General features: G+C 40.5%; 2 protein-coding genes across 4 annotated transcripts; both read left to right on the top strand.

Moving 5' to 3' along the window:
* Positions 1 to 30,598: 30,598 nt before the first annotated feature.
* DNAJC6 (DnaJ heat shock protein family (Hsp40) member C6) lies at positions 30,599 to 202,018 on the top strand. The gene is made up of 19 exons (XM_065928590.1): positions 30,599 to 30,700; positions 143,438 to 143,588; positions 145,007 to 145,056; positions 145,164 to 145,312; positions 156,132 to 156,254; positions 161,194 to 161,327; positions 161,952 to 162,146; positions 163,051 to 163,168; positions 166,460 to 166,539; positions 167,387 to 167,580; positions 167,681 to 167,761; positions 175,914 to 176,348; positions 180,367 to 180,501; positions 186,312 to 186,380; positions 187,384 to 187,503; positions 193,318 to 193,581; positions 195,773 to 195,915; positions 197,907 to 198,083; positions 199,722 to 202,018. The coding sequence occupies exons 2-19, from the start codon at positions 143,455 to 143,457 to the stop codon at positions 199,821 to 199,823; spliced, it is 2,703 nt and encodes a 900-aa protein (XP_065784662.1). The 5' UTR covers positions 30,599 to 30,700; positions 143,438 to 143,454; the 3' UTR covers positions 199,824 to 202,018.
* A 3,752-nt stretch (positions 202,019 to 205,770) lies between these two features.
* On the top strand, positions 205,771 to 216,638 carry LEPROT (leptin receptor overlapping transcript). 3 transcript variants are annotated; one of them, XM_065911473.1, is made up of 6 exons: positions 205,823 to 205,886; positions 208,563 to 208,643; positions 210,776 to 210,851; positions 211,878 to 212,064; positions 212,824 to 212,948; positions 214,906 to 216,638. In XM_065911473.1, the coding sequence occupies exons 3-6, from the start codon at positions 210,823 to 210,825 to the stop codon at positions 214,949 to 214,951; spliced, it is 387 nt and encodes a 128-aa protein (XP_065767545.1). In that variant the 5' UTR covers positions 205,823 to 205,886; positions 208,563 to 208,643; positions 210,776 to 210,822; the 3' UTR covers positions 214,952 to 216,638. The 3 variants fall into 3 exon arrangements, with proteins under 3 accessions (XP_065767527.1, XP_065767536.1, XP_065767545.1); XM_065911455.1 differs by lacking the exon at positions 208,563 to 208,643 and having other exon boundaries at positions 205,771 to 205,886; XM_065911464.1 differs by lacking the exons at positions 208,563 to 208,643; positions 212,824 to 212,948 and having other exon boundaries at positions 205,820 to 205,886.
* The last annotated feature ends 10,206 nt before the right edge of the window (positions 216,639 to 226,844 follow it).

The raw sequence follows: 226,844 nt of genomic DNA, 5'->3' as shown, positions 1-226,844 counted from the left end.
GCAACGTGTGACATTGTTTTAAAGTTCAAACCATTCACTTTTTAGGAGGATTTTATATCTTGGCCCCATTGGCTTAACGCTTGGGTGTATAATGTGCTTTAACCACTGCAGGTGAGCAGAAATGAAGGTGTTGCTTCTGAGTAGAAGCCTTAGGACCAGAGGAGGGGTACCTATCTCTCCATCTGCATTGAAACTTGCAAGCTTTATGGGCCTTTTCTTTTACCTGAATCCTAAAGTGAAGAAGCAGAGACATTCCTTTGCCAACAAAGTTCCGTCTAGTCAAGGCTATGGTTTTTCCAGTAGTCATGTATGGATGTGAGAGTTGGACTATAAAGAAAGCTGAGCATCGAAGAATTGATGCTTTTGAACTGTGGTGTTGGAGAAGACTTTTGAGAGTCCCTTGGACTGCAAGGAGATCCAACCAGTCCACCCTAAAGGAGATCAGTCCTGGGTATTCATTGGAAGGATTGATGTTGACGCCGAAACTCCAATACTTTGGCCATCTGATGCGAAGAGCTGACTCATTGGAAAAGACCCTGATGCTGGGGAAGATTGAGGGCAGGAGGAGAAGGGGATTACAGAGGATGAGATGGCTGGATGGTATCACTGACTTAATGGACATGAGTTTGAGTAAACTCTGGGAGTTGGCGATGGACATGGAGGCCTGGCATACTGCAGTCCATGGGGTCGCGAAGAGTCAGACACGACTGAGTGACAGAACTGAACTGAACATATGCCAGATGGATGTCAGAACTGTGAGGCAGGACTGGAGTGATAAAGATAAGACCAACTTGAATTGGGAAGTTGTATTGACCTGGTCTCAAAATTCACAGCAGACTTAATGCTGAGAAGAGACTCATCCCATTTGCATGATGTAATTGTTCTACAGGTCTGAACTAAGATGTGATAGTAGAGCTCAACAAAAAGGGGTGGTTGTATTATATTTTTCTGAAATGGGAGCCACTGTGTGAAATCTTATTTTTAAACACTGGCAATTTAAACTTTTTAAAAACACTGCGCAGGCCGAAGAGCATATCTGTTTAAGCTGATGTGATGGACTTCTGGATGAGAAGAACACTGGAGGTAGAAAAGAGGGTCTTAGTGGCTGGATGGCCATGAAGTAAGGGGGTAGGGTATACCAGGGCAAAGGGTTTGAAGGAGAGGATTTCTAATTTTGATGACCAAATAAAAGCTTATTTATATAGAATTCTGATTTATCAGAGAACACTACCTGTTTAAATAACTTGAGGTTTTTTCCCCCCAGAGTTCAATTTGGTTTAATTTTCCCCATATTAATTTCAGCCAGTGAATATGTAAGCAACTAATAATTAAATGAAAAACATGCCCATACTTGAGGGAGCCTACCTAAACTAGATATGTTGTATATGTATTTTATTTATGTGTATTTTATATGTGCATATAAATATATGTATTATGTAGTCATTCAGTTGTGTCCAACTCATTTGTGACCCCACATACTGTAGCCTGCCAGGCTCCTCTATCCATGGGATTTTCCAGGCAAGAATACTGGAGTGGGTTGCCATTCCTACTCCAGGGGATCTTCCCGACCCAGGGACTGTATCCCTCACCCCTGCATTGACAGGTGGATTCTTTCCTATTGAGTCACCAGGGAAGCACACACACACACACACACACACACACACGTACATGTATATGTAAATATTATATGTGTGTGTACATATATGCACGTGTAACAGAAGATTAGAGTTATTGAAGATATACTCTGGTGTCACACAGTGGACCAAGCACTGTACACCAGTTATAGATTGATGAACCTCAGGGTTAGAGAAAGGAAGACGTCAACTCCAGTGCTCGCGTATGATTATTCAGCTGTTCTTCCTCATTCTGACTCTCACTAGTCAAAGATCCAGAGGGACCTGAAAATTTATTACCTAAAAATTTATACATGTTGGCATTTATCAATTGAAATTAGATGGTGAGGACTCTGAAGATGACAGTTGCCTAAGTCTTACCCTTTCTCTATATCTTCCCCAAACTATACAGATCAAGGAAAGCAAATAAAATCACAATTAACTCACTACATAACACAATTATATCTACCACATAACCAGTTAAGGGCCCTGCAGTCAGGGCTCCTTTGGCCTTGGGCAGGACTTGCAAGTCTGGGTGGAGAGCCTTGCCACTTGGAGGTGACTAGGACCTGAGCAGTGTTGAGTCTTTCCTGTGGCCAGCTTTTCTCCCAGCCAGGATCAGTCCCTTGACGAGGCAGAAAGAGCTCCCATGGAGGGATTAAATCTTCTATCCCATCAGGAGTTGCCATGTTGCACCCCCCATTCTAAGTCTATGCAACCCTGAGAAAGTGATTTCCTGTCAAGGAAGAATCAGGGATACTAATCTGTGTCCAGATTAGTCAAGATGGATCAGTCACTCTCTTCACAGTAATGGCCCCAATACACTGACCACCCTCGAGCCACTGACTGTGTTATATTACATCAACCACCTTGGGTCCAGCAGTAGGGGAGAAGTGGGTGCAGGCTAGCATTCCTTAAAGACCTGAATGAGTCATCTGTATTTTATCTGTATTAAACTGTTGTGTTCCCCCTGTACTAAGCCAGTGTGCTGTGCTTAGTCGCTCCGTTGTGTCTGACTCTGCAACCCCATGGACTGTATGTAGCCTGCCAGGTACCTCTGTCAACTGGGATTCTCCAGGCAAGAATACTGGAGTGGGTTGCCATGCCCTCCTCCAGGGGATCTTCCCAACCCAGGGATTGAACCCATGTGTCTTGCATTACAGGTGGATTCTTCACCATCTGAGCCACCAGGGAAGCTCATATTAAGCCTTAAGAAAATAACTCACTAATTTAGTGCTCATATGAAAACCTTGGGCTTCCCCGATGGCACTAATGGTAAAGAACCTGCCTGTCAATGCAGGAGACTTAAGAGACGCGGGTTCAATCTTTGGTTTGGCAAGATCCCCTGGATCTTGGCTGGAGGCATGGCAATCCTCTCCAGTATTCTTACCTGGAGAATCCCATGGACAGAGGAGCCTGGCAGGGTATAGTCCATAGGGTTGCAGAGTTGGGCATGACCAAAGTGACTTTGCATGCATGCATGCAGGAGAACATTACCTAAATATTTATGCATGTTGGCATTTATCAATTGAAGTTAGATGGTGAGGACTCTCTGAAGATAACAGTTGCCTAAGTCTTACCCTTTATATCTTTCCCAAACTATCCAGATCTAGGAAAGCAAATAAAATCACAATTAACTCACTACATAACACAGTTCTATCTACCACATAACCAGAAAACAAACTCTTATTGTATTTGAGTGGAGAAATATGTCTAATTAAGAGCACTGCCTATGGAGCCCATTTGAAAATGGAGGCTGGAATTAGTTGGAAAAAGGAGAGTGCAGTGACATTTAGAGAGTCCCAACACTAAGTGGAAAAATACTGAGAAGAGCCAATCTGGATTAGGGCTCTCACTAATGGGGGAAAAAAGAGTCTAATAAACATGTATGTAGAGGTGGAGCTTCTGGGAGAAAACAAGGAAACTAGAAGGAGGAGACATCTCTTGGAGATAGTAACAAGTGGGGAAAATAAAGAAGTTGGTAGAAATTACAGTTTCTAGAGAAATGAGAGTTTCATTAAATCTAATCATACTGCTGCTGCTGCTAGGTCGCTTCAGTCGTGCCCGACTCTGTGCGACCCCATAGACGGCAGCCCACCAGGCTCCCCCGTCCCTGGGATTCTCCAGGCAAGAACACTGGAGTGGGTTGCCATTTCCTTCTCCAATGCATGAAAGTGAAAAGTGAAAGTGAAGTCGCTCAGTCGTGTCCAACGCCTAGAGACCCCATGGACTGCAGCCTACAAGGCTCCTCTGTTCATGGGATTTTCCAGGCAAGAGTACTGGAGTGGGTTGCCATTGCCTTCTCCATACTAAACTCTCCCTAATCCTCCTCCCCTATCCTCCAAAAGGCTAGTCATTGAAGAAACTGTATTTCACTGTACCAACTGAAGAGGGCACTCTTGAACTAAGAAACTAGGAAGTCACTCAAATCCTTCAGCCCCATCCATGGAAACATCTGGTCCAGGAAAATCCAAAAGTCTTGAAAATCCAAATGTCTTGAATATGAACAGGTGAAAGCAGCCAATATCCACAGAAAGTTAGTTTCAAAAGGAAATCAATTGAGAATCAAAATTCTTCAGCTGATGAAAGCATTCAAGCCCCAACCTAAAAGCAGAAAAAGCTGTAGCACAACTCTCCAACCTGAATCAAATATTGTTAGATAAGCCATAAAAGATATGAAAAAGCATCACAAATCAGTAGTCCATAAATGCAGACGAGAAGTGCGCACAAAGCAAAAAGGTGTGAAATAAGAATTGACTGAACACAGCAAAGAAAGTGAATGAAATGACCACCATCTCCAAAATTAGGACTAAATTACAAGATGCACAAGAAGGAATAGATTCATCAAAGTATACAAAGGAGATGTAGAAAAGTGAGATGAAAATTTCCATGACAATGAAACAAAATAAGAAAAAGTAAGAAACTCAGAAAAAAAATAGCTATAGAAGTCTGACAAAGAAGATCTAGTATACCTATAACTGAGTCTGTAAAGAAGAAAAAACATAAAGCCAACATTTAAAGCTGTAATGCAATAAAAACTTATCGGTAAATAAATAAACCCTGAATCTATATACTGAAAAGGATACTGTATTGAAAGTTACACTGTGGAACTTTGAACATTGACTCAGAATAGTCAGTGTTAAGATATATTCTTTATGCTTTTGGTTGTGCTGGGTCTTCATGGCTGCAGGGACTTTTCTGTAGTTGCGGTGAGTTGGGGGCTACTCTCTAGCTGTGGTCCTTAGGCTTCTCACTGCAGTGGCTTCTCTCATTGCAGAGCTCAGGCTCTAGAGCAGTCTCAGTAGTTGTGGCTCATGGGCTTAATTACTCCTCGGCATGTGGGATCTTCCAGGATCAGGGATCAAACCTGTGTGTCCTGCATTAATGGGCAGATTCTTTACCACTGAGCCACCAGAAAAGCCTAAAACATATTCTTATATGTCCAGAAAAACTCCTCTGAACTTTAAGTCAAAAAGACCAAGTGATTCAGTATACAAATCAAACCAACAATTGAGTCATATTTTCAAGGAAACAAAGTGTGAACCAAGGATTGTATATCTAGCCAAGTTCATTTTCAGTTATTAAGCAAATGTGGCAAAAAAGAAAAAAAGGGTTTAGTTGTTGACTCTGGGTGAAAGGCATCAGGAGTAGTATTCTTTTAACTTTTATATAGTTGGAAAAAATATTAATTACTGAGTTGCTACATTAAAAAAATTTTTTTAATATATTTACTGTTTTGACTATTTATTGATTTCTTAATTCCTTCTTCTCCCCAGCCCCTGGTAACCACTCATCTACTTTCTGTCTATGAATTTGATTATTCTGGGCATTCACTGTAAATGGAACCATGTAAGAGGACTTTTATGCCTGACTTTTTCATTTAGCTTTGTTTTTTTAAGGTTCATCCACGTTGTAGCATGAATCAGTGCTTAATTCTTTTTTTGTGGGGGAAAATATTCTTTTAATATAGGATGTACCACATTTTGTTCATTCATCACTTGGGTAGTTTCCATCTTTTGGTTATAAAGATTGATGCTGCAATGAACACTTGTGTACAAGTTTTTATGTGGATGGATGTTTTCAATTCACTTGGTTATATATTAATACTTAAGAATTAAGGTCCTGGGGCATATGGTAACCCTATGTTTAACTTTTTAAGGAATGGCCAAACTGTTTTCCAAGGTGAGAATTATACAGTCTCACCAGCAATGCGTTCCAGTGGGTTCCAATTTCTTCATGCTCTTGCCAACACTTGCTATTGTCTTTTTTTTTTTTTTAATTTATTTTTATTGAAGGATAATTGCTTTACAGAATTTTGTTGTTTTCTGTCAAACCTCAACATGAATCAGCCATAGGTATACGAACCTCCCTCCCATCTCCCTCCCCATCACACCCCTCTAGGTTGATACAGAGCCCCTGATTGAGTTTCCTGAGCCATCCAGCTAATTCCTGTCAGCTATCTATTTTACATATGGTAATGTAAGTTTCCATGTTACTCTCTCCATACCTCTCACCCTCTCCTCCCACTTCCCCATGTCCATAAGTCTATTCTCTGTGTCTGTTTCTGCATTGCTACCCTGTAAATAAATTCTTCAGTACCATTTTTCTAGATTCTGTATATGTGCATTAGAATACGATATTTATCTTTCTCTTCCTGATTCACTTCACTCTATAATAGATTCTGGGTTCATCCACCTCATCAGAACTGACTCAAATGCATTCCTTTTATGGCAATGCATTTCCATTGTGTATATATTCCATTGTGTATATGTAGCACAACTTCTTTATCCACTCATCTGCCAATGGACATGTTGGTTGCTTCCATGTTCTAGCTATTGTAAATAGTGCTGCAGTGAACAATGGGATACATGTGTCTTTTTCAATTTTGGTTTCCTTGGGGTATATGTCTAGGAATGGGATTGCTGGGTCATATGGTGGTTTATTCCTAGTTTTTTAAGGAATCTCCATACCATCTTTCATAGTGGCTGTATCAATTTACACTCCCACCAACAGTGCAAGAATGTTTGTTTCTCTGTACCATCTCCATCTTTTTTGTAGATTTTTTGATGATGGCCATTCTGACTGGTGTGAGGTGACATCTCTTTGTGGTTTTGATTTGCATTTCTCTAATATTAACTTATATGCAGAGTACATCGTGAGAAACGCTGAACTGGAAGAAGCACAAGCTGGAATCAAGATTGACAGGAGAAATATCAATAACCTCAGATATGCAGATGACACCACCCTTATGGCAGAAATAAGAATGATACTGAAGCTGAAACTCCAGTACCTTGGCCACCTCATGCGAACAGCTGACTTATTGGAAAAGACCCTGATGCTGGGAGGGATTGGGGGCAGGAGAAGAAGGGGATGACAGAGGATGAGATGGTTGGATGGCATCACCGACTCGATGGACATGAGTTTGAGTAAACTCTGGGAGTTTGTGATGGACAGGGAGGCCTGGTGTGCTGCGATTCATAGGGTCGCAAAGAGTTGGACATGACTGAGCGACTGAACTGAACTGAACTGAATATTGATGTTGAGCATCTTTTCATGGGTTTGTTAGCCATCTGTATATCTTCTTTGGAGAAATGTCTGTTCAGATCTTTTTCCCACTTTTTAATTGGGTTGTTTATTTTTCTGGCATTGAGTTGTATGATCTGCTTGTATGTTTTAGAAATTAATCCTCTGTCAGTTTTTTCATTTGCTATTATTTTCTCCCATTCTGAGGGTTGTCTTTTCACCTTGCTTTTAGTTTCCTTTGCTGTGCAAAAGCTTTTAAGTTTAATCAGGTCCCATTGTTTACTTTTGTTTTTATTTCCATTACTCTAGGAGGTGGGTCATAGCCGATCTTGCTTTGATTTATGTCATCGAGTGGTCTGCCTATGTTTTCCTCGTAAGAGTTTTATAGTTTCTGGTCTTACATTTAGATCTTTAATCCATTTTGAGTTTATCTTTGTGTATGGTGTTAGGAAGTGTTCTATTTTCATTCTTTTACATGTAGCAGTCCTATTTTCCCAGCACCATTTATTGAAGAGGCTGTCTTTGCCTCATTGTATATTCCTGCCTCTTTTGTCAAAATTAAGGTACCTACAGGTGCATGGATTTATTTCTGGTCTTTCTATCTTGTTTCATGGGTCTACATTTCTGTTTTTGTGCCAGTACCATACTGTTTTGATGCCTGTGTAGCTTTGTAGTATAATCTGAAGTCAAGACGCCTGATTCCTCCAGCTCCATTCTTCTTTCTCAAGACTGCTTTGGCTATTCAGGGTCTTTTGTGTTTCCATATGGATTGTGAAATTTTTTGTTCCAGTTCTGTGAAAGATATCATTGGTAATTTGTTAGGGATTGCATTGAATCTGTGGATTGCATTTTCATTTTCACAATATTGATTCCTCCTACCCAGGAATGTGGAATATCTCTCCACCTGTATGTCATCTTTGGTTTTTTTCATTAGTGTCTTGTAATTTTCTGTGTATAGTTCTTTTGTCTCTTTAGGTAAGTTTATTCCTAGATATTTAATTCTTTTTGTTTGCAATGGTGAATGGGATTGATTCCTTAATTTCTCTTTCTGATTTTTCATTGTTAGTATACAGAAATGCAAGTGATTTCTGTGTATTGATTCTGTATCCTGCAACTTTGCTAAATTCATTGATTAGCTCTAGTAATTTTCTGATACTATCTTTAGGGTTTTCTATGTACAGAATCATGTCCTATGCAAACAGTGAGAGCTTTACTTCTTTTCCAGTCTGCATTCATTTTATTTCTTTTTCTTCTCTGATTGCTGTAGCTAGGATTTCCAAAACTATGTTTAATAGTAGTGGTGAAAGTGGATACCCTTGTCTTGTTTCTGATCTTAGGGGGAATACTTTCAGTTTTTCACCATTGAGAATAGTGTTTGCCATAGGCTTATCATATATGCCCTTTACTATGCTGAGGTAGGTTCCTTCTATGCCCATTCTTTGAAGGGTTTTAATCATAAATGTACATCATGAGAAACGCTGGGCTGGAAGAAGCACAAACTGGAATCAAGATTGCCAGGAGAAATATCAATAACCTCAGATATGCAGATGAAACCACCCTTATGGCAGAAAGTGAAGAGGAACTGAAAAGCCTCTTGATGAAAGTGAAAGAGGAGAGTGAAAAAGTTGGCTTAAAGCTCAACATTCAGAAAACTAAGATCATGGCATCTCGTCCTATCACCTCATGGGAAATAGATGGGGAGACAGTAGAAACAGTGTCAGACTTTATTTTTTGCGGCTCCAAAATCACTGCAAATGGTGATTGCAGCCATGAAATTAAAACACACTTACTCCTTGGAAAGAAAGTTATGACCAACCTAGATAGCATATTCAAAAGCAAAGACATTACTTTGCCAACAAAGGTTTGTCTGGTCAAGGCTATGGTTTTTCCAGTGGTCATGTATGGATGTGAGAGTTGGACTGTGAAGAAAGCTGAGTGCTGAAAAATTGATGCTTTTGAACTGTGGTGTTGGAGAAGACTCTTGAGAGTCCCTTGGACAGCAAGGAGACCCAACCAGTCCATCCTAAAGGAGATCAGTCCTGGGTGTTCATTGGAAGGACTGATGCTGAAGCTGAAACTCCAATACTTTGGCCACCTCATGTGAAGAGTTGACTCACTGGAAAAGACCCTGATGCTGGGAGGGATTGGGGGCAGGAGGAGAAGGGGACGACAGAGGATGAGATGGCTGGATGGCATCACTGACTCGATGGACATGGGTTTGGGTAGACTCTGGGAGTTTGTGATGGACAGGGAGGCATGGCGTACTGCGATTCATGGGGTCACAAAGAGTCGGACACGACTGAGCAACTCTACTGACTGACAGTCACAGAGATTTACCCCTATGCTTTCTTCTAAGAATTTTGTAATCCTTTTTAGGTCTTTGGTCTATTTTGAGTTGTTTTGTGTATGGCATAAGGTGGGGCTCCAACAATTCTTTTGCATGTGGACATGTGTTGTGCAGCACCTTTTGTTAGAATGGCCATTCTTTCTTAATTGAATTGTCTTGGTACTTTTGTTAAAATCAACTAAAAATAGATTAATGGTTTTATTCCTGGATTCTCAATTCTCTCCTATTGATCTGTGTATCTCTCCTTATGCCATCACTACCATCTTGATTACACTGTCTTGTAGTACATTTTGAAATAGAAAACACAAGTCTCCAACTTTGATCTCTTTCAAGAAAGGACCTTTCCTGGGTGATTTTAATTTCAATACGAATTTTAGGGTCAACTGGTCAATTTTTGCAAAAAATGACAGCTGGGATTTTTTTTTTGCTAGAGATTACATTTAATCTGTCAGTCAATTTCAGGTATATTGCCATTTTAATGGACTTCCCTGGTGGCTCAGATGGTAAAAACATCTGCCTACAATGCAGGAGACCTGGGTTCGAACCCTGGGTTGGGAAGATCCCCTGGAGAAGGAAATGGTAACCCACTCCAGTATTCTTGCCTGGAAAATCCCATGGACGGAGGAGCCTGGCAGACTACAGTTCATGGGGTTGCAAAGAGTTGGACATGACTGAACGACTTCACTTCTTCACTTCTGCCATTTTAACAATATTAAGTCTTCCTGCCTATGATTATGTGATGCCTTTCTATTTATTTAATTCTTCTCCAATTTATCTCAGTCAAGTTTTGTAGTTTTTGGTCTATATATCTTTTGCTACGGTTTTTAGAAAATACTATTGCTTAAGTATTATATTCTTTTGATGTTATTATAAGTGGAATTTTTCTTAATTTCATTTTCTTTTTTTTTTATTTTTTAATTTTTTTAATTTCATTTTCATATTGTTTATTGCTAGTACAGATATGAAATTGATTTTTGTGTACTGATCTTGTAACCTCATGTCTTGCTGACCGCATTTTTAGCTCTAACAATTATTTTCTCACATTCAAATTGTCCCAAATTTGGCAAGTAGGATCCTCTTCAAGTTGTTCTTGTTTCTTTTTAATGTGGCTCCATCAGTGTTTGGATACTTACTTGATTGTTGACATAAGATTTCACAGTGCCATCTCAGCTTTCCCTTCCAAGACCTGGAATTAGTCAGTTCTCCACAGAGTTCTGGTCTCTTTTAGTGGGACAATGAAGTATTTAGAAAACACCAGGATCCTGGCACCAAGGATGCTCATTGTCATTGTAGTGACATTAGATAGAATAAAGAAATGTATATATTTTAAGTTATTAGTTCAAACAGATATTTCTAATTCAAATTTAAACATTGCAGGATTTTTCCATACCCTCTTTTATTTTATATTTTCTTCTCAAACTGAAAATCTTATTTCTTATTCACATTGATATATTAATCTGCTTTGTCCCAGTGCTACTCTCAGTATTATGCAAATCAACTCATTGTGTTCTTCAGGCACTAGGAAATTTTTCTATTTAAAAAATTGCCAGTCTAGTTCCGTAGTGTATTTAGTCGCCTAGCTGATTTACATTCTAGTACTAGCTCCTTATTTTCTTGAAGACTGGTAGCAGTTGACCAACAGACAGTTGGCTGTTAATTTTTATATGTCAGTTTTACATTCTGCTATATTAGGAAATTCTTTTATTATTTCTGTGTTATAGTACTGATTCTGTTGGGTACTGATTCTATAGTACTGATTCTATATATACTGATCTAGTATATACTGATCTATATATACTGGTATATATACTGATCTATATATACTGATCTAGAATCAGTACTGATATAGTACTGATTCTATATATACTGATCTATAGTACTGATTCCGTGTTTAATAACTGTACATTTGACCTATTTTCCACTATTTTTAGTTCTAATTGTTTTCTCTTTTGTTTCTAATTGTTTCTCTTTCTTCACTGGTTAATATTTCCAGCAGTGTCAAGTAGTAGTGGAGACAACAGCATCCTTTATCTTGTTTCTGGCCTTAGAAGGAATCTGTGTCATGTTTCTCCATAAATAAGACTTCTTAAATTTCCTTCATTTCAAAAGGTAGCTATGTTCCTTTCATTGATTCTTTCCTAAGACATTTTAATTATGTGTCTATATCATATTTCATATTTCATTGATTTATGTTTTTCTCCTTATTATCTCCTTCCTTGGAATTCTTGATTCAGTTTGTTGATTTTTTCCCTAGCTGTTAACACTGAAAATTTAATTCATTTATGTTCATTTTATCATTTTTATACATGTTTAAGACTGTGAGTTTTCCTTTGATCATTTTCACAGCAGCATCTCACAATTTCTGAGATGCAGTCCTTTCATTATACTACTTTTAGAAATTTTTTGATTTTGTTTGTATATTCTCTTTACGCAAAGGCTGTTTAATAGTTATTCTTTCAAACTCTATGCAGAAGGGTTTTTGATTTTTCAATTTTGATATTAATTTATAATATTATTGCATTGTGGTCAAAATTTTTTTAGTATGGGCCTTCCCTGTTGGTCCACTGGTTAAGATTCTGTGCTCCCAATGCAGGAGACATGGGTTCCATCCCTAGTTGGGGAACTAATCTCACATGTTGCATGATGGGGCCTAAAGTTAAGAAAAAAATTTTTTGGGGTCTGATTTCTACCTTACTGTACTTTTGAATATTCTTTTGTCAAGTTTTGTGACTCTCCATGAATGCTTGAAAAGAAGCTAAATTCTCTATTATTCTGTATCTGCATTACTTATTAATAAGTTATGGACAACTATAAAAGAGTTTCATCATTAAATTTACTAACTGTTGTATCTGAGAAAAATGAGATTGTTAATCAGGATTACATTGTGATATATTTAAGTAAGATTCTACTAGAAATCTGGTTTGGTTAACCACTTGTTTCTTTTATAAGTCTGTACTTTTTTTGGCCACACAGTGTGGCATGTGGGATCTTAGTACCCCAGCTGGAACCTGCACCTCCTGCATTGGAAGCATGGAGTGTTAACCATTGGGCCACCGGGGAAATCCAAGAAATCCCTGCTTCTTAATCCCCTAAGATGGGATATGCCAGTTGGCCAAAGCTGGTAAGAGGAGGAAAATTTCTTACTTTTCAATTACCCTGAAGTGAACAATGAAAAATACTTTTAACTATCAAACTCTAAAAAATTTAAAATATTAATAATTGTCAGGATTGTGAGGTTATAATGTAAAGGGAAATTTATAACTATCACAGGATATACAAATCGGTAGAGTCACTATGGAAGGCAAATTGCTAGTTTATATCTTATCAGTATTAAGAATTCACATGTCTTTTGATCCTATATTCTATGTATTTCAAGGATTCCTTTCTACAGAAATACATATGTGCACAAAGTTATGTCGAATATATGTTGAAGTCTTGTTTGAAATAGCAAACACTTGAAACAACCTGAAATCTTACAGTAAGGGTATGGTTAAGTGATAAATAATATATCGTAATCTATCCATATATGGACCACTATGCACTGGATAATTTTCCAGATATATTGTTTGTTTAAGTTTGGCTGCCCTGAGTCTCTGTTGTTGCACGCGGGCTTTCTCTAGCTGCAGTGAGCAGAGGCAACCCTCTAGTTGTGATGAGTGGGCTTCTCACTGCGGTGCTTCTCTTGGTGCAGAGCACAGGCTTAGGGTGCGTGGGCTTCAGTGCTTGTGGCATGTGGGCTCAGTTGCCCTGTGGCATGTGGAATCTTCCCATACCAAGGATCAAACTTATGTCCCCTGCATTGGCAGGCAGATTCTTAACCACTGGACCCCTAGGGAAGTCCATTAATAAAAAATATAAACAATATGTAGATGAGATACCATTTATATAAAAACTAGTATGTGTGTGTTTGTCTGTGTGTTGGATAGTAAGCCCATTACTCAGGTATACAAGAAAAAGAACTTCTTTTATTTTTTTATTTTCTCTTATATTTTGGTCTAATTTCTGTTTTGAATCCTCACCATATCAACTTTGTAGATATACTCTCAATGAATTTGAAGTTTATCATTCCTTTTCTCCTGGGGTGCATCTGAGTTTCAAGGAACTGGGAGATGGGGGTGGCAATTGGTCCCTCTGATACTCAAGGTCCTCTGTCCACACAGGCACCTGCCAAGATATCCATCCTCCGGATTTGTGGTCATCAGTCGCCTAGGTGTTTCCATCCTGTCAGCCCAAGAGTTTCTCCCTACTGCTTCTCCATCTTGTTCCTGGGCATAGAAGTCATTTGTCAGGCCCAGGACTTGTTTTGCTGTTTCTATTCCCTTCCACGGTACTGGGCAGTCTACGAGCAACATCTCAGAATGCTGCCCCAGAGGCAACCTACCAAGACTCTCACTCCAGAACTGTCTGAAATCTATGTCCTCACTATTTTCTTTCAGACTTTCTGCTCCCCTCCTCCCAGGGAAATATCCAAGGGAGAAGAAATGATGAGTGAGCAATCCCTCTGTCCTCGAATCCTTTCATTTTCTTACTTAGCACTATAGAAACTAAGATTCATCCTCATTCCAAGGGTTTTAGACTTTGGAAAAGCAAAGCCTAGGGAAGACCCTCAGAACCCCCATACTTGTCTTTTATCGTCCTTCCCTCAGTGAGCACCAAAAAGCCAAGCTGTTTAACTGGAGAGTTACAGCAGGAGAGGAAGAAGTAAATCAGAAAAAGAAAAATAAATATTGTGTATTAATGCATAGATGTGGAATCCAAAAAAATTGGTATGACAGTCTTATTTACAAAGCAGAAAGAGAGACAGATGTAGAGAACAAACATGGATACCAAAGGGGAAGGGAGGTGAGAAGATGAATTGGGAGATTGGGATTGACATATATACATTATCGATACTTTGTATAAGATAGATAACTAATGAGCACCTATGGCCAAGCACAGGGAACTCTACTTGATGCTCTGTGGTGACCTAAAGGGGAGGGAAATAAAAAAAAGAGGGGATACATGTATACATTTCGCTGATTCACTTTAGTGTACAGAAGAAACACACACAACATTTTAAAGCAACTATTCTCCAATAAAAAAATTTTGAAAACCTTATCAATTTTGAAAATAAAAATTAAAAAGAAAGGAATTTGATTGATATTTCTAAATATCTTGTAGTGATATTTTTTACTCATATTTATTCTTATGTGGAAATGTAGAAGAAATATATTGAAAGGTGTATGTCAAACAATTAAGAGTGGCTGGCTCTGGGGAAGGCTGTAAAAAGTTGGGAGCTGCAACCCTGCTGTGTGCCTGGAAGGGGACAGAGAATGATATTTGTGAACCCACTCATGACTCCACACACTCCAAACTAGAGGTTCAGAAAGTGACGTGTACGAGATACTCCTTTTAATCCCTCCTTGTTGACTGACTTTTTACAAGCAGACCGGATGTCACCTCTCATTTATCCCCTCCTAGTGGATACGATTAATAAATAAGGATTCATCAAGTGAGTTTCTGATCTATATTTAATTTTCAATTGGAATCTTTGGTGAATCCTGAAACTATTTTATCTCTGCTGTTTCAGATTCTTGTGATGAATTTTGTTTTTGTCACCAAAGCTGTTAAGGAGTAGTAAATGAATCACTCGCTGATTTATCATGCTTGACAGTCTTTTGGTTCAAATATAAAGAGGAAAACCTAGGGGACTTTCTTGGTGGTCCAGTGTTTAAGGATCTCCTTTCCAATGCAGGGCAGTGGGTTCGATCACTGGTCAGGGAACTAAAATCCCACATGCCACGGGGCAGCTAAGCCTGCGAACAACTACTGAGCCCATGGGCCCCAACTAAAGAGAAGTCCACACACAATGAAAGACCACACATGCCACAACTAAGACCCGATGCAGCCAAATAAATAAACGTTAAAAAAGTAGTAATAAAGAAGAAGACCTAAAATGGAGGAAGGGTGAAAGTGACGGGTTAAGCACACAGTCCCAGGACAAGTCACCTGCAAAGATCAGTGGAGGCAGATCCGTGTATGTGAAGCAAGGTCACATCTTTTTTATAGGCCTCTGCTTTTGGCCTTAGATGCTGCAGTGATTTAGTGGAAGTAAAATTATATTTATTAGATTTATAGCTGGGAGGGATTGCCTTTTGGATAAAGCACTCAAGATTTTAAAAGACCTTGAAGTTAGGTCCAAACAACAAAATGCAGTTTAATGGAAATGAATGCCAAGTCCTACATTTAGGTTTAAAATATTCAGCAGTTGCAGAAGTATAGAATGGGAGGAACTTGGCTTAATAATTTTATGAAAAAAATTCTGAGATTTTAGGTTATTATGCACTAGCCTAATCTACTGTTAAAAAATCCTCCACCTTCTAAAAAGACAACTAACAGGATTTTCACTCATAATATAAATACAGTTTTGTATCCAGATTAATGGAGGCATCATATTGTACTCAGTATTGGAGATATTTCCAGGTTTATTGTTAATGAAAAATATGAACAAAATGTAGACTATGATACTACTATGTAAAAAAAAATGTGTGTGTGCATGTGTGTAGTGGATATGAACTAAGTCCTGTATTTAACTTTCAAAATTCAGTTATAGGAGTAAACCTTCATAAATGATTTTTAAATAAATTTTTTAAATGTTAAAAAGTTATTAAATGAGTTCCTCCTCATGGCACATATTTTGGTAGTCACTGAACATATAGTATTTGGGCAATACCTGAAGTACCTGGAGAGGTTCTGAGTTCTACTTTTTAGAAAAGTATTGTGAAAGAAGGAAATATTCAGAAATAAATGAAAAGGAGGAGTTGCAGAAGTGGGATATGTAGGTGAAGGACCCAGGGCTGAGTGTGGGGAGGGGATAAGCAGGCATAGTCTCCAGATATCTAATGAACAGTCCACAGCAGAGCTAAGTATCATAAAGAGGGTAATCTGTGACCAATACAAAGCAGGCGTATAACATTTATTACTATCCCAAAATGAATAAGGCTGAGTTCCCTTCCCACTGTGTTGCCTGTTAACTGGGAAGATGATGATGATGTGAACAACAACAGTTATTATTTATTGAATATTTACTAAGTGTTTTTCATATATTTAATACCCACAACAGTGCTATGAGGCCCAGAGAGCTTAAGTACCTTTCCAAGATTTGATTGTCTACCTACAAACCCCCCAAAATTGGGATAGTCCAGTGCATCCATATTTCAAAAACTTTTTGCTCTAATCATCTAAGACTTTTTAACAATGTGATAGTTCAGCCTTTTTCAGTATAGAATCTGACAGCAGTAGATGTTCAGTGTACATTAGTGTGCATTAGTTGAATGAGGATGAATAATCTATGAATATGAATGAGGTATCATGTATTATGAATGGTTCTGGAATAAAATGCACTCTGCTATGGTTACAGATCTTAAAATGAACCCAAGAAGCATAAAGCATGTTTCTATATTATCTAATAGAACTTTGTGCAACAATAGAAACTTTAACTATGCTGTCAATATAGTTGCCACAAGACACTTGTGATGATCGAATACTTTTAATGTGGCAAGTTTGGACTTTCCTGGTGATCCAGTGGTTAAAACTCTGTGCTTCCAATGCATGGGGCATAGGTTCTATCCCTGGTCTGGGAACTAAGATCCCATATGCTGCATGGTGCAGCCACAAATAAATGTGGCTAGTTCAACTGAAGAATTTTTAAATTATTCAATAAAATGTTATTAATTAAGTGTAAAGGCAAATAGCTACATGTGTCTAGTGGATGCTGTAATGAACAACATAACTCTAGAAGCTTTTCTTTTTTTTTTTTTGCATTTCTGGTACTTGACTGCGAGAGGGGTGAATTGTGTGAGGAGGGTATACAAGGGTAATGATTGTACTGAGTTAGATGAAGTCAGCTTGTCCTGGGCTCACCTGGGAGGTGTATCAAGCTGGCTGAGAAGTCACAGGCATCATGAGCAAACCACTAATTAAAGAAGCAGGTACATTGAACCCACGTTCAATGGGATGTCCAGGTGGCCCCCAGGCCGATCATCCAGAAGAAAGAACTAAACTTCATAGGGAAGAATCATGGCTGATAGGATGTGCCAGCTGCTAACGGGGCAGGACCACCTCTCTATCCCCCAGGGTCATGACCCCCGAAGTTCATGGGTCACCAAATTCACGTGGAGAAAATAAAGATCAAGACTGCTCAGAATTTTAGGGGACTTTATTGACCTCTTAGTGCATGCCATGGTGGTGATTTAGTCGCTAAATCATGTCTGACTCTTGCAACCCCATGGACGTTACCCCGCCCAGGCTCCTCTGTCCATGGGTTTTCCCAGGCAAGGATACTGGATTGGGTTGCCAGTTCCTTCTCCAAGGGATCTTCCCGACCCAGGGATCGAACCCACGTCTCCTGCATTGCAGGCAGATTCTTTATTGATTGAGCCATCAGGGAAGCCCTACCCTGAAAGAATTCCCAAGTCCATTTCACTGTTTTACCTTGTGCCATCTTCTCCTTTGCTCACCAAGCTTCAGTTATGCCTGTCTTCTCTGTTCCTGCCCAGAATCTACCAAATCTCAGCAGACTATTGTGACTAAGAGTACAAAATTCTGGAGCCAGTTAGTTGGAGTGAAAATTCTTCCCTTGCTGTTTATTAGCAACTTATTAACATTTCTATGCCTCAGTTTTTTCATTTGCAAAATGAAAATAATAATAATACTTACCTTATAGGATTGCTGAAAGGATTAAACGTATGAACATATGTAAAGTACTTAGAGTATTACCTGAGCTGTAATAAGTATTATAAAACCATTGGTTAATATTCTTAGTAATAGTAATGTTAATTGTATTAATGTAGTTCTCCCCATACCTTATATATTTTTCCCCTGGACAACTAGTCATCCTGCAGGTCTCAAAGTTCATGTCATTTTCTCAGGGAGCTATTTCCCTTTCAGTGAATTTAGCCACCACACACCCACCCCCACCATTATATATTCTAACACTGCTGGTACACTGGACTTTTTCTTCATAGCACCTATTCCACTTGTGTGACTATCTGTTTGGGTAATTGGTTATTTAATGTCTTTCTTCTACATTAGACCATAAGCTCCTTGAGTAAAAGAACCACAGTTGTTCAGTTTTTCAGAGTTATATCTCACTATATCAGGGACTAGTGGGATATTTGTTCAGAGTAATTGTTTAATGAAAGAAAGAATTCATGGAGGCCTGTTAGTATTACAGGATAAGGCAATGTAATATTTCAAGCCACGCTCACAGAAGCAAACCCTCTGAAATATTAAAAAACCTTCTCCATTTTGTAACAGCTTTTACTATCCACCCCGTTCAGGTCCCTCCATCATCATTAACAACCCACAGTTGAAAATAAGAAGCTGAGGTAATTATTCATGGAAGAGGGAAACATAACCCAGCAAATGGACCTGAGAGAAAATTATCCTCCGAGGTGACATCCGATGATCTGATTTGCCTTTTGTGGCCCCTTGGGAGATGGTGATATGCAACTCCAGTTAATCTTCCTTGGAAGTGTCCATCTGGCACCATGTTGCCATGGACACCACTCAGAGTTAGGTCTTTCTCCCCCAGTATGCCTTCTCTGTAGGTGTATTTATGAGTACTCTGATTGCTGTAACAAACAACTGCAGAATCTCAATGCCAGACGTGGCAAAGGTGTTCCTTGCTCACACTGCAGTCCAATGTGATTGATGGAAGAGCAGAAGGAATTTGTTTCATGCAGTCATTCAGGGACCCAGCTCCCTCCTTCTGAAAGCTCCACCATCCCTCTGGGCTTCAAAATCAGCCAGTGGATCTTCAGCTTCCAGTTGGCTGAACTGTGAAGAAAGAGAGCATGCAGGGTTATGTGAGAACAGTCAGAGGCCAGGCTTCTGAGTGATGTACATCATTATTCCCCATTCCTTTGGCCAGACTCAGTCACTTGGCCACGACCAACTGCAAGTTAGCCTGGGAAAGGAGTCTAGCTGGGGCCCAAGAAGAAGAGGAGATTGGTGAGTACCACCCATCTCTGTCACAAAAGCAAACTGATACTTTGATAACCAAGATTAAAAACAAGTAGAAGAGAAGTTAAGAACTCCAATTTTAACTATAATTATACCTCAAACAAACAAAAAAAGGAGTATCTGCACATTCTAAGATTTAAAAGCATGCAGGCCTTCCCCGAGTGCGCTATACCACAATTATAAGTGTTGCAAAGGAATGCTCCAGGAGAACAAAAGATGTCAGGATTGCAGACCCAGCTGGTGAGACTGGTTTGAAACAGCCACCACCATCCCATGTGGTTAGAGCTGAATCCCCAGTGGAACCCACCTTATCTCCATTTTCCTATTACCACTCATTTTATATTTATTTATTTATTTAGGGCTTCCCTGGTGACTCAGTGGTGAGGAATCCATCTGTCAATGCAGGAAACATGGATTCGATCCCTAGATTGGGAAGATCCCCTTGAGAAGGAAATGGCAACCCACTCCAATATTGTTGTCTGGGAAATCGCATGGACAGAGGACCCTCGCAGGTTACAGTTCATGGGGTTGCAAAAGAGTTAGACATGACTGAGCAACTAACCAGCAACTACAACACTTATTTATTTGGCCACATCATCTGGCATGTGGGATCTTACTTCCCCGACCAGGGATCGAATCTGTGTCCCCTGCAGTAGAAGCTCTGAGTCTTAACCACCGGACTGCCGGGGAAGTCCCCCATTCATTTTAAAGCCTTGCCTATAGAGTCAGCTTTGTTAGTTGACCTAAAAATTGGTGCTTAATTTTTCTTTCTTATTGTACAAGTAAGAGCCACACATAGAAAGCTCGAAAAAAGAAAAATAGAAAGACTTGAGGAAAAAAATAATTTATACAGTTAGACTGTCATTTTCACCAAAGTCTCTGACAAGGAGATTGGAGAAAGTAGAGGAGGGACCCTCAAGTCACCCTCCCTCAACCCATCAGCCATTCCCATGGCCCTTCCCTTCTCTACCTTGAAGGCTTTCCAATTATAGATAACCACTCACCCTATATTTCATTTCATTTCCCATCCACCAAGGCATACAGTTAAACTCTGAACCAAGGCCAACATTTCCAGAAAGATCCCTTGCCCTTTGACAGATTTTCTAGTCTCCACACAAAAGTTTTTCTCTAATAGAAAGGGGTGGAATACAAAAGGCTTTTGTTACGGCATGTTCTGTGTCATTTAAAAAGGGAGGGTGAGGATTAGCATAATTTGAATGTTCATTTTGTGCCAGACAAGCCTAGATGCTTTGTAAATGTAATCTCACATTTCATCTTCAGCTTTTACCCCTAGAGATGTATATGAATTTCCCAATTTTACAGAGGAGAAAACTAAGGCACACAGAAGCTGGTTACCCAGAAGCAATCAATTCTGTGACTTTAATCACTCTTCTCCACTGCTCTGAAATCCTACATATCATAAGGGAGAGAGAGAAGGAGGATTTCTGGAAAAACCCCCTGGAAGTGTGGGATGTCTGGGCTATGTGGGCTGCACATTGTGTTACAGGTCAGGAAACATTTCCTTTGCTGAGGCTGTTTCTTCTTCTGGGCATCTCCTTGGTTCCACTGTCTAGTGACTCCACCCCTGGGCTGCTGTAACGCCTTCTCCTTCTGTCATTCCAGCCTAGAGTGGTAATGATTTTTCAGTATGCCTGTTTTCTGGACTGTGGGCTTCCCTGGGCCTCAGCGGCAAAAAATCCACCTGTCATTGCAACAGACCCAGTTTTGATCCCTGGGTTGGGAAGATTCCCTGGAGAAAGAAATGGCAACCCACTCCAGTATTCTTGCCTGGGAAATCCCATGGACAGAGAAGCCTGGCGGGCTACATTCCATGGGTTCACAAAGAGTCAGACATAACTTAGCAACTAGACAACAGCAACATTCTCTGGATCACTTCATGATCACCACCACTCCCTGCAATAAAATCCTTTGGTTCTCATGTAAACCAAAAACAGAATGAGTATGCATTTGATGAAAACCTCTGCTTTACCAAGTCTGTGCTGGGGGCAGAGAAGCTTGTGATGAATAAGTCAGGTGTCAGATGCAAAAGTGAGAGCGCTAGTCTGTGGAGGTGAGAAAGACTTTTAAGCACCTATTTTCAATATAATATGAACTTCAGAACTTCAGGTTGAAAAATAAGTGTAAAGTGGAGACTGCCCTGAATTGTTTCCTGGGCTAATAACAGTCCTATTGGCATTGCCACTGCCCAGTGGTTCCAAAGGCACCTGAGATGTTTTTAGGTTATACAGTTTAGTTTACATTCTGGAACTTTCTGTAAGGAAGGGTGAGTAATAGGACACTTCAGACATAAAAGAAGACAGACATAGAGTTAAATTATGAAGTCTGAAGGATGTGATCTTCACCAAGAATCAACTTTTTCCTTTCTCTCTCTTGAGACTCATGTATACAGACACACACACACACACACACACACACACACACACACACTTATTCACTGTGAAAGAAGATGCTATTCTTTTTTATCTGTTGTATCTCTAAATGGACATAGTATTATAATAAGCTCCTTTTTTGTCATTGAGCCTATTCAATTCTTTATATATGATAATAAAACATATCACAACCCTGTGAGTTGTGATATGGTTCAGTTCAGTTCAGTTCAGTCGCTCAGTCGTGTCTGACTCTTTGCGACCCCATGAATTGCAGTACGCCAAGCCTCCCTGTCCATCTCCAACTCCTGGAGTTTACTCAAACTCACGTCTATCGAGTCAGTGATGCCATCCAGCCATCTCATCCTCTGTCGTCCCCTTCTCCTCCTGCCCCCAATCCCTCCCAGCATCAGGGTCTTTTCCAATGAGTCAACTCTTCGCATGAGGTGGCCAAATATTAGAGTTTCAGCTTCAGCATCAGTCCTTCCAATGAACACCCAGGACTGATCTCCTTTAGAATGGACTGGTTGGATCTCCTTGCAGTCCAAGGGAATCTCAAGAGTCTGCTCCAACACCACAGTTCAAAAGCATCAAATTTTCGGCGCTCAGCTTTTTTCACAGTCCAGCTCTCACATCCATACATGACCACAGGAAAAACCATAGCCTTGACTAGACGGACCTTTGTTGGCAAAGTAATGTCTCTGTTTTTTAATATGCTATCTAGGTTGGTCATAACTTTCCTCCCAAGGAGTAGGTGTCTTTTAATTTCATGGCTGCAATCACCATCTGCAGTGATTTGGGAGCCCCCCAAAATAAAGTCTGACACTGTTTCCACTGTCTCCCCGTCTATTTCCCATGAGGTGATGGGACCAGATGCCATGATCTTAGTTTTCTGAGTGTTAAGCTTTAAGCCAACTTTTTCACTCTCCTCCTTCACTTTCATCAAGAGGCTTTTCAGGTCCTCTTCACTCTCTGCCATAAGGGTGGTATCATCTGCATATCTGAGGTTATTGATATTTCTCCGGGCAATCTTGATTCCAGCTTGTGCTTCTTCCAGCCCAGCATTTCTTATGATGTACTTGTGATATGGTACTATTTACTAAATCCATTTTACAGATGGGGAAACTGAGACTTAGGGAAGTTAGGCAAGTTGGATAAGGTGACGTATATAGTAGGTGGCAGAGCCAGGATTCACACAGCTCTGCCTAGCTGGAAAGTGTAGGTCCTTTCTGTTAGCCCCCTCTCCACACATACACATGTAGAATCTTGTATCCTATCAATTTTGAGCATTGCTGTTTTTAAATTTCTGAACTTAGCTTTATAAACCCAGTGACATGAATAAAATTCAGGGTTTGGGGGGGTTCTTTTCTTTTTGTCCTGTGCCCAACATTTATTTTGCATTTTTGACATTTGAAAAGAAATTCTATTTGCTAGTCCTCATGAATGTGCTCAGGGTACTTGAGTGTTTCTACTAGCGTGGAAGATCTTCTCTCAGACTAAATTCTTTCCCCATGGGCTCCAGGGACTGCAGATAAGGCTTCCCACTGGATCTGCCTGGAGCAGTCTGTGACTGTGGGAGCCAGAGACTTTTGACCTGGTTCCAGCTCCAAGCTGGAAGGGTGTCGTGAAATCACATGACATTTGGACTAAAAGGGCAAGCTGAAGACTGTCTCTCTCATGCTGTCCTGACCTGTGAATCTAAGCATTGAGCAAATGTACCCCTCCAAGGAACAACTGTAATCCACTGGATATGCCAAAGAACAGAAGAAAAGGTGAGTCTCTAAACCAGGCCAACTTGTTTTACTGATAGTATTCCAAGACCAGTGGGACATGTGCAGGGAAGGAAACCCTGGAAGGAAACTTCTAGGTCATCTGGTTAAATTCCATTCACGAATGGGAGTGGATGTAGTGGTGGTGATTAAAATATTAAGCCATGAGGGGCAGGGACATAACTAGTATTGTGCAGATGGTTCAAGTATCCAGGATTAGATTTAAATGTCCTTCAAACTTCCCTGGTGGCTCAGATGGTAAAGTGTCTGTCTATCAATGCGGGAGACCTGGGTTCAATCCCTGGGTTGGGAAGATTCTCTGGAGAGGGAAATGGCAACCCATTCCAGTACTCTTGCCTAGAAACTCCCATGGACGGAGGAGCCTGGTGCAGGCTACTCTCCATGGGGTCGCAAAGAGTCATACACAACTGAGCAATTTCAATTCACCCCAAGGCCAAGTAAGAAGTCCTAGGAGCAGAGGTAGCCTTTGTCTAGCATGTGAGTTGCTGGCACATGTCTGCTATTTCTAAGTAGCTTTGTTCATTAGATCGTTTCTTCTAAGGAATTATTTCTTTGGACTTTAGGTGCTATGGAGAATGAAGACTGATGTACAAGAAAATGCAGCTCACTGCTAATAGAGAGGACACCTCTTGATTTCTACCCTCTTCCCAGTCTCTCCCACCTCCCTTCTTTATTTCTTATTTATATCTTCCTACTCTTTTTGGATGCAAGAAAGAACAGAATAGATCTGACCCATAATTACTTTCAGAGTGTCACTTACCTCCAAGGGACTCATTTTAAACAGGAGAGTAGGGACTTCCCTGGTGGTCCAGTGGTTAAGAATCTGCCTTCCAGTGATTCCAGGACAGGGAACCAGATCCCACATATGTCAAAGAAACTAAACCTATGCACCACAACTACTGGGCCTGTGCTCTGGAGCCAGCGTGCCACAACTAGAGAGTAGCCTGAGCACCACAAGGAAAGATTCTGAGTTAACACAAGGAAGATCCCATGTGTCACAGCTAAGACTTGGCATAGCCAAATAAATATGTTAAAGAAAAACAAACCCAAGAGAGTAGCTCGGCACTCCCTGACTGACCTGGGTCTCCATGCTCCTGTGACCTTTCCGAATCCTCCTTCCCTCCTCTTTGGAACCTAGCAGCGGATCCTTGGCCTTCCACAGTGAGCCAGCAGTCAACAGAAAGCCTAGTATGGCCATGAAGGTGTGGAACTTGGTGGAATCTTGGTTCAATCACGATTTAGACGTTAGAGTGAACTATATGAAGTTGCAGACCAGTCATTTTTTAGAAATGAAACTTTTAATTTAAAAATATTGTAGATTCACATGCAGTTGTAAACAATAATACAGAGATTCTATGTACAGCTTTATGCATTCCCCCCAGTGGCAACATTGTGCAAAACTATAGTCTAATGTCACAGCCAGTATAGACACTCCTACAGACAAGATACAGAACAGTTCCATCACCACAGGTCTTTCTCTCCTGCTGTACTTAAAAAACAATTAAAAAAAAAAATTTATTTAGCTGTGCTGGGTCTTAGTTGCAGCACGCAAACTCTGAGTTGCAGCAAGTGGGATCTAGCTTCCGTACCAGGGTTTGAACTCAGGGTCCCTGTACTGGGAACCCAGAGTTTTAGCCACTGGACCGCCAGGAAAGTCCCTTTTGTTGTACTTTCATAGCCATACTCATCTCCCTCACCCCTGGCAACCATGATCTGTCTTTGATTTACATACTTTTTATCATTTCAAGAATACTACATAAATGGAACCACATAGTATGTAACTTTGGGGATTGGTTTTATTCACTCAGCATAATTCCCTGGAGATTCATTTAGCTTATTGCCTGTAGCAATAGCTTTGTTACTTTTTATTGCTTAGTATTCCATGGCAGAGGTATAAACAGTTTGTTTAACGATTTACCCATCAAAGGATATCTGATATCTGGGTTGTTTCTAGTTTGGGGCTATTACAAATAAAGCTACTATAAACATTGTTGTATATGTTTTTGTGTGAACATAAGTTTTCACTTTTTTCTGGGATAAGTACCCAATAGTGCAATTGTTGGGTCTTATGGTAGTTGTGTTTAGTTTTATTTGCTGCTGTTGTTCAGTTGTTAAGTCGTGTCTCACTTTTTGCGACCACATGAACTGCAGTACGCCAGACTTCTTTGTCCTTCACCATTTCCCTGAGTTTGCTCCAACTCATGTCCATTGAGTCAGTGATACCATTCAACCATTTGATCCTCTGTTGCCTCCTTCTCCTCTTGCCTTCAATCTTTCCAAGCATCATGGTCTTTTCCAATGAGTCAGCTCTTCACATCATGTGGCCAAAGTATTAGAGTTTCAGCATCAGTCCTTGCAATGAATATTCAGGGTTGATTTCTTTCAGGGTTGACTGGTTTGATCTCCTTGCTGTCCAAGGGACTCTCAAGACTTGAGTCTTCTTCGGCACACAGTTTGAAAGCATCGATTCTTTGGTGCTTGGCCTTCTTTACGGTTCACCTCTCACATCAGTACATGACTTCTGGAAAAACCATAGCTTTGACTACGTGGACCTTTGTTGGCAAAGGGATATCTCTGCTTTTTAATATGCTGTCTAGGTTTGTCATAGTTTTTCTTCCAAGGAGCAAGTGTCTTTTAACTTCATGGCTGCAGTCACTGTCTGCAGTGATTTTAGAGCCCAAGTTTAGTTTTATAAGAAAGTGCCAAACTCTTTTCCAAAGGGGCTGTGACATATGTATTCCCACCAGCAATGTATAAATGATCCACTTTCTCCCTCTGCATCCTCACCAGCATTTGGTGTTATCACTATTTTTCATTTTAGCCATTCTAATAGGTATGCACTAATATATCATTGAAAAAGCAAGAGAGTTCCAGAGAAACATCTATTTCTGCCTTATTGACTATGCCAAATCCTTTGACTGTGTGGATCACAATAAACTGTGGAAAATTCTGAGAAAGAGATGGGAATACCAGATCACCTGACCTGCCTCTTCAGAAACCTATATGCAGGTCAGGAAGCAACAGTTAGAATTGGACATGGAACAACAGACTGGTTCCACATAGGAAAAGGAGTATGTCAAGGCAGTATACTGTCACCCTGCTTATTTAACTTATATGCAGAGTACATCATGAGAAATGCTGGGCTGGAAGAAGCACAAGCTGGAATCAAGATCTCTGGGAGAAATATCAATAACCTCAGATATGCAGATGACACCACCCTTATGGCAGAAAGTGAAGAGGAACTAAAAAGCCTCTTGATGAAAGTGAAAGAGGGGAGTGAAAAAGTTGGCTTAAAGCTCCACATTCAGAAAACTAAGATCATGGCATCTGGTCCCATCACCTCATGGGAAATAGATGGGGAAATAGTGGAAACAGTGCCAGACTATTTTTTTGGGCTCCAAAATCAATGCAGATGGTGACTGCAGCCATGAAATTAAAAGACGCTTGCTCCTTGGAAGGAAAGTTATGACCAACCTAGATAGCATATTAAAAAGCAGAGACATTACTTTGCCAACAAAGGTCCGTCTAGTCAAGGTTCTGGTTTTTCCAGTGGTCATGTATGGATGTGAGAGTTGGACTGTGAAGAAAGCTGAGTGCCGAAAAATTGATGCTCCTGAACTGTGGTGTTGGAGAAGACTCTTGAGATTCCCTTGGACTGCAAGGAGATCCAACCAGTCCATTCTAAAGGAGATCAGTCCTGGGTGTTCATTGGAAGGACTGATGCTGAAGCTGAAACTCCAGTACTTTGGCCACCTTATGCGAAGAGTTGACTCATTGGAAAAGACCCTGATGCTGGGAGGGATTGGGAGCAGGAGGAGAAGGGGATGACAGAGGATGAGATGGTTGGATGGCATCACCGACTCGATGGACATGAGTTTGAGTAAACTTTGGGAGTTTGTGATGGACAGGGAGACCTGGCATGCCACGATTCATGGTGTTGCAAAGAGTCGGACACGACTGAGTGACTGAACTGAACTGAATATATCATTGTGGTTTTAATTTGTATTTCCTTAATAGCTAATGGTGCTGGGTAGCTTTTCATGTGCTTATTTGACATTTGTACGTCCATCCTTTCTACTGAAATATCTGCTCAAGTCTTCTGCACATTTCCAATTAAATTTTTAAAAAATTTATTTATATTTGACTGTGCTGGATCTTTACTGCTGCACAGGCTTTCTGTAGTTGTAGCCAGCAGGGGTATTTTTCAATGTGGTATGCAGGCTTCTCACTGCGGTGTCTTCTCCTGCTGCAGAGCATGGGCTCTAGAGTGCAAGTTCAGTAGTTATGGCACATGGACTTTGTTGCCCCATGACATGTGGTATTTTCCCGGACCATGTATTAAACCTGTGTCCCCTGCTTTGGCAGGTGGATTGTTAACCACTGAACCATCAGGGAAGTAAGTGTCTTTGCACATTTTCTAATTGGATTTTTTAATGCTGAGTTTTGAGATTCTTTATATATTATGAATACTAGTCCTTTGTTGGATAAGGATTTTTTGTCCATTTTGTAGCTTGTATTTTCATCCTCTTAAAAGGGTCTTTCACAGAGCAGAAGTATTTAATTTTTATAGAGTCCAATTTATCAGCCTTTTCTTGTATGGATCATGCATTTGGAGATACCTCTCTGTTGTATTCCAGATCACAGATGATTTACTCTTATTTTTCCCTAGAAGTTTTATAATTCTACATTTAATTCTATAATCCATTTTCTAGACTTTCATATGAGGTAAGAGGTTTACATCAAGGTAAATTTATTTTTTGCCAACACATGTCCAAATGCTTCAGCATTATTTGTTGAAACAGCTGTTTGTCCTCCATTGAACTGCTTTTGCATCCTTGTCAAAAATCTGTTAGGTATATGTGTATAGGCGTGTTTTTCAAGTTATTTACTGATCTATGCATCTATCCCTCTGCCAAGACCACACTGTTTTGATAAATATAGCCTTACAGTAGTCCTTAATATGAGGTACAGTGAGTCTTCCCACTTTATTTTCTTTTTCTATGAAACAAAGGTTTTTTTACCCTTTCACCTGGGAATAAACTGAAATCTTACAGAGAAGTTGCAAGAATAAAGAATAGTAAAAAGCACACCCATATACTCTTTATACAGATTCATCTATTATTATGATTTTGCTGTATCTCCTTTATCATTTGCTTCTCCCCTCTCTGCAAACATATATATGAAACTTCTTTGGCAAAGCACTTGAAGGAAAATTAAATGCATCATGACCATTTACTCCTAAATATCTTAGTATGTATTTTATAAAACTTGGATATTTTCTTACCAATATAATCATCAACTTCAACAGTTTATCACTGACAAAGACCCTTAAACATATATGAAAGAAAGTGAAAGTGTTTGTTGCTTAGTCGTGTCCTACTCTTCGCAATCCCCATTAGGCCCCTCTGTCCATGGAATTCTCCAGGCAAGAATACTGGAGTGGGTTGCCATGCCCTTCTCCAGGGAATCTTCCTGACCCAGGGATCGAAGGGGGCCACCAGGGAAGTCCTTAAACATATATATACATATATATATGTATATATATGTTTCTCAGTGTATCATCTAGATGCATTGAATTATCAGTTGCCTCCTTTGGTTATTTAAATTTTGATCATCTGGTGAAACTGTCCTATAATAAATTGAGCTTTTTGTTTGAACCTACAAAAATGGCATGATTCAACCTAACATAGAAACTTTATTAAGGCTTTATACATGTAACCTGACCTCTCTGATGCTCAGTTTCCCCGATCCATTAAGTGTATGTATGGATGTATGTTCTCAGTCCTGTCCAGTTGTTTGCGACCCCGTGGACTATAGCCTGCCAGGCTCCTCTGCCCATGGAATTTCTGAGGCAAGAATACTGGTGTAGGTTGCCATTCCCTACTGCAGAGGACCTTCCCCACCCAGGGATCAAACACTGACTCTTGTGTCTCCAGCACTGGCAGGTGGAGTCTTTACCACTAGCTCCACCTGGGAAGCCCTCTGTTAAGCATAGATATTAATAATTTCTCTCCCATGAGTATCATTGGGAGAGTTAAATGAAGTAATGTATGTAAAACCTGACACATGAAAGGCATTCTATACATATGAGCTGTTACTATCGCCAGGCCCTGTTAAGGAATCTTGATTTTGCTCTTCTTCTCTTGGACTCCTCCAGCTACAAGCAAAATCACTCCAGAGACAAAGTGGTGAGAAGGCCGGGCTACCTCAGCTCTGACATTTCAGTTTCCTCATCTGGCAAATGGGGAAATGCTTCCTACCCCACAGCGGTACCATGAGGTTTAATGGTATATGTGTAAAAGTCCCTGGACATAGACTAGGTGCTTAAAAAAGAGAGAGAAAAACAGGTGATTCTTAATCAGTTGTATGAAGAAAACAGGAATATCTATCACAGTTAAAAAAAAATTCAAACATAACGTGGAATCATCCTAAGGCAGTAGAAAGGAATGAACAAACGCAGTTCGAGCCGAGGACTTGGGAATCTGCATGGTTTAGAGACTGTGATCTCCTGGTCAATTACCTGACCTTTGGGAGCTTCAGTTTTATCAATTGTAATTTGGTGTTAGAAATCAGTGCATATCCCAGGGGTTTTTGTGTTAATTAATGATGCCGAGCTGTAGTCGGGCACTCTGTCGACACCTCCGGAATCAAGGACGAATGACTAAAGCATTCAGCCGCGAGCTGCCGAGCGCTTCCCCGGGGCTGGCGCATCCCGGCCGCGTCCCCGCCTCGGCCGGCAGCGCCCTCAGGCTCGGCGCGAGCGCGGTGCCCCCCGCCCCCCGGCCGCCCGCAAGCTCCTCCCCGCGCGGCCGCGTCCTCCCCCGCGACGGCCCGGCACCTGGCAGACGCGCGGCGGCCGGGGAAGCGGGAGGCGACCCTCGGGCGGCGGCGGGCGGCGGGGGAGGGGTGCGGGCGCACAGATGGGAGCAACTGAGAAGAGCGGCAAGAAGAGCCGGAGGCTGTTTTCTTCGCTGCGGCCGTGGAAGGCGACCCGGCGGCTCTGGCGGACGCGTTCGGCTTCCAAGGCTGCGCAGGGTGAGTGTGGGCGCGGCCGCGGGACCTGTTCCTGCGCGCCGCGGGCGCCGGCCTCCGACTGCCGGGGGCTGCGGTGGCCCCGAAGGCCATAGGTGGCATCTCCCGCTGGGTTCTCGGCCGCCACCCCCACTCCCTCCCCAGCTCCCCGAGACCCACGGGCGGGGGCGACGCCGCCTGGATGTCTGGCCCTGCCTGGGCGACCCTCCATCCTGACCCTTGGCCGCAGGGACTAGACCAGTACCGGAGCTCCCCCGGGGTCGCTCAAAGACAGCCCTCTTCCCGCCCCTCCATCCCCCTCCACCCTTGGTCCAGGTGGTTGCAGCTTGTTTATTTCCCGCAGAAGTCCCTGGGTGTCCGTTTGGCTCTGAGCAGAGAGAATCCGGGGTGCCTTGGAAAAACAGTTTGCATCCCCCACCCCCGAACACCTGGCCGGCACCTGCAATGCAGTACCCGTTGGGGGAATTAATCCGATCCAGGTCTGCCTTTGAGGTCCTCCCCATCTGGGCCCACCCCGTTTCCAACCTGTTATCATGTCCGCTCTAGTCACGATTGCCTATTCCCCAAACACATTCCACCTTGTCCTCAACTAGGCCTTCACTCACATGTATTCAATCACTGACTTGCTGCGTTCATTCTTCCCAAATATTTATTGAGCTCCCCAGTGTGTCAGGGCCCGGAGAGAACCAAATAGACAAGGCCACAGCTCTCGGAACGACTTCCAGAGGGGGATCCGACATTACACACGTCAGACCGGTCAAAATCCCCATTACAATTGCCGTGTGTACTTGGCAGGAATCAGATCATCTGCTGGGAGAGGCAAAAAGGTAGAGGGGCCCTGGCTTACATGGACGGGGGCCAGGGAGGGTCTCTGAGGCGGTGCCGTTGCAGCGGAGCCTGAAGACTGATCCGGAGTTACTCCAGCATGCAGCCAGGGTGAGAGCATCCTGCCCGAGGCAATAACAGGTGGAAAGCATCCCAGTGCCTGAGCTTAGCAAGGGGAAAGTAAGGGAGACAGGGCCTGCTCAGGGTCTGGGTAGGATGTGACAAGGAGTTGGGATTTTATTCCAAGTGAGCTGGGAAGGTACTGCATGTTCCCAGCATGTTCTGAGCACAGGGACCTGATCGGATATGCTGGCTCACTGCGCTCTCTCTATCTGCAGTGGCCATGCGTTGGTCTCTCAGCCTGGCCAATTCCTGTCCATCCCTCAGGACTAGCACAAATGCCATCTCCTCTGTGAAGGCTTTCCTGGGGTTCGTGCCACCTGTAGCCTCTCTTTTGGTATTTTGGCATCCATAGGGCATTCGTCACTGCTCATCTGTTGTTGTAGGTTCCATGTGGGCAAGTTCTCATCCACTTCATCTTTGCATCCCCCACCAAGCTAAGTCAGGATTTGGTACTTTTTAGATACCTGTTTGCTTGTGTGTCTCCCGTCTTGTCCTTTTCATCTGTTTCCGTCATGTGAGCTTTCTTCTTCCGAGGCTAACATGCCTTGAGTTCTAAAATGGCCGACCAGGGCCAAAGGCAGACTGCACCAGGGCCGTCATTGGTGTTGGCGTCACCCCCACCTCTACCCCAGGGTTGTTTGGGAGATTAAATGAATTAATGAGATAATAATTGTAAAGTGCTGGCACATAGTAAGCATTGTAAAGAGAAATTTGACAAAGGGCAAAAGCAATTTTCAAATATTTATTTATTGTGTTAGAAACAAGCTTTTCAATTATGGATAGTTAGGGAGACTCTGGCTTGGCATTGTCATCTTGAAGCCTTTCAAAGGATTTATTCTTACTTTTGGTTAGTGCGCCAATTAAATTCCTTTCTCATTGCATCAAATGGTTGCCAAAACTTAGTAGGTCTGAAGGCTGACCACCCCCTTTTATTTTTCTAGCTTGCCTAAGTAGTTGAATAGATTGGTAATTGCAACAAGTATTGCTTTAGTGATACTTACATGCATAATGTTACTCCTGATGTTGTGTGAATGTTTTACAAAAGAGGAATAAATGGATATTCCCCCTGAAGTAAATTGGGTTAGGATAAGTTTTCTAGTTTTAACGATTTTTAAACCCAGGTGTATACTGTGTACACAGCCATCCTCTCCTCTTCTCTGTTCCCATCCTAGACTTCACTCATGGATTCCCAGGGCCCACTGCCATGCCACACGTCTCTTTTCTTCAGTAGGATCTTGGCTGATCACTATATTTCCTTACTTCCCCTCCCCACCTTATAACCTGGAGATGAGGCCATTAAAATGTTTTATGTTATATGATACTTTACAGAACAGCTCAACTATGAGGTCTTGTTAGATGTTAACAAATCTTGGAAGGAGGGAGGACGGATGGTATTTATTTCCCCCATTTTAGAGATGAGGAAAGTAAGGCAAGAGACCAAGTAACTTGCAGGAATTCACAGGACTGGTGTGTGGCCGATTCAGGCCTGGTTATCTACACGGCTTCCTTTCTTCCATGTCAGATAAAATAAACATGTTCCAATATCTATACTCATAGAAGGAAGGAGTAAAATGAATGAATATTATGCAATGAGTGAAATCCATATCCAAATTTTATTTAATTTTTCTTAAAGGTGGCCTGAATTTCTCATGATGATGTCAACATCACTTTGGGCATCTATAATCATATGGTTTGGTGCCAGACAGACTGTGATTTATAGCTGCCACTGATGAATGCACACTAATAAATGGTGTGATCTTGGGCAGGGTGCTGGATCTTTCTAAAACTCGTTTATCTATCATACGTAAGATAGGAATGATATTCCTGTGTCAAGTCACTGTGATGATTAAATGGGTTAATGTGTATAAAGTGCTTGGTACATAGTAGCTCACAGGTGGTGGTTATTTTTATTAATTTTAGTCCAGATATTCAACCATATGATCACACCTCAAATATGGGAAGTTCAGTGGGTGGTGGGGTGAATCATGACTGGAAGCTCCTTAGGGGCAGCAGTCCCTTCTGGACCAACTGGAAGGCCTTCTATGTCAATAGCCTTCTCTTCCCTCCCCCCCTTTTTTTTTTCCACCAGGAGACTACAGGTGAGAAGTAGCATAGCTTCTGGGAATCCCTAGCATCTTTTCAGCTTAACATTGTATCCTGAATGTAGATGAATGTAAATATGTTTATTTATTTATTGGATAATACATGAATGGATAAGTAATAATTGAATCCCCTAGGATATATATATCGATTCCTTAATTCCTTGCTAACACTCAGTGGTGTCAGCCTTTTTGATGGATGTGAAGTGGTACTGTCTGGTTGTTTTATATCGAATTTCCCTGACAAATAATGAAGCTGAGGATTTTTTCATATGAATATTGGCCATATGTGACTAAGACATGTGTGAATGCCTGTTTATGTCTTTTTCCATTTTTTTTCTTGGGGGTTTGTTTTTTCCTTATCTACTTATAGGAGTTCTTGAAATATTCTGGTTACTAAAGAGTTATTGGCTTATATGTCCAAGCAACTTTAAAAACTATACTAACCATGCAGGCTGTTCTAAATGAACAAGCTGTGCTCCAGTAGAAATTAACCCCCCAAATTGCTTTCATCTTTTATAGAGAATCACATTTTAGTCAAATATCAAAGCTTTTAGGTTGTCGAGCAGGGAGCAAATAGTTGGTGGAAGTATTTTGTGAGCAGTAGACTTTCCTAGTCCTTGAAACAGTGGTAGAAAATGGGTCTTATGTTCTTCCCACCAGAAATTACCTCCCACAAACTGTGGTGGGCCAAAGTGCCCTTGCCTGAATTGAAATTATTCTTTGTAAAGTCACAGGTTGGAACTGGAGTCAGTCTCCATCAGCAGGCAGTGTTTCCAGGACTAGTTATTTGGAGGAAAGAACAGAACACTTGTCAGGTGACCTGTCGTTTATACTCTCACGGTCATTTTCTTAACGATATGTCCCTACAAACAAATCACAATGAATGGAGATAATGATCACTACCTAGGGATATTGGAAAGATCAGAGGAGATCATAAATATGAAAGGACCATGTAAATGCAAAGTATGTTTACTAGGCCCAGGGAAGTAACCAAGTCTTTGCCAGGATGGGACCCATAACCTTTGGGCCCCATCCCTTCTCCTCTCTGTTCTGCATACAGGTGCCTGATTGTAGGCAGTGCGGGCTCCAGACCAGCAGCAACAGTGTCTCCAGAACTTGTCAGAAATGCCAATCCCTGGCCCCCCACCACAGAGCTGCCCAATCGGAAACTCTGGAGGTGGGGCCCAGCAGCCTATGCTTAACCAAGCCCTGCAGTCATTCCGATGTGTGCTAATGCTTGAGAGCAGGCCTGGTGGGATGTGCAAAGACTTTAAAGACAGTGAATGTGGAATTTTCAATCTTAACTCTCCCATTTGCCAGCTTGTGTGATGAGCAGTTTACTAAGCTCTCTGCCTTCCAGGCTCTCACTGATAGAAGGAAGAGGATGTCACTTCCCTCCCAGGGTTTGTGAGAAATCAATGACAGGCAGTGTCCAGGTTCTGCCACCGTGTAGCTGTGTGTCCTTCAGCAAGTCTCCTTTCTTCTTTCTGCCTCAGTTTTCTCATCTGAAAAAGATGGGCTGGGACTTCCCTGGTGGCCCAGTGGTTAAGGCTCCTTGCATCCAGTGCAGGAGGCACAGATTCAATTCCTGGTCTGGGAACAAAGATCCTGCATGCCTTGCAACATGGCCAGAAAAAAAAAATTAAAAAAAAAGAGACGGACCAGCAAGTGTTAACATGCATGCGCCACAGCTTATTGTGAGCCAGCCATTGTCCTAAACATGTGAATATTTTAATTTTGTTTAGTTCTTACAATAACCCTGTTTTACAGTCTCTGTTTTATGAATGAGAAAACTGCAGCACCAAAAGGGTAAGTAACATTTTCAGAGTTACACAGCTAGTAAGCTTGGATTCAAACCTAGGCAGTGTGCTGTGAAAGTCCTTGCTTTAAAGGCCATGCTTGGCAAATCAGTTCTCTTTAAATGTGTGGTGCTGCTGATGAGAAGAGTGCCTGGCACACAGTAGGTACTTGCCTTGTGGCTTGGCTTCATCAGAGCCTACCCAGCTTCTCTTATAGGCATGCTGCCCTCCTCTGTGATGCCCCTAATCACAAAGCCCGCTCCCCTCGCCCACCTCCAGGCAGCAGTTTTCTCACTTCAGACATCTCTCTCATGGCCACTTGGATGCGCTGAGCAAATCACACAGAGGCTTGGCTGGGGGAGGACCAAATGTGGTGGTGCAGGTGAAGTCACCCTCCTGTCACCCTACCCTGGCATGTTTGGAAAATGAATGACTAAGCCAGAAGAGGGTCCAGGCAAGTTACTGAAAGAGCATTAGGTTTGCCTAATTTGAGACATATCCTCCAAGTCTCTTTTGCTCTCAGATTTCCAAGGGAATGTGAAAGCTTTTTTTGCTGAGTTTTTCTTCTCAGTAAAATTTACAGCTGGGCAGTTGAACCCACAGTGTTAACAGCAGCATTTTTTTTTTTTCATTGTTATTTTGCTAGGACAATGGAAAGCCTTATTCTCTTTCAATTCAGGGTGTCACTCATTGTTCTTGAAAATTCTTTTTGGTTTTGCTCTCAAGATGGCCTCCCTTGCTGGGCATGACTCACCAGTCTAATGACTCAGAAGTGGCATCTGAGAAGACAAGGCCTGTGCAGAGCTGTGAAGGGACTTGTGGCCAGTGGAGCCTGCCTGAAGCCTTCCCTAAACTTGGTTATTGAGATGGAGCATCATTTCCATTTATGATTGTTTATAATGGTTGTTGGTACCACTTTAATAGGAGCGTAGGATCTGCCAGAGACACTGCCTTGTTCTGGAAAGCTCCAAGGCTTGAGTTCATCCTTGTTCCTCAACTGGGTGTGGCCTTGGTGTGGCCACATCCTTGTTTACTGCGGGCCAGGCAAGACTTCTGAGAATTACCAAACACTGCTTAGAATGGCCACAGAATCAGACAGTCTAAGGCTTCTGTAAAATCTGTATCATGAGGGAGAATAAAGGCTTGTTTTATCTGAAGAAGACCAGATCTCTTTCAACTTAATTTAAAAAATAAGGATGAATAGAAAGATGAACATATATGTAATAAAGTAAATTTAGTAAATATACTTGAAAATATTTGCCATGCAATTCTTTCAACTTTTTGTATTTTGAAACTTTTCAAAATACAATGTTGAGTAAAATGCATGTAGCCCTAGAAATGACCACACTCTTGGAAAGAAAATTGTTTCCTTGTTAATATGAATGACAGCCCCTCTCCCTCTTCCTCAATCCTCCCAGCCTTAGTTTTTTTTCTTGGAAAACCTGCTTGATTAAAAGGGGCCTGGAGTGAGCCTGGCAGGACTTGAGCTGATCCTTTATGCCAGGGCTATATAGTTTTCCTGATATGTAATTCTCACAATAGCCATATTAGCTGTTTATTATTTTCTGCATTTTATGAGGAAACTGAGGTGCAGAGGGGTATGCTTGGTCCAGATCAGTAGGTGATAATAGTAGTCTTAACAGCATTTATGGAGCCCTCCCTTTATGCGTCATGTTTTGTGCCGTGTACTTGACATGCAGTAACTCATTGAGCCTCATCCTGCCCTGGGAGGTAGGTGCCTTATTGTCTGCATCTTACAGATCAGGAAATAGAGACCGAGGGAGGTGCAGGAATGATCCCAGCCACCTCAGGAGCCAGGAAATGGCAGAGCTTGTGTTTGGACCCGGCCTCTTCTGCTCTTCTATTCAGACCCAAGCCTTGACCTAATGGAGTTAATCAGCAGACCTTGTGGAAAGCTCTTGTTCTGAGACCACAGGCTCTTTAAGAACAAAATGTTCTGTTCAACACTGTGTTATTCTTTGTGTTCAGAGCAGTGTCTGGCATAATGAATATTTATGGGATGAAAGAGTACCTGGATGGTGGCTCTTAGCACCTCCTTCTTCACTCTGTCTGCCCCTAAAGGAGCTCTGAACTGGGCACTTTTTGGCTGCCCTGGCCTTGGTCCTTGGAGATGGAGATGCTTATTTTTTTTGAGGTGATTTATGGGCCAGCCTGGCCCATTTGGTGGCTAGTGAGGAGTTCCAGTGAAGGCAGATGTTTCTCATTGGCCTTTTTTTCAAAGATGAGCATAGAGTTATTATGCACTGTCAAGGAAAGATGGAAAAAAAAACCAAAATACTTTGGAGGAGTCTTTAAATTGTGGCAGCTAGCAGTCAACTCCAGGACCCCTGCTGGCCATGAAAAGCTTTCGCTCCATAGCTGTGTTTGACTTGGGCTGCAGTAATGAGCAGGTAAACACTAGCAATTAGTTCTCTTAATGTGCCCAAGTATGTTGATAATTATACTTTACATTTATATAGAACTTAGTTTACAAAGTGGCATGTCTATTCTCTCTTTTGATCTCCTGAACATCCTGGAACATACACAGGGCAGGAGTGATTAGCCCTACTTTACAGATGAGGAAACTGGTAACAGAGAGGTTAAGTCATCTGCCCTACACAACTCGGGTAATAGTGGAGAAGATAGGTCTTCACCTTCTTACCTGTCCTCCCTCCAGCAAAACTTCCATGTCAGTATTGTACTGGGGATGAAAGTAGTAGATTGGTTTATTTTTTAAAATATTTTTTTATTGGAATATAGTTGATATACCATGATGTGTTAGTTTCTGTTGTATGGCAAAGGATGTATTTCTTTTTGTTGTTCTTCTTCCAACTTAGTGAGGGCCTGGATTGGGCCAGTTAATCTTTCTGGATATCAGTTTACCAATCTGTATAATGGGGAATAAACACTGCCCATTAGTGAGTGCACTTGGAGCTAAGGAGGTTGTGAGAGTTCAGAACTTTTAAAACAATTTCTGAGTGAAGATTTTTGGAAGGCACTGTGATAACTCTGATTCATTTCCCACAAAAATAAGCTAAATTGCACCTCCCCTGGCCACGCTATCTAAAATAGCACCTCTTTTACCTCATTATCATGCTTCAATTTTATTCACAGCATTCACTGCCATTAATTATATGTTTGTATTTGTTTATGGCCTGTCTGAATCCCCCCACCCAAGTGTGACTGCCACGAGAGCAGATACTTGGTCTGTTTTCCTCACTCCTGAGTCACTAGCAGGTGGAGTCGTGCCTGGCACAGATAACCACTTGTTGAGTGAATGAATGAAGGAATGAATTGGAGCTATGTAATGATGCTTTGAACTGTGGTGTTGGAGAAGACTCTTGAGAGTCCCTTGGACTGCAAGGAGATCCAACCAGTCCATCCTAAAGGAGATCAGTCCCGGGTGTTCATTGGAAGGACTGATGCTGAAACTGAAACTCCAATACTTTGGCCACCTCATGCAAAGAGTTGACTCATTGGAAAAGACCCTGATGCTGGGAGGGATTGGGGGCAGGGGGAGAAGGGGACGACAGAGGATGAGATGGCTGGATGGCATCACCAACTCGATGGGCATGAGTTTGAGTAAACTCCGGGAGTTGGTGATGGACAGGGAGGCCTGGAGTGATGCGATTCATGGGATCGCAAAGAGACGTGACTGAGTGACTGAACTGACTGACTGACTAATGATTGAAAGTAAGCTGGAACTGGATGATTGAAAGGTTTGCTTGAGTATCCCTGAGCATTGAGTATTAACAGTATTATTGAGTATAACAGTAATATTGAGTATTAACAGAGGGGTCTTGGTCTGGCTTTCCACAGATCATTTCTGGCTCAGCCATCCAGTGGCTTTAGAGCCTTGAGTACCAACTTACGCCTGGGTGAAACAGGCTCAATAATCTCGGTCCACACAGCAGATACAGGTCATTGTATGGCACTGTATGCCGCGCTGTGACAGCTGTGAGTGGCCTGAAGACTGGGGCCGGTTCAGTCACTTTTGTCCTCAGTGCTTAGCACAGAGCCTGGTCTACAGAAAGGTAACAGAAATGTTTGCTGAATGAATGAATATATAAGAAGAAATGGCACAGGGCTCTTAATCCACGTCCAAAATGAAGGTCTCCACATGAGGATAAGCTTGGTGCACGGCACACACATTCCCCTTTCAATTTGAATCAAATCTCTCTGGAGAGAAGGAGGCACTGAACAGTTAGTGCCCTAACCTACTGCAAGGAAAGGCAAGCCTAGGCTCCAGATCCAGTTCCATGCCATGTTTTGGAATTTGTGTTTACGTCTACCTTCATCTCCATCCTTTCCGCTCCAGCATAAGCAAAATTATAACCCAACACACTGACTTGCTTGCAATTATCAGAGCTCTGGTGCTCCTCCGTTGAGGGACTTTGTCCCTGAGAGACTGCTGACTGTTTGAATGACAGATCTAAAGTCAGGGTTGCAGAATCAGCCGGAGTTTCCTGCTCCTTTGCAGCAGAGGCAGGAGGGAGAGAATGAAAGATTCTGAAAATAAAGGTAAGGGGCTGACTGCAGAGGGGAGGCTAAAAGATGCTAGGGTTAAGATGTCACTCCATGGACATGCTGAGTGTATATTATATGGCTGGTGTAAAATTAGTGTGCATAGATTACTTAAAAAGTCTAGTTATATAATAAACATGACTTTTAAAATTAACTGGTTTCTGGTTTCCAAATACTGTGTCATTCAGTTTTCCATTTTTGTGCTACTAAATATAACAACATTTTTGCATTCTTCATTTAATCCTGGCTGAGTAACACATATTTACATTTCACAAATTTTCTTATAATAGCTTGCTTTTATTTCAAGAGTATTCACAGTACTTAATATATAGCTCTTCAATGCATTATTAGAATTGCAATATCTGAAATACTTCAGACTTTTTCCAGTCTGGGTTCTCAAGAAAAATGTTGACCAAGAATTCTTTAATGAAGATTCACCTTTTCAGGAGGATCCAAAGGGGAGCTGTCACTGACCTTCAAAAGTGTTTATCTTGCAGAGAGATTTTCAGATGCAAACTCTCCCCCCGCCCCAACCCCAGCCTCCCTCCCTAGATCCCTGGGCCTTCCCCCAGCACCTTCCCCCCACATCCCCCAATTCTGTTGAGGCCTGGGGGAAGACAGAACGGATTTAAAGAAAAATTCAGGAAAGGACAGGGGTCTCCAAAGTGAGCCAGACAAATATAAAGCTCAACAACGATTCTGGAGCATACTGAGGTTTTGAATTCCGAGGCTGCTTACATTTTCCTCCGCAAACGGGGGAGGAGCTCTAGATCTCCAGGCTCGGGGAGGCTGCAGGGCATACCCCAATCTTGTTTCCGGGAAGGAGCCCGTCCTTGGTGCTGCGTAGGTGCTGCTCCTGGTTGGGGTGCGGGAGGAAGGTGCAGGGTGTGCAGGGCAGCCAGGCTCCCGGGGAAAGCTCCAGGGCCGCCGCTGCGCCATCACCGCGCCACCTGGGCCAGCTCCTGCGTCCCCAGCGCTAATTTTAGGGTTTGTCTGCTGCATCGCGGGCACCCCCCGTCCCCCCCCCCTCCCAGCAGGCGTTCGCTGATCTCACCCCAAGCCTCTGCGCAGCAATTTGCACTCTACTGTCTCCTCCCAGAGCTCTCTGCTCTAAGGACACCGCAGTACTTTGCCTTTGGGCACGGGGCTTGGATGCCCAGCTGGTGCCTGGCACGCAACTCTGGGCGGGTTACTCATAACCTCCGACCGTCCCCAACGCCCGAGATGAGTTGTCTGCGTGATCAGTGAGACCCGCACAGTCCCCAAGCCTTCTCCTGACTCTACTGTGCGCAGGACTGCCTGGTTGACCTCCTTCAGGCCAGTCCTCGGCCACACACTCTGGCGTGTAGTCTTAACTTGTGATGGACACTGATGTTTGTTCCATATTAAAAATAGACAAAACCCAACCAACCGAACAAATCAAAACCACGCAGCCTGATGTTGATGGGGAGGCTGGTATTTTAATCTATCACACTGTTTGTAAAGAAGGCTCTTAAGCCATCTCACTTTCTATAATTGAGGCTTTAAAGGGGGCGGGGGTAGCTGGTGTTAGTAGATTTAGGTCTAGTAGGATCTAAATCTGGATCATTCACGTCCACATATCCATCTCTGTGGTTTTGATGTTTAAATTTTAATTAAACAGCCTGAGTGGGGAGATTTGTATGGTCCTGGTAAATCAAAGAGGACCTGTCCACTACTATTTGTAAGCCAGGCTCTCATGGACAAATAAAATGTGTGTGTTTAATTAAAATATTTTAAATGAACTCGGGGAGAATGTTGGCCTTTCTTGTGTTGTTTTCAGTAGCTGGAGAAAGGGTTTCTGGAAAGAAAAAAAAAATGTGCTTATATGCCCTGTCATGCTAAGCTAGAGGCATGGTTTAGAGGAAATTAAGACTGAGCTGGAGGCTCAGGTTAGGTTAATATTCACCACCATTTGAAATGGAAACACTCTCAGTTTCTCAAGTGTATCAGGATGCTTTAAACTTCAAACCCGCCAGCTGCCTTTTTGAGGGGAGTTGGTATTTAGAATTTTGTTCCACTTTATTTTGGAAAGAGCCTTGGTCAGAAGTGAGAATGGTTAGGTTCTTGCTTGTTTTGTCATTTAACTCATTAGTGACCTAGCACAAAACCCTTTGGATCTGTTTTCTTATATCGAAAATGGAGTAATGTTAGACCAGAGTACTATTCTTCAGGTTGTGGGTCATAAGAAAGCAATTTAGTGAATCTCAAGCAGCCTTGTAGAAAAATGAAGTAGGATAGAAAATATCAGAAACCATTGTGTATGCTAAGTCTAAATAATTGTTTCCTGTAACTTCTGTTTTAGGTATTTATGTTTATTTATGTAGATATGCACTGTATTAATGTCAGGTCTGTTTCTTTCTTTCTTTTTTTTTTTTTAGGTCTGTTTCTTATTGCAAATCCTACTCAAAAGACTTTGAGAAACACTGAAATCAATCATAGCTTTCTAGTTTGTCAAGGAGTCTATGAAATGTGGTTTTATATGCATGTCCACTTTTGTTTGTATATAATGAGAATGACAGTAGTTTTTCCTCAAAATTTTGAAGGAGTTTGAAATCCCAAATAGGTTATGACTTATTCTGTTTCCCCTAAGGCCCTCACAGAGATGGGCCCTTAGAGATCAAAGAATCCTTTCAGGGCTGGGAGATGGGTGTTTGTTGACAGGACCAGTTAAGTGTGAGATGTGAGATGGAGTGTGTGAGCATGTTGAAGAGAAAGTGTGACCATGGTAACCAGACCATGAGAGCTATTTGTAGGTTCCAAAGTGCCAGTTGGTGACCTAAATATGAAACATAAATATCTAAAAATTAGTCTTTGTGCTGAAAAGTACCACAGGAAAATCATCAAAATGTTATGCTTTGTTTGGAAGTTAGCTCTCCTTGAAAAGATTGAAAACAAGAACCAGGTAGAATCTTAAGAGACTGACAGGGACAAATAAATCATCAGAATGTTGGTAGGCAGAAACTGAATTTTATAAGCTACCATCACGTGACTGCTGCTGCTGCTAAGTCGCTTCAGTCGTGTCCGACTCTGTGCGACCCCATAGACGGCAGCCCACCAGGCTCCCCTGTCCCTGGGATTCTCCAGGCAAGAACACTGGAGTGGTTAGTGTTCTCTAAATGTTGAGCTGTGGTTTAATAAATGCCTTTTTTTCCCCTCTTTTTAGTACATCTTAAGACGGTCTGATGAGGCTTTTAAACACAAATGGTGTTGTATAGCATTTACCCAACATATATCAAAATTCTCTGCAAGCCAGAAAAAAACATTGTATGAGGCAACTCAGAAGAAAATAGTTGAATGAGTTAATAACTAGGTATTGGCAAACATGACAGCTAATTATAATAATAACAACCATAGCTCTTATTTAATGAACAAGTAATATGTGGAAAGCTCTCTGCAAGGTGCTTTACACATTGTCACAACACTGCAAGGCTGGAGGTATTTTATATGTAAAGAACTGAATTAAGAATTTTGTACAGGGACATATAGCTAGTTAAGTGGCAGACCCAGGCTTCAAACCTGGGTCATTTTTTCTTCAAAACCACTCACATGGTGTGCAAGGGCTTAAGTGTAAGTCGTATGGGAAAATTGCAGAATTTTTAATAAGATTTTCAGCATTATTTATTGCTGGATTAATTTACTTATTATAAAAAGGGAAATTTGAACTGTAGGAAATGTTGGCTTTTGCATAATTTTCTAGACTGTGTTTATTTTGAAAATAGCCATTTTAACTCTTAAGTTCAGCTGCAAATTTTTCTTTTATTTTTAAGTTCTCTGAGTGTTTTGTACAAGATTTTAGAAACAGAAATAAAATAGAATGGTGCAGAGTTTGAAAATTTGAGTGGAAACATCTTTTTTTCCTACAACAGTTTAGGGCAAATAGTTATCTTTTCAATTTTTTTCTATGTTTTATTTCAAAATAACAAGCATGACATTTTGTGAGCAAATAAAATTATGCGTGACATTGTAACATGTTAAAACTAGGATTAGAACACATTCTTTCCTGACAGATTTTGACTTTTCACTGAAAGTTGTTACAGAATCTGATTGGGAATTTGAATATTGTCAGACCAGACTTCTGCATCCTAAATATCTAAAAGTCTATGGTGTACGTTCCCCAGTCTGCAGTTCAAAATGAAATCAGTGCTGTGCTTAGTCGCTCAGTTGTGTCCGACTCTTTGTGACCCCATAGAAGGTAGCCTGCCAGGCTCCTCTGTCCATAGGGATTCTCCAGGCAAGAATACTGCAGTGGGTTGTCTAGCCCTCCTCCAGGGGATCTTCCCAACCCAGGGATTGAACCCAGGTCTCCCACATTGTGGGCAGATTCTTTACCAGCTGAGCCACCAGGAAAGCCCAAGAATATTGGAGTGGGTAACCTATCTCTTCTCCAGGGGAACTTGCTGACCCAGTAATCGAACCAGGATCTCCTGCACTGCGGGTGGATTCTTTACCAGGTGAGCTACCAGGGAAACCCCCTTAATGGTGTGTGTGTGTGTGTGTGTGTGTGTGTGTGTGTGTGTGTGTGTGTGTGTGTGTGTGTGTGTGTGTGTGTGTGTGTGTGTGTGTGTGTGTGTGTGTGTGTGTGTGTGTGTGTGTGTGTTTTAACAACCATGACTACTTTTAGAAAAAGTGGTACTTTTAGAGAAAACTCAGTTCTTTTAAGATTTTTGTCCTTGCTACTTGGACAGCAAGGTTGTAGGTTAGGCAAATGATGTCTGTTGGTTGGGGTGATCTATACACAGTTGAGTGAGTTTCCAGCTTTCATGGCTAGCATGAGATAAAGCTGGGTTTAGAGCCTGGACTATGTTAGTGATTCTCAAATGCACATGATATTGCTTCCTGTCATTACCATGGTTCCTGTGGAACATACTAGAAATATGCAAGGGCCTCTAGCAGCATTCACTGGGTAGAAACTGGAAATGCTTGATGGCTGGCAGTGTTCCTGATTGTTTCATTTAATGTTCCATTTAATGATGAATTATTCCTGGGTCCTGTGCAATTTTCAGATGTTTTGCTGAAGAGGTAAGTTGAAAAACTCTTACTTTTCTGAGCCTAGAACATATTTTTGGTTTTACATATGCATTGAAATTTCCATGATTAAAAATGCTGTGTAAAGCAAGGAAAGATTTTATTTAATACTTAATTGTGTTTGGAAAAATCACTTGCCCAAAGTACCAACTGGTTTGAGACATCAATACAACATACCTGTCCCATTCAGTGTATGTACCTGTACCTGTATGAATATTTTATCTTGCTTGAGTATTTGTATATTGAAATCCATATTGTTTTGTTGTTTACTTCTCTTTTATGTTATTGTTGATATATACATATAGTTATTGTTTAATTGGGTTAGGTAGATTATTTTATCTTTAAATTTAATCTTGAGATGCTAAACAAGGAAATAGAGAATATTTTTATATTTGTATATATGCATGTTAGAGGGTAGGGCTTCCCTGGTGGCTCAGATGGTAAAGAATCTGCCTGCAATTCAGGAGACCTGGCTCTGATCCCTGGGTTAGGAGGATCCCCTGGAAAAAGGGAGTGGCTACTCACTCCAGTATTCTTGCCTGGAGAATCCCACGGACAGAGGAGCCTGGCGGACTATAGTCCATGGGGTGGCAAAGAGTCGGACTTGATTGAGCGACTGACACAGACACACACATGTTAGAGTGAACAAATGACTTTATTTTTACCTCTTTAATAACTTAAAAGTATTTCAGCAAACTTTTGGAGACTGTATATTCAATTTTACATTTCTTATTCTTTAAAAAAAATTAGAGCAGTCTACAACAATGAGTTTGAGCTGAGCATTGACTGGCCTCTTTAAGGGCAGAAATACTGGAATATAGGCATTATAAATCTTCTAAAAAATAATGTCACTGGTAATATATAGTTGTGTTACTGTAACTGGAATTTTAAAATTTCATTTTGTAATTGTTTGCTGTTAGGATGTAAAAATATAGTTGATTTTTATTTGTTGAATTTATTTCAGTGACCTTGCTAAATTCACTTATTAAATAGTGTTTAGATTTTTGTAGATAGTAGGTTTTCTATCAATAAAGACGCTGTATTTCTTACTTTCTAGTCCTTATAGTTTTTATCCCTTTAATAGCCAGTATTATTGCACTGGCTGTGCTCTCTCAAAATGTTTAATAGAAGTGGTGATGGTGAGCATCCTTATCTTGTTCCTTATCTCAGAGAAAAAGCTATCTTTCCCCATTAAATACATTATTTGATGTAGGATTTACACAGACATTTTTATATCAGGTTAAGAAAGTTAACTGCTATTCCTAGTGTGCCAGGTTTTTGTCATGAATTGGTGCTGAGTTTTATCAAATGCTTTCCTGTTTGGGGAGCCCAGCCTGGTGCTCTGTGATGACCTAGAGGGGTGGGATGGGAGGAAGGAGGGAAACTTCAGAGGGAGGGGAAATATGTATATATATACAAAATGATGACCGAGTCCTGTTGTTTTACAGCAGAAACCAACACAACATTGTAAAAAATTATCCTCCAATTAAAAAAAAAAGAAATGTTTTCCTGTTTTGTGATGATCATATGACTGTTCTATATTTATTGTTAATATGATGAATTACACTGATTTTTTATTTTTGAATGATCTTTTCAAAGTTTGAAGTATAGCTGGTTTACAATATTATATGATAAAGATGTACAGCATAGTGTTTCAAAATTTTTATAGGGTATAGATTATACCCTATTTATAGTTGTTACAAAATGTTGGCTGTATTTCCGGTGCTGTACAATGTAATACTTAGAGTTTATTTATTTTATACATAGTAGTTTGCACCTCTTAATCCCCCTACTCCTATCTTCCTCCTCTCCTCTTCCCTCTCCACACTGGTAACCACTAGTTTGTTCTCTCTATCTGTGAATCTGTTTCTGTTTTGTTATATTTATTTGTTTGTTTTATTTTTATGTTTATGTTTTGAGTGTTAAACTAACTTTGCATTACTTAATAAACTCACCTTAGTTGTGGTATATTATCCTTTGCATATATTTGCTGGATTTCACTTGCTAATATTTTGTGGCAGAGTATTTTTGTTCACAAGAGAGATTAACCTGTAATTTTCTATTGTGATGGTGTCCTTGCCTGGTTTGGACATGAAGGTTTTGCTGAACCTATAAAACAAGTTAAGAAGTAATTCTTCTTCAGTCTGTTCTCCTGAAGAGTTCTGTGAGATTGCAGTTATTTTCTAAAAATTCACTGGTGGAAACTATCTGTGTCTGGAAATTTTGTTGTGGGAAACTTTTAAAATATGGATTCATTTATTGTAATAGGTATAGATTTATTTAGATTTCTTGTTTCTTTTTGTGTTTTAGTAAACTTTTTTTTAGTGTTTTTATTTAGTAAGTGTTTTTCTAAGAATTTGTCCATTTTACCTGAACTTTCAAATTTATTGGCATAAGGTTTTCTTTACATCCTCTTATGATCTTTCTTATATCTGTAGGTTGCCTGGTATTTTCCCTACTTTTATTCTTGATATTGATTTTCTATTTTTTATACTGGTAGTTCTCAGTTTTTGCATGCATATAACAAAGATTTTATAAGTTGTATTAATCTTCACAAAGTGCTAGCTGTTTTTGGATGGGCCCCACGGCTTGCAGGATCTTAGTTTCCTGAGCAGGGATCGAACACTCGCCCCCTGCAGTGGAAGCAGGGAGTCCTAAACACTGGACTGCCAGGAAAGTCCCTTGCTCTTTGTTTCTAGCTTACATTTACTGTGGTCAGAGAATGCACTTTATTTATTATACTTTTATTGTTTAAAAATTTTAAATTTTCTATTGGAGTAGATTTGAGTAACAGTGTTGTGTTAGTTGCAGGTCTACAGTGGAGTGATTGTTATACATATTATGCATCTGTTCTTTTGAAAATTCTTTTCACATTTAGGTTGTTACAGAGTATTGAGCAGAGTTCCATGTGCTATACAGTAGGTCCATGTTGGTTTTCTATTTTAAATGTAACAGTGTGTACATGTTTGTCCCAAACTCCTAATCTATCCCTACCCCCACTCCTGCCCCTGCCTCCATAATCATGTTTCTTCTCTAAGTCTGTGAGTCTTTTTCTGTTTTGTAATAAGTTCATTTGTACCTTTTTTTCCCCCCACATATAAGTGATATCATGTATTTGTCTCTCTCAATCTGATTTTCTTCACTTACTATGATAATCTTCAGGTCCATTCATGTTGCTGCAATTGGCATTATTTCATTCTTTTTAATGACTGAGTACTATTTCATTGTATATATGTACCACAGATGCTTTATCCATTCATCTGTCTGTGGACATTCAGGTTGCTTCTGTTTCTTCGCTATTGTGAATGGTGCTGCAGTGAACATTGGGGTGCGTGTATTCTTTCGAACCACGTTTTTCTCTGCCCAGGAGTGGGGTTGCTGAATCATACATGTGCTCTGTTTTTAGTTTCTTAAGGAACCTCTGCACTGTTCGCTATAGTGGCTGTACCAACTTACATTCCCACCAACAGTGTAGAAGGGTTCCCTTTTCTCCACATGCTCTCCAACATTTATTGTTTATAGACTTTTGATGATGGCCATTCTGACTGGTGTGATGATATCTGATTGTACTTTTGATTTGCATTTCACTAATAATTAGTGATGTTGAGCATCTTTTCATGTGCTCTTGGCTGAAGAAATGTCTATTTAGGTCTTCTGTTTATTTTTTGTCTGGGTTGTTTGTTTTGATATTGAGCCACATGAGCTGTTTGTAAATTTTGGAGATGAATCTTTTGTTGGTTACATTGTTTGCAAATATTTTTTCCCATTCTGAGTTGTGTTTTTGTTTGTTTATGGTTACTTTTGCTGTGCAAAGCTTTTGAGCTTAAATTAGGTCCCATTTGATCATTTTTGTTTTTATTTCCATTATGTTCAGTTCAGTGCAGTCACTCAGTCATGTCTGACTCTTTGTGACACCATGAATCGCAGCACGCCAGGCCTCCCTGTCCATCACAAACTCCCAAAGTTTACTCAAACTCATGTCCATCGAGTTGGTGATGCCATCCAGCCATCTCATCCTCTGTCATCCCCTTCTCCTCCTGCCCCCAATCCCTCCCAGCATCAGGGTCTTTTCCAATGAGTCAACTCTTCACATGAGGTGGCCAAAGTACTGGAATTTCAGCTTCAGCATCAGTCCTTCCAATGAACACTCAGGACTGATCTCCTTTAGGATGGACTGGTTTGGTCTTCTTGCAGTCCAAGGGACTCTCAAGAGTCTTCTCCAACACCACAGTTCAAAACCATCGATTTTTCGGCGCTCAGCTTTCTTCACAGTCCAACTCTCACATCCATACATGACCATTGGAAAAACCATAGCCTTGACTAGACGGACCTTTGTTGACACAGTAATGTCTCTGCTTTTTAATATGCTATCCAGGTTGGTCATAACTTTCCTTCCAAGTAGTAAGTGTGTTTTAATTTCATGGCTGCAGTCACCATCTGCAGTGATTTTGGAGCCCCCAAAAATAAAGTCTGACACTGTTTTCACTGTTTCTCCATCCATTTCCCATGAAGTGATGGGACCAGATGCCATGATCTTCGTTTTCTGAATGTTGAGCTTCAAGTCAACTTTTTCACTCTCCTCTTTCACTTTCATCAAGAGGCTTTTCACTTCCTCTTCACTTTCTGCCATAAAGGTGGTGTCATCTGCATATCTGACGTTATTGATATTCCTCCCAGAAATCTTGATTCCAGCTTGTGCTTCTTCGAGCCCAGCGTTTCACATGATGTACTCTGCATAGAAGTTAAATAAGCAGGGTGACAATATACAGCCTTGACATACTCCTTTTCCTATAAAGTGAAAATGAAGTTCGCTCAGTTGTGTCCAACTCTTTGTGACCCCATGGACTGTAGCCTGCCAGGCTTCTCTGTCCTTGGGATTGTCCTGGCAAGGGTACTGGAGTGGGTTGCTAAAGATATTGCTGAGATTTATGTAGAGTATTCTGCCTATGTTTTCCTCTAAGATCTTTGAGTATCTGGTCTTACATTTAATTCTTTAATCCATTTTGAGTTTATTTTTGTGTATGGTGTTAAAGGGGACTTCCCTAGTAGTTCAGACAGTAAAGAATCTGCCTGCAAGCCGGGTTCGACCCTTGGGTGGGGAAGATCCCCTGGAGGAGGAAATGGCAACCTACTCCAGTATTCTTGCCTAGAGAATTCCATGGAGAGAGGAGCCTGGCAGGCTACAGTCTGTGAGGTTGCAAAAATTTGGACACAACTGAGAGACGAACACACATACACAGTAGTAAAGAATGTTCTAATTTCATGTTTTTTAACATGTAAACGTCCAGTTTTCCCAGTACCACTTGGTGAAGAGACTGTCTTTTCTCTACTGTGTAGTCTTGCCTCCTCTTTCATAGGTTAATTCACCATAAGTGTATGCATTTATTTCTGGGCTTTGTATCATGTTCTGCAGATTTAAATGTCTGTTTTTGTGCCAGTATCCTACTTTTTTTATGATTGTATCTTTGTAGTACAGCCTAAATTCAGGGAGTCTGATTCCTCCAGCTCCATTTTTCTTTTTCAAATTTGCTTTGGCTCTTCGGGGTCTTTTGTGTCTCCATAGAAATTTTAAGATTTTTTTTTGTTTTAATTCTGTGAAAAATGCCATTTTGCATTGAATCTGTAGATTGCTTTGGGTGGTATAGTCATTTTAACTATCAATTCTTCAAATTTAAGAACATGGTATATCTTCCTATCTGTTTGTGTTGTCTTTGATTTCTTTCATCAGCATCTTATAGTTTTTGGAGTTCAGGTGTTTTGTCTCCTTAGGTAGGCTTATTCGTAGATATTTTATTCTTTTTAATGTGATGGTAAATGGGATTGTCACATGGTCCACAGCCTTGTCTAACTCAGTGAAACTATGAGCCATGCCATGTAGGGTCACCCAAGATGAACGGGTCATGGTGGAGAGTTCTGACAAAATGTGGTCCCCTGGAGAAGGGAATGGGAAACTACTTCAGCATTCTTGCCTTGAGAACCTCATGAACAGTATGAAAAGGCAAAAAGATAGGACACTGAAAGATGAACTCCCCAGGTCAGTAGGTGCCCAATATGCTACTGGAGATCAGTGGAGAACTAACTCCAGAAAGAATGAAAAGATGGAGCCAAAGCAAAAACAACACCTAGTTGTGGATATGACTGGTGATGAAAGTAAAGTCCGATGTTGTAAAGAACAATATTGCATAGGAACCTGGAATGTTAGGCAAATTGGAAGTGGTCAAACAGGAGATGACAAGAGTGAACATCGACACTTTAGGAATCAGTGAAATAAAATGGACTGAAATGGGTTTTAACTCAGATGACCATTATATCTACTACTGTGGGCAAGAATCCCTTAGAAGAAATGGAGTAGCCATCATAGTCAACAAAAGAGTCTGAAATGCAGTACTTGGATGCAGTCTCAAAAATGACAGAATGATCTCTGTTCCTTTCCAAGGCAAATCATTCAATGTCAGTAATCCAAGTCTATGCCCCAACCAATAATGCTGAAGAAGCTGATGTTGAATGGTTCTATGAAAAACTACAAGACCTTCTAGAACTCACACCCCCAAAAAGATGTCCTTTTCATTATAGGGGACCAGAGTGCAAAAGTAGGAAATCAAGAAATACTGGGAGTAACAGGAAAGTTTGGCCTTGAAGTACAGAATGAAGCAGGGCAAAGGCTAATAGAGCTTTGCCAAGAGAACACACTGGTCAGAGCAAACACCCTCTTCCAACAACACAAGAGAAGACTCTACACATGGACATCACCAGATGGTCAATAGTGAAATCAGATTGATTATATTCTTTGCAGCCAAAGAAGGAGAAGCTCTATACAGTCAGCAAAAACAAGACCGGGAGCTGACTGTCGCTCAGATCATGAATTCCTTATTGCCATATTGAGACTTCAGTTGAAGAATGTAGGGAAAACCACTAGACCATTCGGGTATGACCTAAATCAAATCCCTTAGGATTATAAAGTGGAAGTGAGAAATAGATTCAAGAGATTAGATCTGATAGACAGAGTACCTGATGAACTGTTGACAGAGATTTGTGACATTGTACAGGAGGCAGTGATCAAGACCATCCCCAAGAAAAAGAAATGCAAAAAGGCAAAATGGTTGTCTGAAGAGGTCTTACAAACAGCTATGAAAAAAAGAGAAAAAAGAAGGCAAAGGAGAAAACGAAAGATATATGAAGTGTTCCAAAGAATGGCAAGGAGAGATAAGAAAACCTTCCTCAGTGATCAGTGCAAAGAAATAGAGGAAAACAATAGAATGGAAAAGACTAGAGATCTCTTCAAGAAAATCAGAGATACCAAGGGAAATTTTCATGCAAAGATGGGTTCAATAAAGGAAAGAAATGGTATGGGCCTAACAGAAGCAGAGATATTAAGAAGAGGTGGCAAGAATACACAGAACTATACAAAAAAGATCTTCACAACTCTGATAATCACGATGGTGTGATCACTCACCTAGAGCCAGACATCCTGGAATGTGATGTCAAGTGGGCCTTAGGAAGCATCACTATGAACAAAGCTAGTGGAGGTGATGGAATTCTACTTGAGCTAAATTCTACTTAGCTACTTGTGCTAATTCTACTTGAGCTATTTCAAATCCTAAAAGATGATGCTGTCAAAGTGCTGCACTCAATATGCCAGCAAATTTGGAAAACTCAGCAGTGGCCACAGGACTGGAAAAGGTTGGTTTTCATTCCAATCCCAAAGAAAGGCAATGCCAAAGAATGCTCAAACTACTGCACAATTGCATGCATCTCACACGCTAGCAAAGTAATGCTAAAAATTCTCCAAACCAGGCTTCAACAGTATGCGAACTGTGTGAACCATGAACTTCCAGATGTTCAAGCTGCGTTTAGAAAAGGCAGAGGAACCAGAGATCAAATTGCCAGCATCCATTGGATCATTGAAAAAACAAAAGAGTTCCAGAAAAACATCTACTTTTTCTTTATTGACTATGCCAAAGCCTTTGACTGTGTGGGCCACAATAAACTGTGCAAAATTCTGAAAGAGATGGGAATAGCAGACCACCTTACCTGCCTCCTGAGAAATCTGTATGCAGGTCAAGAAGCAGCAGTTAGAACTAGATATGGAACAACAGACTGGTTCCAAATTGGGAAAGGAGTACGTCAAGGCTGTATATTGTCAGTGTGCTTTTTTAACTTATATACTGAATACATCATGAGAAATTCTGGACTGGATGAAGCACAAGCTGGAATCAAGATTTCTGGGAGGAATATCAATAACGTCAGATATGCATATGACACCACCTTTATGGCAGAAAGTGAAGAGGAAGTGAAAAGCCTCTTGATGAAAGTGAAAGAGGAGAGTGAAAAAGTTGGCTTGAAACTCAACATTCAGAAAATGAAGATCATGGCATCTGGTCCCATCACTTCATGGCAAATAGATGGGGTGACAATGGAAACAGTGAGAGACTTATTTTTTGGGGCTCCAAAATCACTGCAGATGGTGACTGCAGCCATGAAATTAAAAGACTCTTGCTCCTTGGAAGAAGAGTTATGACCAGCCTAGATGCTATTAAAAAGCAGAGACATTACTGTGTCAACAAAGGTCCGTCTAGTCAAGGCTATGGTTTTTCCAGTGGTCATGTATGGATGTGAGAGTTGGACTGTAAAGAAAGCTGAGCGCCAAAGAATTGATGGTTTTGAACTGTGGTGTTGGAGAAGACTTTTGAGAGTCCCTTGGACTGCAAGGAGATCCAACCAGTCCATCCTAAAGGAAATCAGTCCTGAATATTCATTGAAACGACTGATGTTGAAGCTGAAACTCCAATACTTTGGCCACTTGATGCAAAGAACTGACTCATTTGAATAACCCTGACGCTGGGAGAGATTGAGGACAGGAGGAGAAGGGGACAACAGAGGATGAGATGGTTGAATGGCATCACCAACTCAATGGATGTGAGTTTGAGTAAACTTTGGGAGTTGGTGATGGACAGGGAGACCTGGCATGCTGCAGTCAATGCAGTCAGAAAGATTGGGAGATGACTGAGTGACTGAACTCAACTGAACTGAAATGGGATTGTTTTTTGAATGTCTCTTTCTGATCATTCATTGTTAGTGTGTAAAAATGCAACAGATTTCTATGTATTTATTTTGTTTTTATTTTGTATCTTTCAACTTTACTGAATTTGTTGATGATCTTTGGTACTTTTCTGGTATCATCTTTAGGATTTTCTATGTATAGTATCATATCATGTGCAAACAGTGACAGTTTTACTACTTTTCTCATTTGGATTCCCTTTATTTCTTTTTCCAGAGAATATACTTTGGATGATTTTAGTTCTTTAAAATATGTGGCTACTTACTTTAGGATCCTGTGTATTGTCAATTTACATGTTAATATATGTGTATTTTATGTAGACTTTCAAAGAATGCACATTCTGAGGTTGTTTGGTTCCACATTCTATATATGCCATCATGTCAGTTTTTAAAATCTTATACTACAAGTCTTCTATATCCCTCTAACTTTTTTCTCATCTCTTAGTTACTGAGAGAGGATTAAACTCCCATTATGACTTTAGATTTCCTGTTTCTCTTTTTATATTTGCTAAGTTTTGCTTTTATTAACTTTGAGGCTCTGTTTTTAGGTGCCTGCCATATAAATTTAGAATTGATATATCTTTATTGTGAAATGTTTCTCCTTTTCTCAAGTAATGCTTCCTACTTGAAAATCTACCTTTCTGATAGTAATGGAACCATATCAGCTTTCTTTGGGCATATTAGTACATGGTATATCTTTTTCCATATTTATATTTAAGTTTTTCTATGCCCTTATGTTTTAATATGAATCTTCTTGAGAAATATGTAAAGTTTTCAAAAATCCAGTCTGACAGTTCTGGTCTTTAGTTTGAGTATTTAATGCTTTTATTATAATTATTCATGTTTGTTTCCTGTTTGTGTTCTGTTTTTTGTACCACTTTCTTTTTTTTGCTGTTTTTTTGACTAATCAAGCATTATTTTTAACTTTCCCTTTTTTTCTCTACTGGCATGTTGCATATTTGTTCTCATTTTACTTTTCATTTTGTGTATATGTGATTACCCCAGTTCTACTTACCACTTTCAGACATTAGACTCTGGCAACACTTTTACTTCATCCTGTGTCCTCCCCTTACCCATCCTCCTTCCCCCACCTTCTGCCTCTTGTGTCATTATTATTATTCATTTAAATTTTGTTTGAACCCCCATGAGACACTAGCATCATTGCTTCGTTAAAGTTTTTTAAACTGGAGTATAAATACTTTACAATGTTGTGTTGGTTTCTGCTTATAACAACGTGACTCAGCTATAAATACCCACATATCGTCTCCCTCTTGAGCCTCCCTGTCACCATCACCCTCTCTCCCTTGCAGCATCATTATTTTTTACAATCAATTTTCACTTAAGTGTATTCACATATTTTCCCTATCCATTGCTTTTTGCTATTTTCTGAATTTCTGTGTTTTTCCCTAGGGATCTTTCCTTTCTGAAGTAAGAAAAAAAAAAGGCTTCCTTTGTATTACTTGTGATACATATTTTCTATGAAAGAATATTCTGGGTTTTTTTTTTTTTTTTTGGTCTGGAAATGAATTATCTTTACCTTTGCTTTTGAAGATAATTTCATTGGATTAATAGAGGATGCAGTAAACCCCCTTTTTCCCCCCAACACACACTTTAAAGATGCCATTCCATTGTCTTTGACTTTTATCTTTTCTTGGAAATGTTGGCTGTCAGTCTTGTTGCTATTTGATGTTATGTCTTTTTTCTTTGCCTACTTTAAAGATTTTATTTTATATATTTGATTTGTGGTAGCTTTTCTAGGCATGATTTTTTCCCTTCTGTTTATCCTGCTTGGGATTTTCAACCTTTCTTGAATTTGTGAGATGATGTTTTTTGTAATTCTTTGCCATTATATTTTCAAATATTATTTTTGCTCCTGTTTTCTACTCTCTTTTGTGCTCTTTTATGTTAGAAATTTTTACTCTCTTCCGTGTATTCCTTACTTTATTATCTGTATTCTTACTGTTTCTCTTTTTCAGTTTGATTATTTTTTGCTGTTTTAAGATTCTCCAACTAGTTCTTTGTCGTGTCTAATGTATTATTATACAATCTATTAATTTAATTTCATTTTATATTTTTCAGTTTTAAAGTTTTTATTATATTATTAAAAAGTAGGTTCACCATCTTGTAATCTCTTTTCTCAAATGTATAGTCACAGTCATCTTAAAGACCATGTTTAATACAGCTTTATTAAAGACCATCTTTAATATAACTCCAGTGTATAGGTCACTTGTATGTTTACCTTCTCTGTTTTTCCTTCTTGACTTCTTACTTCATATGCCTGACAATATTTTACTAGATGTTGAGCATTATGTATAAAGATGATCTGAATGATGCTTTCTGTTTTATGAGAGTATTTCCACTACCCTTTGGTGACTCAGACGGTAAAGAATATACCTACAGTACAGGAGACCTGGGTTTGATCCGTGGGCCGGAGGATCCCCTGGAGAAGGAAATGGTAACCCGCTCCAATATTCTTACCTGACAGGGTACAGTTTTTGGAGTTGCAAAGAGTCAGACCCAACTGGGTGACTAACACACTCACTTGCCCACAGTAGAAAGGAGATTGCCTCAGTCCAGTCAGACACTCAGTTCAGTGAAGGATGTTTTGCAGACATTCAAGTTTTGGTCCGTTTTGGGTTTACCCAATTCTAGATCCCCAGGAATGCTGACTGAGAACCTGAGATGAGAACCTCAGCAGGTCCTAAACTCCAGTTTTTGTGTTCGTATACTGTGAGTCCGTTGGAAACTCTACTCTGCAAAAATGCTCATTCTGCTTTCCATTTCCGTTCTCCTTGGCTCCTGAGCCCCTGGCCCTGTACAGCTGAATTAGCAGTACTCCTGGGAAGAGTTTCTGTCAGACTCACTTCTCTGGCCCCTGCACGATGTGCCTTTTCAGCTCTGAACGCCACTTGCATTGTTACAGCCCTGCAAGAGTGGCTGAAGTCCTGCAGTCTTCTCTGTCTCTTAGCAGCTGCTCTCTGCCTGGCTTCTCAACTTCCTTCCCCATGTCAGGAATCAGCAAACAACCCCTGAGGGAAAAATGAGCTTTCAGAAAGTTGGACTTACCTCAGTGAGCTTTCTGTCTCTCCAGGATCTGGCTCCTCAAATCCTGACTGCTCAGCAACTCTCCTGTTACTTCAGCAGATGTTTTCGGATTTTATCTGACTTTTTTAATTGCCCTCAGCAGAAATATTGGTCTTCTACTTTCTACTCTATTTTAGCTAGAAGTTGAACCAGATCATGTTTATTTTTTGTTTTTTTTTTTATCATGGACAATATTAAACATCTTATACAAAGTATAAAAGGTATGTACAGTTGGTTTCTAGTTACTGTTTTTTATTTTAGTTATTCTGCTTCTTGCTTATTAAAAGCTTGTGTCTTCTTTCCCCATATTTCTCTGGAATGCTTAATATTTTTTTGTTGCTTTGTTCCAGAGAAAATGTATTACTAAATGGCTTTTTCATTTTCCTGAGTCTGGCCCTCCATCCAGTTGTTTACTACTTTTGTGATTTTATGACTTGAAATTGTCAACTGTCACTTCATAAGTTCAGATATGATTCTGAAATTTGCAAAATAATTTGAATTATTGAGTTACAATAAGTTTTAGAACACTTGATTCAAACCTGTATATTGTAGAAGAGTACATTTTTTTTCCCCCCAACATCCTTCCCAGGATGCAGGTTATTATAGTGTAGTTGCACCCATGATTTCATTTTGCTGTGTCTTTAGTCTCTCAAGGACAAGTTCAGTTCATTCACTTGTTCATCTCATACTTTTTAAGCACTTATGTACTAGACATTCCTGTAGTTTTAGGAATTAGATAATTCCTAAAATAAATAATAATTTATTTATTATATTATTATAATATAATAATAGCTCAATATATAATTTTACTCACATGTGACATAAAACAAAAAGGTGACCAGATGATTGGTGCATTACCCATTTGTGGAAATGTTTTCTACATGTTTCCAAATTTTCTTTTAAAATGAAACAAAATAGTGCTTATTTTTCAGTCTTTGCAATGTTTCCCTACTCAGCTGTTGGTAGTATTCTGTTACTAAATCTGGCTGCTGGGTTTTAGTTATATTCAGTTTGCAAAAATTCACTGGGCTCAACACATAATTTGATCAGTCTTTAGTATTATCACTTTTACACTTCAGTAAAAATTTAAAAAGAACTAAGTGTGAAAGTGCTGCACTCAATATGCCAGCAAATTTGGAAAACTCAGCAGTGGCCACAGGACTGGAAGAGGTCGGTGTTCATTCCAATCCCAAAGAAAGGCAATGCCAAAGAATGCTCAAACTACCGCACAATTGCACTCATCTCACATGCTAGAAAGTAATGCTCGAAATTCTCCAAGCCAGGCTTTAGCAGTATGTGAACCGTGAACTTCCAGATGTTCAAGCTGCATTTAGAAAAGGCAGAGGAACCAGAGATCAAATTGCCAACATCGCTGGATCATTGAAAAATCAAGAGAGTTCCAGAAAAACATCTATTTCTGCTTTATTAATTGTGCCAAAACCTTTGACTCTGTGGATACAATGAACTGTGGAAAATTCTGAAAGAGATGGGAATACTAGACCACCTGACCTGCCTCTTGAGAAACCTGTATGCAGGTCAGGAAGCAACAGTTAGAACTGGACATGGAACAACAGACGGGTTCCAAATTGGGAAAGGAGTATGTCAAGACTGTATATTGTCACCCTGCTTATTTAACTTATATGCAGAGTACATCATGAGAAACGCTGGGTTGGAAGAAGCACAAGCTGAAATCAAGATTTCTGGGAGGAATATCAATAACGTCAAATACGCAGATGACACCACCCTTATGGCAGAAAGTGAAGAGGAACTGAAAAGCCTCTTGATGAAAGTGAAAGAGGAGAGTGAAAATGTTGGCTTAAAGCTCAACATTCAGAAAATGAAGATCATGGTATCCGGTCCCATCACTTCATGGCAAATAGATGGGGAAACCGGGGGTGACTTTTTTTGTGCTCTAAAATCACTGCAGATGGTGATTGCAGCCATGAAATTAAAAGACGCTTACTCCTTGGAAGAAAAGCTATGACCAACCTAAATAGCATATTAAAAAGCAGAGACATTACTTTGCCAACAAAGGTCTGTCTAGTCAAGACTATGGTTTTTCCAGTGGTCATGTATGGATGTGAGAGTTGGACTATGAAGAAAACTGAGCGCCGAAAAATTGATGGTTTTGAACTGTGGTGTTGGAGAAGACTCTTGAGAGTCCCTTGGACAGCAAGGAGATCCAACCAGTCCATCGTAAAGGTAATCAGTCCTTAGTCCTTAGTGTTCATTGGAAGGTCTGATGTTGAAGCTGATACTCCAATACTTTGGCCACCTGATGCGAAGAGCTGACTCATTTGAAAAGACCCTGATGCTGGGAAAGTTTGAGGGCAGGAGAAGAAGGGGATGACAGAGGATGAGATGGTTGGATGTCATCACTGACACAATGGACATGGGTTTGGGTGGACTCCGGGAGTTGGGGATGGACAGGGAGGCCTGGCGTGCTGCGATTCATGGGGTCGCAAAGAGTCAGACACGACTGAGTGACTGAACTGAACTGATGTGAATACTGTAATGTCAAATCTAAAGAAAGTGCCAAAGAGAAGAAAGCTTGAAAACCATTGATCTAGTGTAGCCTTCAATCCCTAGGGTGATCAGAGAAGAGAAGACTGAAGTTTGGAAAAGGGAGTGTCTCATGGAATAAGGATGGACACTCAGGCTCTCTGACTTCTAGTTCTGTCTTACTTTTCTAACTGGTTGGTTCAGGAAAAGCAGGAGGAGAAACTCAGCATGCAGCAACATTGGAACTTGATGATATTCTCAGAACCCCAAATGCAGCTTGTGTGAGTCAGCACTTCCTACTCTTTCTGTCCTCTTCTGCCTCTTCTCTGGTCATTTAAAAGCAGATCCTTTTATCTCAGGCAAACTTGGAGATGGTTCTTTTATCACCTAAGGATCATTTGACTATGTATGCTTAGGAAAGAGGATAATTTGTGCCTGTGAAATCTAACAAGGGCCCAGCACAAGGTACATCTGTTCCCATCACTAAGCCATTTTTAGTTTGGTGCTGTATGGTTTAAATTTAGAATTTTCTTTTTCTTTTCAAACTGGGGGTGATGGTGCAGAGATTGAACCCAGCTGTGAGTTCTGCTGCTGTGAAATGAATGGGGAAAATCTGGGAACTCGTGTTAAAAAAAGAGGACTCAAGAAAGAGGGTGGCAGGGGAGGGTACTTGGCTTAATTGGGGTGGGGTGGGGCGGTAAGAAGAAAGAAACAGCGGGAGTTATCTCTGTTTCCCCTCCTGCTTCTGCAAGACTTGGCCTACTGAGGATGTGGTGAGGGTATTTTATGTATAAACACACACACACACAGGCATACACTCAGACACCACAGACTCATACACCTTGGACTTGGTCGTGAGTCATTGAGTCATGTCGGATGCATTTTACTTTCTTAAAAGCTAAATTTTGAGTTCCCAAAGTGCTGTTCCTTCTGCTTGAAATCTACTTATCTTCCTCTTGCCCAGCCGTCAGTTCTACTCCTCTTTTAAGTAGTAGCTTCCTCAGGATGAATTTCTCTTACCCTCGGCCCCTCCACATGCCCTGCCTTATAAGATGCCCTCAGAGCATTCTGTTTTCCCTTTCATGTTACTTCCAATACTTTAAATTACTAGATTAAATTCAGGCAGATCACAGACCTTCAAAATATACTGTAAAAGGGAGGAAAGGAGACGAGAAGAAAGGAGGGACAGAGGTGAAAGAGAAGACAGCCATGTTTGGATCCCTCCTCTCAGAGACTGACAGGATGGGCAGTTTGAGTCTCAGTTTTCTCATTTTCAAAACCAAAAGAGCAATCCACGCATGCTTTGTTTTATTGCACTTTGCAGATACTGTGTATTCTTTTCTTTTTTTTACAAATTGAAAGTTGGCAGCAACCCTGGGTTGAGCAGCATTTTCCCAGCAGCATTTGCTCACTTTGTGTTTTTGTGTCACGTTTTGCAATATTTTGAACTTTTTTCATTTTTGTTATATTTGCTATAGTAATATGTGGTCAATGATCTTTGATGTTGCCCTTGCAAAAATATTACAACATGCCGAAGGCTCAGATGGTGGTTAGCATTTTTTGTTTTAGCGATAAAGTACCTTTTAAAGTACATTGTTTTTTAAGACATACTGCTATTGTACACTTAATAGATTATGGTATAGTATAAATATAACTTTTATGTGAAAGTTGTATGACTTGCTTTATTTTGATATTCACTTTATTTTGATATTCATTTTATTGCCTAGTTGACTATAGGCAACTCAAAGGGTTATTGTGAGATTAGATATAATGTGTACATTATATAATGTGTACAACACACCTAGTATTGTTCCTGACACATAGAGGTACTTAGTACTGTGTAACTAAAAAGAATATATGCTCCCCCAAAGAAGTTAGGAAAAGCACAGTGGAAACCTGTAAAATGTTCATTAATCCGTGCTTCAGAGACAATTTTTCTTAAAATAATTGTATCCCCATAGAAAGTGGTACACTTTCTATGTATGTATGTATGCATGGAGAGTGGTATGGGGATACCACTCTAATGGCAGAAAGAGAAGAGGAACTAAAGAGCCTCTTGATGAGGGTGGAGGAGGGGAGTGAAAGAGCTGGCTTGAAACTAAATATTAGAAAAACTAAGATCATGGCATCTGGCCCCATTACTTAATGGCAAATAGAAGGGGGAAAGGTGGAAGTAGTGACTGATTTCCTCTTCTTGGGCTCTAAAATCACTGCATATGTTGACTGCAGGCATGAAATCAGAAGACAATTGCGTCTTGGCAGGAAACCTATGACAAACCTAGACAGCGTGTTGAAAACCAGAGACATTTCTCTGCCAACAAAGGTCCATATAGTCAAGGCTATGGTCTTCCCAGTGGTCATGTACAGTTGTGAGAGCTGGACCATGAAGAAGGCAGAACGCCAAACAATTTATACCTTCCAACTATGGTTCTGGAGAAGTCTCCTGAGAGTCCACTGGACAGTATGGAGATCAAACCAGTCAATCTTAAGGGAAATCAACCCTGAATACTCGTTGGAAGGACTGATGCTGAAGCTCCAGTATTTTGGTCATCTGATGCAAACAGATGACTCATTGGAAAAGTCCCTGATGCTGGGAAAGATTGAGGGCAGAAGGAGAAGAGAGTGTCAGAGGATGAGATGGCTGGATGGCATCACCAATGCAATGGACATGAACTTGGGCAAACTTGAGGAGATGGAGAGGGACAAGGAGGCCTGATGTGCTGCTATCCAGGGGGTCGCCGAGTCGACATGGCTGGGCAACTAAACAATAAGGACAACAGAAAGTGTATTCCTTTTCTGTGTGTATCTTTATATTTCCATATATGTGCCTTAACTTGCTGAGATCATATTTTCTTTTTCACATGTGACTGCCTGCTTTCCATATTTTTTAGTGTTTGTGAAATACTGTTATAGTCATAATATTTCATAATAATAACCAGGCCTTCAGCTATTAAAAGAAGATCTAGGGGAGTTCCTTGGTGATCTGGTGGTTAGGATACTGTGCTTTCTTTGCTGTGATCTGAGTTCAGTCCCTGTTTGTGGGACTGAGATCTCACAAACCGTGTGGTGCAGCCGAAAAAAAAAAAAAAAAAAAAAAAATATATATATATATAGAAATTGACACTTTAACAATTCCAACTCTACATTTAACTGGGCAGTGTTTATGATTTAGGATGATAATTCAAATCCAAAGAAAATAAATAATATAGTGGTAGGGTATAAATTGACATTGTTTTTAAAAAAACACCAAAATCCATCTGAGTAAATTTGAAGCTCTATTTGGCTTTACTCAGTGACTCATGAATCGGGCAGTACTCCATCTAACAATTGGAAAGGAGCTTGGAGGAGCTGTACAAAATGAAAGACTTTTATAGGCAGAAGGGGATGGTAAAGGACGTTTCTAAAGAGCAGATTATTTCAGGCAAGGTCACCTTTCTTTGGGGAAAGGTGGGGTCTGTCTGGCAGATTACCTCACTAGTGCCAACCAGGTAATCCCAGATTGATTGGTTGAAGGTCACATTCCTGGGAGAGGCTGAAGCTGCCATTAGGTTAGATATTATCTTAGGTTATTATATTAGGTTATTATCTTAGGTTAGATACTATCTTAGTTGACATGGGCCTTAGCATAAGTGATTCCATTTTGGGCGTGTTGTTTCTTTTTAACGATTTCACCTTTTTGTTCAGACTCTCAGCCTGAATGTTGTGATCAAAATTCAAAGCACCACTCTTAGTCACTGCTCTGTGGTTCTCATAGCTTTTATTGATCCTCTGTGTGATATTCACAGGTCATGACTGTTTTTTGCTGCATTTCTGTGGTATTCACAGGTCATGATTTCAGGTTTACATTTTTAAAGTCAGTCATTTTCTGTGTTCCTTTTCTGATGTTCTAGTCTTATGAAGATCATTTGCTTGGTGGTTAGCAGCTCCTAGAATGGTGGTGGTGGTACTGTTGTGTCTAACTCTTTGCGGCCCCATGGACTGTAGTCTGCCAGGCTCCTCTGCCCGTGGATCTTCCAGGCAAGAATACTGACCAGGTTGCTATTTCCTACTCCAAGGGATCTTCCTGACCTGGGGATTGAACCAGTGTCTTATGCATCTCCTGTACTGACAGGCGGATTCTTTACCACTAGTGCCAGGCTGCAAACATGCCTTTAAAGCTTTTGAAAGACGACAGCATACCAGGGGGACTGATACCACCATTATAAGCGGGTAATTCCCAATGTCTGGACGCCCTTTGGAGCCATGGTCCCCAAGACATAAATCAATCAAAATTAAATAAGTTAGAAAAAGATCTGATTGAAGGAGTTACCTTCCTAAGCCAGGTGGCTTGCTCAGTGATCCTAAGTAATTGAGTTTCAGTTTCCATAGAAGTGTTAACCCAGGTGCAACAGATGGTGTTGACCATAGTACAGATACCTCTTTGCTCAGCTGAAAGATAATCAAGGACTATCCAGTTATCAAGAACAACTTTGGCCAGAGAGTCTAAGGAATTTTGGGGGCAGTTATTGCTTTAGCATAGGATGCTGCAGTGGTTTCAGGAGTTAAGGAGATATTCCTAATTATAGCCTTATTTTTATTTATTCCTAACTGAGGAATTATGGCCCTGCAAAGGGGAGCTAATTCTGAATCATGAGGTCCTTTCTAACTTGGCAGTGTAAATTCAGGGGAGTTGACCAGGGAGGTGTTCCAGTTTGTGAACAGTTAGGGCACAGTTAGATGACTTAAGAGGCATTGCTTATTATGCACCAGCCATCAAGGCATTTATAGACCCAAAGCCCACATAGCAACTATGCATGCATGCATGCATGCTAAGTCACTTCAGTCATGTCTGACTCTTTGCAACCCAGTGGACTGCAGCTTGCCAGGTTTCTCTACCCATGGGATTCTCCAGGCAAGAATACTGGAGTGTGTTGCTATGCCCTCCTCCAGGGGATCTTGCCGACCCAGGGACTGACCTGCATCTATTATGTCTCCTTCATTGGCAGGCAGGTTCTTTACTACTGGCTCCACCTGGGAAGCCCATGTGCAAAGATACACTTAATTAAATTGAGAGAAATCTTAGAAAGCTTAAGAGAAAAGATTTCCTTAACTTTTTTTTCTTTAACAAAAAGTACATCTCTTATTTCCCATACCTTCTTCTACTGAAAACACACATCCTATTTTCCCTGTATATGGAAGTGTTTTTCATATTATTTTTAGTAGTTTTAATTACATATACTATAATTTTTAACCCTTGTTTGTTGTTTAGTCACTAAGTTGTGTCCAACTCTTTTGCGACCCCATGGATTGTAGACTGCCAGGTTCCTCTGTTCATGGAATTATCTGGGCAAGAATATTGGAGTGGGTTGCCATTTCCTTCCCTATTTTAACCCTTAAAAAGCTTTTCTTTTTTTTTTTTACTTAAAGAAGTGGACAATTATGAACTATATGTTATGCCAACATTATTTAGATTGGCAAACTTATGAACACATTTTGTAATTTCTAGAAACATGTGTTTCCTCATATGCAACTTTTAATGTGGCACAAGACATGTTTACTAATAAACTCAAATGTAGTTTTAGTTTCTCTGCAGTAGGAAGCCAAAACATAACTACTATTTAGTGGTTAATTTTTTATTAGTTTATCTTGTTTGGAAATGACCTTGATGTTCAATAAATTTCCATCATTTAACAGTGAAATTCTGAAGTTTTAAGTTTCCAAGAAGATTTAAGTTATTTAAAAAGTTCATCTAAAAACTTATCCTGCTTACATCTATTTAATACACTTGCTGTCTTTAAATATGTTGAGGCTACCCCAGAAAACTTAGTGAGACTTTAGAAAAGTCAGCCATCATTCCAAGCTGTTTTTCTTGCTGACAAATTTTTTAAGAGATGACATGAACTTATTTGACCAATAAACCCAAGTAGAATAAAGCTGTGAATCTGCATTATTATTTTTTTCTTTTTTAACCTGCATTTCAAAAATTAAATTTATTCATTTTTAATGGAAGGATAATTGCTTTGTAGTATTGTGTTGATTTCTACCAAACATCAATATGTATCAACCACAGGTTAACTCTTGTCCCCTCCCACTTGAACACCCCTCCCACCTCCTCCCCATCCCCCCACTGTAGGTTGTTACTGAGCTCTGGTTTGAGCTCCCTGAGTCATACAACAAATTCCCATTTGCTATCTATTTACATATGGTAATGTATGTTGCTATGTTAATCTCTCCATATCTCCCACCCTCTCCTTCCTCCTGGCACCAGCTTTGTCCATAGTCTGTTTTCAATGTCTGTGTCTCCGTTGCTGTTCTGCAAAATAGGTTTATCAGTACCATCTTTCTAGATTCCATATCTATGTATTAGTATATGATATTTGTTTTTCTCTTTCTGACTTACTTCACTCTGTATAATAGACTCTAGATTCATCTACCTCATTAGTTCTGACTCAAATGCACTCCTTTTTATGGCTGAGTAATATTCCATTGTATATATGTACCACAGCTTCTTTATCCATTCATCTGTTGATGGACATCTAGGTTACTTCCATGTGCTAGCTGTTGTAAACAGAGCTACAGCAAACATTGTGGTACATGTGTCTTTTTCAATTTTTGTTTCCTTAGGGTATATGCCTAGTAGTGGGGTGGTTGGATCATATGGTGGTTTTATTCCTAGTTTTTTAAGGAATCTCTACTGTTTTCCATAGTGGCTGTATCAATTTACATTCCCACCAACAGTACAAGAGGGTTCCCTTTTCTCCCTACCCTCTCCAGCATTTATTGTTTGTAGATTTTTTGATGATGGTCATTCTGACCAGTATGAGGTGATATCTCATTGTAGTTTTGATTTGCATTTCTCTAATAATGAGTGATGTTGAGCATTAACCTGCATTGTTTTTAATGCTGATAATTCTGAATATATATTTATTTTAATTAATGCAACAGACAAACTAGTTTTTATTTAACCAAGATTATTACAGATCATGTGAACTTGAAAAATATTTTGGTTTGTTTCTGTATTTCTGAGAGTTTTGGAGTACTCAGTCCTTAAAAGTGCTTGACCTTCAACCCAACTAAATAGAGCTCTTTAGCAGATCAATTTTTGCAATACCATTCAGAGGTAGAAAAATATCACACATCTATAAACATATTAACATATAGACACAAATGCAAATAGTGACCATATAGCCTTTGTTTTAAAATTTTAGACATAAGACAGGTTTGATAATACAAAACTTACAAAACTTAGTTTATAAAAGAACAGTGGAATCCAAATTATGTTTTGGCAGTTGGAATAAGTTAAGTACACTTGCTCAGAGCTACAGCTTTCTACTAATATTTGTGGAGTAGAAATTAAAGATTTTTCTTTTGCCCAAGTTCCAAATAACCTTCCCTCCTTTTTGTTTCTCTTCTGATAAGAATTACCTCCTTGAAGTTTGCATTTTAAACAAATGACCTAGATAGGAATATAAGAGTTTTCTGAGAATACCAAGTAGAACATTTATATCTCAAAAGCTCAGGGAAAGAAGGCAGACTCTTTCAAGAAGGACTTTTATTCACTAAGACCAGAATTTTAACAATACTTACCACAATAACCTTTTGAGATACACAGGGGAAGAGTGAAGATTTTTTAGTTGTTTCTGGAGTTCTATCTTGGGTCTTATAAAGACTTGATTCATAAGACAAGGATAGTTGCTTTTAATTTCTTAAAGAAATGTTTTGCAACTTGAAAGACATCATAGGTTTGTTCAGTCCTAAATCTTTTCACAAGGGCTTTAGAACAAAAAAAATTCCTTTCTGGGTACATTGTTTTACTTTAGCTTAAGGGAGAGGGCCTCATTTTTTTTTTTTTTTTTTTTAAATATCAGACTCTGAATATAATCCATTTACAAAAACTTTTGAGTGTCCTCCTTGGGTTTTGGAAATTCTTTAACTGTAGCCCTGAGTTTGGTCTTTGACCAAGGATTAAAAAGTAACTGTTTTACAGTCTCTTTAAAGTGAAAAGGCAATTCAGACAAAGGATTACTAGAATGAGTGCTCAATAAAGGATAGAGGGGAGCAGTAGGAGTTTATCTCAGTATTAGATTCTTTTACTTTGGGTATCTTTTATATCTTTAATTTTTCATTACCTTTTTCGGACGGATCTTTCAATGAAGCTATTTTGAATCTTGAAGCTTTTTAGAATTTTCTACATACCGGATTACACTAAGAATTCCATTCTGTTTGCTTGATATGGGAATCCTTCCTGTCAAGTGCACATCGTAAATGAATGATCTTGTCTAAATGTAACAGTCCTCATAGTGGCTATTGTAATTCTAGGTTGTTTTAAGTAAGATTTTGCCATTTTTGTAGGTATCCACAGTTTCTGAGATCATATAATTCTTAGAAATAAAATAAGCAGTTGTGCTGAAAGATGGTATATTTAACTCTTTGGATTTTTAAGGGTCCCATATCTTTTAGCCAAGTTTGGGTCTTTTGGAGCCAAATTAATACATGAGAGGGATGTGCCATGTGGTTGGGGATTATGTGGTATTTTACAGTGTACCTCATTGCACAGAAATCTTCTCAAGTTGGAGGGTGACCTAGTGTCAATCTAACCCATTCCATGACCAACAATGGGAATCTTTGGGTTAGGGGGTGAGTGCCCTAATGGCTTTTAAATGCTAAATCTCTGCCCACCAATATTATAGCTTTTTGACCTGTGAAATCCCCATTAGCAATATCCTTTGCCTCTTGGGCACATTAATATACTAGCAATAATCAACAAACTAGGGTCTGCAGACTGATTTTCAAACAGAAAGGAACTGCTACTGCAGAAATGGGAAGATAAGCAGCCTATCTGATAAAGAGTTAAAAATGATGATTATAAAGATGCTCACCAACTTTGGGAAACAAATGGTTGAACACAGTGAGAACTTCAACAAAGAGATGGAAAATATAAGGAAGTATCAAACAGAAGTCATAACTGAACTGGAAAATACACTTTAAGTGTTTAACAGCAGACTGGATGAAGTGGAAGAATGAATCAGAGAGACAAATCAATGGAAATCACTCGGACAGAGCTGCAAAATGAAAAAACAATTTAAAAAGGTGAAGATGCCTTAAGAGACCTCTGGAACAACATCAAGCAGAATAACATTTACATTATTGGAGTCCCAGAAGGAGAAGACAAAAAAAGGGAGAAAAATTAATTGAAGAAATAATGGCTATAAACTTCCTTGATTTGAGGAAAGAAACAGACATCCACGTCCAGGAAACCCAGAAAGTTCCAAATAAGATGAACCCAAAGAGAACCACATCAAGATACTTTATAATTACAGTGATAAACATTAAGGGTAAAGAGAGAATTTTAAAAACAGCAAGAGAAAAACAACTTATATACAAGGGAAACTCCATAAGGCTTATCAGATTTTTTAGCAGAAACTTTATACGTCAGAAGGGAGTAGCATAACATATTCAAAGGGAAGAAAGGAAAAAAATTCCAACCAAGAATTTTCTACCTGGAAGGATTATCATTCAGAATTGAAGAAAAGATGAGTTATAGATAAACAAAAGCTGAAGGAGTTCATTACCATTAAATTGGTCTTACATGAAATTCCAGCTTCTCTAAGCAGAAAGAAAAAAAGGCACTGATAAGAAAACATACAAAAGTAAAAATCTCATTAGAAAGGTAAATATATGGTAATGGTATTGGATCAATTACTTATAAAGCAAGTATGAACATTAAAAGACAAAGTAGTAAGATTAACTAAAATTACAATAATTAGGGGACTCAGCAAGAAGATGTACCATATATAAAAATACATGTACCTTACATAGAAGGACCAAAATATATAAGGCAAACATTAACAGACTTAAAGGGAGAAATTGAAAACAGCATACTATTGGTAGGGGAGTTTAAAACCCACTTACAGTAATGGATAGATCATCCTGACAGAAAATCAATAAAGAAACATCAGCCTTAAATGACACATTAGACTAGATGACTTAATAGATATGTATAGAACCCTTCATCCAAAAGCATCAGAATACACATTCTTCTCAAGTGCACCTAGAATGTTCTCAGGATAGATCACAGTTTCACCCAAAGAGCAAATGTCAATACATTCAAGAAAACTGAAATAATTTCAAACATTTTTTCCTTCCAAAGTGGTATGAAACTAAAAATGAAATACAAGAAGAAAACTGGAAAACCCACAAAAATATGGAAATTAAAAGAGAAAAAATATCTAGACATAGTGACAGATGACAACAGAAATATGATATACTAAAATATATAGGATGCAGCAAGAGCAATTCTGAGAGAAGTTCACAGCAATAAAGTCTTACCTCAAGAAACAAGAAAAATCTCAAATAAACAATTTGTACACCTAAAGGAATTAGAAGAATAAATGAAGCCCAAAGTTACTAATAGTAGAAGGAGAGATCAGAGTGGAAATAAAAATCAAAGCAGAAATAAAATGGAGGCTAGAAAGACAATAGAAAAGATCAATGAAACTAAGAGCTGGTTCTTTGAAAAGATAAGCAAAATAGACAAGGCTTTACTTAGACTAACCAAAAAAAAAAAAAAGAGTGCTCAGATAAATAAAAAGGAATGCTCAGATAAATAAAATTGGAATGAAAGAGTGTAAGTTACAGCTGATACCACAGACATATAAAGGATCATAAGAGTACTGTGAACAATTACACGCCAGCAAATTGGACAAAAGCAAATGGACAAATTCCTAGAAACTTGTAGTCTACCAAAACTGAAATAAGGAAATAGAAAACTTGAATAGGCCAATTACTAGTAAGGAGTAAGGAATTTGAATCAGTAATCAAAAACCTCCCAAAAAGCAGAAATCTGTCACCAGACAGCTTCACCAGTAATTCTTTGAAACATTCAAAGAATTTAACAACTATCCTTCTCAAACTCTTTTTTTTTTTTTTCTTCTCAAACTCTTTAAAAAAATTGAAGAGAAGGGAATGCTTCCAAACACATTTTACGAGGCCAGCATTATCCTGATATCAAAACTGGACAAGGACACCACAAAAGAAAATTACAGGTCAATATTCTTGATGAACATAGATGTAAAAGTCTTCAACAAAATATTAGTAAACCAATTTCAACAATACATTGGAAGTGTCATATACTGCCCTCAAATGGAACTTATTCTAGGAGTGCAGGGATAGTTCAACATTTGCAAATCAACATGATACACTACACTCACCAAATGAAGGATAAAAATCATATGATTATATCAATAGAAGAAGAAAAAAGCATTTGATAAAATTCAACCATTAATGATAAAAATTCTCAATAAAGTAGGCATAGAGGAAATGTTCATCAACATAATAAAAGCCACATATAAGAAACAGCAGCTAACATCATAGTCAACAGTGAAAAGCTGAAAGCATTTTCTCTAAAATCAGGAACAAGGCAAATATGCCCACTCTCATCGCTTTTATTCAACATAGTTTTGGAAGACCTAGTTACAGCAGTTAGGCAAGAAAAAGAAATAGAAGGCATGCAAATCAGAAAAGAAGTAAAACTGTCACTATTTGTAGATTACATGATACTATATATTAAAGACTCCACCAAAGATCTGTTAGAGCTTATCAATGAGTCAGTAGAGTTGCAGGATACAAAGTTAATATGCAGAAATATGTGACATTTCTATATGCCAATAGTATACTATCAGAAAGAAAAATTAAGAATTTACAATTGCATTGACAGGAATAAAATAGTTGGATATAAATCTAACCATGGACGTGGAAGACCTATACATTGGTGAAAGGAATAGAAGACACAAATAAATGGAAAGATATTTTTTCTTCATGGATTGGAAGAATTAATGTTGTTAAAATGTCCATACTACCCAAAACAATCCACAGGTTGAAAGAAATCCTTATCAGAATTCCATGACATATTTCACAAAACTGTATAGAACCATAAAAGAATCCCAAATAGTCAAAGCAATCTTGAGAAAATAGAAGAAACCTGGAGGTATTGTGCTCCCTGATTTCAAACTATATTACAAAGCTGTAGTAATCAAAACAGTATAGGTTTGATACAAAAATGGACTCACAGATCAATGGAACCAAGTTGAGAGCCCAGGAATAAAGCCATATGTATACTGACAATTATTTTACAAAAGAGCCAAGAATATAAAGTGGAGAAAGGGAAGTCTCTTCAATAAATAGTATGAAAACTGGACAGCCACATGCAAAAGACTAAAACTCTATCACACAAAAAATAATTCAAAATGGATTGACTCAAATGTAAGACCTGAAATCATAAAAGGGATGGAAGAAAACATAGGTAGTAATCTCACTGACATTAGTCTTGGTGATGTTTCTGTGGATCTGCCTCTAAAGGCAAGGGAACCAAGGGCAAAAATAAACAAATGAGAGTACATCAAAGTATAAAAAGCTCCTGCACAGCAGAAGCAGCCATCATCAACATGAAAAGGCACCCTACTCAATGAGAGAGTATATTTTCAAACCATATACCTGATTTGTACTTAATATCTAATATAAAGAACTCATACACCTCAACAACAAAAAACCAAACAACATGATTAAAAAATTAGTGGAGGCTCCGTACAGACATTTTTCCAAAGAAGACATAGAGCTGGCCAATAAGCACATAAAGTATGTTCAACATCACTAAGTATTAATGAAGTTCTAGTAAAACCGCAAGGGTATGTCACCTTACACCCGTTAGAATGGCTGTTATCAAAAAGACAATAACAAATATTGGAGAAGATGTAGAGAAAAGGGAACACCTATACTGTTTGTGGGAATTTAAATTGGTGCAGCCGCTGTGTAAAACATTATGGAGAGTCCTTGAAAAATCAAGAATAGAATTGTCATATAATCCAGTGAATCTACTTTGGGGTATTTCTTCAAAGAATAGGAAAATACTAATTCAATAAGATTCTTCTATCCCTATGTACATAGCAGCATTATTTACTATAGCCAAAATATGAAAATAACCTAAGCTTTCTTTCATGGATACATGGATAAGGGTGTACACACACACACACACACTCACACATGCACATACACAGGAATACTACTCAGTTATAAAAACAATAAAATCTTTGCCATTTGTGACAGTAAGGATGTACTTATGGATATTTTGCTAAGTGAAATCAGTCAGAAAGAAAAAGACAAATATGATTTCACTCATGTGGAACAAAAAGCAAAAAGATGTACGAATAAAACAAAGCAGAAACAAAGATAAATACAGAGAACTGATGGGTGGGTGAAAGGGATGCAGAGAGTTAACTGATGGTAATGGATGGGAACTAGGTTTTTGGGAGTTATTCCTATGTAGTGTGTATAGATATCAAATTATGATGTTGTACAACTGAAACGCATCATTTTTTAAAAAATTTCACTCCAACATGAGAAATTTATAACTAATGACAACATTGGGAAAAGGCCAAATTGGCAATATATAAAAGTAAGAACATTACATGAATAGGAAATTTAGAGTGTTCTCAGGAGATGAACTGGTGAACTTTGGCGTCAGAATTCTTCATATTGATTTGTATGATAATGCCCTAAAAATAATTGAATTTTTAAGCTTTTAAGTATATGGAAAAGTACACACAATTTCTAAGTATACAGTTGATGGATTTTTACAAAGTTAACACATTCTTGAAACTAGTATCCAAATCAGGTATGCTACCCTGCCCCACCCCCGTGATTTGACAGCTCTGTTCTCTGGACCTCCAGTGTACCCAAAAGATACTTCCATCAGAGCATCCACTCTTTTTCTTAGACTGTAAGCTCCTCCTGTCAATGACCATGACTGATTTGTCAAAAAAGTTTGCATTTCGTCCTTTAAATGAATGTTAAGCTCTTCGTTGTAGAAACTCTGGAAAATATATATTTATCAATTAGGTTTGCTATGTAATAAACCAACCCCAGACTTAGTGGCTTAAGACAGTATACATTTATTCAGCTCACAATTATTTTGGTTAGTGAGTGGGCTCAGATGGGCAGTTCTGATCTGGGCCAAAAAATCTGCTGTTGTCAGTGAAGTTTGTTCACATATCTAGAGTGACTGAACCAGCTTCTCCCTGTGGTCTTCCATCCTGGGGCAGGCTAACCTAAGGAAGGAAAAGGAAGCCAAGAGAGCAAGCAGAATTCCACAAGGTCTGGGCCTGCACTTGGAGCTGGTACAGTGTCACTTTCCCTCCTTCTTAGTCCAACCGTAGATTGGGTGGCTTAAATAACAGACATTTATTTCTCACATTTCCAGAGACTGAAAATTTGAAGAACAAGGTGCCTGCTGATTCCATTCCTGGTGAGGGCCCTCATCCTGGCTTGCAGGTGGCTACCATCTTACTGCATTTTCACATGACACACAGAGAGAGAGAGAGATGTCCTTGTCTTATAAGGACATTAGTCCCATCATGGGGGCCTCACCCTCCTAATCTCATGTACATCTAATTATCTTGCAAATCCCCCATCTCCAAATACTGTAACATTAGGGTTTAGGGCTACAGATATGAATTGGGGGGAGGGACACAAACATTCAGTCCATAACACGCTCTGTTGTTCCAAGCAAGTTACAAGACCAGCCCAGATTTTAGGAATGTGGAAGTAAACTATTTCTTGATGAGATTAAATGTAAAGTGATACTACAAAATAATGTGGATGGCAAGGGGTGGGAGGTGGGGGAGGTGAATGACTGCAGCCATTTTTATAAACAGTCTTCCAGAACATTCTAAGCCTTAAATCATTCCTAATATCGCCATCAAGAGATAGCCATTGTAACAAACACATGAAAAGATGCTCAACATCGCTCATTATCAGAGAAATGCAAATCAAAACCACAATGAGGTACCATTACACGCCAGTCAGGATGGCTGCTAGCCAAAAGTCTACAAGCAATAAATGCTGGAGAGGGTGTGGAGAAGAGGGAACCCTCTTAACACTGTTGGTGGGAATGCAAACTAGTACAGCCACTATGGAAAACAGTGTGGAGATTTCTTAAAAAACTGGAAATAGACCTGCCATATGACCCAGCAATCCCACTTCTGGGCATACACACTGAGGAATCCAGATCTGAAAGAGACACGTGCACCCCAATGTTCATCGCAGCACTGTTTATAATAGCCAGGACATGGAAGCAACCTAGATGCCCATCAGCAGATGAAGGGATAAGGAAGCTGTGGTACATATACACCATGGAATATTACTCAGCCATTAAAAAGAATTCATTTGAATCAGTTCTAATGAGATGGATGAAACTGGAGCCCATTATACAGAGTGAAGTAAGCCAGAAAGATAAAGAACATTACAGCATACTAACACATATATATGGAATTTAGAAAGATGGTAACGATAACTCTATATGCAAAACAGAAAAAGAGACACAGATGTACAGAACAGATTTTTGAACTCTGTGGGAGAAGATGAGGGTGGGATGTTTTGAAAGAACAGCATGTATATTATCTATGGTGAAACAGATCACCAGCCCAGGTGGGATGCATGAGACAAGTGCTCGGGCCTGGTGCACTGGGAGGACCCAGAGGAATCGGGTGGAGAGGGAGGTGGGAGGGGGGGATCGGGATGGGGAATACGTGTAACTCTATGGCTGATTCATGTCAATGTATGACAAAACCCACTGAAATGTTGTGAAGTAATTAGCCTCCAACTAAGAAAAAAAAAAAGATAACCATTGTTAATATGTTAATTTCCCCATCATTTTGTTTATGCACATAGAAAGGTAGACTTTTTTTAAGACTGTGATTCACATTTTAGAATCAGGTTTGTATTTGTTCATTCCTCTTAACATTATATTGTAGGTATTTTCTCAGACATTAAGTATTCGTTGACAATGTCATTTGCTCTGTGATGTAGAGGAAACCAACATAAATTGCTCTGTTCCAGGCACAATGTTGAACATTTTCGCAGTTATCTTCACTGTAAAACAAGCTTCTTGTTAATTTTCAGGATAGACATTCTACCACCAAAGAATTCATTTGTTGCTGCAAAGAAAAAGCAATAGATTTTGTGTGAAAAGATCCGGAGAAAATTATAATGGTTAAGATACATCAACAAATGCCTCTTTTTTGTCTTGAGAGCCTGACCTGTCAGCTCTAGCTGTCTAGGAAAGAGCAGTTTCCCTGTTGTCAGTGATGGGAGTGTTGGGCCATTGGCAGTAGATGAGGCTGTATGCTTTCTGTTTCTCCCTGTTGCTTAAAGAAATGGTTTTGCTGGACTAGCTCCCATGTTAAAGCTCCACTGAAGGCTATTAAACAGCTGTTTCCGTGAACAGTTTTATTTGCAATGATTTTGATTTTGTGACTAGAGTAATAGCTTGCTAGAGAAGGCGGCGTTGACAGAGGAAACTCAGTGATTTGTGACAGTAAGCATCTTATGAACCAGTTGATATGGAGAAGGGTGGATTTGGGGCGATTCCTCCCATTTGCGCTCCTCCGTCCCCTTGGTAGGCTCTTTGTCCTAGTGGTGAATCACAAAATATAAATAACCCTTATATGCAGAGACCACCTGTCCAAACCTTCCATTTTATTGGTGAAGCCACATCACTATTAATTTATTTGATTGATCTGGCTGTGTTTGAAAAATGGGATTGTGTTCTTATTGTACGGTCAGCATAATGTGATAAGGAGAATAAAATTGGGAGGCCACAGTTCAAGGTTTGTGTCTGGTTTTGCACTGTCTAACTGTTGACTACGAACAAATTACAGCTGACCCTTCAACAATGTGGGTGTGAACTGGGCAGGTCCACTAATACAGAGATTTTAAAAAATAAATACACACTGCAGTACTATAGGATTCGTGGTTGGTTGAACCCACAGGTGTGCAGGAACTGCCTATGTGGAGGGCTCACCATAAAGTTAGATGTGGCTTCTCGACTGTGTTGGGGATTGTTGTTCTAGGGTCAACTGTACTTGATTTCGTTGAGTTTCAATGACAGAAGCCTTAATCTTTTTGAAGTTGTTGTAAAGACTGAGACATTTTTCATCTGCACTAATATAGTCACCAGTACTGTAAGTAGCTTTTCAGTACTTAAAATGTGCCTAGTCTAAAATGACATGTGCTGTAAGTGTAAATTAGACACTGGATTTTGAAGACTTAGTTTGAAAAGTATAAAATAGCTCATTGATTACTTTTTTCCATTGACTGCATGTTGAAATGGCAGTATTTTGTATTCATTGAAATAAACAAAATACATTATTATAGTTAATTTACTTGTTTCTTATTAGTTTTTAAAAATGTGGCTACTGGAAAATTTAAAATTACATATGTTACTCATATTTGTGGCTTGATTATATTTTTGTTGGACAGTGCTACACTACATGGCAGTTCTTTGCAGAACATAGCATACATGTAGAATAAATGTTAGTTTTAGCCAGAAAATGTAGAAGGTTTAATTGAATGGATAATGATTCTAAGTGATAGCAGGAAGCTTATTATTTTTACTAGGTTTTCAAGCAAGCTTTTGTTTAGGCATATTAGTATTTCCTCTGTAAGTGTAGTAGGGGAGTAGACGAGAGTTGTTAGAATCCAATTATGTAAGCAAATAATTTCAGTGCATTGAGTTAAGGTGATGTAGGAGTTGTGCTAGGTACGGCAGTAGGTAGGATTCCTTTGGTTACAAATGACAGGAACCAGTTTGAATTAACTGAATTTAAAAAGGGAGGATCTTGTCACCATGGAAAGGGAGAAGCACATCTGAGCTTCCTGAATTCCTAGGATGTAAATGCTATTTTCTCTTGCTCTCTCTCCTCCTCTCCCATATGTACTTCTCTCTCCTTGGCAACATTTTCCTCTTAGATCATGTATCTCCTCTTGTCAGAAAGCAGGTCTCCTACAGCTCTCCTTTGCTCTAGGGATGGACTCACTCTGTCTGGTTTTAAATGGAAACGTCCTGTGAAAAGGCCACGGTTGACCTAGCTTGGTTTCAGGTACCCACCCCTGGGCCATGGCAGCTCTAATGTCAACCACAGAGAGGATATCTCAGGAAAAGGAAGTACTGCTCTTGTCTGATAAGAGAATAAATATACACCATACCTACCCTAACTAATTTAGTAAGTACAGCCATTCTGTGGGGAGTAACACCCCAATTTAACTAAAAAGAAGTTACATATTTTGTCCAAGTACAAACATCTGGCTGGAAGCACAGATCTATCTCTAAAGCCCAGGTTCTGAAAACAGAGAGTTCTAGTAAATTGGATTGTGTTGACTTAAGTTTTCCCGAATTATACAATTTGCTGTTTTTTCCCCTGTTCCAGATTGCTTCCCCTTGAAACTTATGATGGGAATAAGTGTAAGGAAACTGGTCTCATGGTAACACCCACTCAGTAAATCTTTCTTGAATTGAAAACCAACATATTTATGCTTTTTGATCTTTCAGCCAAAACTTTAAAGGTGATAGAAAAACTTTACCATAATTATCTGTGCAGTAATAAGCTTAAAACATACTTACCACCACTTGGGCATTTTGTTTTTGTAATTTGTGATCATCTACCTTCTTTTAAAAACTTCTCCATCTCATTTGTCATTAACATATGGTTCCATTTTTTTTTATACCACATGGGCATAGTGATTTCAGAGGCAAAGATGAAAGAGTTGTTTTCTGTGATTCATAAACAGTATCTGTCCCAAAGGAAATATTCTTTAGAAATAATGATTTATAAGTCTTTCAGAAAAAGATTATCCAGAGTATATTAATCTCTTCCTTAGGTCAAAAAGTAAATACTTTCAAACAAAAATGACTTCAAAAGACTACAAGTCTAAGTGTGTTTTTCTTAATCCAGTAGATATAGTTTCATTTACATAGGAAAAGAGAGATAAGTGACAGTTATTGGCTGAATTCATCTTAGTGCAGTGATGGAGTACTAAGGTCTCTGCCCTGGACTGGTCAGAAAACCAGTTTATTATATGTAACTGCATGGCCTTACGCAGCAATAAATGCAATGGCTGATCTTTTTTGGCTGCTAAGCAGTGTATAGAACCCTCTTCCCTTAAGTCTTTTGTGGACTCTTCCCAGTGCCAGTAGCCATTCAGTGTTTATCAGGGGTCTGCATTGTGTCAGGCACAGAGTTAGATACCAAACATGATCCTGCCATTATGGAGCTTACAATCTGATATGAGAAATCATACATGTAACAGGAAATTTCAATGTAATGTATTGCAAGTGTTATGTTAGAAGACATATGATGTTCTGTGGGACCACGTGGGATTATATCTAACTTGGTTATCTAACTTGGTTTTAAGAACTTTGATGGTTTTCTGGGGGAAGTGCTTTCTATGTGGGGGTCTGAAGGACCAGTAAGGTTGTTCAGGCAGGGTTTTTTCTTTTTTTTGGCTGTTTTTGAGAAGCTGTTTCTTTTATTTTGCTCTTTAAACATTATATTTCCAGTGAGACAAGTAATATAGGAATATGCTCATATGATATATCTCCATATTTGAATGCAATCCTCCATTGATGGTTTATCATGCACATGTGTGAATTTTAAGTGATGTTGTCATTTGGGAGCCACTAGGCAATGGCACCCCACTCCAGTAGTCTTGCCTGGAAAATCCCATGAGCGGAGGAGCCTGGTAGGCTGCAGTCCATGGGGTTGCTAAGAGTCAGACACAACTGAGTGACTTCACTTTCACGCATTGGAGAAGGAAATGGCAACCCACTCCAGTGTTCTTGCCTGGAGAATCCCAGGGATGGGGAACCTGGTGGGCTGCCATCTATGGGGTCGCATAGAGTCAGACACAACTGAAGCGACTTAGCAGCAGCAGCAGTCACATATGTGCTTAGTCGCTCAGTTATGTCCGACTCTTTGTGACCCCATGGACTGTACTCTGCCAGGCTCCTCTGTCCATGGGGATTCTCCAGGCAGGAATACTTGAATGGGTTGCTATGCCTTTCTCCAGGGGGTTTTCCAACCCAGGGATTGATCCCAGGTCTCCTGCATTGCAGGCGGATTCTTTACTGTCTGAGGCACCAGGGAAGCCCTAGTCAATACAGATTTTTAAATGTAAATGATTTAAATTAAATTTGAAACTTAGCTCCTTAGTCATAATTGCCATATTTCACATGCTCCAAGCCACATGTAGCTGGTGACTCAGGCAGGTTTTCTTAAAGAAGCTCAGTGTCTGGACCTAGAGGATGGGGAAAGTGGAAATGGCAATGCTTATCTCCAGAGGGAAGTAGCTGGTATTGGAATGTGGAGGTTCCTTTGTGCTAAATACCTTAGGTTGAGGGCAGTGGGAAGTCCTTGGATGGTTTTTAAGCATCTGAGTCACATAATTGGATCTGCATTTTAGAAAGCTCTAATATGAATCAGTTCACTCCTCTTTCTCAGTTTTCTTATCTCTAAATTGAAATGGATAGTCTCCCCATTACAGCTCCTTCTAGGTTTAATATTACAAAAATTTCAGCTGTTGCAAAAAAACTTAATTCCATGCTGACTTTTAGATCTCTTGGGTAGCAAGATTACAACTATTGCTTAAAGGGGTGATTTTGTGGGAATAGGGGTGGGTGAGAGGGCAGGCAGAAAGCTGAACGACTAATACATCATTTCCACTGAGAAATAAGGAAACAGAAAGATTATGCAGATTCCTCTGTCAGTCTCCTGAGAGGGAACTAGAGGACTTTAGCCTCTCAGCAGACAGGTGGAATGGCACCATACCCTACTTCTACTACGGATGAAATCTGAGAGTTGTTCTCCAAAACTGCAGCATACTGAGATATTTATTGATAACATGATACTTACTGATGAAATCTGGAATTTGCTTAGATTAGGGGTTTATGGCAGAGAGTGAAGAGGAACTAAAAAGCCTCTTGATGAAAGTGTAAGGGGAGAGTGAAAAAGTTGGCTTAAAGCTTAACATTCAGAAAACTAAGATCATGGCATCTTGTCCCATCACCTCATGGGAAATAGATGGGGAGACAGTGGAAACAGTATCAGACTTTATTTTTTGGGGGCTCCAAAATCACTGCAGATGGTGACTGCAACCATGAAATTAAAAGACGCTTACTCATTGGAAGGAAAGTTATGACCAACCTAGATAGCATATTAAAAAGCAGAGACATTACTTGGCCAGCAAAGGCCCATCTGGTGAAGGCTATGGTTTTTCCAGTGGTCATGTATGGATGTGAGAGTTGGACTGTGAAGAAAACTGAGCGCTGAAAAATTGATGCTTTTGAACTATGGTGTTGGAGAAGACTCTTGAGATTCCCTTGGACTGCAAGGAGATCTAGCCAGTCCATCCTAAAGGAGATCAGTCCTGAGTGTTCATTGGAAGGACTGATGCTGAAGCTGAAACTCCAATACTTTGGCCACCTCATGTGAAGAGTTGACTCATTGGAAAAGACCGTGATGCTGGGAGGGGTTGGGGGCAGGAGGAGAAGGGGACAACAGAGTATGAGATGGTTGGATGGCATCACCGACTCGATGGGCATGAGTTTGAGTAAACTCCGGGAGTTTGTGATGGACAGGGAGGCCTGGTGTGCTGCAATTCATGGGGTCGCGAAGAGTCGGACATGACTGAGCGACTGAACTGAACTGACATATAAAACATGGTTGGCTGTGACTTAGTTATTGTAAATGCTGAATGATGGGTATGAAAGGTCCATTATATAATTTAATTTTGTATATGTTTGAAAAATTTCATAATAGGAAATTAAAGATAACAATATAAAAGTGCTCCAATTTATTGCTCAAGTTCTTTATTTACTTTTAGCATAAATGGAGAAAGAGTCAGACTCTCATTTGGGCCATATTGAAATAAATAGACTCAGAACTGCTGTGTCATAAACACTGACACTTTGCTTTAAGTTTTGTATCAACTTCAGTGGCTTAAAATATTCCAGACTGCATTGAGTTTGTGTAGCAGATCAAAGAAAGAGAATTACACTCTAACGAAGGGGTGACTCTTTTAGGGATTTTGTTGATGACATAGGCAAGGGCTCTGCTGCTCTGGGCTTGATCTACCCAGGAAGGCAGTCTCTGGATAGCAGAGTGAGGTGGAGAGGTTACTCGTTTTGAAGTCAGGCATAATAGACTCCAAGGTCCAATACTTTGGCCACCTGATGTGAAGAGCCAACTCATTGGAAAAGACCCTGATGCTGGGAAAGATTGAGGGCAGGAGGAGAAGGGGGCGACATCCAACCATGAGATGGTTGGATGGCATCACTGACTCAATGGACATGACTTATAGCAAACTCCAGGTGATAGTGAAAGACAGGGAAGCCTGGAGTGCTGCAGTTCATGGGGTTGCAAAGAGTTGGACATGACTTAGCAACTGAACAACAACAACAACAACATAATAGACTCACCTGAGTTATCAGTTGAAGGACAATGACAAAAAATAAAATACATAACCATGCTCACTGAACTCTCACTATATGCTAGGCACTGTATCAAGCTCTGTGTGTTTTTTATATCATAGAATTTTAATAGCTATCCTGTTAGTTCAGTGCCACTATTTTACAGACTAGGAGTTGAGGCATAAAGAGGTTATATGATTTGTCCATGATCACACAGGCTTTATGTAATTCCCAGTAAATGTTATGATAAACAAAAATTGAAATCCAATGGTTAGGTTGTAGTTGGTATCCCAGCAAGGATTAGGTTTGGATGCACATAACAGAGAAAACCAAAATATCAATGACTTAAAATAGTTTCTTTCTCACCTTTAAGAAGTCTAGAGAAAATTGCTCCAGGCTGCCATGGTTCTCTGGGGATCACAGTCCTTCTATCCTGTTGTTTCACTATGAAAGTCTTCCATCCTCAAGGTCACTTCATGGTCCGAGATACCTACTATTCCAACCAGAAGAAAGGGAAAAGGAATGGAAGAAGGGCATACCATCAGTCTTCCCTTTTAAGAATACATACCAGAAATTACACACATCATTTCTGCCTATATTATAATGACCTTTACTTAGCCCCATGTACATACCTAGTAGATTACAGAAAACTTGCATGTGGCAGGCCCAAGACATGAAAGAAGACTGAGAAGTATATTCTTTATAAAACTGTGTGACCCTGGGACCAGCTAAAGCTCAGGGGTTCTGTTAGCATAGACGATGATAATGAATATTGAGGACTACTCGTAATCACTGCCTAGCTCTTACTCAGCTGCATTTCAGAGCTCTGGTCTCCTTGGGTATTAAATGGACATGGTAATTCTTATCAAAAGACCTTTCACATTTAAATAGGTAAATAAATGAAAAACCCAGGCACTTAATTTAGAGCTTAGGAAATGCTAGTTCTTTTCCTCTAGGTAGATGTGGTCAAGTGGGCAGCAGTGGTTGCGTGCCCGGGAGATTCTGCCTGGAGATTCAGCACCCCAAGAATGGGCTTTACCTACGTCTTCAGTGGTCACTGCCTGCCGCTTCACCACCACAGAGGATTTGCCACATACTCTAGGGCCAAGAACCTTTAGGTACAATGGGATTACAAAGAATAAGCCTCCATATTTCAGTGATCTTTAGCATAAAATCATATATAATGAGCTCAGAGCCAAATATGGGGATATCTAGGCTTTAGGGAAACTTTTACTTTAGTGTAGCTTCCCTGGTAGCTCAGACGGTAAAGCGTCTGCCTGCAATGCGGGAGGCCTGGGTTTGATCCCTGGGTTGGGAAGATCCCTTGGAGAAGGAAATGGCAACCCACTCTGGTACTCTTGCCTGGAAAATTCCATGGATGGAGGAGCCTGGTAGGCTACAGTCCATGGATCACAAAGAGTTGGACATAACTGAGCAACTTCACTGGTTCACTGGTTTACTTCAGTGTAAATTTTCACCTTACTTTGGGGAACTCTTTACCACACAGAATTTTTCAGTCTGTTTTCCCCAAGAAAGAGAGTAACTGATCACAGGGCCAACTCTTGGTAGTCTGTCAGGGTCTGTCCAAGAAGCTGAAGTTTTCCAGCTTGTAAAGTGACAGATAAAAGGGGCTGGTGCTTCCATGAATTACTCTTGAAATGGTAATTAATGTGTAACATTATTATACTATGACCATGTCCTTGCAAAGTCAAGGGTAAGTTGAATGTTAGCAAGTGGAACTATATCCTCAGTGAGCTTACTAAAGGAGAACCTTTGGTGAATTTTCCTATAAGTTAAAGATGGCCTCCCAAACAATTTTTTGCATTTTCTTTCATTCAGTTGGCAGATACTTATTGAGCATGTACTACTTGGTAGGCACTGTGCTAGACCTGGCAAAACACGGTGAATATTGCCTTTACCTACCAGAGTTGCTCAATTATAAACTGACAAATAGTATTCTCAGGCTAACTTATAGTCAAATAATAATATTTGTTTCATCAATTCTAAAACTGTTTAAAAATACATAAACATTTATAAAACCTCAAAGCAGCCTAAGTTGACAGTATATTGTGTGTCATACTTCACCAGTGATAAATGAATTTTAATGCTGCAACTTAAGCTAGATGATTTCATAGATTTGATAAGTAGGGCTTTTGTGTTTATTGTGTGCTTTTATGTGCCTTATTTCATTTTTTTTTTTTCCTGTGAGAAAGGATGAGTGGTCCACTTCATAGAAAGGGAATATGGCTATGAGTGGTCAGCAGACTGAGGAAGATTTGTTGTGGCAAGTCTAGGACTCAAACATAGTTGTATTTTTTCCTCCAAAGCTCGTGTTTTTCGACCATACGTGATGTCTCTTTAATCTGCATACACATATACGTATACACACACACATGTGTGAACATAATGAAAGTCAAGCTTCTTTTAAAGCAAGGAGCTTGCTTTTAATGAAAACAAAGCATTGTTTTCCTTCTAGTGGTTTAAAACCAGGCCAAACAATAGCCACATATCAATTTTCAGGGACACAACATAAAAAGTCTTCTAACTCAGATGGTTACAAAACAAGCTTGCTTGTTGTGAAGACACATTAATTGAAATCTTTCAGGTTTCATTGAGCAGAACCTGATGTGGGGGTCATAAAGCAGGAGTAACTCGATAAGGTACCCAGACCATTTTCACTGACCACACTTTATAAGTCAAGGAATGAGCCAAGGAATGACCTAAATGTCTTCCAGCTTTCTCTTTGACCTCTAGAATTACCTCTTCTGACTGGTGGTTGTTGTTCAGTTACCCAGTCGTGTCCGACTCTTTGTGAGCCCGGGGACTGATGCATGCCAGGCCTCTCTGTCCCTCACCATCTCCCAAAATTTGCCCAAGTTCATGTTCATTGCATCAGTGATGCCATCCAGCCATCTCATCCTCTGACACCCTCTTCTCCTGCCCTCAATCTTTCCCAGCATCAGGGGCTTTTCCAGTGAGTCAGCTGTGATACAGAGCAGGGGCCAAAACATGATCCTTCTTGATGAATTTTAATCTCAATCAGTAGCTAGCTGTGTGAGCTTTGGCAAGTTATTTACCATTGCCAGGCTTGCCCAAAAATAAAGATAACACCTTTGCAGGGGTGTTGGGAAGGTGAGAGTTAAGGCGGGTTAGATAAACGGCAAATGGGAAGTAATCAATGGAGCTTCCTGGTGGCTCAATGGTAATAAATCTGCCTGCCAGTGCAGGAGACAGAAGAGACGGAGGAGATGCAGGTTAGATTCCTGGGTTGGGAAGATCCCCTGGAGGAGAAGATGGCAACCCACTCAGGATTCTTGCCTGGAAAATCCCTTGGGCTGAGGAGCCTGATGGGCTGCAGTACATAGGGTCTCAAAGAGTCAGACACGACTGAGTGACAGCACAGCATCGCAGCACAAGTAATCAATGGCAGTTATTTTTTATTAGGACTAGACTAGAGCTTCAAGGAGGCACATTTGAGTTATCTTTAAAAATATGCCCTGCCTGGAAAGTTTTGTCATATTTTCTAGGAGCTCCAGCATTCCACCAAGCACCAAGAACAGACCACCTCATTCCTGAAGAATTTCACGGGGATAATTGAGATTATCTTCTCAGTATACTCTTCTTCCCCCAGCATACTTCCTCTTCTCTCCTGTGTATTGCTTTAAGTGTAGCTTTTGACAGCTGCCACTATTTATGGATGCATTCTATGGTAGAGCCTTAATTAAATGGGACTTGGAAACTGGAACATTTCAATGGCCATGGTTTTTCCCTCTGGGCTTCATTTGGAGGAGAAAGAAGGAAATGACAACCCAAGTGCTGAGAAAGGAACGTTTAAGAACTAGAGAGAATCTTGTAATTCAGCACCTTCATTTTACTGGTGAGAGAAGGAGAAGCAACCAGGGCCTCTCTTCTGACTCATAATTTGTCATTGTTCAGTCCCTAAGTCGTGTCTGATTCTGTGACCCTATGGATGCAGCATGCCAGGTTCCTCTGTCCTCACGATCTCCCAGAGTTTGCTCAAATTCATGTCCATTGAGTTGGTGATGCTATCGATTCATTACAGAGTCAGATAGTTACAGAGTCGGAAGAGAGTTCCCAGTCTGTTGCTTTTTATACTGGACTGTGGCTTGAAGATGTGACCTTAGCATCCCTCTTAATGTTAATCTTCCAGGTTTGCTGCTCCATGACAGGTCTTATTTATGTCTGCCCAGAGGGCTGTCAGTGGGGACAAGTCAGGCAGGCTGGGGATCGTACACTGGGAAGTGGTGGTCAACAGCCGCACTCCAACTGGAACCTGTGTATCTTTTGTAAAGGCATCTAAGCTGAATTTTTTTTTTTTTAAACGACAGGACAAACAGAACATCTGGGGCTAAATGTGGCCTCCTGGTCCCCAGTTTGAATGCCTTGCACTGTTTGTATCCGCAGGCCATATTCACTAGCAAGATAATTGAGTCATGTAGCTGAGGCATGCTGCCAAAGAAAGTTTTAGTGCTGTTCATTGATGTATGTTAGTTGGATCGAATACTGAAGAAGTTTATTTCAGAAACCAAATCAACTGAAGAAGTTTATTTCAGAAACCAAATCATAATACATCTTTAAACCGAAAGCAGAAGCTCTGCCCTCAGATACAGTTTGGTTAGCTAGAATTCTTTGTTATCTGATTATCCAAGTGAATTCAGATGTCACAGTGTGTAGGACAGTCACAGTTGGGAATTCACCAGTCTCAATACTGGAGGTTTTGCCCTATAAGTTCAAAACAATATTTCAAAAAAATAATATCTTACCATGTGCTAAAAACTGATGTTTTCCAACCTGCTTCATTTTTATGAAAATAATAGTCGTGAATTGCTAAGTTTATTTTGTAGTCTACTAGTAGGCCACAATATGTAGTTTAAAAAATCACTAGGCTAGGTGATAGTAATACATTTTTATTTATTCACTAGTTTTAAAATTTAGCAGATACTTTATCACTAATGAGTATGAAATTCTCTCTGGTGTCATGGGGGTACAGACATGAGCAAAATATGGATGTTTGTATTTAAGGAGTCCAAAATCTAACAGGATAGATATGCATTAAATTATCGAAAAACTCAAGGCAGAATAATCACTTCACACTATACATAATGCTTTTATATTATCATAAATCATAATGACAATAAATCTGTTAAATATGCAAGACCTATTTTAACTTAATTTTACAGATAGGAATTTACGTTTTTGAAAAAAGTGACTTATAAATATAAAAATACATTGATGATACTGATAATGGTATTTGCTAAGCTCTTACTATGTGTTAGATACTAATTTAATTCTCCCTACAATTTTATTATGATGACACTATTATTCTCATTTTATAGATGAGAAAAGTGATGCAGAGAGAATAAGTAACTTGCAAGGTTATAGAGCTAATAGTCCATGGAATTTCCTGGGAAATATGGTGCTAGAATCTCAGTCATAACCAATTTTTTCTAGTTCCTGGAAACAGATTTTCTAGTTCCTAGTATAGATCATAATCCCAGATAGGTTGTATCACACAAAAGTTGTGTGACATCTGCTGTGTTAGGAGAGCATTTGGGGGATGGAGAGGATGATGAAGAATAGAGTCTGCCTCGCAAACATTCCCCAGTGTGGATAATCTTCATCAAGTTAATAAAACTGAAGTCAGCAACAGAAAAGGCAAAGAGAACTCTCTCCCAAAGAGGGCATCTAATCCTTTGACTCTGCCCCATATGGGATGTGATATTCTTTTTTTTTAATGTATTTTTAATTGAAGTATAGTTGATTTACAGTGTTATGCCAGTCTCTGCTGTATGGCAAAGTGATTCAATTATGTACATATAAACATTCTTTTTTATATTCTTTTCCATTATGATTTATCATGTGATATTGAATCTAGTTCCCTGTGATATACATTAGGACCTTGTAGTTTATCCATTCTAAATGTAATAGTATGCATTTGCCAACCCCAAACTCCCAGTCCATCCCTCTCCCCCGCCATGCCTGTCTGTTCTCTACTTCTATGAGTCTGTTTGTTTTGTAGATAGGTTCATTTGTGCCATATTTTAAATTGTACATGCAAGTGATGTCATATAGTATTTGTTTTTCCTTTCTGACTTAGTATAATAGTCTGTAGTTGCACCTATGCTGCTGCAAATGGCGTTGTTTTGTTATTTTCTTAATGGCTGAGTAATATTCCATTGTATATATGCACTACATCTTTATCCATTCATCTCTTGATGGACATTTAGGTTGTCTCCATGTTTTGGCTATTGTGAATAGTGTGATATTCTTGAGATAAAATAAATTATGAAACAATCTTCGTCTTGGAAAAACAGAGTTTTGACTGTAAATGTTCACCTTGGATTTTACCAGTACCACCTTTCTTCCTTAAGCCGAAGCCTGCATTCAATATCACGTAGACAAGTTTCCATGAGTATAGTCCTGGAGAAAATAATACTTAGCCTTTACTGAGCTCCTATCATGAGAGGAAGTTAGACTATTAGCACTAAGGATAGAGTTGTGCCCAAGCCATATCACTAAGACTAATAATAGAGAACATATGTTAAGAACTTTCTCTATATGTGTTAGGTACTAATTTAATTCTTACTTCAACTGTATAACGATGGTACTTTTATTATGCTTTATTTTATAGAATACAAATTTGGTATCTTTATGCATTTATGAACTCTTTGTGAATTTGACCTTTAGGATAGAAAATAAAATTTTAGTGATGAAATTTGTGTATATTCCAATTTAAGCCCTAAACTAACTTTTAGGCTGTTGTAAATTAATCTAGTTACTGTATTTTCCTGCCTTATTATGTTCTTTATATTCTGAATTTTGTAGGGTTATTAATAACTATTCTGATTGGTTGTAATGATGTTAAATTAAGTGTAAATAAGAAAATAAAATGACCCTTGTATCCCATTCATATTTTTCTTTAAATTTACAAAGTGATGAAATAGCTATCACAAAATACAAGGCATGTGTTTATAATTTATTCCAGCAGTATATCTGCAACTTTGAAAAGTTGAGTGAAAATAACTAAGTGCTTTTTTTTGAAAGTAATAATTCTCACTTTTCAAAATGGTATTTTCTAAATTCTCTTAATCCAGGTTATAAATCCAGAATTTATCAAGGCACATGACAGATGCTGAGTATTTTCCTCTCCCTATGGGTCAGCAATAAATTTAAAAATGAGGAAGGGTGCAGAAAAAGATGATCTAAAATGTTATTGGAAAAGATTTACTTCCTAGACTTTAGGGAGTATTAGTCAAGTATCTAAAATAATGTCAAACTGACAGATTGGGAAAATTGAAAGTATAAAATTTGTGTTTAAACTTTATCACAGTTTTAACTGCCACCACTCAAATTGATCCTGTAAATGAGCATTAACTGCGATTTGTGATTTGGGTAAGAACACATGTTCATCAGATTATGCAGTTAGGAAAGCAACTGGGCAGATAATTTACCTTTTCCCAGAGGGACTGGAAGGATCTAGAAGACAGCAAACACTCTTGGCTTTTACTGATTTATCCCCTTCCTACAAGAATTTGCATTTGAGTAATCTTTGAAGAGGAAAATTTCTTTCAATCCAATTAATTTATTTTATGTAGACATGTGTAGAGCTAGAGCTCCCAGGAAACTCCTTGGATCCCAAATAATTTAGACTGAAATCTCTTAGATGCTACAGTTTGACTTTGTGTTTTTAAAGATATCAAAATAATAGCACCAAGGGAAAGTCATGAAAAGTGAGATGGCAAATTTAGGTTTGTGTATGGGTTTAAGCAAATTTTACATGCTTGTACTTTTTTCTTGTTGTTTTGGTAATGAAAGTCCATCAGATGACTTGAAAACACCTCAGTAATAGGGAAAAAACACCTCTTAATAGGGAAAAATAATTTTAAGCCAAGATTTTCACTTGGTCTTCACCTGAACTGATGAGAATGAAGGGGATACTTCTGCAATCTTATTTCAGGTGAAAGTGAGCATTTGGTAATTGCATTTTGAGACTTAACAGAGTTAAGCCCTGGTTTCATAAGGCTTGAAACATACAATGTTGAGGCCCTGTTTAAGAATAAGAAAACAAAATCACAGATATAAAATTAGGTGCATTAGTCTTGAAAGGGGCTTCTCCAAAAAAGGAGCCTTGACTCTTAGGCTTCGTTAGCTTCTTGATAAATTCTCCTCTTATTAATTAGTGACTGCCCTTTGTGTTCAGCATTATGAGAGAAAAAAGGGGGAGGAGCTAGAGACTAGGAAGAAAATCCTTGTCTAGCTTTCTTCCCACCCATCCCCTCAAGATAGCTGAGTGGTACAGACCTTTCTCCAGGTCCCAAGGTAAATGATGTCAGAACTGAAACTGCACCTGAATCAACCTTGTCCCCTCTGCGCCTCACCCCGCCAATATTTTCGTTCAACAAAGAGTTACTAAACAGTCACATCTCCTCCCTAGGTGGAATGGGCTGTAACTGCCTCCTAGCGTTAGAATAGCCAGGTCTTTGCTGTCTCACTTAGGGATTTTACCCATTCCGGGAAATGTGCAAAATATGTGTCTTTCTATCCTGGCATAACATGCGTTCGTTTTCTGTTCATTTGAGTTAAAGTCAGTCCTGCCGGAGGGCAACTGTTGGGGTGGCTTTGACTCGCCGAATCTTCCAGCAAATATAGGTTAAGTTATACAAAATGGGCGTGTCTGGATCTTACCAAGAGAACCTCTCGTCCCCAAAGCTTACCAGGCAGAGACACCCAGCCCCTTTCTTCTTCGCCTCACGTGCGCGAAAACACCCTCTTCTCCAGTCGTAGTAGTCCCCTCCCCCCACCCCGCCCCATTTTCCGCCTTCACCGCCCCCTCCCCGAGAATCTCCCCTCCGTTACTCTCTCTTTCCTTCCCTCCCCGCAGGCCAGCCGCGCTTGGAGTTGCCCTGCCGCGCGGCGCGGGGCGACGCGGCGACACCTATAGGACTGCTTCCGGGCACTCCCCAGACAGAGGGCGGCTGGCCCGGGTCGGGAGCTCGGCAGGGCCGGCGGCTCCACCGCGGCTGCACCGGGGACGCGCGCACCCGCCTGCCCGCCCGCGTCCCCCCTCCCCTGCGCCCTAGCACCCGGCGCCCAGAGCCGCGCTCTGCCCAGGGCGGTGGCTTCGCCGGGCCCCGCAAAGCTCCTCTCCGCTGGCCGCTCCCCCTCGCACTCCTATTTGCGTCATGTGGGGCTCTTGATTTTTTTTTTTCCCCCTTAAAAAAAAAAATTCCTCCGTTAGCCCTTTCCACCTTCCACCTCCCCCTTCGTCTCCTCAGGTTGATTTCCCCCCCTCTCTTCTCTGGGCTTGCTCATGAGCCTCCTCGGAAGCTACCGGAAAAAGACCAGCAACGATGGTTATGAATCCTTGCAGCTGGTGGACAGTAACGGGGACCTAAGTGCGGGGAGCGGCGGGGGAGGCGGCAAACAGAGAGTGAACGCCGGGGCGGCAGCGGCGCGGAGTCCCGCCCGGCAGCCTCAGGACCGCGCCAGCACCATGGACAGCTCAGGTAGCGCGCGGGAGGGCAGCGCCCCGCTGAACTCTGCAGGGTCCTCCAGTTGCGGCCCGGTTCACTGGCTCTCAACCCAGTCCGGGCTTGGGAGAGGACAGGGTGAAGGCGAAGGCACCTAATGCCACTGGGGTGTCGCGTCTCTAATTTCTCTAGTCCAGGGAGCTAGGAAACGTTAGATCGGTCCGGAGGCCCAGTGACCGTAGCGAGCGCCTCTTAATCTCTCTAGGCTGCTGGATTCACCATCTGGGGGGCGGGGAGAGAAGGGGAAAGGGAGGGTAAGGGTGGACAGGATTGGGGAGGGGGTGGCGCGAGGAGCGGTTGGGAAGAAGGCGGGGAGCGGCAGCGGCTTTCACTCCCCAGCTGGATGAGGGGGAGAGGTGAAGGACGGAGTGTGTTGATTGTTTTTGCAGCCTGCTGAAGGTATTTATTTCAATTATTATTCTTGCAATGCTGATGTTATTTACAATTCTGTAAAGCTCTGCCTCTTCTCTGCTCTGCTGTGTGCCAAGGTTAATGCTGTTACCTTTCTTGAGCAAATTTTACCTGGGATCTAGAGCCCTTTTGCACAGTTTTTATGTTTTGCACAATGAAAATTTTTTCATCTGTTGTTGGCTTTGATCTTGTTTATCTTTATACTTTTGCAGTGAGTGTATTAATATTTCATGAACCTCTACATGTAAAGAAAATGGAAATGCCTATAAACTTTGCATCTGGGCTTTCAGCCGTCCTTTAGAAAGCGTTTTAGCAAGTTGCATTTTCTCTTGGAGATGCTCTTTTAGCGATTTCCATAGTAGAACAGTTATTTAATATATTCACATTTGACCTGGAATGTCATTACAGCTGTTTGCTTACCTTTTCAAGGAGCGAAAATAGTACGATTGTTTACTAAAGATAATTTATAATTGAGGTGCTCATTGCTTTGTTCTACATTGGTAACTTTAATTCTGGACAACTAAGAACTCTGGGAAGAAAGATTTGTGTTGCGTTGTTGGGGAGGTAATGAAACCAAACTGAATTTAATCCCAGCATTTTACAAAAGAAAAAAAGCTTGTTTTCTTTTAATTGTGTAATGACTCTTCTTGGGCTACCATTTTCTATTTTCCTCATCCTATTAGTGTGATAAAATATTGTCCACAGGTGTTCAAGTGTCCAGGCTGAGAACTAATTCTATCCATATAAGTTCTTAATGAAGTTAAGTAAGGTATTGATGGGATGTTGTCTCAGGACTATTTTAAATTAAAGCTAAAATTATCCCTAAGGGACTGATGTTTCAAGGGCTTTGGTATGATGTTTTACATGTTTATTTGATTTATGTTTTTCCAAATCTGTGTTATGTTAAGGTACAAACCATCTTTTGACAGGATGTAGTCTCTTTTAAATATTAAAAAAAAGATTCATACTCTAAATGATGCTACTGTAATTCTTTTGGAACATAGTGCACATATATCAGATAAATGCAATGAAAATGAGCATTTCCAAATGTGTACAGAGGAGTCTTACTTCAAGGAAATGAGATATGAAATTCTGAGTAATTTAATCTTTATAGAGATTTTCATTTTAAAATTGGAATTTGTTTTTTTAAAATAAGTTACCTTCTAGAATAAATTCTGCATGTGTTTTGTGAGCCTGGTTGTGTATATGCTGGGCACAGTGCTAAGTAAGCACTGTAGGGAATACAGTAGTAAATGAGACACCTCTGACCTCTAGGGGGCCATCCTATGATGGGGCAGTAACTTGGACACAGTTACTAAATTCTGGATTTTTGAGGATTTTTTCCTCCTATCATTATGAAATCAGATTTTTTTCAATAGCTTTAGAGAAAAATAATGAATTTCTTTGACAAATTATTATAATGAAAAACCATTTTTATTAAGAATACTGTGATTTCTAAAGTGCCATTGCTAGGAGTTGTTTCTTGTACTTGATCAAACTAGCACTGTATGACGAGGTTGCTAGGGTCACCACCCATCCACTTTAGGTTAGGAGAATATTGTGGCTTTGTTTCAGCATTCATTTCAGGAGAATACTGTTTGGGTGAGGGATTGGTCTCTGAGAATGTCCTTTCCTGTAGTTGGTAGCAAGTTTCATTTAGTAGGGAAACTATACCTGTGTATCTAATTATGGTTCTAGCTTCTGAGATTTTCAAAGAGTGGCCTTGTGCAGTCTAAATGTATCCACTTGTTTAAGACATTTAACTAAACGCATGGATCACTTCTAAACTAGCAATAATTTGCCCATTTATTGAACTGATTGTACTGACATGCTGAATAGGATAGGTGGTTCCTGGGGCTTTTGCTCTATTGAAAATGTTCAAGAATGAAAAGAATATGTCAAGATCCCTTAGAGAATGTAAAGCTTAGTCTTAATAATGCCTTACACTTTTATAGCTATTTATAATAGGACACTTGGACACTAATTTTATTTCCCCAGAATTCTGTTAGATAGGGTAAGCAGCGTGTGTCCATGCCTAGAGACTTGGGATCAAACCTCTGCACTATTGTTACTAGATGGAAAACCTAGAAATGTTTTAAACTTGTTCTCCATTTACAAAAGGAGAATCATCATAATTGTTCTGACCATAGAGCTTAAGTCTGAGACTTGAAACAATGTAAGAATAGTTCTGCAGTTTTTCTTCTTTTTGCTATCTGGGCCCTTCCAATTTATGAGATGAGGAAACACTCTTACAGATGGCAGGAGACTTGCTCAAGGTAAAATAACAAGTTAGTGACAGCTAGATTCATGTCTTCTGACTCTTAAGGTCTAAGTGTTTCCCCATTGAACCAAGCTGTCTTTCTATGTAGGCATAATATCATTGTTGAAATGGAAACAATCTTATCTACTTTGATTCTCCCCTCTGTTGTTAGATGAAAGACTGATAGATGTTCAGAGAAGTATAGTGACTCTTAAGTTAACAGACTCCAGGTAGATTCCAGAGCAGTCTCCTTGCTGGGTTTGTTCTGCAGAGCTCTCTGTCTGTCCTGGCTTACTTTCTCTTCATTTAAATTATTTCTAGAAGATTGTCATTCGAAGGTCATCCTCTCATATCCCAAATGGCATTGCAGCTATCCCAATTCATTAACTCAGAAACTCCATATTTCTCTTAGGTGTGTTTTACCTTCCATGGAAAGTAGAATCCACAGAAATGTTCCAACATTAGGCTTTACTTAAAAAATTCATAATGATAAGTCATAAAACAGACCAATTAAAATCCAGATTCTAACGGGATTTAAAAATACAAGGATAATGAGAACTGCTACAATGATTTAATGAAGTATAAGGATGATGAAGAATGCTAAAATGTTTTCTTGCCTTGTATGAATCTGATCTGATGAATATTTTCAACAAATGTTTTCAACAGATACTGTTTTAGGTAGTGTTTAAACCCAGCATTCACAATTTGAATCTGGTTTTAACTTTATGAAATATTTACTTGGATAACTTCGTAATTCATTACTGAAATATCATCAGCATATAGGTACTGATAGTACTTACTTAGAAATACCTGCCCATTTAAAGGTTTGAAGGTTGAAGGCAAAATTGATTCATCCATTCATCCACAACTTTAGTTGTGGCTAAAGTTTGAGTGACTCTGGATAACCATTTAAGGATGCATCTGTGTCAAATTTCAAATGCTTGGAGACTGCTATGTTTCATAGACTTAGAAGGGGAGTCCACGTAGCCTATGATGTACGTTTTCTGTGAGGAAGCATTCACTGCCTCCTGAGGCAGTACTTTTGGATTGTTCTCCTTGGTACAGAGTCCTTTCTCTTATCTAGGCAAAACTCAGCCTTTCTGCCTTCTACATTTCAAAATAAATCCAATCTCCTTCCAAAGATTTTTTTCATCAGCTTTTATTATAAAAGTTGTCCATGCCCTTGACTGAAAAAGAATAAAAGATTTCATAAAGGAACAAAATGAAAAATGTAGAAATGTACCATCTCCCCTCTCGGATAGGCCCTTGCTCCAGAGATAATCCCTGTTGAAAGTTTATGTAAACAAATATATATTGTGTGTATATATGTGTGCATATTGGAGAAGGAGATGGCAACCCACTTCATTATTCTTATTTGAGAAATCTCATGGACAGGGAAGCTGGGTAGCCTACAATCCAGAGGGTCACTAGAATCAGACATGACTTAGCAACTAAACCACCACCATGTGTGCATATATAAGATTAAAATTAAAATAATAATTTGTAATACAAATTCAAAGTTGTAACCATATACTTTATATACAATTGTTTAATAACTCTTAATGATAAAAATAGCTATAATTTAGCAATTATAATCTAGGCATTGTGCTAAGCATTGTGCATATGATATCTTGCTTAACACTCATAAGAATTCTTTAAGGTGGATGATAGTTATTTTCCTCTTACAGTTGGTTAAACTGAGGCACAGAGAGCTTAAGCAAGTTACCTGAGGTTACACAAGCTCTCCTCATAGTATATTGTGTAAAATTCCATAGAGAAATGCCAATAAGACTGGAAATTAAGAATTTATTAGTAAATGTTTCTATCTGCTTCTTCCCATGAGGTAAGAAGGAATAAGAGTATCTGAGAGAACTGAAATGAGTGTAGTTGTTTTTCATGTTGAGCCTCATGAAACAAGACAAATGTCTCCTTTTGTATTAAATATAAGGAATTTTTAAATGTTGGAAACAAAGGAGATAGAGCAAAAGGAGTATTGGAGAAGGGTTATTAAATCCTGATACAATACTGAAAAAGAGTGTAATTGGTGGAACTTCATAAATTTATGGAACAACGTCTTGTCAATTGTTGATTGAAGCCCCAATACTTTGGTCACCTGATGCAAAGAGCCAACTCATTGAAAAAGACTCTGATGCTGGGAAAGATTGAGGGCAGGAGGAGAAGGGAGCAACAGAAGACGAGATGGTTGGATGGCATCACCAACTCTATGGACATGAGTTTGAGCAAACTATGGGAGACGGTGAAGGACAGGGAAGCCTCGCATGCTGCAGTCCATGGGGTTGAAAAGAGTTGGCCATGACTGAGTGACTGAACAGCAAAATCTTTTCAATGGAGATGAGTCTTTACTGCTCTGGGAATTAGGTCCAGAGTGTTCTCAACTGGACATCAGGAGCCCATTGTGGTACGTCAGAAAGCCAGCCCAGTAGAACTTCATTTCCTTTCTCTACTGGAGGTCCCCTGCCTCCCACCTCCACCTCTGTTTCTGCATATACTGTTCACTCAGCTTTGGCTAGCTTATCCCATAGCCATTTAGACATCTACTTTCCCATTTTGTCTTCTACTCATTCTTCAAGACTTGCCTTCCATATTTTTTAACCCTATAGGCTGCATGGTTCCAAATTGGGAAAGGAGTACATCAAGGCTGTATATTGTTATCCTGCTTATTTAACTTATATGCAAAGTACATCATATGAAATGCTGGGTTGGATAAAGCACAAGCTGGAATCAAGATTGCTGGGAGAAATATCAATAATCTCAGATATGCAGATGACACCACCCTTACAGCAGAAAGTGAAGAGAAACTAAAGAGCCTCTTAAAGAAGGTAAAAGAGGAGAGTGAAATGGCTGACTTAAAACTCAAGATTCAAAAATTGAAGATCATGGCATCCAGTCCCATCACTTCATGACAAATAGGTGGGGAAACAATGGAAACAGTGACAGACTTTATTTTCTTGGGCTCCAAAATCACTGCAGATGCTGACTGCAGCCATGAAATTAAAAGATGCTTACTCCTTGGTAGAAAAGCTATGACAAACCTAGATAGCATATTAAAAAACAGAGACATTACTTTGCCAACAGTGGTTCATCTAGTCAAAACTATGGTTTTTCCAGTAGTCATATGTGGATGTGAGAGTTGGACCATAAAGAAAACTGAAAAAAAAAAAAAAAGAAAGCTGAACACCAAAGAACTGATGCCTTTGAACTGTGGTGTTGGAGAAGACTCTTAAGAGTCCCTTGGACTACAAGGACATCAAAGCAGTCAATCATAGAGAAGATCAGTCCTGAATATTCATTGGAAGGATTGATGCTGAAGCTGAAGGTCCAATACTTTGACCACCTGTTGCAAAAAACTGACCCATTAGAAAAGATGCTGATGCTGGGAAAGATTAAAGGCAGAGGAGAAGGGGACGACAGAGAATGAAATGATTGGATGGCATCACTGACTCAATGGACATGAGTTTGAGCAAGCTTCGGGAGTTGGTGATAGACAGGGAAGACTGGCATGTTGCAGTCCATGGGGTCACAAAGAGTTCACAACTGATTGAGTGAACTGAACTGATAGGCTACGTGAATTGAAGCAATCTCCATGCTCCTCCAGTGGCTTGCACATCCCTGTCATAGCTCTCATCACATTGAATTGTGATATGTTGCCTGGTCTGTCTGTCCCTCTAGACATTAAGTAAAGTTCAGAACAAGCCTGTGTCTTATTCACCTTTGTACTCTTGTCACTGCTTGGCATTTATTAGGAGCTTGATAGATATTCTTTGACTGAAAGCATGAACGGATTTGAATTTTTAAAAAGGGCATTTATAATGAAATATGCCCATCTAAACCTAAAAATAAGCATACAGCTAGATTTTCACAGAAATGAGGCCAGACTTGAGAGAAATTAAACTGTTGGCAAAAAGCTGGACCAATTCAATAATGAGCATTTTTCATATGCAAGGAAACCAGACCAGGGAGAAGGATGATTAATACATTTCTCAGACTCCCAAGAATTTTCTAATGTAGAGATTAATAGCTTTACAAAAGATTGCTTTCTTGACCAAAAAAATATAATTTATTGTATGATTCCTCAAGGTACCTCTTTCAGCAGAAAAACAGAGACACTAAACATACATAATTTTAAAAAAATAGATTAACACTAGATAACTTTTTTCTGTAGACCTACATGTTTCTTCAGCAGTATCCCAAAGTTTGAATATTTGCCATTTTCAGGTATAGTGTTAAACATGTTTTTGGTATCACCTTTGACCGTGTGTGTTAATAGTAATATACAAATGTTATGGTGACTTACTGCTTTTTATAACCTGTATTCATCATCTTGAACTCCTTTTGGAAAGAATCTATAATTTTGAGGTGACTTGAAGAATCCTATAGTTTAGATTGTGCATTTTCTTGTTGGCAAAACTTTTAACTCAGGAAAAAACTAAATTACAGTTAGTGTATATTAAATAATTTCTCTTAAAATCTACTTGGAAGCTTTTGACAGAGCAGCTCGATGTATGAGAATTAGTCCCTCACGGTCAAAGGGATTAGGAAATTTCATGACATGTTAAGAGATCTGGCAGTCTCTGTTACCTTTAGTTACTTTATCTGACATGTCACAGGCTATAGTCAAGATCCAGGTATCTTCTTATTTCATTAATGCATCAAAGCATAATATTTTAGGTGCTGGGGATAGATATTAAAATTCAACTGTATGAGCTGTTAACAATGCAGATAACCCCACCATGGAAGCAATCAGATGACCCAGTATATTCTGGGTAGTGTTGGGTTGGCATTTGTGGGAAATGACCGTTGGCATGTTACAACTAGAATACTCTGCCTGGTGGCTTGCAGGTTTGTGTGGCATATGTTGTTAGTCCTTTCATGATTTTACAAATATTATGCTGTGAAAGATGTGCACATTGGAACCAGGCATATAGGTGGTATAATAAGAGATGGAGAAAGTGTGAAGGAGGTGCAGAAGGAGGAGCCATAATTTGAACCAGGAGGACTAAGAAAGGCCACAGTGGAAAGTGATGTTTGAGCCTGAAGTCAGTAGGTGGAGAAGGAATGGAAAATTGGTTGGAGCTGAGGGCTAAGACATAGTGGTATCACCATGCATGGTGTTTTGAGAGACCTGCATTTAGATCTGGAAGGTGAAGCCCAGGTGGGTGGGAGATGCACTAGTGGATGGTGCTGGAAGAGAGATCCAAGTGAGCCTGCTGAGGAGGTTGGACTTTACTCTGCAGGCTGTGGGAGAGTGCTGAAGATTTGGGAATCTGGCTGAGGCAAGCCTGACTTATCCAACAGGCATTGTGCCTGGAGACTACAATAATTTGAAGGCCCATAAAAATAGCTTGATTTCAATTTCTTCTAAAAACCTAGAATAAAATAAATGAGTATATAAGTAAGCAGTTCATCTTTGTATCAGGGCAGTTAAAAAATACATAAACTTTTTTAAAAATGGAGGAGTGGGTGCAGGAAAGCAAAGGGCCCACAGAGTCTCCTGCAGCTCCAGAGAGGAGTGTGATGTGTGGAACCTGGGAGAATTTGCAGCTGTGTACGGGGTGAAGTCCATCTATGGTTCCCACTGGTGTTCTGGCTGCATCAGATGTTCCTGGAATGCTGATTGAACGCTGATTCCTAGGCTCCAGGGATTCCTGACTTAGTAAGGAGGGAGGGGTGCCCTGAAAGGGAGCATACACCTGGGGGACTGGGAGAGCAGTTACAGGGAAGTTTAGTTGATGACCTGAGAAATAACTAAGGCCCAAGTCAGGGCAGTGCCAACGAGATTGGAAGGAAGAGGCCACTCCCGAAAGCATTACACAGAAAAATGGACAGGGACTTTCCTGGTGGTCCCTGTGGTTGAGATTTTGCCTTGCAATGCAGGGGACTCAGGTTTGATCCCTGGTTGGGGAACTAAATCCCACATTCCATGGAGTAGCTAAGCCTGAGTGCCACAACTAGGGAAGTCCATGTGCTGGAATGAAAGATCCCACCTGCTGTAGCTAAGATCTGATGCAACCAAATTTAAAAAAAAGGAAAAGAATGGACAGCTGACGAGATGTGGGGTTGGAGGCGTAAGAACGCTACAGATGATTAGCTTGGATGGCAGGAGGAGAGGATGTAGTACTTCTGGTCTTGGGCAAAAGTGGCAAATATGACCAACTGGTTTTCTCTGCTGCAGATGCCCCATGGGTACGCTTGTGGAAGGGCTGAATCTACTGTCAGCTTGGCACAAGCTTTCACCAGGCCCCCAGCATTTCGGTAGGCTGCTCATTGGGCTGTGCAGATCTCCAGGGGAGTGCTGTGGAGGAGGGGTAAGGTACTCATTGGAAATGCTAGAACTGTAGCTCTGTGCCACTGGGCGGAGTCCAGGACCCAGGCTGGAGGCCAGGATGGTGTAGGGTAGCCAGCCTGCCCTTATGCATAACCCTTCTCACCGGCAGAGCCCTTGGCTCTGGTTCATTGCTGTGTGATGGAGGCCCAGGAAGAAAGTTCAAATACCAGAGAAACTTGGAAGATGTTACTGTGGCAGGAACTCTTGGTCTCTATGGAAATAGACAAGGGCCTGAAAAAAACACCTGACCCTAGTATTTCTCCAGGCCTACCTGTACCAGCACTGGGCCACCTGAGCATTGCAGCAAAAGTTCTAGCAGGACAGAAAACCCCACTTCTCCTCCTCTCTTCTCCTCTGCATTCCTCCTTCTTTTCGCTTCTTTCTTTCTCTTTCTCCTTTCCTTCTATCTTCAACTTCTTCATCTCCCTCTTTCCTACTTTGCTTCTGCTACTCTTCCATTCCATTCTCTCTCTGTTCCCCTTTACTGTCTGGATCTCCTCCCTTCTTCCCAGTCGGTGAGTCAGCATGGTTGGGAGACTTGGAGCCCCATGCCATAGGAAGTGTGTGGATGACTGTAGTTTTGGGTGTGTGTGTGTATGTGTGTGTGTGTGTGTGTGTGTGACTTAGATCCAGCCTGCTGCATGTTGTCCAATAGGTGTGAACAGTGGTGTCACTTTCCAGTTTGGGTAATTGCATTTGACCTACCTAAAATTTCACTTGCTGTTTCAATTAGCAAAGTATTCCATGCTGTGACTTGGTGATGAGAGGTTTCATAAGCCTCCATCCCAAAGGTAACTTTATTTCATTCAGATGAAGGAAAGAATTTTACTTACTAATTTGCAGTGAGGGAGTACAAGATCTTGGCCTGCCATTTCCCCCTCCTAATCTCTCCTACTTCAGTCCTGCAGGAAAGCAGAGCTTTCTCTTCCCTCCCTCCTGCTGATGCTGAAACCTAGATAAATTGCTCTGTTTCCATTATTTCCAAGTTCAATTTGTTGGTGCTGTGGAGCAGTGGGGGTATTAGGGAGTCATGATGCAGAAACCCCAGATTTATGCTCTGGCTCTGTCATTTACAAGCTGTGATCTTGGGCGGGTAATCCAAGTGAGAAAAGTCATACTGACCCTGCCTGTTTCACAGGCACAGTGGCATGTAGATGAAAGCACCATGCCATGAATAACCCTTCATTTATTCACGTCACCAGTGTCTCCAGACTGCCTGCTATGTGCTGGCACCGTTCTGGGCATAGGATGAGACAGCTAAGACCTCGACACTTATAAGCTTATATTATATTGCAGAAGACATACCACCATCCAGTAAGCAAAGGGAAAGGATTATATGGTGTGTCAAATGCCATGGAAGGACCAGAGTGGGAAGAGTTAACTTCGGGTGGTGGAAGCCTGTCTTGCGGAGCATGCCCAGGAACGCCTTTCTGAGGAGATGACATTTGAGCTGACACCTGAAGAAACAGAAGCAAGCAGGAAAAAATAGGAAGAACTGGGACTTCCCTGGAAGTCTAGTGGTTAAGACCCTCTGTTTCTAATGTAGGGAATGCGCGTTCAGTCCGTGGGTGGGGAACTGAGATCCCACATGCTGCGTGACGTGGCCAAAAAAAAAAATTGCAGAGCTGGATAAAGAGCTTTAGTACAGCATACAGCAAATGCAAAAGATGTGGAAGGGGGAGAAAGCTCTGCAGAGAGGAGTAGTGGTGTGACTGGTACTTAGGGAGCCAGGAGGGAGTAACAACAAGTGAAGTCTGAGTTGCGTTTCTAAGAAACTGTTTGTCTGCTCGTGTTGAGAAAGAATTTGAGGTGGCTTCGTAGGTATTCCAGATTGTAAGCCCAGCTTATTCACCATAGGTGAGGTCAGTAACTATCTGTTCAACATTAATAGCCAGCCTTTTTTGCTTTTCCAAGTTCAAATGACATTTTCACAGCATCCTAGTGTTGACCGCATGTTTTCTAAAAATACCTTCTCATATTTATTTTTATAATATATTTATAATTATAGTTATCCACTGGAGTAGGTGGCATTTATAAAATGTTTTAGAGATGAGGAGCTCTGCTAAGTTCGGTAAGCTGATACACAGCCAAGCCAGCAGCAGGGCCCAGGTCTTCTGACATATCGGAGTGTGACCGAGATTACAGAGGGGCAGGGCTGTGAGGGCCAAGATGTATCAGCTACTTCACATCCTAGACAGGCTGGAGACAAGCTGGAGGGAGAGAAGGGGAAAAATTAGGTTTTTAGCTGTTAGAGAAATTGGCTTAGGTTGCCTCAAAAAAGTATATAGCAGGATTTCGTTTTAATTTTTGGCCTTAAAATCCAGCCATTAAACCCCCTCCATGGTAGGAGGCTGGCTTTGTCTCTCGGTGTGCCAGGAGAGGACTGTCTCCATTATGCCTCTCGCTGGCAGGCTTTCACACTGTCTTGTTTTGTGAGCATTTGCAGTCGTAACAGAAGACAGTTCTATTTCATATGTTGCTTTGTTTTCGAGCCTTTGCATGAGAGCTGTGCTTCTTGTCTCTTAAAAACCAAAACCAAACCAAAATAAAAGCCCCTGTTCTTGTATATAGCAGTGATACATGTTTGTGAAAAGAAAATTTAAAGCAATTGAGAGAGTGGTAGGAAAATGAAAACAAAAGTCCATTTTCTTTCAGCTTGTAGTCTTACTTTCCAGGTATAATGAATACTTAATAATTTCTTGCATATACTTATAGAAGATTCAAGAATATGCAAGTTTATATACAACCACTAGACACATGCAGATTCCTGCATATCCACACACATATACACACATTCATATACAATGTACACCTGTATATCCTGGAATCCTTCTATTCCTGCTGTTATGAAACTTGATTTTTACTTAATACTGTACCTAGAGTACCTAGAGATGTAACTCATTTTCGGTAATGACTGCTTTGAATTCCACTGTGCAAGTTCCTCAAGTGATAGGTAGTAAATATCTTTGAACATATATTTTTGTGTACATGTGGTATACTTGTGGGATAAATTCTTAGAAATGGCAATGCTAGCAGAAAGAATATATTCATTTCACATTATGGTAGATCTTGCCAGAGTGCTTTCTAAGAACCTTGCACCAACTTAGATTTCAACTAACAATGTGTGAGATTACTTTTTTCCCCACATCCTTGTCATGTCTAAGTATTATCAAGCATCTTAATTTTTGGCAATCTCATAAATGAGAAATAGTGATAGTTGTTTGTTTAAAGCTAGCATTGCATCTTGATACTTCCATAAGCTATTTTTGTTTTTTGAAATGGGATTTGATTACTATTTTATCTCATAGGTAACACATTCTGTGCGGTGCTGTTCAGCCATGTCTCATTCTCTTCTGACTCCAGGGACTGTAGCCCGCCAGGCTCCTCTGTCCATGGGATTCTCCAGGGCAGAATACTGGAGAGGGTTGCCATGCCCTACTCCAAGGGATCTTCCCAATCCAGGGGTCAAACCCAGGTCTCCCCTTTGCAGGTGGATTCTTTACTATCTGAGCCACCAGGGAAGCCCAAGAATACTGGAGTAGGTAGCCTATCCTTTTTCCAGGGGATCTTCCTGACCCAAGAATTGAACCAGGGTCTCCTTCATTGTGGGCAGATTCTTTACCAGCTGAGCTACCAGGGAAGCCCAGGTAATACATGTTTAGGGCAAAACAGTTTAGAAAATGCAGAAAAGTACATGCATACAGACAGACACATACACACACAGAATAGCTGGTAAACTCATGTTCCATGGATGGCCATTGTTAGCGTTTTGGAATTTGTCCTTTTGTCTCTTATGTGAAAATATGAATGAAAAGTTACCTTCTTGGCTCTCCATCAGTTGTGGCTTCTAGTTTTCTTGTAGATACTGTAGTGCATCAGTGGAGAGAGCCCTGGAGTTGGAGCTAGTGGTTGTTCTCGAGTCAAGTTTTGAAATCACTGACTAGCTTTGGGACTTCAGACAGTGCTTCTCTCATCCAATTGTTAGGAAAGTCAAATGGCGTATGGTACATAAAAGCACCTAGTGCTTTCCCTGCCTGATGGTAGATCCTTGCTGAGTGTTGGCTACATTAAGAGGTTTAAGCTAAGTGAGTCCGTGTTGGGAATGTTTTATTATCTTGAGTTTTTTCATTTTACAACGTTCTGAGCATTTTTTTTTAAGACAGTGTATGGTTAGCATGTAGTAGTTATAAATACGTGGGGTTATCAGAAGAACTCTTGGACGAGACTATCCGCAGGTTTGATGCATTACCCGGTGCTCAGGACAGCCTAGTTTAAGGAGGATTTTCAGGGTGAAGGATGAAATCCAGGAACTTTCCAAGGATGAAAGGGATCTACTATTTAAGTTCTAATCATGCTTAGCCAATGCTTATTTTTGTTTATTTTTTTTCTGTGTTGTTACCAAAGCTAGCTCGTGTAAAGCTGGTTCTCAGTGACTCTGTCCCACTGCCCCTCCCCTGACACTTGGCAATGTTTGGAGACATTTTTGGTTGTCGCTGTGTGGAGGAGGGGTTGTTCCCAGCATCGAGTGGATAGAGGCCAGGATACTGCTAAACATCTTACAATGCAGCAGACAGCTCTACACAATGAAGATTTCTCTGACCCAAAATGTCACTGGTTTGAAGGCGGAGAAGCTCTGATGTTAATGGGATGGATATGTTTGTTTATGAGTTAAAGTTAGCGAATGTGGTGAGGTATGCATTCATGGATTCATCAAACTGGTCAGTGCTAGGCTACAGATGAAGCTGTACTTGAAAGGAATTTCTTCCTGGCTGCAAAGAGGTCCTTTGCTTTTCAGGAAGATGTTGTGGGAAAGGCCTAAGTTATAAAATGGTTCTGTTGGGCTAGGATTTTTACCTGGAAGGGTGTCCCTGTTGCCTCGGATGATAAAGAATCTGCCTGCAATGTAGCAGACTCGGGTTCAATCTCTGGATTGGGAAGATCTCCTGGAGAAGGGAGTGGCAATCCACTTGAATATTCTTGCCTGGAGAATCCAATGGACAGAGGAGCCTGGTGGTCTATGGTCCATAAGGTTGAAAAGAGAGACATGACTGAGCTACTTAACACACACATACACATTACCTAGAGGCAAGCAAAATCCTAGAAAGCTCAAGTGTGTGTCTCAGTTTCCATGGAATCCTTGAGAGACTTCCTTTGTTCATTCAAGCATTCATTCATTCAGCAAACACTATTAAATGACTACTAGCCAAGTAATGGTGTGAAATCAAAAAAAGAAAGGAAGAGAAGTCACAGTGTCTGCCCTGGGGGAGCATAGAAGACAGTATTGTGGTTCAGAACTCAGGTCTGGATCTGGATTGTGTTCTGGGCTCAAATCCTGCCTCTGCTACTTGTAATTTATGTGACTCTGGTCATTATTTTTGGATGGAGTGAATAATATCTACCTCACATGACTATTATGATCAAAATGTTGACAAACATAGGCTGTTTAAAACAGTGTCTAACTCAATAACATTTTCTTTTTCTTTCACTATTGGAATTTTGGAGCCCTGTGGGTTACCTTGTTTAGGCTTTTCACATTTGATTAGCACTATGTGCCTTTTTCAATAAAGTCTTACCCAGAATCCTACTACATGAAATACATGAGAACAGAGCAACTCTGGTTAAAGTAAGGATGGGAGGCTGGCACACTGCTTCCTGGGGACCACTTGCCGCTCCTGCCCGGAAGTGGTTTCTTGTGCATAACTGAAGAACCTGAGGCTGTCAAACTTACAGTTTGACAACCACTAAGCTCATCTAGTCCACTCCGTTTAAAAGTGAGGAAACTGAGACCTGGAGAGAAGAAGTGACTTAAAGGGGGGATAAGGCAAGTACAGGCATCACTGTGATGTGTGTGTGCCAAGCCTAGTAACGTGCTCTAGGAGGGGGTTAAGAGAAGGCAGAGACAGATTTCTCTGTGGTTAGGATGTATTTAGGGCTGGTCTTGGAGGATGGGTAGACTTTGAATGTTACAGATCAAGTTGGAAAGAATATTTTCAGAGGAAGAAGTAGGTGATAAAGGGAAGGAGGAAAAATCATTACTAGAGTCTTTAGTGAAGGCTCCATGTCTTACTGAATTATCTTTGGTTGCAAGTAATTAAAACCAAAGGGAAGGGAGTTGTTATCAAGTCACAGGCTACCTTCTGGGTCCCAGGGTCAGAGTGGAGCCCTGCTTCATTTGTACCTGGAACTCCAGAGCTGGCAGCCACTCTGTCTAGTGCCTCATGGTTCTTGTTTTGCTTCCTTTTGTGCCTTTGCTTTTCCTTCATTCTCTCTGTAGATCAGCTTTCTTGTCTTCTCTGTGTGTATGGCTTCCCCAGAGTTCCCAGTGTAGATGTTGCTGATTCAAGCATTCAGTCTTTGCTGATCGTCTGTCTCTGAATCCCAAATCCTAAGTTTCAGGAGAGGATCCAGCTGGCTTAATAGGTGTTACCTATTACCTGTGTACCTCTCATCCAGCAGCTATAACCAAAGTAGGAGATGTGATGAGCCTGTTTTATGTCAACACTTTTGACAAAGCCCTACTCAAACTTGAAAAAGAAACAGCTTGACCCACAAGTTGCTCCTTCACATCACTGTGGACAGATGTCTGTGTATCTGTAACAAAGTATAAGATAAAGAATATGGGCACAAAGTAAGTTAGTGGGGTTGATGAAGGCTTTTCTGAGGAGGGACCGTAGTGCTGGCTCTGAAGTGTTGGTGAGAAGGGGCTGAGGAAGACATTCCGCACAGGAGCTGACTAGAAAGGTAGAAGAACATGGAGTATTTGAGTAATAGTGAGTGTTGAGTACCTATATGCATCAGTAAGTTCAGTCATTCACTTACATGGCAAATATTTATTGAGGACTTGCTAGAAGGAGTTTATGTTAATGGATGAAGAAACAAAATTAAAATACTTAAATTGCTTCCCCCATGTCATAGAGAATGAGAATATGAACCATATCTAGAATATTTTATTTAATCTTAAGCATTTTTTTTCCTCTATAGTTTTCTTCATTTATGATTTTTCTACTTATTTCTAAAAGGTCAAAAATGACTTGGAGCAAGGTTGGCTGCTCATGCTTTTTTAAAAAAGGATAGCTGTTGAAATTGTGCATTGTCCTTACTTCTTAAAGTGGGGATAGGCACATAATTTACATAACTATGAAATGATTTGTATGTGGGTATATGTTTGTTTCAGGGGGATTTGTTTCGGCATGTAATTTCTAAGATCTTTTCTAACTCTAATATTCACTATTCAGGGACTGGCTGTCCTTCATCTCAGTAATGTTGGCAACCAGTTAGACTTAATTTATTGCAGAATTACTTAAAACAGAAAAAAAATTTAAAGCTATCTAAAATGTTCCGTTAAGAAGATTGGTTCAGGTTGTTATGATGTGACTACATGGTATTCCTAAATAGTCATTAAAATAGTTGTTCAAAGAATTTTAATATAATGAGAAGATCTTTAAAATATAAAATTCATGGAATAAGTAAAACTATATGCTGAATTAAACTATATAAAACACAAATGTATATATACACACAGAGAAATCATTATAAGTTTATGTAATAGTCTAAAAATGAAGGAACTAGATTTAAATATTATAAAAGGATATTTGGATAGTAGGGTACTAGTAATTTTAACATATCATTTTTAAGGGTTTTGCTATAGTTTTAACAATCAATTTGCATTTCATAACTCAATTTTTTATAACTGTGTTCTTTTTCTGTAGCTAATTTTGTAGCTAAATTTTTGTTTCAGTAATTATAGATTCACATGCAGTTATAAGAAACACTAAGAGAGATCTTTGTAAACTTTGTCTATTTCTCCCAATGTAATATTTTGCAATACTCTAGTATTTTATCACAGCCAAGATACTGACATAATTTCCTGGTATTATCTGTGTGTACATTTCCTGGTACATTGTGTGTGTGTGGGGGGGGGGGGTATAAGTTCTATACTGTCTTGTCACCTGTGTGGGTTCATGAATCAGCCACCACAGTCAAGATACTGAACAGTGACAACATACCACCAGAAGCCCTCATATTGTCCTTTTATAATCATATCCACACCCACCACTATTATTTTAAAAATGTAGTCAGCTCTGATGTGTAAGGGCATTTATTTAATTTTGCTTCTGCGTTATAGGACTTTAGGGTTGGAAAGGACTTGGCCATCTGATTGGTCACTCAGCGTGCAGCGATCTTAGAGGGATGGTGAAGAGGTTTATGATCCTCTGGGCTCCTTCAAACACATGAGCTTGAACCCTCGCCCCACCCTTCACTCCTGACACCTTTGCCTCAGAAGTGTAAGTCTTAAGTTATTGCTCATTTTCTCTGGAAACCCTCATCTGACTCTCTGACTCTGGGTCAGATGCTTCTCCTCTGTGCCCTGATTATTCTCTGTATTTTCCTCATTGGAGCACTTTTCTCACATTATAATTGCATAATCAATAAATGCTGGATAAGTACATGGTGTCTGGATAAGAGTCCTTCCCCAGTTTCTGATGAGACTCCATCTTCCAGCTCTCCTTCTTCTCCTACTCTTTCAGTGATGTTGGATCCTGCTGCACTTTGCAGCATTTATATGGCAAGCCCTAGTTTATTTTGACCATGCAACTGCTTGCCCAGTCCACAAATCCCAGGCTTCTACCTGCTGATGCTAGGTAGGATAAATAGGATAAATAACTAGGATAAATAACTCTCATCTTCTAAGCTCCTCACAGAAGGAGGAACTTTTCTCTTTTCCTTCTCCATAGCTACAGTTAATATGACATTAATGACCTCTATGAGCATCTCTGAGCCTAGCACTGTGCTGCCTGCTGGATATGTATTATTCCCTTTTAGTGCAGTGTGTTAAGGCAGTTAAGGCAGAGTGTGATGGAGTGTTACAACCTGTCCCTGGCACAGAGTAGGCTCTAATATTTACTTGCAGAACTAACCACCTTCTCTGCAAGAGTGGAACCCTGCTTGACTTCCTACTCTCAAGTTGCTTGAAGCCTAATCCTAATGCTCTGGTTTATCTTTTTTCTTCTAGCTCTTATAGTCTTTGCTTGTGAGACAGATTCTTTCAGCCTTCTGTTGCCTAGTCATTCTCCCATGAACACTTTTCAGCTGGCCACTGTCCCTCTTGTTTTTGGAACTGATCTCAATATTCCAAATTTGATTTGATTGCCTGGAGTTCTGGAGAGGGTGTGTAGGTCTGCAAGTAAATATGAGAGCCTGCTATGTGGCAGGGGCATGTTGTAAGCCTCCATCACATTCTGCTTTCTTTATTCCTTTCTCCACATTGTCTACAACATTTGTGGAGTATAGGTGTGGCTGCAGGTAACAAAGGCCATCATAACTATGGCTTCAGTAGATGGAAGCTTGTCTCTTGCTCATATAAAGCCTGGTCTGCAATGGCAGCTTGACTCTTTGGGATAACTAGGGTCTCAGGCCCCTTCTGTCTGGCTGCTTTATGTTCCTAGAGTTTTCCCCTCTTCTTCAGTGCCTAAGATGACCAACTAACACTGTTGTTTTCCAGCATATCTCTTCTCTCTAAGACATACCCTAGAAACTGCACTTACTGCCACTCACATCTCATTGGTCAGAACTTAGTCACATGCTCACAACTTGCTGAAGGGGAACCTGGGAATGTAATCTTTTATTCTGGGAGGCCATGTGACCAGATAAAAAGTATTTGCAAGGAAGAAGGGGATATCTGATATTAGTGTGACAAATAGCAGTCTCTGTCACATCCCTCTTTGTATTCCTGCTCCAAAAAAAGAAGTCCCAGCTTGGTACTCTATAGCGACTGTCCTCCCAGGCTTATGGAGTTCCATTTCTAGGAAATATGGAAAAACAAGACCTCCTAGTGTGGACAAGAGAAATTTCAGAATTTCATGAAAGACAAGTTCAGAATCCTTGATGAGAAGGTCACACTAGTATAAATAGCTGTCATTGTTTATGACTTACTATTTGTCTGCCATGCAGGTTTTAAATATTTAATATTAATTGTATTATTTAATTTTGAGAAGATTTCTAGGAGGCAAGAACTATTACTAATCCCCAGTTTACAGATCAACTTTTCCAGAGAGATGAAGTCATTTTCCTAAGGTCACACGTAATGAAACTGCCACCTGTTTATCTTAGTATGCTGGTGGCCTGAGGTCATTGTCCCTTCACTCTGATGCCAGACAAATCAAGGATGCTCATTAACACTTTATGAAGTTCTCTCGTGTTCCTCATAATAGACATTCCTACTTATAACCTGAGCAGGAAGTGTTGTTGTAAGTAGGTTATGAGCCCCAAGGTGACAGGGCAGGTTCTACATCTTGCTGGCTGAGTATGAGGTTGGGTCACAGAGAGAGATTTGGTCAATGCATTGGCACAAGCTCTTGTCCTTGTGTGCCATCTTGCCATCATCAGTGCTCCTTAGGATATTTTCTTTTGCCCGAGGAAACAGATGCACAGAAATATCACAGAGCTTATGACATGTGGTAGTGTTGGGATTTGGTTCCATGTGGGTCTGATGCCAAGCAGGAACTCTGAATTTGCCCTCTGCCTCGTGTTCATTGCTTTGGTGGGCATGAACCCTGCTTCCTTATGTCCTGGAGTCTCTCAGTGTATCTTAGGACCTGGTACCAAGCCTCAGTTTGCTAGCTTTGTTGTGCTTGGTTAGAGATTGTAGGCTCTGATTTAACACAGATGTTTCTAGGTCTTTATTGGGCATAGTCTTGCCTTTTATCATTTATTTTTTTCCTCTCAACAGTACCACAGATGGTTTATATGTGCAAATATTAACAATGGGGCACTCCATGAGGAATCCATGTGTCTGTGGTTAAGCTTCTTTTCCACCCCCAAATCGGCATATGTAGACAACAGGAAGGGGGCACTTGTAACCTGGATATTTCAGAATAACAACTATTTAGTGATAGGGGCTGCTTTAGAGCTGATGGGAGAGGACACCTTTCTGAATGGGTAGCATTTGTAGTAGGATCTCCTGGAGAATGAGAAGGAATCAACCATGCAAAGAGCCTGGAAGAGCTTCCTAATGGAAGGAACAGTAAAGGCCAATGACCAGAGTGGGGAAGCGGAAAAGAGGCAAGAAATAAACTAATATGTTTGAGCCTTGTATACTTTATATATATTTTGTAACTTTTTGTTTTGTATTGGAGTGTAGCTGATTAACAATGTTGTGATGATTCAGTCCTGTCGGACTCTGTGCGACCCCAAAGACGGCAGCCCACCAGGCTCCCACTTCCCTGGGATTCTCCAGGTAAGAACACTGGAGTGGGTTGCCATTTCCTTCTCCAATGCGTGAAATTGAAAAGTGAAAGTGAAATCACTCAGTCGTGTTCGACTCTTAGCGACCGCATGGACTGCAGCCCACCAGGCTCCTCCGTCCATGGGATTTTCCAGGCAAGAGTACTGGAGCGGGGTGCCATTGCCTTCTCTGTGTGATGATTTTAGGTAGGCAGAAAAGGGACTCAGTCATACACATATGTGTCCATCCTCCCATTCAGAGCCTTGTATTCCTTAGAGTTTGTTACAGAAGGGGAGTCAGAAGCTTGTTGTCAGTGTTGCCCATCCCACCCCGTCATGGAGAATCAATGGCTTATTTTTGGACAAGCTTCAGTGATGCTGTGGCAAACACCTTCATGCTTGTCAGATCTTACCTTGCCTAGGTACCTTTGGAAGAGAGATCAACAACTTCCTTGATGAAGTGGTTTTTTTGTTTTTTTTTTTTAGCTTCATTAACTTTTAGAAGTGGTTACACTGACAGTGTTCCTTCGGAAATCTTTTGAGATCTCCCAGGGGCTTTGAACATAAGAAAGCACTGATGTTTTTGATGTTAGCAGTGATTTATAAAAATATTTAGATCACTCTTTCCTCTTAAAACCCATTCAAGCACTTAAACAGTTGGAAATCAGATGATTACATCAGAACCTGAAACCTGGAATTTATAGAAAATTGGAGGGTACTCAAAGGGTATTCTGTTGGCAGAGGGGCTGAGCTGCTCTGGAAACAATGACAGATTCTGTTATTTACAGTGACTAGAGCCTCACAGATGTGCATCCACTGGCAGCAGTCCATCCATCACTAACAGAACTAGCAGATTTGCTCATGGTTCCAGTTTGGGCACTTGGTTCTTAATCTAATGCTAATTCATCTCTTCATATTAAGGTTTGTAATATACTAAGAGGTTCTTTAAAGAAAGCAAAAGAACACAAGTTCAGTAATTAATTGTGGGAACTTAATAGTACATTCTGGACTTGTTTGGTATTTGCCCAGGCTCAGAAGAGATCCTTTTGATGTACTTCCAATAACAATAAAAATAATAGCTTGGAGAATTAAGCAGCAGACTGTTAGGTGGAGAACTGAAATTCTTGGAAGAGCATTATCTTTTAATCACATTACTCTTTGGCATTGGCCATCAGTACACACCATCACTGCCTTATTTTTAGTTTACAAAGCGCTTCCACAGGCATAATTTTACTCCCTTTTTACAACTGCCTTTGAGCTGAGTTTAATTATCTTGGTTTTATGGCTGAGGAGTCTGAGGCTCAAAAGGGGTAACTTGCCCAAGATCACAACAGGCAGGTGACAGAACCAGGACTCCAACCCAGATATTGTATGTGTAGTCAGAGTTCCTGAAAAACACAGTAGCTTTAAAATCTTAAAAAGCATTGGTGCCATCTGTAGGATAATGACTTAGGGATTTTTTCTCCTTGAATATTATTGTAAATACTTTCAGGAAATAACTGCAAATTCTGTTTTATACCAACCCTAATAATACATTCTATAACCTCCTTGAGTCCAGAATTCTTCAGGACTATTATTTCCCCCCAAGCTTCAGTCTTTACTATCACCTTGTGTTTGATTATATCATATTGAAGGCAGAGCCTGGAGAATCATCAAGGATTTGTAGGTTGTTTAAGTGACCTTTTTTCTTTTTTTTTTTTAAAAAAAAGAACATAGTTATGAATATAAATAAAAATTATTTTGCAAAGTAACCAAGGCTTTAGCCATGTTCATATCTGATCTATTTATTATAAGAAATTCTTCTGAAGATATATTTTCAATCTCTTGGACTAGATAATTGAAAGAAAGGTGGCAGTTATGTTACTTTAACTATCCCTGCTTTAGGAGAGGGCAATAACAAAACATAAGAGCAAATGAAAAAGAGGGCTCCCAGTTGAGATTATACTTGCAAAATTGTCTAGGCTGCCATGAAAACTGCAAATATAAGATGTAATCATGTGTATTGCAAGAACTCGGAGAACATAGACCACAAACTCTTAGACCTGACAGCCTCTGGCAAGGTGGTAAATAATATAAGGTCTTTTAGAGTACTTTTTGGGGGGGATATAGGACACCAAATGTAGTACATCTAACACATGCAGAATTGGTGCTGGAGAGGAGATAGCAAAAATAGTCTTGAGACAGCAAAGGATACCTAGGAAAGCTTGTGCAAAGTTCCAGAAAGTGAGAGCATAGACTGTTGGGAGAACTGCAGGTGGTTCCCTGGGGCTGGAAAAAAGAGCCAGAGAATCCAGGATGAATGAGGGAATGTGGGAGATGAGACTGGAGAGGCAAGCAGCTCCCATCATTCAAGGCTTGTAAACCCTGGTACCTGAAGCACCTAAATGTTTTTTAGAAGTGGAGTGATAAGATTAAATTTGCATATTATTAATAACAACATCCCTCTGGAGGGGATCAAAGAGATTCAAGGCTGGTGGTAGGAAGATCAGTTAGCAGGAATTCAGGAGACTAGAGATGAAAGGGACCTGAACTAAGGTACTAGCTAGTAGTTGATACTTAGAAAGGATGGATGGATTTGGTGCCTGCCTGTGGGACCAAGGGTTAGGGGCAGGAGGAGACAAGGTGACTCTCAGATTTTTTTGTATCCACTCTTTCTTACCTCCTAACTTTCTGTGCTATAAAGTCATGGTGGGTACAAGGGCTTTTGTGACCCATCAAGTCTTCCCTAGTGGCTCAGATAGTAAAGAATTTGCCTGCAGTGTGGGAGACCTGAGTTTGATCTCTGGTTCAGAAAGATCCCCTGGAGAAGGGAATGGCAACCCACTCCAGTATTCTTGCCTGGTGAATTCCATGGACACAGGTGCCTGATTGGCTATAATCTGTGGGGTCGCAAAGAGACACAACTGAGTGACTAACACACACACACACACACACACACACACACACACACACACACACATACAATGAGAGTTTTGTTTGTTCCCTAATAACCCCTTACACCCTAAGTTGCTAATGTCCTTGGGGCCTTTTTATTCAGAAAATCTTGCAAGGAAATGATTGTCTCTTTTTTACATGCCCATATCTCTTTGTGTGGGGACATTTAATTCTAATTCAGGAGGAGACAATTGTTTTAAGTAGCTAACCAGAAGTATGGTGATTCAGCTTCTTTAATTGGAAGGTGATAAACCTTGTAATGTATAAACCATGTAAGTACCCAGAACACATTGATTTCCTTTAATGTAGTAATGATGGTGGCAAGAATGACTATAATTAAAATTTTTAAAAAATTATGTATTTTTGGCTGTGCTGGGTCTTCATTGCTGCATGTGGAATTTCTCTCGTCGCCGGGAGTGGGGGCCGCCCTCTAGGTGTGGCGTGAGGGTGCATCTCATTTCAGTGGAGCACAGGCTCCCGCGTGCAGGGTTCAGTGGTTGTGGTGTGTCTGCGCAGCGGCTGCAGCTCCCAGGCTGCAGGGCTCGGGCTCATCCGCTGTGGCCCATGGCCACAGTTGGCCTGCGGCACAGGGGATCTTCCCAGACCAGGGATTGAACAGGTGTCCCTTGCATCGCAAGGCATATTTTTAACCACTAGATCTCCGGGGAAGCCCTGTAATTAAAATTTGAGGGCCTGTTGTTTATGGTTTGAGAGGCACCAGTTAGAACCGGACATGGAACAACAGACTGGTTTCAAATAGGAAAAGGAGTACGTCAAGGCTGTATATTGTCACCCTGCTTATTTAACTTATATGCAGAGTACATCATGTGAAATGCCGCTCTGGATGAAGCACAAGCTGGAATCGAGATTGTTGGGAGAAATATCAATAACCTCAGATATGCAGATGACACCACCCTTATGGTAGGAAGTGAAGAGAAACTAAAGAGCCTCTTTCTGAAGATGAAAATCAAGAGTGAAACAGCTGGCTTAAAATTCAGTATTCAGAAAACTAAGATCATGACATCCAGTCCCATCACTTCATGGCAAATAGATGGGGAAACAATGAAAGCAGTGACAGACTTTATTTTCTTGGGCTCCCAAATCACTGCAGATGGTGATTGCAGCCATGAAATTAAAACACACTTACTCCTTGGAAGAAAATCTATGACAAACCTAGACAGTGTATTAAAAAGCAGAGACATTACTTTGCTGACAAAGGTCCATATAGTCAAAGCTATGGTTTTTCCACTAGTCATGTATGGATGTGACAGTTGAACCATAAAGAAAGCAGAGTGCCAAAGAATTGATGCTCTTGAACTGTGGTGTTGGAGAAGACTCTTGAGAGTCCCTTGGACTACAAGGAGATCAAACCAGTCAATCCTAAAGGAAATCAGTCCTGAATATTCATTAGAAGGACTGATGCTGAAATTGAAGCTCCAATACTTTGACCACCTGATCCGAAGAGTCAACTATTAGAAAAGACCCTGATGCTGGGAAAGATTGAAGGCAGAAGGAGAAGGGGACGACAGAGGATGCGATGGATGGATGGTGTCTCTGATTCAATGGACCTGAGTTTGAGCAAGCTCCGGGAGATGGTGACGGACAGGGAAGCCTGTCGTGCTGTAGTCCATGGGGTTGCAAAGAGTTGGACATGACTGAGCAACTGAACAACAACAGCAATCACCTGCAAGATAAAACTCGGCGTCTTCAAAGGGCTCGCAGCCTTTCAAGCTTCAGTTCCCACCTCCTGCACTACTCCTTGCCCAGTGTTCCCTGTACAGTGTTGGTGGCTAGTTTATAGTTCAGAATTTTGTTTTGTTTTGCTTTGGGTTACACCTAGTGGCTTGTGGGAATTTAGTTCCCCAACTGGGGATTAAACCCAGGCCCTTGGCAGTAAGAGCACTGAGTCCTAACCTCTGGGTCTCCAGGCAGTTCCCTTCAGTTCAGAATTTGAGGTCAAAGTCAACCATATGTATTGAGCCAGACACTATGGAAAATAACAGCGCCCAAGACAAACTATATACATTCTTTTTTTTTTTTTTAATTAGTTGGAGGCTAATTACTTCACAACATTTCAGTGGGTTTTGTCATACATTGACATGAATCAGCCATGGAGTTACACGTATTCCCCATCCCGATCCCCCCTCCCACCTCCCTCTCCACCCGACTCCTCTGGGTCTTCCCAGTGAACCAGGCCCGAGCACTTGTCTCATGCATCCCACCTGGGCTGGTGATCTGTTTCACCATAGATAATATACTTGCTGTTCTTTCGAAACATCCCACCCTCACCTTCTCCCACAGAGTTCAAAAGTCTGTTCTGTACTTCTGTGTCTCTTTTTCTGTTTTGCATATAGGGTTATCGTTACCATCTTTCTAAATTCCATATATATGTGTTAGTATGCTGTAATGTTCTTTATCTTTCTGGCTTACTTCACTCTGTATAATGGGCTCCAGTTTCATCCATCTCATTAGAACTGATTCAAATGAATTCTTTTTAACGGCTGAGTAATATCCCATGGTGTATATGTACCACAGCTGCCTTATCCATTCGTCTGCTGATGGAGATCGAGGTTGCGTCCATGTCCTGGCTATTATAAACAGTGCTGCGATGAACATTGGGGTGCACGTGTCTCTTTCAGATCTGGATTCCTCAGTGTGTATGCCCAGAAGTGGGATTGCTGGGTCATATGGCAGGTCTATTTCCAGTTTTTTAGACAAACTATATACATTCTTTTATAGAGCTTCCTTTTTAGTAGGTGGAAGAAAAAAATCAAGGTAAGAGTACCATGAAGATAAACTAAAATAAGAGGACTGGGGATGCCACTTTATATAGGGTGATCTGGAAAACTCTCTGAAAAGGAAGCCGTTAAGCAGAGACCTGTAGGAAGTAAGGAAGTAAGCCATGCGGGTATCTGGGGGGACAGTGGGATAGTGAATGTCAAGGCCCTGAGGCAGGTGTATGTTAAATAGAAGAATGAATAGTTTGTCTACAGCAAAGAGACGGGGAAAGAGAGGTGTGAGATATAAGCCAGAGATGAGTGCAGAGGTCAGCTCCTGTCGAGCATTTAGGCCAGCAGTTCCCAACCTTTTTGGCACCAGGGACTGGTTTCTTGGATCACATTTTTTTCCATGAACCAGTGGTAGGGGGATGGTTTCAGGATGGTTCAAGCGCATTGCGCTTATTGTGCACTTTATTTCTGTTGTTATTATATTGTGATAATGTGGTAATGTGAGTGATGGGGAATGGCTAGAAATACAGATGAATCTTCACTTGCTTGCCTCCTGCTCATCTCTTGCTGTATGTCCTGGTTCCAAACAGGCCAAGGACCCAGACTGGTCTATGGCCCTACTTTAGGCTACAGTGAGAACCTTGCTTTTTACTCTAGGCGGGATGGGAATCCATTGGAAGATTTTAAGCAGAAGAGTAACACAACCCACCTTATTTCTTAAAAGAACACTTTTATTGCTCTTTATTTATCAGACTTGTAGACGTAAGAGTGGAGGCAAAAGCACAATTAAGAGGCTGTTGCCATAATTCAGGTGAGAAAAGGTGATGACTTAGAGTCACGGCTGGTTGTACCACAGGTAGTGAGGAAAGGTGGGTTGTATCTAACTGTGTGTATATAAAAATATATATGTTATATATCGTGGCATATAATGTGTATAATATATAAAAAAGCATGATTTTAAATTTCAAATATATATATAGGTAGGAAGGGGAGATAGCATAAGTAGAGGGTAGAAACCCATGTCCTTGTCACCTAACTTCAGCAATTACCTGCCCACGAACAGTCTCATTTCTTTTGTATCTACCTGCCCCTCTGGGTTATTATGAAGTAAATCTCAGCCATAATAATCAGTTCATCCAAGGTGTCTCTAAAATAGAAGGGCTTCTTTTAAAAACGTGATCACAGTACCTCATTTTATATAAAATATTAATAATAATTCCTTAATATTATCAAGCATCTAGTCTTTTTAAATTTTTTTCAGTTTTAAAAGTGAGAGTCTTATTTTTTTTTCCTTCCTACAGTTTGCTTGAACAAAGATCCATTTTAATATAATATTCATACATCGAAGTTGGTTGACATGTCTCTCAATTCTCTTTATTTTTCAGTTTTCTTTCCATCTGTTTTTTTGTCCCCTTGCATATCTTTGTTGACATAAATCAGGTAATTTGCATTGTATGTTTTCCCCAAAGTCTGGATCTTGCTGACTGCATCAAGGTGGTGGCACTTAATCCATTCCTGTGTCCCCTGATATGTAGATATAGAAGCTTGATCAGATTTAGATTCAGATTAGATTTTGTCTTATATTTCCATGAGGGGTATGTGATGCACAGTTGCTTCTGTTTTTGTGATCACTACCTTGTTACATTACGCTGTCAGGACTTGCAAAGGGTGAATTTCATTCTTTTAATCCTTTCTTTGTTAGCTGGAAATACTTCTATGAAGACATAAATCCTTATCTTGGAGTATAGTTCATATAGCTAAGTCAGGAAAAAAGCTGATTCTTCTCTTTTGTGAGTTTTCAAAACTAAAAGATTGGTTCCCTATCCTTCTCCAAAGGTGACTAATAAAGTTTTTCTCTCTTTTCTTTATTATCTTATTATTATGAACTCATGTTTATAAACATATATTTGTGTTTCAATCCATTGCAGTTATTATATTATTATTACTGATGTTCAAATGGACCCATCTTTGGCCAGTGGGAGCCTCTTCAGTTGGCATCTGAATCCTTGTCACACTTCTCAATATTCATTTTCTCTTTCCTTGGTTTCTAGTATCACAAACTGGGCTCATCTTGTATATTTTCTGCCTTTCTTAGAATCAGCCACTTTTCAAAGGGCCCTAATTGTTTTCAGCAGGCAGTAACTGAAACAGTAACTTATGTGTCAAGTCCATAATCTTGATTTGATAGGTTCTCTTGGCTACTGGGTTGGTCTCTGTCTAGCTCTTTTCAGTAGCCAGAGCTAGAAACAATTAAAACATAGAATATAACATGAATTCATAATGCTAATTTCAATTCAGATTCAGGGACATGGGTTTCTTTTTTAAACTTCATTTGATTCATTTTAAAATATCAATACCTCTTATATCTATTTTTCCTTTTCTCCCATGCCCAAAACCCTGGTTCTCAGTTATGCAAATATAATCTCTTATTTGCTTTATGCCATAATAAATAATCACAGAACAATAAGACCAGCACTACCACCAAAAACAGTTTAAGGCTGTAAAGTTGTTGGGTTTTTAAAATTTTTGGCAGGCAGGGGAGGGTTTGGATAGATTTCACTTTAAGATAATTACTTTGTGTTTTAAGGCCACTTTAATATGTGGTTATCTCATCAGTTTGGTACTTAGTTGGGTTAATTTGCTTCATTTTGCTTTCACTTTTTATGGGTTACTTTTATGTTTCTAATTACATAGAATATTTACATAGTTTCAAATTCAAATCTATAAAATTCAACTTCTATCCCTGCCCCCTATATCCTGTTTCCTGCCTCATAGGTGGCTTTGGGTTTGTCTTTTCACTTTGTATATATAAGTGTGAGTATGTGTATATAATAAAATATATCCCCACTGCCAAGTCTCCTCCATTTTCTCTTGGATAAGTGGAAGCTCTGCACACGATTTGGATTCTAGAAGAATTTGAAGGCAGCACAGAGAGTGTGTTCTGAAAGACTGAATGTGAGATATGAGAACAGGGTCAAGGTCAGTACCCTCATCAGCTGGGAGTGAAATCACCTATCCAAGTGTGCCTGGCTAGCCTCACTTATCCTTGCAGATTCTGCTCAGCTCTGCTTGCACAGGTGCTTTCACTGCTTCCAGTGAGGCCCGGTGCATAGCACCATCTTTCCCTCGTGGTGTATGCTTTTTTGTGTATGTTTGCCTGAGCAGCTTGAGGGCAGGGATCGTGGTTTCTTCTGTTTTCCTACCACCTGCCACAAAGCCTTTTACACAGTAGGGGCTTAGTAAATATATGAGTAAATGAGTAGGCCAGGATCATACTAGGTTCTTTTACAGGAATTTACCTCTGATCTTCAGAATAACCCCATAAAATAGATACTGTTATCCCATTTTACAGATGAAGATACTGAGGTTCAGAAAGGTTTAAGCAGCTTATCCAAAGAAATAGCCAATAAATGGCTGAGCTAGAGTTTGGACCCAGGTCTGTCTGATGCCAAAGGAACATAGTCCCAACTGATGGCTCAACAGATGGCTGTGGGAGACCATCTACATTTTGCTTTTATTAACTCTGTGACCTCAGCAAGTAAGATAGGCTCTGTCTGTTTCTATACAAATAAAATACAGGATAGCGGTAATATCTCATAGAGTTGTAAAGCATTTAGAACAGTGCCTGGTACAGAATAGGTTCTCAGATACTACCCTGCTTTAGTTACCATTTGTTATTTTTAGTAGTGGAATACTAGAATCCTCTTACTACCACTGTGTCCACAGCCCTATGCTCTGCACTGCATATTCAGTCTCATCTAACCTGCCCAACTTGCCTTCTAGGAGCTTAGAGTTGTCAAGGTAAGATGCAAATCTTTAAAGGTTACAAAGAAGGGCACCCTGGTAGAGATCAATCCCTTTGAGATTAATGCCAAGGCAGAGAAAAAAAGGACAGAAGGAGCTTGCAGCTGGCCAGCCTATTACATAACAGCCCACTCCAGGTCTTTCCGGACAGAAATAGAAAACGGAAGGCATGGTGGAGGTAGGGATGTTTTTTTGTTTGACCAGTGCTGCGAAGTAGGAAATGGCAACCCACTCCAGTATTCTTGCCTGGAAAATTCCACAGACAGAGGAGCCTGGTGGGCTACAGTCCATGGGATTGCAAAGAGTCAGACATGACTGAGCACCCTCCCGCGCCCACCCCCCCCTCCCCGCCACGCTTTAGTGGTGGTTAAGACTTCAGCTCCATGTCCAGTTTGGTGGGGCTCCTACCAGTGCCCTGTCTTATAGCAGTTTGCATAAATGACAGTTGAACACTCATGTTTTAGAGAGTCTGTGAATCATGGCGTCTCCTGTGTCTTGGAACCTTAGGGAGCAGCCCTTTACAGAGGAAGCGGCTTTGCCTGGGGAGGGAAAGCCGTCTGCTTCAGGACACACTGGTGTTTGAAACTGAACTCCTTTGGTTACTCTCATGAGTCAGATAATGCAGATTCCAGAATGCCTGGCCTCACGTGCGGAAGTGGGCTCACACGTGTAGGTGTGCGGGGAGGAAAGCCGCTGGTGGTACTCAGGCGGTTCCCCCCACTGTCCTCAGTGAGGCCAGGCACCTGCTCTCATGGGAGGCGCAGTGGCAGTGGCTGATTGGGGAAGAGTTAGGCATCTTGGTCCTAGGCACTTCTGATGTCTGATTTCTGTTGGGCGTGGTTCTCTTGGGGCTCTTTCTAAGGTACATCCACCCATGCCCTACTGGCAATTCCACTGAGACTCCTGCTCTTCTCTGTAGTGGGAAATGCAGAATGTGATGGTGAGAGGGTCTGAGGTTTAGAACCAGGCAGATCCGCTTCATGTTTCACCCTGCTGTTTGTTACATGTGTGACCTCTGCTGGCATTGCTGGGACACTTGTACACGTGACTAGTGAACGGGAGGATCAAAATCTGAGCAGCTGCTGACCCTAAAGAGTGCCTGTGCCTGTAGGGTAGGTGGGACTGGGCAGCATGAAGAGACCAAATTAGGAAAGAGCATCTTTTTTAAATTGAAATATATTTAACATATAACATTATATAAATGTAAAGTGTACAACATGTTAAGTAGATATGTTTTTATGCTGTCATATGATTGCCATTATAGCATTTGTTAGCACCTCTATCACATCACATAATTATTATTTCTTTTTTTGTTGTTAAAATAATGAAGATATAGTCTCTTAGCAGGTTTGACAATGATGTTGTTTGTGTTCACTCTTTTGTGCATTAGATCACTAGGACTTATTTTTGGCTCGTTGCAAGTTTTTACCCTTAAACCTCAGTCCTATTTCCCCACACTCCAGACCCTGGTAACCACCATTTCACTCTCTGTTTTTACAAGTTTGGCTTTCTTAGAGTCTGTATATAAAGAGGCTCTGAAGGCACTGCCCCCACCCCGGTGTGTGATCACTTACTCTGCATGAAGGACCATGAGCCGAGCTGGGCCTCAGCTTTCCTCTCCTTCCTGCTAAAGACTCAGCATGTAGTTTTCATTCATTTGTGCCTTCCCAGAAAGTGATGTTTAGAGGTTTCCCCTCCTTAACATCTGGTCTTAAAGATATCCTTAGATCATCTACAGAGCTGACATCACAGGACCTGGCTTCTCCGCTCCTGCCATGCTTGCTGGTTTGAATGTTTCCCTTTATGTTTTAAGCTTTAAACTAATATATTAAATGTCTTGAGAAGAACATGGGCTCTGGAGGGAGACACATCTGGAGAAGAACCCTGGCTGTGTGACTGTATCTATGTCTTGGGTCCTCACTTTGTTCATCTGAAAAAGGGGGACGATAGAGCTAACTTGACAACGTCATTGTGAGGATTAAATGAGATAATGGATATAAAGCCTGGAGTCCCAGTTCCCAGCCATCAGAAGGTGAACGGTAAGTGATAACCCCTGCTTTTATCACCATGCAGCACTTCAAAGCAATTTGCAGTTGGTGTTAGAGCGAAGTGGCGCTCTTGGTTTCTTAACAGATTTAATTCCTTCGATTCAGCGTCCTATTTTGAACTGTTTACCTTGGTAGGCCTCCTGCTGAGTGTTTCCTACAGACACAAATGAAGCGCCGTCTCTGTTCTCACTAAGCTTTCCTTGCACATTAATTTGTCTGTTTGCAGCTACCAACAAAAACATTCCCCCTCCCTCACAGTAACTTTAAGTCACTCTTTTCTGTGGAAGGTTAGTTTGACCTTCAAGCCTTGTGGAATTTGAGGACCATTTACTTTCCTAATCTTGTCTTCCGCCCTCTGTAACACACTCTCTACATCCTCACAGTTCCCTGAGGAAACAGCATGACATCCTGGTTCCAGAATGTTCTATAGGCAAGCCTTAGACACATTACCCAGCATCTCAAGAGTCCCCTCCTTCCTTCTCGGTAGAGGAGAGTGTGATACCCATCTCAGTGTTGGGTGAGGATTCATGCCTGTAACCTTTGTCCTGAGAGTAGATAGCCTCACACAGACTGAACTGAAGGAAGTGGAAGAGACATGCTGGAATCTGCTCTGTCAGATGCCAAGGAGAGGCAGAAGCTGCCTCGAGTGCAGGGAGGCTCTGAGTGTACAGCGATTCATCTGGTCGTTTGTGGTTCCACTTCTGCACCCTGAGAAGAAAAGCCACACAACTCTTTCCTGTTCCCTTCTGCACCTCCAAGCTCCTCATAAGAGTTGTTTAGTTGCTAATTCGTGTCCAACTCTTTTAGGACACCATGGGCTGTAGTCTGCCTGGCTCCTCTATCCATGGAATTTCCCAGGCAAGAATACTGGAGTGGGCAGCCATTTCCTTCTCCAGGGGCTCTTCCTGACCCAGGGATCAAACCCAGGTCTCCTGCATTGGCAGGTGGATTCTTTACCACTGAGCCTCCTGGGAAGCCCCCCTTATAACAGCAGATGATGATAAATATGGGGTGATGATAATGACTACTTCTTATTGGGCCCTGTGTGTGTACATTGACAGTGATCGCAAAATGGAGACTCAAAGAGGTTACATAGCACTCTTAAGCATGTAGAAGACAGGGAGGTGGCTGAAATGGTGGTGATGGTCCCTTCAAAGCATGACAGAGTTGGGAGCTCATATGCCAGGGAAGTAATCAACTATCTGTCTCCTCAGCAACACCCGATATTTGACTTTGTTATCATTGGTGCATTTCAGTTATCTTCAGTGCGTGAAGAAACAGGTCTCAGAAAATTTGATCCAGCTGGCTGTGCTGTGCCCAGAATTCAATTAAGCCCATGATTTCCAATTAATGGGCCCTCATGCTAAGATCGAGGTCATATCATTAATCTTGCTTTTATTTTAGAATTTCCACCGTCATGATTTACAATGCAGCCCCACCAGTCTTGTCAGGATTATTGGTGCATAATTAAGCCTGAAAGACGGCCAGAGCAACTAGTTAACGTGGGAGCCGGGGAGGGACCCCTTTCCTCGGCTTGGTAAGCCTGCCTCAGGCAGCATGGGGCCACATGTGAGGATTTTTATCTGAGGACAGTTTTCCTGCATGTCTGATCTCTGCAGTTCAGATCCTCATACAATAAAAAAAAAAAACTCCAGACAAAGGATTTCAGAGCCCCCACTGGTGATCCATTGTGAACAGTGTTCTAGTTAATTCAATACCACCTTATGCACCTACACCTTAAGTTACCATTTGCTAAGTTGTACATGTAACTGTGTTTTTTATGGATGAAGGATTTAATCTGTGTGGTCATTCTATGAGGAAGGTGTCATAGGCTTTCTCTTTGCATGAGATCAAACAGATAGGCAAAGGCCGCTGAATGGAGGGAAGAATGTGGCAGTTCCTAGATGCAGACCATTTCTAAGTCCTGTCTCCTTCCCTTTCTCATGGTGGTTCTTCTCAGGAGGATCTCTTCCAATTTCCCACAGGGGATAAGAAGACAGGCATGCATAGGAAAATACTGATTATGATTGCCTTCCAAGTGACAGATGTTTATCTGTCATTATGTTGTTTAAAGTCTATCACGTACATGGAAGGAAGATATTCTCTGTCCCCATTTTACAGTTGAGGAAACCAAGGCTTAGATTAATTAGCCTGCCCGTTGTTACACAGGTGATAAGGAAGGAAGGTCAGTGTCAGGAAGCCCAGGTCTGCATATTTGCAAAGCCTCGGTCCTTTCAATTACATTATGCTGGTACCAAATGCTTCTCTTTTCCTGATTTTCTGGGAGTGCTTACTGTCGAGTTGAGACTCTCTGGGACAAGTAATATGTGGATGGGAATTTTTTGAGTTGGGGAGGGGTCTGAAGAAATGCTGGAAAGCAAACTATAGTCATCAGGTAAAGGTGTCCTTGAGTTCCAGCTTGAATCTGCTGCATGCTGAGGCCCGATCTATGTATCTCCCATCATTACCTTTGATTGAATTTGCTCAGTGTTTGGTTTTTCCAAAGGAGAGGGTAGTGGTGAGGCCTTTATGAGAATGTCTCCCAGACAAGTCCATCCCAGTTTCACTGGGACCAGTGAAATAAGGAATCGTAGGTTCTCTTTGCACTTAAGTAGCAGATTTTCCTCCAATAGCTTGCTGTGGGGTTTTGTTTTGTTGTTTTTTTGTCCCAGGATTCACCTTCAGAGCATTTCCACGTTCCCTGTTGAGTTAGCATTTAGATGTATCCTCACTCTGAGTTCACTGAGCCTCACTGAGCATTTTTATGCTTGGCACGGCTTACTCCAGAGGCTGCCCATCAAAGACTCCTACTAATACATTTATCTGATGATTAGATGCTGAAGGTACTGCCTTGAAATTTCCTTCAGGTGCCCTCAGATGGAATTCTGGCTTTTGAAATGTGTCCTAAAGTGTGTGTGCTAACCCTGGGCAATTCCATTGGTCTGAGGCAGCATTAATCTGCTCTGCGAATGATTTCTTAGAAATCTGCTGATAACCGTTTTTTGGTCATTTGTCATGTCAGTGTGAGGACCAAATCCCACAAGCAGTTACATAGAGAATAGGCAAAAGTTCTTACTCTTTCGCTTGACCTTCAGTCCTTCTGGGTTCTGAGGCCCACTCACCTTCCCTAGCTCACCTCCCTCCTTTCTGTAACACCCTTCTGTGACTGCTTAGTTGCTTCATTCGTGTCTGACTCTGTGTGACCCTATGAACTGTATGTAGCCTGCCAGGCTCCTCTGTCCATGGAATTCTCCAGGCAAGAATGCTGGAGTGGGTGTCCATACCCTTCTCCAGGGAATCTTCCTAACCCAGGGATCAAACCTGGGTCTCCTGCATTGCAGGCGGATTCTTTACCACTGAGCCACCAGGGAAGCCCCAACACACCCTCTACCTCCTCCCAATTCCCTGAGGAAACAGCATGATATTCTGGTGCAGTGTGCACTATAGTTGGTCCCTTGGACAAATGACTTACCATCTCAACATATTTCATATTTCCTGTGAAACCTTGCATGAATGAATCTGCCTCCTTGAGACCCACTTGCCTTATCTGAAAAATAGGAGCAAAAATACCTGTCCGTTTGTTGTGTGGGGTACTGCATGATGCTTTGCATGTAGTGAGGCTTCTTTAGTGTATGTGCAGCATCTGTGTTGTGTGTAGTATGTATGCCTCTGCTCTGAGTTTGTAAACAACAAACAAGATCCGTCCCCGCTAGTGCTGCTCCTTTGGAGAGCAGTGGTGGGAGCATTCTCTCAGAAGTCTGCTTACAGTGATACTTCTAGAATTTCCATCTATGAGGAGCTAAGAGAGGACAGTCTTATTGGAAGGAGGGAGGTCGAGAGAGTCCTCTCAGAACTTCATCTGCATAACAGACAGTGCTTTCCTAAGATTCTTGGTGTATCTGGGAAAATGGCTCAGCAGATAAAGAACCTACCTGCAGGGCTGGAGATGTAGGAGATGTGGGTTTGATCCCTGGGTTGGGAAGATCTCCTGGAGGAGGAAATGACAACCCAATCCAGTATTCTTGCCTGGAGAATCCCATGGACAGAGGAGCCTGGTGGGCTGCAGTCCATAGGGTCACAAAGAGTTGGACACGACTGAATGACTCAACACAGGAGTTGTTTGGGAGGACGGTTGGGTTCTTAGTCACCCTTTGAGGCCTCTATTGCCTCCCCTCTCCCAATTAAATGGAACCCACATGATGAAAAGAACATTTTGCTTGATCTTTTTTTCTTGGCAGTATTCTTTCAGCAAACCATCAGTCTTTTGCTTTCTCTGTACTCCATCAATGTTTTCTCTGTTCCAGGCAACAAGACTAGTCATTAGAAGGGAAATGTCATAGTCCATTTAATGCAATTTAAGCCTTGACCTTTTGTTAAAGAGGAAAAAAATGTGATGGTCCCTCACTTCCTGGAGTTGAGAGGCCTTGTGGTGGGCGGAACATTTTCTGTTTCTTCAGAATTCCACTGAGGGTTCTGATCTCATTAGATTTGCTCATTATTGTTTCATAAAGGGGAACCTCTTTATTTAGCCCAAGTTTTGGAGAGTAAAGATCTCCTAGACAGATCTGTTCCCCTGGTATACCATGAGTGCTTAAAATATTTGTTTAATCAAAATAAGCAATATCCATGCATTGTTTTTATGAGAATTTATGTGTAGAATTTGGATTGACAAATGTAGCCTGAGTCTGACAATCAATCCGTGAATGAAAACGTGTTACATCCATTTTACTGAGATTTTCCTAGCATTGCCAGCCTGTGTATGATCAGTGTGCCTTGCCTTTTTCTACAGCAGTGTCAATTTCAGTCTCACTGTGGTCTTCACTTTGACTCTATTTCTCATTCTTTCTACTCTTATCCTTTTTTTAATATCTTGGATCCTTTCAGGAAAGAGGAGCTAGAGATGGTTATTTATTAGCTTCTCTTATCTGTCTGAATATAAAAACTGTAGGCAGCAAATACAACCGGCTCTTGTTAAGCTTCATGAAATCTTCATCTTTCAGGCAAGCATGCTGAGTGGGTGCTGGATGATACAGTGCTACAATCAGAAATTCAGAGAAATAGGAGGAGACAGTGAAAGCATCTGGTTATATTTGCGGCCTACAGTAATGCCAAGACAAAGTCTTTCCCAAGGTTGATCTGTTTGGTCTTCCTTGCCACCTCTGCCATCTTCTCTCTGATTCTTGCATTCTGCAGCAGCCCAGTTTCATGTCTATTTATTGAGTGCTTACTGTGTGCCAGGTATTGTGCTAAGATTTTAGGAAGGTGTGAGGAAGCCTGGAACATTTTCCCTGTTACTGAAGACCCAAAGTGCTGGGATTAAGGTGCATGGGTCAGACTCATTCACATATAATTTTATGTTATACTACTCCACATCCTGGGATGGAGGTGCAAAGTGAGGTGCAAGAATAGGGACAGAGTCCTTATGCAAGACTTCAGAATGGGAAGGAGGGTGAGGGCAGAGTCTTTGGGGACTTCTGTAGTGGTCTAGTGGCTAAGTCTCTGGGCTCCCAATGCAGAGGGCCCAGGTTCAAGCCTTGGCCAGGGAACTAGATCCTGGATACTTCAACTAATAACAGCAACTATATATATAAATTTTAAAATTTTATTTAAACCTATATGCTGCCACAAAGACCAGTGCAGCCAAATAAATAAATAAGCAGAGGCCTTGAATCCAGCTAAACCTAGATTCACTTTCATTCTGCCACCATGGTTACTAAACTTCACCAAAGCTTCAGTTTTCTCAGTGGGACTCCCAAGGGCCTCCAGGCTTACTGTGAAGGCCTGATTTAGTCGTGTATGGAAACTGCTTAGCAGCGTGCCTGGTCTAGGGCATGTGCTTCACAGATGACCTTTTTACAATGATGATAATCTCCAAGAATTTTACAACTGAAAGAGACAACGAATCATCCATTTCCATCTTCTTTGAGACCATGAATCTATGATTCTGTTATGGCCTCGTAGCTTCGCGAGGAGCTGGGATTGCCCCTCCCATCAAAGTCCTGAAAGTGGGTGCAGAAATATTGTATATACTGGTGTGATGGTATCAGAAGTGATAATAAAATCTTTAATAACGCTCATAATGATATGTTAATATATAAATTATATAAAATATATTCTCTAAAATATAAAGTATAAGATATATATAAATATAAATATATAGTATAGAGTATATTCTCTGAACAAGAAAATATATACATGCACATATAACTGTTTACTATGTGATAGTATTTATAGCACACATTATTTATCATTCAGATGTCCATATTTTGTATTGATTTGGGACATTCCCTGGAGTACCTTTTTCACTAGCTAAATGATCCGCATTTACAAGTGTTGGCTTGATATAGGGAATGGCATTGGGTCCTTCCTGCAATATCCCTGATAAATTGACTGTCAAAGAGGCACGTTATTTCAGTACAAGAAGGACTGAGTGTGCTGTTGACGTGTCAGGACTGTGCTGCACGTTGAGGGTCCTTCCTAGTTTGGATGCTCAAAGCCAGCATCATTGGCTTCATCTGCTTTGTGACCTGTGCCTGCCAGCGCTGAGTTCCTTTAGAACTGCTGGTGGATGCCACACACACCGAGACCTCTGCCCCTTGGTCTCTTGTGCAGCTGCCAGACTGGTCCATGTCCAGGGCCACTGCTGTGCAATGTCATCAAATGACTTATAGTTTCATAGCTCATGTTATGTGCCAAATAGTACAGAAGTATTTCAGTATTTCAAAAGCCAGTATTTTTGATTCTGTGTGAACCTGAATATTAGTTGTGCCAACAGCATGTAATTGCTCCCCATATTACATACCAGATTACTTCAGGGTGGGAAGAGGAAACCCCAGAACTATGAAGAGGTTCATCTCTGTTAAACACCCATGATTCTGGACTACCAAATGTGAAGAATTAACATGTACTGTAGCAGAAGCTCTAGAAAGAGATTCTGTCCTTGTCGCACATGTCCCTACTGTCTGTCTTCATCAAGCCTGAAACTGAACAGCATGGCCTTCTTTTTTTTTTTTTTTTTAATTGCTGAGGCTGCTTAACTCTGCTGGAGACAGCATTTTCATGGCTTTATTCTTTTCATTCCCCAGAGCCACCTTGTAGCTATCATTTAATAAGTGTGCACAACACTCCAGGCACTGTGCTGAAAGTTTGTAGAACTTTGTCTTATGTAATCCTCACTGCGATCCTATGTGAGGTTCTATTAAAGCTTCCAGTTTGCAGATAAGGATATCAAGACCTTGATAAATTGTTTAACTTCAATAGGCTATATATCCAGCTAGAAGCAGAAGTTGACTCCTATCCCTGTTTTCACTTAAACACCATATTTTGAGTGTGGTGGCTTTAAACCTTTGTTTGGCATAGGGTGACATACATTTCCTAGCATTTTTTTCCTATGAAATTTGTTATCTCTAATCCAATCCTACCTTTTTGCCTTTTCATACTGTTCATGGGGTTTTCAAGGCAAGAATACTGAAGTGGTTTGCCATTCCCTTCTCCAGTGGATCACGTTTTGTCAGAACTCTCCACCATGACCCGTCTGTCTTGGGTGCCCTACATGGCATGGCTCATAGTTTCATTGAGTTAGACAAGGCTGTGATCCATATGATCATATTGGTTAGTTTTCTGTGATCGTGGTTTTCATTTTGTCTACCCTCTGATGGAGAAGGGTAAGAAGCTTATGGAAGCTTCCTGATGGCAGAGACTGACTGAGGGGGAAAAGAAAGAAAGATGGTGAAGTTGCTCAGTCGTGTCCAACTCTTTGCAACCCTATGGACTGTAGCCTACCAGGCTCCTCCATCCATGGGATTTTCTAGGCAAGAATACTGGAATGGGTTGCCATTTCCTTCTCCAGGGGATCTTCCCGACTCAGGGATTGAACCCAGGTCTCCCGCATTGTAGGCAGACACTTTACCATCTGAGCCACCAGGGAAACTGAGGGGGAAACTGGGTCTTGTTCTGATGGGTGGGGCCATGCTCGATAAATCTTTAATCCAATTTTCTGTTGATAGGGGGTGCTGTGTTCCCTCCCTGTTATTTGACCTGAGGCCAAACTATGGTGGAGGTAATGAAGATAATGGTGACCTCCTTCAAAAGGTCCCATGCACACACTGCTTTTTTCAGTGCTCCCAACCTTGCAGCAGGCCACCACTGACCCACGCCTCCACTGGAGACTCCTGGACACTTACGGGCAAGTCTGGGTCAGTCTCTTGTGGGGTCACTGCTCTTTTCTCCTGGGTCCTGGCATACACAAGGTTTTGTTTGTGCCCTCCACGAGTCTGTTTCCCCAGTCTTGGGTAAGCTCTGGTGGCTCTGTGGTGGGCTTAATGGTGACCTCCTCCAAGAGGGCTTGTGCCATATCCCGGTCTGCTGCACCCAGAGCCCCTGCCCCTGCGGCAGGCCACTGCTGACCCGCACCTCCACAGGAGACGCTCAGACACAGTTCTGTCTCAGTCTCTGTGGGCTCCCTGGGTCCTGGTGTTTACAAGGTCTGTCTGAACCCTCTGGTTACTGCAGCCATGAAACTAAAAGATGCTTGCTCCTTGGGAAAAAAGTTAGAACCAACCTAGACAGCATATTAGAAAGCAGAGACATTATTTTGCCAACAAAGGTCCGTCTAGTCAAAGCTTTGGATTTTCCAGTACTCATGTATGGATGCGAGAGTTGGACTATAAAGAAAGCTAAATGCCAAACAATTGATGCTTTTGAACTGTGGTGTTGGAGAAAACTCTTGAGAGTCCAGTGACTGCAAGGATAGTCAACCAGTCCATCCTAAAGGAAATCAGTCCTGAATATTCATTGGAAGAACTGACAGTGAAGCTGAAACTCCAATACTTTGGCCACATGATGTGAAGAACTGACTCATTTGAAAAGACCCTGATGCTGGGAAAGATTGAAGGCATGAGAAGAAGGGCATGACAGAGGATGAGGTGGTTGGATGGCATCACCGACTCAATGGACATGAGTTTGAGTAAACTCCAGGAGTTTGGATGGATGGACAGGGAATCCTGGCATGCTGCAGTCCATGGGGTTGCAAAGAGTTGGACAGGACTGAGCAACTGAAATGAACTGAATCCAGTCCACTGACTCATTTGTATGAGAACTGAATTTATAAGAATTAAAATAAAAATTTCTGATTGTTTTAGAAAATCTTACTACTTAAAAATCACACTGACATACATGATCTCATTTGATCTTTTTCACACCATGAGACATGTAGGGAAACTTATTTTCTTAATTTGTTCCAATTTGCAAAGGCAGAAGCAGCTTTAAAAGAGTGAAAAATCATGTGTAGAGTCACACAGATTTTAAGTGAAAAAATTAAGTCTTCAGTCTAAGATCTCTCTGCCTAAAGTCCATCCTTCTTTCTTTAAGATTCCTTGACTGAGATGAATTGGGAATGATGTTTAATCAGTCTTTGATTTTAGAAGCCAAGGTAGCAGACTTTTTCATGATATATCTAGTTGTTATCCCCATGTGATCCATTTCTTGAATGATGGAAGCCAAGAATTTGAAGAATCTGCTGTAAAACAAGGATGATAAAGCCTTCTATGGTGATGGCACTGGTTCTTTGCCCCCTTGCCAAGTATTGAGGAGAAGAAAGAGTTTTTTCCTAGCATAGGGGCTAATGGTGCATCTCTTCAAGGTTCCTTTAGTTTTGGGAATTTCTATCCCAACTTTGTAGAAGCCAGGAAAGGACATTTGTAGTTTCATGGCATTTAGATAAGTACAAAGGAAAATGCCCTGTTGGTGCAAAAGAATGTGAATATGAAGAGATAAACATGTTAGAATTTAGATTATCAGTTATCCCTCATACTGGCTGATCTTGAACACTATGGAATGATTCATAATGAGTAGAACTGAATGACAAAGACTTTCCAGAGATGGGAAAGATGATGCTGTATAGAAATGTCTTTGTGGAGGCCCAAAGAACCCACTGTGGAAGGCTGATGTTCTAAGAACTTTAACTGTTACCAAGAGTCCTTTACCATCTTTTCCTTGTTCTTAATGTACTGGATTATGTTACCAGACCTGAGACAGTTACTACCATGATGGAGCAGGTTTTAGGTCTTAGAAATAGAGTCAAGTACTGAAAAATGTTCATGGTAGGTTCCCAGCCTGATTGGAGTTAAAGATCTCCATAGGGCTACTCAGGGGCTTTCTTGGTGGCTCAGACGGTAAAGAATCTGCCTGCAAATACTCAAGGGCTTATGGACAACATATGCTTATATCTCACAGGCTGGGATGAGAAACTCCTGTGTGGCTGTGAACTACTATGCATTATGTGCAGAGGAGGGAGGTCTCTACGTCTATTGAAGGGCAAACTGAATTTTAATGTTGGATCACTTGGCTGTTGTCTTTATTTTATATAACATATTTTAAGTTGTAAACCTAATGAATGTAAATTACAGAAAGCTTAGAAGTTATAGTCTAGCAACAAAAAATCACTTATCATTCTCCCACTTAGATATAATTGCTGTAACTGTTTTGAAAATGTAGCAGCTTGGACTTTTCCTGGTGGTCCAGTGGTTAAGAATCTGTGCTTCCATTGCAGGGGTCCTGGGTTTCATCTCTGGTTGGGGAGCTAAGATCCCATATGCATTGAAGCATAGCCAAAAAATAAATATATTAAAATAAAATTGAAAATGTTGCAGCTAAGAGCCTGAACTCTGGAGCAGCCTGCCTGAGTAAAATCCTGGTTTACTAACTGTGGGACTTGGGGTGAGTCACTGATGTTTCTTTGCTTCAGTTTCTTCCTGTGGAAAATTGAGATAGTCTGGTATCTCCTTCATAGGATGGGTGTGAAGATTAAATCTCTCTATAAAGAACTTGGGGCTTCCCTGGTAGCTCAGCCGGTAAAGAATCTGCCTGCAATGTGGGATACCCCTGGTTTGAATCCTGAGTCGGGAAGGTTCCCTGGAGAAGCGATAGGCTACCCAATCCAGTATTCTTGCCTGGAGAATCCCCATGGGCAGAGGAGCCTGGCAGGCTACTGTCCATGGGGTTGCAAAGAGTCAGACATGACTGAGTGACTAACCACAGCACAGTATAAAGAATTTGAGCTTCCCAGGTGGCATCGTGGTAAAGAATCTGTCTGCCAATGCAGGAGACACAGGAGACTTGGGTTCAATCCCTGGGTCAGGAAGATCCCCTGGAGTAGGAAATGGCAACCCACTCCAATATTCGTGCCTGGGAAATCTCATGGACAGAAGAGCCTGGCAGACTACAGTCCATGGAGTCACAAAGAGTCAGACATGACTGAGCACACACACTGCATAAAGAGTTTAGATTGGTGCCAGCAATTCAGAAAGTTTGAATTGCTGTTATTTTTATTTTATGTTTATTAAATCATCTGAATTCTTTCTCTAAACTCAAATATTTTTCTTTTGCAAAAATTAGATTCGTATCCTCTTTATCTCTCATTTAGCCTTTTGTCATGAGCATCTGTACTCTTCTACAAAGTGATGTTAATAGCTAATTTAATAGTTAGGAACTAGTTACATTCTTAGAGATACTCAACCAATTTCTTACTGTGGGACAATACATCCTTTATTGTCTCTTGCCATTGTAAGCAATAACTCAGTGAACATCTATTATTATTTTTTTTTTTTTGGCTGCACTGGATCTTCATTGCAGCCTGCAGCTTGCAGGCTTCTCTAGTTTCAGCACTCAGGCTGTCTTACAGCAGATGGGCTTAGTTGCCCCATGGCTTGTGGGATCTTAGTTCCCTCACCAGGGATCGAACCCACGTCCCCTGTGTGGGAAGGCAGATTTTTAACCATGGAAGTCTCAGTGAACATCTTTTTGCATAAATATTTGCATACCTTCTTTTTCTTTTGATGATGGTACTTTATGAAGGAACATCCTTTCTTAGGGGTTACCAAGTGAAATTATATGCAGCCTAGAGTGTCATAAGCATATTATATATATTGCATTACAGTGAAAGCATATATGGGGAATGCCTACTATGCATTATGGACTTTACAAGATAAGGCCTCTGTCAACATCTGCCTTCTTATTTCACAGTGTTTCTTAGGGTATTTTGTCCACAGCTAACAAATCAATTAGATGTTTATGAAAAATACCCACACTTACTTTTCTTATATTTCTAGTTACATTAAGGCAGTTAAGACCAGCCTTAACATTTTTCTGGTCTTCTTACTAGTCATGTATGGATGTGAGTTGGACTATAAAGAAAGCTGAGTGCAGAAGAATTGATGCTTTTGAACTGTGGTGTTCGAGAAGACTCTTGAGAGTCCCTTGGGCTGCAAGGAGATCCAACCAGTCCATCCTAAAGGAAATCAGTCCTGGGTGTTCATTGGAAGGACTGATGTTGAAGCTGGAACTCCAATACTTTGGCCACCTGATGCGAAGAGTTGATTCATTTGAAAAGACCCTGATGCTTAAAGATTGAGGGCAGGGGGAGAAGGGGATGACAGAGGATGAGGTGGTTGGATGGCATCACCGACTCGATGAACATGAGTTTGGGTAGACTCCAGAAGTTGGTGATGGACAAGGAGGCCTGGTGAGCTGCGGTTCATGGGGTTGCAAAGTGTCGGACACGACTGAGCAACTAAACTGAACTGAGCTGAAAACTACATTTATTTTTTAAAATCTAAACAACTGTCAGTTCAGTTCAGTTCAGTTCAGTCACTCAGTCGTGTCCGACTCTTTGTGACCCCATGAATTGCAGCACGCCGGGCCTCCTTGTCCATCACCAACTCCTGGAGTTTACTCAAACTCATGTCCATCGAGTCGGTGATGCCATCCAGCCATCTCATCCTCTGTCGTCCCCTTCTCCTCCTGCCCCCAATCCCTCCCAGCATCACGGTCTTTTCCAATGAGTCAACTCTTTGCATGAGGTGGCCAAAGTATTGAAGTGTCAGCTTCAGCATCAGTCCTTCCAATGAACACCCAGGACTGATCTCCTTTAGGATGGACTGGTTGGATCTCCTTGCAGTCCAAGGGACTCTCAAGAGTCTTCCCCAACACCACAGTTCAATAGCATCAATTTTTCGGCACTCAGCTTTCTTCACAGTCCAACTCTCACATCCATACATGACCACCGGAAAAACCATAGCCTTGACCAGATGGACCTTTGTTGGCAAAATAATGTCTCTGCTTTTTAATATGTTATTTGGGTTGGTCATAACTTTCCTTCCAAGGAGCAAGCGTCTTTTAATTTCATGGCTGCAGTCACCATCTGCAGTGATTTTGGAGCCCCCCAAAATAAAGTCTGCCACTGTTTCCACTGTCTCCCCATCTATTTCCCGTGAGGTGATGGGACCAGATGCCATGATCTTAGTTTTCTGAATGTTGAACTTTAAGCCAACTTTTTCACTCTCCTCTTTCACTGTCATCAAGAGGCTTTTTAGTTCCTCTTCACTTTCTGCCATAAGGGTGGTGTCATCTGCATATCTGAGATTATTGATATTTCCCCCTGCAATCCAGCTTGTGCTTTATCCAGCCCAGTGTTTCTCATGATGTACTTTGCATATAAGTTAACTAAGCAGGGTGACAATATACAGCCTTGACGTACTCCTTTTCCTATTTGGAACCAGTCTGTGTTCCATGTCCAGTTCTTACTGTTGCTTCCTGACCTGCATACTGGTTTCTGAAGAGGCAGGTCAGGTGGTCTGGTATTCCCATCTCTTTCAGAATTTTCCACAGTTTATTGTGATCCACACAGTCTAAGGCTTTGGCATAGTCAATAAGGCAGAAATAGATGTTTTTCTGGAACTCTCTTGCTTTTTCGATGATCCAGCGGATGTTGGCAATTTGATCTCTGGCTCCTCTGCCTTTTCTAAAAGCAAGTTGAACATGTGGAAGTTCTCGGTTCACATATTGCTGAAGCCTGGCTTGGAGAATTTTGAGCATTACTTTACTAGCGTGTGAGATGAGTGCAATTGTGCGGTAGTTTGAGCATTCTTTGGGATTGCCTTTCTTAGGGATTGAAATGAAAACCGACCTTTTCCAGTCCTGTGGCCACTGCTGAGTTTTCCAAATTTGCTGGCAATTGAGTGCAGCACTTTCACAGCATCATCTTTCAGGATTTGAAATAGCTCAACTGGAATTCTATCACCTCCACTAGCTTTGTTTGTAGTGATGCTTCCTAAGGCCCACTTGACTTCACATTCCAGGATGTCTGGCTCTAGGTGAGTGATCACACCATTGTGATTATCTGGGTCATGAAGATCTTTTTTGTACAGTTCTTCTGTGTATTCTTGCCACCTCTTCTTAATATCTTCTGCTTCTGTCAGGTCCATACCATTTCTGTCCTTTATTGAGCCCATTTTCGATCATCTCAACTCTTTTTTGGACTGATACTTAGTATAAGTAAATGAGCAAACAGCTGGCTAATAGACCTGTGGGAAGAGACTCTCTCCCAGGGGAGATAAATTTGATGTCACTCCGTGAGTAAGAACAGGTCAAGTCATAGCCACGGTGAGTTCTCATGACTTGGGGGAGATAGGATGCTGTTTCTAGTTTCCTAAACATTAGGAGTCCCAAGAAAAACTTGTTTATCACATCCTTAGACGTGACACGGGGGCAAAGTGCAGTTCTCTCGTGCTTATCTTGGGTGGGATTAGATTTGATAATGAAAAGACATCACATAACAGGATCCTACCTGGAGCCTTAGGGGCACAGACCCGGACTCTTTCTCCTTGGTGGCATTCTCATGCTCTCTCAACTCTGACCTCCCGCCCTCTTAGACCTTCAAATCTCCAAAGACTCGTTCTACACCCAGGGTGTGTGTTCTTCGCATGAAGCATTTAGAAAAGTGTTAGAGGTGGCAAGATCTGAATTCCTAAGAATGCAGACTTTTTCAACCTAAAATTAAAAAACTTTCTCTATAAAAGACCAGATAGTGAGTACATTAGATTTTATGAGCCATAAGGTCTCTATGACAGCTCTTCATCTTGGCCATTGTAGCATGAAAGAAGCCATAGACAGTGTGTAAATGAATGAATATAGCTGTGTTCTACTAAGACTATACTTATAAACATTGAAATTTGACCTTCATGTAGTTTTTAACTGTGTTTAACATTATTCTTCTTTTGACTTTTTTTTCAATCACTTAAAAGTGGTAAAAGTCATTCTTATTTCACAGACTGTAAAAACAGACAGCAGACCGGATTTGGCCCATGGACTGTGGTTCGTCAACCCCTGATCTATTAGTCATTGTCTTCCTTCTGCATGTCACTGTTTCCCTCTTTGTTATGTCTCTTTTCGAAGACTTTCTGCTTTTCCTCTTAACAAGCTGAGTCTCCAAAATCCTTTTGAGATTCTGTGCTTCTGACACTCATATAGCTCATTAGGGAAAGCCAAAATACCCTCCTCAAAGCCCTGTAACGTCAGATAGTGTCTTTCTTTTCTTTTTGTGTCCTGGTTAGTTTGACATATAACTTGGGTAGATAGAGGTTACAGACGTTGTAGCTCTGCCAGATGGTTCTGGTTTCTGCAGGGTTCCAAGGCTCTAATGAACAGAGCATGCAGTCTGAGTGATGGTAAGAGCCTGATTTTTAGATAATCAAGGATATTTATATCTTTTAATAGGTTGATGTCTTGGAGTTCTATTCCAGCATGAAATTGAGAGTCAGAGGGAGGTCTGAATAATCACTTTGGTGTCATCTCTTAGAGCAGTAATACACGAGAAGGGTGTTCAGGCTGGAATGGTAACTTGGGATGGAAATGAGGATTTATAAGCATATGTTGCTCTATCCCTGCTGTATTTAAAATGAAAACACAATGCAGATTTTTATGTGTGAGTGTGTTTAAAGGGAAATAATATGGCCTTTTTCTTACAGAAGCAGAACACAAGAGAACATTCTTAGGTCTGTGACCCTAGCCCTCGCCTGTGAGGAGCTGCTCGTTGGACTGGCTCCTGGCAATTATGTAGGGCTGTGAAGCAGTGGGGGCGACAGAGGCTCAGCTGCCAGAGTAATGAGATTGGTTTGGTTGGTCTGACAGATGCAGTGATTTGTGAGAGGGCTTGTTGGGAGGACAGCTGCTGCTGAGAGCAGCCAGATGAAAGGCAGACATGTGGGAGGTGGAGAGGAGCAAAGAATTGGAGAGGGATGGCTGAGTGTGAGGCAGGTGAGGATCCCCCTGAGTACAGCTGTTGAAACTGTGGACTGGAATGGAGCTGTGGAGGAGTGTGAGATGGGAGAAGCGTCATAGACTTTGGTGCAGACTTGGGCTTGAATCCCTGGCTCTGTTGCTCATTAGCTGAGATCTTAGGTGAGTTGCTACCCCTGTTTGAGCCTCTGTTTCTTTGCCTTTAAAATGGGGATAGTAAGCTCCCTCCTCATCTCCCACAGCGTGAAACTGTACTAGCATAAAAGTCCAAGTGGAGTTTCTGGTGCTTGAGAGAACTCGGTAAGTGGTAGACATTACAAGTGTTTATTCATGTGTCTGTTCATTGATTGTTCTTTGCAATTTCTAATAGAGCCTTGTTTTCAAATAGATGGCTAATGGTGACTTGGCCATCAAAAGCTCTTGTGATCAAGGGATAAGCACATCACAGTCAGCATGTATTTATAGGTATGTGTTTGAACTCCTGCAGCTCATAGGAGTTTAGTAGACATAGTGAAGTATGGTTTAAAGAACAACTACCTGGCCAGTAAACACAACAAAAGATACCTCCTCTTCTGATAATTAGGGAAACCACAAGTAAGACCAAAAGGAGATGTTGTCTCATTCACCAGGTTGGCAAAAATGTTAAAGTCTGACCATACTAAGTGTTAAGGAGGATGCAGTTTGAAAACATGAAAAGCAATGTTAATGTATTACCTATGGATACCTACATATGTAAGAAAAGTTTAAAGAAATTATTTGGAATGATAAATATTAAATTCAAGATAGTATTAGGAGAAGAAAGAGGGATACGTTTGTCCAGGTTGCGTAGGGCTCAAATCCCAAACTCTGCCCAAGACTTACTAGCCGATGAGCTGTATACCACCCTTAGACAAGTGGCTTAACCTCTGTGCCTCGGTTTTTTTATGTATGAAATGGCAAAATAATATTATCTACCTCATAATTATGCTGCTGGGATGAGTGAGCATAGGTAAGATGTTTAAAATAATACCTAGCAAATAGTGCTGTATGTGTTAACAATTCAGGGTTTTATTACATGAATATTTTATTACTCTCTTTGTTTTTAAAAATATAAAGCACTGCAATTTTAAATTTATAAATATTTCAGTATTATAAAAGATAAGGACAACATGTAATGTAACTACAATATCATTATTATACTGTTGAATACCCAGTTAATTGTTCAAATCCTTATTGCCCATAAATGTCTTTAACTTTTTATTTATTTATGTAATTTTTTGGCTCTGATGAGGGCTCCAACCCGTGTCCGCTTCAGTGGAAGCTCAAGAGTCCCAACCACTGGACCACTAGAGAATTGTCATTAACTTTTTATGGTTTGTTTGGATTAAGTTCCATGCATTGTACTTGGTTGATTGGTCTTTTAAGACATTTTCACCTATAAATTCCTCCTCCAACTTTCCTTTTTCTGGCAGTTAATTTTTAAGTTTTACTGAGGTGTCACTGATGTATAAAACATCACCATATTTAATGTATACATCTTGATGAGTTTAGATATATGCATATAGTCATGATACTATTACTACAAACTCCAAACATTTTCCTGTGTTCTTTTGTGTGGCTTGCTTTTTGTTTTGTAAGAACACTTAACATGAGATCCATCTTCTTCTTTTGTTTGTTTGTTTTTAAATTTTCTCTCCAGACTTTCCACAGACACATTTAACCATTGTCCACATGCATGTATCTACCTGTCACTTAAAATAACTGATCAGGTTGGAACATAGATGTGCATCCATCCCCCTGTCCTGAGGGAGGTATGAAGGGAAACTTAGTCAGCAACAGAGTCAGAGTTACAGAGGTTTGCTCCTGTAAACTAAATAAGTTCCTGTGTTCTACTATACCTGAGATCCAGAGATCCATCCTCTTAACATATTTTGAAGTATACAACAGATACTGCATTAAAAAAAAAAAAGAAGAGATGCAATTCTTGCCCTTTGTCATCATAGAGTTGAAAAGTGAACAAAGATGAAAAAATAGCAACATAGGAATTTCAGGGTGCAGCATAAAAACAGCATAGCTGCAATCTGTTGACTCCTTAATATGGTGGGTACTATGCTAATAGCTTAAGATACACTCATTTAATGTTTTCTGATGAAGTAGGCATTATTTTTATCCAAATTTTATAGAAAGCAAGAAAGAGGCTTAGAAAGGCTTCCCAAGTTCTTACAGTTAGGAATAGCAGGGCTGGGCCAGAATCCAGGTGAGAGGGACTCAGACGTACCTGCTGGTCTGTACAACCTACCTGGTTGTTGTTTATATTAGATTCCTACTTCCCTCATGGATCAATCTTGATAAGCTAAGTTATGCTATGGTAAGAGACAGTCCCCAGATGGGACAGGGTAGCTTCTAATAATAAAGGGATATTCCTCATTCATGCCACATATTCATCAAGGGTCAGCTGAGAACTCTGCCACCAGCTCCTTACTCTGGGCCCCAGGAGTCCTGGATAGAGGAAACACAGTCTCAGACCTTGCCAGCTGCTGTGCAGAGAGAGAGCGAATATGAGAATGAGAACTAATGAGAACTAACAGTTCAGTGCTCCATCCTGATAGTGATACATAACACTTCCACTCACAAATCATAGAGTGCTGGTTTTCAAACTAAGCTAATTTTGTCAGTGTCTAGGCATCACTGACTCAATGGACATGAGTTTGAGCAGGCTCTAGGAGATGACGAAGAACAGGGAAGCCTGGCGTGCTGCAGTCCATGGGGGTCACAGAGAGTTGGACACGACTGAGCGACTGAACAGCAGCAAGGGTCATCTTTGGCTGTCATAACTGGGGGTGGGGGATGCCACTGGGAGAACTCTAGTCACTAGAGCTCAGGGATGCTGCTGAACACCCTACAATGCACAGGGCAGTTTTCACACCCTCACCCCCTTCCACAGCTACACACGCAGCAAAGAAGTATTTATTTGGCCCCAGTGTCAATAATGTCGAGGTTGAGAAACTCTGGACTAGAGCCAATCACAAAGAGCAGAAAGTATAATTTTATGGAAATGTCAGGGAGGAGAACCTGACAAACTGGGCAGATAACACCAATGATGACCTCTGTGCATCCTCAGCCCCAAAAGCTGTTATAAAGGCCCTTCAGAAGGTATTTTCCCAGGATGGAATTGAACTATTACCTTATGGGATAGCCAAGGAAGGCGTCTTCTAGCAATGTTAACTCTTACATCAGTGGCCAGAGGAGGCCCTCAACTCACTTCTCAGTCAACCACTGCTCTTTCTTCCTCAGCATGGCCTGATAGAAGCTTAATGCAGGCCACATAGGCAATTTAAAATTTTTTAGTGTTCACATATTTTAAAAAGTAAAAAATGATAAAAATTAATTTAATAGTATAATCTTCAATTCAGCATATCTTAAAATGCTATCATTTTAACATGTCATCATTGTAAAAAATGTATATTTTACATCATTTTTACTGTCTTTGACACTGGGTGTGTATTTATCACTCACATGTCTCAATGTGGACTAACCGCATTTCCAGTGCTCAGTCGGCACCTGTGGCTACTGTATTGGATGTGCAACTCTGGGGATTTCTGCTCAGGGACTTGGGGAGGGAGTTTCCTTGGTCTCCTTTGAGGAGCGGCAGCACTTATTGATCAGTCAGTAAGTTCTGGGAGTGTGACATAACTTGCAGAAATATCTGTCCCAGACTCCCAAAGATGGTCTGTGTATGTTCCAGGAACAGAGATTGGTTTCCTCTGTGTGTGTGTGTGTGCATGTGCATGCATGCTCAATTGCTAAGTCATGTCCAACTCTGTGACCTCATGGACTGTAGCCTACCTGGCTCCTCTGTCCATGGAATTCTCCAGGCAAGAGTACTGGAGTGGGTTGCCATTTCCTTCTCCCGGGTATCTTCCAGACCCAGAGGGTGAACCTGCGTCTTCTGCGTTTCTTGCATTGGCACGCAGATTTTTTTTTTTTTTACCATCGAGCCACCTGGGAAACCCGTTACCTCTTTTTCTGATTTCCGTTGGCAGGTACCTCGTCTCCAGACATGGAGCCCAGCTATGGTGGAGGTCTTTTTGACATGGTGAAAGGAGGGGCAGGGAGGCTCTTTAGCAACCTAAAGGACAACTTGAAAGACACTCTCAAAGACACATCTTCCAGAGTTATACAATCTGTTACCAGGTATGTGCGTCCTTCCCTGTACATTAATGGACTTTGCACCCCCAGAGGATCTGGTTACCTGTCAACTGCTTATCTGGCTCAAAGACTCTCAATTTTGTATGCAATTGCATGGGGTCTGATTGAGGAATGCCATTGAAGTCATCAGATTGAGTCTTTGAGAAGTTACAAGCCAGGCTAGGAGGACTTGGCTTACTGGTACATTAGAGGATAGTGGTTGCCATCCCTGGCTTTCAAATCCATCATCCTGGATTCTAATGCAGTACCTGCCCTTGTTAACCAAAGGCACATTAACCTCTCGGAGCTTTACTTTTATACTCTGCTAAGTCCGACTCTTTGCGACCCCGTGGACTGTAGCCTACCAGGCTCCTCCGTCTATGGGATTCTCCAGGCAAGAATATTGGAGTGGGTTGCCATTTCCTTCTCCAGGGGATCTTCCGGACCCAGGGATCGAACCCAGGGATAGAACCTGTGTCTCCCACATTGGAGGCAGACGCTTTAACCTCTGAGTCACCAGGGAAGCCCCCCAAGATTTATGTCTTTAGTGGTTCAAGAATTAAGTGAGATACTAATGCACATGCAATCCAAGTAAGCAATACTTATGGATTGTATTCAAAACAGAATTTGGTTTTTATATTTTAATAGCCCTTTAAATTTATTTACTGGGAGAAGTTTCCTACCCTTCCCCTGTATGAAACTTTTACAAGCTGGCCATATAAATTCTTTTTTTAAAATTAGAAATTAGAAAGTTCTAGGGTTCCTTTAAGTTATAATGTGCTATACTATGCTAAGTCACTTGAGTTGTGTCTGACTCTTTGTGACCCTATGGACTGAAGCCCACCAGGCTCCTCTGTCCATGGGATTTTCCAAGCAAGAATACTGGAGTGGGTTGCCATTTAGTTACAATATGTGGTTTTAAAGCAGAAATCCATATGTGTAGTGCAATATATTAATCAGCATTTTAATTTTTGTTCAAATATAATTTTATCCTTTACTTTCAATCTCCAACTAGCACCTTACAGGCCTCAAAAAAGGGTCTTTTGTTTTTTCACCATGACTTCCTCTTCTACCGTCTTGCTGCTGACACTTAGGAGAACTGTTTTCCTGTAGGTGAAGAGGCTGAGACAATCAGTGTTAATAAATAAGCAATGTTTTCTCTTCTGAGATGGATTCTGTTCATGAAGTGGCATCTACAAAGGATATTGGGGTGCCCCGTTTGAAGGGGTAGATGTGGGCTCCTGAGGGTGTGGGTTGTCTTCTGTCAGCAATGCTTCCTTGTTAGAGAGAAGATGGCCTTGAGGGAAATCAAAATATGGCTACCGGATGGAAATGTCCCAGGATATGATGTGCAGGTGACTGAGAGAGAGATCTTGGGATATTTGGATCATTTTAATGAACGCCCTTTCCTGTTTTGCTTTTAGCTACACGAAGGGAGATTTAGACTTCACTTACGTTACCTCCAGGATCATTGGTAAGTTCCTCACGTTTATTGACGTCTCAGTGGCTCAGCTCTCAACTGCTGTGCATTGTGACAGCAGACCTGTTTAACCTATTTTCTTTCTGTGTTAACCTTCCCAGTGATGTCCTTTCCTCTGGACAGTGTTGACATAGGATTCAGGAATCAGGTTGATGATATTCGAAGCTTTTTGGATTCCAGGCATCTTGACCACTACACGGTGTACAATCTGTCGCCCAAGTCTTATCGAACTGCCAAGTTTCACAGCAGGGTAAGGAATTTTAGACCTGATCACAAGGTTGAAGACGTAACAGGGTATTTTACCCTCAAAGAGCTATGCTTAAAGCCTTTGCCCCTGGGCACATGGAGCTGAAAAACTATATACTATCTACACTTCTCTATCTGTAAAATTCTTATTAGGCTACTATAAGATATTCTGAAGCTTTTCCTTGGGTGAGGACGTTTGCAGGAAAGTTTCTCTGTCAATGAGGTACCAGCTAATTGTGGGCCCCGAATCAGCTGTGACTGGTTGCTCGGTTGTTAGGGCACGTTGCTGTGTGGCTCCGTGAAGACTGGACTGCTCCGTAGGGCAGTTGGAGACCCTTATACTGGGGCACTAATGACGCCCTTCACCCTTCCTTATTGCTGCCTTGGCGTCACGTTGAAGCAGTGTGGTGGGACCAGTAGAACACACCAATTTTAATGGAGATAGCTTTCTGACTTTTGGTAGAGGCACATTTTTCATAAGTGAGGTATATCACGTGAACAGTCCACACTGTGGGTCTGGTGATGCGATTGCTCATATTTATAGTGGTGACATGGGCAGCAACATTTTTAGAGCATTTGCAGTGTGCCAGGAACTTTACATGCAATATATGATTAATTCCCTCAACAGTCCTCTGAAGTAGATGGAGAAACTGAGGTCCAGAGAGGTGAGGTAACTTGCCCAGGATGATAAGCATCTTAGCCATTACTCTGGGCTGACAGTATTACCTGGAAAACTGATGTATGCTCTCAAGAAGCTTTTGGGACTGGGCAGAGAAAGAGTTCTAGTTTCAGGCTGGTTAAGGATCAATGAGAGCTGGCTTTGGTTTGAATCTGATGCCAAGTCTAATATTTCTGGCCACGGAATTCTATTTACTCACTAAAATAATAAGGCTTTTTCTCTCTCAAGAACACTTTCAAATATCTCAACTTAGCCTTTAGCTATGATTGGTTCTGCAGCTGCATCTGGATTTCTTAATAAATAGAAAGGGTTTTTTACACATTGGACCCTGTAAAAGTGAAGTGTTAGTCACTCAGTCATGTCTGACTCTTTGTGACACCATGGACTATATAGCTTACCAGGATCCTCTGTCCATGGAATTCTCCAGGCAAGAATACTGGAGTGGGTTGCCATTTCCTTCTCCAGGGGATCTTCCCAATCCAAGGATCGAACCCATGTCTCCCGCATTGCAGATGGATTCTTTATTGTCTGGGCCACCAGGGAAGTCCTGTGAAAGTGAAACTTGATTTCAAATATGCAAAATAATACCTGACTATGTTTACTCTGTATCAAGGATCTCAGTTTTGATGCCAGAAAACATTTTGCTCCAAATTTTAGTTGCCATTAATAACCTCTGGGCCTCAGTTTCCTGATCTGTAAAATCTAGAAATTATTCTGTATGCTCTCTTAGACCACTTCTTAGCCTAATGTTCAATAAGATAAGGGAGAATTTTGTGAAGGATTCTCTTTTCTCAGAGTGTTTCCAAATAAGACAAGAGGTCACCCAGTGGTTCTCAAGATTTAATGTACATCAGAATCTCCTAGAGGGCTTTTAAACTCCCAGACCTGCTTCAGCAGAGGGGTGGGATGAGAAGCTGCTATGCCCACACCTTCCTGGATACTGCTTCTGCTGTTGCCCTGGGGACCACTCTCTGAGAAGGACTGATAAAACTGTTCTCAAGTGGTTTGCTCTAAATTCCTATTCTGGAACAGATTTTAAATGCAGCTTTTTCAAATTTCACTATAATTAACTGCTCTTCCAACTCTTATTCCATCTATTACCTTGTTGAGAGCAAGTAAATTGGCATCCACAAAAATGTGGGTAGATATTGTATTTCTAATTCAGCAAATCTTTTGAATTGATCTTTTTGGTTTAAAAGCTCAGTGCCATCATTTTCTTTCTTCATTTTTTTAGTTGAAGTTTTGTTGATTTTCAGTGTTGGGCCAATCTCTGCTTTATAGCAAAGTGACTCAGTTATACACAAATGCCATTATTTTCATAATTAAAGGACCATGAAACATCCTGCATAATATTCCATAGAAATTTTGTTTCATCTTGAAATATTTGTGATAGCCTGGAAAATTTTCCCTCTGGAAGTAAATAAAGATATAATATCATTATAGAAGTATTCATGCACATTAATATATACATATGTGGTTATGTATATATACATACATGATTTATAAAAGCAATCTCTATAAAGATATTTAAAGTAAGGCATCAATTAGTATAAGCACATATTTTTGTGACCATACTTAGCAGTCTTACCAAAGGAACCAGAAACTGAACATGGAACACCTGCTTTGGGCTGTTCTCACTTGCCCTCAAAGAGCAGTTCAGTTCAGTTGCTCAGTCATGTCCTACTCTTTGCAACCCCATGGACTGCAGCACGCCAGGCCTCCCTGTCCATCACCAACTCCCAGAGCCTGCTCAAACTCATGTCCAAAGAGTCAGTGATGCCATGCAACTGTCTCATCCTCTGTCATCCCCTTCTCCCCCTGCCTTCAATCTTTTCCAGCATCAGGGTCTTTTCCAATGAGTCTGTTCTTTGTATCAGGTGGCAAAGTATTGGAGTTTCAGCTTCAACATCAGTCCTTCCAATGAATACCCAGGACTGATTTCCTTTAAGATTGACTGGTTGGATCTCCTTGCAGTCCAAGGGACTCTCAAGAGTCTTTTCCAACACCACAGTTCAAAAGCATCCATTCTTGGGCACTCAACTTTCTCCATAGTCCAACTCTCAAATCCGTACATGACTACTGGAAAAACCATAGTCTTGACTAGACCTTTGTTGGCAAGGTAATGTCTCTGCTTTTTAATATGCTGTCTAAGTTTGTCATAGTTTTTCTTCCAAGGAGCAAGAGTTGTTTAATTTCATGGCTGCAGTCACCATCTGCAGTGATTTTGGAGCCCCCCCAAAAATAAAATCTCTCACTATTTCCTCTGTCTCCCCATCTATTTGCCATGAAGTGATGGGACCAGATGCCATGATCTTCATTTTTTGAATATTGAGTTTTAAGCCAGCTTTTTCACTCTCCTCTTTCACTTTTACCAAGAGGCTCCTCAGTTCCTCTTCTCTTTCTGCCATAAGGGTGGTGTCATCTGCGTATCTGAGGTTATTGATATTTCCCCCTGCAATCTTGATTCCAGCTTGTGCTTTATCCAGCCCAGCGTTTCTCATGATGTACTCTGCATATAAGTTAAATAAGCAGGGTGACAATATACAGCCTTATGTACTCCTTTCCCAATTTGGAACCGGTCTGTTGTTCCATGTCCAGTTCTAATTGTTTCTTCCTGACCTGCATACAGGTTTCTCAAGAGGCAGGTCAGATGGTCTACTATTCCCATCTCTAAGAATTTTCCACAGTTTGTGGTGATCCACACACTCAAAGGCTTGGGCGTAGTCAGTAAAGCAGAAGTAGATGTTTTTCTGGAACTCTGGTGCTTTTTTGATGATTCAGTGGATGTTGGCAATTTGATCTCTGGCTCCTCTGCCTTTTCTAAATCCAGCTTGTACATCCAGAAGTTCTCGGTTCATGTACTGTTCATGCCTCACTTGGAGAATTTTGAGCATTACTTTGCTAGCCTGTGAGATGAGTGCAATTGTGCGGGAGTTTGAGCATTCTTTGGCATTGCCTTTCCTTGGGATTGGAATGAAAATTGATCTTTTCCAGTCCTATGGCCATTGCTGAGTTTTCCAAATTTGCTGGCATGTTGAGTGTAGCACTTTAACAGTATCATCTTTTAGGACTTGAAATAGCTCAGCTGGAATTCCACCACCTCCACTAACTTTGTTCGTAGTGATGCTTTTTAAGTCCCGCTTGACTTCGGACTCCAGGATGTCTGGCTCTAGGTGAGTTATCACACCATTGTGGTTATCTGGATCAAAGAGCAGGGAGCACGTTTTTTAATTTGCTGCCTAGAGTGATGCCTGGCCTGGCTAGGATAAGTTTCTCAGATGATCAAATGTGCCAGGTATTGTTGAATATGTAGATATCGAATAAAAATTTGATTCTTGTTCTCAAGGCACTTCAGCCTAGTTGGAGAAAGAAGCCAGGATGTTCTCAAGACAAATGGAAATAATACTTACAATACATACTGAGGAAATTTAGTGAAGGGAGACAGCAGTGAGAGCTGGACCCCAAAGCATGAGTAAATCTCGTCTAGGTGAAAGGAGTGGGGTTATTTCTTCTCCATGCAAAGTGTAGAGGGTGTCTTACCCATGTCTTCATGATCTGGCCTCTGTGCCTCTAGCTCTCTGTCACTGTTCTTCATGTGAGAACCCATGCTCCCACCAGGGGAGATACACTGTCTCACCCATGAGCTGCTCCCACTCCCTGACAGGACACCCATTCCACAGCCCCACTCTTTCTTTGTTTGACTGACTTTGCTAAGGCAAGGATTTCTGCATGTCAATTCCAATTCTTTCCCCTAAAAGACAGAACTGCAGTATATCGTTAGCCCTTTACAGATGGTCCCAGAACTCCACAGAATGGAACTGGACCCTCTGACTTCACTCAACCCTCAGGAGCATGTCAGGAAGACAGTCCCACAGCCTTAGAATTTTCAGCATAGCTCTGTTTTCGATAGGTCTGTATCTCTTTCTAAGTCTCCAATCCTTTCTCTTCCCAACACTAATACTGCAAGCTGATTTGCATCACATTGTTGCATGACTTAGAAGAGTGTTCTTGATTCTCATCTTCCTACCCCCGAGGACTGATACCATTTTCTCCTCCTTCCAGACCAGTGGAGGACTAGGTCTGCAGTTAAGTCTTATTTTAATACATGTAGATGGCCAAGGTTTCCATGGATACTGCTGTTGGAAGAGACCAAACACAAGACCAGTTTTGTGTAGGGACTCACAGGAGTGGATCTCTGTCTGCGTCTCTGTTCCTTGAATCCTGAACTCAGCCATTTTACCTTTTTATTATGTGATGTGTGTTTGGAGATAAAGGTGGTGGTGACAGAGACGGGCTGTTTCTAGGATGATTTTATTTTGCTGAGCGGCATCATTCTTTATTTTGATTAACTGTTATGCTTAGAAACCACGTGGGTTGACAGCAATCATATGCAACAATTAAATAGCAGTTTCTTAATATTTGCATATGTAGGTATGTATGAAAGTGTTAGTTGCTCAGCCGTGTCCGACTCTTTGGGACCCCATGCACAGAATATTAAAATAGGACTCTGTCTTTAGTCTCAGTTTTAGCAGAGGATTTGACTCAAAACAAAGCATAGCCGATAGCCCTGCGTTCATAGTGTTAGAATTCCTATTCGGGACTACAGAGGAGGTGTTCAATGTCAATTTTTTGCCTCTTCTTAGCCAGTATCCACCTTGAGGAAATAAAAGTCATGCTGTTGACAGTGAAGTCCTGGAGACCAGTGAGATGCATCATCTAAACCAGATGTTCTGAATCTAAGTTAAACAAACATGAATCCATTGTATATTTTGATTCATGCATGGACTTCAGAGTTTAACCATGTATTTTCACTCCTATTTTTTCTTTATTATGATAGAAGACATATAGCATAAACATACCATTTTAGACATTTGTATTCAGCAGCATTAAATACACTCATAATAGTGTATAATCATCACCAGTATCTATACCCACACCTTTTTCATCATCCCCCAAATATACACTGTACTCATTCACTCTGAGTCAGTGTATGTGTTTGCGCACTGGTTCCATTTCTGCACAGAAGTTTTGTAGCTATGTCCTAGAGTTTCAGGAACCACTGCTTTATATATTTCTTGGTGTTATTGTTGGCAATAAATGGAAAAGTGGATGAATGGCCAGCAAATCTAGGCTGCCCTAAAGTTCTTACATCCTGATAATGTGAATGTAAGTGCCACCTTTGAGCCTCCTTCTCCCTCTGTGCAACCAGGAAGAGCAAGTTGAAGGAGCCCAGTTAGTAAAATAGAAAAGATAAACCCAGCTAGTTCTTTTAGAATCTTATTTTATTGCCACTATTTCTAAACTGCATAATCTTGTAGAATTTGTTCCTCTTTGCAAATAATTTAATTTTAGGAAAATATATGATCAAGTTGGGTCTCTTAAAGGATTTGTGATTTTTTTGAAGGTCACCTTTTTTTCCTTTTTCCTTCCAGAACTCACCAGAGGTCACCATATCTTCTAGTTGTTTCTCTTCTGGTTTTCTGGATGGTGAGGCGTGTTGGCCATAGAGGAATGACTATAGATTATATTCATCTCTCCTCTGTCACTGTGCATCAGTGTAAGGGCAGGAAATAATGGGGCAGAAAAATACCCCTGGCCTGGGAGTCAGAGAACCTGAAAGTCCCACATTCTAGTTCTGCCGCCTTCAGTGACTTGACTGTCTTATTAACCTTGGTAAAAAAAAAAATAGCCCCCACTTCATAACTACCTCAGAAATGTATGGAATTGTAGTTAATAATCATCAGTGTACAAATTTTTATTATTTTTTACTGAGGTGAAATTCATATGATGTGCACAAAAATTATCCTAGATTCACATCTCAACTGTTCCTATTTTGGGTAAGTCACTTCATCTCATCTAAAACTCATTCTCCTGTAGTAAGTAGAGATGACAGTAAGGATTTCCATCTCACAAATACTTAGAATATTTTTCTGTAGGTGTGCGATAAGGAATGCATTTGATAGCAGTGTCTGGCTTAGAGTAAGCCTTCAGTAAGGGGAAGCTATAATCACCATTACTAATGATAAGATGCCAAATAAGCAATTGCCTGAAGTATTTCTGTCCTCCAAAAATGGAATCAGATTCTTAAAACACTGGATATGACTCTTCAGTTTGATTCTCTATAGCATCTTTTGCTCAGCAAATGGGATGCTTCTGTCATCTCCTCTCTTGCCCAGGGAGACAGAAAGATGAAAACCAAATGGCATTCAGCCCTGTGCTGTTTCGGCCTCCTCCCCCTTCCGGGTGGTATCATGGCAGCCTGTAATCCATATGGCGTTTTCTGCTGTCTGCTACTCCAGGAGGGGTTCAGAGAGACTGGAGGCAGCGTGATGAAGTGTCACCTGCCCAAGGATTGTGCCTACCGCACAAAGCTGTGAACCTCTCAGAGCTACAAAAACCTCTTACAGTGATTGATTTTGTTTAAAATTTTTTTTTTTTTTTTTTTTTTTACACCTTAATGTTTTTCCCTTTTAGACAGAGCACATGCTTTTAAAAAATTCTAATTGTATGTTTGTCTAATGGTGTATAATTTTATATCAAGTAAATATGTAATTATGGAGTACTTTAAATTAATATATTTACTTGATTACTTTAATGATTCTGAACAATTGGTGTATTGTGCTAAGAACAGTTTAGCCAGCTTTTAGCTGGGACTCATTATAGATATTGACATTTAGTATTTATAGGGGTGACATATAATTTCTAAAAGGTTTAAAAATGCTGCCTGAATACTGCTTGAGAAAATAAATTTTCTACACTTTTACACATTCACAATCTAAAAATACAACAAAATTGATTCACCATTCCTTCTTCAAGACCTTTTACACATAGACAAAGATAAATCATATTATAAGAAGAGATTACCACATAGGGTTCCTTCCTTGGTTCTTTCACTCGTTTGTTCACTCAGCAAATACCTCCTGAGTGCCTGCCATTGGACTCGCATGTGGACTCTGGACTTGGGTTACAGAAACAAAAGCTGGTCTCTCTTCTGCTGGGGCTTAGCGTCTAGATGGGGAGATAGATGTAAACAGTTAATCGGAATACAGATTGTCAGCTGGCACTTACTGTGTTTGTCATGCTTCTTATTTCTTACAGCTGCCTTGTAATGCCCATTTTTACTTCACACACAAGAGAATTGAGTCTTGGAGAGGTTAGCAACTTGCCAAAGGTTAGTTAGGTAGTCAGTGGTAAAGCTAATTAAGGTGAAAGCGCAACCTCTGGGCTTCACCGTGTTGCTCTGCTGATCAGGATGACGAAGCCTTTCTGCCTGTGAGTGTTGAGAGAAACTGTCAGAGTCGGGAGAACACTTAACCTGGGCTTTGTGGTGCGAGTAGGAATTTGCCAAGGGGAGGAAACACATCGCAGACAGGAAGCAGCTTGTGTAAATGTACATTTTGCAATTCCTCTGACAGCAAATCTTTTCTTCCCAATTATTCTGTTTTTAATCATTATTTCCGTACTTTGAGAACACAACATTGGGGAATCTCTGTTCTTACCATAAATTTACAATTAGGGAAAAGTAAATACATCAAGACTACCCATATTTGAAGAGAGTGATTTCTGCTAGTGGGCAGTTGATTGATCTAGAAATCAGGATGGGATGGAGAGAGAGGACCTGGCAGAAGACCAGTGGCATCCCATGGCAGAACCAGTTTGCATCCACTTGGCATAGACTGTGCTCCTAACTTTGCTTAAGTTAGGAAACAGTTCCTGGGTGCAGGCCTGCACAAACAGGTGCTTTGACCAGAGTCCCAGAGGACTGTACCTGTAAATCTATGTTACTGTGCCAAATCAGACTCTCTTTCAGTATGTTTTTGTTTCTGTTTAAAGGGAATACCGTGTCCAAGGTGGAAAAATCATTGGGGAATCTATCTGAGGATAAAGAATGGGCCAGAAACAGCCCCAAATCATATTAGGTGAAAGGGGCAAGCTTTTATGGAGACAGAGGCTCAACACTGGCTACCCTGGCTTGTTTGGTAGCTTTGTTACATATTTCATCTATTTTGTTTAATAAATTGCACCTGTCATTCCCAAAGGTCTAGGATAATTAACAACTTGGAAGGTCCCTTGATGCCACCTACAATCGTTTTACAGGAAAAAAGTTACAAACTAACCAAAGAGAATGGGGTTTTTGGCATCCACAGAGAGAGAAACTCTGTGTTTGCTTTCCGGTGTGAACTCTAGACAGCACAGATAATTTCCCACCTATATTTTGACTAGTTACTATAAGGTTACTAGAAAAGCGTGAACCAAACAGATTATGCCTGCCTCTCTTTCCCCACTGTTAAATGTAAAGAATTTGGGACGTTTGGGTTTTCTTAGATGAGTGTTGTTAATGTTGCAGAGCACTTTTTGATGGCACCGTCTGTAAAAGCCTGTTCCTTTGACCAGAATTCCCTATTCCAATGATAGCACTTGCCATCCTTTTTTCCAGCCATTCAGGTCGGAAATCTGGCAGTCATTTTTGTCTCCTCCCCCTACACATCCCCATCTACACTCATGCACTGCCACCCTGTGATCAATCACTAAGTCTTGTATACAGGCATTCCACTTCCTATTTTTTGAATTCCTCAAGTCTTTGTGTGTTCCACTACCACTCATCTAGCCTAAGCCGCTGTCCTTCTTACTTAGATTCCACTTACAGTCATCTGACTGTTCTCTCTGACTGTGTTTTTTCATCTATATCCTTTCTTCATACTGAAATCTAATAAGTTACTCTCCTTAAATATTTCTCTCAGTTCTTAACAAGGCCTTGTATGATCTGACCCTTTAGTCTAAACTTTTGCCAAAAAGGATTTTATGCATTTTTTTCAAACATAGTTGGCTCTGTCTGACCTTAAGGCTTTGCACTACAGTTACCTGATAAAATGATAATAGTGATAGCCAGTGTTTGTTGATCATTTTGTGTGTGTCAAATACTGAGCTAAGCCCTTGAAATACATTCTCATGTGGTAGCCACAATCCTATGAGGTAGGTAGGTGATTATCATTCACAGTATTTTATGGAGAAAGGCTTAGAGACGTCATTAAAGAAAAGTGAAGGTGTTCGTCATTGAGTCATGTCCAACTCTCTTCTGTCCATGGAGTTCTCCATAGGCAAGAATACTGTAGTGGGTTGCCATGCCCTCCTCCAGGGGATCTTCCTGACCCAGGGATCGAATCCAGGTCTCCTGCATTGCAGGCAGATCCTTTACCATCTGAGCCACCAGGAAAGCCCAGAGGGGTCATTGAGAAGAAAAGTGAAAGTGAAAGTAGCTCAGTCATGTCCAACTGTCTGCCACCCTATGAACTGAAGCCCACCAGGCTTCTCTGTTTTCATGAGTTTGCCTAAATCTAAGCTTTTCCCTACTGAGACTCATGCCTAGAGTTTTGAGACAAATAACAACCTCAGCCAGTATACTGTTGCAGCAAAGTGACTTACATTCAGAAGACCTTGGTTGCAATTCTGGTGCTAACCAGTGGTCTGACTTTAGATAAGACAACCTCCGTGAGTCAGTCTTCTCATTTGCAAAATGGGAATCATATTAGTACCCATCTTACATGATTTTTCAGATTAGAGCCAAGCATAATTCTGCAGGTGTAGTCAGTGTTCTGTAATGTGCTAAATGATTGCGTGTGTTAAATGAATGAAAATGCCAGATATCACCCCCATGGAGTTGTGGGTTCCTTTATGAAAAGAGAAGGAAATAAGACCCCTGAAAAAGCCTATCTTTGGCTTACTCAGCAGCACTTTTTCATGTTTCCACTTTTATCAGCTTGGATAAAATTAAGGGTAGTGCTGGATTTATAATGTAACCCTATAATTAAGCATCTAGTAGGCAGATCAAAACATTTTATGCTAAATAGAAATTAAATTCAGTGTAACCCCACAGAATTTTTAAAAATATAAATAGGTAGTTTAAATCATCCAGTTTAATTTAAAATGTATTTCAAACTGTGTTTTCATTCCATTTACTGAAACAGAATTTTTAAAGTGAAAAAAATTGCAGGATTAAACTCTTCTGTGTTTCGACCCTGTTCCCAACTCTTCCTGCTGTGTTGAAAGAGGATGTAGTGTCACTTCCAGAAGTTATTTGGTGTGATACCTGCTCATGGAGAGGGAGCTGCTTGGGAATTCATTCCTGTCTGCTGTGTTCCTTTAGGTCTCAGAATGCAGTTGGCCCATCAGGCAGGCGCCCAGCCTGCACAACCTCTTTGCTGTGTGTCGGAATATGTATAACTGGCTACTACAGAATCCCAAAAACGTCTGTGTTGTCCACTGCTTGGTGAGTAAGCTTTTCATGTTGTTGATGTGGCTGTCATTTGTGCTGGTTTGATTTGGTCAAGTACAAATGGCCTTATATAGACTAGCGAACAGGTAATGCTTATATTGAATAAGCGTTTATTAAGAACCTCCTTAGGAATTAGGTGATGTAAGGGTTATAAATGAGGGGAACACATTATTCTTGCCTTAAAGCGTGAATGCCAATGGGAGAGGCAGATATGTATACAACTCCCATAATACAGAGCCTCTGAAATGTGCTATTACTAATATAAAAGAGGTAGAAACAAGAACTGTGGGTGCCCAGGCAAAAGTGCCAGAGTGTTAGGTGAATAGAATCGACATAAGCATATTGGAATATTTTATTCTCTTACCTTTATGTTTGAATAAAAACAAAATTAAAAGACATCTATGCCCTTGTATGCAGTCACATAGATTGATGATATTTTATAGCAGTTCTAGTGGGACAGATGATTTTTCTGACCACTGACTTCCTAGAGTCCCTTTCCCCAACCCTTCCTCTGGAGGGCTTTTGCGTATTGCTTTAAACTCAACTTTGGGTAATATCTTTTTCATAATATGGGCATTCAGTTATATATCTAAATATCTTTGGTGGCATTTAATGTACTGCATCATCATGACCTGGTGACCTGCCTGTTTTCCCACTAGACTATAAGCATCTTGTGGGCAAGAACTGTATCTTTTTTACCTTTGTATCCCAGGTACAAAAGATATGAATAAGTGATCGACTACGTGAAGAAATGAGCACAAAAATGAAGTCTGAGCATAAATATTAGAACTGTCCTTTATGTTGATAAACTTTTAGGGTATATATTTTGCTATAATCTTAGTTGATGATTTTTCCCATCTTTCTTAAGAGTTGATCGGCAAAAAAAGGGATGAAAGCTGAGTACATTTTTTCTTCTTTCCATTTCACATCCCCAAAGTCTTGGTAATAAGGGAAAAACACTTGGTGTTCATAGCAGTTTAATGTGAAAGGTAGAAGGGTTTTCCTTTTAGAGGCAGAACAGATTGCTTAAAAGACAGATTATTTTAGGGACTAAGCAGCCTTTAGGCACTTTGAGGATTTTTGTCTTCACTTAGAAACTCTCTAAAAGTTCAACAAGCCTAGGTCTGGTGGCTTTGTAAGGGGAGATGGCTCGAGAGAGACCAGAGGCTCCCAGTTCTAATGATACAATCATGACAAATAAAAACCCAATGAAAGAAGAAAAAAGAAAAAAAGAAGAGGCAGACAAAGAGTTAGGACCCTGTCTGCTCTCTAGGCTTTCATGTGTTGGACATGCATGAACTGGAAAGGACATGCATGAGTTGGAAGTCTGCACTGAGTCTTTGGAAATGGAATTGAAGCTGGAGGTGGGAGCACTTATTTTTATTTTATATACTCCTTTTTTAAAATTATTATTAAAAATAAACACATGGACTTCCCTGGTGACACAGTGGATAAAAATCCACCTGCCAGTGCAGAGGATATGGCTTCCATCCCCAGCCCAGGAAGATCTAGCATGCCGCAGAACTTAGTTGGTTCAGCTAAGCCCATGAACCAAAACTACTAAACCTGCGCTCTAGAGCCTGTGCCCCACAAGGGAAGCCACTGCAATGGGAAGCCTTCTTGCCACAACTAGAGGAAGCCTGAGCAAAGCACCGAAGACCCAGCACAGTCAAAAATAAATAAATAAATAAAAATTAAAAGCATATATCCGTCTTTTAATTTAAAAAAAATTAATAAAACTTTTAAAAAGACCTGGATAGCAGATAAAGGGAGCGAACACATATCTAAGAGCCATGAACCTGTTAAAAGAGTGTCAAGAAGGCTAAATTCTAAAATTCTAGAATTAAGATTGAGAAATATGTCTTTTAAAAAAACTGTCCTTGGAGTAAGGACAACAACAAATGCTTGAGGCACACAGTAAAACTGTAAATCGTTTATTCTGTTTCTTCATCAGGGGAACAGATGTCAAGCTAGAAAAGGAGGAACAATGATAAATAAGACAAAGCTGAGAGGTAGTGAGATAGTAAAATCGCATCGCAGTCCTTAAAAATAATCCTCTCTCTAGACTTAAATTATGTGACACAAGCCTAAAAGCACTTGGAAAAGCAAATATGGGTTCCTTATATGTTATCAGGAAACAGGAAAAAGTGCCAGGCAGGCAAGGAAAGGAGGTTTTTTCCCCAAAAGACGGAGGAGTTGATCTTGAAAAGTTATAGACTGGTTAGCCTGATGGTGATTCAAGGTGAAATTCTAATACAATTTTTGCACAGATAATTTTAAACTCTTAGAATAAAGAAGTCCACATTGATTCATTGTAAACATACATGTCAAACCAACTGAACTTTTGGAATAAGACTAATACATTACTAGAGATATTTTCCCATTTCTTACATTCAAGATGGAAACCTTTGGGCTAAATTGTTTAGTCAAATATTGGCTGAATATTGCTTCCAAAGAAAGGTGATTAATGGATCAGTGTCTTCCCAGGAAAAGGTTGCATTTGGTTGTCCTTTTAATTAACAACTTTGAAAATGTGGAGATAAGCTTACCAGCTTTCTCAGGCTGAGAAGGTCACATAATGAATCTAGATCTTAGAAGTTTTTGCAGGTTAATAGAAACCACTAATGTGAAATTAAATACAGGATAAATGTAAAGTCCTGAATTCTGGTTCTTAAAAATAAGTGTATTTATCTATATTATCATATCATCTGAAAAAGGGCTCACAGTTCTAGTGGATGGAAAGATCAATAAGAGCTTATGGTGTGATTTAGCTTGCATTTAGTTTAGTGTGGGGCTATGGGAAATAGATGGGGAGACAGTGGAAACAGTGTCAGACTTCATTTTTTTGGGCTCCAAAATCACTGCAGATGGTGATTGCAGCCATGAAATTAAGACACTTACTCCTTGGAAGGAAAGTTATGACCAACCTAGATAGCACATTAAAAAGCAGAGACATTACTTTGCCAACAAAGGTCCGTCTGGTCAAGGCTGTGGTTTTTCCAGTGGTCATGTGTGGATGTGAGAGTTGGACTGTGAAGAAAGCTGAGTGCTGAAACATTTGATGCTTTTGAACTGTGGTGCTGGAGAAGACTCTTGAGAGTCCTTTGGACTGCAAGGAGATCCAACCAGTCCATCCTAAAGGAGATCAGCCCTGGGTGTTCATTGGAAGGACTGATGTTGAAGCTGAAACTCCAGTACTTTGGCCACTTCACGTGAAGAGTTGACTCATTGGAAAAGACCGTGATGCTGGGAGGGATTGGGGGCAGGAGGAGAAGGGGACGACATAGGATGAGATGGCTGGATGGCATCACCAACTCGATGGGCATGAGTTTGAGTAAACTCCGGGAGTTGGTGATGTACAGGAGGGCCTGGCGTGCTGCGGTTCATGGGGTCGCAAAGAGTCAGACACGACTGAGCGACTGAACTGAACTGAATGTTAATAAAAGCATAGTGTTCTTACCACACAAAGGAAGATGGTATTTCCTCTCTAGTTGGTCAGAACACATCTTATATCTTGCATTTCACATCTGGGCAGCACATTTAAGGCTGTTGTTTTTAAATTGGAGTCTGTTCAGAGAAACTCCATCAAATGATGATATCTCTTAAAATGGAACATCAATTGAGGAAGAATTGAAGGGATAGTGTGGTAGTCAGGATTCTCAGAGAAACAGAACTGGCAGGATTATATAGAGATACATATGTAAGAGGAGATTTATTATAGGAATTGGCTCAAGGGATTCTGGAAGCCTAGAAATCCCACAATCCACCTCCTGCAAGATGGTGAGTTAAGAAAGGCAGTGGTAACATTTAGTCTATGTCTGAAGACCCAAAAACTGAGGAGGCCACTGGTGTTGGCTCAAAAACCAAAAGTTCCAATGTCCAAGAACAGAAAATGGAGGTCCCAGCTCAAGACGACAAAGAAAATTCTCCCTTCCTTTGCCTTTATGTTCTATTTGGGCCCTTGGTAGATTGGGTGATGCCAGTCCACTGTGGTGAGCGTATACCTCTACCCAGTCTACTGATTCAAATGCTGATCGCTTGTAGAAACACCCCCCACCGCCAGACACACACAGAAATAATGTCTTACCAGTTCTCTGGGCACCTCTTAGCCCAATCAAGTTGACACATAAAATTAACCATCACAGATCAGGCGTGTTTTCAATCTGGAGAATAGAAAAGTTGATTGAGAGTGTTTCAAATATGTGAAGGGTTGTCCTGAGGAGAAAGGAGTAGGTTTCCTCTTTGTCCTGGCAGAAGGAAGAACGGGGATCATTGAGTGGGATACATTACAATTTCAACATACTCAGTATAAGGAAGAACTTCGAATTCTTCCTGAAACAGGATGGTCCCTGTCACTTAAAGTATTCTAGAATAAGCTGGCTCACCATCTGTCAGGAATGTTACTGCATGCATTCCTTTACCGAACATGGTTGAATCAGGTGAAACTTCTTTATTTTATATCAATCTGGGAATACATTTTGGATAAAATGTACACAAGGCATAGTCCAAAAAGCAGTATTTGCCTAACCTGAGAACTCTTTACCTTCATCCTAAACTGAGAGACCTCAACTGTTAGTTCTCATCCTTCCAGTCTAAAGTTACTTTGAAGACTAGATTATTTTTCAGTAAGTAAGTCCAAATGAAATTTATATTGCTGGGTTTCTTCGGTTAGCAGAGAGGCAATCATATCCTAAGAACAAGCCTTCCCCTGCTGCTTTGTGATTTAAATAATTCGAACAGATTTTGGTTTTCAAGTGAAAAATTTTGAATGAATGAGTACCTCCAATTAAGTTTTCTCTCCTCCACATCCCACCCCCGCCCCCCCCCAGACTTCCCACCCTAACGTGTCTCTTTTAATTGCGCTGCAGCCTCTCAGTGCTGAGTTGTCTGACTGGCCCATGTTTATGACAAGTTTATACATTTTCTTTGATAGGATGGACGGGCAGCATCATCAATTCTGGTTGGTGCTATGTTCATTTTCTGTAATCTCTACTCTACTCCTGGCCCAGCCGTTCGATTGCTCTACGCAAAGCGACCAGGAATTGGACTTTCACCATCCCACAGGAGGTAAAGCCAGCTCTATGCATGGTTGGCACAGGCATGGTCTAACTAGTATCATGTCCATAAAAAAGAAAATGATCTTTAAATAACTGACATATTAACTTCTCTTTAATCAGAGCGTCTTCTTTCTCTTATTTACATTGTATCTTTTTGCTTCCTTTTGGATTAAAAATTGCTTCTGGAGACTTCCCTGGTAGTTCACTGGTTAAGACTCCCTGTTTCCAGTGCAGGGGGCATAGGTTCGATCCCTGGTAGGGGAATAAGATCCCACATGTCATGCAGTATGGCCAAAATACTAAAAAAATTTCTTCTGATGATAAATTCTGACTTTTTCCCCAAAGCCAGCCTTCAGCTGATAATAAATTTACTCTGCTAGATCAAATAAAGCTCCCTCCCATAAGCTTTTTTCATTTAATACATATCCCACTATGGGATCTTTGGAGGGAAGTGCAGCAGTGTCATTCGATAAAAGCTTTCCTAAATTTTTGTCAGCATTTCTCTTTTGCCAGTTAATGCTTAAGGGACTAACACAGTAAATTTTTACTGTAGGTTAATAAGCTTTATAGCAAATCGATTGCCTATTTCTTCTGGTGTTGTCGGCACCAGCAGAATGTCAGTCTCGTGTTTTAGGTACCTGGGCTACATGTGTGACCTCCTGGCAGACAAACCCTACCGCCCTCACTTCAAGCCTCTCACGATCAAGTCGATCACTGTCAGCCCAGTTCCTTTTTTCAACAAACAGAGAAATGGGTGTCGCCCTTACTGCGACGTGCTAATTGGGGAAACCAAAATATACACAACCTGCGCAGATTTCGAACGAATGAAGTAAGTCGTGATGCCTTTCTTCATTTTTTCTTGTGAACTGCTCCATTCCTGTGTAAGCTGGATCCTGTTCTTCCTTTGAGGACTGTATCACTGTGAAATGGCTAGTAGTTTAAAATAATGTTCAACATAGGTGGTAATCATAGAAAAGCACAGTTAAATCAGGGGATGCTCTAGCCCCCTTCAAGTGGTGATGCAAGCCAAGGGACTCACATGAGTTATAATGAGGATTAGGAAAGTGGTGTGGGCAGAAGACCTGGACATTGAAGAAGGAGATGGCCTTGGTAAGAATTGGTGAGGATAATGGAGGAATTGGAAATGAATGAGGTTTCTATGTGAGCGACTAGGCGGATGGTGATGGAACTAAAATGTTTCAGAACCTATAATAAGGAGCAGGTGCCAGTGGGAGGTGGGAGGGGATGTGGAGAAAAGGGACTGGATGATAACAGGAAGTGAAGTTAATTTGAAATAGATTGAATTTCAAGATTGCCATTCAAGACCTTCACAGAGTATTTCACTGCTGTTTCTATATTGATCTCCATTGAAGTTTTTGTTCTCTCTCTCTGTTCTTACCATACATTTACAGTTAGGGAAAGGTAAATACATTAAGACTACCCATATTTGAAGAGAGTGATTTCTGCTAGTGGGCAGTTGATTGATCTAGAAATCAGGATGGGATGGAGAGAGAGGACCTGGCAGAAGACCAGTGGCATCCCATGGCAGAACCAGTTTGCATCCACTTGGCATAGACTGTGCTCCTAACTTTGCTTCAGTTAGGAAATAGTTCCTGGGTGCAGGCCTGCACAAACAGGTGCTTTGACCAGAGTCCCAGAGGACTGTACCTGTAAATCTATGTTGCTGTGCCAAATCAGACTCTCTTTCAGTATGTTTTTGTCTCTGTTTAAAGGGAATACCGTGTCCAAGATGGAAAAATCTTCATTCCTTTGAGCATCACTGTACAAGGAGATGTGGTTGTTTCCATGTATCACTTGAGGTCAACAATTGGAAGCCGGCTACAGGCTAAGGTATGGTTTCAGAAAGAATCATGACTTAAGTTCAGCTGACCCTTTAATAGGAGCATTTCAGTATTTTTTCTATATCACTTTGGGCGTGAGTAACTTCTGGTTTTAGAATTAGAAAAAACATTTAAAGATTACTTATGGAAATGACCTGTATGTTCATCAATAGATGAATAGATGAAGAAGATGTGTTGTGTGCATATATCCATACATACAATGGAGTAGTATTCAGATAAAAAACAGTCAGATAATGCCATTTGCAGCAACATGGATGGAATTAGAGATTATCATACTAAATAAAGTAAGTCAGAAAGAGAAAGACAAATACCATGTGCTATCACTTATTTGGGCTTCCCAGGTGACACTAGTAGTAAAGAAGCCGCCTGCCAATGCAGGAAACATAGGAGACTCAGATTCAGAATGTCCCTGGGTCAGGAAGATCCCCTGGAGGAGGGCATGGCAACCCACTCCAAAATTCTTGCCTGGAGAATCCCATGGACAGAGAGGATCCTGGAGGGCCACAGTTGATAGGGTCGCAAAGAGTCAGACATGACTGAAGCGACAGCATGCACACACACATCACTTATATATGGAATCTAGAATATGATACAAATGGGCTTATCCACAAAACACAGACAGACTCAGAGAGAGAACAGATTTTTGGTTGTCAAGGGAGAGAGAGAGATGGATTGGGAGTTTGAGATTAACAGATGCAAACTATTGTATATAGAATAGATAAACAACAGTGTCCTACTGTATACCACAGGGAACTATATTCAATACCCTGTAATAAACCATAATGGGAAATAGAATGTAAAAAATAGAATATAAAAAAGAATGTGTGTGTGTATATATATATATAAAGCTGAATCACTTTGCTCTGCAGCAGAAGTTAACACAACATTCTAAATCAACTGTACTTCAATAAGAAAAAAAGAAAGCAGAAAACAAATGACTTATGCCCATTGCCCTCATTCTACAGGGGAGAAAGCTAAGACTTGGAGGTTGTGACTCGCCCAGATGGCGTTGCCAGAAGACGGCAGCCCTGACACTGAAGCGCAAATCTTGCTCTGTAGCAACCTGGGCTTCACAGTGCCCTATCTGGATCACTGTGAGAGGGGATGTCTCTGTTAAGAACGTGGGATTAAGTAATGACAGTTTTTCAATTTTTCAATGGAAATAAATTTGATATAAAATGCACCCTTCTGAAGTATACAGTGCTCTTATTTTTAGTATTGTCAAAGAGTTGTGCCGCACTGCTGTCTGATTCCCAAACGTTTTCATCATCCGCGAAGGAAACGCTATGTGTATTAGCAGCAGTCCATTCCTCCTCTTCCATCCCCTAGGCAACCAGGAATCTACTTTCTATTTCTATGGATTTGCCTGTTTTAGACATTTCATATAAACGGAGCCATATAATGTATGCTCTTTTGTGACTGGCTTCTTTCACTTAGCCTAATGTTTTCAAGGTTCATCCTTGCTATATCAGTACTTTACATAGCTAGACAGTATTCCATTTTATGATTATATAGCTTTTATTCATCCCTCCATCATTTGGTGTACATTTGAGTTATTGCCACTGTTGGGATATCACAAATGATGCTACAAGTAATTGCATTTAAAAAAAATTATGTATTGAAGTACATTTGACTTAAAATGTTACATTATTTCAAGTGTCCAGCATAGTGATTTGTTATTTTTATAGATTATACACTACAAGAGTTATTATAAAACATTGACTATACTCCCTACTGTGCCATATACTATATTCTTGTGACTTTATTTTATAACTGGCAATGTGTATCTTTAATGTCCTTCACCTGTTTCACCTTTCTCCCTTGTGACAACCACTGGTTTGTTCCATGTGTGTTCCATGAGCTGTTTTATTTGTTCATTTGTTTTGTTTTTTATAGTCCACATACAAGTGAAAACATACAGTATTTATCTTTTTCTGTCTGACTTATCTCACTAAGCATAATACCCTCCAGGTACCGTGCATGGTGCTACAGATGGCAAGATTTAATTCTTTTCTTATGGCTGAATAATCATGTATGTTGTATATATATGCTATATATATATATGTATATGTGTGTATATAATACACATCACATTATTCATTCATCTGTCAATGGGCACTCAGATTGCTTCCATATCTATGGTGAATAATACTGCCATGAACTCAATATTAAGAAAACAAACAATCCAATTTAAAAATGGGCACAAGACCTAAACAGACATTTTTTTCCCCCAAAGAAACACACAGATAGTCAAGAGACTCATGAAAAGATGCTCAACATCACTAATCATCAGGGAAATGCAAATCAAAACCACGCTGAGATATCACCTCACACCCATCAGAATAGAATGGCTATTGTCAAAAAGACAAGAAATAACAAGTGTTATTGTGACAATGATGTGGAGAAAACGGAACTCTAATACACAGTTGGTGGGGATGTAAATTGCCACAGCAATATGGAAAGCAATATAGAGTTTCCCTCCCCCTCAAGTTAGGAGTAGAGCTCCCATGTTGTTATTGTTCAGTCACTAAGTGTGTCTGACTCTTTGTGACCCCGTGGACTGCAGTACGTCAGGCTTCCTTGTCCTCCACTATCTCCTGGAGTTTGCTCAAACTCATGTTCATTGAGTCAGTGATGCTATCCAACTGATCCTGCAATTTCACACCTGGGTATCTGTCTGAAGAAAATGAAAACACTTAATTTGAAAAAATATACGCACCCTAATGTTCATGGCAAATGTTCATATTTTGATTCATCAAGTATTTGCTAAATACATGTTCTATGCCAGTCATTGCCTAGGGGTTTAGGATTGACAAAAGTAAGACTGTGTTTTAGGAGTTCAGGGGAAATTAAAGCATGTGCGAGTATCCACTACCATTATAGAGGTAGGATGAGATGGCATAAAGGTAGCAGTTTATTCTATCCAGTGGTGGCTCAGAAAGGCTACAGAAGATGTGAAGGTGGCTCTTGAAGGATTAGTTCATCAGGTTGGAACAGGGACATCCTGGACAGAAGGAATGAGATGGGTCAAAGTATGGCTAGGTGCAAGAGCATCAGGTCTCAGAGATGAGGGGATGGCTTACCACAAAAGAGTTCATGGAGAGGAGAGGTTGGAAGTGAAGCTGGGCTAGATCCAAATGAGGAGGTTGTTTAATATTCATAGTAAACAAAGGTGCAGATATAGAAGCAGTTGATGATGTATGACTCCCCCAAATGTAATCATTTGATCTGGTTCCCTTTTCACTGATTGATTGTAATGTGCTGCTTTTGTATTTTTTAGGTGACCAACACTCAAATATTTCAGCTTCAGTTTCATACTGGATTCATTCCACTGGACACAACAGTTTTAAAGTTCACCAAGTGAGTGCTACTTGGGCCAAACTGCCTTCTCAATCCAAGGAGCTGTGAAATGCTGGCAGTCAAGTTCCCAAGGCTCATTAGTGCCCATGTGACAGCTTCCCCCTCATCCCCAAATCCTGTGCCTGTGGCTTAGCAGCATACTGGAGGCTGGTTGCATGTTCAACTCTCAGTTGGATGTAATTTGTCATAAACATAAATGGATCAGACTTCACATAAAAAGGTCTGAAATACCACGTGGGGGAACAGAAGTGAACAGAGAAGAAACAAAGTTTCAGTATGGTTATCCTTTGCATCTGTGTATCCCTTTGTGTTTTGCAACAGGGAAGGAAATGGAATCAACAAAGACCCATCAGAATGGATGCCTGGCTATAGCACTGAAGCAGGGTCCCCCAGGACCTCTGCATCAGATATTAGTTGCTGTATTATAGTGTAATCTAGGGGACCCATGTGAGTGGTTGAAACTGGGGTGATAGGTGGGAGTTGCTAGAGCCAGGTTAGGAGTAGACATTCAATAGCTCAGGATGGTGGCTGTGAGCCTATTTCACTATTTTAACAACTGATTTGGACATGCCAGTGTACACTGTCAGAATATATCCGCCCTCCTGTCTAGAATGCTTTCACAAGCAGTAGTATCTAAATTCTATAAGTAGACACTCTTCTCCTCTTTTCTCTTGATGAGGAAACTGAGGCTCAAAACAGTAAAGTCTCTTATGTGGTAATGGTTGATTTTTCCCTAGAAATGAGTCTCAGGCTGAACCTTGGAATCCATCTACAATGGTTTCTGTACTGAACATCATGCTGGTTCCATTGTTTTTCACTGACCTTATTCTTCTAAATTCCTATTTAGGCCTGAGTTGGATGCATGTGATGTACCAGAAAAATATCCTCAGCTATTTCAGGTAACTCTGGATGTAGAACTACAGCCGCATGACAAAGTGATAGACCTAACTCCACCATGGGAACATTACTGCACAAAAGATGTCAACCCCAGCATCCTCTTCTCTTCTCACCAGGAGCATCAAGATACTCTGGTCTTAGGAGGTATGAGTTATCTGGTGGTTTAGTTTTCAGAATGAAGCCTCTGTGTTATTTATCTCATTGATTTATTTCCTGTGTTTCCTCGATGTCTTTTGTCTTGCAGGACAGGCTCCAATAGATATCCCTCCAGATAACCCCAGACATTTTGGACAAGGTGGCTTCTTTTCCACTCTCTGCTGGCAAGGTATTTATTTCCAAGTATTTCTCTAAGTTACATGGTTAGGTGGTTAAATTACATGGTTCTTCTATAAAAATGATTAGTCCTTGAAACAGTCTAAAGTAAAAACAACACTTAGAAGTCATCTACCTAACATGTTATTTCACATTCTTTCTGCTCATTCCTTCTCCATATGAGGCAACTTTCCTACTCTGAACTCCGTGGATGCCATTAGACTGATGCAAAAGGCCATTTTAAGCTGAATTCTGCCTTTTCTATTATGCAGTGTTTTGGATCACAGCACTGGGTTTATTAATAATCGTGGTATTTTCTAGGATCTCCATTCACACTGCTGACACACACAAAAAATTAGCAAAGAACTCAATCTCACGCTCTTAAATAAATTTTCCAAAAATATAAAATCTGGCAACACCCACCTCCACCCTGCCCAGGGCTTTGACCACTAGCAGGGCAGAGCTAAGCTTCCCTGGTGCAGGGAAGGCAAACACTATGTACATATCTCTGCTACTTGCTTTAAAAACCTTGACAGAGGTTGGACTTGATTGCAATATCCTTTTTTGCAGAACCTGAAGATGTGTTTAGAATCTTTCCCAACAAGAAACTTTGGACAGCCTCCAGTAGATTAGCATTGGTATTCTGATTGATACCCCTTTGCTTTATAGTTTGCTGAGGTTAACTGCAAGATTGAATGTGGAAGTCCATGCTAAGGACTTTCTTAAGAAAGGGGTAGGAAACTGCCTCTGGTGATGGTGTACTTAAAATCCTCTTGATTGACTTTCCTTTCCGTGTCAATATAACACACTATTCCCATTGCCTACACAGAGTTTTCTATGTGTGATGAAAAAGTTGTTTACAGAATTCCTTTGAACTGAAAGGTTTACTTTCAGAATTTTCTTTTTTTAAAATTTTTATTGGGAAATAGTTGATTTAAAATGTTCTGTTGTTTTCAGGTGTACAATAAAGTGAATCTATTGTACATACATCCACTCTTTTAGATTTTGTCAGAATTTTCTACTGAGAATTGGGATCAAAAACATTTTAAAAATGGGAAAACCCAGTGAAATCTAGATAGCAGGTAGATTTCCCAGTCCCCTCTTGGTTTCTCCTTCATCTTGCTTCTTCACATAAGAGCTTTTAATAAAACGTTACTTTTACTTTCCTCTGCTATTTTAGTAAGTACTTGAGAAATCTTATCAGGTTATAAAATAGGTTTAGCACAAATGCACAGTCTTTTAACTGAACCGCACAGAGCTAGATGGATTTAGGAATGCAGAATTTTTTGCACGTTAGAAAGGCAGTACAATACATAAACTGCATATTCCTTAGCACCTCTGAGGGCATCTCAGACAACAGCATGTCATTAAACATGTTAAAATGTCTGCATTGAGGGGCTGGAAGAAGTTTCTGCTGTACGTGTCCCGGCTTTAGGCAGACCAGATCACACATTGAGTTTTTTGCAATGACCCAGGCATTGTAATAGGGGCTAGAGAAACAAGGATCTTCCCAGTCCTCAAGGATCTTGCCTTCTGGTTTGCGAGGAAATGGCTGTATTGTGAAATTTGGGGAGATGAAACATCAGAAAAGTAGAAAAGTCAAACAATGAGGTCCTGGTACTCTCTGTTGGCCCCACTGCCCCTGATAAAGTTTGCGACTTTGGAGATCAAGCCCTGAGCATTTGGAGTGGGAGCACTGACTCCAAGACCCTAGAGTACCAGAGAACTAGCCCTAGAGAGTGTCAAATAGTGAGAACTCACACAAAGGAAACCACTTGAATACAAGACCTGGCATCACCCAACCGTCATAGCACCCTGTACAGGATGCCTCACCTAAACAACAACAACAACAAAAAAACAAAAACACAAACCCAGTCATCAGCAGACAGAAAAAACACCTCACTCAGCCTTGCCCATCAGAGGGAAAACAAACAAAAACTCAGCACAAATCTCACCCTATATGAAGCTTACACAAATCACTGGACCAACCTTAGGAGGGAAGAAGCAAAAAAGGAAGAAAGAATTCAACCTTCTTCTAGGAAAGAATTCAGCTTTCCTTGAAGCCTGAGAAAAGGAGACCTCAAACACAATAAGCTAAAAAAAATTAATGAGAAGGGAGAGAAGTACTATTCAAAGGAAGGAACAAACTAGAAACACAGAAGTCCAAATAAATGAAGTGGAAATAGGCAAACTACCTGAAAAAGAATTCAAGATAATGATAGTAAAGATGATCAAAAACTTGAAAACAGAATGGAGGAAATGTAAGAATCAATTAATAAAGACCTAGGAGAATTAAAGAATAAACATACAGAGACAAACAACACAATTATTGAAATTAAAAATACTCTAGAAGGAATCAATAGCAGAATATCTGAAGCAGAAGAACGAATCAGTGAGCTGGAATATAAAATGGTGAAAATAACTTTTGAAGAGCAGAATAAGGTAAAAATTTTAAAGAGATTATAGTTGAAAATTTCCTCAGCATGGAAAAGGAAATAGTCAATCAAGTCCAAGAGGCACAAAGAATCCCATACAGGATAAACCCAAGAAGAAACATGCCAAGACACATAATATTAAAAGCAGCAAGGGAGAAGCAACAAGTAACATACAAGGAAAACCTCATATGCTTAACAGCTGATCTTTCAGCAGAAACTCTGCAGGCCAGAAGGGAATGACAGGATATATTTAAAGTACTGAAAGGGAAAAATCTACAACCAAGATTACTGTACCCAACAAGGATCTCATTGAAAATTGATGGAGAAATAAAAAGGTTTTCAGACAAGCCAAAGTTAAGAGAATTCAATATCACCAAATCAGCTTTGCAACAAATCTTTAAAGGGACTTATACAGTCAAGAAATATAGGAGAAGACAAAAGATCTGCAAAATCAACCCCAAACAGTTAAGAAAATGGCAATAGGAATATATATATATCAACAATTACTTTCAATGTAAATGGATTAAATGCTTCAACCAAAAGACACTGACTGGCTGAATGGATACAAAAACAAGACCCATATATATGCTGTCTACAAGAAACCTACTTCAGACCTAAAGACACATATATACTGAAAGTGAGAGGAAGGAAAAATATATTCCATGCAAATGGGAAGCAAAAGAAAGCTGGAGTACCAATCCTCATATCCGACAAAATAGACCTTAAAATAAAGAATATTACAAGAGATAAGGAAGGACACTCCATAATGATCAAGGGATCAATGCAAGAAGAAGATGTAAATATCTGTGCACCTAATATAGGAGCACCTCAATACATAAGACAAATAGTAACAGACATAAAGGAGAAATTGACAGTAACACAATAATAGTAGGAGACTTTAACACTCCACTCACACCAATGGACAGATCATCAAAACAGAAAGTTGATAAGAAAATACAAGTCTTAAATTACACATTAGATGAGATGGATCTCACTGATATCTTCAGGACATTTTCATTCAAATGCAGAAGAATACACCTTCTTCTCAAGTGCACATGGAACATTCTCCTGGATGGACCACATCTTGGGTCCCAAATCAAACCTCAATAAATTTAAGAAAATTGAAATTATATCAAACATCTTCTCCAACCACAGAGCTATGAGACTGGATATCAATTACAAGAAAAAAAAAAAAAGCTGTAAGAAACACAAACACATGGAGATTAAATAACATGTTTCTAAATAACCAGCAGGTTACTGAAGAAATCAAAAAGGAAATAAAAAAATTTCTAGAGACAAATGGCTGAAAACACAACTCAAAACCTATGGGATGCAGCAGAAGTAGTTCTAAGAGGGAAGTTGATAGCAATACAATCCTACCTCAAGAAACAAGAAACACATCGAATGGACAACCTAATTTTACACCTAAAACAACTGGAAAAGGGAGAACAACCCCCCCCCCCAAAAAAAAAAAAATTAGTAGAAGGAAAGAAATCATAAAGATCTGAGCAGAAATAAATGAAAAAGAAATGAAAGAAACAATAGTAAAGATTAATAAAACTAAAAGCTAGTTCTTTGAGAACATAAACAGAATTGGCAAACCCTTAGCCAGACTCATCTAAAAAAAAGAGAAGAATCAAATCAACAAAATTAGAAATAAAAAAGGAGAAGTTACAACAGACAATGCAGAAATACAAAGGATTAGAAGAGACCATTATGAACAACTATATAGCAATAAAATGGATAACCTGGAAGAAATGGACAGATTCTTAGAAAAGTTCAATCTTCCAAGACTGAACCAGGAAGAAGTAGAAATTATGAACAACTCAATTACAAGCACTGAAATTGAAGTTGTGACCAAATATCTCTCAAAAAACAAGAGCCCAGGATCAGATGGCTTCATAGGAGAATTCTATCAAACATTTAGAGAAGAGCTAATGTCTATCTTTCTATAGCTCTTTCAAAAAAATTGCAGAGGAAAGAACACTTCCAAACTCATTCTACGAGGCTGCCATCACCCTGATACCAAAACCAGACAAGGACAACACAAAAAATAAAAAATACAGGCCAATATCACTGATGAACATAGATGCAAAAATCCTCAACAAAATTTTAGCAAACAGAATTCAGCAACACATCAAAAAGCTCATACACCGTGATCAAGTTGGGTTATTCCAAGAATGCAAGGGTTCTTAAATATATGCAAATCAATCAATATGTACATCATATTAACAAATTAAAAGATAAAAGTCATATGATAATCTCAATAAATGCAGAAAAAGCCTTTGACAAAATTCAGCACCCATTTATGGTTAAAACTCTTCAAAAAAAAGGAGGATAGAAGGAACCTACCTCAACATAGTAAAGGGCATGTATGATAAGCCTACAGCAAACATTATTCTCAATGTTGAAAAACTTAAAGCATTCCCCCTAAGATCAGGAACAAGACAAGGGTGTCCACTTTCACCACTATTATTCAAAATAGTTCTGGAAGTCCTCACTACAGCAATCAGAGAAGAAAAAGAAATAAAAGGAATCCAAATCAGAAAAGAAGTGAAGTCTCACTGTTTGCAGACAACATGATACTGTACATAGAAAATCCTAAAGATTGTATCAGAAAATTACTAGAGCTAATCGGTGAATTTAGCAAAGTTGCAGGATACACAGAAATCACTTGCATTTCTATATACTAACAATGAAAAATCAGAAAGAGAAATTAAGGAATCAATCCCATTCACCACTGCAACAAAAAGAATTAAACATTTAGGAATAAACTTACCTAAGGAGACAAAAGAACTGTACACAGAAAATTCAGTTTAGTTCAGTTCAGTTGCTCAGTCGTGTCTGACTCTTTGCAACCCCATGAACCGCAGCGCACCAGGCCTCCCTGTCCATCACCAACTCCCAGAGTCTATCCAAACTCATGTCCATTGAGTCGGTGATGCCATTCAACCATCTCATCCTCTGTCGTCCCCTTCTCCTCCTGCCCTCAATCTTTCCCAGCATCAAGGTCTTCTCCAATGAGTCAACTCTTCGCATGAGGTGGCCAAAGTACTGGAGTTTCAGCTTCAGCATCAGTCCTTGCAATGAACACCCAGGACTCATCTCCTTTAGGATGGACTGGTTGGATCTCCTTGCAGTCCAAGGGACTCTCAAGAGTCTTCTCCAACATCAGTTCAAAAGCATCAGTTCCTCAGCGCTCAGCATTCTTTATAGTCCAACTTTCACATCCATACATGACTACTGGAAAAACCGTGGCCTTGACTAGACGGACCTTTTTTGACAAAGTAATGTCTCTGCTTTTTAATATGTAGTCTAGGTTGGTCATAACTTTCCTTCCAAGGAGTAAGCGTCCTTTAATTTCATAGCTGCAATCACCATCTGCAGTGATTTTGGAGCCCAGAAAAATAAAGTCAGCCACTGTTTACACTGTTTCCTCATATATTTACCATGAAGTGATGGGACCAGATGCCATGATCTTGAGGATCATTATCATGAGGAAAACATAGGCAGAACACACGATGACATAAATCAAAGCAAGATCCTCTATGACCCACCTCCTAGAGTAATGGAAATAAAAACATAAGTAAATAAGTGGGACCTGATAACTTAAAAGCTTTGGCACAGCAAAGGAAACTATAAGCAAGGTGAAAAGACTGCCCTCAGAATGGGAGAAAATAATAGCAAATGAAACAACTGACAAAGGATTAATTTCCAAAATATACAAGCAGCTCATTCCAGAAAAACAACTCAGTCAAAAAGTGGGAAAAAGATCTAAATAGACATTTCTCGAAAGAAGACATACAGATGGCTAACAAACACATGAAAAGATGCTCAGCATCACTCATTATTAGAGAAATACAAATCAAAACTCAATGAAATATCACTTCACACCAGTCAGAATGGCCATCATCAAGAAGGCTGCAAACAATAGATGCTGGAGAGGGTGTGGAGAAGGAATGTTCTTGCTCTGTTGGTGGGAGTGTAAACTGATACAGCTACTATGGAAGATGGTATGGGGATTCCTTAAAAAGCTAGGAATAAAACCATCATATGACCCAGCAATTCCACTTCTAGGCATGTACCCTGAGGAAACCAAAATTGAAAAAGACACACGTATCCTAATGTTCATTGCAGCACTGTTTACAATAGCTAGAACATGGAAGCAACCTAGATGCCCATCGACAGATGAATGGATAAAGAATTTGTGGTACATATACACAATGGAATATTACTCAGGCCATAAAAGGAACCCATTTGAGTCAGTTCTGATGAGGTGGTTGAACCTAGGACCTATTATACAGAGTGAAGTGAGTCAGAAAGATAAATGTCATATTCTAATGCACATATGCAAAATCTAGAAAAATAGTTCTGATGAATTTTTTTTACAGGGAAACAACAGAGAAACAGACATAGAGAATAGACTTATGGACACAGGGAGAGGGGAGGAGAGGGTGAGATGTATGGGAAGAGTAACATGGAAACTTACATTACCATATGTAAGATATATAGCCAACGGGAATTTGCTGTATGTCTCAGGAAACTCAAACAGGGGCTCTGTATCAACCTAGAGGGGTGGGATGGGAGGGAGATGGGAGGGAGGTTCAAAAGGGAGGGGATATATGTGTACCTATGACTGATTCATGTTGAGGTTTGACAGAAAACAGCAAAATTCTGTAAAGCAATTATCCTTCAATAAAAATTAAGAAGAAAAAAAAATGTTTGCAGTGAAACATAACTCACAACCCTGAGTGAAATCAGTGAAGACATTTATAAGTAACTTTCATGTCAGTTCCAGTCAGATTTTTCTACCAACATAGGGAAGCATTTAGTTTTCCACAGCTTTTTGCATTTCAGGACTGGGGAGGAGGGATGTGGATCTGCACTTGGTTTGGAATAGGGATCTACCTGGCAGTAGATGAAGTTCCATAGGGCCATCTGCCCCAAGGAGGGCCTGGAATGTCACTCACCAGCCTCTCCATTCCATCCCCAGAAGAAAGGAATTTCCTGCTGGAAATCTTTCCTGCTGCCCATTTTATGCTGAAAGTACCTCCTCCCAGTTGGTGTAAGGGCCATCCTTACACCATAGCCATTTCCTCTGGTCACTTATTAGGCATGGGGTTCACTTCTCCTCCAGAATGTGGGACAAAGGCCCTTCTTTTGGCTGCAGGTCATTTGAAAAAGACCATGAGAGGAGGCAGCAAGGCCTAGGAGACAATGCTTTGTTTTTTTCAAAGCACCTAGCATAGTGCTGGGAAGAAGAGGAGGAGGATGGTGATAGTAGTAATTTTAAAAATAAGAAAAACCACTTAAGTACTACTTACTATTGATCTGAGCATTTTCCATATCATATCTCATGTAATTTTCACAACAATCAATGGAAGCTAGGTTCTATTTACTACTCACATTTTGCAGAGGATAAAACCAAGGCACAGAGAAGTAAAGCCACTCTTTCAGTGTCACAGAGCCAGTAAGTAGCAGAGATGAGATTCAAACATGGGCTGATTCTAGAGTTTTTGATCTTCACGCCTATATTCCTCTCAAATGCTCAACAGATAGTAATTGAAGTTATGAGAAATACATTAAGTTTTCCATCAGTAAGAGTCTAAAAGCATTGATTTTTCCAGGCTGCTGTTTCTCTCTTTCTGAAGTTAAGTGTGTAGACTCTAGCAAAAAGCAGAAATTCTGTGGATGGTGACTGACTGTTTCTGGCATACTGGCCTTCCTTAGATCAGAAATCAGAGAAGTCATTCTGCGAGGAGGACCACGCCGCCCTAGTGAATCAGGAGAGTGAGCAGTCAGATGATGAACTCCTGACGCTGTCAAGCCCACATGGCAATGCTAATGGTGACAAACCTCACGCAGCCAGGAAGCCCAGCAAAAAGCAGCAGGAGCCAGCTGCCCCTGCACCCCCTGAGGATGTGGATCTTCTGGGTCTAGAAGGGTCTGCAGTGAGTAAGAACTTCTCTTCGCCGGCGGCTCCTCCCTCCAACTCCGAACTTCTGAGTGACCTGTTCGGGGGCGGAGGTGCAGCTGGTCCCGTCCAGTCTGGACAGTCAGGGGTGGATGACGTGTTTCACCCGAGTGGACCTACATCCACCCAGTCCACACCACGCCGATCTGCCACCTCCACCTCTGCATCTCCAACGCTGAGAGTAGGAGAAGGTAATTGCTTCTGTATTGCGCTGTATCTCTCAGTACTGAGTTATAAGTTTTGGGCCGAGCAGGTGGAATCGAACTTTCCTTATAATCTAGACTTCTCTGATCTCCCTAAAAGTCTCCAGAAGGTCTGTATCTTAATGTCTAGTGGGAACCACAAGAGGAAATAGAAATACCGTCCATTTTGGTAGGACAATCTAAGAAAGAATATTTGAGTTCGTCACCCTTACTTTAATTTTTTTTTAAGGCTTTAGCTGCTTTAGTTATTTCTGCTTGGAGGTGTAGATTGATGAATTGTTATTAATAATAACAGCGACTATTTGTGGGGTACTCACTATTTGCCAAACATGGAATTTAACACCAGCCATGAATTCAATCTTTATAAAAACACAGTAAATAAGGTGCTATTGTTATCTCCATTTTCTAGTTGAGGAAACAGAGGCTTAGAGTCAAATTAGTAGTGTACATTTATATAGCTAGTCCTCGGGCCCAAAACCAGGCCATTTGACTCCCAAGCTTTCCCTCAGTTTTCCTGTAGTGCCTTCTTGGAACTGTAGTTTTCTGAACACACTTATGCTGTGCAGAGAAACACTTGGTTAATTTAACGTATATTTAAGGGACTCCTGCCAGCAGCATGGCTGATGGAGTGGAGCAGTTGGTGCCAGATATAGAGCTTGAGCTCAGTCAGCTTCACTCCGCTTATTGCCACAGACTCAACTCTTCTTGTGGCTGGCCATCCACAATTTTTTGACATTTGCCAAACAGTAGAATTGGGTAAGCAGAAGTCCATTATAGCTTCTAAAGAACCAGCTGTCCTTGTTACTGCACCATTAACCAAGATGACATCATTAGGAAGAGGAAAGGGGAATGTCTCAACTCTCCAGGCAGGTGATAACCTTTAGGTACTTGAATTCCCCAGCTCATCCTTCAGTTCTCAGAAGTCTTTGACTGGTCTCAATTTGTGGTAGTTCAACTGGAGCCATTCTTTACAAGAGTGAGTTTCAGAATCACCGTAGATGTTGTAGGACTGTAGATGCTGAGGCTCAGGCTCCTACTTTAGTTAAGGTGGACCCAGAGTGTGAAGCCAGGTGCCCCGAATCCCAGGCTGTTTGCTCTACACTTCAGCGGTTCTTAGTCATCAAAGTGAGCAGAAGCTCTGCCGGGAAAAGAAGTCCCCAAGATCCAAGGTAGCAGAGTAGTCAGTGGTCACATTAAAAATTATATTTATTTAATCATTTTTAGCTGTGTTGAGTCTTAGTTGCTACACACAGGCTTCCTCTCGTTGCGGCAAACAGAGAGGGGGCTTCTTTTCATTGTGGTGTGCAGGCTCCTCCTTGCAGTGGCTTCTCTTATTGCAGAGCACGGGCTCTCGGTGCACAAGTTTCAGTCGTTGCAGCGCACGGGCTCAGTAGTTGTGGCTCACCAGCTTAGTTGCTCCATGACGTGTGGAATCTTCCGGACCAGGGGTCTAACCTGTGTCCCTTGCATTGGCAGGCAGATTCTTACCCACTGTACCACCAGGGAAGTTCAGTGGTCACATCAAGACCATGCCCCTTGTGTGACTTTCAGTGATTTAATTCATCATAGCCCCAGGTAGATAGTTGTATTCTAGCATCATAACTAGAGGGTGCCTTTCAGACACTAGTTAAATCTGTGCCTCGGGTTATAGACAATGAAATTGAGGCCAGATATATATTAACTGACTTGTCTTAAAGGATACATGACTGAGTAGTGCCCACCTAGGTCTGGGACACAAGTATTGTGTCCTCCAAAAGGAAGCAGAAGGAACTTGAGTCCAGAGTTAAAGGCTTGGATTTGAATGCCACGACTGAAACTTACCTATCTGTGTAGGCTTATTTAAAAAAAACCTTGACCTTCTTAGTTGTAAAATGGGAAAATAGTTACCTATTAGCAATATCATAAAGACTAAATTTTAGCTCTTGTCTTGTGTTGGCAAGCTCACTTTTAGTTATTTGAGAATGCTGCTAATTTAACATAGTGTGTTAGTCACTCAGTCATGTCTGACCCTTTGTGACTCCATGGACTATAGCCTGCCAGGCTTCTCCATCCATGGGATTTTCCAGGCAAGAATACTGGAGTGGGTGGCTGTTTCCTTCTCCAGAGGATCTTCTTCCCAACCCAGGGATAGAACCTGGGTCTCCCACATCGCAGGCAGACTCTTTAACATCTGAGCCACCAGAGAAGCTTAATTTAGCATAGGTTGGTATTAAAAGTATACCAAGTAATAGTGAGAAGATTTTAGCATTCTCTACTGGTGGACATCAAAGTTAGAGTGTCCGCTTGAAAGTATTCTATAAATCTCAGTATTCTCATTTGATAGAAGGGATTAAGTTTGGTTAGTATTAAATGAGCTAGATGATACACATCATGTAATAGAGTGCCTGATGTAGAGTTGATTCATTGCTGCTATGTAAAGCTAATCTGCTGCCCAGCAGACATTAGGAGAGCTTTATGCCAATGAAGTTGTAGCTGAACACATCTTAAATCATATCCCTCCCTGGGTTTTGAGAGTGGGAATTATTCATTAACTCGTTTGACTGTAGTTGTCTATTCCTAGAATAGGTCACTCCTACTCCAGGAAGCAGTCAGCCCATTAGCTTGATACCTACAAATTAGGAAGTGACATCTCATTATAGGGAGCTAATTCCCTTGCACATTAATGCAAAATTAAAGCCCAATTATATATATGCCACTCTGTGTCATTTTCATCACATTTATCTCACGTCCGTGAAGAATGTGAGATGCCTTTGGGGAATTCCTGGAATTTGAAGTCCGAAAACTTGAACATGAGTCCAGTCTTATCATTTACTTGATATTGCGCAAGAAACGCGGCTGTCCGAACCTCAGTTTTGTTGTCCATAGAATGAAAATGATATCACTTCTGTCTGACAGCTGACAGGTTCAGCTGATGTATTCTTTATGAAAGGCAACATAAACCCTAAAGAAATGATGCAATATTAAGTTACTGCATTGTTGGGCTTCCCTGGTTAAGAATTCTCCGGCCAGTGCAGGAGACATGGGTTTGATCCCTGGTCTGGGAAGATCCCACATGCCACAAAGCAACTAAGGCCGTGTGCCCCAGCTGTTGAGTCTGCGCTCTAGAGCCAGGAATCGCACCTGCTGAGCCCATACGCTGCAACTGTTGCAGCCCACGTGCCCTCCACAAGTGAAACCACTGTAATGAGAAGCCCAAGCACCATAACGAGAGAAAAGCCTTCACAGCAGTGAAGATCCAACGTACTTAAATAAATAAAATTGAAAAAATGCTATTATTGTGTTGTTGCTGGAAATCTCAGCTGCCACTTTGTTGAAGTTTTCTTGGTTCTTTCACAGACTTTTTTTGCATTTTACTACATCTGCACCTAGTTTCTAGCAAGTTGTAAGCAAGCAATGTTTTGAAAGCATTTCGTTTCATAGAACATAAGGTGTGATGAGAGCTCAGTTTTTGTCACACTCGTTTTCTTTTTAACTTTCAATGTGCCAGGACCACTAAAAACACAAAACTAAACAAAACCTGGTCAATGAGGTTTTCTACTGTTCACCTTAATAGCAAAGCTCCTTGTGCCTGGCGTTTGTTCACTAATTCACTGAATATGATCACAGTTCATTCATTGATCCTCTCTTGTGGCCCAGGCCATGGTTTCACCACTTATCTATTAATCTATAAGCTTGCTTGATTTATTTCATGTTATTAAGATGCCCAAAGGCCCACAGGGCCCTTATTTATAGAGTTTATGGTTCATCCTGCAGGTAAATCAGGAATTCTTCCTTTGTCCTCAAAGAAGAGGTTATTCACATGTAGTCAGAAATCCTTGGGCTTCATCGTTAACCCTGAAGGAAGTTTTAAGGATAGGATGGACCTGTGCAGCAGCCCACGAGGCAGGCATCATCCTGACTTTTCAAGTCTTTGGCCTAGGGCCTTGTAAGAGGGACAGCTGTCCAGTATTTACTGAATGAGTGAACCCATAGGACAAAGAAACACCGTTTTCCTGTTGTTTTCTAGGTGCCACCTTTGACCCATTTGGAGCACCTTCTAAACCATCAGGTCAAGATTTGCTGGGTTCTTTTTTGAACACAGCCAGTGCTTCCAGTGACCCCTTCCTTCAGCCTACAAGGAGTCCTTCTCCTACAGTGCATGGTAAGGAAGTACTTATGCTGCGTTTAGTGGAGCAGGGTTCCCTACAAGACATCAGTAGGTATTCACATATAAAAACATCTTGTAGGTGCGGTTTTGTTTTGGCTTTTGCTTTTGAAAAGCTACATATCTCTTGAAAATTAACAATTCATGTTAACATATTAAAAGCTCTGCAATGTTTTACAGTAAAGAAGCCTGCTTAACTTTGTTGTACTCAGCTTCCCTAAAATTTAATTTGGAAATTTTATTTTGCCTTAGCGCTACATGCACAAAATATATAGGGCACCGTCAGTTGTAGGACATATCTTTATTTTATGTACTGTCACTTTTAGTTGATTGGAAGATGCTTACTAGTTGAAGTCTTTGAACTTGAAAAAATATGCATCCTAAGTTAATAAAATGTAATATGATGAGCATTCCACAAAGTTAGTATTCCATAGAACAGTTTAGAATACAATATCCTGATATATTAAACTAGTTCTAAGATGAAGCCACTAACCACACTCGACTGTTAAACACTTAAAATGTGCCAGTCTGATTTGAAACATACTCTAAGTGTAAAGTGCATGCCAGAATTCAAAACTTAGTACAAAAAAAGCAGGGTAACATGTCTTATTAATATTTTTATATTGGTCATTCAATATAATATTTTGAATATATTAGGTTAAATAAAATGCTATATTAATATTAATTTTACCAGTGTCTTTTTACCTTTTTTGATGTGGCTACTAGAAAAATTTTAAATTACACAAGGCCCACATTATATTTCTAAGTTAGAGACAGACTGTGTGGAAAGAATCGTAATCACATCCATTTGTAAGAGCAAAAAGGTATCACTTAGGTAACACTGATTAAAACTGAAGGTCTTCAGTGAAGGATAGACGGCTTTGAGCTGGAGAAATGAGGCTCCTTCTTGAAGCTCCTTCTTGATGCTGAAGGATGTTGAACATTGGTGGCCTAGACTTAGAGGACGACGTATTTATTGTTGAAGGCCCCCTGAGCCTCTGGGGAACACAGTTTAGCGAGCAATTTGACTTCATGGGAGCTATGCAAATGCAAAAGGAAATTGAGTTGTGCAGCACTGGTTAAACTGTAATGACCAAAAATGAGAAAGCAGTCCAGGAACAAACTTTATGGGTGATTTCCTATTGCTCTTAAATCTCAAACTATTTGAAGTGGGTCCACAGGACGATATGCAAGAAATTCACTTCTGACCCTTGTGCATTGCCCACTTAAAAGAATCTCTGGATTGGAAGTTGGCTACCTCAAGAGGGAAGATGCAGGGTGATAGGTTAAAGCTGTTGTTTTTGATCACTTGTTTAAAATGTAGGTTATGTCATTGCTGTCCTCACAGTGGCTCCCTGCTTCACTCAGCATGGAAGCCAAAGTCACTAAGATGGCTTTGGTTGGCCCTCTGTGCTCTAATACCCAGGGCTGTGACCTCCTTCCCCGCTTGCTCCCTCTGCTCATTCCATCCCAGTCACATGGCCTCTCCACCGTTGCACTGGCTGTCCTCCCTTCCCCAGACCATGGCATGGCTAATTCCTTCACCTCTTTTATCTTTGCTCAGCAATCACCTTCTCAGTGGGGTCTCTTCTGACTGCTCTATTTCATATGGAAACTTATCCTCCTATCTGTCTTTCCCCATTAGAACATTAGTTCAGAGGCCAGAGGCAGAGACTTTTGTTAGTTTTGTTTATGAATGCTTTCCTAGTGCCTAGAAGATCTGTATGATGTGTTGTATTATCTACCTGTCTTTCCATATAAAATAAATGATCATTTTTTCCTATATAAATCTCTTTGATGCATACTGATAATATTGATAAGGTTATCTATTTTCCTGACTTTAATACTTTGAATTTACTGTTTTCATATGAGTAGCACCTTTTATGTCCCATGGGTATGGATGGTCATACTTCAACATGGCAGTACTGGACTTGGTTCTCTCTTGTAAGCTGGCTAGAAGATGTTTATCCCTCGGTTTCAGCCAGTTAGAACTCTTCTGTTTTGTGGCTGTGCTGCTTATTTTGATCTGTGCAATGCTAGTGTGTGAAAGAATTTTCCACTATCCTTGCTGAGAAGGCAGTTATTCCATTGTTAGTGGGTCAGTTGCATCCTCTTCATATATATAGATGAGACTCAGGTGTCAGTTTGGGAGGTCAGATTGCCCACCTTCAGTTTCTACAAGGCACTATCCATCTCTTCTGAAAGCCAAGAAATGTTGCCTTCAAGTTCTACGAATATTTATCGAACATTCTCTCTGAAGAGAATAATTATTTGGGGCTTAATCTGAGAAGAAAAACTAAACAAGTAACTACAATAAAAGGCTAAATAGAAGTTTAAAACACTGGGTATTATCTCTTCATTTGTTTGTGCCTTTCTCTCCAGCAGATTTTAAATTTCTTGAGGATAGGCACCGTGTCCTTTAGCTCTCTGTTCCCTGATGGTGCCTTGTGTGTTTGATTAGTAATAAGGTTGAAGTACTAATTCCTAGTTCTGCATCCTCGTTGGGTGTAAGACTAAGGTCAGAGTTTAAAGGAAGTCAAACAGCAAAAGTTAGCAAAATTATGTAGTTTCCACCTCAGTTTTCATGGATTACTGTGGAAAAAGAGAAGGGAAAACTAAAAGGAAAGAACTGTTATTTCTGATAATGGAATATTCTGTTTAACTTGATGATGGGAAGATACACAAGGTTTTGGTTCGTACTAAGGAGATGAAACTGGTAAATGTAAGGCTTGATAAGGTTGGCTTGGTACCTTGATGATCCTTTTGGTGGTGACATGAGTACTGTGTCTTAAATCGCACTTGCAGTGTTATTGTAGTATTTGCATTGCATTCTTTGATTTAATGAACAGAACCTAGAAGAGTCTTAGAAAGAAGTTCTTTCTTATGGCATCCAGTTTCTTATTTGGATTTTACAGATGCAGAAAAAGTTTACTCTACCAATGTGTACTCTAATATACCTCATTATATTTAACTGAACATTTCTTTTAAATTCTTCACTTGAAACTTCGATAGGGATGAGTCAGTTCAGTCGCTCAGTCGTGTCCGACTCTTTCTTACCCCATGGACTGCAGCACACCAGGCTTCCCTATCTTTCACCAACTCCTGGAGCTTACTCAAATTCATGTCCAACGAGTCAGTGATGCCATCCAACCATCTCATCCTCTGTCGTTGCCTTCTCTGCCTGCCTTCAACCTTTCCGAGCATCAGGGTCTTTTCCAATAAGTCAGTTCTTTGCATCAGGTGGCCAAAGTTTTGGAGTTTCAGCTTCAGCATCAGTCCTTCAAATGTATATTCAGGACTGAGTTCCTTTAGGATGGGCTGGTTGGATCTCCTTGCAGTCCAAGGGACTCTCAAGAGTCTTCTCCAACACCACAGTTCAAAAGCATCAATTCTTCAGTGCTCAGCTTTCCTTATAGTCCAACTCTTACATCCATACATGACTACTGGAAAAACCATAGCTTTGACTAGCTATGCCAACTTTGTTGGCAAGTTAATGTCTCTCCTTTTTAATATTTGCTCTAGGTTGGTCATATCTTTTCTTCCATGGAGAAAGAATCTTTTGATTTCATGGCTGCAGTCACAATCTGCAGTGATTTTGGAGCCCAAGAAGATAAAGTCTGTCACTGCTTCCATTGTTTCTCCATATATTTGCCATGAAGTGATGGGACCAGATGCCATGATTTTAGTTTTCTGAATGTTGAGCTTTAAGCCAACTTTTTCACTCTCCTCTTTCACTTTCATCAAGAGGCTCTTTAGCTCTTCTTCACTTTCTGCCATAAGGGTGGTGTCATCTGCATAACTGAATTTATTGATATTTCTCCTGGAAATCTTGATTCCAACTTGTGCTTCTTCCAGCCCAGCATTTCTCATGATGTACTCTGCATATAAGTTAAATAAGCAGAGTGACAACATATAGCCTTGACATACTCCTTTCCCAATTTTGAACCAATCAGTCGTTCCATGTCCAGTTATAACTGTTGCTTCTTGACTTGCATGCAGATTTCTCAGGAGACAGGTAAGGTGATCTGGTATTCCCATCTCTTTAAGAATTTTCCGCAGTTTTTTTGGAAGCCACACAGTGAAAGGTTTTGCGTAGTCAGTAAAGCAGAAGTAGACATTTTTCTGGAACTCTTTTGCTTTTTCGATGATCTAATGGATGTTGGCAATTTTATCTCTGGTTCCTCTGCCTAAATGCAGCTTGTACATGTGGAAGTTCTCGGTTCACGTATTGCTGAAGCCTGGCTTGGAGAATTTTGAGCATAACTTTGCTAGCGTGTGAGATGAGGGCAATTGTGCAGTAGTTTGAACATTCTTTGGCATTGCCTTTCTTTGGGATTGGAATGAAAGCTGACCTTTTTCAGTCCTGTGGCCACTGCTGAGTTTTCCAAATTTGCTGGCATATTGAGTGCAGCACTTTCACAGCATCATCTTTTAGGATTTGAAGTAGCTCAACAGGAATTCCATCACCTCCACTAACTTTGTTCATAGTGATGCTTCCTAAGGCCTACTTGACTTCACATTCCAAGATATCTGGCTCTAGGTGGGTGATCACACCATCATGGTTATCTGGGTCATGAAGATCTTTTTTGTATAGTTCTTCTGTGTATTTTTGTTACCTCTTCTTAGTATCTTCTGCTTCTGTTAGGTCCATACCATTTTCTGTCCTTTATTGTGCCCATCTTTGCATGAAATGTTCCCTTGGTATCTCTAATTTTCTTGAAGAGATCTCTAGTCTTTCCCATTATATTGTTTCCCTCTATTTCTTTGCATTGATCACTGGATGGCTTTCTTATCTCTCCTTGCTGTTCTTTGGAACTCTGCATTCAAATGGGAATATCTTTCTATTTCTCCTTTGACTTTCACTCCTCTTCTTTTCTCAGCTAACTGTTTGTAATGCCTCCTCAGACAACCATTTTGCCTTTTTGCATTTCTTTTTCTTGGAGATGGTCTTGATCACTGCCTCCTGTACAATGTCGTGAACCTCCGTCCATAGTTCTCCAGGCAGTCTATCAGTTGTAATCCCTTGACCTCCCTTGAGAGGGGTCAGAATAATCTATTTTGAAGCTGTAGTGAATTTGTTGTTTTAGTGACAGTAGAAACATCCCTGACACCAGCATGGTGGATGCTATCTAATCAGTTCCTGGTAAGTGTTCTGATTGACTCATATTCTCTGTTAATATCCCAGCAGAGGAGAAAAATAAGAAAAAAATTAATTTTTATTCATTTTTAATGCAAAATACATTTGTTATTGGGGTATAACCAATTAATAATGTTGTGATAGTTTCAGGTGAACAATGAAGGGACTCAGCCATACATATACATGTATCCATTCTCCCCCAAATGAGAAAACAAAATTTTTGTGCTAAGTTGCTCATGCAGTTTATGCCAGCTTAAGGCAAATTGAGTTTGAGTTTCATTTCACCTTTTTTTTAGTTGCCTACCGACTTTGTGTTAAGGATAGGGTGGGACACATGCAGATGAATAAGATAATTCTTGCTTTTGCAGTGTACTGGAGACAGATATATGCACAGTTATAATTCAAAGTGTACCTTTGGAGGTAAAATAAAGGCGAAACAAGGAAGTAATAGAGACAAACAGTATATGACTTCCACCAGTGTTCATGTAAGTAACCACAGATGAAGGCAGAAAATATCAATGTTGCAGAATGTGGCAGAGAGCTCAGAGGGAGAGTAGAATCACATGAGATGTGGACAGGTCATGAAAGGGAGAGCATTTTCTTTTGTGAACTCAAAAAAGTGGATTCTGAGCTATCTTTTCCTGATTCTTTTTTTTCTCCTCGTTTACAGCTTCTAGTACCCCTGCTGTGAACATTCAGCCAGATGTTTCAGGAGCCTGGGACTGGCATACCAAACCAGGTAAAGATCAGCAGATGAATTTTGTGCCACATAATTGGTCGCTGAAGCATAATCCTTCACCCAAGGTGAAGTGAGTACTTGCAGAGTGTTAGCCCCACTTACGGAATTTCCTAAAGGTTCCCAATCTGAGGAGGCTTTTCACATTGCCCTTGATGACATGGTAGTGCTGCATGTCATATGATACTTAATTTTTCTAAGTCTCAGTTTGCTAAATGTTTGCCTTGGCAATAGAGTTAGACAGATCTGGGTATACATCTAACTCAACCATTTAGAAGCTCTTGAATTTTTTTACCAGTCTGAACTTCAGTTTTCTTATCTGTAAAATGGAATCATAATTCTTGTCCCACACAGTTTAAATGAAATTACTTACATGAAGTTTTCCAGAATAGAGTAGGTGCTGCATGATCTGAATGATTTTCTCTCTTACAGAGAACTTGTTTTAGATCTGAATTTGTCTGTAGTAAATAAATTCTCTTTCTCATGGCTAGTATTATATTTTTTGAGAGTCATCTTATGTGATTATTTTTCTGACACTGTGCAAGTGTGCAAGTTACACACACACTGTATGTTTATCACAGCAACTTTCTAAAGCAGTTGCTGTTTCCTTATGTAACCAACAAGAAAATATCGACACTCAGAGAAGTTAAGCAACATGTCAAAGGTCACTCAGCTAGGAAGCGGCAAAACCAGAATTCAGCTCTGACTCCTTTCCTAGGAAAACCCATAGGAAAGAACGGAGTCAGGTGACATGAGGTAAGCACCAGACAGAATAGTTTAGAGGAGTGGCTAGGAAATGACTTATACCTTTTCTGCTCCCTGTCCTTGCTCCAGGTCACTACTCACTTAAATTAGGGAAATGGGGTCTAGCAACTTCTAACATATTTGCCAACCTTATCCTAATTTGTCCTTAGAGACGAGGTGAGCAATAGCTTTGGATTTCTGACTTCAGAATTCAGCCTCAAACAACTAACTCATTTGCAATGACCCTTCTTATTTTTTTCAGGAGGTTTTGGAATGGGAAGCAAGTCAGCTGCCACCAGCCCAACAGGCTCCTCGCATGGTACTCCCACCCATCAAAACAAACCCCAGACTCTGGACCCTTTTGCTGACCTTGGGACATTAGGTATACACATATCAAATGAAGATACATACTTTTGGCTACAAAGCCTCAAATCTAAATCTTTGGTGTTAAAATAAGCTGTAGTGTTTACCTGGGATCTAAAATAATCTATTTTTAAGCTGTATTCTAAAACCTAAAACTGTCTTTTTAGAAAAGGAAACAGGCTTCAAATACTGGGTTGGAGCTAACCCCTATTAATGCATTTCTCCAATACCTGAGTTTGGAGTAGTAGTGTAAATAAAGTTAGAACTTCTGGGAGGATCTGAAAAGAGAGTTTGACTGCACCGAGAGTAGTGAATACGCAGGGAACAGTGAGAGGCAAGGGCGGTCAGATAGAGTTGTGTTTTCTGTGTTCTAACATTGTTTTAGTGAAAACCAACCAGCCAAACTAACAAAACCTAAAAAATTCTAAAAAAATTCCTTCTTCTTAAAGTTTATATTCTAGAAGGGGAAATAAACATTAAATGAATAAATATATAATATAATGTCAACTAATAAAAACAATTAATGTTTACTTGGACATTTTACTCTGTACCAACCTCTGTTTTAAGTGCTTTACATATATCATTTCATTTAATCTTCCCAATATTTTTTGAAGTAGAAACTATTATAATCCTCATTTACAGATGAAGAAACAGACACGGAAGTTTAAGGAACATGCCCAAATCACAAAGTTTCAACACCATGAAGTCTAGGTCTGTGGCTTGCACTATAACCGCATGACGAGTACTGTGAAAAAAATAAGGCAGAAAGTGATGGCGTGTGGGGGATGGGCCAGGGTGTTATTTTAAATATCAAGTGGTTAGGGAAGGCCTTACTGAATAGGTGACCTTTATAAGAAGTTCTTTTAAAAAATTCAGCATCATGTCTTGCATCTAGTTGTCATGTCCTGTTAGACACCTTTAACCTGGAATCATTCCTCAGCCTTTCATGACATTGATATTTGAAGGCATTGATATTTGGCCAGTTGCCAAAGTCTTGATTTGTTAACTTTGATCACTTGGTTAAGGTAATGTCAGCCAGGTTTCCTTCACCATGAATTTGCCATTTTTCCCTTCAGTAATTAATGAGTAATCTGGAGAGATAATTTGAGATTATCCAACTCTCCATCTGACTTTTACCCGGTGGTTTTAGCATTCATTGATGAGTCTTGCCTAAAGCAGTTATTACCATGATATCTGCAAAATTGTGATTTTCTGATTCCCTTCTTCTTTCTCTATGTATTAATTGGCATTTCATTCCAAGGAAGAATCTCCTGTCTTTCCCTCTCCCATCCCCTTCCTTCCTTTCTAACTCCCTCCATCTCTCACATCATAATGGACCAATGGATTATTTTATGACTCAGTTGGTTATCATCTATTACTGTCATTATTTAATGTTCACATGGTCCCACATTTGATTTGTGAAAGCTCCTTTCTTCTGACTTTTATATCCTTTTCACTTGATTCCATCATTTTTGAGAACTTTCTTTATAGCACGAGGTGTCCTAGGCCTCTCTTGAACTTTTTACATGCCTATCCTATAATCAGGCATTTCTGAGAAATCTCATTCCTTTTTGTGGGGAATGGTATTTAGAAACCAAAATCTCTGCTATAAGTATGTTTTTTTGCTCTGGGATGGGTGTCACTGCTCTGCCTTCCAGGAGATGGAGATAGGTGATCAGTGGATATTAACACATAATTTAATCCCATTCACTGCCACAGGGTCTTCCTTGCCTACCCCTGTCCCACATCTGTATCTTCCATTTCCTTGGATCTCAACAACATTAATAGACAACAAAAATAGTTTTAGAATAACTGCATCTTTATTACTACAACAGCATACCTACTCGGAGGAGTTCAAGAGTGGTGGTTATTTATTTATTTTTTTTGCCACGCCTCATAGCTTGCAGGACTTTTCCCAACCAGGGATTGAACCTGGGCCACCACAGTGAAAGCCCGTGAATTCTAACCAATAGACACCAGGGAAATTAAAAAATGTTTTTTTTTAAGAGTTACTTGTTTTTGAAATGCAGTAATTCTTAAAAACTGCTGGGGAAACTAGTTTCCTAAATTGCCTCATTTTCAAGTCACGTAATTTAGGAAAGGTAAGTGATTTTCCTGAAACTGTACAGCGAATGAGTATATAAGCAAGGGCTACTTACACACTGAAATTTTTGACTCCTAGGCAATTGCTTTAGAGTAAAAATTAAACTTCTAAGTTATATAGCTATGATTAAAAAAAGATAGCATGCTTCTCCTTTAGGTATTTTCACATTTAACAATTCTGATACAAACACCATAGTTCTTCCCATAGATATTCCGATTTAATTAGTTTGGTTGTGGCTTGGGTATAGAGAATTTTTAAAGCTCCCCAAGTGAGTCTAATGCACAGCCAAGTTTGACAACCACTGCTTTTGCTTTTAATGAGAATAGCTGTGGGCTCTGGGTTTAGCTACTACTTTATATTTCTGTCAGTTCTCTGCTTCAGTGGCTTTAAAAATTAGAATTGCTAACCAGTCTAAAAAATGTTTATAAAAGTATTCTGAAAGGGTAGACATCAGAAAGTCCTACAATGTTGATGAGCAGCTTGAGATCAGAGACAGTGTCTGCCGTTTCACGACTGTGTCTGCAGCCTCACATGGGGAAGATGCTCAATGGTGTATTATAAATGAACAAATAAATGACGAAGTGGTGGGAACATGGAAGAATTTTTTTAAGTTTTTCAGTTCTTTCTGTAGTTACTGAATTTTTAAATAATAAACATAATATATTCAGAAAGAAGATTGTAAGCATCCTTAAAAGATGAAACTCCAGTGTGGAATGTCTACCCAACCTAAAGTATGTTGATGTGCTGTTGGCAGAGGGGCTCAGAGGCTCACAAAGAAGGACTTCGTAACAGGGGTGATGCCAGCCTGTAGTGTGCAACAGTGTCATTCCCTTTTTCTATTACCAAGTATTTATTGAGCCTTTATGGTGTATGAGTACATGCTGGAAATATGAATTTTTGCATTATTTTAAAATAATGCCTTTTATTTGCTTAGTTCAGGAATTGTGAAGAGCTTTCACATAGTCATTGTGCCTTTATGGTATTTCTGCGATGTAGACATAGTTCTGATTTTACAGGTGGTAACACTGAGGTCAAGGAGATGAGTTTTACACTGAACTTCAGAAGAGCGAGGATTCTCCTTGGACTCTCCCGTTGTACTCCCAGTGCGCTGTATTTGGTACTTAGTTGTTGTTTAGTTGCTAAATTGTGTCTGACTCTTTGTGACCTTGGGGACTGCAGCATACCAGGCTCCCCTGTCCTTCACTATCTCCCAGAGTTTGCTCAAACTCATGTTCATTGAGACAATGATGCCATCCAACCATCTCACCCTCTGTTGTCCCCTTCTCCTCCTGCCCTCAATCTTTCCCAGCATCTGGGTCTTTTCCAATGAATTTGCTTTTTGCATCAGGTGCCCAAAGTGTTGAAGCTTCAGTTTCGGCATCAGTCCTTCCAATGAATATTCAGGGTTGATTTCTTTTAGGATTGACTGGTTTGATCTCCTCGCAGTCCGAGAGACTCTTAAGAGCCTTCTCCAGCACCACAGTTCAAAAGCATCAATTCTTTGGCACTCAGTCTTCCTTATGGTTCAACTGTCACATCTGTACATGACTACTGGAAAAAACCATAGCTTTGACTATATGGACCTTTGTTGGCAAAGTGATGTCCTTGCTTTTTTCATATACTATCTAGGTTTGTCATAGCTGTTCTTCCAAGGAGCAAGTGTCTTTTAATTTCTTTATAATTTCTTAGCTGTATTCATCATCCTCAGTGATTTTGGAGCCTAAGAAAATAAAATCTTTTTACTTTCTGGTACTTAGTAATGCTCAACAAATACTGGTGAATGAACACATGAATGAATGAATAAATAAATGCATGTAAGAATGAATGCATGAATGTATGATGGAACAGACACAGATTGATTCCAAGTCTGTTGGTCATAGCACAGCATTCCCAGTGGGAATGGGAAGAGGAACCCAGATCAGATCAGAGGAACAATATTGATCAAAAGAAGAGAGTTAAGTGAGGGATGAGTTGCAATAAAAGACTCAGAGATTTGGGGAGGAATTCGAGATTATGGATGCAGGAAATGAACATGACATGTGGAGACAGGAAGCTCATAGTCAAGTCCCAGCTCCATTAACTATATGTGTGAACATAAGCCTATAAGTATACCAAGTATACCTCCTTGATTTCCTCATCTTTAAAGTGAGGCCAGACTGTGGAAAATGGTATGGACATTTCTCAAAAAGCTGAAAATAGAATTACCATATGACCTAGCAGTTCCACTCTTGGGTATACATCTGGGAAAAAAACCCCTCTAATTTGAAAAGATACATGCACCCCAATGTTTATAGCAACATTATTTACAATTACCAAGATATGGAAGTGACCAAGTGTCCGTCAGCAGAGGAGTGGTTAAAGAGGATATGGTATATGGTATATACACAGTGATACTACTCAGTCATAAAAAGAATAAACATTTTTGCCATTAATAGCAGCATGGATGGATTTGGAGGGCATTATGCTAAGCAATGTATGTCAGAGAGAGAAAGACAAATACTGTATGATATCATTTATCTGTGGAACCAGAAAAATACAAGAAATATAGCAGGTAAGAAGCAGACTCACAGATACAGAGAACAAGTTAGAGCTTACCAGTGGGGAGTTGGGGGAGAGCAATAGAGGGGTGAGGAAATGGGAGATACAAATTATTGGGTATAAGATAGGCTCAGGGATGTACTGTAAAACATTGGGAACATAGCCAAGATTTTGTAATAACTAAATGAAAAGTAACCTTTAAAAATTGTATAAAAATGAAAAAATAAATGGTAATTTTGACAAAGAAAAATAAATGAAGTGGAACCAGTAATACTACCTATTTCCTAAGGGTGTTATATAAAGACAGTAATAGTCATAAACATATTTTGTAAATTCTAAAAGAGCTATATAAATGCTATTTTATTATCACTGTTGCTTTGGTATTGGTGCCTGAAAGTGTTCCTGGAGATCACCTCTTCAAACATGAGTCACAGCTGGTCCTCATATTTTGGGAAAAGCCCAGCATTTATGCAGTGAGTACGTAAAAGTTAGGAGTTACAGAGTCAGAATTCTACTTAAATTCCCAGGACAGAGTAATATCATTTTTTAAAGCTTGAATAAGATTCTTTATCCCATTCAGAGTTGTCAGAGTGTTAGCTGTGTTTACTCTCCTGCAATGAAGTGCAAGTAGTGTGAAATTGAAACCTATTTATGAAAGTTTAGAACACCATTGTTTACTTGTGGGCATTAACCATGCTGGTATTTATAACAGACAGTGAGTAATCCTGATCGTTGAAGTTTAATTAGCGGCTTCACAAGTGAATGTATTTTTGTTTTATTCCCTGTTCTTGTCATTTGATAGTTTTTGCTCAAGTTGAGAAATAGAATCTTCTGAGAGGGTGGGAAGGAGGGCTGCAATGGTATAGTGGAAGAGCCAAGGCTCTTCTTGGAGTCAGACTTGGACGCAGGCCCCAGTTCTGCCACTTTCTGGCTGTGTGACTTTCAGAAAAATCACTTAACTATTCTGAGCTACAGTTTGTTTAACAGAATGAAAAATGGAACTGTTAATACATACCTAAAAATGTCATTGTGAGGATTAAAGGAAAATATATGAATGCAATTTATTTAGCTATTAGGAAGGCTAATTATGCCACTAGTCAAGGGAGGTTCCACTAAAGTCATTGTAAACAGTGAGTTGGGACACAGGAGTTAGAGGCTACTCACAATATTCTGTTTCTGTTTTCCCTTTAGGTGGTTCTTCATTTGCCAGCAAACCTTCCACACCAACTGGATTGGGTGGTGGATTTCCACCTCTCAGCTCGCCACAGAAAGCATCTCCCCAGCCCATGGGTGGAGGGTGGCAGCAGGGGGGTGGCTACAACTGGCAGCAGACACAGTCCAAGCCACCGTCCAGCATGCCCCACTCCTCTCCCCAGAACCGGCCCAACTACAACGTGAGCTTCTCATCGGTGCCTGCGGGCCAGAACGAGCGTGGGAGAGGAGCAGCCAATTTGGGTAAGGGTGATGGTACGGGGCCTGGCTAGAGGGTACCCAGAGGTATGCATGTCTGAAGGAGGAGACAGGAAATTTGGCAGTTTCTGAAGCAGTCTTTGAATTGTAATGACACAGCATGATCCCTTCCAGTGTTGTGCCTGGAGCTCCTAGCTTTATCATTCTCCCAACACACTGTGGTTTTGTAAGTGCTGGCTCACCTGTCTGTCTGTCTGCACTCTGAGACCAAATGGCGGGCAGGGACTGGGTCTTTTTTTTGCCTCATTAGCCTTAGCACCTAGCAGAACACTAGACAGGTAGGAGGCACTAAAGGAATATTGAATGGAAGTGAGTGGAGGGCTGGATGGATCTTGAAGCTGTCATCTCTTTGGAAGAGGGGGTGGAAGACAAAAGTTGGAAACATTTCAAGCGCTGTGTTCACCTTTTCCCTTGGATCCCAGTTAGAGGAGTGGGCATGTCTTGGACATTTGGTCTTGATTATGCTCTGGTTGGTGGATGTCCCTGAGATCCTTGGGTTGCCTATGATGGTTTTTCCCTCTCTTCTGAGAAGAAAGTTAAAAGAACACAAAGTGGCCCAAAAGCTAAGGCCGAAGGATAACTCTGGATGGGATTCTTTCTTTTTTCAAATGGGGTTCTTGATAGCAAGTGAAAAATAATATATTTTTCATAGAAGGGATGGTTACATTTGAATTTTCTAGAAGGCCTGGAATGATATGTTTTACATCTCAGTTGATTTCATTATACCCAAGAATGGAATGTATAGGGACATGATGAGGAAACAGGTCTTTCTATGGAACATGCAAAAGGAAATTCTTCTACTTTTCCTGGTAGCTATAGCTGACATCTTTTGAGGGTTTATTATATGTCAGGTGCTATTCTAAGCAGTTTCCTCATATTGTTTCATACAATCTTCAAACCCTTGTAGACAGAGATCAATAATTTCCTAGGTCCATACAGTTTGTAAGTGACAGAGCCAAGATCTACCAGGGCAATGTGACTCTAGAACCCCTGCCATTCACCACCACACTCTGCTTCTCATGATACTTACATGACAAGGAGTCTTTTTTAGGACTTTGTTAACATCATGTTTGTTCTTTGTTTAGCAGTGGATATTCTCGGGTAATTCCGTAGAGTCATTTGGCTTCCCCTCTATTTTTATTTTGAGTAGATGTGAGGTGAGTGTCGTCAATCAGTAAATATTTATGGAGTATCTTCAGTGTAGAAAACATTGGGGATACAGCTGTGAACAAAACAGACAAAATCCCTTATCTCAGAGCACCCACATCTGAGTGTGTGTGTGACAATGTATGTTCAGAATGCCTCTCAGTATAGGGATGGCAGGTGGGTTTCAAGTCAGACAACAGCTTTGGTTGAAGGCGTGGACTGAATGGACTCTTGTGTTGTGGTTCTGTTTTAACAGCAAACATTTAATAGCCAGGCACTGTTTTGAGCACTTAAAAATATTTAACTCACCAATTTTCACAACAGCCTTATGAGATAAGTCATATTATTAACACCACGCCTGGTTGACAGATGAGGACACTGAGGCAGGAAGATGGTAAGGAACTTGTCCCAAGGTCACATCGCTAATAAAGGCAGAGCTGGAATTCAAACCTGGGGGTCTGTCTCCAGAGCCCTTGCCCTTTGCTACTACCATGCTAGGCTGCTTTTCCAAGCAGATTGATAAAGATTGTGAGGCCAAAGCCAGACTTATGGGAAAAGAGCTCTGTGATGGACTAAAAGTGTCAGCTGAGTATGGGCAGGAAAGCAGCAGTATGCATGCATTTCAAGTACCAAAACCCAGGTCGTAGGCCCATCACTGATGCTAGCTAGTTGTATGACTGGGGCCTGAGGTGGGGAGGGAATAGTGGTTAGAATCATGACCATCCTCATCTGTGAAAGGATGGAATGGTGGACGTGGAATTATGAAATTAGGTTAGTGCAACAACCCAACCTCGAGTCTGAGCTTTGCCATGGACATTGCATGTGATCCTGAACAGATCTCTTAAGTTCTCCAGACTTCACTTTCCTCATCTATAAAATGGACATGACAGTCTCATAGCCTACCCACAGGCTAAGTGAGAGGATTAAGGGGCATAGTACCTGTGAAAGCACTATGCACTATGCCTCTAAGTGTTATGATATTATGTTTATGAGTAAAAACTATAGTAATTTTTAAAATATTATGTTGCAGAAGGGAAACAAAAAGCAGCTGACTTTGAAGACCTACTCTCTGGTCAAGGTTTTAATGCTCACAAAGACAAAAAGGGGCCTCGAACAATAGCTGAGATGAGAAAGGAGGAAATGGCTAAGGAGATGGATCCTGAGAAATTAAAGGTGAGTGAGCCCCTGGCCCACAGTGATTATTGTGTTGTGTGGAACTGTCAGCGTGGGACTAACCTGTAGAAGGTGCCATGTTAGGTTTCTGGCATGCACTGTGTTTCATTTGGTTCTTGTAGTTGTGATTTGAGTACAGCTGTGTCCTTTAATAGAAAAGTACTTTCGGGGAGTGCTGTATGTGCTGTTTCATTTCTTTAATACAGTGCACTTATTCCATAATACATTGTGTAGATTTTTTTCATTTACATTTTCAAATAAGCAATGGCACTCTTTAAGACGTGATCTTATTATTCAGATGGCATTGCAGTCTATGGGTAAGTCATTATGATTTGGTGGTAAGAAGAATGCATTATTTATGTTCTCTGTTTCTGCTTTGGTAGCTTTATATAAGACTAGATTGACTGATGCCCTCAGGATCTCTTCTTTGCTGATAGAGAGAGAGCTATTGATTGATGTGCCTGGGAATTACTCACTCCTGTAATGTTAGACCTGGAAGGTCTGGGAAGGTGAAAGGGAGGGGGGCTAAGGGAAGTGGGGTCTCTGGCGTCTACACTGCTTCACTTCACTTTTAACCAGAGCATTTCTACTTTTATCTGTTTCCGATTCTTGGATGTCTATGTAAGATTTTATTTGGGGAAAGAGAATGTTTCCATATTCTTTTCTTCTAAGGTTTGCAAACCAGTGACTATAACTTCATTGTGTCATAGATGAGAAAACAGAGATGTTACTTCATAGCTGAAGATATTATCTGGAAAATGATTAATTGGGGGACCAAAGGATGGTTATGTTGATGAATGGTGTGAGGTAGTGAAAAAGTTTGTGAAGATCAAGAGAACTGGAAAGTTTGTCACAGACAGGCTGAATTCCGATGTGACAAAATATACTGACACAGTTACAGCCTGGAAGATGAGAGTCTAATCTGGTACTCCAAAACCAGAATGGCACAACCACTCAATGGTACACATGTTGAAAAATATACCACTGTTGTTTTCCGTAATTTGTTGAAGACGTAGAGATACAATTTGCAGTACAATCTATGATACTCAGTTTACATTTGTTGTTCACTTCATGCAGTGTTGTAAAGGTTTTATGTTCCTTCCAAAAATTCTGTGCTCCATCTCAAGAGCCTTTGTATATTAGGTAAACTCTGACAATTTTCTGTAAAAGATAGTGGTTTCTGTCTTTTAAACCATGCTTGGTTATTTAGTTGGTATGGAGTGTTCAATTGTTTGGGAGAGTAGTCATCATTCACTTTGAGCTTCTGTTATGTGCTAACTGCTGATTCATTGTTGCAAACCTTTCAATTTAGTGACCTCATTTGTTCCAACTATGACAATTCAGACTATGAATGGTCATAGTTGGAATGAATGACTAAATGTATTAATTCATTTAACAGACCTTTTCAAGCTCTTTTCCTGCCAGGCATACTGTTTCTGAGTTACAGTGATACGTAAGACACAGTATCCTTCCTCAAACAGGTCTGCCTAATGGCAGGGGAAAGACAAACACACAATTACAGTGAAGTGTAGCACATTTTATGATAGATATATGTTTAAAAGGTAGCCTGGAGAAATTTGTTTTTGTTTTTCCAAGGAATTTGTGTGTGTGTGTGTGTGTGTACATGTCAGACACTCTACTAGACGTAGCAGATAGCAGGGACCCAGATAGACATGATGTGTGCCATCCTGGAGTTCACACTTTGGGAAGAAGTAATTAACTCAGGGGGACCGGAGAGGAAGGAAGGTATTTAGATTTTCAAAGGTGGAACAGTGTGAAATTCCTGAGCAGACTTTTGAAGGCCAGTAAGGAGTTAACCAGAAAGAAGAGGTAGGGGGTGGAGGAAGAAGAGCCGTCCAGGTCCAGGTCGTGGGAAGGCTGACCTCGGCAGGTACCTGATGTTGCTGGAGCTGGAGGGGTTTCCAGAGTCACAGTGGAGACGCTCTGGACTCAGAAGCATTTGAATTTCTTAACTGCCCCTGTGTTTACAGATCCTAGAGTGGATTGAAGGCAAAGAGAGGAATATCCGAGCCCTCCTGTCCACAATGCACACGGTGCTGTGGGCTGGTGAGACTAAGTGGAAACCAGTCGGCATGGCAGACCTGGTCACCCCGGAGCAGGTGAAGAAGGTGTACAGGAAGGCTGTGCTGGTGGTGCACCCGGATAAGGTGAGTCCAGCCCGCCCGCTGCGCCCCTGCAGCTGGCCGGGCCCCCTGTCCTAGGTTTGTAAGTGTGTGTCAAGGAGTCACACTTGCAACTTGCTTCTTATTAGGCCATTTATATGATAAAATAAATTTCATGGGCTCAGAAAGGTACTTAAACAAACAGCTATGCTTGATGACACAGAAGCAAAGAAATCAAGCTATACATTACAAATAATGGAATGAGGGCTTTACTTAAGTATGAGATTTCATTACTGACTAATTTTCAGTGATCAGATAGATGTGCCTGACTTAAGGATGAACTCAGAGTTAGACAGAGGAAAATTTTCTTCTACAGTAATATGGCAGTATATTCAGCCAGGATTATACAGTGAAAAAGCTTTAGAATGTAGTTGGCAAAATTGGTGAGAATCAACCAAATATTGAAAATGGAGCTAAATTCATCACTCTATTGATTGTTAGTTTATGTTTTCACTGAAGTACACACACACACACACACACACACACACACATACATATATATATATGCTCTACACTGTCAGAGACTTCAACCAGTGGATGGCCCGGTTGAGATCACCATAACACACAGAAACCTCCGTGACAGAATTGGGTCACCTGCCATCATATGGACTTTGTTATTGTTGTCTAGTCGCTAAGCTGGTTCCGACTCTTTGCGACCCCATGGACTGTAGCCTGCCAGCCTCCTCTGTCCATGGGATTTCCCAAGCAAGGATACTAGAGTGGGTTGCCATTCCCTTCTCCAGGGGTTCCTCCCGACCCAGGGAGCAAACACGCATCTCCTGCATTGTGGGCGGATTCTTTACTGCTCCACCAGGGAAGCCCCATCATATGGACCATGTCAGTCCTACAGTGTGAGGCTGTGACTGAATCCTACTTGGGAACACACGCTTGAATTTGATGTCTTAGATTTTCGTCTCCCTAAACGTTTGGTGACAATCCAGATAGTATTAAAGAAACGATGTATTTCAGTGACTTGAAGAGAAAGGGGAAGAGCCCAGAAAAATCCACAAACTGTATGCCTGTGTTATGGGTCTCCAAGAAATTTTTTTTTAAGAAATAGAATAATGAGTGTTTCAAAATGCAGTCCATCAATCGGAGCTACGCAGTCATGAGCCTTTGTCATTTGGTAGGTAACTGGAGATGGAGATACATCTTGGGCTGACCGATAAATTCTCTGTTACCTAGTCAGTGACTGATCACTGCTACCATATGTGAATTCCTGGGGGAGGGCTTTGTGGAGAGGTCATAGTCACTAGGGTCATGTAGATGGGGCTGTGAGTTTCCCTAGTGTCTCAAGCGGTACAGAATCTGCCTGCCCATGCAGGAGATGCAGCTTCAATCCCTGGGTCAGGAAGATCCCCTGAAGAAGGAAATGGCAGCCCAATCCAGTGTTCTTGCCTGGGAAATCCCATGGACAGAGGAGCCTGTTGGGCTCCATGGAGTCAGAAAGAATTGGACATGACTTAGCGACCAAACAACAGCAAGATGGGGCTGTAAAAAGAGAAATGGTCTAACAGAAAAAGATTTCAATTACTCAGAGTCCACATATTAGCAATGAAAATTTTAATATAAATAAAATTTTGGTCTGTGGTGTCTAATGTGTATTTTTGTTTTTTTCTGTAGGCTACTGGGCAACCCTATGAACAATATGCAAAGATGATTTTCATGGAGCTCAATGATGCCTGGTCTGAATTTGAAAATCAAGGCCAAAAGCCCTTGTATTAACTTATGAGCTTTTCCGTTTCTGCTGCAGACCTGTGCTAATGCTTCGTGTGTGTCACGGTTCTGAGGTTTTCGCAGGTGAACCAAAAACTCCAGCAATGTGTATCCAGTACTTAACTGTTAAGTTACTCGTGAATTAATTCCTCTTTAATAAGGAATGTGGGTGTTTGTTTTCTCAAGTCCCCACCATAAAAAGTCCAAAACAGGAAAGGAACTTTTAGTCAGATGACCTTGTAGAGTTTTTTACAACATTCCAGCCTGCCCTGTGGGGAGCCTACTCAGCAATTTGTGGGGAAATTGAAAATAGAGGCCACCAAAGGCATAGCACCCATCTCATTGTCTGAGGCTAGGCTAATGAGCCAAAGTTATCATAATAGGATTACATGATGGATTCTAACTAATGGTTTTGAGATTTTCTTGGAAAGATAAAATTTAAGCCATGGCTTTACGTAGATTTCAGGAACATGACCATTAAGGTTTTTTTGTTTTTTTGTCTTTTAATGGAAATTTACTATGGTCTATAGCATAATATTGTACACTTCTTTTGGTCAAGAGGACTAACAGATGTAAAAGAACCTGAACTGTGGAAAGTGATTATGTTATAATCCAGTGACTACTACCAACACGTCCTTCCTGGATAAGCTAAAATTTAGTGAAAATGCTAACTGAAGAAAAATAGGGACGCTAAAGCTGTAGAAATCTGTATTACTGGTCAGAGAGCTGGGCTACTATCTTCTTTTCCCTTTAGAAAGATGTGGTAGCTTGAAGAATGTCTTAATACCATAATAACAACCTGATTTGATGAAACTTCTAATATTTGCCATAAGGCTTAATGCTCCTCCTTTTGCTTAGCAGAGAAAATGCTCTTAGCTGGGAGCAGGTTGTAAGGCAGTTTGGCGTGTTCACAATTGATCAGGAAGACTGTCTAGTATGGATCCCCTGTCCTCCAGCTTTGTGATTGGCTTTGGGAAGGAAATCGATGACAACAGTGACAGGGGCAATTGCAGTGAGAGACAGAGAAAGACCACTTCAGACCAAGTCACGTGGCTTATCAAGACCGGCTGCTTTGAGGAACCAGGTTCCTCTTCCCACCTGGTGAAATAGGACCTCTTGGATTATTACAGTGGGGTTTGTTCTAAAAGTTGCTGGAAGTCCACAGGAATAACAGTTGCACAGGAACATCTGTGAAAATAAAGCAGGAGTGAAACCTTTGCAGACTTCAGACTGGTTGGATTTCAGTTCAGGGTTCTGGCTGTTTCTCACTTTGAGGGGTGAGTGGTTGTTTTCCACGACTTTGGTAGATCTCTTTGGGTGTGCATGTACACAGTGTGCAGAGGGTATTCATACAAAGCAGATGGGCAGAAAGATCTTGATCTAATCTTAAAAGGTTTGTGCTCAGTATCGTGAAAAGCTTTCAAAAATTGTTTTTAAAAGACAATCTTTTTTTGTTGTTTCTTTCTGTTTTTCATTTTCTTGTGGCAAATTGTACTGGAAAAGCAGCATGTCAAAAATACTTTATGTTCTATATACAACTCTCTTCTTTCTCTCTTTCTTCCTTTCTTTTTTTTTTTTTGTTATAAAGGTTCATTATTTATTTTACCTTTTGCTGACAATGTGAAACTCGCCTCAAATATTCTCTTTTTAAATATACAGCTGTAAACTGTTCAAAGTAACCATAAAAAACTAGGTGTTATTAATTAACATATTATAAAATAATGTTTGCAGTATGTGCTTGTCTTATTTAAAATTGGAATGTGAGACATGTTGCTGTGACTTTTTTTCCTCATTCACATCTGTAGATATTGTGTGAACTACAGCATATAATAATAATTAAAAGGATACTATGTGAATGTCACGTACATTTTGAAATGATAGAACTATATTAGCTTGGTATCATGTTTGGATAATTCATCCATGTTCACAGTTTAAAACATCATTAAACATTATGTAATTAGCAATGAGAAAGAATCTTATCTAACTTAAATTTGGGATGCTCCCTATCTCTTTTCCGGATACATTATAATTCTGGACCCCTATTTATCTCAAAACTCTTAACATATGCAGACCAACAGGTTTTCGCATTCCTTTTAAATATTTGGTTGTGACAGAGCTCGTTGTTGATTGGATTCACTGTTTCATTCATGTTTATTGTAATATATTTTTTGTTTTGTAAATATGTTACACTCAACAAAATGTGATTGGTCTAAAATATTTGTAATGTATATTAAAAGGCTGAAAAATATTTATAGAAACATAAGTTATTTTTGCACTCATAGGAATGGGACAACAAGCGTGAATTACACCTTCTGACATTCACTTTTAAGAAAAGTTATGGGGAAAGAATATGCTGCTACTGCTGTACATATAATATATTTGCACCAAAACATAATCTGATAGAATTTCTTGATTTATACTTTAACCACCCCCCTTACCACCGTTGCCTCCATATACAGACACACTTTTGATCATGCTGCATGAATGCTATGTTCCAAAAGGAATCAACACAGAAATTCTGGCTCTAGCTAGGTTATTAATGCATTTATGTGCTGAGGCAAAGAGTTGGATCCTGGGAGTCTGAGACTTTGTTGGAGCAAACAGATCATTTAGATCTTTAAGGAGAGAGGCAGTATGTTTACTTGGAAACCAATGTTGCAAATCAAAAGCATTTGAATTATCATTGCTGTGTCCCAGTCTAGAAGAACCTTCAAATTGGACCCTAGGTGGCGCTAGTGGTAAAGAACTCTCTTGCCAATGCATGAAACGTAAGAGTTGTGGGTTCCCACCCTGGGTGGAGAAGATGCCCTGGAGTAGGACATGGCAAACCACTCCGGTATTCTTGCCTGGAAAATCCCGTGGACAGAGGAGCCTGGCAGACTATAGTCCATGGGGTTACAAAGAGTCAGACACAACTGAAGCGACTTAGCACGCTACTGATGAAACACTGTCTAAGGAATGAACATGCAAGTTGAATTCCAGAGCCAGTTATCACAGCAACAGGACAGTTTCCCTGCTGAAAACATCGACTGGGGAATTTAGGTCAAATAGACAGGTTTTGGTTGTTCTATGATCTAAAATGGGGAACAGTTCAAGTGCTGATTTTCTGACTTCAGATTTAAACTCTTTGGGGTTTGATCTCAGCTTTCCTACTCAGTAGGTACCATCTGAGCCTCAGTTTTCTCATCTGTAAAGTGAAGATAATAAAATCTGGTTCATACTGTGAGAATTGAATGCAAGGAGAGAATATAAAAAATTTATCCTAAGAGATCCTGTTTAGTCCTAGTCAGTCTGACAGAGGACGTAATCTTATATTTCCAAGTAACACACTGACAGCATGTTGGGAAAGGGTTTGAGGTCTAAGGTTTTACTTTCTGATTGAAAGTCTTCTTTATTCTTGAGGAAATACAGAATGGGATAGCAGAAGAACAGTTTTTCAGTGAACCACTGGTAAGAGAAAAGCAGATTTTCTCAGAAGATGGTTAAAGCCTCTGGCAAGATGGCTAAGTTCCTCTTTAAAGTGTTTCGTAGGAACAGTTTCGTAGGAACAGTTTCGTGGGAAGAACAGCTGGTGTGGGCAAGAAAGTTACTGGAGACAAATACTGTCTCTCCTTCTTTCTGATTCTAGACATCACCCTGGGGCACACTCCTCAGCTTTTTGCTTCTCGCCATCTTCCAGTTTCTTATGGCTAAGCCCAGGGCACTCAAACCAAGCTTTGCCTCTGAAGTGTCACTTTTCTCCAAATCATTTCTTTTCTGTGGGACTGGCCTTGGGGTGATATGGGGGCTCCAGGAAGCCCTTGTGTATGGTTTCCTACACACCTGGTACTGGCTCAGTCTTGCAGTCATGTCCAACTCTTTGCAACCCCATGGACTGTGTAGCCTGCCAGATTCCTCCATCTATGGGATTCTCCAGGCAAGAATATAGAAGTGGGTTGCCATTTCCTCCTCCAGGAGATCTTCCCAACCCAGGGATCGAACCCAGGTCTCCTGGACTGCAGGTGGACTTTTACCATCTTCTGCCACCAGGGAAATCACACACACTTGGTAGGTGGTTGGGAATCGAAGGGAAGATGTGAGATTTGACCCCATAGAAAATCCTCATCAGTTAAGGAGAATTTTCCTCACAAGTGCAGCTTTGCATTTTAGGAAGGGAGTTTAAAAAAGGGGGCTTCCCTGGTAGCTCAGTGATAAAGAATCTGTCTGCAATGCAGGAGACGTGTTTTCGATCCCTGGGTTGGGAAGATCCCCTGGAGAAGGAAATGCCAACCCACTGTAGTATTCTTGCCTGAGAAATCCCATGGACAGAGGAGCCTGGCTACAGTTCCATGGGGTCGCAAGAGTCAGACACGACTTAGTGACTGAACCACGATCACCACCAAGGGAGCTAAAAACCCAGGCTGCCAGGGTTTGGGTGGTGGGCAGTTTTCCCTGCCACCCAATACAGGGAGCTCCGCATAGGGAAAGAGAGGTTCTCAGTGATCTTGGATAGATCCCAGGCTACAAAGTAAAGAATGCAGTGTAACTCTGGATCTGCAAGTTGTGCAGTGAGCCAGGGACTAGCAACAAAGTTTTTTAATAAGTGTACTTTCTATCTAGGAGGAGAAATGGGAGGAGCTAGAAACATAAACTCACAAGTAATTAAATGTGTTGAGACAATAATATGTTCAGTGTACAATTTAAAAAAGGAAACCAAGCAGGGGTCCTGGAAGGTAGTGGTGGTGAGAATTTGTGTTTCTATAGTCGGGGGAACCTGGATTCCCCAGAACTCCTTTAGCTTTCAGTCCTGTTGAAAATTTTTAAAAAGTGAAAGAAAAGGAGCAGCATCATAAGGTGTAGGAGTTCTCAGCTAGAAAAAGGGATAAATGACTCATAATCCAACCTTCTCCAAAGAGTTGTGTGAGCAGTGAAGTCCTAGCCTTTCTGGGCCTCTTTCTGTAAAGGTAAAATGAAGCCTTTGGACCAGATGGTTTTTAATATCTCTTCCAGATTGTACCCACGAAGCCAAAACTCTCTGTCCTGTGAGCAGAGTACGAAGTGGTCCTGTGAAGTCTAAACTGGCCTTGCTTGCCTGCAGACCTTGAGGCCCAGGATATAGAAATAATAGCTGTTTATTTAAATGTACATGAAACCCTCAAGCACAAAATAGCTTGTTTTTTGTTTCTATAGATAAACCTGAGTGTAAAGGAGAAAACGCTAGTGCCCGAAAAGTGCTAAAGTTGGTATTAAGCAAGGAAGGCAGACATATGACAGGACCCTTGGGGCCTCTTCTCTGGGGTCCCCATCTCCTCCTCCGCCACAGCTACGTACACGCAGACAGGCACACAAAGGCAGGCTGGGCCTTAGAGAATGTAACGCCAGAGAAAGCGGGTATCCCTGCTCTACCGACTGTCATTTTCCCCCTCCCCTCTCTATTTTCGCCATCCTCACGCAGAAATTCCTTGCAGCCAGGAACAGCGGTTCCCGCCCTTCCGTGCTACGGTGGACGCGTCCCCGGGGGAGCTCTGAGCCGCGGACCCAGCGATTCGGCGGAGCCGGGGTTCCGGCCAACCGAAGGAAAGGAGGAGCGTGGGGCAATTTGGGGGATTATGCAGAAGCTCAGGACCTAAGGGAGCAACGTCGCCGCTATCCTGAGAAAGCGGGTTTGCGGTGCACTCCCATCAGCGTGACGGGTGGGTAGGTGCGGGGATCTCCTTGGCTGGGCGGGAGGAGATGCGGGCCGGTCTGGGAGGCTTCTGAGCGGCGGGGACAGGGGCGGGGCTCTGAGTGTGGGGGGCAGAGACGAGCAGGGGCGTGGCTCTGAGTGTGGAGGGCTGAGACGAGCAGGGGCGTGGCTCTGAGTTGGGGGGAGGGGGCAGAGACGAGCAGGGGCGTGGCTCTGCGTAGAGGGGGCGGGGCCCTGAGTGGCTAGGCCCGGGGAGATCGGAATTGTCAGGGGCGGGGCTCTGCGAGGCGGGGCGGGCTCGCCAGCCTAGGTACGGCCCTGGGCCGGGCCTCGGGCGGGGCTGGGGCCGTGGCAGGAAGCCGGAAGCAGCCGCGGCCCCAGCTCGGGAGACATGGCTGGCGTTAAAGGTACATCCTAGGTTCCTAGCTCGCTGGTCCTGCGGTGGGGTCGCCGCCTTGACTCTGGGCTAATCCTGGAGCTGCGCCTTCAGCGCGTAGGCTGGAAAGGCCTCCCCAGACGTGCCATCGTCCCCTCCTTTCCCGGTGGGAAGGAGTTCGCCTGCTTTCTTCGCTCCTTGGGGTGCGGGTGGAGGCGTATTTGGGGGAACCTCAACCTTTTTCTGCAAGGCTACTAGTCTTCACTCTTTCGCCAGGCGTGTCTGGGTCGCTGCAGGCGAAGCCCTCTCCGGGAGCATTCCTTCCCTGGGAATCACCGGCTAGCCCGGGTGGGGCTCACCTTCCGGATTGCTTCCCAGTTCCTCGGGAAGCAGTTCCCACCCCCTCCTCTGCCTAGGTTTAAACTGGGCTTTCACTTCCCGTCATGTTCACCCTAATGCCTCTCCCCGCTTTTCCTGCCACTTTGCCGAGTTTCCCACTTATCCAGATAAGCCATTGTCTCCAGTGTTCTCGGCATTAGAACACTTACCATCTGTCGTGTAACAATTGGGCAGAGTTGGCTGCAGGCGGGTGTCAGCGAAAAGCACCCTGAAATGCTATGTTTGTCTTAATTGTAGAGAGTAGATTAGGTGGGATTTTACCATTACTTTCATCAGTGTTTATTCATTTATGGACAGACAAGAAGGTGGTGTTTGTATAGTGCTTTAAAAAATGCAGATGTAGTTTATTTCCAGTATCGTCTTAATTTCAGGTGTACAACACAACTATTCAGACACACGCACATGTATTCTCTTCCCTTATAGTTTATTACAAAATACTGAATAGAGATCCCTATGCTATACAGTAGGTCTTTGTGTAGTGGGGCTTCCCTGGTGGCTCAGAGGGTAAAGTGTCTGCCTGCAATCTGTGAGACCTGGGTTCGATCCCTGGGTCGGGAAGATCCTCTGGAGAAGGAAATGGCAACCCACACCAGTACTCTTGTCTGGAAAATTCCATGGATGGAGAAGCCTGGTAGGCTACAGTCCATGGGATCGCAAAGAGTTGGACACGTCTGAGCAACTTCACTTTGTGCAGTGTTTTTGCATGGGACAATTGATTTAAAAAAGCAGGGGGATACCAAGAACACCCGTTCCCTCATCTGTGCACCTTCAGAGTGAAGGGGAACGCCAAGCAGTGGGAGAGATTATTGGAAGGCCTCCTGTTGGTTTGGTAGGACCCACCCCATTAGATGTCTAATCTTTTGAATAGTGTAGGATAACTTGTTTCCGTGTTGGAGCTCCTGTCCTTGAAATTTGTACACAAAGATCTTCCCTCCTTAGTTAATCAACATATGCTGTAAACATGCATACGGGTATATTTGTACACATGCATGTGTTTGCTATGAAATTTACACTGCTAACAGTGTAAACTGTTAGCAGACATATTTTAAAATTATTTCTGGAGGACTTTTATATTCAGCATTAATTTAGTAAACATGATTTACTTGGATAGTGTCCATTTTGTAATATTCCATTTGAGGCCAGTGCAGAAAACCGATAAGAAGTAGCACCACTGCGCTGTGTTTAGTTGTGTCTGGAAACTATCAAATAATAATGTTTATGTGTGAATGTGTTAGAAATTGCATTGTAGTAAAAAAAGAAAATAAGTTATGAAATGGGAAAGGACGAAGGAAGGTTTTTGCACATAATTTAACTTTTAAAGAAGGACTGCTGTGTGCCTGAGGCTTGACATAAAAAGGTTAAATGAGCAGTTATTGTGTGACAGGGCTGGAACTAATTGCGCTACTGTTTAAATGTCTAACGTGTGCTCAGATACAGTGTGAGGACAAAGATGGTGTTGTAGGCTGACTGTATCCCCCAAATAAGTACATTCAAGTTCCAACTCCCCAGTATCTGTGAATTTGACCTTATTTGGAAATAGAGTCTTTGCAGATATAATCAAGTTAGGATGATAAGGGATTAGTTGGACTCTAACCCAATGACTAATGTCCTTAAAAGGGAGATTTAGACATGGATACATATAGGAAGAACACCATAGGAGGACAGAGGCGGAACTTGGAATGATGCAACTGTGAGCTAGAGAGCAGCAAAGATGGCAGTCAACTGCTAGTAGTTAAGAAGAGGCGAGGAAGGAGTCTTCCCTTAGAGTCTTCAGAGGGAGCAGATGTCTTTTCTAGATATGAGAGAGTAAACTTCTGTTCTTCTAAGCCACCCAGTTTGTGATACATTTTTAATAGCAGGCCTAGGAAACTAATACAGATGGCATTACTGAACCCTGCTCCAGGGAGGAAGAGGACCAGTTTCCCAAAAGAGGCATTCCCGGCTCTGATTCTAAAAGGATCAATAAGACTTCACCTGGCAAAGGACTGGGGAGAGGGCAGAGTTTGTTCTACTGGAGAGAACATGTGACACCGGGCAGAGGTGCGCCTCCAGTGCTAGAATAGCTCATAGGCTGTGAAAGCAACTGAAGGGGTGAAGCCAGCTTTGTATATCTGAGAGGTCACTGTCTGCTGTGTGGAGGATAGATGGGAAGAGTCATGAGGTGAAGGCAGGCCTGAGATGATAAGGGTTTGCACACAGATGATAAGTAGCTCATGGCACCAGAGAAGAGGTGATTGTCTTAGTCCTTTAAGGCTGCTAGGGCAAAAATACCATAAGCTGGATGGCTTAAATAACATTTGTTTCTTAGTTCAAGAGGCTGAGATCTCCACAATCAAGGTGCCAGCAGATTTGTTGTCTGGTGAAGGCTTGCTTCCTGGTTCCTAGACAGGTATCTTTTCACTGTGTCCCCACACAACAGAAGGGGTTCGGAAGCTCTGTGGAGTCCCTTTATAAGGGTCCTAATCCTGTCATGACCTAATCACCTCCTACAACCATCTCACTGGATGTTAAAATTTAATATATGAATTTGGGGGGTGGGGACATAAACACTTAGTCTTTTGCAGTGGGTTTGAGTGAGGTCTGGGAGATTGAGTCACCTTGACTTACTGATTTTCTAGAAAATGGAGTGTAGGGCTTGTATTGGTCTTTCAGGATAGAACCTTGGAAAGGAAGAAGTGTGTGTTTGGGAGGAGAAGGGGAGACATTTCAGTTTTACACATGTTGAAGTTGAGTTCTATGTTGACTACCCAGAGAAGTCCAGATTGGAGTTGGAGGTGCAGGCCGAGTTCTTAGGAGTTACTTCAAACTGCAGCATTTGATGTAGCTGGGTCCTTGTGGTACCAGGGAGCTTTGTGTTGAATGCAGTGTCCCAGCAAGAGTGGGGAGTGATAAGAAAGATGAATTTGGATTTCTGGTTAGCTCCAAGTTTAAGAGATGGCCGAGGATGCAATTCCTAAAAAAGAAAAAGGAGGTTAAGAGCATCAATTGGAGATACAGTTGTGAACTTTGAGTGATTGGTGTCCCAGAACAGAAGGAAGAGGTCTATGAATGGTCTCTGAATGGTCTCCTGTAGAACAGAGTGGTGCAGGTGGTTAGGCAAGGCAGGGGACAGAACCAAAGAGGAAAAGATAATCTGTAGTGAAACAATATGGGAAAGTTACTTCTGTCCATTTTTCCCTCCCAAAAGTGACATGTACTAAATGGAAAAATATATAAAACTTACAGTCCTTCCTTGTCCTCTAACATCTGTATACTCCCGGATGTTTTTAAAAATCACCTAGGAATTTTAAAATTTCCTATAAAAGTCTCCGCAGATTGCCTCTTTTTTTTTTTTTCCAGATTGCCTCTTAAAGTAAAAGGAAGCAATCCAAATGTTAGTTGGTTTACCTAATGACTAATTTTGAGTATTATGGATTTTTTTCCAGAGGAGTATTCGAATAACTAAGTATCCTCTGCTTGTGATTGCTACCTTTACTGAAGACCGTTGCTGAAATGAGCAGATACTTACATCAGTATTTGCTTACTGAGCGCCTACCTTTGCCAGTCATTTACAGATTATCTCATTTGAGTCCCATAAACTCCTTAATAAGTTGGCCTCATTATTCCCATTTTACAGCTGAATAATCCGGTTTAAGGAGGTTCAGCTTCTACCATAGTCACACAACCAGTCAGTGACAGAGTTACCAACATGAACCCATGTTGGTGACCCAGAGCAACGCAAGATTTTTTAAACAACTCTGTTATTCTCTCACTCAGCAGTGAACAAAGCAAACACATTTCTACCTCCTCAAAGATTAGTGTCCAACAGATGCAGGGAATCAATATTCAGGGGATACTAGTTGGGAAGCATTTTCTATGAAGACGCGAAAGTAATCTTCAAATACTTGAAGCCCTGTGGTATGGGGAGGCACAATGATCAAACGGTGTATATTACAGGGTATATATATATATACTGTATATTACAGGAAGGCAGTTTGGGGTACAGTTTAAGGATAGAGGGTTTTCAATATCTGAAAACTGTCAAAATGAAATAATCTGCCTCAGGAGATAGTGGGTTTCCCTTCACTGGTATTGTTATCAACTGGCTGGCTGGCCTCTTAGCATGGGTATTAGGGAATTCATACATTATACAGGGGCTGAGTACTAGAAAGCCTTGAGCTCTTTCTCCACCTAAAGATTTAAGAGTAACAGACATACGCTGTCATTTGCTAGTCAATGTAACATCAACCAATGAAATAAGTAAATCTCTTTCAATGAAATAAGCATTTTTTTTGTTAAAAAATTTAAAATTGAGGTATAATTCACATATCAAAAATTAGCCTTTTTAAAGTGTAAAATTCTTCACACTCTAAAAATTCTTAAAGTGGTTTTTAATACATACACAAGGTTGTACAGCCATTACTACTTTCTAATTCCAGGACATTTCATCCATCCCAGAAGAATCCTCCTCCATTCCTCTCCCCCCTCCCCAAGTCCCTGATAACCATTGGAACCTATAACTCTTGATTTTATTTTTCACAGCTCTTGTGGCATTATCTTTCAGTGGGGCTATTGGGCTGACTTTTCTGATGCTGGGATGTGCCTTAGAGGATTATGGGTAAGTTATTTCAGAAAGAACTATTCTTTTTATGTCTTTGTCACTATTAGTATGGGTGTTAGAGAGTTTGGTCAATTTAGCACCAAGCTCTAATGCATGAATTAATAAAGCCCAAGTTACAAACCCAGTCCCTTAGTTAGTTGTATTTGTGCAGAGAAAAGCTCTTTTCAAAATTGATGTGTTCATTTAATGAGAACTTCATTTATTGAAGACTTCCTCTGGACCAGCTAGGGATACAAGAATGAAAGAATGATGAGATGCAGTCTTGTCCTCAGGGAGCTTACAGTTCTAGTTTTGAGTGAGAAACAGGCAGACAGTCCACTCAGGAGAGATGTTACAAAGTACAGTGAGAGCTTCGAGAAAGGGAACCTGAGTTAAAGTCAGGGAAGACTGCATATAAGAGGTTGTCCTTAACCTAACTTTGTGGACAAATAAGTTTATCAGGTCGATGAGTCAGGAGAGGGCATTCTAGGCAGGAGTATTTGAGAAATAGAAAAGCTAATGTGGCTACAGATGAAGCGAATGAGGGAAGATGGCACGGAATGAATGGAAGAAGTTGGCCAGATCATGTGAGGCTTTGTAGGCCGGGGCAAGGAATCTTGAGTTGTACTCCAAGAAATTGAAAGGTTTCCATCCTGCACACACTCAGATCATTTCTATTGAATGAACATGTGCAAGGCACTGTGCTATGTTCTATATGGAAAGCAAAGATGACTAAATTAGGATTCTGTCCCTAAAGAAACTACAGCTCAGTAATCCAGAAAACCTTAAAGATTCTAGATTTTACATTGTGTCATTGTTTCTTAACACAGTATAAGCTGTCTGCATATTAATGTACTAGTAATTTTTAACCATCACTACTACTCAGCTGTTCCTGGAAAATAATCATCTCATGCACTAATGTTGACAACTGAATAAATGTTGACCTAGACATTTAAAATAATATAAACTTTGAAACAGTAGTGTATCTTTAATTATGATGTAGCTAACTTTTCCTTTTGGCTTTCTCCTGGGTCCGACCAACAGCGTTTACTGGCCCTTGTTTGTCCTGATTTTCCACGCCATCTCTCCCATCCCCCATTTCATTGCCAAACGAGCAACATATGACTCCGATGCGACAAGCAGTGCCTGTCGGGAACTGGCTTATTTTTTCACTACAGGAATTGTTGTTTCTGCCTTTGGATTTCCTGTTATTCTTGCTCGTGTGTCTGTGGTAAGTCTTGTTGTCTATTGTTTTGCCCAGCTATCGCCGAGGTTACTTCATAGGCCTGTGTCTGGAACCACAGTTTCATTTCCACTGCTTAGACTTAATACTCAAAGCCAGACATATTTTTAGTTTCTGTATTCCCCTGATTTAGATCTATCTGTCAGTATCTTGCACATACTTTCAGAATGCTTTCTTTGTTCCTCTTGCGACTTTTAGCCAGACCAAGTGATTTCTTGCTTTTTCTGTTGTAAGCTATTTTCTGAAATTATTCTGAAATCCTCACTTCTTTTTGTAGGGCAATCCAGAGACTCATGTAGCAATACTTTTCTAGTTCCAAAATAAACATCAAAAGGGGTCCTGGTCACTTAATACCAGTGTGTGTGTGTGTGTGTGTGTGTGTGTGTGTGTGTGTGTGTGTGTGTGTGTGTGTGTGTGTGTGTGTGTTGGTGGTGGGGTTGTTCCCTACACTCTTAAGGAGCAATTCTTTCACTCCAGTGTGTGTGTGTGTGTGTGTGTGTGTGTGTGTGTGTGTGTGTGTGTGTGTGTGTGTGTGTGTGTGTGTGTGTGTGTGTGTGTGTGTGTTGGTGGTGGGGTTGTTCCCTACACTCTTAAGGAGCAATTCTTTCACTCCAGTGTGTGTGTGTGTGTGTGTGTGTGTGTGTGTGTGTGTGTGTGTGTGTGTGTGTGTGTGTGTGTGTGTGTGTGTGTGTGTGTTGGTGGTGGGGTTGTTCCCTACACTCTTAAGGAGCAATTCTTTCACACCAGGTGAGGATCCTACACTTCAGTTCAAGTCTGATTCCATCTGCCTGGAGACAGCAGCAGATTCTACTGTTTCAGGGCTCTACTGTTTCAAGACTACCTCCCTCTTCAGATGCCAATCACAAGTCCAGGTTGTTACCCATGCTTCTGACTGACTGGCTTTAAATCAGAGCTTTCCACCGTAAAGATAATCACTCTCATCACTTACAAAGTTTCAAGGATTTTAGAAGCTCTGTGCAGAAAGTAGGGACTGATCAAATATATATTTCTTAATATAAATCACAACATCATACCCAATTCTTTTCCTCCAAATAAGATCGTGGACATAATTCTCAACACCATAGTTACATATTGAGGGAAAACTATATAGCTACTGGAAGATACAGTGAGTAATATGACATCTTCATATTGTCAATGAGAAAATTAATGACTCACTCACTCAATCAATCAATCAAAGAAATGGAAAATTTTATTTGCCCCAACCTGAGGATCCTACCCCAGGAGATGACTGTTCCTCCTGTAAGAGATCAAACCACAGTTACATAAGTTTTAGAGACAAATGGTTATATGTCAAGTGACATACTATTGATCATTCACACAATCCAGATTGGTGTGTATAGAGTGATCAGTGGGTCGTAGGTCATCGTGGCCCCTACATCGTTAAGAAAGAAGATTCTCTCCTAAGCAGTTATGACCCTTTATGAGATTAGGAAGGAATGTTAAGAAGCAATATTATCTCCTAAGGAGGTCTGGTTAATACAGATGCACATTACACAAAGGGGAGGGACAAGAAGAGAAAATTTTATGTTTAATTTTTTCTTGTCTTGCCATAAAATATGCACTTTATTTAATCAGTATCCAATATAAAGTTTTTATCTCCAAAATACACATTATGGGTATAATTTATCCAGTTCTTTGACATTCACTGTCTTCCATACTATTTGCTTTTATTTCCCCCAATTACATACTGGTTCAATTTCATGAGACTCTTATTTGGGACACTGAATATCAGACTCACACAAGGGCTGTTTATTCATAGAGTAAACAGAGCATATGCTGTTTGTAGGACACTCGTAATAAGAGCCTGTTCTCAAAAGCCTGATGGGTAAGTATTGTGTAAGGGTACTATATGTGGTCATTAAAATGATCAGAATGCCATAGGAGCACCAAGAAGAGAGAAATTACACCTGGTTATTTGATGTGGCTTCTATGGATAAATACTATTTTGATTAAAGTAGAAAAGACAATAATAAGGAATGGTACTCAAATGCAAAAATTAAATGTATGGACTAAAGAGTAGTCCAATATGATGGAGCAAAAAGGGAGTGGTTGAGATTGAGGCTAGAAAGGCTGGGGAAGCCTGAGTGGGGAAGGTCTGGAATGCCAGGCCAGTCTGAATTCTGTCGAGATAACAGAAGCACAGAAGGTTTTTCAATGTAAAATTGTCACGATCGTATCCCTCTTGTGCCTTAGACTAGTACTTCCTAAATTTTGCTCTAAGGATTTCTATTTTTACCTTTCAAATACTGCATCATGTTTTATGAAAAAATTTTCACTGATGTTCTCTGCTTGTTAAAATATGCCCACTAGAGGGTACTCTTATCCTCAACTGTGCCTCTGGAAAACCATCTGCCACGCTGGAAAGCTCATTTTAGTTGCATCCAGAGTATTATTTAAAATCTTTTGCCTGGAAAAGAAACAAATCAATCTGTAACTATCCAATTCCTATCTTCATGAAAAAAAGGCAATATATCCAGGACTTCCAGTAACCAATATTGTAATTGGACCCTTACTAATCTTGCTTTGTGTATTTTACTGAAGGCAGTCATTGTCTCATGAAAACAAGTAGAGAAGTATGTCTAATGGGGAAAATGTTAAGGATGATACCAGACTTAATTAACAAGCGTCACGAAGTGATTAGACTAATTACTGAACTGTTCACTGTCTCCTGCCTATTATATTGTTAAGCCTTTTAGCAGTTTTATTTAGTATTTCATTGGATGTTTCTGACGCAGAAAATAATATATATGCAAAGAGTACAGTATAAAGTAAAGATTTAATCCTCTTTTTAATCCTCTTGTGTTTCAGATCAAATGGGGAGCCTGTGGCCTGGTGCTGGCAGGCAATGCAGTGATTTTCCTTACAATTCAAGGTTTCTTCCTTGTATTTGGAAGAGGAGACGATTTTAGCTGGGAGCAGTGGTAGCCCCTGCTTTATCCTGATAAAATGCATTTAATTTCTTAGAATTCATGTTGTATGTATATGTGTGCACATGTGGCCTTTTACTATGAAATTTAATACGCTGGTGTTTTATACCTTTGTAATCATGTTCACTTTAAGGAGGACTACAAGGGGAAAAGTTTAGTTTTATTCCCAACCAGTAGACTTCTCCATTCACTCACGTTGAGTTATGTTGTTCAGCTGTTCATATAGTCATAGTATGGTGCTGTCAGAAAATACGTCAACATACATTTGCCCACTCTGTGCCACGCCTCCACCTGTAGCCCAGGGATGCGTTTGGGTGGGTCTATAACACTGGGGTTATCTCAGCTCTCCTCAGGACTTCCAGCATATACTTGTGGCCCCGTCTTTGTGTTGCAGACTCTTGCTTCTCAAAGTATGGTCCATAGACTAGGAGCATCAGCATCTCAAAGTGTGGTCCATAGGAGCTTAACTACAAATGCAGAACCTGTGGCCCCACCTCCAGCCCAGCTCACTTTGGTGAGCTCCCAAGTGAATCCTATGCACATGAAAGTCTGAGAAGCATGTTCATGAAGAAATAAGCATTGCTGTCCCCTTGGTTGAACCACTTAGCCTGAGTGGGCATTAGCTGCTTGTAAAAAGCTGTTTCCCCTTCTGCTCATGTTGAGGCCTAGTTCAGATTCTCCTTGGTTTGTGCAGTGTCCAAACCCATAATTTATAGGCTGTTCCTCAGGTTTGGGAAGTGTTCTCAGTACCGAACAGCCATGGCTTCACGTTGTCTGAAAAGCAAATGCTGTCTTCATGGTGGAGGGGATCAGAGCCCCTGCTGGGCGACAGTGGATGGAGGCTGGACTGGGACTGTCCCCTGCTTCAGCAGGACGGGGAGGAGTGGACGAGTAATACTGTTTACTTTCCCTTTATAGTCGACATTTCTCCCCACGTCTTTCCCTGTGCTGTTCCCCACCCACCTTCACCAGTCCCCCTAACCCCCCAAAAACACACTCCCAGCAGTTCTGATTGGCCTGCACTTCTTTATGGCTCAGCTTCTCCTTTCTACAGAGACATGGAGCCAAGTAAGCAAGCAGAGGGTGAGCTGCTTAATTTTATTTACATGTGATGTACTTATTGTCTTCCGTGTCCTATAAGGACTTTTAATAACACTTTATGCCAGTTTTAAATGAATCATTGAGAATTAATGTCATCCTAGGTTTTGTAATCACAGATTTTCTAGCTCAACTTTTTGTCCAAGACCTATCGAGAAAAGGAATTATTGGAACTAGAACCACTTGATTAGACTATAAGCAATGGTTTTAAAGCATTATTAATGTGTGATAACTGACATACATTCAAAACACTGAAACCTTGACGTTTGTAACCCCTTTGTATTCTGGAATGATGCTGGGACCAGAAAAATGATACTAAAATGATAATGTGCAGTGATATTTAGCCTTGTATGTGATCTTATGTTTTCAATGTATTGTGTACTTATAGACTTGTTAAAGTTGTTATTTCCAATATTTATACTAGAAAAATTGTATAGACACTTTATGATTTTAACCAGCATTTTTAATAACACTTGCACTTACTGTATTGTAATAAACTTCACTTTTAACACAAAAGTTTAACTAAAAGTCTTTATTCTGATGTTGATTTTCATAAATGGTAACCAAAAAATGAAAATTTCTTGGTGTTCTGAAATGTGCAGTTTTAAGCAATAATCTGTCCTGCATTAGAATAATAGCAATAAGTTGTAAGGTACCATTTTGGGTGTGTAGTTGGCTTGTAATAGATTTTCTTTTCCTAAGATGGAGATATTGTTAATACTACCTTTTGCAAAAGTTCCTTTGTTGCTTATACACTTTTAAAATTATCAATGTAGCTTAATGTGTAGTCTTCAAGCATTGCTTCTTGATAATATTTCCAGGATGATATAAAGTCCTTCAATATAGAGTATTTGTAGTTATTCCCTACTAATGGAATGGTTTATTGAAGTGATAGGTTATTGGATTTGCTAAGTGTCTGAAACAGAGGCATTTATTCTGCAACACTTAAGTGTCATTTAAGTAATAAACATCAGTATTATTTAAGAAATAAATGTCAGTAAGAAGTATTGCTTGATATGAATGTATAGTACAAAAGTTTCATCTTGGTAAACCAAATCTTTGGCACTTTTTTCATCCTTATAAAAAGTTCATTTTTCCCCCTTTATATAATGCAATATGTTTTGGAAATTCAAAGCACATTAATTATATTCCAGAACAGAATGCACATAAAGAATTGCCCAGAAGTCTGTAGTCTTATGAAGAAATTTTCTATCATGTTCCAAACAACTGGCTTACATTTTGAAATGCTTTTCCCACAGAAACAATATTAGGAATGCCAGACCCTAACATAGCTGACCTTTAATACTCAAGGTACCTGCCTGAGTTTGGGTCTTGGCAGTGGGGTCGTGTTGATCTCGAGTGGCCTTGGTCTGCAGCAGCCTGAAGCAGGGCTTTGGCTCCTGGCCAGAGACTGAGGTCAGGTTGTGGAGGTTGAGAACACGGAATCCTAGTCACTAGACTAGTGCTCAGTGACAAGGCCTTGGCCCTTTGGCTTTTAGAAAAACAGTTCCCACAAAGATAGTAATGAAACAGAGTGTTTATTAGGAAGGAAAAAGAGTCCAGTACGTGTGGATAGACACACAGGTGGGCTCAGAGTCATGCCCTCGTTGTGGTTTGAATCAATGGGGCACTTCTGCCAGTTTTCCTGTGGCCAATCCTTTTGATTTGCCTGGTTCTTTAGTCCATGTTTGATATGTCTCAGGGTCCTCCCATGTGTGTGCGCTCATCTCCTAGTCAAGATGGATTCTAGTGAAGAGGCATCATTTACTATGAGGTGATGCCCCTTTCCTTTTTGACCTCCAAGGAGTCTTTCTGTGCATGTGCAGTCAGGGAGGTGTCCTTCGCTTCAAGAGTGAGAAGTATGTGGTCTTTTTATCTCTTGTCTGGGCAGGGCCCAGCCTGCTTCATCATCCTGCTTTTATGGAGCTTCTGCTATTATGGAGTTTCTGTCCACAGGGGAGAGGTTGTTCAGTCTGGGGCCCATCTATCTCCTGCTTCAGTGTGAGCAGTTTGAAGGAAAGGAAGTGTGAATTTCCACCTCCTTTCCTAAGAACAAGGTCTTTCTCACTTTGATTTTTGCAGCCTTCTCCATCCCCTAATTCCCTTGGGGTCCATTAAACCTGTGATGTTTGCCAGCCTTGTCTCCTGGCTCGGAGGCATCCTCCTAGTCAGCCCTACATCCCAAGGTTCTTCATATTCCAAAGTCACCCACCGTTCTACTCCTACCAATCAGTTTTCTTAGTAGTGCTGATATCTTCGGATGTGTAAGGAGAAAGTAGCCTGCTCATGCTCTTCCCTAGAAAGAATGAAGGATGGTGATTATTTTCCCGACTTCTGGAACACATCCATGCCTGCCCAGTGCAGTTACCACGTAAGGCTGCAGCTGCGTTGTTACAAGGGCGTGCCTTGGAATCCATTCGCAGAGATGGTAATGTTTCAAAGTAAAGTGAAGAAAGTACTCCAGCAGTTTATAGAAGGATGGAATATTTTGAGCCACCCCATCACACATCATCCCTTCCTCAGGGTGAGTTCTCAGTTGGCCCACACTTCATAGTTGTTTCTTTTCCTCCACTTAGGAACCCACAGATTTTTCTTATGGTCCCCTGGAAATCTACCTCTGGGGTATCGTCTTGATGAAGACTCTTCTAGAGGTTGAAAAGTTTTCGTGAAGTTAATAACTTTAGGCTCTCAGAAATGCTTGGGAGGTGCCACGAAAATGTGTCTTTTCAAAGTTTGCAAAATTCAGATTTTGCACCATAATTTACCCAAAATATTTATGAGGATTTTAGCATTTTCCAAGTATTGTAATTAACTCACAACTGGGAAATCATTATTTCTGTAGATGAATATAAGTTGTGTGTTTAAATGTTCTTTTTGGCATTCTGCCTCATGAAGTACCTTATTTGCAAAAATCCCAGTGTATAATGACTCGTGCGTTGCAATCTGCTTTCATGTGGCCGTGCTCCTGAAGCAGAGCACTGACAGGTGACCCCAAACTTGATGTGAAAAATCCCCAAGACTGCTTTAGAATGCAGGTACATACATACAATGAGGATGAGTCTGTTTCTCTCTTTTTTTCTTTCCTCCAGCAGGGTTGCCAGAGGACGATTTCCTTTAAAATAAACCTTGTCATTTACAGTTGAACAAAGACTTGTGTGTACATTATTAAACTAAAATTCTTATATTGTATTACTACCCGAGGGATGCATTATATTTGGACAGGAGACCAGCAGATTTCTTTTCCAGGTGTTTTTGTTTGGGTAATCTTAATCAAGTTTGGAGAATTTGACTAGTTTTGAGCTTATATTTATTGTAGTTCCTATATTTATTCAGAAATGTGTGTAACTGGGAGAACTCCAGTTCATAGTTACAGCTTTGCTAACACTCCAGGGCTGGAGCTGGGTGTGTGGGGCATGGTTAATCAAGAATTTGCTGTATTGAAAAAGAGAGAAAAAGTCAATGCTTGAAAATAGTGCTGTATGTATTCTAAAGAGTTGTTTTGTGCACTACAGAAAAGGATGCACACTTCTTTTTTTTAATTTAAATTATTTATTTATTTTACTTTACAGCATTGTATTGTTTTTGCCATACATTGACTTGAATCTGCCATGGGTGTACATGTATTCCCCCTCCTGAACACCCCTCCCAACTCCTTCCCCATCCCATCCCTCTGGGTCATCCCAGGTGCACCAGCCCTGAGCACCCTGTCTCATGCATCAAACCTGGACTGGCGATTCGTGTCACACATGATAATTTACATGTTTCAATGCCATTCTCTCATATCATCCCGCCCTCGCCCTCTCCCACAGAGTCCAAAAGACTGTTCAATACATCTGTGTCTCTTTTGCTGTCTTGCATACAGGGTTATAGTTACCATCTTTCTAAATTCCATATATATGCGTTAGTATACTGTATTGGTGTTTTTCTTTCTGGCTTACTTCACTCTGTATAATAGGCTCCAGTTTCTTCCACCTCATTAGAATTGATTCAAATGTATTCTTTTTAATGGCTGAGTAATATTCCATTGTGTATATGTACCACAGCTTTCTTATCCATTCGTCTGCTGATGGGCATCTAGGTTGCTTCCATGTCCTGGCTATTATAAACAGTGCTGCGATGAACATTGGGGTGCATGTGTCTCTTTCAGCTCTGGTTTCCTCGGTGTGTATGCCCAGCAGTGAGATTGCTGGGTCATATGGCAGGTCTATTTCCAGTTTTTTAAGGGATCTCCACACCGTTCTCCATAGTGGCTGTATTAGCTTGCATTTCCACCAGCAGTGTAAGCGGGTTCCCTTTTCTCCACACCCTCTCCAGCATTTATTGCTTGTAGACTTTTGGATAGCAGCCATTCTGACTAGTGTGTAATGGTACCTCATTGAGGTTTTGATTTGCATTTCTCTGATAATGAGTGATGTTGAGCATTTTTTCATGTGTTTGTTAGCCATCTGTACGTCTTCTTTGGAGAAATGTCTGTTTAGGTCTTTGGTCCACTTTTTGATTGGGTCTTTTATTTTTCTGGAATTGAGCTGCAGGAGTTGCTTGTATATTTTTGAGATTAATTCTTTGTCTGTTGTTTCATTTGCTATTATTTTCTCCCATTCTGAAGGTTGTCTTTTCACTTTGTTTATAATTTCCTTTGTTGTGCAGAAGCTTTTAATTTTAATTAGGTCCCATTTGTTTATTTTTGCTTTTATTTCCAATATTCTGGGAGGTGGGTCATAGAGGATCCTGCTGTGGTTTTTGTCAGAGAGTGTTTTGCCTATGTTTTCCTCTAGGAGTTTTATAGTTTCTGGTCTTACATATAGATCTTTAATCCATTTTGAGTTTATTTTTGTGTATGGTGTTGGAAAGTGTTCTAGTTTCATTCTTTTACAAGTGGTTGACCAGTTTTTCCAGCACCACTTGTTAAAGAGATTGTCTTTTCTCCATTGTATATTCTTGCCTCCTTTGTCAAAGATAAGGTGTCCATAGTTGCGTGGATTTATCTCTGGGCTTTCTATTTTGTTCCATTGATCTATGTTTCTGTCTTTGAAGAATGCACACATTCTTAAGTACCACTTAAGGAGTAATGTGTCCCCCTTATACACAAAGCATTTGCGGATGATCTGGTGTTTTCAAGGTGGATTGAAGCAGTTAGATTATAAAGAAACTGAGCTAGCTATTTCATTGCATTGTCAAACTAAGCATAAAATTAAATTCTTAATAGAAATTGGGTAATACCAATATAACTGTAAAATGCCCATAAGAGAAAAACAGTTCCCAAGAAAGCCTTTCTGGTTCAAGGGGTTGAACACATGCATCTTCATTCAAAAAAACATGCTGGGTGCATTGAGAGACCTCCTCTGGGACTGAGAAGTGATGTGTCTGGAGAAATCATGTTCCTGCTATTTAAACATAGTATCTTCTGTCTTGAGTTTTTTTTTTAATGCCTGCCTATTATTTTTTTGTCAGTTAAATGTAAATAAAAATGTTTTATCCAGTATCCAGTAATTATAATTGGTAAGTTATTTTCTTTTCTTCCTACAATGGCTCTCAAAAATCTCTATTTATCAGTCAAGTTTCATCTTTTCTTGTTCTTGCAGAAGTAGAAAACACCTCTTTGTTTTTTAAAACAAACAACAAACAAAAGTTACATTTAAATTTCAAGCCTTTCCCCACATTTAAAAAAAAGTGTAACTTGGTAGAAAATAATTTTCAATTCATCTCCCTGTAGTTATGAGGCACAGTGCAAAATTAATAGATGATCACTCCTCTGGTAGCTCAGCTGTAAAAAATTCACCTGCAGTGTGGGAGACCTGGGTTCAACAAGTGATGAGCTACTGTTGACTTATCTATTAAAATTGAATAGTTAGAGCTGTTTTGTATACTTCCAAATTAATTACTAGATATTATTAAATTAAAAGTTGCTCATTCCCTTTCTGTCCTCAGAATAATTAAATAATAAGATTATCAATTCAATCTTAGCTGGATAATTATTTCATTTAATAATTTAAAGCATAAATGTATATCTATGCTTCTGTCTCAATACTTTAATGTCTTCTGCAGTTGAAAAACAAATTTTGTTACCACATTCTGTAAAATTTCATGATTTTTACTGCCCTGCCCCCAAAACTATGCTTGTTCTGCTGATCAATCCAGAATTCTCCAGCACTTCTAACTACCATTGCTGCAGCATAACCATTTGAGGTTTCTTGGTGATGCTCTTGCTAAAATCCACTTGCAGCTGATAAAAATGAGTCAAATGAACTTTAAGCACAGGTTTTAGTTGGATGCTTGATTCATTCAAGGTACCACACTTAGTATTTGTCATGGATCTCACAGTGGTCCCTAAGCATGTCCCCACGGAGTGCTATTGAGCACCTCTGCAGTCTACTCACTTTGCTTGTGCCTGTGTCCCCTTTAACGGATGTTTTCTGTCATTCTGAGGCCATTTAGCTAGAGGCTCTGAAACCAAGGGTCCCCCTAAACACTAACATCAATATTTATCTCCTCTTTTTCTGTAGCTCATCAATAAGGGGAAATTGAGATTATAGGACAGATACACAGGCTGTGTGAAGATGGGACTTTTTGGACACATCTTGGATGGATGAATGTGAGATGTCACATAAAACATATTTATGAAAGCTAATTAGAGGCATAAGTAGCTACAGGGTTAATACACTTCCTATAAATCTAATGTGAAATGTATGTTGCCTTTATTGTTGAGTCGCTAAGTCGTGTCCGACTCTTTGCAACCTCAGAGACTATAGGCCACTAGTCTCCTCTGTCCATGGGATTTCCCAGGTAAGAATACTAGAGTAGGTTGCTAGTGCTAGCTGCTTTTATAACACCTATATATGTAAATCATACATAAATGGTAAACATCATTTATTCAACAAAAATATTTTTGATTCTGTATCAGATTTGATGACCTCATGCTATTTCCTGGCTTTAGTTACTTTTCTAAGCAGCTGACTCATGCGTGTTAATCTCTAGCCCAGACTTCACTAAATCCCAGAACTGTGTATCTGACTGCCAATATCATCTCTCTACTTGGATGCCTAACAGGCATCTCAAACTTAGCATGTCTAGAATCAAAGCTCCTGACGCCTCCTATTATTCCTGGTTCTCCAGAACAAAAGACCTGGAGTATTTCAAAACATCTCATTACTGCACATCTCCCAGGTGCAGGGAATCATGTTGCTTCTATCTTCAAAATGTCTCCTGCATCAAAACACGTCTTATATTCTTGCTGCTACCAATGGTTCAAGTCACTATGGTCTTATTTGGGTTATTGCTCTGGCCTTCTAACTGGTCTCCCTGCTTTTTCGCTTCCCCACCCCACTTCTGGAGAAGGCAATGGCACCCCACTCCAGTACTCTTGCCTGAAAAATCCCATGGAGGGAGGAGTCTGGTAGGCTGCAGTCCATGGGGTTGTGAAGAGTCAGACACGACTGAGTGTCTTCCCTTTCACTTTTCACTTTCACGCATTGGAGAAGGAAATGGCAACCCACTCCAGTGTTATTGCCTGGAGAATCCGAGGGACGGGGGAGCCTGGTGGGCTGACATCTGTGGGGTCGCACAGAGTCGGACACGACTGAAGTGACTTAGCAGCAGCAGCAGCAGCACCCCACTTCACACTAGTTTCAACAGGGCCATAAGAGTCAACCTGTAAAATGTAAGTCAGATCAAGTTATCCCTCTGCTCCACTGACTTCCCCTCCCACTTCAACAGTAAAATGACAATCCAGTTGAGAAATGGACAAAGCTTCTGAATAGGTATTTCTTCAAAGATGTGCAAATGGCCAATAAGCACATGAAAAGATGCTCAGCATCACTAGACATCAGGGAAATGGACATCCAAAACCGGTATGAGCTTTCATTTCACACCCACTAGAATGGCTAGAAACAAAAAGACAGGCAGTAACAAGTGTTGACAAGGATAGGATACAGTCAGAGCCCTTGTAAATTGCTGGTGGGAATGCAAAATGATGTAGCCACTATAGAAAATTTTGAAGGTTCCTCAAGATGTTAAACATTGAGTTACCATCTGACCCAGCAAATCCATGCTAGGCATATATCAGGAAAGATGAAAACATATATCACACAAAAACTTGTAAACAAATGCTCATAGCACCATTATTCATAATAGCCCCAAAGTGGAAACAATCCAAATGTCTATTAACTGATGAATGGATGAATTCCATAAAATGGAATATTTTTCAGCCATAAAAAGAGAGGAAGTATCAATAAATGCTACAACATGGGTAAAACTTGAAAACATCATGTTAAGTGGGAAAAAAAATCACAAAAGCCCATATATAATATAATTCTATCTGTATGAAATATCCAGAATAAACAAAGCCATAGAAACAATGTACATATGTAGTTGCCAGGGGCTGAGGGAAGAGGGAATGAGGAATGACTGCTCATGGGTATGGGCTTGTTATTTGGGGTGATGAAAAAGGTTGGGAATTAGTTGCGATAGTTGCACAACTTTTGATTATACTAGAAACCAGTGGACTGCACACTTTGAAAAGGTGAATTGTGCAGAAGGTAAATTTCATCTCAATAAGAAAACACAAAAAACAAAATCAAACAAACAAATGAAAAGAGAAAACAACTTTTCAGGTCTATCACCTGGAAAGTATGGTGCAGACTTATCTTGGGTGATAAAAATATTCTAGATTGATTGTGGTGATGTTTGAACACCTTGTTGACTATGCTGTAAACTCCTGAACTGCACTCTTTTTTTTTTTTTTAATTTTTTATTTTTCAGTGGGTTTTGTCATACATTGATATGAATCAGCCATAGAGTTACACGTAGTCCCCATCCCGGTCCCCCATCCCACCTCCCTCTCCACCCGATTCCTCTGGGTCTTCCCAGCCCACCAGGCCCGAGCACTTGACTCATGCATCCCACCTGGGCTGGTGGTCTGTTTCACTATAGATAATATACATGCTGTTCTCTCGAAACATCCCACCCTCGCCTTCTCCCACAGAGTTCAAAAGTCTGTTCTGTACTTCTGTGTCTCTTTTTCTGTTTTGCATATAGGGTTATCATTACCATCTTTCTAAATTCCATATATATGTGTTAGTATGCTGTAATGTTCTTTATCTTTCTGGCTTACTTCACTCTGTATAATGGGCTCCAGTTTCATCCATCTCATTAGAACTGATTCAAATGAATTCTTTTTAACAGCCGAGTAATATTCCATGGTGTATATGTACCACAGCTTCCTTATCCATTCATCTGCTGATGGGCATCTAGGTTGCTTCCATGTCCTGGCTATTATAAACAGTGCTGCGATGAACACTGGGGTGCACGTGTCTCTTTCAGATCTGGATTCCTCAGTGTGTATGCCCAGAAGTGGTATTGCTGGGTCATATGGCAGTTCTATTTCCAGTTTTTTAAGAAATCTCCACACTGTTTTCCATAGTGGCTGTACTAGTTTGCATTCCCACCAACAGTGTAAGAAGGTTCCCTTTTCTCCACACCCTCTCCAGCATTTATTGCTTGTAGACTTTTGGATAGCAGCCATCCTGACTGGCGTATAATGGTACCTCATTGTGGTTTTGATTTGCATTTCTCTGATAATGAGTGATGTTGAGCATCTTTTCATGTGTTTGTTAGCCATCTGTATGTCTTCTTTGGAGAAATGTCTGTTTAGTTCTTTGGCCCATTTTTTGATTGGGTCATTTATTTTTCTGGAATTGAGCTGCAGGAGTTGCTTGTATATTTTTGAGATTAATTCTTTGTCTGTTGTTTCATTTGCTATTATTTTCTCCCAATCTGAGGGCTGTCTTTTCACCTTACTTATAGTTTCCTTTGTAGTGCAAAAGCTTTTAAGTTTCATTAGGTCCCATTTGTTTATTTTTGCTTTTATTTCCAATATTCTGAGAGGTGGGTCATAGAAGATCTTGCTGTGATTTATGTTGGAGAGTGTTTTGCCTATGTTCTCCTCTAGGAGTTTTATAGTTTCTGGTCTTACATTTAGATCTTTAATCCATTTTGAGTTTATTTTTGTGTATGGTGTTAGAAAGTTGAACTGCACTCTTGAAATGCATATTATGGTATGTGAACTGTGTCGGGGTCCAGCCTCGGCAGGATCCAAGGGTACCCTCAGGATGAACCGCGTCGGTGAGAGAAAGAGAGAGAGAGAGAGAGAGTGTAACCAGATGGGGGGTGCAGCAGAGTCTGGCAAATCTTTGTTTTTTACCGTAGCTTTTATATTCTAAGTTAGTACATTTTTTAAGGGGAATATAGTTTAATATTACATCGGCTTATCCTTCACGAAACCAGGGTGTTTCTGCAACTTCTTTGTGACAGTCTTATACATTATCTTCTGGCCTCGGGGCCTATTGACATTTTATGACCTAGGTGAATGCAAAGCTGTTTTCTGTAATCTATTCTTTAATGAACACAAAGGTCAGTCCTTTTGCCGAAGTTATCAGTTAAATTTATCTAAAAGGTTTACCACATAAAGACTCTGCAGCTCCGGTGAGACAGCCCCTGCTTAGCATACCTGGTTAAAATGAACAATTCTAAACTCTTACTTTTCTAAATCTTTAACTATAACCACTTTTAGAATAATATTTTTATGTTCTCTAATAGGGCTTCCTCACCCCCCCGAAGGGCTCTGTGCCTATTAGGGCCTTTTGTGTGATCAGGTTCTTTATGCTGTTCATGATTAAGGTGTTGTGAGCAGTCATGTGCATTAGTACGTATTTGCCAAGCAGGCTA

Source organism: Muntiacus reevesi, chromosome 1 (assembly GCF_963930625.1).
Source record: "Muntiacus reevesi chromosome 1, mMunRee1.1, whole genome shotgun sequence".
In the NCBI taxonomy this organism is placed as follows: Eukaryota; Metazoa; Chordata; class Mammalia; order Artiodactyla; family Cervidae; genus Muntiacus; species Muntiacus reevesi.
The sequence above is the reverse complement of the archived record's forward strand: the minus strand, read 5'-3'. Positions and strand labels throughout refer to the sequence as shown.

Bases quoted from the DNA above. Each gene is read 5' to 3' on its own strand.
- LEPROT (XM_065911455.1), top strand. The intron at 212,065-212,823 runs GTAAGTCTTGTT...CTTTCACACCAG, and splicing joins TTCTTGCTCGTGTGTCTGTG to GTGAGGATCCTACACTTCAG. The intron at 212,949-214,905 runs GTTGTTACCCAT...CTTGTGTTTCAG, and splicing joins GATGCCAATCACAAGTCCAG to ATCAAATGGGGAGCCTGTGG.
- DNAJC6 (XM_065928590.1), top strand. From the start codon at position 143,455: ATGGAGCCCAGCTATGGTGGAGGTCTTTTTGACATGGTGAAAGGAGGG. The intron at 186,381-187,383 runs GTAAAGATCAGC...TATTTTTTTCAG, and splicing joins GGACTGGCATACCAAACCAG to GAGGTTTTGGAATGGGAAGC. The intron at 198,084-199,721 runs GTGAGTCCAGCC...TTTTTTCTGTAG, and splicing joins TGGTGGTGCACCCGGATAAG to GCTACTGGGCAACCCTATGA.